This window comes from Esox lucius, chromosome 10, assembly GCF_011004845.1.
Source record: "Esox lucius isolate fEsoLuc1 chromosome 10, fEsoLuc1.pri, whole genome shotgun sequence".
In the NCBI taxonomy this organism is placed as follows: domain Eukaryota; kingdom Metazoa; phylum Chordata; class Actinopteri; order Esociformes; family Esocidae; genus Esox; species Esox lucius.
Genome location: NC_047578.1, coordinates 22,396,553 through 22,664,289, shown reverse-complemented (window position 1 = coordinate 22,664,289; position 267,737 = coordinate 22,396,553). Strand labels below are relative to the sequence as shown.

The 267,737-nt window shown below is 42.8% G+C and overlaps 22 protein-coding genes across 45 annotated transcripts; 14 read left to right on the top strand and 8 right to left on the bottom strand.

Annotated features, from left to right (window-relative positions):
* Positions 1–6,728: 6,728 nt before the first annotated feature.
* Positions 6,729–14,710, bottom strand: cdca8 (cell division cycle associated 8). Its single transcript, XM_010900254.4, has 11 exons — positions 14,602–14,710; positions 14,260–14,354; positions 14,004–14,132; positions 13,060–13,106; positions 12,882–12,957; positions 12,709–12,782; positions 12,482–12,561; positions 9,929–10,024; positions 9,654–9,783; positions 9,295–9,381; positions 6,729–7,280 (listed from the first exon to the last, which is right to left on the bottom strand). The coding sequence occupies exons 2-11, from the start codon at positions 14,345–14,347 to the stop codon at positions 7,248–7,250; spliced, it is 840 nt and encodes a 279-aa protein (XP_010898556.1). The 5' UTR covers positions 14,348–14,354; positions 14,602–14,710; the 3' UTR covers positions 6,729–7,247.
* Positions 14,711–14,806: 96 nt separating this feature from the next.
* c19h1orf109 (c19h1orf109 homolog (H. sapiens)) lies at positions 14,807–16,648 on the top strand. Of its 2 annotated transcripts, none has more exons than XR_004576233.1 (4): positions 14,807–15,315; positions 15,510–15,712; positions 15,901–16,027; positions 16,113–16,648. XR_004576233.1 is itself a non-coding variant. In XM_010900257.4 (4 exons), exons 1-4 carry the CDS (start codon positions 15,047–15,049, stop codon positions 16,151–16,153), a joined length of 609 nt encoding a protein of 202 aa, XP_010898559.2. In that variant the 5' UTR covers positions 14,807–15,046; the 3' UTR covers positions 16,154–16,648. The 2 variants fall into 2 exon arrangements, 1 of the variants encoding a protein (XP_010898559.2); XM_010900257.4 differs by having other exon boundaries at positions 15,510–15,689; positions 15,909–16,027.
* Positions 16,649–17,260: 612 nt separating this feature from the next.
* LOC114839949 (claudin-4-like) lies at positions 17,261–17,995 on the bottom strand. The gene has a single exon (XM_034294602.1). The coding sequence runs from the start codon at positions 17,993–17,995 to the stop codon at positions 17,315–17,317; it is 681 nt and encodes a 226-aa protein (XP_034150493.1). The 3' UTR covers positions 17,261–17,314.
* Positions 17,996–22,233: 4,238 nt separating this feature from the next.
* LOC105027899 (claudin-4) lies at positions 22,234–26,986 on the bottom strand. Its single transcript, XM_010900258.3, has 2 exons — positions 25,386–26,986; positions 22,234–24,561 (listed from the first exon to the last, which is right to left on the bottom strand). Exon 2 carries the CDS (start codon positions 23,478–23,480, stop codon positions 22,782–22,784), a length of 699 nt encoding a protein of 232 aa, XP_010898560.1. The 5' UTR covers positions 23,481–24,561; positions 25,386–26,986; the 3' UTR covers positions 22,234–22,781.
* A 3,977-nt stretch (positions 26,987–30,963) lies between these two features.
* Positions 30,964–53,129, bottom strand: ago4 (argonaute RISC component 4). 6 transcript variants are annotated; one of them, XM_010900259.5, is made up of 17 exons: positions 52,922–53,129; positions 49,012–49,195; positions 48,630–48,750; positions 48,172–48,350; positions 47,447–47,583; positions 47,182–47,334; positions 46,352–46,439; positions 46,043–46,190; positions 45,539–45,658; positions 45,024–45,185; positions 41,677–41,825; positions 41,293–41,477; positions 40,725–40,884; positions 39,351–39,666; positions 38,499–38,633; positions 32,076–32,377; positions 30,964–31,559 (listed from the first exon to the last, which is right to left on the bottom strand). In XM_010900259.5, exons 1-17 carry the CDS (start codon positions 52,938–52,940, stop codon positions 31,451–31,453), a joined length of 2,667 nt encoding a protein of 888 aa, XP_010898561.1. In that variant the 5' UTR covers positions 52,941–53,129; the 3' UTR covers positions 30,964–31,450. The 6 variants fall into 6 exon arrangements, with proteins under 6 accessions (XP_010898561.1, XP_010898563.1, XP_010898564.1 ...); XM_010900261.5 differs by having other exon boundaries at positions 41,677–41,810; XM_010900262.5 differs by having other exon boundaries at positions 47,200–47,334.
* A 2,026-nt stretch (positions 53,130–55,155) lies between these two features.
* Positions 55,156–69,655, top strand: LOC105027901 (claspin). 3 transcript variants are annotated; one of them, XM_010900267.3, is made up of 23 exons: positions 55,156–55,245; positions 56,724–56,844; positions 57,841–58,202; positions 58,307–58,456; positions 58,634–58,760; positions 58,844–58,946; positions 59,068–59,579; positions 60,321–60,497; positions 60,579–60,739; positions 61,175–61,371; positions 61,538–61,590; positions 61,732–61,913; positions 62,176–62,764; positions 62,890–62,944; positions 63,127–63,220; positions 63,313–63,416; positions 64,111–64,272; positions 64,658–64,779; positions 64,913–65,040; positions 65,245–65,365; positions 66,529–66,605; positions 68,054–68,215; positions 69,326–69,654. In XM_010900267.3, exons 2-23 carry the CDS (start codon positions 56,778–56,780, stop codon positions 69,443–69,445), a joined length of 3,825 nt encoding a protein of 1,274 aa, XP_010898569.2. In that variant the 5' UTR covers positions 55,156–55,245; positions 56,724–56,777; the 3' UTR covers positions 69,446–69,654. The 3 variants fall into 3 exon arrangements, with proteins under 3 accessions (XP_010898569.2, XP_010898568.2, XP_010898567.2); XM_010900266.5 differs by having other exon boundaries at positions 55,157–55,427; positions 63,130–63,220; positions 69,326–69,655; XM_010900265.5 differs by having other exon boundaries at positions 55,157–55,427.
* Positions 69,656–71,894: 2,239 nt separating this feature from the next.
* On the top strand, positions 71,895–75,104 carry LOC105027903 (UPF0500 protein C1orf216 homolog). 4 transcript variants are annotated; one of them, XM_010900269.4, is made up of 2 exons: positions 71,895–72,053; positions 73,178–75,104. In XM_010900269.4, the coding sequence occupies exon 2, from the start codon at positions 73,260–73,262 to the stop codon at positions 74,340–74,342; it is 1,083 nt and encodes a 360-aa protein (XP_010898571.1). In that variant the 5' UTR covers positions 71,895–72,053; positions 73,178–73,259; the 3' UTR covers positions 74,343–75,104. The 4 variants fall into 4 exon arrangements, with proteins under 4 accessions (XP_010898571.1, XP_010898570.1, XP_034150495.1 ...); XM_010900268.4 differs by lacking the exon at positions 71,895–72,053 and adding an exon at positions 72,093–72,199; XM_034294604.1 differs by lacking the exon at positions 71,895–72,053 and adding an exon at positions 72,221–72,245.
* Positions 75,105–90,746: 15,642 nt separating this feature from the next.
* psmb2 (proteasome 20S subunit beta 2) lies at positions 90,747–97,867 on the top strand. Its single transcript, XM_010900271.5, has 6 exons — positions 90,747–90,949; positions 91,624–91,746; positions 91,902–91,972; positions 96,861–97,023; positions 97,280–97,329; positions 97,674–97,867. The coding sequence occupies exons 1-6, from the start codon at positions 90,859–90,861 to the stop codon at positions 97,776–97,778; spliced, it is 603 nt and encodes a 200-aa protein (XP_010898573.1). The 5' UTR covers positions 90,747–90,858; the 3' UTR covers positions 97,779–97,867.
* Positions 97,868–100,230: 2,363 nt separating this feature from the next.
* Positions 100,231–111,820, bottom strand: tfap2e (transcription factor AP-2 epsilon). Of its 4 annotated transcripts, none has more exons than XM_020050284.3 (7): positions 111,695–111,820; positions 108,962–109,414; positions 106,403–106,457; positions 104,138–104,369; positions 102,577–102,695; positions 102,133–102,271; positions 100,231–101,272 (listed from the first exon to the last, which is right to left on the bottom strand). In XM_020050284.3, exons 1-7 carry the CDS (start codon positions 111,737–111,739, stop codon positions 101,011–101,013), a joined length of 1,305 nt encoding a protein of 434 aa, XP_019905843.1. In that variant the 5' UTR covers positions 111,740–111,820; the 3' UTR covers positions 100,231–101,010. The 4 variants fall into 4 exon arrangements, with proteins under 4 accessions (XP_019905843.1, XP_010898578.1, XP_010898579.1 ...); XM_010900276.5 differs by having other exon boundaries at positions 108,974–109,414; XM_010900277.5 differs by lacking the exon at positions 111,695–111,820 and adding an exon at positions 110,726–110,970.
* Positions 111,821–112,822: 1,002 nt separating this feature from the next.
* Positions 112,823–117,780, bottom strand: ncdn (neurochondrin). 3 transcript variants are annotated; one of them, XM_010900274.4, is made up of 7 exons: positions 117,691–117,780; positions 117,046–117,268; positions 115,748–116,932; positions 114,626–114,870; positions 114,237–114,452; positions 113,754–113,896; positions 112,823–113,471 (listed from the first exon to the last, which is right to left on the bottom strand). In XM_010900274.4, exons 2-7 carry the CDS (start codon positions 117,253–117,255, stop codon positions 113,050–113,052), a joined length of 2,421 nt encoding a protein of 806 aa, XP_010898576.2. In that variant the 5' UTR covers positions 117,256–117,268; positions 117,691–117,780; the 3' UTR covers positions 112,823–113,049. The 3 variants fall into 3 exon arrangements, with proteins under 3 accessions (XP_010898576.2, XP_010898575.2, XP_010898577.2); XM_010900273.3 differs by having other exon boundaries at positions 117,652–117,707; XM_010900275.3 differs by lacking the exon at positions 117,691–117,780 and adding an exon at positions 117,360–117,631.
* Positions 117,781–117,817: 37 nt separating this feature from the next.
* kiaa0319l (KIAA0319 like) lies at positions 117,818–144,632 on the top strand. 3 transcript variants are annotated; one of them, XM_010900281.5, is made up of 23 exons: positions 117,818–117,856; positions 118,704–119,338; positions 121,328–121,504; positions 125,796–125,921; positions 127,573–127,928; positions 129,063–129,297; positions 129,567–129,665; positions 130,348–130,445; positions 130,633–130,720; positions 131,010–131,102; positions 131,510–131,642; positions 134,620–134,848; positions 135,730–135,853; positions 137,216–137,348; positions 137,632–137,780; positions 138,835–138,986; positions 139,320–139,458; positions 139,704–139,863; positions 140,384–140,526; positions 140,925–141,047; positions 141,401–141,491; positions 141,603–141,697; positions 142,793–144,632. In XM_010900281.5, exons 4-23 carry the CDS (start codon positions 125,816–125,818, stop codon positions 142,987–142,989), a joined length of 2,943 nt encoding a protein of 980 aa, XP_010898583.2. In that variant the 5' UTR covers positions 117,818–117,856; positions 118,704–119,338; positions 121,328–121,504; positions 125,796–125,815; the 3' UTR covers positions 142,990–144,632. The 3 variants fall into 3 exon arrangements, with proteins under 3 accessions (XP_010898583.2, XP_010898582.2, XP_010898584.2); XM_010900280.5 differs by lacking the exon at positions 117,818–117,856 and adding an exon at positions 117,881–118,210; XM_010900282.5 differs by lacking the exon at positions 117,818–117,856 and adding an exon at positions 117,882–118,210 and having other exon boundaries at positions 129,066–129,297.
* A 2,383-nt stretch (positions 144,633–147,015) lies between these two features.
* Positions 147,016–155,850, top strand: cap1 (CAP, adenylate cyclase-associated protein 1 (yeast)). Its single transcript, XM_010900284.5, has 13 exons — positions 147,016–147,158; positions 149,370–149,474; positions 150,221–150,321; positions 150,447–150,524; positions 150,924–151,067; positions 151,468–151,553; positions 152,143–152,248; positions 152,443–152,617; positions 153,073–153,257; positions 153,922–154,045; positions 154,140–154,222; positions 154,344–154,487; positions 154,595–155,850. The coding sequence occupies exons 2-13, from the start codon at positions 149,372–149,374 to the stop codon at positions 154,676–154,678; spliced, it is 1,413 nt and encodes a 470-aa protein (XP_010898586.2). The 5' UTR covers positions 147,016–147,158; positions 149,370–149,371; the 3' UTR covers positions 154,679–155,850.
* A 222-nt stretch (positions 155,851–156,072) lies between these two features.
* Positions 156,073–159,590, bottom strand: ppt1 (palmitoyl-protein thioesterase 1 (ceroid-lipofuscinosis, neuronal 1, infantile)). 2 transcript variants are annotated; one of them, XM_013135666.4, is made up of 10 exons: positions 159,014–159,277; positions 158,742–158,864; positions 158,167–158,276; positions 157,762–157,889; positions 157,462–157,532; positions 157,243–157,345; positions 157,000–157,090; positions 156,764–156,862; positions 156,608–156,679; positions 156,073–156,515 (listed from the first exon to the last, which is right to left on the bottom strand). In XM_013135666.4, exons 2-10 carry the CDS (start codon positions 158,854–158,856, stop codon positions 156,393–156,395), a joined length of 912 nt encoding a protein of 303 aa, XP_012991120.1. In that variant the 5' UTR covers positions 158,857–158,864; positions 159,014–159,277; the 3' UTR covers positions 156,073–156,392.
* A 74-nt stretch (positions 159,591–159,664) lies between these two features.
* On the top strand, positions 159,665–172,459 carry si:ch1073-513e17.1 (sialin). Of its 2 annotated transcripts, none has more exons than XM_010900285.4 (12): positions 159,665–159,890; positions 161,029–161,132; positions 161,587–161,764; positions 164,370–164,590; positions 166,816–167,049; positions 167,212–167,386; positions 167,933–168,051; positions 168,179–168,340; positions 170,447–170,579; positions 170,896–171,043; positions 171,174–171,264; positions 171,735–172,459. In XM_010900285.4, the coding sequence occupies exons 3-12, from the start codon at positions 161,662–161,664 to the stop codon at positions 171,903–171,905; spliced, it is 1,557 nt and encodes a 518-aa protein (XP_010898587.1). In that variant the 5' UTR covers positions 159,665–159,890; positions 161,029–161,132; positions 161,587–161,661; the 3' UTR covers positions 171,906–172,459. The 2 variants fall into 2 exon arrangements, with proteins under 2 accessions (XP_010898587.1, XP_010898588.1); XM_010900286.4 differs by having other exon boundaries at positions 161,545–161,764.
* Positions 172,460–183,460: 11,001 nt separating this feature from the next.
* Positions 183,461–186,876, top strand: LOC105027913 (elongation factor 1-alpha, oocyte form). Its single transcript, XM_013135667.4, has 8 exons — positions 183,461–183,590; positions 184,357–184,517; positions 184,883–185,062; positions 185,149–185,445; positions 185,533–185,683; positions 185,775–186,031; positions 186,120–186,354; positions 186,463–186,876. The coding sequence occupies exons 2-8, from the start codon at positions 184,374–184,376 to the stop codon at positions 186,582–186,584; spliced, it is 1,386 nt and encodes a 461-aa protein (XP_012991121.2). The 5' UTR covers positions 183,461–183,590; positions 184,357–184,373; the 3' UTR covers positions 186,585–186,876.
* A 220-nt stretch (positions 186,877–187,096) lies between these two features.
* On the top strand, positions 187,097–194,663 carry eef1a1l2 (eukaryotic translation elongation factor 1 alpha 1, like 2). Its single transcript, XM_029122873.2, has 8 exons — positions 187,097–187,208; positions 187,889–188,041; positions 192,094–192,273; positions 192,617–192,913; positions 193,077–193,227; positions 193,338–193,594; positions 193,875–194,109; positions 194,326–194,663. Exons 2-8 carry the CDS (start codon positions 187,898–187,900, stop codon positions 194,448–194,450), a joined length of 1,389 nt encoding a protein of 462 aa, XP_028978706.1. The 5' UTR covers positions 187,097–187,208; positions 187,889–187,897; the 3' UTR covers positions 194,451–194,663.
* Positions 194,664–194,792: 129 nt separating this feature from the next.
* LOC105027914 (cyclic GMP-AMP synthase) lies at positions 194,793–213,212 on the top strand. Of its 2 annotated transcripts, none has more exons than XM_010900290.4 (7): positions 194,793–196,162; positions 196,404–196,720; positions 210,611–210,843; positions 211,490–211,718; positions 211,891–212,175; positions 212,290–212,389; positions 212,518–213,212. In XM_010900290.4, the coding sequence occupies exons 2-7, from the start codon at positions 196,411–196,413 to the stop codon at positions 213,026–213,028; spliced, it is 1,668 nt and encodes a 555-aa protein (XP_010898592.2). In that variant the 5' UTR covers positions 194,793–196,162; positions 196,404–196,410; the 3' UTR covers positions 213,029–213,212. The 2 variants fall into 2 exon arrangements, with proteins under 2 accessions (XP_010898592.2, XP_010898591.2); XM_010900289.3 differs by having other exon boundaries at positions 196,393–196,720.
* Positions 213,213–217,751: 4,539 nt separating this feature from the next.
* On the top strand, positions 217,752–220,146 carry rpl11 (ribosomal protein L11). Its single transcript, XM_010900292.4, has 6 exons — positions 217,752–217,802; positions 218,602–218,752; positions 218,853–218,959; positions 219,209–219,340; positions 219,468–219,578; positions 220,067–220,146. Exons 1-6 carry the CDS (start codon positions 217,797–217,799, stop codon positions 220,094–220,096), a joined length of 537 nt encoding a protein of 178 aa, XP_010898594.1. The 5' UTR covers positions 217,752–217,796; the 3' UTR covers positions 220,097–220,146.
* A 3,459-nt stretch (positions 220,147–223,605) lies between these two features.
* On the bottom strand, positions 223,606–226,758 carry klhl43 (kelch-like family member 43). The gene is made up of 5 exons (XM_034294815.1): positions 226,314–226,758; positions 225,842–226,188; positions 225,231–225,530; positions 224,795–224,970; positions 223,606–224,420 (listed from the first exon to the last, which is right to left on the bottom strand). The coding sequence occupies exons 1-5, from the start codon at positions 226,747–226,749 to the stop codon at positions 223,640–223,642; spliced, it is 2,040 nt and encodes a 679-aa protein (XP_034150706.1). The 5' UTR covers positions 226,750–226,758; the 3' UTR covers positions 223,606–223,639.
* Positions 226,759–233,642: 6,884 nt separating this feature from the next.
* On the top strand, positions 233,643–244,204 carry eloa (elongin A). The gene is made up of 12 exons (XM_010900295.5): positions 233,643–233,886; positions 235,022–235,078; positions 235,542–235,657; positions 235,783–236,369; positions 238,307–238,692; positions 238,947–239,058; positions 240,108–240,263; positions 240,736–240,833; positions 241,236–241,416; positions 241,871–242,000; positions 243,100–243,257; positions 243,436–244,204. The coding sequence occupies exons 1-12, from the start codon at positions 233,815–233,817 to the stop codon at positions 243,495–243,497; spliced, it is 2,115 nt and encodes a 704-aa protein (XP_010898597.2). The 5' UTR covers positions 233,643–233,814; the 3' UTR covers positions 243,498–244,204.
* Positions 244,205–244,572: 368 nt separating this feature from the next.
* Positions 244,573–246,398, top strand: pithd1 (PITH (C-terminal proteasome-interacting domain of thioredoxin-like) domain containing 1). Its single transcript, XM_010900296.3, has 6 exons — positions 244,573–244,908; positions 245,307–245,350; positions 245,482–245,559; positions 245,688–245,792; positions 245,892–246,000; positions 246,123–246,398. The coding sequence occupies exons 1-6, from the start codon at positions 244,717–244,719 to the stop codon at positions 246,222–246,224; spliced, it is 630 nt and encodes a 209-aa protein (XP_010898598.1). The 5' UTR covers positions 244,573–244,716; the 3' UTR covers positions 246,225–246,398.
* Positions 246,399–247,214: 816 nt separating this feature from the next.
* lypla2 (lysophospholipase 2) lies at positions 247,215–256,733 on the top strand. Of its 3 annotated transcripts, none has more exons than XM_010900297.5 (10): positions 247,215–247,319; positions 249,493–249,585; positions 249,928–249,959; positions 250,070–250,135; positions 250,313–250,360; positions 250,548–250,618; positions 250,782–250,855; positions 254,216–254,317; positions 254,540–254,716; positions 254,814–256,733. In XM_010900297.5, the coding sequence occupies exons 2-10, from the start codon at positions 249,508–249,510 to the stop codon at positions 254,862–254,864; spliced, it is 699 nt and encodes a 232-aa protein (XP_010898599.1). In that variant the 5' UTR covers positions 247,215–247,319; positions 249,493–249,507; the 3' UTR covers positions 254,865–256,733. The 3 variants fall into 3 exon arrangements, with proteins under 3 accessions (XP_010898599.1, XP_010898600.1, XP_019905937.1); XM_010900298.5 differs by lacking the exon at positions 247,215–247,319 and adding an exon at positions 247,352–247,724; XM_020050378.3 differs by lacking the exons at positions 247,215–247,319; positions 249,493–249,585 and adding an exon at positions 249,652–249,696.
* The last annotated feature ends 11,004 nt before the right edge of the window (positions 256,734–267,737 follow it).

Here is a 267,737-nt window from a genome sequence, read left to right as displayed (position 1 = left end):
TTTCTTATTAGTCTTATGGGGATTTCAGTCGGTGAGTTAATTAGCTCTATCTTCATGCCATTGCTGTTTGGTAAACACACCACCTATGTAGGTAAATATACTTCAACAAGCTTTAAGACCAAATGTAATATTCAGTTTATATTTTACTATATAGATTTTTCAATTCATCTGTATTCTCGGCAGCCTATTCTTGTTTGCTTTTAATCCAGCCCAGCATGACAATTTGCTTTGTGACAGGTAGCACCTTCTCATGGAAATATAGTTAGTTTGCAAACAGACATCAAAGACTGGAACGGTTGCAAATTGAAATCCATGTGAAAAGGTCAAGGTGAAAATTATCAGAAAATCATTAGTGTGATGGTCAATTCTTCAATAATGATTAGAAACTTGGTCTGGTTTGGTCTTAATCATGATGGGTGGTAACATCATGCCAAGATCAAAAGTCCAGCGGCCATCAGAAGGTTATTGATGCCCATGAGTTTGGGAGGGTTTACAAAGTTATTTCCAAGGAATTCAAGTACATAATTTGACTCTCGGAGAGATCTAAAAACAGAAAATTCCAGACCACTGGCAGCGTAAATAGCACAGGTTGTCCAAACAAATTCAGCCCAAGAGCAGACAGAACGATCCGGGGTAACATCTAGAGATCTAAAGGCCTCTAGTCCCAATGAATATCAAAGAGACTGCATAAACTTGGCCTACATGGGTTGTCAGGGAGTCTTAATGTTAAAAAAATAACATCAAGATACAACTGGCATTTGCCAGACAACACCTGGATAAAGACCTAAATTAATGAAACAATATGCTCTAGAAAGACGAGTCAAAGGTGGAGTGGATTGGAAAAAAAACAAAAATCCGTCCTGGAACCGAATAACTTTTTACCTAGTGTAAAGAATGGAGGTATTATGGTGTGGGGCTGCTTTGCTGCCTCAGGGCCTGGCAAACCTGACAACAGTGTCTCAAAAAGAAGAAATTGAAGGTAAGAGAATGGCTGCGACAAAGCCATGCCCTCAATCCTATTGAAATGCGGTTGGGGACTTTAAGAGGACTGTGCGTGAAAGAATTCCCTCAAACATGACAGCTGAAGCAGTACTGTAGAGTGGCAATAATTCCTCCCAGTATGTGTAAGTTACATTGTTATTTCAGCCAATGTGACACCATCAAGTATTGTAGCTAGGGGTGCTTATGTTTTCCACACTATGAATTAGCATTTCTGTTGATGTCATATGAATAAACATTGTTTAAAATTCTCTTTTTCAGTAAGTTTTGAAGTGACAATTACATATATGTCCATACGTTTTCTTTTAAAAGACAACTTTCTAGAGGAATGTACATTTTCTCATGAATGTACATTGCTGCAGCACGGTTTTGAATCCAACTTACAGATCTTTCAGGAAAAACATCTCTCTTATTTTCCAATAAAGCACATAAGAATCAAAAATAAATAAAGAATTAAAAAAATACTCTAACCCTAGCATAAGAGATCATACAATATATCAGCTGCCACAACATTTAAATACACTACCTAACAATTTCCACTGACACCAGGTTGGATTTTGTAAATCCATACCATACCATACCATCTTCTTCCGCTTATCCGGGGCCGGGTCGCGGGGGCAGCAGTCTAAGCAGGGATGCCCAGACTTCCCTCTCCCCAGACACTTCCTCTAGCTCTTCCGGGGGGACACCGAGGCGTTCCCAGGCCAGCCGGGAGACATAGTCCCTCCAGCGTGTCCTAGGTCTTCCCCGGGGTCTCCTCCCGGTGGGACGGGACCGGAACACCTTCCCAGGAAGGCGTTCCGGAGGCATCCGAAAAAGATGTATCCGGGATCTTGTCCTTTCGGTCGTGACCCAAAGCTCATGACCATAGGTGAGAGTAGGAACGTAGATTGACTGGTTTCTTCACCACGACAGACCAATACATCGACTGCATTACTGCAGAAGCTGCACCGATCCGTCTGTCAATCTCCCGTTCCATCCTTCCCTCACTCGTGAACAAGACCCCTAGATACTTAAACTCCTCCACTTGAGGCAGGCACTCTCCACCAACCTGAAGTGGGCAAGCCACCCTTTTCCGACTGAGGACCATGGCCTCGGATTTGGAGGTACCGATTTTCATCCCCACCGCTTCACACTCGGCTGCAAACCGTCCCAGCACATGCTGAAGGTCCTGGTTAGAAGGGGCCAACACGACAACATCTGCAAAGAGCAGAGACGAAATTGTGTGGTCCCCAATCCTGACACCCTCCTGCCCCTGGCTGCGCCTAGAAATTCTGTCCATTTTGTAAATCCAATAAGTTTATATTGGGCTATATCAAAAGCCTTCACAATACACAACAGCTTCGCCTTCAAACTCAATGCAATGACTAGCCTGTAACAAGGCTAAGTCAGCGAGGAAAAAAACACAGGAAAATAGTAAACAAAGAACGATGAGCCAGAGCCACCAAGAGACTGAAGGAAATGAGGCTAGGAAGAGGAAGGACCATAAAGACTAGTGACTCCCAGCTGTGCGTTGGTAGGGGACAGCCCCCCTCCCCTCCTCTCCCCCGCTCAGAAGATTAAAGAGTCCACATAAAGGAAGAAGAAGGGTCCACCTCTAAGGCAGTGTGAAGGGGAAACTTCCTCCCAGTACTAAAGTTGCTCCAGCTCTTTGGCTGAAAGGAAGCGTGCCGGAGCTCAAATCGGCTTTGAGAAATTAATCCCTGCATTGTGGCCGGGCACAAACAAACAGAGGATGGAGTGGGGACCTGGGAGTGGGACTGTGTGTTTGTGTGTGAACATCGAGCTGAGGGACACTGGGACTATTTTAGGTGAAAGTGTGCAGGAACAACACACTTGTGCACACGTGCGTAGATGCAAGAAAAAAAATTTAAAAAAATAAACATTTACATTTAAAACAAATCTCAGTAGAGCCAGGGGTTTTAATCCTGGCCCTACCCATGGAACCCAAGATGAAAATGAGGGTTAAGAAGTACAGACTCAGTGGACTGTAATGTCACTTGAGAAAGTGAAAACTGGGAGTTCTTCCTTCCACATCAATATTTTTTTTCCATGTTCTCATGCACAGGAGCAGTGTGCAACAAACAGACACGACCAGATTTAGACATCTATGGTTCAGTGGTGGCCTTGACCAAATCATTCACCCACTCTTCCTGATAAAAAAACATGTCAACAAATCTAGTGCATGCACACACGCACACTTCCTCTGGGTAGCCCTCCAGCCTGTCCCCTGAGAGGTGCTTAGGCAGGGCACAAGTTCAGGCCTGACAAATCACAACTTTCCAGTGAGCTCAGATTAAACTCTCGGACCGCTTGCCTCCCCTCTCCTTCCGCTATCACAGTTAATCGGTCAAAGAGATTGGAACTCAGCAGGACTGACAAGGACAGTGAGAGGATTTCTTCCAGGAAGAGTGGGTGAACGAGGGCTTTGCCAACATATATGCACGTCAGTGCCATCATCTCATTTCATCCAAACCTGATCAGAAGAGCAGACGTAACACTGAATATAAATCTGCAAAACATGATTGGAATTTTTTCAAGCGTGTTATACGAGGTGCTTATGGTCACGGCGTCATGGCAATCCACTGGGGTCCAGCCGAGGGCGGCACAAATTGTCCCAGCGCTGCCAGGGTTAAACGGGTGGACGGCGGACCGGGATGCCGCGTCTTGTCACGCTCTAGCGACTCCTTGGGGTAGGTTGGGCACCGTTGAGCTAAAACGGGTTTCTTTGCGCGGGAATGCGCTCACCTTCAGAGCATGTGGTTGAGTGAGCATTGTGAAAAAATCTTGGTGAGATGTGCTTCAGTGGGAAAATGTTTTATGATTGATATAGTGAAGTTTAGTGAATATGCCATGGCAAATTGGACACCAAGCTATCGGGTACAAAATGGGTCTCACACACACACACACACGAAAAAATTAGCAAAACTAAGTTGTTCTGGATAAAAGTGTCTGCAAAAAGGCTCTCTGTCTATTTCTTTGAGACCGCTTAAATCTTCTCAGTGCCAGGAAACAAAGACAGTCTCACCAACCCTCGAGTTGTCCCTGCTGGATTTACTAAATATTTACTTTCTGAGCACGGGGTAATTAGTGTCTCATCCTGAGGCGTGGAGGGTATTAGTTTGATTGAAGGGACGGGGTTATATGCTAGGACTGAAACACTAGACTACGCCACTGTCATAAGAAACGACGCCTTTAGACAATGTCATTGAGGGTTTCTGTCATTTCTAAATTATTAAATGGGTGGGAGTTCATCGTTTTAGGAAAAATCACAGTTTGAGCCAAGATGTTTGGAAAGATCAGTCAATGAATGAGACCAGCAAACTTTCCAAAAGTGGAGATGGCTAAATCACCATCACAATTCTAACAACACACTCCAGATGGCAGTATGCACACGTGGAGTTTGTCTGCAAACTCAAGATCCGTGTGGCCAGATGGGTAGGTTTCCCGCCCAATTAGGCTATTTCTTTATGACAGTGTGTGGTCAAAAATTGTGCATAGGAGGGTAGTATAGAGAGAAAAAGTGTTTGGGGAGAGGGTTTTTTAGAATCCGTGGGTGATTGGGTGATATACGGTCACTAAAATCTGGAAACCCTGATCAAGATGCCCAACCAAAAACTAGAAGTAACCTTAATGGTATTGCCCTTAGTGCGGAGGTCTTAAATGGACATATACCAATACCTTTCCTTTCATGCATGCCGTTTCAGATTGGTGCAATTCTGCAGCCAAACACTGCCAACTAGTGGTGAAATGTGGTCATTTCACATAGGACATGCAGAAAAGAGAATTCAGGTGGCAACTTAATGTACAGAAAATAAATTACAAACAATAAATAAATACTTGTAGTAAACATTGACAGTATGGGTTGTAAAATCCGTGCCTTATCAGCTCCTTCATTGATCAGAATATCGGTCTTGTTTAAACAAAGGTGTTTGGGATTGTCACTTCAGCCACTGTTGACATTTGAGAAAATTCAGTTGACTCAACGGTTCAATTCACTGAACGGTTCAGATTCATTTCGCTTTGCAATGATTCACTGAGGTAATTTTCACAGACAATTAACAGATTTCACTTACATCTGTGAAAAACGTATTCACGGCCCATTGTTCCCCAAGTCAATTCACAGATTTAAAGACAAGGGTATAACACGCTTGTTAAATACCTCGAACAGAAACCCTGTCAACGGAATAAGAGAAATCAGTCCGGCGCCACAAACCTTCTCAAGCTTCTACAAGATCATTTCTGGGTAATACCGTGGCAGCTCTCACTCAGCCGTAGCCAGTACCAGCCTGAGACATGACAGCCAGACTTAAAACACAATCCCCAACTGAAGAGCCCGCCGTCAACTTTACACTTTATCTACCAGAACATAATGTATCCAGTGGAATGAACACATGTCCAACAGACACCAAGGGTCGTAAAAGGTAACCGTTTGATTTACCTGAAGTCTATGAATACTGCTTCCACCAAAGATGCAATTGAGCCGGGCCCTCATTTATTAATGTACGAACAGAAATGTTCGCAAATCGTGCATGTGATCATTTCTAAGCAAAGTGTGGGATATATCTACTTGAGAATGTGTACATTTAAGCACACCTCTGACCATGCATTTGCACATCACCCTGTAGAATAGTCAAATTGCTAATGAAACACCATCCACCAAATGGAGAAACTTTTTGATTTGGTCCAGTATGTCAATCCTATCATGAATGAAAGAATACATTAATAGTTGATTCATGTATTGCCTTTATAAACAACCTAGTTCTCAGGGTGCTATCGAATTCAGAAACATGAAACCATTTAAGCCTAATTGAATAAGTAAATTAGAAACAGAATGGAATGTAAGGTTAGAGAATATTTAGTTAAATCAAAGAATTTACATAATATAAAAGGCAACACTGCGGCACTTTTAACTTTGTTAGAGGGCCTGGCACAAGCTGCATGATACAGGGAGCGTGCTTTCAATGAGCATGCAGATATATATTGGTTGAGAGCGACACTTGGGTTATTGGTAAATTTAGTTTTCCTTTTGTTATGTATATTTGTTAAAATTTATTGTCAATAAATAATATTTAGATGTGGTCCATGTCTGAATATGGTTGTGAAAATAAATTGCCATCAGTTGGTGTGTCTGGAATTCCTTCAGGGACTGGGAGAGCCTCCTCAGTATCACCATCACAAATGACACACTGAGGTCTCTCCACATATGCTGCCAATGCACCAGTCTTTTTAAAGAGAAGGTTTGTGACCATAAAGGGTCATTTAGGGCGGTGCTTTAATGTAAATGAGAAAATGTCTGGTTTATCATGGCAAAAGACTTACAGGTGTGCAAATCAAGAATTACAAGCAATTGATATACCAACTTTTTTGTATTTGCAAACATTCAAAATGTTCTCTGTATGAGATAATTTAGAAGCTTTTCTATGCGACATTGATAAATGAGGGCCCAGGACCTCTTAGAATCAAAGCAGGCAAAAGATTACGTCCAGTTGGGTCAGAGAGAAATGATAGTATTGGGAGAATAAGGAACAACGGGCTATACTGCATTGCAAAGGCTATTGGTTACCTGGCTTTTGTGGAGTCGCTCTTCACTGTGCAGGTGATTAACGGAGTTACAATTAAATCCTCAGGATCCTCAAATAGGCATAGGTCCTAAAGACAAAAATAAATCCCCAAATCCCGACAGAGAAATAGCAGTGTGTTCTAAAACAAATGAAAACACGCACCAATGAGAATTGTAAGTTTACTTACTATAAAAACCTACATATTTACATTGCTCAGATGTTACAGAATATTGTAAATGCATGAACCTTGGCATTGTCTCATCATACCGTACAGTACAAGTTGAACTGGCCCAGACAAACCACTAGAGGGTAGACAGAGTGGTATGTAGCACTGACTAACATTCTCACTGACAGGCACACAGTTTCAAAACAAGTTACACTGAACCAGCACAGTTAAGGTCATTTTGCTCAAATTTACAATCGCTACCACAGACTTGGAAATTCCCTTAGAGAATGTAGCATTTCTGGAGGAAAAAATTAAAAGCATAGTCTCAACAATTAACAGCATTGTTGAATGAAATGATGGAATAAATGATTAAAACTAAAATACACAAAGATAGAAGACAACTACGAGGCAGACTTGACAGCCATTACCCAAACTACGCACTAGAAGAGAAATACACAAATGGAACATTTGAATACACAGAGGAAAAGACCAAACATTTTGAATTGTTACCATCTATATTAAGACGGTTGACACAGTGTTGTGAGGCGGTTCTGTGGAGAGAAAAGCATGAGTTAACAACTAATGTTTTCAACAAACTTCAAAAGAAAAACTACCTTGGGGCATCACAATAAAGGCTAACATGTTATAATTAATGTAAGATTTTTTTATTGCGTTAACTAGCAAAAAACAAGCAAAAATTTGAAGTTAACATTTCAGATATTTTTCTACAAAATTGTTAAAGTTCCAGAGATATGCCCATTCAAACTTAAGCCCGCCCATCTCTTTGAGATTTGCGCACACACGCACGCACGCACGCACACTTTAGACAGGTGCAGTACAACTCTTTCCACTCTAGACCAGCTAATACTAATATTGTCTTGCTCGGTAAAGAAGACAAGAAAAGTTGTGCTATTGCTCAAATTTCATCTTGTAAAAGGTTTGAGGCAATAATATACACATAGCCCCATTAAGCAATAAGCCATGAGGGAGTGTGGTATATGACCAACATACCACGGTACAGAGCTCTTCTTAGGCATAACGCATAGCAGAGTCAAAATATGTAGAGAGCATTTCTATTTAGTGACCGTTTGCTTTGTGACAACACGTTCATGCAAATACACCGATCAGTCATAACTTTATGACCACTGACAGGAGAAGTGAATAATACTGATACACCCATCAGTCATAACTTTATGACCACTGACAGGAGAAGTGAATAATACTGATACACCCATCAGTCATAACTTTATGACCACTGACAGGAGAAGTGAATAATGCTGATAATCTCGTCATCACGGCACCGGTCACTGGGTGGGACATTAGGCAGCAAGAGAACATTTTGTCCTCAAAGTTGATGTGTTAGAAGCAGGAAAAATGGGCAAGCATAGGGATCTGAGTGACTTCGACAAGGGCCAAATTGTGATGGCTAGACGACTAGCCATCACAGAGCATCTCAGAGCATCTCCAAAACCGCAGCACTTGTGGGGTGTTCCTGGTCAGCAGTGGTCCAAGGAAGGAAAAGCGGTGAACGGGTCATGTGTGCCCAAGGCTCATTGATGCATATGGGGAGTGAAAGCTGGCCTGAGTGGTTCGATCCAACAGATGCGCTACTGTAGCTCAAATTGCTGAATAGGTTAATGCTGGTACTGATAGAAAGGTGTCAGAACACAGTGTATTGTAGTTAGTTGTGTATGGGGCTGCGTAGCCAGAGACCAGTCAGAGTGCCCATGCTGACCCCTGTCTACTGCCAAAAGCACCCACAATGGGCAAGTGGGCATAAGAACTAGACCACAGAGCAATGGAAGAAGGTGGCCTGGTCTGATGAAAAACGTTTTCTTTTACATCACATGGCTGGCCGGGTGCGTCGCTCACCCAAAGAACACATGGCACCAGGATGAGCTACGGGAAGGAGGCAAGCCGGCAGAGGCAGTGTGATGCTCTGGGCAATGTTCTGCTGGGAAACCTTGGGTCCTGACATTCATGTGGATGTTACTTTGACACGTACCACCTACCTAAGCATTGTTGCAGACCATGTGCACTCTTTCATGGCAACAGTATTCCCTGATAGCATTGGCCTCTTTCAGAAGGATAATAACGCCCTGCCACAAAGAATGGTTTGAGGAACTCAACGAGATCAAGGTGTTGACTTGGCCTCCAAATTCCCCAGATCTCAATCCAATCGAGCATCTGTGGGATGTGCTGGACAAACAAGTCCGATCCATGGAGGCCCCACCTCGCAACTTACAGGACTTAAAGGAATCGGCTGCTAACGTCTTGGTGCCAGATACCACAACACCTTCAGAGAACGGGGGACCTACACAATATTAGGCAGGTGGTTATAATGTTATGGCTGACCTGTGTATTAATCAGTCAGTAGAGGCCAATTTGAATCGGTTACTAATCTGAAAGAAATTAGGTTGGTGGCCCTTGTCAGTGGATGTTGTCTTAACCCCACATTCCGTACGAATATAATTGTAACAATACCTAAATTATCAAGATTTCGTTGGCCTGTCCACAAGGGTTAAGGTGGTTTAGGTGATGTGGGGTGCTGGGTTTAGACCATACCTGTAGCAGACGGATGCTTCTTATGGCCGTCTCGTCCAACTGTCCGAGGTCCAATGTGTCCATCTGACTGGCTAGCAGCTGAATGCACTAGAACCAAAAATCACCCACAGGCTCAGAATTAAAAACCTCACAAACGTCAAGCAACTCAACACCAAATATCTACAACTTGAACTGATTAAGACATAAGGGAACTGGAAGTAGAGGGTACTAGCTAAATTGAAAAAATTTCAAGCAACCGTTAAGACACATTCGACAAATCATCGACATGCAGATAAGCAGATGACGTTTTCCTTTCCATACTGCCAGAGAAATCAGGGAGGCGATGTAACTCCTAACCCGTCCGACGGTAGCCCACCCACCTCGCCGTTCCCCACAGGGACGTTGATGATGACGTCGTCACTGCCGCCAGCGATGGGGGAGCCATTGACTGAGATGCTGTACACCCTCTCTTTGTGGCGGGGTATCCTCACCGCTGGGGTCTTGGGAAGCCTAAGATACAAGGCAAAGAGTCAGGGGTAGCCAGCGTTGCTTAGGGGAAGCAGGAAGACATTTTCAAAAGGGGGATGACTATCCCAGTGCAAGCAGCAGCAAAGGTCACTGGGACTTGTCTTGACCTTCTCCATGATTTATTTACCTCGAGTCAAAGCGTGGTGTGATAAGAGGGGTAGGACCCATAAGGGAACTGTCGAGCATGTTCCTGGCAGGAGTGATCATCGGCTTCCGACTGGACCTGGAAAGCAAAAGATCAGTACATGAATTCATCCATAAATATGTACGCACGCACGCACGCACGCACTATTTGATATACTGCCGATTTTGCAGGTTTTCCTACTTATAAAGCATGTAGTGGTCTGTAATTTGTATCATAGGTACAATTCAACTTTGAGACAACTGTGAAAATCCAGAAAGATTTTAGGATTTTTTTATAATTAATTTACTCTCACAGACCTGTTAGTTTAAGAAGCCCTCCTGTTCTCCACTCATTACCTGTATTAATTGCACCTGTTTGAACTTGTTACCTGTATGAAAGACACCTGTCCACACACTCCAACCTCTCCACAACGGCCAAGACCAGAGAGCTGTATAAGGACATCAGGGATAAAATTGTAGACCTGCACCAGGCTGGGATGGGCTACAGGACAATAGGCAAGCAGCTTGGTGAGAAGACAACAACTGTTGGCGCAATTATTAGAAAATGGAAGAAGTTCAAGATGATGGTCAATCTCCCTCGGTCTGGGGCTCCATGCAAGATCTCGCTTGGTGGGGCATCAATGATCATGAGGAAGTGAGGGAAGGTGAGGGATCAGCCCAGAACTACAGGGCAGGACCTGGTCAATGACCTGAAGAGAGCTGGGACCACAGTCTCAAAGAAAACCATTATTAACACACTACACCGTCATGGATTACAATCCTGCAGCACACGCAAGGTCCCCCTGCTCAAGCCAGCGCGTGTCCAGACCCGTCTGAAGTTTGTCAATGACCATCTGGATGATCCAGAGGAGGAATGGGAGAAGGTCATGTGGTCAAAAATAGAGCTTTTTGGTCTAAGCCCAACTCGCCATGTTTGGAGGAAGAAGAAGGGTGAGTACAACCCGAAGAACACCATCCAAACCGTGAAGCATGGAGGTGGAAAGATCATTCTTTGGGGATGCTTTTCTGCAAAAGGGACAGGATGACTGCACTGTATTGAGGGGAGGATGGATGGGGCCATGTACCATGAGAGCTTGGCCAATAACCTCCTTCCCTCAGTAAGAGCATTGATGATGGGTTGTGGCTGGGTCTTCCAGTACGACCCGAAACACACACAGCCAGGGCAACTAAGGAGTAAGAAGCATCTCAAGGTCCTGGAGTAACCTAGCCAGTCTCCAGACCTGAACCCAATGGAGTGGGAGCGGAAAGTCTGTATTGCCCAGCAACAGCCCCCAAACCTGAAGGATCTGGAGAAGGTCTGTATGGAGGAGTGAGCTAAAATCCCTGCAGCAGTGTGCAAACCTGGTCAAGAACTACAGGAAACGCATTATCGCTAATTGCAAACAAAGGTTTCTGTACCAAATATTAAGTTCTGCTTTTCTGATGTATCTAATACTTATGTCATACAATAAAATGCAAATGAATTACTTAAAATCATACAATGTCATTTTCTGGATTTGTGTTTTAGATTCCATCACTCATAGTTGAAGAGTACCTATGATAAAAATATGCTTTGTAAGTGGGAAAACCTGCAAAATCGGCAGTGTATCAAATACTTGTTCTCCCCACTGTATGTATGTGTTCTTCAAACGCAATGTAGAGTTTTAACAGGCATTTGTGGATGCAGCGACATACTGGTGTTCACAGACAATTTTCAGAAGTGTTCCTGAGCCCATGCAGTGATGTCCACTACAAAATCATGTCTGTTTTAAGGCAGGGCATAAAAATTGCCCGAAGACCACCCAATATTGGTTTACCCCCCCTGCATACAGAGATTACTCCAGATTCTCTCAATCTTTTAATGATAATATGTACTGTAGATGAGATCCCGAAACACTTTTTAAACTGAGAAACAATATTCTTAAATAGATGCACTATTTGACCTTGCGGTCAATCAGAGTGGTGAACCCCTCCCCATCCTCTCTGGAATGATCTTTTAATACCCAGTCATGCTACTGTGATATTGCCAATTAAGATAATTATTTGGGTAATAATTCCATCAAGTCTAGTTTTTTAGCATTCCACGTTCCCAGTCTTTCAGTGCCCCTGTCCCAATTATTTTGAAACTTGTTACAGGCATCAAACTCAAAGATAGCATGTTTTCCCCCCAAGAAACAATAACATTTCTCAGTTTCAACATTTGATATATTGCTTTGTACAATTTTCTATAGAATATAGGGTTAAAATGATTTGCACATCATTGCATTCTGTTTCTCCTGCATTCTACATTTTATACAGCAGCCCAACTTTTTTGGAAATAGGGTTGTGTGTGTGTGTATATATATATATATATATATATATATATATATATATATATATTTCTGGCATTTTATGCAGTAAAATGGGGAAAGAGAAGGGAATTCTTGCTGAAAGACCAACTAGGATTCGAACCCACGCCACAAGAGCATCGGAGGCAGCAGCCTAGACAGCTGGATCCCACAAGACAGCACTGAGTACAACGTAATGTTAGCAGATTTAGAAAAGCAAAATGTATTACTTTCTGATGGATGAGTTCTGCTTGCTGACTGAAAGTGCTCTGGTCCTCTTTGATGTTGGTGGTGGTTTCTTAGATTTACCCTAAGGGGACAATTACAATAGAGTTTCAGCCAAAAGTGCAGCTTCAGCTAAACATTGGTGCAATTTATAAAAAAATAAATAGTGTATCAAGTCTTCAGAAAATCAACACAAAAGTCTCCTTAACATTGCCAATTAATACAAAGCAACCTTCTTCACTGTGGCCGAAGTAAAGTTCTCCTCGTCCCCCGAGCTTGTCCGGGCTCCACCACGTTTTGAAGAGGCTGCAGAGGAAATGAGTAAGTTCATATCAATCGTGGAAGGATCCAATGGTGTCGCATGCTTAAACCAAAATAATGGGTGGTCACAGAGCAGAGACATACCTTTTTTTGCAGTCTTGGGGGGAATAACGTGGACCTCAGCCATGACACTCTCAACCTTCGCAGCCTCTGCTTCTTTCTATAAGCAGACGAATGTGGGTGAAGAGATGTCTGGTGGCACTTCATGGAGCATCAACGCAATTCAGAATTGAAACAATACTAAAATGTTTTGAAAACCCACCGTAGCATTCTCCACCAGGGACACAGATGACTTTGCCTTCTCTGCCTCTGAAGGGAGAAGATTAAATCAGTGTGACGGTGAGAAACAAACTACAACCTAACTTTCTTCTGGCAGTCTTCCATCATGCGAATGCCTATTAACATAGCTATAACAAAGCTCAACATCACGAAAGTAACCATCAGTAGTCAAGGGGCATTACATAAAGAAACCGGTGTAAAATAAGTAGTTGTTTCTATAATTCAGTGTACCAGTGATTATGAAGTTAACCACATTTTAAAGATAGAGGCATTTTGATTGTGTGTCTATCTACTAGCAAAGATGAAAACATCTGAAGTTCAAAGTTGTGATTGATGTTTGGACAATATCATGCTGGTGTTTTTCCAACTTTTCAAATAGGACAATTTGTTTCCACGTCTTACTGTTTTCATGGCCGATCCAAGCAATTTGTCTCTCGTCCTGATACAGCAAACATATCGCGGGCAATTCAACATGAAATAGCAATACAATCCCAGTATCAAAATGCCACACCTACACAAACGTGGAAATCACAAGAAGCTAAATACATGGTTTCAGCACTGCGTATTGTGCTGTTCCCAGCAATACTTAAACGTAGTGCCTCTTCATTTCGCAACTAATAGGTGTGAACCATAATGGCGCACACAGCGCATTTATTACAAGTTAGCAAAAACCATGGAATCCAATTGTTTGATACCACCGCCATCCATGAAAATCAAAACTAAGCAAGAATGTGAATGTCCATGCCAAATTGTAATGCTTATTAAACCGTCATATAAGTGTACACGACAAACACGAAAAGAGTACATCATGGAATCAGTGTTGTCATTCCGGGTGATCCGGTGCAATCTTGGATGCTTTTCTGGGACCGCCAAGTTAAACAAAACTTAATGTAACGAATGCATATATATTTGGTAGGTTGAACTTACCACAATATTCAATCCAGTTCATTTGTCTCACTGCCTTGGGGAGTTTGATCAAAGCAATGTTGTATAAGTTATCTGCATCTTTCAGGAGGCTGTTTATCCGTTCATTCAGCCTTTCTACGATGGTTTTCACTAGAAAGAGAAGCGCGGAGTTGAAAAAGAGCGATAAAATGGAACATTCAACAATATTTAATATACAAAAAGACAAGCAGCCATTGCGTGCACAGTTAATGCCTTGTTTGGCATTGGATTCACATACCTTCGCTATCGAAATCTTCGAGAAACGCCTCCAACTTGTCCAACTTGGGGTTTTTACGTTGCTTGGTCGTCCTTTTTGGTCGTCCCATTGTGGTTCTGTATATTAGTAAATACAGTCAGTACAGTAAATAAGTGCTAGCTAAGTAACTGGCTAACATGCTAGCCCAGCCTTATCCGGTAATGTTTTGCATGCTAAGCTAAGTTAGCTATCTAGCTATCTAACAACGTTGGTGAATTACCGTTTCATTTAACAAATTGAAATATCCATGTACAACAAATATAATTGCAACGTAAACATTGAAGTTAGTACACTGACACCATATTTAACGTAATAAGGATTTACCTGGTGATGTTCTTTGCTAGACAGCTACTAATCCGCTAATCGTTCAAACGTTACACCTCAATTTCGAGTTCGCGAATTTTCAAATGTACGCGCAGCCGCAGCACGTGCCTGAGATCAGCCAATGGGAATACCTTTTACCTGACGTCATTTTGAAAACATTTAAAACCTATCATTTTGTAAAACGTCAGTGTTTACATCACTTGACCGGAAATGTAATAAAATAGATGTTAGTAAACGGTTTGAGTGTGAATGTGACTGTTATTTTAGTTTTTTAGAAGGGTACGTCGGTTTAAAGTTTCATTTTAACATTGAATTAAGGCTTGTACTTTGCATAGTATAACAGCAATCTATTACTGCAAGTAGTTTTGTTATTGCGACCTTTTTACATCAGCCACATGTGTTCTATTTTCTGAGTTGTAAGGTGTGTATTTATTTAGATAGTTAAATGTCGAAGTCTTCGTTATTTTCGTTGAACCAAGTACTAAAAAAATGTTTTCAAAACTTGGAGAACAATCAAAAGGTATGGAATTCAGTGTTAGGTGAATGCACGCCTTTGATGGGTTCTCTTGGAAACCTCGTAGACCAGTTAAGAGCGCTTGAAAAAGTCAAAATCGTCAACACCCCGCTTCACACCTTTCCCGATCTGCAGGAGCGTCTTAATTTCAAGCTCCTACAGGCATTGGACATCGTTTTGGTCAAACTCGCTGACAAACTGTAAGATGATTTTTTTAACTCTTTAAAGTAATGATTCATAACCTAGATTTTACAGGTATGGCTACATGGAAAAAGTTCTGACCTAGTAGCAATGCAGGGTCATTCCGCAAAACAGCTCGTTTTGGTTGCGGAAAGACGAGATCGCAAACACGTCATCATGTTGTAAACACGAAGTATCCGATACGTTTTAACAGGTGTTCTCTCCAGCAAGTGCGAGATGCTGTCAGTAATCAGGTGTCCGGCGCATTCCAGTTGTATGAGCAGAATATCGACACCCTTGACCTAGCCACCTGCACCCAGCGGTCCGCCATTGCACCATCCATCGCTGATATGTTGGAGTGGCTTAAGGATGCGGAGCGTTACTATCGGCAACAGTATCTTTTGTGTTTCACTAACTGTATGTTTTAGGATTTAAGCTTGATGTACGGTTGGTTTCTTGTGGTCCACAACATATGATATGAGGGAGGGATGTATTGTGGACAAGCCATTAGCTGGCATGCAGAAAGATGTGCTTCATAATGAAACGTAGTAGCACATTACATTGTATAGTACTTAAAAAAAAAAAAAAATGCTTTCCTTCACTAGATATCCAGGTTCCTCAGGAGAAAGAATGTGCTTCAGATGCTGAGGCCTGAAGATCTTTACCTTCTAGAAGCTGTACCCAAGAGATGGGAGTCCCTGGAATCCCCCAGCGGGGAGGAGCGCCTCTCAGGTAAAACCCATAGGCCGACACTGCTCCTTTGTCAGTAAATACTAATAATTGTGTGTCATCAACATTTTTTCTCTGCATCCTTTAGAAACACTGTCTACAGTGTCTTTGTTCATGGAATCTCAGTGAAATGAGAACTTCAAGCAAGAAGAGTAAACGCTGGATGTCATGGTCTACAGCACTCAATAATGGGTTGAACGCGTTGACATTGTCTTTGGATGTACAGCCCTGGTGCAGAACACACAGCTGGGATGAATTCACTCAAAACCAAACAGAAGCACACATTAGAATTTTCTTTGTTCCAGACTGGACTAGATGTTAACAAAGTAGAGATTGTGACATCCTGAGACGTAGTCAAATGGATGGACAGGTTACGGCAGAAACCTCCCAACAGCAAGGACCTCATAAAGAACCAGACTTCCAATGACTGTTTATCAGGTTTTTCATATAACATATTTAGAAATTCCAGTGTCATGAAAGAAAGAATAAACAGAATGTTGTAGAATTATGTTTTGTACAAAATATAATTCCAGCTATATCCATCTGCCATCTTTTACGCTTGCATTAGCAGTAAAAAGCTTGCACTATCTGACCTGAAACATTAAATTAATTCTGTTTAAATAACACAGTGTAATTGTTCATAGGGCATGGGTTAGGCTCACTTGGGCAGATGGTAACTCATATTAATTATTGTAATGGTCCATTTGGAGAACAAAACTATTAGGGTTATAGTTTGAATTATACCTCACTATTGTTGCAGAAAAGGCCTGGAATACACAGGTCAAAATGTTTCACATGAAAAAAATACATGCCAAGGAAGTATCCAAATATTTACTAAAACAGCCCTCAGAAAATCAGTTTACTTACATTGTAGATGTAAAGTCAAAATCAGTCTACTAGAGATATTTGAATAGCTGTCTTTCCAACATGAGTTGGTGTTTGTTCCTTGCTCTCTTTGGGTTGAAGTTGTAATCATTAATTGAGTAAAGCATTTAGTTGCAATAATATCAATAGTTCGTATGATTATGAAGTAGACTATATATGACAAAGATATTAACAAAACAAAATCTTTAGAGAACACATTTTAATTATATTTTCTTTTTGTAATGAATACATATGAAGCAGTTTAAGAATCAAGCTTGAAGTAACTAGAGAGTAAACACTGGGTCATTAAATCCACTGCTTCATATTTTCTTGACCTAGTCACAATTTTTATTTTTGTTTGTCCTTCACAGCTTTTCCTCAGTCCTCTCCTCCAGCTCCTGTTTACGTTGGTCTTCATGTCTCCCACTAAACATACTCCTTTAGTGGTACGCTGTTGGAGCTTATAGGCTTTGGAGGTTCCGGTGCAAGGGGGGAGCCCTGACCCATGTAGCCCCGGTGATACCCACCTCCTCCTCTCTCAATGTGGGGGCAAGTGCTGCTCAGTACAGCCCCGCCGATCATCAGAATAACCGCAGACGCCCAGCCCAGGTAGATAGCCTGGCCCAGCTCTCGCTTGTGCATGATGGGCACGTTTGGATTGTAAAAATTCATGACCACCGTGTTTGCGGTCCAAGAGACGGGCACCAGAACACACAGACCCGTCAGGATGAATAGCACGCCGCCGGATAGAGCGATGCTTGCCTTAGTTTGGCGGTCCTCACCGGCGCATGTGGTGCACTTCATGCCGCAGCAGGACACCGTGCAAGACAGCCAGCCCAAGAAGATGGAAACGCACATGAGGGCACGAGCCGCCTGGAGGTCCGGGGGCAGGGCCAGCATGGAGTCGTAGGTCTTGCACTGCATGTGGCCTGTGGTCTGGTAGATGCAGGTCATCCAGATACCCTCCCAGCTGATCTCGGAGGTGAGGATGTTGCTGCCGATGAAGGCCGACACCTTCCACTGAGGCAGGACGGTCACGGTGATGGCCATGACCCAGCCTGTCACCGCAAAGATAAAGCTGAGCAACTGCACAACACTGTTGACCATGACGGTTGCTTACAATGTCTTCCTCTACCTGAAACTGACCCTGAATGACAAATGTTTGTCCTCTTTGACCTCTTTGTTATTTCAAGGAATACTTCACTGAGTCAGTCACTGCCTTGTCTTTAAACACTTTACCTTCTCAAGCCTCTTATGTCTCAGTGGTCCTTTTTAAAATCCAGTCAAATTCTTCCTTTTAAATCTTTCTCTGTTTTTCGGGTGATCGTCTTATCTTCGCAGCTATTCGTCACTGCTCACTCATTAACTATTCTCTCTTTATGATTCTATGTCAAACGAATGAATGTTGAGCCAATAACTAATTGAAGAACAAAACATGTAAAACAACTGCTCACCATTTTTCAATTGTTTAAGCTTCTGAAACAACCCCACCTGTCCCAGTAGGTTTGTGAATAGTCACATTTGAGCTGTCTTCCTGTAACCTCACAGTAACCCAACAACGGAATTGATTACAAGAACAAGTGTCCATTACCCCTCTGGTGTAGATTTACCAAGATAGGTCAGCCTGATAAAACCTGATACTTCAAGGTGTCAATTGCTGGAAGTGACAAAAACTCCTTCGTAAAAAAAAAAAACATTTTAACAAAAAGGTCGACAAGATAATAAAAACCAACAAAATTGTCTTGATAACACAGAAAAAAACTTTTTTCCAGTTCTAGCCTTTGTCCAATTGTATCTGATATTTTTCTTCCAGTGGACCAGTACTCTGTCCACTAAGTTCCAAGGTGTTGTTTCAGTGGTGGTGTTCAATCCTGTTGCAGTGTCTTTTGCACAATGCACACAATTTTCTCAGAACCAAAGGCCACTTAACAACTTGACGTGGGTTGAGCTTGCTGCCTTCCGTCCACGCACACCAGTTATTCAAGTACAAATATCCCACAGTACGGTGAATTCTGAAGTGTACAGAAACCACTTCTGTATACAAATCTACTCAGATACAATCAAATGCTGCAAAAGTCATTGGATGGTACTCCATCTTGAGCAGGACAATGACCCTAAACATACCGCTAAAGCAACCAAGGATGTTTTTCAGGGCCAGAAAGTTGAATTTTGAGTTACCCAACCTGAATCCAAGTGAGCATTTGCTTCACTGGCTGAAGATTAAAATGCTCAGAAACAAACGAGTGCTTCCTTGTTGCAGTGCTTCCACAGTTTATAGAGAAACAACAACAAAACCTGTCACTGTCCAAATACTTACAGACTGTAATGTAAATTACTGTGTATATATACAAACCCGATTCCAAAAAGTTGGGACACTGTACAAATTGAGTAAAAAAGGAATGGAATCATTTACAAATCTCAAACTTATATTTAATTCACAATAGAATATAGATAACATATCAAATGTTGAAAGTGACAATTGGAATGTCATGCCAAATATTGGCTCATTTTGGATTTCATGAGAGCTACACATTCTAAAAAAGTTGGGACAGGTAGCAATAAGAGGCTGGAAAAGTTAAGTGTACAGATAAGGAGCAGCTGGAAGACAAATTTTCAACTTATGTCAATTGGCAACATGATTGGGTATAAAAAGAGCCTCTCAGAGTGGCAGTGTCTCTCAGAAGTCAAGATGGGTAGAGGATCACCAATTCCCCCAATGCTGCGGCAAAAAATAGTGGAGCAATATCAGAAAGGAGTTTCTCAGAGAAAAATGGCAAAGAGTTTGAAGTTATCATCATCTACAGTGCATAATATCATCCAAAGATTCAGAGAATCTGGAACAATCTTTGTGTGTAAGGGTCAAGGCCGGAAAACCTTACTGGATGCCTGTGATCTTCGGGCCCTCAGACGGCACTGCATCGCATACAGGAATGATACTGTAATGGAAATCACAACATGGGCTCAGGAATACTTCCAGAAAACATTGTTGGTGAACACAATCCACCGTGCCATTCGCCGTTGCCAGCTAAAACTCTATAGGTAAAAAAATAAGCCGTATCTGAACAGGATCCAAAAGCGTAGGCGTTTACTCTGGCCCACGGATCATTTAAAATGGACTGTGGCAAAGTGGAAGTGTTCTGTGGTCAGATGAATCAAAATTTGAAGTTCATTTTGGAAAACTGGTACGCCATGTCATCCGGACTAAAGAGGACAAGGACAACCCAAGTTGTTATCAGCGCTCAGTTCAGAAGCCTGCATCTCTGATGGTATGGGGTTGCATGAGTGCGTGTGGCATGGGCAGCCTACACATCTGGAAAGGCACCATCAGTGCTGACAGTTATATCCAAGTTCTAGAACAACATATGCTCCCATCCAGACGTTGTCTCTTTCAGGGAAGACCTTGCATTTTCCAACATGACAATGCCAGACCACATACTGCATCAATTACAATGTCATGGCTGCATAGAAGAAGGATACCGGTACTGAAATGGCCAGCCTGCAGTCCAGATCTTTCACCCATAGAAAACATTTGGCGCATCATTAAGAGGAAGGTGCGACAAAGAAGACCTAAGACAGTTGAGCAACTAGAAGCCTGTATTAGACAAGAATGGGACAACATTCCTATTCATAAACTTGAGCAACTTGTCTCCTCAGTCCCCAGATGTTAGCAGTCTGTTTTAAATAGAAGAGGGGATGCCACACAGTGGTAAACATGGCCTTGTCCCAACTTTTTTCAGATGTATTGATGCCATGAAATTTAAAATCAACTTTGTTTTCTCAGTTTAAACATTTGATATGTCATCTATGTTGTATTCTGAATAAAATATTGACATTTGAAACTTCCACATCATTGCATTCTGTTTTCATTCACAATTGTACAGTGTCCCAACTTTTTTGGAATCGGGTTTGTATTTTTATGTATTACCCTTAACCTCCTTTAGTGCTGATGGGATGTGTGGTAGGAAACCAATTTCAAGACTTTTCAGTACAATGACCTGATTAGTTTGTAGGCTCCTTGAGCCCTACCCCTTACCCATATGAACTGTCATTGGCCTGTTAAAACCAAATCAGTAGTGACATGCGGTTGGCCAAATAACTACTCCACCAAAACAGGCTGAAATTCCAGGCCTTTTTTTTCATACAGCTTTAACACAAGATGTGCATTATCATAATTTCCCCATTAATAAATGTATTATATAGCCCCCCAAATTTCATGTTTTGACTGCACTCAGCCTTTGCATTTGCAATCTGTAGCACTTCAGCAATACAGATTTTTTCCATCTCCAAATACTTAAAAAGTATCAACCTAACTGACCAAAGTAAACTGATCGAAGTACCATTGAAATAATTACTCAATATTTAAAAATTAACATCAGTGGATTCCATTCTTTTACATCTAAAATAATTAAGTAGCTATCATACACGTGGTATTTAAGTAAAAAAACAAGCTTTGTTTTTGCTGTGCTACTATTAAATCTTGTTTTTGCAAGTTATAAAAACGTCATAGTGCCACATGACTGATTTTATAGAATAGTGGGTCATTTCATAAAAATGTTATTCTTTTCAGTGTTGTATTTTTTGTTTGAGTATTTTAAGCTGCACTCTGATCAAAGACTAGCCAAATACATTATTCACTACATACATTTAGTACCTAAAATATATTACCTTAGAATGGTGTTTTACAGGGGATGAACGAGCCAATTGAAAACAAGTGATGATGATACCAAGGTGTGGTCACACAAGCGTGATGATGATACCAAGGTAACATTGCATCTGAAAGCACCCTGCACAGGTAAATATTTACTTCACTGGACGGACCAGGACACAGGGCAGGCCCTGGACGTTCTGCAGCCCTGGACAAGACAAAAAAATGCAGCCGATCAGGGGCGCCGGAGGGTGGCAGCCAACTGCCACCAGAGGCAGCTACCTAATCTTGCCTAATGGGAGTGCCCTGAAATACCTGGGGTGTTTTCACTAGCAACCAAATAGAAGCATACGAAACAAAGGGACATATCCATCTGAATTTGTCCCAAATAAACTCTTCTTTTCGTTCCAAACAATAGTTTAGGACAAATGATTACCCCACTGCGCTGGATAAGAACAAAATAGAGGACAGCACACAGGATATATAGTCTATAAAGTGGACAGAGCAGGACCTCATAAAGAACAGGACTCTTGCTGACCGTTTAGCAGCATATTCTGTGGTCAAACCATTTCAATGTCATCATGTGTATTGTCAAGACAAATTATTAAACTTTTTTTTTGTAAATGTCCATCTCACATCTTTGTTTCTCTTTCTGTTGTTTCTAATGTTAAGATGTTTATTTTAAGAAAAAACTTGAGAAAACAGTTGATTCTTTATTTTGGACTTCACAAACTCAATGAAGTATATTCTCTGTAACAATCCAGCCAGTGGAGAAAAAATGTGCAAGGGGAAATCACTCCAACTGTCACAACACAAGACACAACACAAGAACAGATGTTTCTGATGCAGGGTCGCCTGCCCTTACACTGGGTTGAGGGTGTGCCCAGGAACAACTGCAAAGTCTATGTACCGTAATAAAGTCAATGAATATAGTACCAATGATATAAAGAATGGCATGATGGTTTCAAACAATATGATGAGATAAAGAAAATACATACATTTGAATAAATAGTATATGTTGTAAATAAATACACAGAAACATGTAAGTGCATCAAGCTCACAATTAAGAGAGAACGGTAACTGCAAGGTTGTTTGAAATCCACTGCTTATAGTCACCACTTGATTATAAATCAAACCCTATTCATTTTACAACATTTTTCTCTAGCCTTGTACTCCATCTTCTCATTCACAGCCTCGCTCATTCCTCTCCTCCAACTCGGGTTTACATTTGTCTCCACATTGCTCCCGTTAAACATATTCCTTTAGTGGTACGCTGTTGGAACTGATAGGCTTTGGAGGGTCTGGTGCAAGGGGGGAGGGGCGTGAGATAGGAAAGCTACGACCCATGTAGCCCCGGTGATACCCACCTCCTCCTCTCTCAATGTGGGGGCAAGTGCTGCTCAGTACAGCCCCGCTGATCATCAGAATAACCGCAGACGCCCAGCCCAGGTAGATAGCCTGGCCCAGCTCTCGCTTGTGCATGATGGGCACGTTTGGACTGTAAAAGTCCTGGACCACCGTGTTTGCGGTCCAAGAGACGGGCACCAGAACACACAGACCCGTCAGGATGAATAGCACGCCGCCGGATAGAGCGATGCTTGCCTTAGTTTGGCGGTCCTCACCGGCGCATGTGGTGCACTTCATGCCGCAGCAGGACACCGTACAAGACAGCCAGCCCAAGAAGATGGAAACGCACATGAGGGCACGAGCCGCCTGGAGGTCCGGGGGCAGGGCCAGCATGGAGTCGTAGGTCTTGCACTGCATGTGGCCTGTGGTCTGGTAGATGCAGGTCATCCAGATACCCTCCCAGCTGATCTCGGAGGTGAGGATGTTGCTGCCGATGAAGGCCGACACCTTCCACTGAGGTAAAGCCGTCACGGCGATGGCCATGATCCAGCCTGTCACCGCACAGGTAAAGCTGATCAACTGCATGCCAGTGTTGACCATGACAGCTTCTTTCGATGTCTTAAGACTTCCACCTGAATGTGAGCCTTATTACCCCGGTCTGCTTCAACTTCTTTGTTGCTTCAAGGCCTACTTCTTTGCTACAACTGCAATCTGCAAGTTCGAGACACTTAAGGCTCTGTCGGAAACCACTTTCCCTTTTTAAGCTTCAGCTTTTCGTTTTTACCTCAGATGGTCAGAAACTCTTATTGGTCAACTTTCTTACCGGTGAACCTCTTCTTTTTATTCAGCATCCGTCACTTCTCTCTCATTAACTTTCCCCTTTTTCTCGTTCACTGTCGATCCGATGAATAATTGAAGAGAGAACTGTGCAGCCACTTGTGGCAGCTCACCAATCTTTTGATTGATCGAGCTTTAGAAATGGCACCATCTGGCCCATTGAGTTTGTGGGTATGGTACAATTGCAATAATCCTCTTCTGTCGGCTGTGGCCCTACCTCAAACCAAGCCAAGAGCTGAGCTGATCAGTAAAACAAGTGTCAATTTCCCCACAGGTTTGGTGTAGCCTTACCCAGATGGGTTTGTCTGATAAAACATGATACTTTGATTGAGGAATGTCACTGAATTTATGGTATATTTGATCGCTGGATGTAGCAAAAAGACATACGGTCCAATTTTCAGTCCGCAAAATATGAGCAAAAAAGGTCCACAGAAAAGATACAAAGATTCTTTACCAAGTGAGTTTTGTAAAATTCTGCTCTTTGTCCAAGTGCATTCAAAACGTGTCCCCGAATGCATCAAGTGTTGATTAGCCGCTAGAATTTCAATTGTCGTGCATGACAGTGTATTTGAGAACACAACCTCATCTGCTGCCGATGCCTGTTTGAAGGGTTGTAGTCACAATGCCCACAATGGGTTCAGACCCTGCAGAGGCTCCTTCAGACTTCAGCTTGCTGTCCTCCCCCCATGCGGGCAAACCCACATGTGCCGGTCCAATCAGGTTGTTACAGCATGAATAGCAGGCAACACCACTTAGTCAGACCGCCACATAGGTGAATTATGTCTGTCTCGCCCATTTGTTTAGAACATCCTTCTTCCGTTAAGCTGTGTGTGCAGCACCGTTGCTAGAAAGAAAGAAATGGGGGACAGGAGAGAGGGAAGAAGAGACTTTAAAATGAGGGTAGAGGGGGAGAGAGAGTGGTGACTGTAGGTGGATCAGTTAACACAAAGACAATCCTGGGGGCCTCTATGATGGGTCTTAAACACCCTGCACCGCGCTGTTTTAAACCAGTTTTAGACTTCAGCTTTTTGTCTGTGGTGCTGCAGTGAAATGTGGAAGCTTCCAAAATAGAGGGCAAGGAGAATTGACTTTTTTGAGATCAAAATTACCCTGACCATAAAGCTGAACAACCACATGAGAAAAATAGATCGGGTATAAGCATACATCAATAAGAGATAATGCACAATTCCTATCTTATCAAGAGTAATCCAAATAGATATTGATTGAAATAATCAATTTCTATAATTCCTAAATGCTGACCTATTAAGAAGGTCTGATATCACGCCTCACAGATGATGACAATGAAGGAATTACTCTCCACAGTTTACAGCTGATTATGACTGGCTTGAACTGTGTCACCAACTTGTATCGAGGGTTGTTGCCAGACAGTTTTATAATTCTGCCAAATACTATTTGTTTTTGTTTATCAGTAGTTTTTCTGAACTCCAGCTCATTACATTTCATTGAACCCTGGTGTATCTATGCTGATGAATTAAATATTATGGCAACAAGATCTGTGGTTCAAGTTCCCTTCTCCTTGGCAACAGTCGTCATGACAACAGCCGGGGACACAGGAAATGGGAGGAGGGGTAGTGACACAAAGAGAGGGAAAAGAGAGGATGCAGGGTGTGTATCGAACTATGGCTGTCCATTGTGAAGGAGACATACTTGCCCATGTTCTCGGTTATGATGAAGACCACTGCATAAGATAATCCTTGTGGAAATCGACTGCAATCAGTAGAAGACACAAAATAACATTACAATAAATGACTGACAATGAATATATTGATTTTCAATGATTTGACAAGTTGTCAATAAAGATGGTTCCATTTTAAACCTAACACATAACATGACTGAGCAAGTCTATAACCCTAACCCTCAAAATCCAAATTGTAAAACTCTTGCGTACTAATCCTAACACCAAAAAAACCTAACCTTAAAGATGCATTCTGTGATTTCTGACCACTGGTTGGGAAAGTGGCACTGTCAAACCTAAACTGGTCCCCGAAAATTGTAGTAACTAAGTTACTACAGTATGTTCTGGACTTCTGATGCACCAGGAGGATTCTACACCAGATTGTTTTTAGGCCACCTGCCTTGGTTTCTGAAATGCAGACCCTGAGGTGAGAGAATGACGCTCATCTCATAGGTTGTCTCTACCTCCTACTACGGATGTGTGATTGTCTTTCAGGTGCTGCGCATACAGCTGCTGAAGCTTCACCAAGGCAGGTCCTACACTTCTATTGCTTTTAGTACAAGCCAAATTAAAATAGAGACATGGTTAACATATCGGGTAAAGAAATCTGGGTCTGTGTGAATGACGATTCTGTCTAGATGTACCATCAACACTCTATTCCAGTACCCGTTAGCTGACCATCATCCAACTTAAGGTCTGGCAAAGCCAGAACCCTGCATTTCTTTTAGATGTTTTAAAAGTGCTTTAATATTGTTCATTGAAAAGCAATCTGTGAAATAAATATTTTGTATTTGCTGACATACGCCCAACGCAATTAAAATTACTTCCTTTTCAAACTTGGAAATACAAGGCTGAGGTATGTCCTGGAATGAATCTTTAACACTAATCCCCAACTTAACCTCTAACCTTTACCCCATATAGACTAGAAAAAATAAAAAACATGATTTTACCAAATGGGAAAATTCAAATATTAAAACCTATTCTGAAAAGATTTTCTATTCATCTGGGGAACTGAAACCGAAACCAGAAATACACATTCCCCCTAACCTAGACATAATCCCTTACATTAATCAAACCCTACCCATGCCTAAACTCAACTTAGTCCTAACACCTAACCAGAGCTGGGCCCCAAACTGTTAATCCGCTAATTAACATTTACGTTAATCATTTTACATTTAAAGTAAAGTACGAAAATAATTATCTGACTAATTATCTTGTGTCACATTTTACTTTGTTAAGTCTGTTAACCCAAAAACTGAACCGTCAGTCCGGAGTTGGGAACGAGACCAAATCCAAACAATGCTGTGCTGAAAATCTAAATGCTATTTTCAAAGTAAAAATGTCTCTCTGCAGTAAGATTACACACTAGTCTCATTGCTTCAGTATGAAAAACACACTCTGGAACCCTCGTATTACTTGGAAGTAGCTATTTGTGAGTTGTAAACGATCTGTGATTGACCAACAAGGAATGGCTCTGTGAAATGGATTGACTATTCATTGTAATGCTGGAACGAGACCTTCAAAAAAATTGTGTTACTTCAACACCACTTTGCATTGCTTCACCTTGATGGAAAAACACATTTCATTTGACTTAGTCAGGAATCAAAAAAAGGGGGGGGGGGGGGGGAGACCTGCATGTCCAGTAAAAAACTTATTAGAACAAATACATTTCTTTTACATACTTTGTTAGATATTTGTTTTTAAAGCAAAGTGTTTTTTTATATAATAAAAACTAACATTAACATTTATTGCTGAATTCTGTTACATTTGGAACAATTTAACTGATTAACAGTTATCCAAGTAACATTTTTGGGGAACATATTAACACCATTAACTTTTTGATTAACTGTGTCCTGCTATGCACCTAACCCTAAATTGTAATGCCTAAACTTAAAATTAACCCCAATTCTAAGACAATGGACAATAAAAAAAAAAGTAACCCCTCAGCCAGAAATGGCAGTGGTTACAGACAAACAACAGGGGACAAATTTTTTTCTCACACACTTATTTCTTTCATCTCTGTGAGCTAGCATCGGCTAACCATGACTGTCTAGGACAGCAAAAAATGTGGTCAACAAGTCCCATTAAGACTGTCGATGCACAAACAGCTTTGTCTTTGGTTACACTGAGTGGATCGAAGGTTCATAACTTCCATCTATGACGGTGACTGCTCTGCCAATAAGCTGATTACAGACCACTTTTGACCAGTGACAGAATGACGCCATCTACTGACATGTGCAAGTAGCACACGGACAGATCAGTAATCACCAATTTATAAGGAAAGAAAAGACATTCAAAAATTTTTTTGCAATTGGGGTTAAAACAAGCAAGAAATAAATCAAACACTAGTGTATGATACAGGCATAAAATACCAAATTTATTACTTTGCACAATAACACAAATATTCCCTGCAGGGTAAAAAAAAAAAAAAAAAAAGTATTTGAACATGTCACATAGCAATACAGCAAGTGATTAGGCACCCTTGTGGGAGGGGCCTGAGGAAGCCCCACCCCCTCCCCAGCAGGTCAGACGGGGTACCATTCTATTGCTATCAGACAGTCACACAGCTTAGACCACTAGCTGAAAAAGAAAATAAACAGCAGAGCTACACACCAAAAAAGGAACAAAACAAAATTAATTACAATTACACAATGTCAAATAACAAATCTGTAGATATTATATCAAAGAGGAATTAAAAAATAAACCATGCTCTCTTTCAAACGGGGCACAGAAAGAATGGATCATTAAAAAGGTTAAAAAGAGGTATTCCTGTGGCTGTGGACGTCTTGGCCTGGGGCCCCCCACAGAGAGGAAGTGCGCTTGTGTGGGTGGCCAGCAGGGCGGCGCCACGAGACAGGAGAGCCCCGAGAGGCGTGGCAGGGGCACAAACCAGGCAGTGGAGGCCTAAATGGACGCTACACCCGGGCCTGTGCGGAGGCAAGGGGTTAGGTCTTTACGGGGGCCCACATTTGAAGAAAGTACCTCGTTTGACTTGGGGCCACGACACAAAGGCAGGAACCCTTGGCCTCCGGCGGCCTGTGCCTCTGTTTTTTTACTGACATTTGTGTAGGAATCTTTAAAAATACATCTTGAAGAGACTGGACAATATTGCTAGCCTAAAACAGTCTCACTAAATTCATCAACATTTACCAGGAACAAAATGACGTCTTATTTTTCTTCTGTCTCTTAATAAATATGATTCTAAAGAGGTTTTTTTTTTTAATATATATATAAATATATATATTAAAAAATTATATTTATATAGGGACAATACTCTGGCATGCAGACGAGCAAAGTCTAAATGTTTTTAACTTCTTAAGTTCTCAGAGCCTAAAGAGCTAGTTCACCGAATGCACATTCCCACTGATTGATACGAGCAAAAATATAAAAAAAAAATGTTACAGAAACACAAACGCAATAGAGAGCAGACCAACAGCCACGTCAACAAGAAGAATTATACGTTTATTTTTTTTCCCCCATTGATAACTGGATTTGGTGTTAATATTGCTTCGCAATGATAATACGTTAAAAACTTGGGAAGGAGTCGTTGCCACTGCCTTTTGTTCCACCGCTAGGGGACCACACCCCCGTCCTGGACTCTCCTCCAGTCTGCTTACACCCCACAGGGACACAATCCCCCGCCACAGGGACACAATCCCCCCCCCCACAGGGACACAACCCGGACTAAAAGACGAGGGTGAATTGCCGCAACCATGTGGGAAAACTAGTGCATGTTGTCTCAACGCCCCCCCCCCCCACCCCCCGTCTTATTGCATGCAATGGCTGGACCTCCGGGCCCACCCTCCCCATTCCCAGGCACCCAAGCCCTTGACAGGTAGGCGCTCAAACTCATTCATAGCAAACCGGCTGCTTTACGGAGGGTTTATTACAAAAGGTTTATTTTCACTGAGCCAACCCTCCCTGGCAAGGCGTGTGCTCCGCGCTCCCCCTCGTCGAGACACGAAGGGGCACGGCAATGAACGACCGCAATCACGACTGAGGTTAAGTTGGGTCTTCAACCACTGCCGTGACTGGTCAGGTGTCATTAGGTCCAGGGGCAGTGCTTATGCTTTGTCAAATTCATGTCCGGTGTTCAAAAGCTTAGTTAATAATAAAAACACCTTGGATATACTTATTCAAATACACACAAAACAGTAATAAACACATTATGAAGTAAAAAAACAAAAACAAATGTTTTTACCCTTTGCCTATTGCATACCTCTTTTTACCACTCCCAGTTTCTTCCTAATGCCAGCCCTCAACTTTCTTCCGTTCCAAACTTCCGTACAAAACCGGCTAACAATGGATCCCGTCTGTCGAGTATCAAAGCTAGCCTCTTGCTTTACTCGTCAGTGGGAAACAGCAACAGCTCAATCATTCTTACTGGAGAACACGGAAGAACCCTCTGCTGGTACCAGAAGCTCCAACATTACTGAGGAGCAGAAGGGAGCATAACCCAATACCCATACATCAGAATGCTACAAAGTGTCCGACTCTAAACCCAGCCGTCTTATCCTGATCTCATAGAACTACACATCTGGGCTGCTGCCAGTATGATAATTACCATCGTGGAGAAGAACAACATTAATAACAACGCTAAGAACAACAACGACGACGATAAACTACTAAGTCTAAACAACGGTTAAGATTAGCCACAAAACTTTATATTAAACTCTTACAAACTCTGCTTTCTGTTTCTTATGTATAAATGCATATAGAGAAGAGTGCCCTCCGTTGCTTGCCTAGCATCCCGGGTCAGTGCAATGAATTGGCCGGTAGCAAAGGTGACCTCAAAACGTTAAGCTAATGTGTTGTCCGGCTCTGAGAAATTCAGACGACTGGCGCCTCTAAAAATAAAATAAAATAAAATATATATATATATATATTGGTGCTCCGCCCCAACAGCATCACCTTTCACACAAACATGTTTAAAGGATGGATCCCATTCCTCACACGAGGCACCAACCACGGTGGCCTAACAGAAGGCCATAACCCTGGGCAACACTCTCAACCGTCCCATAGGTCCCAATGCCCAGCCAGACACACAGGCTAGACCACAGTTTGCTAATGCTACACATACACCCACTGGCCTCTGTGAAGCCTGTATAGTTCAATCTGTTCAAAAGTTGCTTCTATAGATGTAAATATTTATATATATATATATATGTATGTAATGCTTGAATATAAAAAAAACATCCAATCTGAGGCATTTACAGCAGTTATCTATATCCATGATTTTCCCTTTACAATTCAGTGGCCTGCCATGAAACACACACGCGCACATGCGCACACACACACACGTATATACACACACAAACACACTCACACTTACACTCAAGCACTTATTTTTCGCTGAAAGGGAGAAGATGGGTAGGGATACCCAGGTGACCTCGCTTGTAAAAGACTGAAAGGAGAAAAAAAAGTTAAAACACGATCATAAAAAGGAAATCTTTTTTTTTAAATCTAGAATAATTCTCAAAAAGGTCCACCCCCACCCGTGTTTCCATGCAACAACCCCCCCCACCCCACCCACCCCCCCGACCACCCAAACCCAAGACCTTGTGACAGATTTTCGCCCAAAGGGGCTTTGAGGTAAAAGTAGACAGTCCTGCTTAGCTGGGAGAGCTAAGAGCTGACACTGACGATTGGACGCCAGTCCGCTCCGTTTGCTCAGCGCATCTTACAAAAAACAAAGACATTTAAAACCAAAAATCACTAGCAAAGAAAAAAAAAGAGAAATGGCTCAACATGTGTAGGTGTGTGGATTTTGTTTTCTCTGTGCATCGGAAACCCCGATGGTTTCTCAGTGCCGGATTGCTGGTAGAGGGCGGCTCGATCGGGAACGCCGAACGCAAGGTTTTTTCCCTTAACAGAGAAGAAAAAACTCCACTGGCAGAATCCACTGGCTTCGAACCGCTTTGGTGCAGATCAAGACGCAAGAGAGACAGAGAGAGACTGGCGAGAGAGAGACTGGAGAGAGAGAAAGAAAGAAAGAAAGAGAGAGAGAAGACCGAAGTATGCCCGTTGCTGACATGGCTCAGGCGAAGTACATGGTGTGCTGGGTGTCATAGTGGATTTGGACAGCTTTAGCCAGGGCCAGGGGGTCCCGGCCGTTACTCTGGCCGGACACGTGGCTGCCCTCCGCGCTGCAAGACCAGAGAGAAGGGTCAGATGGGACAAGTGCACAGAAACAACAGCAAGTATACAGATTCCCCAGGAGAGACTATGGTCACACAGAACATAATAAAGTTCTGATTACAGTCATGATATCCTAAAGGCATTTGTATCAACATGCCAATCGAGTGGTAGATGCAGAAATGCAAGATACTGAGTGTGTTGCAGATCTAAAATCTGAGATTACAGGTGTCAGACGCTGCCACCAGTTTCCAAGATGTTCACTTGGGATATACAATGGCCAGTAATTCTCCCAATACACTTTGATGTTTAGAATGATTCTGAACATTAGTGGAAAATCATTCATGTAATAGTTTCAAATAAACAATATAGTCAACAACAAAAAAAATGTATAGACCTATTCAACATTTGGAAGCACAATAACCAGCAATGTTGCTGAAATGACATTTTGAATTGTTTGCAGGGGAAACTCTCAATCTTTTAACACCATATTGTGATTCTATATTTTAGGTGCTCCCTTGCAGTACCTGTCGTGGTCTTTGTCCACCAGGTGGTAGCGGGCCCGGAAGGCCACCAGCCTGGCATAGTAGGCCGGCGCGGGGATGGAGACGGAGCGGGTGCAACGGACGTAGGTGTGGCACAGCTGGTAGGTGAGCAGCTGGAGCTCGTCGGCCGTGAAGCAGTTGTCGTCCCACAGGACGTGGTAGTGGGAGGGCCGGCTGGTGCCCTGGATGCCGGCGTGGCTGCACAGGTAGAAGTCAAACTCGGACGGGTGGGTGATGGTGCTGTCCACCGTGGTCCCGGCCGGGACATTGCCACTCTTTCCCACCTGTGGGGGGTAGGGATGGGACGATGGACATAGTCAGTACTGATCGTGGAGAAATACCATAATCTGAATAATCCCCACGCGAATGACTTGAAGGCTCTGCCTGTCACTGAAGTGTCCCTGACTGCTTGTTTGGAGCGCACATCTCATCTCACATTGTGCTATGCCACTCAACAGCCTCTGCAATGTATTGTCAATGGAGCTGAATGGCTCTGCTAGCGAGCACCCATATAAAATGTAGAGATTTATTTGTATTATTGCAACAAAACCCATCTTTGCTAATATTTTATTATAATGTGTATTTAAATGCACAAGAACAATATTTATTAAATGGAAGAATATGAGCAGAAATTAAAGTATGCCTGGTAAGAGAATAGTAGAATTGTCAATTACAATAAAATAAACCTTTCCCCAAACTTTCCATTGAAATAATGCAATCTTACATCGTGAAATGGCCCATTATTCCATCAGGCTATTATCAGTCTCTCCTTCTGAAGAATTGTGAGAATAAACGACTAAGAAGAACTTGAATGTGCTTCACTGTCAGCCAAGAAAGTGCCCTCATGGTCGATGTCTTTGTCGGATCACGAAATCTAAAATCTAGCCGAACTGTATACGTGATATTTATTTCCGACAACCAAAATATGTCAGATTTGTTGGAAAATCAATCCCCAATCGGACTGGCATCCAAAGTCGGCCATACCCGATCCGAAATATGCCAGGGATGAGGGATAATCAGAACTTAATTTAGTTGGATAATTAAGCTAAATACAAAAAGGCTGCATTAAGTCCACTAAATTGTTGAAACCTGTCTGGCAGTGGCCATTGATGTTGCACCTGCATTTTATATTATAGCTTGGCCCGTCTCACATTTCTCACAATCTCCAATACTTCCATGAAGACATCCCTAAATGTGGAGCCAGGAGGTGTGTGCATTATAAAGGCATCTCTCACCCATCTCTCACTCATTTGAAAACGTTCATTTTTTTGTTGAATAGGACATTGCTTGGGTATGAATTAATGCCGGATTAACACTGGGCACTTCAGCGGCGCATTCCGACTCTGAAGAGGTTTTGTTCCGTCCTCCACCCGGTGTCATTCCACACCGGCTGCATTTCAGAAGCGGCGCGCTGACAGGCAACTGTATTGGCCAGATCAACAAACAAAACTAAACTACTTTGCATGTCCAACTTCTATTTGTTTGTATTTTTTCCTTGATTTTTGGGGTTCTTCTATAGTTCCAGAATTGTAAAACAGAGTGGGGAGAACAAGTACTTGATACACTGCCGATTTTGCAGGTTTTCCCACTTACAAAGCATGTAGAAGGCTGTCATTTTTATCATAGGTACACTTCAACTGTGAGTGACAGAATCTAAAATAAAATCCAGAAAAAACACATTGTATGATTAAGTAATTAATTTGCATTTTATTGCATGACATAAGTATTTGATACATCAGAAAAGCAGAACTTAATTTTTGATACAGAAACCTTTGTTTGCAATTACAGATATCATACATTTTCTGTAGTCCTTGACCAGGTTTGCACACACTCCTTAGTAGCCCTGTCTGTGTGTTTTGGGTCGTTGTCATGCTGGAAGACCCAGCCACGACCAATCTTCAATGCTCTTACTGAGGGAAAGAGGTTGTTGGCCAAGATCTCACGATACATGGCCCCATCCATCCTCCCCTCAACACGGTGCAGTCGTCCTGTCCTCTTTGCAGAAAAGCATCCCCAAAGAATGATGTTTCCACCACCATGCTTCACGGTTGGGATGGTGTTCTTGGGGTTGTACTCAACCTTCTTCCTCCAAACACAGCGAGTGGAGTTTAGACCAAAAAGCTCTATTTGGGTCTCATCACACCACATTACCTTCTCCCATTTTAATCCATGGCGGCGTAGTGTTACTAATGGTTTTCTTTGAGAATGTGGTTCCAGCTCTCTTCCGGTCATTGACCAGGTCATGCCGTGTAGTTCTGGGCTGATCCCTCACCTTCCTCATAATCATTGATGACCCACGAGGTGAGATCTTGCATGGAGCCCCAGAACGAGGGAGATTGACCGTCATCTTGAATGTCTTCCATTTTCTAATAATTTCACCAACAGTTGTTGTCTTCTCATCAAGCTGCTTGCCTATTGTCCTGTAGCCCATCCCAGCCTGGTGCAGGTCTACAATTTTATCCCTGATGTCCTTATACAGCTCTCTTGGCCATTGTGGAGAGGTTGGAGTCTGTTTGATTGAGTGTGTGGACAGGTGTCTTTCATACAGGTAACAAGTTCAAACTGGTGCAGATAATACAGGTAATGAGTGGAGAACAGGAGGGCTTCTTAAAGAAAAACTAACAGGTCTGTGAGAGCCAGAATTCTTACTGGTTGGTAGGTGATCAAATACTTATGTCATGCAAGAAAATGCACATTAATTATTGAAAAAAATCATACAATGTGATTTTCTGGATTTTTGTTTTAGATTCCGCCATTCACAGTTGAAGAGTACCTATGATAAAAATGACAGACCTCTACATGCTTTCTAAGTAGGAAAACCTGCAAAATCGGCAGTGTATCAAATACTTGTTCTCCCCACTGTATAGGCAAGTAACAAAAGGTTAAAATCGGAAAGTATAGTATAGATTGTATAGATTGAGTATAGATTGTCGTAGCTAGCTTGTTAGCTTCACAAACGCCAGATAACTTCAGAAAATGAATAAAGTGGATTTCATACTCGAGCACCGGTTTCAAACCATTAATTTGGAGGAGAAACTTGAAGTAAAGCGACTTTGTGCCCATCAGCCACGGGATATTGTCATCACTCAAACTGCTGGTAAAAGTAACCACGGGTTTAACGTGGAGTGGTTTTTGAAGAAAAAGTGGCTAACTGTTAGCATACAAAAGAAGGCACTCTTCTGTTTTCCATGTCTGCTATTTAGTGGAGATTGTACTTGGTCGAGGACGGATTACAAAGATTTGAAACATCTTTTGGAGAGGATTGCAAAACATGAGAGCAGCGGGAGTCATCTGGACAATGCTGTGAAATTGGGCTTACTTGGAAGGGTAAATGTCACAGCCCAAGTTGACAGTGCATACAGGCGCTCCATTGAGCAGCATAACAAACAGGTGGAGGAAAACAGGTACGTTCTCAGTCGGATCATAACATGTAATAAACTGTGTGGAAAATGTGAGACCGCACTGGGGGGGCAAGACGAGTCGGTGGGCTCCCTAAATCCGGGAATATTCAGATGCATTTTCGAGACTGTGTGAGGGCGATTCGAGACTTCAGAGGCACTATGACGCTCAGCCCATCTTCAAAGGGACATCTTGCACTGTACAAAATGAACTGTTAGACTGTATGTATGAAGTGTACAAGGAGGAGATAGCCAAGCAAGTGGACGAGACATCATTTGTTGCCATAAAGGCAGATGAGACGACTGATGTCTCCTGTAAATCACAAAATGTGGTTGCGTTGCAATTCATGTTGACTGACAATAGTGACAGAGAGGTTTTAGGAGTTTGTGGAAGTCAAAGATAAAACTGGACTCGGCCTCTCTAATAGCATCAAGGGTGTGCTGGAACCACTGCAGCTGGGAGAAAAGCTGATCGCTCAGACTTATGATGGTGCGGCTGTAATGAGTGGAAACATCCGAGGGGTACAGATGCTAATGAGAGACATACCTACATGCCCAGTTTGTTCACTGCTATGCTCACCAGCTGAACCTGACCTTGCAGCAACTTTGTTCAGCAAGGATGAGCAATCCTGAAGGTGTTTTTTGCAGATTTAACTGCTTTTGCCACCTTTTCCTCTGGGGTTCCAAAACATGTTGCAGCACTTACTGAGGCAACACAGATATGCACTCCAAGGCCACCCGCTGTATGATGGAACTTACAAAGTAGAACTGTCAATGTAGTTTGGGAAAACCACGCTGCGCTGCTCCTGTGTATGGAGGACATACGCAAACAACCAGGATGGGATGAGGCCACCATAAGTGAGGCATACGGCCTGTCAATAAAACTCTGGGACTGAGCCTTTCTGCAGCTGCTGGAATTTTGTTTCTTCCTTATGCCAGAAGTTGATGTTTTATACAATACTCTGCAAATACAGAGCATCGATGCATCTGGCATTAGCAGGGCGCTCGCCCGTTTCAAGGAGAATGTCCAGAATATGTGGAAGCAAACGGATGAATGGGCTGCCACCATTAACGATGGGACAGACGAGCCAGGCCGACGAGTAACCAACACAGCACCGGTGATGGAGGCATGCGACAGTCATCTCCCAGTTGTTCTGTATCCCTAAAAAGTTGTTTCCGCTTCGTTGTGGCTTTCAGTGGTGTTGAGCTCATTGCTGTTCTCTTATGGCCCTGTAGGCACATTGGTTCGGAGCTTGGTTGCATTCCTAATTTAGGTTTGTAAATGTGACAGTGGTAATTTTACATGTGTGTGAGAGAGAAGAGCAATTACACAAGAAGGTACTACAACACCTGGTAGAAGCAAGCTGCTCTGTCGTTAAGTGTTTTGTGGAGCCACACTGTTGATGTGTTAAATAAAAACATCAGTAGCAAGAGGGAGTTATGTAGCCTATATTTTGAAAGGGTTTGTGCCCCACCAATGCTTTACATACAAAAACACCACTGATAAGGAAAGTATTCACTTTCTGTACTCACTTATAGTACTTACTTTGCGTTTGAAATGTGCAGCTTGGATGCGGCCTCTGTCAAAAACAGACATGGTGACTATCTTTATGGAAGCAGAGCATAGAGCCGGACGCTTCTGAAACGCTGCGGCTTTTCTGGTGGAATCACAAGCATTGACTAGAGTGGCGGTGATCAGCTCTGGCGGCCGGGTCGGCGCCGGAACGGACCGCAGAAGCGCCCAGTGAAATCCAGGCGTATTAGGCCTACCAGGCCTATGGATAGTACATGTGTAGGGCTATAAATGGGTTTGTGTGGGCTGTCTGATAGTAGGCTAGTAATTAAAATGAACGTCCCTCAAGAGTTACAGTGCTACACTTTTATCACCGCCGCACACACAGTCAACAGTGTTTTAGGTTAATCATTGTGATGGAGAATGATATAATTAAAACTAGTTTTCCAGTTCCTTTACTACAGTATTAGCCAAACCACTACACTTTGTAGCTTACAAAAAAAGTGTCTGACCACGTCTCCACTTCCTGCTATATGCAAATACCTGTCCATCCCATTAACGCGGAAAATACCCAGTTGAAACAATGTTGAAGACATGCAGCTACGAGGGATGTATGCAGAAACAACCTGTTAAACTGCAAAGTATAGAAAATATGAATAATAGGATATCAATATCTCCTTCGATATTCTTCATATAATTTTGTTTACTTTATTGTTAACGCTTTCCTACTGAAAGTGACAAGAGAAGACAAACAGAATATAATTTACACGGGCCAAAATAACATTGACTGTCTGCATGATCTGTACAATACATGATGCTCACAACATAACGGGGAGCTGTTATGAATGTATTATTGTACGTTGTTATGGATAATCAGCACAACAAAAAGGCCTATCGTTAGCTAATAATGCACATAAGGTGCATGCCTGCACAGACAAGTCAGTACCGGTATGAAATCTACTTTCACCCCTGACTCACAGATGAGCGACTTGAAAAAGCTCTTGTCAGTCACCAAGTGTTCCCGACTACTTGTTTTATTTAACTGGTGGAGCATATCTCCAAGATTCATGTAATGGAAGTATATCCGTATCAGCCATTTTGAGCTAGAAACCAGAATTGTTATTGGGATTGTTATTAAATGGGGATGATTTTGGCCAGGATAATCATAGCATGAAATTCTCATTGTCCCGCCCCTAGTGGGGGGATGCGGGCTGCGAGTATGGACGCTGGACATGCTGGAGGGCTATTTGCACATGTGGGCCATCGTGGGCAATCGTTTTGTGACCTGGGAACTTGGGCAAGGTCAAACTCACCAATGGAGTTAAAGGACAGGTCAGACATTACTGACTAATCTGATCCCAGACAGCACCATGTACATCAGGGAGGACAACCTCAATTCCTAGAGGGCTGTGTTTTGATCACTGAACCACATAAGGAACTCCCCTAGAAAACCAGCAAACCGTGGGCATTTTCCCTACGCAGCTTCTCACTCACTCTCTCAGCCTTGTCGGAGCAGAAGAGGCGGGTGTGGTGGCGCTTCTGGACAACAATGTAGGTGATTCCTGGCCGGTAGTCTTCCTCCAAGCTGATGCAGGCCTTCCTGATGGCAATCAGCTCAGGCCACGCCACCTTAACACAGAGACACTTTGGGTGAGGTCCTGGCATCAGTGACTAGATGGAAATATTTAAAGTCTGTACACATTACACTTAAAACTTGCCATCAAACAATTACTCATCCTAACCAATCAATTGCTCAAATGTAATTTATAAAGCCCTTTTAACAGCGGTTATCACAAAGAGCTTTTACAGACACCCAGCCTTAAACCTCAAAGAACCAGCCTTAGCTATGCAGTCTGCAATATTTGGCACCTGGAGGTAAAAGTGTCAAGGAAAATAAATGGTCCACAATGTTGGACTGTGTCAATTATACGCCCATCTGAGCCACAAATCATCAAAATACTTTCTTTCCAAAATTGCACTATCAAAGTACAATTTCATTGTTCATTGCCAACAAAGGCATCATTTGAGTTATAGATTAAGCAAACACCAAACATTACACTTCCAGAGCAAAAATTATTTTGTGAATCGCAGAAGCCCCAGACAGGATCTTCAACCATAACGCTGAACCCAAATCTCTATTGCTTGTGTTTCAAAGTGGTACACATGGCATCCAGCTATAGCACAAAGTGCGTGTGGTAATACTTTGAGTCACTATTGCACCGTCAATGCCCATGTCCGACACAGACGGGGGGGACAGAGTTTCGCTGGGGTGCTCCACACGAGCAAACGCACTGCGATGTCATTCAGCAGTCAATATAGTACCGAGCCAAAACAACAAACACTCACCTGTTTCATTTGGCCCTCGGACACGCCACCGCGGTAGTAGATGATGCGCGTGGGCTTGAAGCGCGTGGACTTGTAAAACTGGATGAGCAGCTCACGCACCATGTTGGTTAGGTCCTGGATGACCTCCTGGCTGAAGAGCTGCTCCTGGGACAGGTCCTGGCGTGACGTCTGCACTCGCACCGTGGCACAGTAGCGGCTGGGGTGGCCGTCCATGCTGCCGACCACCGCCGCGATGGAGGGCTTCTTGCCATCGCCGGCCGGGGGGTGGGTGACGTCCGCACCCAGGAAGATGACTGGTTGTTGGAAAACTGAGGGCCTGGGGGGGTTAAAAGGAAAACGTGTGGCATTGACGTGGCAGCAAAAGGAAAGTGCAGTGTTTAGTGCGTGAAGCTTTGCTGTCAGGATGTGGTATTAGCATGTTTGATACGATCAATTGACGTGATACGGATGAAGAGCCATGGGGGCGATTCTTTAACTGATGACGAAGCACTTTCCTTCCCAGTTGGACTGAATCAGTATCAGTTGTCTTAATGCAAATGTGTCAATGCCACAGGCTTGGAAGACTAATGTGAGAAAAATAACACTTGCAGAGAGATCATTTCAGTACATTATGCGCATACACACACACACACACACACACACACACACACACACACACACACAGCGTGGGGAAGGGGGGGGGGGACACTATTCCTATAGTTCAGCTCATTGAGGGAGAGGCACATGCAGGTAGCTAGATGCCCTCCTCCGTTTCCTCCATCTCTTCTTTCCTTTCTTCCTATTCCCTCCTCTTCCAATTCACACTTCATCTCATTTACATTCTTCCTTTCTTTATTCCGCTTCCATTACCTCCAAATCTTTTTTCCTCTCTGCCCTGGTAGGCTACTAATCGGTTTTCCTAATTTAGAAGGTTATTATCAGAATAGACTTCCATCAGAATAGCTGAAGTTTCCTAACATTATTGTCCCAGCTACCTCTTATCTGGACAGCTACAGGGTGTGCAGGCACTTAACCCACTGACTCACACACTGACTCACAGCGTGTCAAGGAATTGTCCTGCGATGTTTAGGCTGAAATGTGGGGTTCAGCCTAAAATGGGGTTCAGGTGTAAACATTAGATTTCCCGATGGATGGTTAGCCACAACCAAATAATTGTGTCTCTATTAAATTATTCCCAAATTCAACCAAATGCATAAGGTAGGCTACTTGAATATACAATGGCATAAGGCAGTCATGGTGGCTAGAGAAGTTATATGCAAACAATAGGGACAACTGTAATTCAAGCAGAGCACAGACGTTGTTTGTTACTTCCACTAAGAATATAATATTTTTTAAACGCATTGCAAATGCATAAGCACGCAAACACGCGCTAACCTCTGATGGGGAACCAGGACATTGTTGATCCCGCCCAGCTTAGCGTTGATCTTGAGGCAGAGATTGGAGAGGGTCTGGGGGGATGTCTTCACCACGTTCTTCACCTGGACACACTGAGTGGCCATGCCCAGGAGGGTGTCTCCCACCCGCTTTACTTCCGCTGTGGATGGACGACAGGAACACGCAACGTCAGACACCCAACACACACACGTAAGGCGAACAGTTGCTAGCCCCAGCCACATGATCACCCCATTTCCCAGGACATAAGACCTGTCACAAACCCAAACATTATAATGTTCATGTATAACAAATGAGTGTCTGAGACAGGTGGGGGAGGAGGACTGAAGGCTTTGTTCCAATATGCTACAGTCAGCTGTCTTCTTAAACAGTTAGTCTTTTGAATGGAGGGACTTTCCAGATAGGAGATTGTGGATGGATAATCATGCGATAATTGTCCTAGTTTAACAGTTCGGGCGGGGTTCTCCCTTGATGCAATTCAAAAACCTTCAAATTCTCAATGCAATTTTACGTTAAATAATGACTCAGTTGTATGAGGCTTGATTGGTACCGTAGACTGGGGTTTTTCCGGGCAGAATGACCACAATGAGCTGGAGCCCCACATAGGACATCTTGAGGTGTTTGAACATGGGCTCCACGCTGTCCGCCCCCTGAGCGTATTTACAGAAACACGGCTGGCCCTGGATGGGCATCCCCGCGTCTTTCGAGATCTTCCTTAGCTGGTCTGTGAAGCTCCTGGAAAAAACATGAACAATGTCTATCCGTGGTATTTGTCTACAACCAGAACCCTCACATAGGGATCTCATTAGGAGATAAAATTGTAGACACTTAGATTTATTTTGCCTTGTATGAAGAATATAGGACACTAAAAAGTATGTATAACAAATACTAACAAAAAAAGTATAGCGCTGAGTTTGAATGGTAAGAAACTCACTTGAGCAAGTCCTCGCGACACTGTTTCTGAGGGGCGAAGCAGGCCACGGCCCACACTTTAATCTCTATCCCGGCATAGAACTGCTTCCCCCGCATGTCCCACACGCCCTGGTTGGGCGTGGCCACGGTCTTATTCTGCGGAGAGAGTCCCTACACTCTTAGTGAACCCCCCGGTTTAACAAGCCGACACAGCAGATACAACTCCCAACCTGGACTTGGATCTGTAGTTGGGGGCAACGCCACGGCTAGCGCCACACACACAGTTCAACCCATTCAAACGCCACCAAGCGGCATCGCAACAGGGAAGAAAATGTAACCTCTATTTACCCTTCAGTTTGGCAGAATGTAGATTCACTGAAAAGACAGTTACCCAGGTACAATATAAGAATTGAATTTCTATAATGCGGGCAGGTGAAAAAACACTGAACCCTGGAATAACAGTGCAGACTACCACAACGTGTTAAGTGGATACACGCTTGGGTGTGATGTGCAATTCAACCATCATTACTAAAGCATGAGGCAATATCCACAAAGCCTCCAGTGCTAGGATCTGTTGAGCCTTGCAGACAATAAATTAGTTAAAAAAACATTGTGGATACAGGCCCAGGTCGGATCCAATCACTAAGAATACAGATTTTCAAGTGTTCAGTGCCAATTATGCCTCTGCTTTAGACTGCATTGTGTGGAGGTAATAATGGATTGATATAGGAAAATATGAGATATATGTTCTCCAGCTAGAAAACTGTGCAGTTATGGAAAAAAACCTGAAAATAGGGTTGATTATTCAGCTTTGGATCACAATGAATACATTATATTGTGATTCAAATATTTCACAGATGTGCTTTACCAAAACAGCAATTGATTATAATCAGTTAAGTGAATAATAAAATGTTCTACTTTCATTACAGCAACACATAAAACAGTCACATGATAAAGGCAGTGACTGAGTGACAAGACAAGTCGACTGTATAATTTCTCATTGCAAACCCATAACAGACTAATGTGACCAGAAGAATTAAAATGGCTGAAGGATGTGCTGGTTGTACAAACAGGTAGTTACTGCTATGAGAAAAGCAATCAGTCCACATTTCAGTCGACACGGGATGACGATAAGACTATTACCCAGCAGGCCACAGTCCAAACCACTCAAGAAGAGACTGTAAATGAGCCTCATAAAATGCATATAGCACAGCGATACTGGGCCAAAACCTCTAGCACTGTCTCTATTAAAATTATTTCCTACAACCAAATGTTTAGCTAATGCATAATTTCAAGCAGAGTACAGCCCCATATGGAACATATGGTTTTACAGTCCATTTGGGACCCATTAGAAAACATTCATTTGAACTGTTCTATTTATGCTGTTAACTGGATGAAATAGCCAAAAGGCACCTCAAGGGAATGCGGTATAGGGTCAATAAACAAAAGCTACGGGTTAAATTAAGAAAAGCATACTGGCCATTAGGGGCTTAGCTAATGCTGGGAAAGGTGGAAGTGATTCACAGGGCCATGGTTTTGCAGGGCTCTTTGAATGAAATTCTATCAATGTTGTGCATTAGTGATGGGGCCCAAGCATATATATTTTCGGGGGGGCCAGGATTCCTGACGACAGCCCTGCTTGCCATAAACCAGTTACCAATGCAGTTTGGTAACTGGTTTATACCAGTCAGGGCTCAACGTCAAATACTTTGCAATTGGCCCAGCGGGGTCAGCAGGTCTGAAACTTGGTCATGGTTATTGTCGAGTCCTGCCCGTGGTATACGGTCTCATATACACGACAGCATCCCCCAATCTGCACTTAGACTGCCTGCTTTATATTCTGCTATAATAACTGTCCCTCAGAGATCGGAGACAGTTCATTGAAATTACTGAAATGTGCTGTGTGGCGTTCGACTCTCACCCTCTTCCACCCCGGCTGACCCTTTAGCGACACACCCTTTAGCGACACACCCTTTAGCGACACACCCTTTAGCGACACACCCTTTAGCGACACACCCTTTAGCGACACACCCTTTAGCGACACACCCTTTAGCGACACACCCTTTAGCGACACACCCTTTAGCGACACACCCTTTAGCGACACACCCTTTAGCGACACACCTGGGATGCAATGTTACACTGTATGTTATTGAACCGTTCGATACAACTCTACAATACGTACACGTGATCCATGGTGTTATGATATGCCGGCCATTTTCCTATAATTTCTTAAACATGCTTATATTCTGCTTGAAGACCACACACACCACACACACGTTGTAGATTCAGATCCACAGAACCAGACAAGCAGCTTGTGAACAGGTAAGGCAGGCAAATTGAGGGCTGACAAACTTTACTCCACAGCAATGGCCACAACCCCCTCCCCTTTAAACCACCAATAGACAATTTGCAATGACATCTCAGTAGGAAACCTCCCTAAAGGCGCCCCACAGAGTATCTGCAGGTTTCAGCAAGTTAAATGTAACACTTAAGACTTTAATCCCACTACAAATTCAATTTAAGACCAATTTCACAACTACACCACGCAAAAAATACATAAGGACAGCAATTCGACTGAAGGACCCACTGTTGATAGAGCAGTAAGCCTACTGCTAACAATAACATTACTAGCTGTACTTCTCGGGACTGTCATCTGTGATACGACCAAACAACTGAGAAATGCTGTGCGTTTGTTGGCGGCTAATCGCAGCGTTCTAGTGTCTCACACTTCATATGGGATTCCACAGATTGAATTCCCATAAAAGTGCCACGTTTGAAATACTTCTGCAAAACACACAGGGGAATTTGTTTTCTTTCCCTTTCTAAGTAAAGTTGCTGGTGTCCAACAACTTCTGATTAAATTTGCCTTTTCCCATGGTACCTGTGGGAAGTTTAACAGCCAATGTCCACTATGTAGCTAGCTAAATTACCTAGCTTGGTACTAGCTAGCCATCCACATCATGACAACCAGATGTGTTCACAAACCACATAATTTTTTGCGTCACCCCTTCACAATGCTAACAGTACTTACATTTTTAAAGAGTAAATAAGAATGAGACATTAAATTAATCGAAATAAAAGTCCTTAAGACTTAAGGACCCACGGACACCCTGGCCCCATGAGGGGAGGGCAAACAAACAAAAAATTGGATTCAGCGTTCAATATGATGACGAGTGTAAGAAAGTACTGTCTACACGCATTTCTTTGCCACAGTCGGCTACTTTAGTGGAAACACTAACATGATGACATCATTCATACCAAAACCGTACCGTAACCATGACCCACAAACCACCATACTTACCGAACTGTGGGCCCACTGTACTGTCACACCCCTAACACACACCCCGGCCCGGCACCCCCAGTACTCACCCTGCCACAGTCCCGCCCGGTGTCGGTACTAACCCGGCCCCCATACTGCAGCATGGGGGCTGGGAGGACACGTCCTGTCACCTCGGTCATGTCGTTGTGTACCACAATGCCAAACTCTTTCAGGTAGGGGTCAGGACCGCCAACCATGCTGTTGCTTTTAACCTGGGGGGGTTAGAAAAGAGTTCTACTGTCCAGAATATTTCCAGAGTTGTGAATACACAATTGATTTTTACCTCATCGGACAGTCACCAAAATCAGTACCAGAACATCCAATTAATTGAGTGTGATTGCAAAGCCCTTTTTACAAAATAATTAACTGTAACCCAGGCTAGATTAAATGGGGGTTTGGGGGGTTCAAAGCAGATAAAAGATGTCAGTGTTTAAAGATCGCGGACCGTCCCGGGCAAACCCACTTCTTTAGAAAAGTGGGTCAGGCCTGAGGAATAAGGTCCGGACAACCACTACCGTTGCAGTTCATGCCTCCCCCTCCGGTCAAATGGCCAGTAGTCACTCACCAGTCGACTGATCTCTTCCTGCCGGTCAGGTGCCGAGCGTGCTGTGGCTTTGATCATGGTGGAGGTCTGGTTGTCGGTCAGCTTCTTGATGCATCGCTGCCCTGCCACGATGTTACAAACCTGTGAGGGAAAATAAAAGCTACTGAAAATACAGGGGAAAAAATAACACAGAAAAACACTACTTAATTTACAACACAGCAGTTAAGAGATGGGGGAAACTAAGCCCGGGTTCCCCCTGACGGTTGTCTTCCATTATGCGCATGATTAAGCGGTTACACAGGCCTGCAGCAGCAATAACCTTGCCCTTGTCCTCAACATCGTTGTTGAAAACGGCAGGATGGACGGCATCAGCGTTGGCCTTAAGGCAATTTCGTCATAGCCACAAAGGCTAGGGAGACCGTTGTGAGGAAACCATTGCTCATAACGAGACAGACTCTTAAGAGCACAATGTGGTTCAATTAAAGCTGTGAGTGTTTGTGTCTTAGTGGTTTTGACCCATCTCACCTCCAAGGGTAGGTATGTGTGCTTCTGTTCCTGCCCCACTTGCAGGCAGGGCAGATGAGGGTACTTAAGCTGGAGACTGTACTTCTGCTTGAAGTACTGAGCCACTGTACACTCCATGGCCTGGCCGTTCTCCAGCTGTAAAGGGAACCTGCAAAATGGCAGATGGGGAAAACACAATACGCCGTGTTAACGACAGAGGGACGTCTTTCATTTCACGTCCACACAATACCATTTCAACAGAAAAATAATTCAGTGGAATTTTTGTAGCGCAGACATGCTTAACACGCCACAGACTGATGTGGGACTTACGTTTGGTGGCTGGCTGGGCGCCGAGTGACATTACACACACGGTACTTCCTTTTCATCTGACCACAGTGCGTGACCTCGACTTTAAGACCTAAGATGGAACGAATAGACATGGAAACACCCAGAAGAGCATATCACAAATCGGTCCAGAGGAATAAAAAAAAAAGGGGGAAGAAATAACAAGTGGAGTTTAAAACAGACATTACAGGTCTTAAAAGGGGGCAAACGCAAAATTTTCTAGCATGTATTTTGACAGTTGATGAGTGACTGCCTTTTTTTTGTCTCTTGAGCAAGACTGTGGTTTTGCTCTGAGATGAAGCGACAGATTGCTTTCTCATGTGGCCTGACTCGACATGAACAGTAAAACGTTGCAGAAATGACAGCAACAGAAGTGAATGACTTTACAAGTTACAGTAAGCTGAAGTCAGGCCTAGTGCAGGTTACGCCGGTGTATCGTAGGGACGAGTGTCAATTCCATTTCAATTCACATAGATGAAAATGCCAATTCAAGAGTAATCACGGGTAATGTGTTGAGAAAACAGATCCATATTGACCCAAGAGGAAGCTTCACAATCCTCAAACTGAATTCTTTATCCACTTCCTGTTTTGGAATTCATTTGACACTTGACCTTGAGGTACTCCGAGGTATTGTACAGTTCTCTGGGTAGGTGCTGTCTAAAAAGGTGCGGTGTAACTCCCAAATGGCACCCCATTCCCTATGTAGTGCACTGCATTTGATCAGGTCCCAAAAGAAGGGCACTATAGATGGAATAGGGCGTCCATTTTGGATGCAACCGTGGTGTGTAGAAGCATGGTAAAAACATTGGTCTGACCTGCAGGTCCCCACCCACCTCGGATCTCCTTGGTGAACTTGACGCGTTGGGAGTCGGTGAGTGGCTTGGTCTGCTCGTTGATGTTCTGGATGTCCAGCACCTCGCACATGAACTCAATCACAGGCTGGGCGCGATAGAATGCCGTGGCAGAGACTATGGTGGGAAGAAGAATGTACGGTCTGTCAAACTATCGTCAGCCGACAATTGTCAGCTTTGAGCCAGACGATGATTAAAGCTGACCCAGGATACAGGCATGGCCACCTACCGTCGATGTTGAGCATCATGTTCCACATGGCGGGACGGACCGACTGATGGAAGCCGAACCACACCTCCCTCCCTCCGCCCAGCGGGTGGTAGTAGCCCTCCGGTGGAGAGAAGAAAGAACGCCCCACTGGGGTGTACCTGAAGACGTCCACATTCATGTGGAGGTTAGAGAACAGAGGCAGCGAGAGGCGTCACTATGGAGCTCAAGATGCCAGACAAGTGAATACAGTGAGAGCACCTTAGAATTACACAACCCAAGTTCCCTCTGGGAATCCTTCTTATTCAGCACCTACACAGAAGTAGGCACCAGTGTGTTTGGGCTAATTTACTTAAGGTACTGACCAACGATGCAGTGAACAATTTGTACTTATGCAGAGGTAGGATTTAAGTGTTGCAGAATATTGGGAGGCAGGTTCTTTCATTTCTAGAGCTGTATAATTCTGGAAACTGGTTTTTCAGCTTATTCCCTAATGATTTCAGGGAAATCAAGGAAAAATGCAGCATAGCACAAGTTTTTATCCATCCCAGGACTCTCAGCGCACACACTATTTCACCACTACCTCAATCCATGAAGCATAAAAATAGAGTTTTGCAATGATACTATGCTTGACCTTTAAGTTTAGACCAAAAAGCATTCGTGTTCATGAATTCATATTACAGACAATTCTGATTCATTGCTGATGCATTGTTGAATCTACAGTGTACAGAGCTCTGAACCATGCGTACCTCATAGAAGGCAGATGCCGGGTGATGACGTCCAAAGCCTGAACAGAGTCCTCTGGGACCTCGTTGTGGCCTGACAGGGCCTCCAGGAGCATCTGTAGGCTCACCACAGACACCCACTGAAGAGACACTTTGAAGGTCTGGTCCTTGCCTTCCCCTGGCAGAGTCACCTCCAAATCCACCTGGGCCGAGACAAAGATAGACAAGGGAGTCAGAACAGTTTAAAGGCGAGGGAAGCTACAAACAATACAAAATAAAAAAGTGAATTCTATTAACCAGACATCTAAATGTTATGGGCAAATAGTTTAATTGGCTCCGTAATGTATCAGGAATAATTCCTAGTAGAAGGGGTGTTGTCCAAATGAACTGGATCGACTGACAGATACAAATTGACCGTTAGCCAGGGAACACAGAATGGAACCGGAAGCACAGTGACAGTTCGGGAAAGTAGGTCCACTTACGCGGTCTCTCCCGATGGGTAAAGGATGAGCCGTGTACATGTTCCTCTTCCCGTCATAGCCTGGTTGTCGATCCCCAAAGATCTGCATCTTGAAGTGCCGGACCATGGTGTCCACCACCTCCCTGTGGGACAGGAGAATCACCGGTTTACCAAAGCGCATTCAAGCGGATGACATGTAAATAAAACGTGACATTCAAAATGAAAGTGCATTCATAGTCAATTCCTCAAATAACCACCCCAACCCCCCATCTCGCTAAACAATTTTCCATTAGTTTAATGTCCCGGTCAGTTAGCCTTCTTTCTTAGCGAAAATCTACATTTCCACATTCTATTCTTTAGGTGCTTCCCTCTTTCCCACCTCTCGTGCCTCTCGCATGATTTACCTGTTGACTCTCCGAGGCCGTTTCTCAGGCTTGATGTCAATATCGTAGTGATAGACATCAATCTTGGGAATCTGCACCTGGAAGTGGTTGGCCAACAGGCGGATGGGCTTCCCCACGGTGCCCAGGCCAGGTCTCCGCGGGGGCTGGAAGAGGGAGGTGGGGGCAGGCGGGCCTATAGGGGGGTCCAAACACAGAAACACACACATTTGTTAGTTGATACATTCACTCCAGCTGGACAGCATTCGTCAGGACACAAACAAAAGACACTGATTCAGAGAACCACAACCTGGAAATATCAGGTCCAATACCCAAGGCCCGTTTTTGCCTGTGGTGCGAGATGTTTTACTACAATGTGCTTTAATGAATGACACCATTTTTCACATAACACTCAGAAACGTACAAGGGCCTACCATCAAAAACAGATATGTTTTTTTGCAATGACCTTTTGGCGCTATTGTACAATTAGTTCATTTGCACAATACGCATCTGAAACCGGTCAAATCACCTCTTCGGCACACTTTCCCCAACAACAGGTTACGACAACCAACAGACGATTAATAACTCCAGCCTCCGACCTAGATAGGTCAACAGGGGAGGACAAGACAATGACCCCCGCCCAGCCCCCCCCCCATCAATTACCCGCTGGTCCGCCCCAGACCCCGCCCCACTCCACCCAGACAAAGAGCAGTGCATCGGAGACAGACAGCAGCAGGGACCATATGGGGGCCCGCAGAGACGGCCGGGATTACCGTTACACACACACACCGCAAACACACCGCCGCTCCACCCCCGTCTTATACATGCACCCATTCACCTTGTGTGCACCCAACATGTATCAGTGTGGGTCTAACGCACAGAGCTAAAACGGACATTTCCGGCCAATGACAACAGCACAATTATTTGGGAGGTTTCTGGGTAGTTAGACGCCCCCACGACCACACCTCTCCGTGGCATCATATTCACCTCAGTGTTAAAGAACATCTCAAATAGGCGGAACGATACTAAAGGAGGGGGGGGGGGGCTTTTTCGAGGCCTACATATTCAAGATGCAGAGCATGTCAAGAGGGAAAGGCAAATCCTGCGTTTCTCATGACTGAAGGCGGCCTGGAGGGGGGGGGGGGTACATGCCGCTTTTGTCAACTGACAAAATGAGGGGGCTGCAGGGGTCCTGAACCCGAAGCAGCACCACGCTCCAGTTAGCAAGTGAAGCGTGGTGGGGGGGGGGGGGGGGGCAATCAGGACCCTCCATGCGCTTCCTAAAAGCACACTTCCTGCATGCCTCCACCCTTCCCCGAAGCTCCTGCATTGGGGGACAACGATAACAGCCCCAGACAGACATGTGTGTAGGTGTGTCTCAGAGAGAGGGATCCCAGCGTGTAACATGGTCAGGTTGGGTGGCCCGACTCACCCACTCTCACCAAAAACAGACCCTGCTCTATATATATCTCCCTCAGCTGCCATCTCAGGGCGGTCGACAAGGTTTAAGAGGGGTTGTCAGCGTGTCGGTGTGTGGAATGCCTGGACCCTTCCCCTCTCTGTCGCGTGTACGCCGGAGAACACTTTGAATTGTGCCCGGTCGAGCTCGCCCATACGACTGCGTCGCACGTGGGGCGCGAGGTGAGCGAAAGTGAAGCCAAATGTCTCAAAGTGAAGCCAAATGGTTACCGTGGTTCTCATGTGCCAAAGGACAACATGCATTAAACCTGAATATTAATAGCACTATTGACAGCAGCAAAAAAAAATTGTAATTTGATTTACTTTGTTTATTTTTTTTAATCAGTGCACATTCCGGTTAGAAACACACTGGATTTATCATTATCACAATATGCATTTTTCACCCTATATCACAGCTCTACTTTTAATTTACAGGCTAAACCACTGTAGGCCACAGGTCAAGATACAGGCACATAACATAACTCATCCATGCTTTTATGCTGGTGCGATAAGTAGGAAGCCCGGCTCAGATAAGAGGTCATTGTTTGGTCAATTAGGGGCTAGAGCTTGAAGTATGTTTGGAATGAGAGTGAGGCTTAACCTGCAGAAGAGACCTACCGGGCTGATGAGTCATTAACAACAGTGGCTGTGCGTGAGAGACAAGCGGTAACCTGGACAGGGGAGAATAATGTGGGGCCACTGGCGAGTCCACTGAATGCTCCTGTGGCACACCAGTCGTCTACAGCAACAAGACACCAGAAACTAGCCATCTAGGCTATAAATGTACCATACGGTTATCTGCTCAGATCCATATAATGAGGCTAGTTATGGGTCAACTAGGGTTAGCGTAGCCCTGAACACATACCTGCTGTCCTCATCATTTAGGGGCGATCCAGCTGAACTGTGCAAGGCAATGCATCTTTTTTTGTTTATGTACTAACCCTAGACGACATCTTGTGCTTTGGTCATGTCCCGTTTTTTTATGAAACGTTCTCAGGCAAAACGGATTTCTCCTAAAGGGATAATTTCATTTTCAACCAAAACATGCTTTTGCATGTGACACTGGATGATAACGCTGAAAAGGTGAAAAGCTAAAAAGGTCAGGGAAAGTTATTTGGGTGTACTGCGTTTCAATGATTTCTAGAAAGTCCATCTTTGAAAAAAATGTGGCATAGTGAACTGAGCTGAATACCACTTGTTAACAAAAATCCAAAGAGATTCCATACTAAACTTGTGGCATTAAATTAACAGGAAGGAAAGTCACCCAGTGAAGCTTTCAAGAATACCCTGAAATGCAAATTAGTCCATTGAATTTGCTTATGGATAAATGTTCTGCTATTAGGGATGACTGGGTGCATCCATTACACCAAAAGTGACAAAACCTAGGCATAGCAATGACCAAATTAAAGAGTAGGTATGAAGAGTATGTTATCAAGACAAGGTGTATACACTTACAGGTTAAAAGACTGGTGAATTCACACCAAAATAACATTACAGCCAGGTGTGGACGACTCATGAATATTAATAAACTGTCAAATGCCTATTGGAATATCTGGTGAGATGTCCAGAACGTATGGGTCAATCATCACAGGGAAAATGGCTTTGTTGTAATATTATCTACACGGAATATGGAGCTCGCTTGCAAGTTCGATTGATTAGTAGTAGTGAGCGAGCCAGTGAAAAGACAGGCTACAATTCTATGCGTCCATTCCATGCACGAGCGTATGATGATAATTTCCTTACAGGAACCGCCTGCCAGGCGACCGTGGCGCGCGAACCACTGAGTACAGACAGATTCTATGAAGCATAATCAACAGACAAGACGCATTAAAATAACGGCAAAAACGTTGAACCAGGTAAAAAAAAAAAATACATTTTCACGCCACCTACGTATTCATTGCTTTCTACTATAGGTTGAAAGGAATCCATATGGAGAGACACCGGCTCTCTCTTCTTCCCTACCTTAGTGGATTGCAGTTATCCTAAGCGTAGTTCGAATTACAATTTTTTTAAGATATTGGTTGAAAGTATACATGTAGTATAAGTGAAATCGTTAAAAATAATGTATCAGGAGGCTGAATAAATAATGGGATCGATGATGAAACGATAGCCGATAACAACACAGACATCGTAAACACACGACACGGAAGGAAGGTCTTGGTTAAATCCCACCCCACATATATATACACACACAATGCCGTCCAGCCCTCGTCTCGAGCTGCGGGCTTCAGATAGAAAACTAGCAGCCGAGATCAACCAAAACAATATCCCTCGTTATTTCTTAGATACAATTTGCGTATCATGTAGTGGAAGTCACATACAGACCCGTATATCTGTTGTATTAATAGGCTACACCCGTTAGGCCTAACGTGCTCGTTTGTTTTCCTCTGTCGACGAGGCCTAGTTACAACCACGGCCCCCAGTGAAGCAATGCATAGCCACACACTCCCCAAACGGGCTTCTCATATCTTCTTACCGGGTCCGAGCGCTTCCATGGCCGAGGGCTCTCTCTCCGTCTCTGTCCCGGCCTGGCGGCTCCGTACCGACACTGAAATTGGGGGCGGTATCGCGAAGCTGAGGGGGGCTAATTTAAGAAAGGGAATTTAATGCGTAGATGTCCGCTCTTCTGCTCTGGTGGATGCGTTGTCTTCTGAGTGATTTAAAGCAGATCCTGTGGATTTGGAAATGAGCATGCGCGAGGAGGTGCATATAAATATATTCTGCGCTTGCGCAGAGTGAAAGACTTGACAGCAGTACTGGTAAAACGGTTAGTAGTAGTAGTAGTAGTAGTAGTAGTAGTAGTAGTAGTAGAAGTGGTAGTAGTGGTGGTGGTGGTGGTGGTGATGGTAGTGGTAGTATACTTTTTTATTCTTTGTAGCTACTTATCTGGCTGTTTAGTATTCAGCAATAGTCAGTATAAATGTAATATTGTACCTCCAAATAATCCTGCTAGATTTCCTCACCAAACGTATGTTTGTGTTACCCTATATAACAAGTAATTATTCGTTTTATATTTGCCAACTGGTTGAATTAGCCAACTGGTTGAATTCAATTGGTTGAAAGGCATATTGCAGTGAAACACATTTTAGACTGTCACCACTAAGTTTTAAAAGAGATTACATAATTATTGGTCTTGAAGTGCGTTCGGTACTAGTGAAACATTCCATTAAACCACAGCGGTATTGTACGGGAAAAACTAGGTTAGTTGTGTGTTCATTATGTGTGTTAAGATGCTAAACGTTTTTAGGCAGAAGTAAACAGAAAAAAACAGACATGGACATTTTGTTAAACTGATTTTCTATTGGACAAAACCAAATCCATTGTTTTGTATCAAACTCTGTTTAATTCTATTGACAAGACATTAGGAGAGATGTTGGACAAAGGTGTTTTAGGGGGACATGTGCATTCACGGGTGTATTAATACAGAACCAAATAAACGTGTTGACAAAATAAACGTATTTGTAACTAAAGGATTTTGTTTGGTTTGTTTGTTCTGTTTGGGATTAATAAACCCCTAAAAATGGGGGTTGTGAGATCCAAAAGACACCAGTCCCATTTATATAGGCTATACGACAATAGGTACACACATCGAACTGGCCAAATCTGTAATTGTTCCGCAAGGTAGCCAACGTCACAGCGAACGGAAGGCACCCCTTTCCATTCCTGGGGTGTATTAATTTAATGTTCATTTGGGACCCGAATCTCCAGAGATGTTATTCGGCGAAATGTATAGTCTATGTCTACATTTTCCAACAGACCACTCCAAACGCACTTTAATTGTATGTATAAATCGTTGACTTCCGTTTCGTTTAAAAATTGGAGTTGCATTTTGTGAATGGTGTCATTGAAGAATAGTAGGGTATGGAAGATTGAACTTCACTCCGGATGGACGATATTGAGATGAAGACGTTCGTTTCGACCAAAACTTGATCTGACTTCTCAGTAATTTACGAACATGTTGAAAGTGAATCGAATGACCTACTTCTGTTTACGAACGAAATGAAACTCAATAGCGCTTACTTCAGGTTGAATAGTATTTAAAATAATAATTTACTCTGTTGCAAAAACAAACATGTTTTTCCCCCAATTAAAACGTTTCATTTGCGAAACCCCTGTTTGATTGGGGTTGGACAGAGGAATGGGTCCCTATATTGTACAATCATCTTCTCAGCGAGTTCCAATTTCCTTCTGAATGACTGATCCCACTCGACTGATCCCACCCGGTTGAACAGGAATTCAGTTGGTTAGTCAGGAAAGACCAGCCAATAAAGTTGGGAGTCCCACCTAGTTGACTACATTAAAATGGTGGTAGTCCATTATCATAAGGTCTTAGAGTCCATCTACCAATTCTAAGGGCCTTTATTGGCATCGAATTTTTTTTGTACATTGCCTATGAAAGTGTAAAATGAGCCAAATTGGATTAAGATACTAGGTAACATAGGGGACATTAAATAGAAATTCAAAGTACATTTTAAATTAAAATGTCCAAAGGACGAACGAACGATGAATAGTACCACCTATTACCTCCATCAGTAGACTTGGAGAGGCGGACATGTCGGTCAGCTGTGTTACGTATATTTACCAATCAAATGCTTTCCCTCGGTCATTGCAATCTCTAACCTGCAACGATTGGATGGTGATAGAGCTCAATTGTATGTATTATCCAATAGAAAAACCCAATGACAATGATTGACAAAAGCAAGGATAGACCGTCATTGTCAACGCGCGAAATATCAAAAATCCTTTCAGATTCAAGAACAGGCGGGAGGAAGAAAAAGCTAATCAAGTGCTGATGAATAGGTAGTGAACACTAGTTAATAACATTTAGCCATACAACACATTTACGTCGATGTACGTGTCTTATGACTGTTTCGAAAAGAACACTACGGAAGTCTTGGTTTCCTGTTTTAATGAAGGTTCAGTGCGAATAGCACAAGACTAGGGGATAAGTCAAGATGAGTCTGATGGTGGTATCTCAACAGGTAACCTAATGTTACGTTTATTTAAAAATGTAGCTATATCTTCAAATTGTCAAGCACATACTTAAGTTGGGTACAGTTAGTAATTACATTAGTTAGACACCAATATATTGTTCTATTCGGCATGTTATATACGTTAGCTACAGTACAGTCTGTATCTTATTTTGCCTAGTTGGGGATTGAGTCCGCCATAATAACACGGCTTTGCTAGTTATCTAGCTAGCTAACAAGCTAGAAATATTGCAGCTAGAAAACGTCTGTTACCTGACTTGAAGCGAATTGTGAGTTTAGCTACGATAACAGCGCTGGCTGTATAATTCACCTTCGTTTGTCTACTAGGTTAACATGTTGTTTATTGTGCTTTTGGACAAGATATTGTTACTCTGAACAAAGAGCATGTAAAGCAAGTAAATTCGGCTACCCGGCCTCGTTTTAGCCTATTTGTCTTTGTCGTTCACAACATAATTTATTTTAGCAACTGTTGCGTGTCCAGTTTGTTGGCTGTCTGTCTGGCTAGGTAACTAAATTAACTACACTTGTTTTACAATGACGGTAAGTCGTTATGGTCTTTGTGGCAGCTGAGGGAGAAGGCGCCACCGCAGCCAGTTGGGGACACAACAATTGAATATCCTTGGCCAGTACTTTTTAAGGAAACATCAGTGTTATTTACCTACATTTGTGTCAGTGTTTTCACCTTCACGATATAATATTGAGTCGTCGAAGTGTGTATATTTTTAAGAGGCAAAAAACTGTTTCAAGTCAACGACCACAGTCTTCGCGGTAACTAGTACTGTATTCATCGAGTACAGTAGGTTTTAACTGTTAATTTGCAAATTTGCTCTGTGACATGAGTTCGAACCACTTAGTAAAAAGATTGCATAGAAATACAACTGAGTTGCCAGAGTACACTCCCTGAAATCTATTCATGTGTCATTGCTAAATACACAATCAACCAGGAGGGGGTTAGGATTGTAATAATACATGCCTAAAAAGGTCAATATAAATGTCCAGTGAAATACTTTTTTGCAACAAAATGACACAACCCTTTAGCTAAGTTACCCCTTATGTTTTGGATAATTTAGATTGTCCTCCAGTAGAATGGTAAATAGATTAGGTAATCACAGCAAGTACCGGCCTATTCATAATTTCCTTCCCTATGACCCTTGTTCAATATACACCATGTTTTAATCCAATTAATTATCAAGCAACAAAGAATGGAGAGAACCCACAAAACAAATGTGTATTGTTCCCTGAAATAACACAAGGTGATATTGTCTCATTTTCTTGTCCCCTATCCAGGGAGTGGATTTCCCTTCAGAGGTGCCAGTAGCTGAGAGTGATTCAGACAGCGGGATGGGTTCCCCAATAGAGAGCATGCAGATGGCTTCGGAGATGATTTCCAACACTGTTGACCTACAAGGTAAAGTGACACAGTATGCCTGTCCAGACCACCTGACCAGATACCCCTGGTAAAGGTAGTGGAAGCCTCTGAATGAATACACTTGCCATGTGACACGACTTTGGTTGTTTATGCCTTGTTTCCACTGGTACCCAACGCTGGTGGTTTACCCTAAAGTCCAGACATGTTTCTTTTTCCATTGATACGTGCCAATCGGCCAGTAGGCCATGGCCGAGTAGCTTGGCTCTCACGTCGCTGAGCCCCGGAATTGGGCGGTTTTGACGGGTTCCATGCCGCATGTTGTGCTATTCCAAAAGCAATGTGTGTAATTTGCTTAGTCTTTAGGCTTCTCCTAATGGTTTTCATCCGATCTAACGAACAGATTGCTGATGAAATGAAGACAAAGCAACAGTACAGGGAAGAAAAGACTCAGAATGGAAAGAGTTGGAAAGACCAAAGGTGGTACTATGCCATTGACTCAATAGAAAAACGGGAACGCTGAGACCAAAATGTTGCCTGCAGACCCTTTTACAACATAAAATACCTCAGAATTCTCCCAGATCCTTCTGTTAAATGTAGATGGTTTTGACTAAATACTGAATACACTGGCTTACAGTGGTTGCAGTGTCATGAGTGTGGGTGGCGATTTTGTAAACAAACTGAACATGGCATTATTGTTCATTTTATTTTACTACTGGATAAATATCACCTTTTTTGTAACCGGAACACCAGATTGTGTTGATAGTTTACTCCTCCCTCCCTACCTGAGCTCCTCCTTAAGTCCTTGGTACCAAATGTATAGTGGAAACAGGAAAGTCCATCATTAGCATAAATCGCTGGTGTAGACCTGGTACCGAGGTAAAGCACCAGTGGAAATGCGGCATTAGTCTGACTTCCTACAGTTCGACCACGGACAGTCCTTGACAAAGCAACCATCAATGCAGTCTAACCTGCTTACTTTGCAACGTGCAAACCACCTCCTCTGTATTTTTAAAGACGCTTGTAAAATGTTTCCAGATTCAGATGATGACGACATCACAGTGCACCGTCGTTCCCGTGGTCACAAGGCCCTGAGGGACAGTGATAGTGAGGAAGAGGCGAGGGCTGGGCCGGAGAATGGCGTTGAGATGGCAGATCCTCTGGTCCTATCAGCGTCCAGTGGCGATGAGATGAAGACTGCAGAGGAAGGGGACAAATCACGGAGCAAGAGGTCCCGGATAGCCCCTATCAACAGTGATGAGAGCGCCCCAGAGGAGGAGGACAAGCCTGTAAGGAAGGAGTTGAAGCAGAAGAGGGAAAAGAGCCAGCGACACAGAGAGAAGAAAGAGAAGCGCAGCAAGGCTGTGGAACGCCTGAAGAAGAGGGAGAGACCTGAGGAGGTGAGTTTGAGTTGAATACATGGGATTGAAGAATTGAGGCAACCATCAGATGGTTCTTTTTGTAACAATTACTTATTTTCCCACCATCCCTCTTTCCTTTTCAGGAGATCCCCCGCCCACTGAATGACAGTGGTTGTCTCCTTGGCGACAATGACCTGTATGATGCTGGTTTGGATGAGGAGGAGGAGGAGGAGGAGGAAGAGTCTCTGGATGCCATCAGAGCAGCAGTCAAGCAGAAAGCCAAAAAGCACAAGGTAAGGGCTTAATCAAAAGGCTGAATTACACTGCATTTTATGTTAATGAAATCGGAAGATTCTCTGGATGCCTTCAGCAACAGGATAAGCAGATTAACTCCAATTTGCCAGGAATCTTCAAACCTTTGTTGTACTGTTATTTCAGTGTATGACCACCTTTCTCAATCTGTATCTAAGGAGCCTTTATTTGATGATGAAGAGGAAGAGTCTGGACCAAAACACCGCCCCCAGGAGAGGAAGGCTGCTCGAGCCAGCAAGGAGGCCATGAAACAACTGCACAGCGAGAGCCAGAGGCTGGTCCGGGGTCAGTTTTACCAGAGTGTTATGTCCCTTATGTTGCTTCCATAACCCAGTTCCTCCTGTAACATAATCTCAATTATTTTGCAGAGTCCTCATGTGGCCTGCCCTACCATATGCCTGAGCCCAAGAGCATCGACCAGTTCTTCAGAAGGAGAGCCCGACCCGAAGGACCTGCTATGGCATTACTGAAGTTAGTGGACCAGAACCGTTTCTACTTTTACCAGCTTGGCCTATTCTCAGTTCTACTTCTCTGGTTTTGTCTTAAGCATTTGTCGAGACCAACCTGTTTTTTTCACCTCCCCTCGAAAAAGGTCTGCAAAGTATGAGGATTTGATAAAAGAGGCACCACCTCCCCCCAACCCTCCCAAAGAGCCCCAATCCTCCCAGCTCCTGTCACTCACCCAGCCCACGGCCACGTCCTCCCCGCACCGGGAGAACCACAGCAGGGCAGAGGAGACCTCCCTCACTCAGGAGACTGACGACCATGAAGCCCCACTACCAGCGCTCGCCACCATCATGCAGGGGGCCAAGATGGTGGATAGTGCTGAGGTTCTGCCACAGGACTTGCCAGGTGATGGACGTCTAGAGCAGCACCAGGCGGAGGTCTCGGACATGCAAGCCCCGGAGAAGGAGTCCACGGATGGGGACGCAGCTCTACCCCAACCCGCCACAGCCAGTGTGGAGGCCGTACTGCTGCCACTCTACAAACCCAAGAAGGACCGGCTGGCAAGACTACGGGAGCTTGGGGTGGAGCCTCCGCCTGTCCACAAACTGTGTATGGATGAAGGCTCCTTCGACCTGGAACCTCCTCAGCTCAACCCAGGTGAGAGACACTACCGGCTCAGTGTTAGTTGAAATACACTGAAGGGAGAAAGATGAACATGTAAAACGTTGGTCTACTGTTTTATAAGCTGAGATAAAAGATCCCAGGCATTTTCTAAACACAAACCCTTGCGGTCCCAGTCGGGAAATCCATAGATTTCAACCAAAGACATTTTTCAATTGATTTGAACTTAAGTTAACTCAATGTGAAATTGTTTGGCTTATTATTATTATTATTATTATTATTATTATTATTATTTTAATTTTTTTGATTCAATATAGTTTATGGTGGTTTGTTCCTCCTAGAATCACATTCCTGAACAGATGTTTCTTCGTGTACTATACATTGGCTTTTGATTTGGTAACTCTTGAGGACTCTGGAATTGTACATTTCTATTGTTGAGATAAAGTTTTTATTTCCTTTAGTGCAGACAATTAACCACATCAAGTACAGACCATTACAGAAAGCTGAAAACGTACTACACTACACCAACCTTTTTGGGTTAATAAACTACTAATAAATGGGTTAATAAACTACTCTGAAGGGGCCCACATACTGTATAATTTTTTTAATGTAATCTGCTATTTGATCCACATAACCAATAGATGATAATGGATAATAAATGATGTTCTAACACTGTTTACATTTGCTGCATAGCAGTTCTGTTACTGCTAAGTGTTGTCTCTGGCTTTTCTAACATGGAGGGTTCTATGGTGGTTAACCTCTTGTTGTTACTGTCAGGCGTTGAGGCGTTGAAGGAACGTTTCCTCCGGCATGTCCAGCCCGTGGCCCGGCCCCGAGGGGAACGCACTGTGCAGCTCAGCGTCGTCCGGAAAGACAGCAACGAGGAGCTCCGCCAGGAGACTGTCACCACCACCATCAAGGAGGGGGAGGAGGAGGCCGCGCACACTGCACCTGGTATGACTTCGGCGCAGTTGGGTACAGACAGTCACACTGGAACAGCCCTAACCCCCCCCCCCCCCCCCCATGTCACCTCAGGAGAGAAGCTGACCAGCCTCAAGTCCCGTCTGCAGCTGGCCATGGCCGTAAAGAGACAGGAGGAGCGGGAGCGCAAGGCCGCCCTCCACCGCCTCGACAACGAGGACTGTGGCGAGGAAGATGAGGAGGAAGAGGAAATGACCGAGTCCGAGGGGGAGGAGGTACGAGTGAATGGGCACCTTTGACATAATACCTGTAGTCTTATGTCGACCTCTGGTAGTGGTGTTAACAGGGCCCAGAAAGCCCAGACCAAAACGTTGTTCTGGGGTGGAAATGATGGGTGGCTAAGGGGGGGTGTTCTCAGTCAACCTGTTTATTGGTGGAAATGATGGGTGGCTAAGGGGGGGGTGTTCGCAGTCAACCTGTTTATTGGTGGAAATGATGGGTGGCTAAGGGGGGAGGTGTTCTCAGTCAACCTGTTTTTTGGGGGAAATGATGGGTGGCTAAGGGGGGGTGTTCTCAGTCAACCTGTTTATTGGGGGAAATGATGGGTGGCTAAGGGGGGGGGTGTTCGCAGTCAACCTGTTTATTGGTGGAAATGATGGGTGGCTAAGGGGGGGCGTTCACAGTCAACCTTTTTACTGGTCACTCCACAGGGTGTGGATGAACTGCTCGGGGGTGGTGATGCCGATGGCGAGGATGAGGGGGATGAGGATGAGGGAGGCAGCGTGGTCCAGAGAGACGTTAGGAGCCCCTCCCCGTTAAGGTTAAAGGGTCCCTCCCCGCCCCCTGACCTGCTCCACACAGACGGAACCCTCATGCTGTTTGCCAACAGCTCCTGTTCGCGCACCGGGTACGTAAATCACCAGACGCTAGGGGCACCTTAAATAGGTTTTCAATGCACCTGGTACCATTCTGGATGTTATCGCGGGCCGTCCTCCATTCACCAGCCTTTGTGTATGTTGAATTAGTTTTGTGAGGTGTGTTATCTGCCTGTTGAAGTGTGGTCTCTCGTACAGAGATGGTGTGAAGAGGACCGGGCCTGGCGGTCGAGAAAGCTACTCTAAAATGGGTGAGTGCGGTACCGCTGTTGATTTGACGAACATTCTCAGAACCTTAGATGTCATAATTCTAAAATATACAAATTCTGTGTAATTACCTGAACACTTGGGAATCTTTTATTGAATGAAAGCGCTGTCTCTCTCTACCGCAGAGGAGGACGACTCTCTATCTCTGGCCAAGGACAACAGTAGTTTGGAGCTGCAGGCCTCCATGCTGCCATCCTACCAGCCCGTCAACCGCAACAGCGCGGGGGGGCGGGGCCTGTCGGCAAGGGCCTTCCGCTCGCCCTCACCCTGCTTCTTCAGGCCCAGCTTCCTGGGTTCCGCCTCCAGGGTGAGAGTGACTGTTCGGGGGTGGGGGGGTTGATATCTGGTTTGACTAGGGCGGGGTGCTTCCACTGTATGACAGTGTGACTAGTCATAATGACCAGTAGAAGGGCCCATGAATGTCTCTGAGACATGATACCGGGGTTTAGGTGTAAAACCCTGTGGGGGTAAAACCCCAATGTGCAAGCAGGGAAATGTTGAAACAAGTAAAAGGCTTTCTCCATTTCGGAGACTCGTTGTGTCATCCTTCCCTCTTTCCCATCCCACAGAGCTCAGGGAAGCTGTCTGAACCCTCCCTCTCCCTGCCTGTCGAGGACTCCCAGGACCTGTACGCTCCCCCCTCGCCCGTCGAGTCGCCTGACCCCCTGGGGGCCTCCTCCCAGGGCCGCTTCTCCCTGGAGGATGACACGCACTCCCAGCTCCTGGACGCCGACGGCTTCCTCAACGTTGGGCCCCGGGCCGGCCCCCCGCGCTCCCACAAACGACAGCTCCTGCTGGACAGCTTGGACGAGAACGCCATGGACGCCAACATGGGGGAGCTGCTGGGGCTGTGCTCCGGAGGTTTCGGGAAGGCCGGTGGAGCCGGGGCCTCGCAGGAGGATGAATTGCTAGGGCTGTGTTCGGGGGCGTTTCCCTCTAGTCAAAAGAGAGGGGAGGAGAGCGTGCGAGGGTTGATAGGGACGACACAAGAAGACGAGCTCCTGGGGCTGTGTTCCGGAGTGTTCCCCGTCACCCAGGCTGAGAAGGATGGAGCGGAGGGGAGGAAGAGGGAAGAGGAGAAGATGGAGCTGGAAATGGACAGGGACAGTGATATGGATCAGCTGCTCGGCCTTTGCTCTGGGAAGTTCACTACTCAAGGTAAGAGCGAGGGTTCCCATCCCGTGACTCAGTGTGTGCTGTTGTGTCTGGCTAATTAGGAATATTGGGGTGTGATATTATACGGTGTTATTGTTTTGGGTCACTTCTCATCTGTCTCCATTCAGGCCTCTCCCAGGTCAACACAAGCTGCTCTCCTCACCTTTCAGCTGCTGAGGACAGGTAATAGGAGTTGGCATTAAATGCAACCGGATACATTTCCCTTCTGGGTATCAATGAAAATATTTAATTCAGTAACTGAGCACTATTCTAACATTCTACTAATAGCTTATACCTTCAGGCCATTTATTTAAAGAAATGCAAATATTGAACCCTGCAAGGCTAAATTGATTTTTGTGTTTCAGTAGTAAGAAGCTGGATGAAGAGGAGGAGGAGGAGAAAGAAGAGGAGGATTGTGAGTTTCGACTTCTGTCAGATGTGGAGAGTCATAGTGAGCAGGTAAGACAATGGTCTGTGTGGGTGTTTTTGTGTTTGCTTACATGTATGATTTATGATCCAAATGAACTAACCTCTTCCTCCATTGTTTCCAGGAGGACGATGATGACGAAGAGGATGGAGAAAAAGACAAAGAGAATGAGGTGGAGGACGAGGAGAGGGAGGCTGTGTTTGCACCTCGGCAAGGAAAAAAGAAGTTGTAAGTTAATTCAGAACTGTTACTGAATGATCAAAGCACACGCCTGATGAGTTTCCCTGACAAGGGAGGCTAAAAACCTGGGCTCCACAGACAAGTGCTGCATGGCATCTAACAACCACCGCTAAACACGTTTGCTGTAACCTATTCAGTTTTAAAACATAATCACTCCATTGGCTTTAAGTTGATTTTCTTAGTCTGTCAACATAACTCTAGGCCTTAACATGTACACCTTTTTTGCTGTCCATGTTTGGATTACAACCAAACTTCATAGCAGCTCCTCCAGTTGAGGTTTGGGTTTGAATGTTGAGGTTTGGGGCTTCCGATGCGCATTCTGCCAAGCACTTCTCAACAAGCTGCACTCAGCCAGGAAGTTGGGTGGAACCACTGTGCTTTGAGGAGAGGGTTTCTTGCCTAACAACCATAATTTAGCTTCCTAGAGCCTGACCCTCCACCAGGAGTCACTAGAAAGTAGCATGACAACATTGCATGCCCTGGATGGAACCAACTTGCATTACCCTCTGCAATTGTTTAATATTTTTTTATTTGATACAGTATATAGAAACTATCTGTGACAGTAAATAATGGATTAAAATATAGGATTAACTTAAACCATCCAAAGTCAATGTCTTCAGCCTCTGGGACCCTCTGACCCCATTTTAATTTCATGTCTGGTTCCTTCCCCCTCGGTCTCCAGGCGCATGGCAGAGTTTGTGGACTCCGAAGCCGAGCTCTCGGGCAGCGACGTCGGGAGTGAGGATGAGGACGACTGCGGCGAGGACGAGTACGAGGAAGAGGAGCTGCTTGACGAGCTGCCGTCTGATGAAGAGCTGCAAGACCAGGTCAACAAGATCCACATGTAAGAGCCGCTGCGGACCAACCGTTGCAGAACATCTGGCGATGGAAGCAGATTTCTGGAACTGCAACAGTGACTTATTTTCCCAAACATTGTTATCAAATTCTTATGCTCCCCACATGTCTGTAGATTTCTTTGTATTCTGTCCCTGTCGTCTACCATTAATAGCACCGTTACACCAAGTTCATATCTGAGTTTTAATTTGACTTGGGATTCTGAAGGGGGCTAAACACTGCTAATGCTAAAGTCCAAATTCAGTCTATTAGTAGTCTGTTAAACTTCTTTATCCAGGTAGTAATTGTCTGCTTTATTGAAAACCCTCCGTGGATGGTATTTTGGTAAAGGTGACTTGTCTCACTTCATCCTGCTCTCTGATCTTGGTCTACAGGAAGCATGTTCTTGACGATGACAAGCGGCGCCTGCGGCTCTACCAGGAGCGGTACCTCGCCGACGGGGACCTGCACTCAGACGGCCCGGGCCGTGCTCGCCGATTTCGCTGGAAGAACATTGGTTAGTTTGTATGTGTCTACAGTATGGGTGTGCCAACCACACTTTGACCGTTAAATGTTGTTCTGTTCCACCGAGCGGTTTCCATGGTCGTGTACTAAGCCTCTAAGGTTGTTCTGGCACTTGTGTCCTGTAGACGACAACTTCGACATGAATGGTTTGGGTGTTGAGGGTGAGGAAGAAGAGGAGGAGGAAGAGTTGGACCAGGCTGAGCTGCAGCGAAGGAAAGAGCGCCTGGAGAGGGAGCAGTGGCTACGGGAACAGGTATGGACATGGTTTTGTCAGATCTCAACCACTTGCCTCTAAGATGGAGCCCTCAGCACGTTTGGGGAATTGAGTCAGATTGTCACTTACTTCCGCATGGAGACTAGCTTGAATTTACTGTAGTGGTGGTTTTAAGACCTGTGGTTGAACGACAAAATGGTCTGTTAAATGCCACTTAACAACTCTGCTAACCTCCCCTTCCAGTCAGAGACCAAGGCCAAGAAGGGGGAGGACTTGGAAATGGATGAGGAGAAAATCGGGGAGGAAGACAGCCAGTTCATGAAGCTTGCTAAAAAACTGACAGCCAAGAAACTACAGAAGAAAGGTGAGCTTACATACAGATGGAAATATCAGACTGATGACTCAGAACCCCTTTGAGCGCTGGCATTCAGTGTTGGCCTTAGGGTTGCAAGGAACAAAGATTTGAAGAGATTATTGGGCCCAGTATTCAAGCACTTCAAATCATAGACTTAGGGTGGTCCAAATTAGGTCTGGACGATTTGGATAAAATATTGAATCGTGATTTATTTGACCAATATTTCATTTATGTTATGATTTGCAAACCTTTTCAAACATGGGTGTGAACAGCATAGATAATCTCACTTAAAAATCCAGATCATAGCCTGCATAATGTGCTATTAAACTGAATAAAAATTGAGTTAAAATGTTAGGCCTTAACGCTTATTACCTATTTGAAGGTGCAGCCTGTCTGACTATTAGTTTAACTGGTCATTTAAATCAATGGCGTTTGCAGCATTTGCTATGTTTGTGCTGTTGTCATAGCTGGTTAGGCCAAATGTCTCAACCCTTGGTATATTTTCTCCCATACTAAGTCTGTAGGCACCAACATTGAGACTGAAACCTTTAATAACCATGCTGTTGTGTATGTGGGACAATATATATTGGGGGACAATATATAACTTATAAATATATATAATATATGTGGGACAATATATAACTTGAAGCAGATGTCTTCACTAGCAGTTGCGTTGTTAACTCAAACTAACATTGAAAACGCATCAAGTATTTGAACTTAGTCCATGTATTTTAGTAACTTACAAAAATACCTGCAGCACCCGCAAGAAAAGCAATTATGGACGTACGATGCATGCCCGTTGCCTCGAGTGAAGCGCATATCAATCACAGTTTTTCGAACAGAAAATCACGTAAGTTGGTGATTTGGATATTGCTCATGTCATTATCGCTATTTCGATTAATTGTGCCGCCCTAGTCCAAATGGACTTATAACTTGTACTGCTGCAGAATGGCTTCAAATCTAGCCCTGTGTTTATTTTAATTGAACAGAGAAACGCACAGGATTAAAGGTCAATTGATGTATATTCCTGATTCTAAAGTTGGGTGATGTCCTGAGATTCTGTCGCAAAAAACGGTCTTTCAGAAAACGTTTGAATACTAATTTGTTCGAGCTACTCTGCTACTCTTTTGTGTTCCCTTTTGTCTAAATGCCTCTGTTTTTTTGTTTTCCAGAGCTTCATGTTGCACCCCAGCAAGAGACGAGAGGCCCATCTCAGAACCCGTTCCAGAGGCCCTCCCAACCCAACATGGTCTGTACCTTCTCATACAGTGGTCTCATCAGAGATGCTGGGTAATAGGGATGTGATATACAACATTTGCTTTGTTTAAACAGGCATTTCTTAAATTGATCTTTCGTTTAAAAAATAAGCAAAAAAGAAAAATCATAAAATGCCACGTCTTGATGCGTGTAGTTGGTTTATTACTGTCACCAAATCTAGAAATGAATGCTGTAGCTTCCATGTGGGAAGTTATAAGTACATACTTTATTGTTCAATGGAAGATAGATAAAAATGATGACATTTTAAAGTTAAAATGAGGACAGGCTACAACACCAAACAGGGTAGGGTTGTGATGAGTGGTAGAAAATAAATTACAGCATTGTTCCAGTGGGTGGTGATAACTGCTTGTTGTTACACTGGGTGGTGATAACTGCTTGTTGTTACACTGGGTGGTGATAACTGTACTCCAGTGGATAAAGGAAGATTGTTCCACCGGGTGCTTTACTATTGACAAAAACACCTCTAGAGGTTACAGTAAAACATGAAATATCTGTAACTATCTCCATATTGATTCTGGAAAACCCCTTGGTTAACTGATCAAAGGGTTTAATTGTGGCCTTAATGATGGCCACTACTTGGAAAGCTACAGTGCAGTCTGAGTATTTAGACAGATGGACATGTTATATTGTTGCTCTGAACACGGGATGGATTTGAAATAATATAAAATAACTATTGGATACAATTACAGACCAAAAGCTATAATTTGATGCCATTGTGATGAAATACGGGAGAAAGTGTAAGAGGCTGCCATAAAACCGGGTGACTGGACCTCATTGAGCTACTGACCACATCAACTGGTTGAATTCTGAAGTGAACAGCAGCAACACCATGTCTGATGAAATACGACCAAACCAAACTCTGGACAGAACTTCACATTGCAGCAGGACAATGAGCCCAAACATACTGCAAAGGAAACCAGTATGTTCTATGGGGCCAGCAAGGAAAATGTTCTTGACTGGCCAAGTCAGTCACCCAACCTAAATCCTATTGGACATGTTTTACTTGCTGAAGGCAAGATGACATCTGAAGATGGCTGCCTTACCGGCCTGGTAGAGCATCACCAGCGAAATCCAGCATCTGGATGTCTGTGGGTTGCAGATCTCTAGTACTAAACATGACAACTCTAAGATCATGTGAATTTATCCAATCACTTTTGGTCCCCTAAAATGACAAGTCTTTGTTTTAAAAAGGGTTGTAATTCCTACACTGTTTATGGCTATAAATACCCACTAATTAAAGCTGACCTTCTGCCCTGGAACCTCTTTTAATTTCAAATCCAACATGGAGGAGTGCCAACCCAAAACAACAACCCTTGTCTCTGTCCAGACACTCACCGCCTGCACTGTACGCTGAGTAAATATCTAAACTAACCTTGCGTAACTATTTCACCTGTATTCAACCTTTGACACTGACTTCAGGTGAAGAGGGGCTCTCTGTTGAGCCAGCCCCGCTCCGTGCTGCAGAAGCTGGCCTGCATCTCTGAGGGGAACCCCCTTGCCCCTCGCAACACCCGAGGGTTCGTCTTTCAAAGCCTGTCACCAGAGAAGGAGGCCTCGACCACCGAGGCCCCCAAAAAACAGGTAGGCATAACAATGGGGACCCAATCTAATGGTGCTCTGTGAACCTGTGGATCCCATGGAAATAGGAAGGTCTGCTGGTCAGGATTGTGCCACAATGTGCAGTGTTATAATGTTTTTCCTTGTCCTTAGAAAGCCCCTCTCCATTTGCAATAATTTTTCTTTGGTATAACATTCATAACATAACACATTTTAAGAACACCCTGTTTCTTCCTGAACTTGTGACAGTTCGGGTTTTTTGTGTTGGTTATGATAGTCATGTGATGTTGGATTCTGCCATGCATTACTGATAACTGACCATAGGGTGGCGCCAAAGTCCATAGCTGTTAGTGTCTGTGTTAAAAGGCAACACTACTGCAGTGATAAAGGTCATTTAGCAGATTATTTCATCCAAAGCACCATACAGCCATGTTGTTCATAAATATTTTTGTTAGAATACTTCCTGTGAATCAATATCCTGCCCTTCCAAGTTATGTGCTGTACCAACTGAGCTATGAAGGTTCATGAACTGGTCCGTTCACTATAAACCACTGTATTTGGCTCCCCTTTTGACTGAATGTATGCCAACTCTGCTTTTAGCTGTGAATGTTTGCAGCATTACATAATCCAATCTAGATTATGCATCTACATAATACCTGGAATTGTTTTGAGAATCAGGACCCGTCAGGGTTTCAACATGAAACTTCTGTTTTGTCTCTGCACATTGTCTTTAAAATTGGCTCTAATTTTTGTTTGTCCTAATGACGATCACAGTACAATGTGACCATAACCGTATACAGACTCTGTGGGAGTTCTGTTTAACACAGAGACGTAATTGATCTTTAAATAGCTGTACTAGTGCTCCGAGGCATGTCGTAGACCTCCAGACCTCAACAAACACAGTTGGACGTGTAGAATTGTAATGGGACTCCATGCCAGCACCAAAATCTCAGAAATAATTACATTCCAGCAAGAAATTAAAAATCCCTAAATCTGAACGTTCTCGTCATGGGACATTTTGCTGCTAACGTGGTGGAGAGTTCGTTGATAAGCTCCATATCTCTCTGACAGGTTCTGCCCCATTATCCTAGCAACAGGAGTCATTTCCGATATTTAACTCTGTCTCCCTCCTAGATAAAGAAGAGGGGACAAGTGGAGGTTTTGGCCCCAGCTGCCAAGCGGCCATGTCGGGAAAACGGTGCAACAGCAGCCAAAGGACCCCAGAGAAGTATCTTCCGTTACCTGGAGAACTAAGGTGCCCCGAAATGTGCCTGACTTGCCAGACACAAGCAACGTCATGCTTATAATATCCGGAGGGTGTTTTGCCTTCTCAGATCTGGAGATGTCATCAACACTTAGTTTTTCTCAGAAGATCATTGTCTCCTTTGGAATGAACAACACTTGACTACTAGTTTTTATCATGTAAATATAATGGGTTGGATTATTTTATATATATTTTTTTTTTTTTTTTACAAGGATTTTAAATGTATTAAGTTTGTAAATTAAAGTGTATTTTAAAAACTGTTCTAGTATCTGACTTTGCTACAGACTGATATGTAATCAACCCCAAGTTTGGCTTAAATCTTTGGTCAGTATTGCATAGAAAATACTTTGACTGGCATGTTTATTTACATTATTCTCCATTGTCAATGCTCAGTCTTTTTGTACTGTAATTTTGATGTCTTACATTGGCTGCAGAAAACACAGAATAGGGACCTTTCCTCCAGTCCCTTCTAACTGATTCCTTATCCCGTGTTGACCTCGCTAGCCTCCGAGAGGACCACTGTAGGTCCAGGGTTACGATAATTGCAGTTTATTATCTGTTCTAATTAATTAATAAGTGGCTAATAATAGGGGCTCGTTATGGATACTTTTAATGACCGCTTTTATCTCTCCATCTCATTAGTCCATGGTGATTTAGCAGCAGGTCCCGGGGTTAGGGGCTGCAGGAAGGCTCATTACACATCATTAGAAGCTGGCGTAGGGGCTGGAATAAACCCCATGGATACCCTCTTAGCTTTAGGCTGAGGCTTAATCCTGGTTTTGTTTATTCAATCATAACATTCTCCCAACTCTCAGACCAAAGCCCTACCTCATTTGAACGGGGGGGGGGGGGGTTTATCTGAATTTCAACAAATCGGGTCCTGACTGACCATAAAATATCTAGAGGATAAAGCAGTTTTGTTTTACTTCCAATTAAGAGGCCAGAATGACAGACCAGAGACATGAACTCTTTCACTCTGTGACGTGTCCCAAGGGGCGGAGAGTCCAAACGCGAGGGCGTTCGTTTCATGTGGCGCGTCTTTGCCGATTTCGCTTTCTTTGGAAGAGTAGGCTGGAGGTCCAGTCCTCTCCGGTTTTCCATGCAGTTATCCGACGCTGTGTGTTGTGGTGTTGAGAGCTGACAGTATAGCCATGGGTCTCTCCCCTCAGCCACTGTCACACCAAGGACCGGCTTGGCTGGAGATGTAGCCGAACTGAGGGAAATGGGTCATCATAACTGGGGGTGGTGATGGTGGGGGGGGGGGGGGCTGGGCTGGGCTGGGCTGGGCTGTGTAAAAATATAACAAGGTCTTATTCACTAGGTAAGTCATGCTCTTTTCATGAAATGCCTTCGTGTGAGATAGCTGCCCGTTGCTCAGTAACCGGTGCAACAACACCCCAAGGGCCCTTGTGGATGACCCAGTGTCTGAACAGTTGGTCAACAAGTGTTCTGCGCTCTCTATTTCAGTGGTTCTTTTTTTCCGGCCTCGTTGCTATACATTTTTCGGAAGACTATTGGTGTCCTGTTCCGTGGCTCGTTGTTCGGGTTTTGGAAGACCAAGATGATTCTGCATGTGACGAGTCCGCGGGCTACCACAGTGTTTGATGTATTTTTCATGTGTTCAGGCTACTATTGAACGAGAGGGAGCGGGGTGGGTGGGGGGGACAGCCTGGAGGTGCGGCACTTGAATGGGGATGTTGTTGAAGTGGAAAAGGGGGGGGGGGGGGGTGCGAGGGGGACGCGTGCATTTCTGCCGCCAGCGACTGCATGTCAGGGGATGGGGAAGGGAGTCTAGGCCTACTTGCGGAGTCTGTCTGATGTACCACACCTCCTACCCGAAAAAACAAACTCAAAACAGTTGTTCTCTCTGATCTCACCAACACATACAGTTCCCAGCGACACAACGCAACAAATTGCAGACCATCTCCCCTGACAAGTTGTGGGGATGGATTAGCCTATAGGTTCTATTTGAGTAGCCTATAAACAAATGTTAATTTGTGGCATTTAATTATTTTCTGTTTACAGTTTACCTTCCCTTTAAAGCTAGATTCATTTACTGGAGCAAAACGGTAGGTACCTATGTCAGTTTTAGCAGAAAGCCTGGATGAAACTGAACCACTAATTATAGACAGTAAGTAATGACTGTCCAAATAAAAATAGGATACATTTAAGTGTTTTATGGCTATTCACTGTTAACACTTTTATTGTTACATTTGAGTAAATAAAGCTTACGTGTTGGGATTCTGGTGGGGTAATAGATGAAGCAATGATGATTAAAAAAATCACAATCCGAAGAAATTAATGAAAAGAAGGCCTATCGTAAGAGAAAAGATACGGGACATGTGATTTCTGCTACACTCCACTTTCCGCTCACCTCTGATGTTTCCCGTTCTACAGTCCCTGCCCTGTTTAGGAAGTGACTCATTGGGTAAGCGAGCAGTCCATTCTGTCTCAGCGCTTGAACGGCTGGATGGGAGGAAGAGAGGGGAGGTAGTGGCAGATACTTATCACATAGGAGGGTTGTTTGGAGGTGGGGTAAAAAAGAGGGAGGGCACAGAATCGAGTTCCTTCCTCCACGAAGCACTTGCCTATCTAACGGTAAGAAAATACATATGAATCGATAAACAAATTTGTCAATCAGTATAATGACGTAAATAACCAATTAAAATAAGGATTGGTGAGGTTGTTTTGTGTGAGCGGGGTAGAGGCTATCGCTGCGGCCGAGGAGAGCACAGGGATATGGGGTGAGCTGAGCACTGCTGCTGAACTAGGGCAAGGCTATTACGTAACGTATGATGGGAGATTAATCTTCAATTGTTTAATTTCATGAAAATGTTTCTAATATGGCGTGTGTCCATGTCGCATTTTGTATATAAGCTGTTCTAATGCTATGTAAGCTACGTAATGCTACAGGCTATTGGCATGCTGTCATCTACACGTAGCGTTCCATTTCTCGACAAATAACATTATTATTTAAATAAAAGGAATAAATCGGTACTTTGAATAAATTTGAGGAATTGTATAGGCTACTGGAACAAATGCGGACGTAGGTTTAAATATAGTCTAAGCTTGGCTACGTGCGTTGTGTAGTTGCGTTGGGGCAGAAACAAATGGTCATCACAATTTTAATGTTCTATCACATCACAAAATGTTGATTTTTCTTTACAACTTAATGCGCATCAATCTAGCGTCAAAGCATTAACGCCATTGCCGCGCGTGACCCTGGAACGTCGCTGTCCTTCAGCACTGCGTGTTTGCGCATCACGGGAGGGAGAGGAGAATGAGTGACATTACCCTGAAGACAGGATTAGATACTTTTCCATTCTGAAGAGACATGTAAATATTTGACGGTAATGTAAGTGGAGTGCAAGTGGACGGACAGACCAACTCCTTTTTACCATATTAGAAAAGGAGGATATGGCAGTGCTGGGTTGAAGAACTGGTACAGGCTAACGTCAACCATATTGTGAATTATGCAGTAACATGCAGTTGGCTACTGTTTTAGATTTATTAGGTAGGAGTTGTCAATGTAAAGCATGCAGATGTATCTGGTTTGTTGGTTTAAGGATACATTTCCTTAAGCAACTGTTGTGTGCTCCTGTGGGTTTCAGGTTGGGTGTTTTGTAAAAGCACTTTGTGACAACTGCTGTTGTAAAAAGGGCTTTATAAATACATTTGATTGATTGATTGATGCCATTGCTATTTCTCTTTTTTTAAAACAGTGATTCTCAGTCAAGGTCAATAACAAGTGAATCTCAACCAAGAAGTGAATTTCTAGCAAGAGGTGATTTTCAGCCAAGAAAAATGCTCCACCAGGACCGACCAATGAATCCCCAATATGGGGGGCAATTAGGGGGCTCATCCTCACTGCGCATCCTCAGCAACCATAGTCAGCAGCAGACAGTAAGCAGGAAGCCAGCTGAGAAGGATGGCAACTTCAACTTCCTGGCTCAAGATGACGACGGCGTGACAGCAGGGGACGAGAATCGCAACCAGGTGCGTCCTCGTAACCTGGGCCCCTTGGGCCGCGACCAGCCCCACCCACCCACCTTGGCCTCTGCCAACCACTACAGCCCAGGGCTCCTGTCTCCGCTCTCCCGACTTCCCTGTTGGAGCCCCCTAGAGCCCCTGCCGGAGATTGAGAGTGGGGACGATGGCTACGGAAGAGTGCCCCCGGATGGGGCTGAGGAGGGCAAGATGGAGGAGGAAATGAGGAGGATGAGCGATGACAAGAAGGAGGAACGAGAGCTGGAGGGAGGCGCTATGAAACGGGGCGCAGTGGAGGACCAAGAGGACGAGGAGACAGAGGAGGACCTGGAGGAATGGGGCGACAGCGATTCTGAGTTTGAGTTCAGCTACAGGTCCGGCGGCAGCCTGTCCTCTCTCAACATGGAGAGTGGAGGCGAAGGGGCCAGCACGGGTGGCTGGGACCGCATCGGTGTGGGAGAACCCAAACCTGAACAGCACAAGTGGGGCAATCAGGGTGCCCCGGCCGAGCCGCCCACCCGCCCTTCTGCCAGGGAGTTTGATGACGAGACGGGGAGGAAATGGGCCGAGAAGCCTCTGAGAACCGGGAACAGCCTGGTGGACAGGGAAACACTCTCTGACTCAGACACGGACTGCGGCGAGCTGCCTGAGCTCCAGGACGCCGTCTGGACCCTGAGGGACCGCGAGCGCTTCAAGGCCCAGGAGATGGAAAAGCATCAGGTCCAGCTGACCATGTACCGCAGGTTGGCTCTGATCCGCTGGGTCCGCACCCTGCAGGGCTGTGTCCAGGAACAGCAGAACCGCCTCCAGTCCAGTTTCGATGTCATCCTTGATCACAGGAAGGAGCTGCTACGCATGGGCACTGCCACTGCAGCAACTGCCACCGCCAGCCAATCATAGAGCAGGAAGGAAGCGCGGGGGGCCATAACAGGAAGTGGTCACCAGCAGAGGACTGTCAATTGCTTATGGGGAATACAACAGTGTTGTTTCCTTTGGTGATGCTTGTCTCCTTAACCTGATCTTGTGAAAATAATTTGACAATCTCCCAGCATCCTCAAGAATTTCCTCTAGTGTGGTGTTTTAATAAGTTGGTAATGTAGTTAGCTTTTGATTTAGTATCCTATCCTGTGTCTATATGCAATTATATACTGGGTAGTTTGGGTCCTGGATGCTAATTAGCTGAAAGCGATGGTATATCAGACAATATACCATGGGCATGATGATAAAAAATTGTGTAATAGCAATAAGCCATAATTGGGGTCTGTGGTATATAGTTAACATAACCTGGCTATCCAGGCACTCAGCATTGTTTCGTGCTTAAAAACAGTCTTTAGCTGTGGTATTGGCCATATACTATGCCTCAGGCCAAATTGCATTAAAATATTGAAGTCAGCTTTCTTATTGAGGACCAGCACAAACTTTTTAAACCTAACTTTGCCTAACAGAACGTGACAATGTATGAGATTCAAAGTTTATGAAAAGTTTAATATATGTTTGTATTTTCAAATGTTCTACAACCAATGTCTATGCTTTTATGGTCACTATAACTGTGATATAATCCATGCCAAAAATATTCAGAATACAATATGAGATGACAAAGTTATACATGTTGTATCTTAAATGTTTATTTATTCCAGTGACATAATAAAAGAATATCTTCGACTCGTTTTCCGGGTATTATTTGAGGATGCTGGCTTTTTACCAGTCTATTTAAACTCATCGCACAGTAGGTCTGCTGAACCCACATCAATGTATAGTTTGGAGTAGCCCTATATAGAAAACAATTCTATTGTAAGATATGAAAACAAGTAGGTCTATTTCAGCCAATATCGAACACCTGCTAAACCTAATCTGTAGACCTTCGTATGAAATGTTTTTAATTATTTGCGCTTTATTTGATCTTCAATTTATTTTTTAAAGATATTGTTCATTTATAAAGTACTAATGAAACGATTAATGCCTCTTTGTATTCCGTATTTAAATATATAAAAATCAGCCTCTGGTTTATGACCTTCTAGCATCCTACAATCGTTTCTTTATCAGAGGCAGATAAAGTTCGTTGTTATCGACTCATCATGAGTGTTCTGTTAGTGGTGTGATAGCCGTGTGAGGAACCAGTATCAATCTAGACGGCGTCTCTCGTCGCCGCGGGCAGGGAACGTCTAGCGGTGCTGTGTGTGTGTGTGTGTGTGTGTGTGTGTGTGTGTTTCCAGAGATACCAGCCTTCACCACTTAATCTGCAGTCTGAGTTGAGCTGGTCCTGCAGGGTTCGGGTCCCCGGGGAATCTGACAGTTTGCGCCCCGGGGCCCGGCAGTCCCATCCGGCCCGGTGAACAGCCGCCGGTCCAGTCCCGCAATATGAGCCAAACCCCGGGGCAAGTTTGGGATAATCCTCGGTTATGCCTCCGAACTCCGAGTGCTCAGGCTTATGTTCTAAAGCTTATCTCCTCTTCTGGACGCAGGCATGACAGTTAAACTGTAAGAGAATTAACATACAGTATTGATCTGTTGTTTATTGGCTTTAGCTGGATGTATGTTGGGCATCAAAAGGGGAAGCGGGTGGGATAACACGTTTGTTCTGTTATTGTCCTGTGTACAAACAACATTGCTAAAAAGCGCCGACAAACGTGACATTCGAGAGAACAAAAGCTTATTTTCAGGATTAGAAATCACCATGATGTGTTTAGGCGGTGAATTTACAGTGAAAATGTAATGCAAATATATTTTGCACGGTGACATTTGTCCTATATGAGCTCGACATTTTTATGCAAAAATGACATGGGATGTAGGCCTAGTATGTTTTTTGTGAAAATGTCTTGAATTAAGTTTTAAACTCCACGAAAAGACAATTCATGCAAATGTCTCGTTTGTCTCACGAGGAACTGCGTTTGCTAAGATGCACATTATAACGCAATTCGGTATTCTGCGACAGTCTCTAAGGTTAAACACCTTGTCCTCATCCTGAACACATCTCTTCCTTTCAGCAACACTGTATAATAGGCGCGCAGCGCGGTGGGACGCGAGGTATGTGTGATGGGGGCCCTGCTGAGCGCGAACAGCGGTACCGGTGAAGGAGCACCGCGCCTAGTGAGACTTACACACGGGTGGGCTGTGGGACGCGCCAGCGTCTCTCTCCTGGAGCAGAGCTGCTAATTTTTGTCGGTTAAAACGAGCGAAGACAACGTTAGCAACGCGATTGGAGGCGTTTTCTCAATCCCAAATGTTTGAGAGGGAGGCGCACGCCTTGTGTCACCCAAGTCTGTTGCCAAGTGTTTACCTTTCTGTGACCCTGTGATATTCGCCCAACAGTTCACCTCTTCATTATAACCCGACTGACTGTAGACTATGAAACTTACATTTTAGACTTCTGGTGGCAATATGCATGGCATCTATACACTTCTATGCACACATGCATAATATGAATTTCGATCTTTTATACCGATGTTGTTGTAGGCCTACCTAAAACACCAGAATTTTTATGTATTGTATTGTGGAAATGCATGCATTGGATTAGTCTGTGTCAGGATGCAATTCATCCCATGTGTATGGGCAATTGTGCAATAACGCATAATTATGCTCATTTTCAAAGAATCTTTTCAATCACTCCATCATGTCTTTTTCACAGCCTGACAGTGAACCAAGGTAGTCTCGGCGTATACGACGGAATAAAATAAGAACCCGTTAGGTTCAGTCCAGCAGAGGGCGACTCTTCATTACAGAGTGCGATTGATCACTTTTATATTAAACCCAATTGCATGTTCATAACACAAGGGGGCACTCTCTAGCATGATCTAAAGAAGTGTGTTCAGTCTCTGTTTTCTGAGTTGGACATAGAGGCCCCTACCCAGTGCTGTCTGATGAGTCCACAGAGCAGACTCTCTCTCTCCCCTCTCTTCTTTCTCTCCCTTTCTTCTCTCTGCCTGATGTAGTGTGACAGTGCACTAGCCCCCAGCACTCTGTTGGCGTGGAAACAATCAGCTTTGACAGAAAGGGGGTGGTGGGGGATTGGGAGAGGGAGGGCAGAGGGGCTGCGGCCTGCGGCCTGTGTACGATGAACTGGATAGAAAGACCTGTCGCCAAGAGAGAAGGAGCGAAAATATAGCAGACTAGATAGGTAGATAGATCAATATAGATAGAAAAATAGATAGATGAATAGATAGGTAGATGTACTCATAGTTAGTATTTAATCCGTTTTTATTGTCACTTTAATCAAGGATCACCATATGAAATAAAAAAGTATTTTACCAAAATTAACAAGATCCATTAATACGATATATCTATCCTCCTCGAGCATTAAATTGTGTGGGTGGTTGGTGAGAACTATGTTTTTTCTTTATTGTTTCCCATTAAAAATATATTCAGTTTTTTGCTTTTCTTTGTTCTTTCCAGCTAGGCTTTGAATCATTTTATTTTATAAATCACTACCCACAGCAGAATTACAATTATATTTATGAATGGAAAAGATCCTCATAGAAATAATAACCACGTTTTAATTCATGAAGTGAATTTCAAATCACTTCCTGAATTGCCTGAGTTTGAAATGGTTAGTAAATGCTCAAAAATGCTCAAAGTCATGTACAACTGGAGGGCGAGTAGCTTACAACAGAAAGCAAGTAGGCTATATCATCATAACCTTTACAGTGCTGTGAGGATAGAAATTGTGCAGAGCCTTAACAAAACTGTTCAAGTAGTGCCTTATAAATGCCAAGGAGAGTCATATAGAAACAAAGTATCTGCTTAGTCCCCTGGAGAAGTGCAGTTTGCAGGACAAATATTTGGCATAATTATTCCTCACCTTTTACATTTGATTGTATTAATTGATTGTATGTTAAAAATGATAGAAGTCACATTTGTCAAAAGACTACAAAGATGTCATAAAGTTAATATTGACATGTTGGCTACAAATTGTAAACTAGTAACGTTTTCTTTTTGAAAGAATAAACCACAATATATGCCATATTTTTCATTGCTTAATTTGGGCTTGCACTTGTTTTTATATAGAAAATCAATTAGCCAAATAATTATACAGTTATAATGCATCATCATCTTGTTTGTGCGGGTCATAGGCTAAATCATAACTGATTAGAATTAATATAGACTTTGGTTAACATGAAACAATACCATGAATAATACTACATTAGGTTATTCTAGGCCCAGAAGTGAGGCTACATTCTTTTAATTTACCAGCATGGCCGTAAAAATATGAACCAGGATTTCGGAAGTACGACTGATCTTGATAATTTGTCTGCCTACATGTTCAAATTCTGAGGTTTCTTTTGGGGTTCGCCTGGAGTTTCTGGATGTAGGGGCCTGAGACTGAAAGCCTGTTGGTGGGGTCTGGGATTTAAGGTTCAGCTGCCTCTGCTGCTTTAACCAGCTAATAAATATGAAAACAGCGGGTTAAAACTTTTATTCGTTCTCTGCTTGAAAGGATTATACCCTTCTATAGAGTCCCATGTAAATCCCGAAACCTCATAATGCCCAATGTTGTCCCATAAAACTGTGTCGGACAATAGAGGAAGAAAGGGGGCTTTTTCACGCATTAGGGGTTTTCTCAAGAGCACATTGGGAGCAGCCCCTCCGCAACACGCCCATGGATTATGTGGCTCTCGGTGAAAGCGCGGCTGGGAGCGGCAGGTGCGTGTGCCAGGCACGGGGGTCGTGCGGCCGGCGACTGTAGGGGAGCTGACTATGTCGAATGCGTGCAGCTGCCGGCAGGAATTTCTTCAGAGATTGTCACTTCCATTTAACTTGCTCTTTTTCAACCCCTTGAGATGAAGTGGTCTCTCGTGCCCAGGTTCCCCGACGTCCTCTCCCGGGTTAGAGAGGAAAGGGACCGCTAAACGGTGACATCCCGTCAACAAAAGCGAGCGGAGGCCACAAACCATCTAGCATCAGATTCAGCTCCGTGAAATTGTGGATTAAACCGTCAAGCGGTGCCGCTGATACCGACCTCGCATTTCCCCAAGTATAATGAAATGCCAAAAATCTAAGAAGGCAAGGTTAAACAAAGTCTTAACACAATAACTCAGTCTATTCCCTCGACACTCCTATTCAAGACCAGATTTTGAATTCATGATCTAACACATGGGACAGTCTGTTTGATAGTGTGAAATTGGTACTGCAATATTGCAGTAACTGATCAAATTTAACAGATTACAGTCTAGCCTACTCTGTCAATTAGGCTAGCTCGCAAAATCATGCTGATGTTGTCTCAAATACCAAGTCTGTATGAAGATCAAAAATCTTATTTCTGTAAACTGAACCATGTCAAAATGTTTGAGCCTCACTGCCACAACCCCATCTTCCAGGCTGTTTTTATCTTTCAGTCAGACAAGCATATTTACTGTTATTTGTATGGTGAAATGGGGGGCTTTAACCCATGTATTCCCTCAAATGGTGTGCTCCATGCACCTTGATCCCTAATCTCTGTCGTTCAAACCATGTCCCATTCCAACAGCTCTCCCCTTAGGGCAAGTTGGGTCCATACATAATCCCCCCAAACTCAGTCACAGACGTCTCCCACTGGGGTTTGGCTAAAGTGCTATGTCTGTCAAAGCAAAACATTGTCTCCTTTTTCACACCGTTTCTGGCAAAAAAAAGGATTAATGTCCCCTGTAAACATAAACAATGAGACTAAAATAGAGCAACATGTTTTATGAGGCACAACAGTGCAATGTGCGCGCACTTCAGACGTGTCCAGTGTATTTTGTGAAGATCCACATAAAACAATATAACCTGCAGATCACTGGTATAATTTACCACATTCGACTTGCTGTCTCGTGTGTCTTCAGCCTGTCAGACTCTCTTCGCTGTTTCCACGGCTGCCAGAATGGACAGAGTTGCAGCAGTGAGTGAATAAAATGAAATCCGAAATAGGGCGATAAGCTGGTAGATAATCATCTTTTCATTAAACTTTCATCCCGGGCTAACTTCAATATTCAAGAGCCCAATTACACAGCTTGTATCTCCCCCCCCCCCCCCCCCCCCCCCCCCTCTTAAACAAGAGCAGTCAGGGTTGCAGTGTATCTCGCTTAAGGGTTCAGGGAGAGCATCGTTACTGAGTGGTCACGGGGGAGTTGACCCGTCTCTCATGTGTTGGGCGGGATTCACAGAAACCAGACTGGTAGTTGGAACCGGCTGGCGGATGGCTGTCTAAATAAAGGGTAGACAGACAGAGAGGTGGATAGATTTTCTGAGCGCATAGTGAAAAGATGTGCATTGTGATGTGTGCCACAAACAGTGTGCGTGTGTAACCACTCTGATCCAGCCTCTCCCTGTACTCTCTCGCTCGCTCCGTGTGTGTGCGTGTGTGCGTCAGTGTATTAGCAGTCAGAGCGCCGAAGCCCAGGGGCGATTCCTGTGTGTGCTGGCGATAAAGGGAGAAGGGAGGAAGTATTGGGGGGAAGGGGTGGGATAGGGTGGTGGTGGGGGTGGTGGGGGTGGTGGGGTGGGGGTTTGTGGAGGGGAGAGAAAGAGAGGAGGGAGGAGGAAGTTGGGATGGGGGTGTTGTGCAGGAGTGGGGGGGGGGGGTAGAGAGATAGAGAAAGAGAGAGAGAGTATGAAGAACGGGGTGAACCAGCTGAGCTGAGAGAGCTTCCTGGATTATGTCCCCAATGGGCTCCCTATCTCTCTCTCTTTCTCTCTCTCTCTCTCTCTCTCTCTCTGTTTCGTTTTCTCTCTCTCCCACTCTCTCTCTCATGAAAAGAGGAGAAGAGTGTCTTGGCAGGGTAATTAAGAATGGCCTCTAAACACAGGAGTATGGCAGGAACGCTCCAGATGAAAGTAAATGATTAAAATAATTACAGGCTCAGAGCTGACGAGTCGGAGTGTGGGGTGGCCGCCGGACATTTGTCGGTAATTAGATAATTAATCTGAATGCAAATGATGAGCCCTAACGAAGCAGTCAAGCTGAACCAGCGACAACTGCCGAGAGTGTAATAAGGGGAAAGAGAGAGAAATATGAAAATAAGTATAAAATATTAGGCTCCCAAAGTCAGCCTGCCGACAAACAAAGCCAACACACATCAGAATTGTAAATCAATAACTCCAGCAGACTAGCACACAGGCACTCAGTTTCAGTGTAGCCTGTGCATAAAAAAACTCCTCACATTTCTACATCTATAACTCTCACTCATTTTGACAAGTAGACATGAATAACTTGTTAAAAATACACAAGCCTACAAAGGATGCCTGACAGTCTGAGCTCGAGCAACTGCATAGCAATTTTTAATGTAACAAGGTGCATTTCAGAGAGCACAACCCCCGAACTGGAAGTTTACAGAGCCCAGAGAGACTGAGGAAGACAGAAAACGGAACAGCTAATGAGTAATGCTGAGATTTCTGCACACAATTTAAATGCATTTGCAAATTGTGTGTTTATGCCTTTCTAACCTGACTGTTTATCATTTTCTAACCTGCCTTCAGGAGGCACTGAGGAAGTGTGGATGGCAGGGTTGCAGAGAACAAACTGTTAGAGCAATACCACTTGAAAAGACAGAGCAAACCGATTTCATACTCAATAAAAAGACAAATACAAATGATAGAAAGGATGCGCTGCCTTACATGGTCTAAAATGTGTCATAAAAACTGAATTGTATGGTTTTAGTAGTAGAAAACAAAAGGCAAAATGCACAACTTCTTTGATTTAGAACAGTGGTACCTCAAGGCTTGGTTTTACCCCCTCCATTTTTCTATATTCATGAATTAATTACCTATAATTTGTCAAAATACACATTTAATTTACAATGCTCTGATGATACAGTCATCTTTACTTAGTTCCAATATTTTGTAGGCACAAGCAAATCTCCGCAAGACATTTCACAAAAATGTTTTCCAGCAACACATTTGGTTTTAATGCTTTTTGGTACACAGTGTAAGAGAAGATTATTGGTCTTGAGTCCGAAGTTCTATCGAGGTCTTTTTAATTTTTACATGCGAATGTGACAATCAAAACACGACAACGTACAGTGGGGAGAACAAGTATTTGATAGACTGAGGATTTTGCAGGTTTTCCTACTTACAAAGCATGTAAAGGTCTGTAATTATTATCATAGGTACACTTCAACTGTGAGAGACAGAATCTAAAAAGAAAATCCAGAAAATCACATTGTATGATTTTTAAATAATTAATTTGCATTTTATTGCATGACATAGGTATTTGATCACCTACCAACCAGTAAGAATTCCGGCTCTCACAGACTTGTTCGTTTTTTTTAAGTAGCCCTCCTGTTCTCCACTCATTACCTGTATTAACTTCTTAGATTTAGAACAGTGGTACCTCAAGGCTTGGTTTTACCCCCTCCATTTTTCTATATTCACGAATTAATTACCTATAATTTGTCAAAATACACATTTAATTTACAATGCTCTGATGATACAGTCATCTTTACTTAGTTCCAATATTTTGTAGGCACAAGCAAATCTCCGCAAGACATTTCACAAAAATGTTTTCCAGCAACACATTTGGTTTTAATGCTGTTTGGTACACAGTGTAAGAGAAAATTATTGGTCTTGAGTCCGAAGTTCTATTGAGGTCTTTTTAATTTTTACATGCGAATGTGACAATCAAAACACGACAACGTACAGTGGGGAGAACAAGTATTTGATAGACTGAGGATTTTGCAGGTTTTCCTACTTACAAAGCATGTAAAGGTTTGTAATTATTATCATAGGTACACTTCAACTGTGAGAGACAGAATCTAAAAAGAAAATCCAGAAAATCACATTGTATGATTTTTAAATAATTAATTTGCATTTTATTGCATGACATAGGTATTTGATCACCTACCAACCAGTAAGAATTCCGGCTCTCACAGACTCATTAGTTTTTCGTTAAGTAGCCCTCCTGTTCTCCACTCATTACCTGTCCACACACTCAATCTAACAGACTCCAACCTCTCCACAATGGCCAAGACCAGAGAGCTGTGTTAGGACATCAGGGATAAAATTGTAGACCTGAACAAGGCTGGGATGGGCTACAGGACAATAGGCAAGCAGCTTGGTGAGAAGGCAACAACTGTTGGCGCAATTATTAGGAAATGGAAGAAGTTCGAGGCTGGGTCTTCCAGCATGATTACGACCCGAAACACACAGCCAGGGCAACTAAGGAGTTGCTCCGTTAGAAGCATCTCAAGGTCTTGGAGTGGCCTAGCCTGTCTCCAGACCTGAACTCAATAGAAAATCTTTGGAGGGAGCTGAAAGTCCGTATTGCCCAGCGACAGCCCTGAAACCTGAAGGATCTGGAGAAGGTCTGTATGGAGGAGTGGGCCAAAATCCCTGCTGCAGTGTGTGCAAACCTGGTCAAGTTTCTGTACCAAATATTAAGTTCTGCTTTTCTGATGTATCAAATATTTATGTCATGCAATAAAATGCAAATTAATTACTTAAAAATCATACAATGTGACTTCACATTCTTTGTAAGTGGGAAAACCTGCAAAATCGGCAGTGTATCAAATACTTCTCCACATTGTATGTATGACCGTACTCTGAGTAATCAAAGAATTTGGGTAGGACAGGCTTGTTTTGATCATTCCTTCACTGGCCACTCATATTACTTACATGAATCACAAACTTCTCCTTTAGAAATTCCTTTAAAAACAATAGAAAATGTAAAAACATAAACATCAACTCTATATAAAATAGTCATAACATCAAAACATCATACTCTGGTTCTCAATTTCAACAGTAAATAACTCCAGGGCTTCCCAGATGTTGCAACAGACTTAGCCACTCCCTATTGACCTCAGCAGGGAGTGTCCTGTTGACGTCACTCCCTAACGCAGTTCAGGTGCCTGCAAAGCTAATGTTTTCTGGTGAGTAAGCATCCCCTGCCCTATCACATGTGGACCCAGATGACTTCCAGTTTGGGAGAGTAGTCTGAAAAAAGAAGAATGGACCAAATTAGCAGTCCCTCCTAAAAAGATGACAACTGCTTCAGTGCCAATTTCTTTTTAAATATACAACAATTGTGGCACCAATGTGCACCCACCTGTTACCTCAGCGTCAAACGAACACCCCAATAAAGAAGGCAAGTTCCTAGAACCTTCCAGTGGCAGACAGCAAGGCTAGCTCTGCCCCTGCCCATCTGAAACTCATTGGAGCCTCATCAACAGAGGGATTTGAAGGCTCAGAGTGAGCAGGTAGGGGGAATAGCCTTAAGAAAATGCTGGAGAAGTCCAGAGGGAAAATCCAAGCACTGTTGCCCTCACCTTGGCGCAGCCCCAACAATGTAGAAACCAGGGAAGGAGAAGGAAGACCTGTAGAAGAAAGGTGAAGAGGCAGATTGATGACCACCAAAGCCTGTTCCTCCTAAACAACACCCGGGAGGCCGCCTCAAAGATGACGCCGCCTCCGCATCAAAGCAGTTTGTTAGAATTTTAAGCTCTGCCAGGTGTATACTGAAGTTGTCTTCTGTTCCTGTCTGTTTCTGAGCCTGCTTGTTCTTGTTCCATTCACCCTTGTCTTCAGGATGTGAAAGGCATGCTCATTTGGATTCATAAATGGCCAGTCTGGACACTTTTTGGCACTTTTTGTTTATTATGGCAGTGTGTTTGGGATTATTGTCCTGAAGCGCTATCCAACAATGGAGACATTTGGTTGTATTTGACCATAGATCATCAATGAAGACAAGTGAGTCCATTCCAGTTGTAACGATACATACCTGAACATAATACGAACTCCAACCATACATACCCAAACATAACACCCACTCCAACCATACATACCCAAACATAACACCCACTCCAACTTCTTCACAGGTTGGTATGCCAGTACCTTGTTTGACTCACATTTTCCACTTGTCATATCTTTGACCCATGTTTAGCTTCATCTCATCTAGTCACAAGACCTTTTCTTCAGAATGCTGTAGGCTCTATTAGGTATATTTAAACCATCATGAATCTGAGGCTAATTATGTTTTTTGCACCTTGCAGTCCAACTTCTGTAGTCTGGTGTAGTCTTCTGAGGATGGTAGTGGCTGACACATCTATGCCCACTTCCTAGAAAGTGTTCCTGATCTGTTGAAATGTTTTTTCTGAATTATGTGGTAATGTCTCACATGGAATAGCGTCCATTTTGCAGAACAAGAATAGACTGATGAGCTTCTGGAGAAACTTCTTTGTTTCTGGATATTTTGAGACTCTAATCGACTGTAAACGCTGATGCTGAATATACTGAACTAGTCTAAAGAAGGCCAGTTTTATTGCACCGTTAATCAGCACAACAGTTTTTAGCAGTGGTAACATAATCACAAAAGGGTTTTCTAATGATCAATTAGCCTTTTAAAATGATAAACTTGGATTAGCAACGTGCAATTGGAACACAGGAGTGATGGTTGCTAATAATGGGCATCTGTACGCCTATGTAGATATTCCATAGAAAATGTGCAGTTTCTTGCTACAATAGTAATTTACAACATTAACAATGTCTACACTGTATTTCTGGTCAATTTGGTTTTACCTTAATGGACAAAAAACATGCTTTTCTTTCAAAAACAAGGATATTTCTGAGTGACCCCAAACTTTTAAATGGTAGTGTATATGCCTATCAATATATTTATTTAATTATAAATAAAATAAAATGAACACAGCTGCCAGGTGAAACAATATTGTTTAAGATATGAAATACCAGTTGGACAGCAATTTGACTTGCACATTTTATTTTACAACAAAACAGAGTTTTTGCCACAGATCAACACAAAAAGTCTGTTACGTCAAAGTGAAAAATAAAATCTACATATTGTTCTAAATTAAATTCATATCCAAAGTAAGTAATTAAAGTACTGATTGAGTATTCACCCCCTTTATTAAATATTTCATAGAGGCACCTTTAGCAGCAATTACAGCCATGAGTCTGTTTGGATAAGTTTCTACTAGCATTGCACATCAGGTCATTCTTCTTAGCAATATTACTCAATCTGTGTCAAGCTGAATGAGGACTATTGGTGAGCAATTTTCTACTGTGTCAATATTCTCAATGGGATTGAGGTCTGGGCATTGATCATACCACTCCAAGACATTGACCTTCTGGAAGATGAATCTTCTTCCAAGTCCCAGTTCTTTTCCGGACTTCAGCAGGTTTTCTTTTGGGATTTCTCTGTACTTTGCTGCATCCATTTTGTCCTCAATCTTCACAAGCTTTTGATGCCCTGACACAGAGAAGCATCCCCATAGCATGATGCTGCCTCCACCATGCTTCACGGTAAAGATGGTATTCTCAGTATGATGTGTGGTATTAGGCCGGCGCCAAATATTGACCTTAGAGTTGAAGTAAAAAAGCTACTGTAGAGGCCAGGTTTTTTGGGAGAATGAGTAGTCATGTATTACTTCGATCATCGTCATCGTGATTTGTGTATTAATTGCATTATGAAAATATATAAACCTCTGGAAAAAAAAAATCTGTTCATTGATTAGAAGCCAGACGAAATTCTGTCTAAAATCCAATGTAATAAATAGACTGTGTTGGACTAAGCAATAATTGTCTTAGAATGTGAAATCAATACTGATGCTGGAATGAGAACCAGGACCTTAGTCAGCAGGTTCAGCTCTTAGGACATGATTGTGGCCACAACACAATATACATGGACACAGCTATAGATGGCTCCAAGGTAAAGTTGCTTGTGTCTCTCTACGGGTCCTTACATTTGAAACCTTTGCTTTTGTCTTGTTCCCATGTGATGAATAACTTGAAATAATCAACTACTAATGGTATTTGCAGTTGATTATTTGAGATTTTCTTGAGATTAATTTTTCCTTTTTGTTTTATATTCAGTGCCTTGGAAATGGTTTCATGTTCCATCACTGATTAGTGCTTTTGAATAACCATTGGTGCCACAGTTGTTATAACCTGATTTACTTCGATTGTTTCTTCGTCTTCATGATTTTGTTTTTATTAAGCATTGCACAAATCAAATGTGGGACCTCCCAAACAATGGTGTATTTATACTGAAATCATGTGAAACACTTTAATTGCATGTAGGTAGACTCCATTCAACTGGTTGTACCATAGCTAATTCAGCTGTAGTGTTGTAAAGGTGGGAATGATTATGGAATCAATTATTTTCTGTTTTGTGTTTAAAATTAATTTAGAATAATTTGCTGATTTTATTTTTCATTTTGATATTATGGACTTTTATGTGGCAATAAATCCTGATTAATTTCATTTTCTGAATTTATGTTGTAACAATAAAATGTGGAAAAATCCAAGGGAGTGAATACTACAGGAAGATAATGTACAATTAACAATCAGTCTCTGTTCATAAAATCCAGAAATTGACCCAAACATTTTGGAAATCTGTTATAAGAGTTATTCCTCTGAAAAGGCATATTTCTTATGATTGTGTTAATCATTTTTGTCTTTATGGATACGTTTTTGGGACAGCTACTATACCAAACTTTAAAGCATGTCTTTCATCCCATACAGAAAATAAATATATATTTGCAATGCAAAATACATGGATGTAGGATATATGATGAATATATGTAGAATATATTTATCTTTATTCAATATACATTTCAGGTATGAAAATGTATTTCACTGTTTATTCTGAAATGTATTTAGAAATGTATACATACATTTAACTTTATTCAAATTACATTTCAGGTATAAACATTTATTTCACCTTTTATTCTGAAATGTATTTAAAAATGTATAAATACATTACAATTTTGTCCAAATGTATTTCCAAAAATGTATGTTCATGGTCCAAAATGACGTTCATGTAAGAATATATTTTATCAATTCCCTGCAGACCTGTAAATTATCATACCTTTATTTCAACAAGGAACACAAACTGAGTCCAAGATCTCTTTAGCAGCTAAACACAGGTGTTATTCCCTTAGAGGCCTCAGGTTTCAGTGGATATTGGGCCTGGCAAGGATTGTGGGGTCCCATTGGAATAACCCAGGGATGGGTTTTCTGCAAAAATCTATATTTTATTACAACCAATAATAGGACAAATAGAAACAAATGCAGCATACCTGTCCTGACACATTGAATATACAAACAACCCTTTCATAATGTTCATCATGAGTGATTAATTGATAACATCTTTATGTGTTGAAATACATATATACAGTGGGTATTTGATACACTGCCGATTTTTCAGGTTTTCCCATTTACAAAGCATGTAGAAGTTGGTAATTTTTATCATAGGTACTTTTCAACTTTGAGTGACGGAATCTAAAAAACAAATCCAGAAAATCACATTGTATGATTTTTAAGTAATTAATTTGCATTTTATTGCATGACATAAGTATTTGATACATCAGAAAAGCAGAATTTAATATTTGGTACAGAAACCTTTGTTTGCAATTACAGAGATCAAAGTTTCCTGTAGTTCTTTACCAGGTTTGCACACACTGCAGTAGGGATTTTGGCCCACTCCCCCATACAGACCTTCTCCAGATCCTTCAGGTTTCGGGGCTGTCGCTGGGCAATACGGACTTTCAGCTCCCTCCAAATATTTTCTATTGGGTTCAGGTCTGGAGACTGGCTAGGCCACTCCAGGACCTTGAGATGCTTCTTACGGAACCACTCAAAATCGGCAGTGTATCAAATGCTTGTTCTCCCCACTGTATATACATTTTCAAAATGCATTTAATCTTGTAGTCACCAATATACTTCAGCAACTGGCCCCTCTGATAAAGATATCCTTGCTTGGAGTAATGGTTAGCATGCTCAACCTAGTAACCAACCTTCACAGGTTTGAGACACAACCTGCTAAACACCACTGTAAGTTTAAAAAAAGTGTTAAATGTATTCAAAAATATATTTCGAATTGTATTGAAAAATATTTTGAGTATATTTACTAATACATTTTCAAATGCATCTACATCATTTTTGGATACATTCTATATGCATTTGGTAAATTATTTGTAAATGTAGTCTAAATGTATTAATTACATTTCCTTAAATACATTCATTGATTGGCCAATTTTTATTAAATGTATCCCAAATATTTTTTCAATAATATTTAAAATGTTTTTATTTTCCGTATGGGATATGATATTATAAAATGTCTAAGCTGCCAAAGAAGGCACGTTCATAGTCAGGTTCAATGACCCATTCATATAACCATGAATACCATTCAGAGATGCTCACCCAAAATACATTAGGTAGGAAGCACAGCCAAAAAGAGGATTTAATGAACACTTGGAGTCTTTGCGTCTGTCACACTTTCAGGAGAGCTGATGTAATTGAACACAATGTAAGTTTTACAGGAGATGGTATAGATGTTAATAGGCCTTCATCAATTGCAAAAGGCTTTCAGAAGCAGCACAAATCATCAGACACCACCCTCATCTGACTTATTTCTGATGGAGATGAGTCTGCCTACAGGTGGGAGATTGACCATCTGGTGTCCTGGTGCAGTCAGAACAACTTGGAGCTCAATGTCCTAAAGACTGTGGAGATGATAGTGGACTTCAGGAGAAGCCCAGCTGCTCTTCCCCCCATCACCGTGGGTGGCTCCCCAGTCAACACAGTAGAGTCCTTTCTCTTTCTGGGCACCATCATCCCCCAGGACCTCAAGTGGGAGCTGAACATCACCTTTCTTACAAAGAAAGCACAGCAGAGGATGTATTTCCTGCGACAGCTGAAAAAGTTCAACCTGCCAACAACTATGATGGTGCATTTCTACACTGCCATCATAAAGTCCTTCCTGCCCACCTCCATCACCGTCTGGTATGCTGCAGCCACTGTCAATGACAAAGTCAGGCTGCAATGCATCTTCTGCTCTGCAGAGAGGGTAATTGGCTGCAATCTATCACCTCTACACAACATATACCCCTCCAGGATGCAGAGGCGAGTGGCAAAGATTGGGGATGATCCCTCTCACCCCAGAAATGGGCTATTCAATGCTCTCTCTACTGGCAGAAGGCTTAGGTCTATCAGGACCAAAACCTCCCACCACAAGAACGTTTTCTCCTACAAAACTAGGCCCGATGAACATGCCCCTAAAACCAAATTGACAATAGCCCAACATACACACACAACCCTTAAATGGATAAATATATTACCCTTCCCCACATACATAAACAACCCTCAGCTGAACAAAATCGTGCAACTTACATGTACATTTAGTTATTTTTAGTAATTTATTCATGCACAGTCTACTATTTTTATGCTCAGTACGCTGTTCTTATTTATTTTTACTTCCTATATTACTTTTGTATTCATTGTTGCACCAACAGCCAGAACAAATTCCTTGTTTGTTGTGAAACTTGGCAATAAAACTCTTGATTCTGAATCTGATTCTGAAATACCTCTGTCACATGGGAAGGGGAAAAGCTTCATATTTGGTGACGTCACCATTCTGCGCCACCCGTTAAACTTTTGCTGTGTAATCTGAGTGAACGAACGAGGTTGCAGTGTTGCTCAGGGAAAACCTTACTTATTATAACTTTGAAATTACAGTATGGAGTATTTGATCGGGATTCAGGGGCCAGACTTTGTCCTTGTAGCTGCTGATAATGTTGCAGCAAGCAGCATCATTCAGATGAAACAGGGTATGACATCGCTCGTTTGCTTTTAGTTAGCTATGTTAGCTATAGGTAACTGGCTATTTAGCCGGCATTTGTTTCTCAGCCATTACCTGATTTCTTAAATGTTTGATGTCTGAAAAACCTGAAGTATGTGTATGATAGGATTTTAAATTATATGAAGAAACGTAAGCCACAAGTCAGGATTTTTGTGTTGCGCATGCTACTGTGTTGTTTGCATGTTATAAGCTAGCTATAGTAGCTAGTTAGCTAGCATCTGCTGTCTGAGATTTCATTAGTTAGAAAGCACTCATAGCCTCACCAATAGATAAACTTAGTGGAAACCTAGCCAGTTAACTAATGTAACTATTCCCCAATGTATTTGTAACAGCTGTGTTGGACTAAGTAACGTTTGTATAAATTGGCTAATTTGCGTGTCCACTCAAGTGATATGCAAATTTGTGCTACCTAACTTGCTAAAAAGGCTAGCTTGCTCTCATTGAACGGTGAAAGTGAAAGCAGACATGCTTTCATAATGCACACTCAACAGCCCGAATGACTTGCAGTATTTTCCTCCAAAACAAATACGTGATGTGTAATCTAACTGACTTGTAAAAATTTTCTTATTCTTTTGTATTGTTATGCATGATGTTTAACATGTCAGTGTATGATCCAATAACTGAAGTGTCTATCGCCCTCAGACCAAGACAAGATGTTCAAGCTCAGCGACAAGATTCTGTTGTTATGTGTAGGAGAGGCTGGAGATACAGTACAGTTTGCAGAGTACATCCAGAAGAATATTCAGCTCTACAAAATGAGAAACGGTCAGTGTTGCCCGCTTAATGTGTTTTTTTTTTTTTTTCATCCTCATTGCAAGTATAGATCGAAAAGAAATTGATTTATGGACCCCCCATTATGTGTTACGCAGTGGTGACTTCTGATGGGCTTTGTGTTTTCATTCCGCCCTCTTGTCTTTCAGGTTATGAACTCAGTCCAACAGCGGCAGCCAACTTCACACGCAAAAACCTTGCAGACTACCTTCGAAGCAGGGTAATTGTTTCATGTAGAGCTTGTTTTTCTCTCTGGTAAAGCCTAGCCTACCATTGTAATTAGGCCGACCAAGCTTTCCTTCATGTATGTAGTTAGTACAGTTGGTTCAGTCATTTAAACAGAAATGTTCTGTCTTAAGGTGTTACATCGGATATGTGTGCAATATATGGACTCAGTGAATTACTGTACTTGTTTTTGCAACACGTTTTCCAGCTGTGTTGGAAGGTCTGTTACCTTGGTGGAATGGGTATCTTTTTAATTGCAGAAGTTTCTAAGCGAAATAATTAAATCTAAATGCAGCCATCCCCTGATTGACAATAGCGGATTATGTGCTAATATAACAGCTAAAGCATAGGCTCGTGACATAGCTTAGGTGCTTTCGCTAGCCAATCGATTAGTAATTTCATTAATGAATCAAGTTAACGCTCTTGCGCTAAATAATATTATACTCCTAGGTGCTCTGTGCTTTTGAAGCTTAGCCTATTATCATATATTCAGATGGAAATTAATTTCAACTGTCCTGCTATGCTGGACACTTAACATTTACAAACCATTGGTTTTTAATAACAGAGAAAACGTGTTGGCTGCTTCCAGTGTGTGTTTTGTAAATGCTTATATTCCTTCAAACTAAACTAATAGCAACTTCAATGAGTAAAAATTATTTTAATACTACTAGGCTGTGCGGTTGTCCTACCTAGCTATCTGAAGATGAAACCATAAGTTGCTCGGGACCTGGCCGTCTGTGTAACGGAGGCCAGCGAGTGCTGTGCAATGAGTGAAAACCTCAGTCCCCGAGACCTTAAGTGGTGTTCTAGCAACAGACGCTAGAGCCCTTGGTTTCCTTGATAAAGCGCCTGACTCCCAAACTGAGGACCCGGGTTCAAGTCCGAGTAGGACCTGTAACACCTGCAAAATTAATTAAATGTCCAATTGAAACCTAAATGTGTCAATCTACTCATGACACGCCTGGGTAGTGGCTGCTAAACGAGTCACACACATTTTGTCTCTGCGTTGTGCATCTCTTCTGTGTCAGGTTGATGTGGTGTCGCTCCAGTCTCAAAGGACACGCAACACCTGCGCCAAAATCATAATGCAACCCACCTGTTCCCAGGGCTCCTCCTCCCTGGAGTGTGTGTTTGAGTGAGTGAAAAATGAGAGAGAGACGGAAGCATTTCTGTATGGTTGAGAAGTGCTTAGGTGTGTGAGAAAGTGGTGTGTGAAAACACAGGAGTCAAGCCTCGTTGTATCTATCCCTCTGAATCTCATCTGGAAGGGACGAGGTTAATTTGTTAGGAAGAGTGCAGCCGTTGCCTGTCACAATAGCAGGAGGGTGAAAATAATTACAAAAAACAATTAGTGGGTCTGAGGAGGGAATGTGGGACACAGGGAGGGGGGTGGGGGCAGAGTCCCAGGAGCATTTAAGTATACCCAGAAGTCACCACGGTACAGACGATGCTGTGGATGCCGTTGAGTCTGCTGCTGATGTCAGTCTACATTTTTTGCCTGCTTCTGGTGTTCTGTTTGGTTTTGCAGGTTTCAAATTAGTGCCATTCTTTACAAAAGTAAATATTTATTTTGTAGAAAAATATAAGTAGGGTTGAATAATATGTGCTACATGACTTATTGTGATTTTCTTATATCTATGTAGATCAAAAAAATCCAATTTAGCTATTGAAATTCTAGAAATATAGTGACTTATTTAATGGCAAGTACCAAACAGCGTTGTTCCTCCTAGTCTATTGAATATATTTAACCTGAACAACATTATACAAACGTATATGAATCTAACAGTGAGGAGGCGGAACTGCACAGCTTGAGTGGCGTGTGTCAGGGCGCCCAAAGTGTCGAACAATTATAAAGTATTATAAGTATAAAATTGACATTATGGCTTCTGATCGGAATGGTTCAAAATACTGTGTGCTCTTGCAATATGAACACTGAACATGTAATCTATGTAAATGTGATAGTGTGGCCCTAACTCTTAGTCATTATTGATGCTAAAACCATGTTAGGAGACTACTTTTGAGGTCTGATAACAATTAATTAATTGAGATTTTTTTGTGTGTGTAGTTACCCAGCTGAAGACCATTTGATAGCAGTGTTTCCCTAACACTTGTGATATTCGAGTTTGCCAAACAAATGGCCACTGGATTTTTTTCTTTTATTTTTATTATTGACATTTGAGTGTATTTTTTTTCTTACCAGAAGTCTATTACTGAGCCGCTGAGTAAAGAGCATCTCTCTCCTGTGTTTCCAAACCTTGGGGGATGAGCTGTATAACTTGTCATGGGGGGTTACTTTGTACCTACCAGAAATCCAAAACAACAACTGGGCCTTTCAGTACCCCCTGGCGGAAGCACCAACCTTCAGAGGAGAGTATGAAAGAAAGGCGAGCCACGCTAAAGACGCCCGAAACCAACTGCACACGTTTCACAAAACCGTCGCGTTCCCAAAAATCGGACGTCGTACCTTTTCAACGGCCTGCGCTGAGGGGTCTCCATTGACATGTTTTTTTTTGTTTTTTTTACTAAACCATCCTTTTTGGGTCGTGTCCAAAAGAACAAGAAAGCCCTCTTGCTTCTTTATAGATTCAGCATAAAGGCCACAGCAACAGTTTGTGTGGCGCTAGCATCGCATATGGGCTTTCTCTCTTTCAGTGCAGCACGGGCACAAATAATTACTAGTGCCATATTGCACATGACTCCCCTGTTCCAGCGCAGATGAACAATTAATTCAGCAGATTGAGGAGAAATGCCAATAAAGAGAACATGTCCTGAGGCCTCACGCTACGAGAGAGAGAGAGGGGAGCGCTGGAACGTGGAAGCGGAGAGGGGGAGCGAGTGGGGTTGGGGTTGACTTTTTACTATGGTTCACATCACCAGAACCGACGACGCTTCCTACACACCCCCCTTTCTATTTCAGTGCCTACCACGGTTGCTAATGTTTATACATTTTTTTGAAGGTGTAAATGTTGTGAGTTCAGGTGCCAGATTCACGAGGCCCTTACCCAGGTGGCTGGGGCCCTCTGAGGTGACGTCGGGAGGAAGAGTCATTTTGATGCCAGGGCCATCTCTGTGCTGTTACAGTGTAACCTCTGAGACAGGTGTCTGTTAGGTGTGTGAGTTGGGGGGAGGGGTTGATGATACCACTGGGGTGTTTTGGGGGAGAACCAGTGGGTTCAAGCATGGCCTGGCAACACACATCCTCTCCAGAGGGAGCTTGGCAAGTTTCCCCTCCTCTCTCCTGTGGCGACTGACATGGATTCTCAGGGCAGGTGTTCAAATTAGAGGTGGGTTAGTGCGGCTCAGGTGATGTCACGTTAGTCCGCTGCTGTGTCTCTACTGTTAAGGTGTTGGTTCTGAAACGCTCGGCCCCGCAGCCCTCAGTGCTATGTATTTCTGACCTTGTGACCTCCACGGACTCGCACCAGAGCATGGCCCGCCGCGAAAGACGTTTTCAAAACTCAAGATTCGGCAACAAAATATGGTATTACTGTGCTGAACAGTGCTGGCAGCCAATATCAGCAAGGGATATTTTGTGAAATTCTCTTGAGTCCTGATCGAGCAGGATTTGCAGGATCTGATTTACGGCATGGCCATTACTTTGGGGAAATGAGGGCTTTCTCCCCAAAATATATTACATTCCCATATAATAGAAGGCTGTGGGATGTTACAGGTGTCTTATGCAATATGCAAATGATCCGTGAACCTCCAGGTGTTGTTTTTGGACTACTTACATAGTCCGACTCAAATTGTTTGCGGGCAGAACCGGAGCATTTTTGGTTCTGAAGAACAGAACAGATGTTTTTTTGACCGTTTCTTGCAATACTGTAGGCCTGTGTTAAAATCCTGCATGAAAACAGGCAAATACGTGCACAGGAGCTACAAATAGTAGCGATATCCTGTGTAGCGTAATTGACAACATCGTGACCCCCAGTTTGAGAGCCACTGCTCTACAGCCGGCCGCGAGTCAAGGGCCCCTGTATGGTTAGCGGCAAAATCGTAGCATTCGTTTCACGGCAGCAGCACGTTTAACTCCCATTTTAACCCAGGAACTCTACAATTGTCAAAATGCCAGTCCAGTGCGTTGCGCGCCATGACCGATGTGCAAAAAATTGTAATTTCTCCTGATGGAAGGATTTTAACAAGGAGCGAAATGGTGGGGAGCCGGATTGCACAGTGGAGAAGAGGCTCATTGAAAGTGAGTGGCTGGAAGGGTAAAAGAAGTAATTTACGGGAGAGGGAAGGGAGAGCGGGAGACGACTTCAGAAGTTTTTAATGAGCCCTGGCGTTACTCCAGGGCATAGGGGTGCAGGCGGGAGCGGAGGGGTGTGTGTGTATGTGTGTGGCGGGGGGTTGGGGGAGAGCAGCGGGGGTGTCGTCTCCCAGCAGATGTCACACTGCTGGTGACACCAAGACCCCCACCCCCCAATAGTCCTCAACTCTACCCCGACCCATACCCCCCACCCCACCCGTGCCCCCGCCCCCTTGTGTCGCCGCATTTTCGCACCCCTCCCCGCGCGCCCGTACCGCTGTTGTTTTTGTTGTTGTTTAATCTCCCCGGTTTGCTAACTTCAAAATGAAAGCTGATAATTAGGAGCGGCGAACGTTTGCGCGAGCTGGGAAAGAAGCCGTAGCTAGGCGACTCCTCACTGGCCTTCTGTTTAATCACCCGCTGCCGCTTAAAAGTGGCTGGCAGCCTGCCACTCGACTGGCGATGGGTTTTGTACGCCAGCGTAAATAGTCGTTCATCGTGGTTTTTCCGCATGGTATATATCGTCCGTCCTGTCTCCAGAGAACACTCATTACAACAGCGCTATGGAAATGATTTGTTCCCTGTATCTTCGCTGACCTACACCTCTCGGTTTCTCTCTTCCCTTTCCCTCTAGACTCCATACCATGTGAACTTGTTGCTGGCCGGGTTTGATGAGACAGATGGCCCTGGGCTCTACTTCATGGACTACCTGTCTGCTCTGGCCAAAGCCCCTTTTGCTGCCCATGGCTACGGAGCCTATCTCACCCTGTCCATCCTCGACCGCTACTACAGACCAGGTGGGCCATCTTTCTCTCTTTCTCTCCCTTTCCCCCGCTAATTTTATCTTGTCTGGCTGTCTCCCGTTTTGATGCTCGTGTCTGTTTCCCCTATTCCCTTCTGTTTTTCCCCACAGTTCCTTGTTTACGCTCTGTCTCCAACCTGTAACAGAACGGCATGCTAAATGATTGACAAGATCTCATATTTAAGTTCAACGTCATCAGGATTTGTAGTTAACCATGTATCTCTCTCTCTCTAATCACTGGCGCGCTTCAGATCTGACTCGCGACGAAGCCGTGGAGCTGCTGAAGAAGTGCATTGAGGAGGTGGGCTTTGGCGCTTTTATCTGTCTGGAGTGAAATGGGATAACGGCAGTGCTTCACCAACCGTCTCATTAGTTGGTTTCAAGCCATCACGTTTGACTGAATCATGTTTGACTGAACCAGAAAGTTTTCGGGGGGAGGGGGGGTGAATGTGTCAGAAATAATGCACATTGTAATTGGATAATTTTACTCTGCAGCGGGAAAGCGTTACTGCGATATTTAAAACGTAGAAATCGTTATTAGTACATTTTCAGTAACTTGTTATCCCCTCTATTCGAGTGGCGCCACTGGTAGGCCAAGAGCTGTGAACTGACTAACTCACGACTTTCTGTTTCTATCTTTTCCAGTTGAACAAGCGCCTCATCATCAACCTGCCCTCCTTCAGTGTCCGTTTGATTGACAAGGACGGCATCCATGACCTGGAGAAGCTCGTCCCCGTGGGCGCCAAGTGACCGCTCACTGCTCACCCCTAATGGCCACATTTTTCTACCGTAGACCCTGCTCTTTATGTTCCAATAAATCGTGACACACTGTTGAGATATCTCTTTGTCCCGTGGTGCTTTCCTCTGTCCCCTATGAAGGGAACAGCCTTCTGGCTGCGTGCTCTGTTGTCTAACCCTGTGTGTGTGTGTGTGTGTGTGTGTGTGTGTGTGTGTGTGTGTGTCCTGCACGTACATGCATAGTTAGCGTTCATGAGTGAAAATAAACATCAATAGGATCAAACATTTTAACATTATTGATCATAACTCTTCATAATTGAATGTATATATGGTTTTAAAAAAGATTACATTAAGAGTAATTCAAATACTTGCTTTATTGTCAATATCCACTTAGTTGCTCAGGAAAAACCCTTTTTGAGAAAATATTTTGAGGTTAAATTGATTGACATCTGATCGGAATATTTGAAAAATGTTGAAGGTACATTCCTGCATAGAAAGTCTTTCCAGATTTCCATGATGCACTTCATACTCTTCACTGTGTTTGCTGACTACCCTCTAAAATGTTTGGTTATTTTATTGTGATACACATACAAATTTCAGTCTCCTGGCAGATGCAAACAGGTGTTTGGTTAAATATCCTGTTACTGGGTAAAGGTAATGATGTCATTGACTCACAAGAACCCCAGGACCAGAGGCCTCAAAATGCACTTAGAACAAAGACCACCATCATATTTTACAGTAAGTACCAGGTACTTGTCTTTTCAACTATTTTCATTGCTAGATCAAACTCTTCACTGATGTAATTGGCCAAATAACTATTTTCGTGTCATTCAACAATGGTAAATGTTTTGAGTTTGCAAAAAATAATTGGCACATGGATGGGAAACAATGCTTTTGGCAGATAACATGAAATTACATACGTTTGGTCATGCACACCAGTGAGGGTTTTAGCATTAGAAAATGTAAGAAAAACAATCTGGTATTAGGGATTCTGTACAGATGAAGGGTCTAAGATCTCTCCGAATGTCAAAACATCATGAATAATAAACCGTCTCAATGCAATTTTTCCCGTGAGGTGAGGTTCTGAAAAGGTAGTGAAAACAGCTGTCCCATCATTTTGACTATTTGTAACAGTCTTGATTTTATATTTTGTAAAAGAAATATAACTTACCTTTTTTAGGTGGCATAGAATATAACTAAGGATATGAATGATTAATTTCACTACCCCATCATCCCACTGTAACCGAAGGAAACCCTGGCATTTCCATGAGAATACTAGTTTTGTACCAGATCAAATACAGTCATACAAATGTGTGTTGTGTACACAGTATATTTAAGTATATGTTTATATTAGGTAACTACATAGCCTATAGACTCCCATTAGCCACCTGTCAAAAGACGTACCTATCGCCGTAATTTTCCAGTGCATTCAAGAGAAAGATAACTGCTCTACAGTCAGATGGGAAAACTGGGACAGAATTGGGAACATCAGTGGTGTATGTGCGCACGCCTGTGTTGGTCTCCTCCTCCATAGACAGGTGATTAATAAACATTAAACAATCCCTCCTCTCCCGAACACCGGAATCTGACGGGAAGAGCAGCATATGTTTGCCTGCAGGCACAGAGAGATGGAGAACAGCCCTGCTGGGTGTGAGATCGAGGGAGGGATTGAGGGAAGGAAGAAGAGATGGGGAGAGGAAGGGAGGGAGGGAGGGATGGATGGGGGGGGCAGGTCACTGGGAGGAAGAGGGATGGGGGAATTGACACTGGGTAATGCGGAGTGAGGGGGCAGGTAAGGAGGTGGAGAAAGCAAACGAGAACGAGAGACCGAGCAGATTACAGGAGAGACGGCAGATGGGACGGGGGCGGGGCCTAGGTGTGCTGTTTGTTGTGTGCTACAGTCGCGGTGGTCTCCCAGGTACCGGCTGCCTGGCGCGGCAACACAGTTGCTACTGCTGTGCTGGCAAGGCATCGCTTTCACCTCGTCGCTGTGGCGTAAATGGGCTCTGAATTCTGAGTGGCCCCTGGGGTGCACATTCGCATCAGTAATTATTATGTTGTGTATGTATGCTGGTGTAAGAGAGAGGTGGGTCGTGTACCTATGGTTAATCATAAGGAGTTGCTACTTCTTAGTGAATATTCATTTTTAATTAACAATGAAAAATCTTTGAGTAAATATTTAAATTCTACTGCGATAAAAATTATTCTTGTCATAATTACATAAAACAATGGTCACCTGTCAGATTCATGCGATTAAAACATATATTATATATTTGACTTTACCATTTATATTTTTAAGATGGATCTGTTTGAAGGCCAGAGGCCTGTATGTCCTAAAATTTGAATAAATCAAAATATTTATAATCAACAAATGAACCTTGAATTTATGTTTCCAAAATGTCTGTAGAAAAAACATTAATTCTACCATTATCGGCGGGGATTGATAAAATGTGATACCCAGATATTCTGCATCAGTTGTTCTTCTTTAATAATATATTACATTTATGCCGTAATACAATAATAATAACAGTAATAACATTAATAATAAACATACACAGTAAGTACAAAATGATTTGTGTTCTTTTTTCTTAATTTACCCACACCTACCCCCTCTTTCAAAAACAAACCATCTCCCCTAGCTGCCAATGACAGTGACACCACTCCCCCAAGCCCACCCCCAGTTACCCAGCAGCACCCACATTGAATTGTAGTACACTAACTGCCCCTCCTATGGGGTGGAGTTGGATGTATCCAATGTCCAGATGAGGAACAAGCAAAACTGTTGAAAGTTGGTTCTCCTGGATATGGCTCAATCACTTGCGACAAGATGTTTTTCAGAGTGGCTCCAAGTCCAGACAGTCAAACATGGAAGGAAATTTGGAGGTCTCTATGCAAAGTGGAGGGGAGAGGGACTCCTACGAACGCGAGTTTGGGTGTCGTGACAGTCGGAACGGGGACATAAAGCCAGAATTCATCCAGAAAATGTCGTTGGCGGTTTAAGAACGGACTCTGCCTAGAAAACCAGCATCCCCGAAAAGTCCATGCGTCTTTGAGAGAGTTGGCCGACACACACACACACACACACACACACACACACATAGTACAAACATCACCGTGCCCTTCCCTGTGACGGATCGGGCTGTAGCGGGAACTCAGAGAGGTCATCTCAGTCTTTGTCCTCCTTAAAGGAGGCTAAGAGAGGGTCGAATCAGTGGATCAGTCTGTCAACCCCCAGGTCATTTGCCTACTTGCGGTGTTTCATCTCCTTCTCGTGATGGCCCTTGCCTCCGCCCTGGTCCTTGTCCAGCATTTTGATGGCCTCCACCAGGTAGCTCTGGAAGGCGGAGAGGGCGGCACAGATGGCGGGGGTGCCGAAGCCGTGGGTGAGAAGGCTGAAGTGGGTGAGGCTCCCTTGAACGCCAGGCTCCAGACAGGGGTTGGGTCGACTCGCCCCCAGAGGAGAGCGGTCCTGGGACATCAGGTCCACAAACTCCTTGCAGATCTCCCTGTAGGGGCGGAACACCAAGAGGGAGTGGGGTTAGAAGAGAGATGTCTGTAACGTACCATATCCTTCAGGACGTGACTGAACCTGAATTGACTAGAAGTGTTTTTTCCATGGAATGTTTTTTTTTTTATTAAAATACTGGGTGTTATGTTTTTATTGTATTTGTTTGACAAGGAACTGAACCTGCAAACATTATATTGTAACTGCGGGTTCTTAATTACATCCTTCAAAATTTTGATATTGTCCATTTGACAATGCTACAGGACGATAGCAACACCTATTCAAACTACAAATATTTCCATGCTTCAATTTAAATGCAAATCTCCTTCGGTTGTTTTATACACTTCCCACAGTGTCACAAATCATGTATATTAGAGATTGTTCAGTATTGCATTCTTTTTTTCATTTAAGGACAAGGAATCATGGGACATGTGTTGAAACTTATCTGCAGCAGAACAGAACAGCCCAAGATCAAATGCCGAAATTATTTTACGGAACATCCAATCATTTTCTCATTTTAGAACCTGACTTGCATATGTAAAACCACCTTAGCTCACAGACTACTAACAGAATGTTATAATCAGAAAAGTTTGCAAATGTCTTCATTGTTTATGGGAATCAAAAACTACCGTTGTGAATGATATTAAACTTTATCAGTGATTTATCAGGTGCTCTTATCCAGAGCAATAAGGGTCAACTGTTAACAATTTTTCTCAAGGAGAGAATGAGAGATTTTTCAATTTGTGTCAAACCCCCCCCCCCAACCCAAAAAAACTGGAAAGCATTAGAGAAAGTCCGCATTGAGACTGTATCCTCTGTAAGAGCGCTTTAGTCTCAGCCAGGGGGTCATGTGTCACTCACTTGGTGGCCAGCAGCATGCTGCGTCGCGTGGGGAGCTGTTCCGGGTCGCTCTGCCTGCACAGATACTCCGCTGTGGCTCTGGCCGGGAACTCCGTCTCACACACGTAGCCGAAGTCACGTGCCAGGTGGACTGCCTCACCTGGGAAGAGATCGAAAGGGTTTGGTGACCAGATCCCCTCGCCCATGGGTTCGGAGGAAATACGACACAGCTCATCTTTTCAAATGATCCAAAAAAATTATCTTCTGGCATTAAAGGGTGTGATAGCATTCATTTTCGATCCTTGTCAACATCTTAACTCAATTTAATCCAAAAATAAATGATATAGATATTTATTAATCGCAGGCCTATTGTACGTAGAGTTGTTCTCTAAATCTGTGTGTGTGTATTCACCCGTGGTTGTGTGTGTCTGTCAGTATGTGTACAAGTCACCGTGGGCCTCTTACCCTCCACTAGAGCCGTCAGGAGGGTGACGTTGGCTGCCTTGCGTCGCCCGGCGGGGAGATTGAGCCCAATCTTCTCCAGACGCTCTCTCAGACAGCGCCCGCCGTTCTTTGACTTTGCCCTGAGGGGGGCGAGAGGAGACAGAGAGAGAGCAGCTTAAGACCTGTCTGTGTGGCCTGCGTAACAAACCACTGAGGCTAGCTCCTGGCCGCGGCTGCTCACTACGGGTCCGAGGTCTGACGATCTGGGGCCACTTTCACACGACTGTCCCCACGGCCACACGGATCCCACTCGACGTGTTCATTCGGCCCTTTGATTTTGCTTCAAGTATAATTTTTTTCCTGAAGTTAGACGCGGCACTGAGGCATTTAATAGAAGGACAATGATTTAAAATGAGCTCTACTATAATGCATTTACGAACACTGAGCGGCGAAAGCAGTTCATTAAAAACAGGCGTATAAAAAAATTCATATAAGAATTGATAATTTTTTATATAATATATGCATTATTACATATTTCGTGGATGAGTGGGAATTTTCTCACTGGATACATTAAGCAATCAAGGGGTGAGAATACATGAATTCCACTGTTGTTCAGACTTTTTATAATTTATTCTACACATTATCAGAGGTTTTCATGAAATTGATGCAAATTGGTTGTTAGGAATTTGTGACATGCTCAAGAAAAATGCCTTAATTCGTGCAAAGGACAGGGTTTTTTTTAGATCTGCAGTGAATGAAGACATTTACGCACAGGTAGGGTAAGGGTTAAGGTTCTAGTAAAAAGTAAGTGTTAGGTACGGGTTAAGGTTAAGATTTAAAGTAAAAACAGGGTCTAATGTTCTTCCTAGCCTGGTTGAAATGCAGATCGATTCAACCAATCACATTACTTTCTTCTAACACCTGAAGAAAATCATGTCCTGTTTATGAATAAGGATTCTTTCTTATGTGTATATTTCACAAAATGTGTGATAAGCAATATGTGCAATATGTGTATATTTCACAAAATGTGTGATACTGTGAAGCTTAGAAGCTGTGCATGTGTAACTCCTTAATTGTACAAAAAGACCAGTCTACCTCTTTTTATTTCTGTTGTTTCTCTCACCGGAACCAGGCCAAGGATTTCGATCCTTGCATTTTGGGCGAGGTTGATGGGATAGGGGTACGCTACAGTAAGTTATTTCCTGTTTATGCTTGAATAATTGAAAGTGTGAATTTGGGCCATTCTTAGTTTCATTAAATACATTGTTTTTTAATACCCAAGAGGGAGTGGGAGTGTGAATTTCAGAAGAAGCTCATGTCTTTGAGCAACAGAGAAACCAGGAAATTCTCTGTGATTGTTTTTGATAGAAGTGTATTTAAAAAAGTATAGATTTCAGCAAACAATGAAAACCTGAGCAGTTGTGTTATTATATATATAGTATAGAAGTATAGAAGGAAAACTATCCCAACATAGGGTGACATCCATCCCCCCTACAGGCATGGCATCTCAGCCCGAATACAGTTGAAATAGTTTACTGTCCACAACTCTAAACCCACTAAGTACAAACACAGCTCCTCTCACCTGCGCAGGACTCCGCCCAACAGGGAAGCGTTGAGGCACTCGGGCGGGGCCAGCCGTCGTTGTACCTCCCCCACAGTGACCTTGTACTTGGATGTGGAGCTGAGGAGTGAGAGGCGGCCGGGGACGGAGCAGAACACCTCCCCTGGGTTGGAAACAGAACCCATCCCGAGCCCGTCCTTACTGAGGTGCAGAGCTGACAGGGATGAGCCATTCAGCTTAGAGGGGATGGGAACTAAAAAAGGGTGAGAGAGAGAGAGAGAAAGAAAGAGACAGATTAGGAGAGAGAGGTAGAGAGAGATGATGGAAGAATAAAAGAAAAATAGACAGTTATTAAAAATCACATCTTTCTTTGCAATCCTTTGTTATATACATGAAAATACTAATTCATCTTGGAGAAAAGCTGGCACCCTATTTATCCTAATGAAAGTCCTGTGCTTATTACATGGTTAATAAAATTCAGTGGCACATTTTTCACCTTGGTCGACAGCTTTAATTCTGGCTTCTCTATTGTTTTTGTTGTTGGTGTTGTTGTTGTTGTCACAGCAGGTGGTAGCTACGTTTCTTTAACATGTCTTTATATAAATCTCATTCACACCCGCTACTTTAACAGTCACTTTTCTCTGACTTAAAGACCTTCATTCTCAAGTACTAAATATTGCTTGAATTTGAAGTGGCCTCTGAAGTTTAAAATACAAGTTGAAGAACCGGGGAATCTACAGACAAAGCCAAACCAGCATGTGAATGCAAATTATGGAATTGCTGTGGCGAAGGATGCTTTGAACCATTGAAATCCAAACACTGGGTTAAACCCGGATGTTGTCGGAGAGGAGTATTCAAAAAATGATTAAAAGATTTTAAATTGCCATTCAGCTCCTAATAATGATTCGGTTTGACATAAATAAACGAGTCCCCTTGGCGTTTCAATTTGTGCTCCGACATCTTTCTTACATCATCTTTTAAACTGTTAATTTGTTTTCAGGAGATTAGCTTGTGTAGCCCACTAATCACACATCTAGCCATGCTGGGCCTGTGTGGGCAGGGATCTTAAGGATGAAATGAGAGGATTGAATGAACCCTTTCCCTCGTGTGTTTGTGGGTGTGCGTGTGTATGTGTGTATGATTATCTCAGTGTGAATTACAGTATCATATCCTGCCCCCTTGAGATTTTGAGTGTGTAACCACCCCTCCGCACCTTATTCATTTGGCTCAGTACTCCTAGTTACTACTAGCTCTGCTGTTTTGGAGTTATTATCTCTGGTGCGTACTGTCGGCTGTGCTACAGTTGCCACTGCCATGCCAGTTCTCCTGTCTCTCCGTGGGCGGCAGCCACCTCTTTGTGACACCCCACTGTGCGGCACAGATTCCCGGACAGAGGGGAGCTCTCTCTATTCCCCCTTCAGAGCCAGCCAGGCCCAGCCGCCGAGAAGCCTAGAGGCCTCTGAAAGCACGCTCTCCTCTCTGTCCTCTCACTGTCTCCTCCCTCTCTCTCTCTCTCTCTCTCTCTCTCTCTCCCTGTCTCCCTCCTCTCGTTCCCCAGATCCGCTTATTCACGTGGTTTTTGAGTCTGTTCTCCGCTCTCAAATCCATGGCCATGAGCATGTGCTGTAATTGACACATTCTGAACCTCAGCAAATCGGCGGAAGGATAAGTCGTTTCTCCTGAAAATGAGTGTGGGCTGGTGGCTAATTTAAAGCGTTGCTCGTGCATACAGTAGATATGTCATGTCTCTGGTGTAGTCACTCAAGCTGATTTGGAATTCAGGCATTTCAAGCTGATTTTGAAATTCAACTTGAATTTGTTAATCGTGCCCCTGTGTCTTGTGAAAACCTCCTAGTTCTTACTGTTGGTAATATTAGAGTGATTATACGGCTGTGAATTCCCCCAGAACTCGCCTTTTATCACTTCGTTCCCCTCCCTTCCCCTGCCCCACTTCTCTCCTCCGCGCTCTAATCCTCCTCTCTCTTCTCCTCTCTCTCCCTCTCTCCCTCGTTCTCTCCCCCTCTCCCTCGCTCTCATATGACCATGAACAGTTCATTAAGAATGACTGCCTTTAGGGTGAAGTCTGCAGCCGAGTATTAGAGGACTTCTTGACTTCAAATGAAATAGCAAAACAGAATTATTTATAGAGAGAGAGTTAGCGTGTGTGTCTATGTGTGTGTGTGTGTGTGTGTGTGTGTGTACATGCTGGAGGGGTGATTGGTGTTTATGAGGAAGGGTGCGCGTGCACACACACACACACACACACAGAGCACTGCCATCCCTTACCTTTCTTAATGACGGAGTGATCCAGGATGCCCAAGGCTGAGCCCTCCTCCATCCCCTGTGTTGGGTAGATATACAGTGGCCAGTCAGTATCATTTATTCACCACCCTCACCAGCCAATCCAAAACCAGTCTGGGGGCCAAGCACAATCTATAATTTAGCTCTTATCACATTGTATGAAAATTATAACAGTCGATTGGCAGCAGTTTTAAGAGTCTCATGGTTCGTTAGGGCATCAGTGTTCGAGTCTAGACTCTGAAGAGGACTGTTTAACAAGATGCCGGCCCTGAGTCGGTTTGGTGCCCTTATGATAATATATTGTATGACACTTAGCTGAAGCTTTTATTCAAGAACCAGTCAATGGTGTGTGAAGGGATGGGGTTGTGGTCAGCACCCTTTAGATGATGTCGACAATACAGCTGTTTGTTGAAACTGGCTCAGCAAATATGCTATGTTCCATGATCAGAACACCAAGAGGAAGACAGAAGTTGGCCCTGCTTAACACTTGTCTTTTCTTTCTGAAAACTGAGACAAAGAACTGACATCATTTTGTGTTTGTGAGTTGAGGAGGGGATCTTAGGGGAGCTGGTATTGGCATGGGAATTACTTCGTCAAGGCCATATGTTTTTTGTTGTTGCTGTTATTCTTTCTTTTTCTATATACACATTTATGAACTACACAAATGTTTTGGATGCTTTTTCAATACTTCACGTGTTCTTTTTTTCAGCAGTGAAAACTACGTTAATCACATGCCTCTTGTTATCAATCCCACACAATTTGTTATTAAAAGGATTTTAAAAACTATGCTTAGAGACTAATTCAAAAGTTACCTTAAATCTTCATATATAATTTTCTACCTTTACATATTATTATTTGGATAATTAAATGTATTATCATGAAAAAGTACGCACAAAATTAATTAAACATTTATTTTGTACGACATAAAGTCGTTTTATCCCTCACTTGTGTCCATTTATTAGAACGGCACGGTCTACCTTGGTTTACATCCAGAATTAGTTTTACAGAATACACAATAATTCATCAGACAGCATTTCAACGTTGAAAACCCTAATTCGTGGGGTTTTCTGTGATATTTTACGTGTCATCAAGTGGAATATGATCAAATTCTCAGAGAGAGACATTCTTTGTGTGGGATTTAAAGGGGCTCAAACGTGCGAATTTAATCCATTAATCAAATAAAGGTTTTGTAAAGACAGAGCGTTTAACACAAACATGGCCTGGATGACTCCATGTCTGCCGCTTAAGTAAGTGTTTCTTTGTATTAATGACCATGAAAATCAATTGGTTGCGCTGAATTTTCCGTGAGGGATGCAGGATGCTTAGAACAAATGCGTTTGAATCTGCACCTGCTTGTGTGGTTGTCTACTCAATAAATCCATAGCAACGTTTAAACTATTATTCTTTCAAACTGCAAGTATGTAGAACACTTCTCACAATGACTTCAATTGATTTTGGCTTCAGCCAACAAACAAATGTTAGCTGTATAATCTTTGCATCCTTTTTCGTTATTCCATTTGTTAGAGATTATCTTCTAAATCAGCCTTGAAAGTACACAAACTAAGAACAATAAATCTATTCGTATACAAAACAGAATTACAACATTCCATATACTATTTCCGAAATAAATCATATCATAAAACCTATTTATTTCATAGATTACCATATATTTTTTTAATTATCTCCCTGAAATTAAAACACTGTAAATATTAAAAAGAACGTTATTTTATTTACCAATACTATGAGTATATTTATACTTTATAACTATATTTTGATGACAAGCGTAGATGGGAATTGTTTTGTTGAAATGTCTTTTATGTTTCAATTTACCTAAAGCAAATGGTACTTCAGAACTACTTCCAAAAAGTAATATATGTTGTGAAACATATGAATTAAATGTATTAAGGTCAAAGAACGCAATTAATATTTGCTATCATGTGTAATTGTTTAATCTCCGCCCGCCATATTTAATATGACAACACTTAAGGGATTAGGTTGAACTAATATAATTTTTAAGTTAACGAGACAAGCGAGCCGTTGCAATTAGTGGACCAATTCCCTTTAACATGATTAGGAGTAAATGTATCCATCAACACAATTATCAGCACTTAGACAAGTTTCTATATACATTGCCGCAGGGAAAAGATGCTTATGGCTTCTAAATAAAGTTATTAAACTGTGCATATACTCTCACAATACGACCAAATAGAATATCAAAGTAATTTACTTTTGACAGGTATCCACTTTGGGGATAATTATTAACAGGTTGGTATATTCGCAAAGTTTCTTAAAGAAAATCTGTAGTTTTTTGGATGTTTTAGGGTGGACAAGGGGAGAAAAAACAATTGCGCTCCAAAAGAAAATCAAGTTACAGAGGTGACAGCAGGAATCATTGTCATACCCACAATTGTTTTTTTTATATATTCTTTCACAGTATTTTTTCCCAAAACTAGTACATGAATACCTACGAGGTTATATGGCCTGAAAGGCGACTCAAATATTTTTTTTCGAATGGGAGAATGAATAATAAAAATTTCCACGCACAAAAAACCCCACCTGCATGTCCTCCAGTCCGTGATGTCCAATGTGCATTCCAAGAGGACCGTCCCCTAGCGCCGCGGCACCCTCCCCCAGTCCGTGAAGAAGCCGGGGTACACCAGGGTATTCCCGACGGGGGTCGAGACTTAAAGCTCGGTGTGACTGTGACAATAGCCCCCCCTCGTCCGACCGCGACCTCTGCGAGTGCCATGCCGCTTGCTGATGCTGATGGATGGAGTTGATGGAGGGGTATGGGTCCGATAAGTGATATGCAGAGTCCTGGCTCTGGGAATATGAGAGCGAAGACTGTGGATATGGAGGGGGAAAGTACGGAGGTTGGAAGTCAGAGGCCGGTGTGTGGCAGAGTGGGGGTGCCGATGAGTAGGCTGCTTGATTCAGCGAGGACAGTTGGGACAGTCGACCACTCGGCGAGGAGCCGGTCAATCCGTCCGCGCGGTCCTGTGCGTAAATAAAATTAAAAGTAGGTTAGTAAATCAACCCTCTTTTTAATGCAAAACTTTTAAAACATATTTGAACAACTGTAAATAGTAACATAAATGCAATCCTAATTCGTTATTATTCAGTAATTTAGTAATTGGAGAAGAAATTACTGAACTTTATTTTAAAGGATTCCTTAAGCATCAGGTATGAAGTCCAATGAAATAGTTATAGAACATCAAGAAAAGACAATTGCCAACACAAATGAAATTACTTCGATGGGCCCTATATAAAACTCCACAAAATGTTGTCAGACACTTGACCACAACATTGTTTCCCCGTTAACATTCAATTATTCAATTATAAAATGTCCAAATCATTTCGGTATGGGTTTAATCTGCAAGCAAACAATGCCAGGGGCACCTCTGCCTGACAGTGTCACGAAGGTCATGGTTACTGAGAACCCCAACAGAACAAAGGGCAGGTAACTCATGCGCAATAACATCGTTTAGCCCCAGGAAATACAATCTCAATATGATACAATATGTGCACATATTTAAGTCTACGGGAGATTATGAAATATTCACAAAATATTGCAAATATGTTCCAGGTAAATGTGAAGAAATATTGACTAATATAAATTATTAAACCACATTTTTCAGAATTTTGGAGTTGTAATAATACAGTAGTAACATTCCATCATCAATGCATTTATTTAGCCATATTGCCCAACTGTCCTGTGGCCTAGCCCACATTTCTCTCCATCTGCATGCACTTCCTGGTTAGAATTCGATTTTTCTAAAGCTGGGTCACTCGGATCAATTTTGTTGTGTTGGAACAATATCCATTAGCAGAAACTATCAATGGGAAGATATTTTTTTATTTCAAATTTGTATGACATAATAAAGGACAACATAAAATTCATAGTTAAAATACTAGTGCATACCATCTGAACATTTTATGGGTTGTAGTTGAAAACATTTCAAACCAAAAGCCGTTGGAATTTTCATTATGCTCACCACAGCTACAATAAATGTTACTTTTCCAAAACGACTTTTATTTACTACCTCCAACAGTCATCGTAGTTTCTGTAAATTAATATTTTCACGGCCACTTGGAAGCGGTCGGATTCCGCCTGGCAATGACATTCTACATACACACAGACGATCTTTCCCGACAGCTGACAGTGACAGCAGCGCCGCAAGTGCGAAGTTAACGTCACATAATTGTGCCCACTCAAATCAGGACAAAGTTGGAGAAATGTAAGATGACAAGATTATACATAACCTTCTCTGAGATGAAGCGCACAGTATTGAATGCACATGGACTCACCATAGCCGAATAGGTGTGGACTAACATCTGGATTTCTTGTCACTCAAATTCAGTCTATAGGATATGGATGCTGTCAGTGTCTTAGCGATGTCACCAAAGAGTTATAATCCAAGCTACTTTCATCTGTCTAAAAGATCCATGCAGAAAAGAGATCGATATATTTTTCTTCTTCTTTCGTTTAGAAATGTCTCAATGTGTCAACCCTCAAGCACGTGCGGTTATATGGATGCTGCTACGACGCGCTGTCAGAAAGTGTCCTCAATTTTCTCCATGCGCGCGCTACTTATAGGTTTCTGAACGCGCTCAACAGAACGAGGGGAGGGGTTGGGGGGTCCAGTTCTCTTAAAGAGATATTCATTCAGTCATTCATTAATTATCCCACATTATCTTGTTAATTATCCCATCTTTCGTTTCTTCAGAAGTTATTAAACCTACAAAACATCCCACTTTAAGTTGCATTCGGTTTTAAATGCCAAATGAAAGTAGGTATTGTCCCCAGACTCCCGCAAATTATTTAATTACAATATACAGACCAAGTTTAAAAATATCATGACAGGAACTAATCATTCCATAGCCTTCTATTTTAAACTGCTGCGTAATCAATCTATTATTCACTGAATCAATTTTGTTAGATGATACATTTAAACTCAAAATAACATTTTTAAGTGTTTTTTAAATATGTTTAACACATTTTGAATACTTTGATATTCTCTGTGAAAATGAGTAAACTTTATTTATTGCACTTCAGGCACAGACATTGGCAAATTGTTTCCCTTTGCAACATCAATCCCATAACACATTATAACATCCAACAAGTTATGTCACTAGTTATTGACACTTTCCCATAATTGGCCTACTAACACTAATATCTTTTAATTCATTTTTTTATTTTAGGCCCCATTTGAAGTAGCAAGAGAAAACATATTTCCAAAAGCAACCATTTTCATGCACCAACAAATAATGTCTTACCTGTACACAGTAAGGCTCAGTCTTCGTTCGAGATTTCCAGAGCATGATGCCGGGTGGCAAAGTTCGGTGTTATTCTTGGCCAGGGGGTTAAAACGCGTAACAAGAGGATGGATGGATGGAGTCTAGCTGAAGGTAGACCAAAGAGTGAGTTAGTTGGTGTAGCGATGCAGGAGTTTTGTATGAGTCACAACAGAAAGACAATCAAGGTCCTGGGGAGTTTGGGGAGGGGTGTGAGGGCGTAAGGGGAGTCAAAAGGGCTGTTAAGTTAGGGCAGAGTGAGAGTGTTTTTTTATATAGCGATAGAAAATGTGAAAATGATTTAACAAATCCGAATGACCAAATAGAATGCATGAAGTTGCAATGCTGCCATAACATGTCGCTTACATTTTAAGCGAACTGTAAAAACATTCTAATAATTTATAGTGAAATATTTGGTATATTTAAGCGGTCTAGTAAATATATCAGTTCAAAATATAATTACAACCTCACACTCATAAGAACATGCTATATGGCGTGTCCCGAAGAAATTTCATTTGAAAACGTCTCCCTGACTTCGTTTGAAGATAACCAAGGTTAATGTTACCAATTACATTTCTGGGCAATAAAACATCACTGATATGCAGTTACTTTCTTTTTGTGTATTAAACACAGTTTAATGAGTTGAAAATATCCAAAGGTCGCCTGGGACCCTGACTCTTCTGATAAAAAAGGTAAAAACAAAATTGATCCACCTTAATAGATTGCGAATCTCATCTGCAAACAATGAATTAATAAACTCATCGTTTCAATGATACATCAATATAATTGGTTTAACTTCCATGAATGCATATTCAAGCATTATTGTAGAATTTACCATGAACGAATCCCACTGCGGTCAGAGTGCCACCTAGTGGTAGAATAGCAAACATGCACTGAGATGGAAGATACGTTGGTATAATTGTTACGATAACTATCGTATTAGAATAGTAGTCCTTAAAGCACTTACGGAAGGAATCATAACTTAAGGAAACAGGAAGAACATTGGTTATGCGCGTCTTTACGCACGCGTAACATAAATGTTCAGAATTTCAGTAAGATGCAGGACAACTTTGAATGTTCTTTCTTGGTCAAAGAGACATTACATCTTAATCAAAATAATTCTTTATTTTATACTTCACTTACATACATCTAACAGACTGCTTATAATCCAGTCACAGGTCAACCATCATTCAAACATCTGAAATGTTTATCAGGAACAACAAAAATATAGCCTGCTACTGACCACAATGTAGTCATTTCTTTTTGTCTAAGAGGCAGAGGAGGTTTTTCCTGCTCACGTTATGGGATTTAATCTTCATAACCAATAAATACATGCTTCAGTTTGTGTTGAGGGATTTCTTAAGCTTTCCCATACTACCCAAAGCTCCCTTGGCATCGCTCTTTAAGAGGACGCTGATCTCCTGTCGACAGAGTGGGCACTGGAGTGCCAACGCGCAAAGAGCCTCTTCTATCGCCGCCTGGGTGTCAGGGTCCGGCAGGGCACTGCAGGAGCCCAGCAAGGTGAGGGTGTGGCTGAGCCAGCCCTCCTCCCTGACCAGGGTGACGATCCAGGGCTGGGCCTTCACACAGCCTCCCAGGGCCTGCAGACCAAGCCTCCAGAGCTCCCCAGCCTCCTCCCACCACTCCTCCCAGGAAGGGCTCACCCTAGCTGGGCCAGGTCCTGAACTGTAGTCCAGGGCACCACGGAGAAACCGCAGTGATGTGGAGAAGAACCGCCTCTGGCCTGCTTCAACCGGAGCTGGAGAATGGGAGTACAAATATTATTAGGGTTGAATTTAGATTAAATGTATTAGGCTTAAATGATGTATTAGGCTAATCCACTCACCTATGGGTTTTTAAATGAAAGGATTTATATGTAAGAATATTAAGAGAATGAATCGTTGTCATAATGCATTTTACACCTGACCACATATTATTTATAGGTTCAAATAAAAAAGTTTAATAATAAATAGAGAAATGGATCCATATTCATAAAAAAACAATTGATGAACAACAACTTAACACAATCCACTCAACTAACCTTCAGAAACAGGTTTCAGCCTGCCAATCATTAGCCCAATTGTGCAAAGATTGGCTGCCAAGACCAGGATGCGGGGTTTGTGCAGGAGAACAGGAAGAGCTTCGCTTAAAAGGGACTCAAGACCTTTGAAACAAGGGTCTTTCCTAAGACATAAGGAGGTTGATCATTAATGACAACGACATACGTAAGATACTAGTGTAATTAAAAAAATTCATAATAGTTTAAATCTCTTAACTTAGTGTGTCCTGTAGCTAAACTTTAACTTCCATTAGTTAACTCCCATTCATTTTCACATATATTGTCATGGCTTTGTTCTTACATAAAATAATCCCCTCTCACCCAGACTACTAAATGACATCACTCAATCAGTCTGTAAATTAAACTATGCTATACATATTTTCATAACAAATAGGTGTGTCTAGATAATACACATATGCTGTACAACATTGCTGGGTCTCTACAATAGGAGCTGTGTCGTTTTACCCCACTCTCTCCGGCTCTGTGACTGCAAAGTTGAGCAGGGCAGAGCAGGCAGTCTCCATACTTGGGTCCCGGGCTAATGCCATCCCTCCCTTCCCCCGCAGGTCGCCCCATCCCTGGGTTAGGAAGGTCACAAGCAGGGCCGGGGTGTCTAAGGTGAGTAAAACCTTTCTCGGGGCGTCTTCTGCAGAAAGGTGGCATAGGGCTGGCAGAAGATACCTTGGCAGGAAAACAAAGAGGCTGTTAGATCCTGTTCCACAAATGCGCTCCTGAGAAACTCACACCGCTGGAAAGTTTCAGGGCAGTTTTCACTAAACCCAGCATGCAGTCTTCAATTCAACAGTTGTTCAACCAAATCAGAATTCCATTCCTTTGTGTTTGAGTAAACATACCTTAAAGCATCTTTGCCAGTCCAAGCTCTTCCCTGTGAGCCGCCGCCTACAGACATCTCGGCCATCCAATCCGAAAGATCGTGCTCCGTACGCTCCCCCTGCAGGTGGCTTCTGGTGTAGCCAATCAAGAAAGGCAGGAGGGCAGTCACTTCCTCCTTGAGGCAGGAAGTCTCTTCGGCGAGCCAGGCGCACAGGGAACGGAACGTGGCGAAAATGAAGGGGTCACCGTAGCATCCGGGATCAACCTGGGGAAGGAGACTTCAGCATTAAGTTTCAGAATCACACTCATCTTACAGAATAATGGATACGCATGTGTGCCTATCCTGGATACGGCCTAATGTTCATCCAGCAGAAACACATTCATATCCTTAGCTTCCCCACACAACTGCCTTGATTCAAGTTTAAAACAGCATTATTACTATAACCATAAACAAATAGTAGGGCATCACACCTGTGGAGGGTGGTTTAAACCCGGAATGCGGAGCCAAAGTATATGGGGGGTACTCAACGTTTACCCTACGAGGTCTGGCGCCTGCCGGTTTTCTATTCTATCTCATCATTAATTGCACTCGCCAGGTGTTCTAAGTAAAAATAAGTCCATGATTAGAGGTATGCAATGAAAAAACAAAATGCGAGTGGCTTCAAAGTCCTGAGTGGAGTTTGAAGGTTATATATGATGCCATTGTAAAGTGCTGGGACAAGGAGGTCATTGGGCATTATAACAGCTCCCGCAAACGTCATGCAAATGTAAGGCTTAGACACATCAAAATCAATAGACTTAGCACACAATGATTAGTCATGCAGACCATGTAAAAATATACCATCTAGCAATATAATAATTCATGCTTCACATTCCAATGTATCCCCTCTGACCTACTCATTTAAACTTTTTGTTCTAAGCTTAAAACCAAGAGTCTTTCTCTGATTGATAGGGAAAAAGTTATTTTGAAAAGAAGAAGGTCTTAGTGTGATGTTCTCATAAGGTCTAGAAATTACATCCCATTCTGTTCTTACGTCAACAAGCCTCTGGCGACGATAAAGTTCATAATCCGTTTAACTTAGTACAGTCTATTCAAACACAAAAACAAGTGTAAATGCATCTAGTTAGCACTGTCCGTTCACCTGCTGCAGGTGATAGATGACCGCTGAGAAAGCCTCCTCCAGAACCCGGAGGACCTGCCTGCTCTGCTGCAAACTGAGCCCGGTGATGGCGGTCTGCGGCTGGGCATTGCTCCGCTGCTCCACCCCCAGGCCGCTGCAGGCCTGCTCCATGGCCGCCTCCATGATGCGGTAACAGGCGGTGAGGGTCTGTCGCAGCTCAGGGCTCAGCTTTGCGCCGGGTGGCTCCTCTAGGCCCATCCTCACCTCCACGCAGGCCCGGTTTACCAGGAGGCAGCAGAACTTAGGCGGGCCAACGGGCTCCCAGCCGCCCAGGTCCAACAGGCAGGCGGAGAGGACTAACACGGGGCCCAACTGACCGGGGGTCAGCTTGGCCTGCAGCATTGGCCTCAGGGCTGCCCACAAACGGACAACCGTCGGTTTTAGGTCGGCGTCCTTTGGTGTTCCGTCAGGGGAGGGGAGAAACTGTGGCACCAGGGCACACATGTCAAGCTGGGCGTGGTCAATGGCTTGGCAGAAGTCTTGGGTGACTCCGGCCAGGAGAGAAAGGAGTTCGGCTGGGTGCCTACTCCAGGCTCGCTCTCTGGTTTTACCAGAGAGGAGGCTACCTAAAAGGGGCAACCCCTTCTCGCGGCTGAGGGTCCGTTTCTGCTCCAGGGCCCGACACAGTGCAGGGACAGCGCCCCTGGCCAGGAGCTGCTCCGGGCCCCGGGGTAAAGCGCACACGGTAAACAGGACCTGGTAACAGTCGGCAGCCACGGCCTCATCTAACTGGACTGCTGAATCCAAAGCTCCATTCTCTGCTGTACCCTCCTCCGAGGTAGGGTTTGTGGTCTGGGATGACTTGGCCTCGCCTTCTGTCTGGCTCGTATTGCCCGGTTCCATCCCCTGTCTGCCCTGGTGTTTGGCTCGTTTCTCTGGGCTCCAGTTGGAGCCATCGGCCAGCAGCCCTAGTAGCAGAGGGACGGTGGTTAGGAGCTGGGGGTGGGCGGCCATTTCAGGGTCCGTGCTGAGGGCAGCCAGGAGAGCAGTGCCCAGAGACAAGAGCTCCTCTGGGGGCAGGCCAGAGGCATCACTCCCCTGGACCGCGGTCACCAGGAGGCGAGCTGGGAGACTCAACCCCACCGCCTCAAAGATGCGCCGTAGAGTCTCACTGTCGAGATGGCCCGCTGGACACAACCGCGTGATCTACAGAACAGAAGGGAAGAAAGACAGGTGCTGAAAGGACACGTTAACCATTCCAGATTGAATAGAATTCTTATGGGTCAGAGGTATGACCGTTTACTGGAGAATACACTAACCAGGAGGAGCGCGGCGAGCGTGTGGCTGTCGTTCTTGGCGTGGGTCAGCGCATGTAGACAGCGCTCCAGGACATCGCGCTGGGCAGCAGACAAGCCATCTATTGCCAGACGAGCTCTCTCTCCTATACATTCCCCTCCAACTTTCTCAATGCCTGTGTGTTGGCTACTGGAACCATTCTCAGAGTTTACAACAAATGTACCCTCTGCCATTGCTACTGCACACCTGTCAAGATAATATACATATCATTAGTGGAAATTAGTGAAACATACCCAGTCAACACCCCGTTGTCAAAACAAATATTACGTAGATATACTAGGCCTGTATTCCCAACGAAGTTCAAGCACGCGTCCCAAGGCTCATCATCTACAGTCAACCTCACACGATGAAATACATGGTGTTGTGAATTTCCTATTCTCGTGATAGTTGTGTAACTACCAACGCTCTGCTAAAAGTAAATGGGAAAGTGTCGCTGTGGCCTATGCGTGTAACATGTAATGTTCAGCAGAGCTAGGTGCTCATATCATAGCATGTGTTTTTTCATACACTGAAAACTACTGTTAAAATGAATATAGTGCAAATCATTAGCTAGCTTTAGATATACTCACATTAAGCAAAGTCCCTAACTTCGTGTTCATTCAACTTACCGCGCTGTATCTTAGTGCACATGAGAATTTGGTCCACGGAAGTCAGCTGTCAAAACAGCGTGTACAACAACCAATCATCGTGACTAAAAGAGAATATTCGGCCAATCATGGGGAGGTTCTTTGATATGCAAGGTCGCCATTTTGGTTGGTGTCCCATTCTATGAACGTATGTATTGTGTATTTTATTTAATCGGAAAAGCAAAGTTGCACATTGTTTATTTCCAATTTAAAGGTTATTTAATAACACGTGTTTTGACACGCTAAAAAATACTGCTCCAATAGTAATCAATTACGTGGCAATATTGCAGGAAAGAAATAACAGCGTCACATTATTGACAGTTGCGCGAGACGGAAGTTACTGGTCGAATCCATCCACATCAGTTTTATTTCCGAGTGAAAGTGCAAGCGATGTAAGTGCTGACCCAAATAGTGAATGGATAACGACGATGTATCCTGGGTTAGCCTATACCTCGGTTACATGTAGAAACATTGCAAACATAAATATTTCTTACCACGACAGGTGAGTTGAAAAATGTACTCAATTATTTCGAATGGGGTGACATATCGTGCACGATAAAATGCATCGTTTTGACCAGAAACAGCTGGAGCTAAATGGAAGTGATCCGGCATCATACCGATATGACATTGGTACACCTGCCATACTAACCTGTCGTGCTGCATACAGCACACGGATCTGTCTATGTTTCTAATGGTATCATTTGGTCTGTATTCAGAAAATATTCCTCAGTGTGTGCACTGCGCAACCTGGGCTAGTGCTATCGACAGGCGTATTTTTTAATTTGATTAGACTACAGTAATTTACTGTAGATACAATTGGCTCTTTTCACTTATTCAAGCCTGTAATTAAAATGTTTTGGTCATGTTTTACCTAATAAACCCACCATCTCAGAATAAGACAGGACCCTTTTATTTTAGTCAAATTGCATGCATTTTCAGCTATGGGTTATTCTAGGCTACGCATCTTGATTTTGTTCTATTTGTTTAATTTGCAGGTTTTCAAACTGAAATGTCAAATAAACAAGTCGATCTCATCATTTGAAATCCAACGGTACCAGACTGGGGAACATTCTGTAATCCGAGAAACTGTCAATGTGACTTGGCTGTTTACAGCAGCCAACAGAGGACTGACAACTGTGTTTTTGATTAGCGCTGCTGAACGAAGGGGAGGAGGAGGAAGAAGAAGAAAAGCCTTGCCAGTCCGCGAAGATCCTTGTCTCTGTTTATTTATCAAAAAAAACCTGACTGAATAGCTAGTGCATCCTGGGTTGCAGGCATACCAATTTGACGGTGTCAAATCGCGGAGCGAGCGCACCTGTGATGGCACCACGTCACTGCTTGTCTTGAGCCACTGCGCTGCAAAATGCAAGTGGACTTTCTTTGCTAAAGTTTAATCACGATTTTTTCCATTCATTTTTTGGCGTAGTATGAAAGGAACCTTGAAAATGATAAAAAAACGAAGCCCTTTGGACTTATAAAAGAAACAGCTTCTAAAAGACAGGTGTTTCGCGGCATCTGTCATTGCAGTCGGTTATTTTATCCGGATACAACATCTGTGAAAAGGCGGATGGAAGTGTGGCCTACTGTGCGAACTGGAATACGGGTGGGAGGCATAACCTACATTATACAGGTTAGTTTGTCATGCTTGGTAAGTGGACGGTAAATGTTTAGTGACTTTGTATTCCTTTTGAACTTAGCTGTTGCTTCATACTCTCATTTTGAAACTGATGCCATAGCTGAAAACCGATGCCATATGGCAATATTCTTACCCGCCCGGAACAAAATGTTCTCATGCTGAACTTCGAGTGTTATTTTTACCATGGACTTGTGGAGGAAAACAGACTTGGTATAGATGTTCAGTGTGTAGAGAGCATTCACTCTTGCATAATTTTTTAAAGCACCTTTGAAAGCATGTTAGGTTTTTAGGGTGGAATTATTCCATTGTCATATTCAAATGTTTTCTTTTGCCTACCACTGCTGCTGACATGCTTTAAAGTTATGCTGTGTACTTCGAAATAGAGTGCCTTCAGAAAGTAGTATTCAAATCTTTTCCAAACTTGGATCATAGATTTAATTTCTAATTGACTGGTGAACAAAAACAGTACTCTATAATGACAAAACGGAAACACATTTTAGTAATTTGCAGCTAATAAAAAAAATAAAAATACATCTCATGTACATTAGTATTCAGTACATTCTTGAAGCACTTGGCAGCGGTTACTACTTTGACTTACAAACTTTACATACTTTGATTTGTAGATCCTCTCGAGCTCTGTTTGGATGGATAGAGTGTAATTGAACTGTGATCATCAGGTCTCCCTTTCACAGACTTGTCCTGAAGCCATTCCAGTGTTGTCTTGGCTGTGTGCTTTGGGTCATTGTTGTGCTTAAAACTTAATCTTCAGCCCTGTCTGAGGTCTTGTGGGCTCTGGGTTGTCCTTCTGGCAGTTCAATTTTTCTCTCTTGCCGTTTTGCTGACTGAAGTCCTTATTTAATACCTTATTTACTACATTTTATATTCAGGCATTGTATAATGTACAACTACAGAATGATAATGTGTTTATTATCTTATAATATATACATTACCAAGTCTTTTGTTTACACTGTGGAAACAACAAAGTCTCATTACAAACATGTTTGTTTACATTTGTGGAAATTAAAAGCATAATCAGAAGAAAAACAATGAATTCATTTTTGCCAGTGTACACAGATGCAGAAATAGCTAAACATTTGTATTGACATCTGCTGATTGTGTCATATGAATATTGGCTACCGCTAACTGAATTTGCAATTGTTGGACAACATTTCTAGATGCCTCTCAAGGATGATCAAAATAGACTGGATGCATTTGAGTTTTCTTTTCAAAATAAATTGGCAAATATTTATAAAACTTGTATTTGCTTTGTCTTCATGGGGTTATGGTTGTAGATTGATGCCAACAAAAGTATATTTAGTCACTTATAATTTGAGTCTGTAACACAACAAAATTAGGAGTAAGTGAACAGATCTGAATACTTTATGAAAGAACTGTAAGTGCTGAAATTCCATGGCAAAATGATAGGTATGAAAATGTTGTGTTAAGCTGGCTAGATAAGCCACTTGGAAAGTCAGAGCTATTTTTAAGTGGGATCCAAAACTGTTTGAGGAAGTGTGTACTTGGGTGTCATGTGGTAACTACCATGTTATGTCTGTCTTAATGTATTTAAAATGCACCTGTCATGTTACATGATCTGTTGACTCAGAAGAAGACTACCTGAAATCTGTGATATATTCATATTGTTTTTTAAATGCTCTCTTCATCATGGATAGTTGTTTTAACTATTAACAGTTTTAAAACCCATTGTCCGCTGTCCTGTCAATATTTGACCTTCAATCAGCACCATTTACAATAAACATTGTAAATGAAAAGTGCATGGAACCAAATGCAGATGGGTAGTTGACATTGAATAAACACAGACCACACCTGTCATGCAAATATTGAAACAATGCTCAGTACTATCTTAAAATGAATTTCTGTTTAACTGCATTCTTTAGACATTCTTACAGAGCAACTTCTCTTTATTACATTAAAAAACACCTCTGATTAAACCTTTTTACCTCCACCTCCTGTTTCCCTTAGGTTGCTCTATAGTCTCCAGTAAAGGGTCAGAGGGAGTGCCATGTTGAAGCTGCTCTTCCACAACATGCTGGTGTTGATCTGTCTTCACCCTTCACCACACTGGACCTCCCTCCCAACATAACGTAACCCCCACTGCTGTCGATATTCCTTCTCCTCCACTGCTTGGGCCGGAGAGAGGTAAATCTACTACACTGTATCAGCTCAGTTGATGGTCCATAACACACCCAATTACTATTTGATCACCGGTTGACTTGTTCATCTCTAGAAATGATATGCGCCGTTCAATAATACAATTATAGTCTTAGCTGGGATTGACATTCAGGGTTGTACTATAGCCTGGGGTGAGTAAGTACTGAGCAGTAATGCAAGTTGTGCCTGTTTTAAAGAAAAAAGGAGAAAACGACTAAATTGCAAAGAATTTACCAAAAAAAAAAAAAGTTTCTGGTATACATAAAAGTCAGGTAATGTGTGGTACTTTTTTTCATTTTTTATATGTACAGTAAATATAGTTTTATCCCAACTTATTTCCCCCATTGTCACACCCAATTTTATCTGCAGCTTTGTCTCATTGCAGCAACTCCCGTATATTTGTAGAGTTGCAGATATATGCACAGTGCCAGCCCGTTCTGCCTTTTCACACACTGCCTTTCAAACCAGAATGTCCCATAAGTCAACACGTGTGATGGGACACCTCCTTCATCCATTCCACCCTCTGCCTTTTGGCACGTTCACGTGCACCTCCACTATTTGCATACGTGTCCCAATTGCAGAGGGAGCGAAAATAATCTAGGGTGTAGGGGCTAATTGGACCCTAATATGTCCCTTTTCAGTGGGTGTGCAGAAATGCGTCCTCCACGAACCATGTGGAATCCTGTAAGGCAGCACATTATTTTTCAGCTTGTGCAATTTCCACCTGAGATGGACAAGATGGATGGCTAATTATGTCAAGACTCAACACATGCAATACATAATACCTTTTAAATTTAATATTTGATCATTAATGAGCTTAATTTCTTTTAAAAACATAGGTGTGTGTATATTTGAATATCATGGCCATCTTATTAATTAGAAATGGACAATGAGTCGAGTCATTCAAGTCAAGAGTCTGTCCTTTAGTTTATTGAACCCCTATCAACTCTGTGGAAGTCACCCTCTGTGTTATGTCAGCAACACTTGCGGGGAACCACGATCGAGGACACGTATCATAGGGGTTGTTTTGAGATTCAGGCACTCACTCACCTGGTGCCCTGAATTAGTGGTTCTCTTATGGCACAGGCAAGACTCATACATAGCCTGTGGTGGTTAACTTGGCGCTACGAAAGAGTGCCTTAAACACCTGCACACAACCTGTGAGGCGCAGATACAGTGCATTTTTCCACATCTTATTGTAAAATTGAATAAATATTTATTCCCCCCCTGTCAATCTGCACACAATACCCCATGATTACTAAGCTACAGTGTTTAAGAAATTCTAGCATATTTTTGGGGGGCTTTTTTCTATATGCCTTTTATTGAGGACTGTCCCAAACCTTTTGAGGAGTTGTTGCTGTGAGGCAGTGCCATAATTGGGAATTAGACATGTTTTAAATTAGGACGGGGATAAAATGAAAACAACAAGGAGGATTTCCGGTATTCAGCAGTGTACCCAATGTGCCACCATCCAGGCATTTCCACACAATTAGCTCCTTCCCAGCTCCTTAGACCACTTTCAAAAACGTCTCATTATAAACACTGAAAAGGTAATATAAAGGGTTTAAATGTGTTTTTCAAAATCTTCAGTGATGATCCGTACTTTGTGTGTTGCATCCATGTGCCCATGCTATATATTTTTTCCCCCGGATGTCTAGCTTAAAAAATATAGCCGCTATGAGCCAATGAGCGTTCCTGTGGGCACTGAGATATTGCGCCATTATTCAAGAAGACTCCAGTTCTTTGAGGGATGAAGGAGGTGGATATCTGCTTTTCACGCTTCAGAACATCCCATAAAGGTTCAGTGGTGTTCAGATCTGGTGATTGGGGAGGCCATGGAAGTGTTTGGCTTCATCCTGGTTTTCATGAAACCAGTCTTGAGTTGGTTTAGCTGTGTGTATAGGGGCATAATAATCCTGGACAAATGTAACATTATGAGGGAGCAGTGTTTGCACCGCAGGGGGCATCTGGTCATGTAACATAGGTGCTGATTCAATTCTTTTGTAATTATCAAGGCTTTGCCTTTGGGGCATTTAGGCAGTATCTTGTTAAGTGTCCGTCTATCCCTGTTGGTCAGCTTCGACTTGTGACCCCTGTTCTTCTTTGCCGATGCAATTTATCTATGATTGGCATATGATGTCAGGATTTTTGAGACTTCCCCTTGACACATTGATTTGTTTTGAAAGTATTGTGACAGATGTACCAGCAATTTGTGTAATGACTATTTGGGCTCTTGGATGTACCAGCAATTTGTGTAATGACTATTTGGGCTCTTGGATGTACCAGCAATTTGTGTAATGACTATTTGGGCTCTTGGATGTACCAGCAATTTGTGTAATGACTATTTGGGCTCTTGGATTTACCAGCAATTTGTGTAATGACTATTTGGGCTCTTCGATGTACCAGCAATTTGTGTAATGATTATATGGGCTCTTCGATGTACCAGCAATATGTGTAATGACTATTTGGGCTCTTGGATGTACCAGCAATTCAGTTAATGACTATTTGGGCTCTTTGGAACTCTGTTAGCTGCCTCATGGTAGTTTTGAATATTCAAATATCAAAATGCTAATTATCAGACCTCTTAGGCTGACACATATGTACTGCTTATTGGAAGTCATCCCAGTGTGATCTTAGCTGCTGCGTCTGTAACTGTGATTCGGTAACAGTCCTTTTCCATTTGGTGTTTTCAAATCTTCCAATTGATCGGTATTGGCCAGCTTTTTTGATGTTGTAAAAATTATAGCGTTGTTAGAACCTCGTCCATAGATGCTATATGCCGACCTACACTGAACAAAATACTTTAGTTTTTGCCCCCATTTATCATGAGCTGAACTCAGAGATCTAAGACTTTTTCTATGTACACAAAAGGCCTATTTCTCTCAAATAATGTTAACAAATCTGTCTAAATCTGTGTTAGTGAGCACTTCTCCTTTGCCGAGATAATCCGTCCACCTCACAGATGTGGCATATCAAAATGCTGATTAAACAGCATGATTATTGCACATGCGTGCCTTAGGCTGGCCACAATAAAAGGCCACTCTAAAATGTGCAGTTTCACTGTATTGGGGGGGTCCGAGGGGGTCCGAAACCAGTCAGTATCCGGTGAGAACACCATTTGCTTCACGCAGTGCAACAATTCTTTCGCATAGAGTTGATCAGGTTGTTGATTGTGGCCTGTGGAATGTTGCTCCACTCCTCTTCAATGGCTGTGCGAAGTAATTGGATATTGGCAGGACCTGGAACACTGCCGTATACGCCAATCCAGAGCATCCCAAACATGCTCAATGGGTGACATGTCCGGTGAGTATGCTGGCCATGCAAGAACTAGGATGCTTTAAGCTTCCAGGAATTGTGTACAGATCCTTGCAACATGGGGCCGGGCATTATCATGCTGCAACATGAAGTGATGGCCGTGGATGAGTGGCACAACAATGGGCCTCAGGATCTTGTCACGGTATCTCTGTGCATTCAAAATGCCATCAATAAAATGCACCTGTGTTCGTTGTCCATAACACACGCCTGCCCATAACATAACCCAACCGCCACCATGGGCCACTCGATCCACAACGTTGACATCAGCAAACCGCTCACCCACACGATGCCATACACACTGTCTGCCACCTTCCCAGTACAGTGAATACCGGGATTCATCCGTGAAGAGAACACCTCTCCAAAGTGCCAGATGCCATCGAACTGCACATTTTACAGTGGCCTTTTATTGTGGCCAGCCTAAGGTACGCCTGTCTAATCAGCATCTTGATATCCCACACCTGTGAGGTGGATGGATTATCTCGGCAAAGGAGAAGTGCTCACTAACATAGATTTAGACAGATTTGTGAACAATATTTGAGAGAAATAGGCCTTTTGTGTACATAGAGAAAGTCTTAGATGTTTGAGTTCAGCTCATGATAAATGGGGGCAAAAACACAAGTGTTGCGTTTATGATTTTGTTCAGTGTATGTGCAGATCGGAGATTACGTCCCAGAGCAGTAGGGATTTAATATTGCTTGGGACGTGTAGATCACAATTCAGCTTTCTATGCCTTACCATCTGACAGAAATTTGCACTTTAATTTGGCGAAAACTGAATATTAATAACCAACACTAACAAATACAATGCAATACTTAAAAATAATTATGTCAAGTTGGTATATCAAAGTAGTGCAATTTTGTTGCCAGGAAATCCAGACAATATTTCACTATTTAACAGAATTTTGTCTGGTTTTTGAGACCATTGATGTTGTTCAATCCTGACGGTTGTCTTCTGTTTTGTACAGGTACTTGGTCCCTGTGAAAAATGTTCTATGCATTTCAGAACCTATTCGAATGGAGTCGACCACGGTTGACCTTTCCCCATCATTTACTCTTCCTTGGTTTCTCGTGCTGCTTATTCCTGTCCACAGGTAAAATGCACTAATACATTTGTCTGGAATTACTCAGGGTTTCATGGTTGTCCAATATAGCATTTGATCTGTTATTTATTAATGAGGCCTCTGCTTAATTTAATCCAAGATATTGCAACATGAACACTGTCCATTAAAAGATTCTGTTCTTTATAAGGCTGCATTAGGTGTGTCTTACACTTTGATAATCCTTACGACTGCATGCGTGTTTCCCTGGTTGTTAACTATTATTTCCTACTGGCACCACAATGAATGGTGTTTTTTACAGAGACTCGACAAAGCCTGGTGAGTTGCATTGTAGGCCGAACAATGGGTGCTTTGTGAGTCAGTGATGTTCCGGTAGAGGGGGGAGAATAGTTCAACAGAGGCAAAATGGTCCCTTCTCTAAAAGAAAGCAAAGGGGGCCAAATGCCGCAGGCATTGTTACCAGGAGTTCAAGTTACACCCATATTCCATAATATTCAGCTCTACAACGTCTGTTCCTATGGCAACAATAGCCATGGGAATATTAGTGCTGTCACTAAATTTGGGTTCAGGATGGATGGTGCCATGTCTAGTCTAGAGACCCCTATGGGGAAAGCAATACATTTAAATGGATTTTGAAGGACCCCCAACTGGCGCAGTGGTCTATGTCACTGCCTCTAAATAAAGCTATGTTATTGTGGACAGGAGTTTGAATCCTGGTCACGGCATACCAACATTGCCCAGGAGTCTCGTAATGGGCGGTGCAAATTGGCAAAGCACCATTTAAAGTAGGTTGGCTGGATGTCGGATAGTGCTGCCTTGTTTCGTCCCTCTCTAGCAACTTCTTGAGGTTGGTCCAATTCTGGTTGAGTTGGTCAATTGTGGTGGTTGGCTGAGGAATGCAGTCTTCTCCCAGGGCAGAACGGCTTGGCGAGATGTGCATCACACGATATGACTTGATTTTAGACTCTCCCAAACCTGCTGGGAAGTTGATGCGATAAGGCAAGGCCATGATCGTGAATTGAATGTCATAAAAATGGTAGGGGAAGGAAATGGGATAAAACAAATATATATTTTTGATAGCATTTCAAGTGAATTTTGTTGTTTCATGTGACAGTGTTGTTTTATGCATTTTCAGTGTTTTTTATTTCTTCAATATGGGGACACATGCATCCTATCTTTTGTTTTATGTTCTTGAGGCCCTGATTATAAGACTTCTGACCTCAGTGATAACATAGTGTAATCAGTATCTTGTTTTTCACAGGGAAAGGTCTCATTTCCCTTTCCTGAGTGATGTGACTAGGTTCATCAGTTGAGATTTCTGCATGCGTGCGGTGTGACTGTACCTAAATAGCATACATATGTCAAGGGGGAAAATGGCTACAACAGATTACCTAGTCAGCGGAAGCTTGTTGCAAGTTGTCAGTGGTATTGCCGGTTGCAGAACATCCATCCATGGCTTAAATCAATTTAGTACAAACAAAACAGTGTCAGCTGTTGTCCAAAATATTTAAGCTTGTTTTTTCGCTCTTGATGGTGCATGCCAGAGCTATATCTGAATATCTTTGAAAAATTAAACTTTAACCAACAATGTCAGGGTTGCCAATCCTCAGCCCAGTTGGCCTGAGGTCACTATTCACACCCAAGTTATTTGTTATGTAACAACAGCGTTTTTACACCTCTCTAGGTGTATCCCCTGAGATCTGCCGGGTGACTGGGGGAGTGTTGGGGATCCACTGGAGCAGTGTGGTTGGTTTAGGGTGGCGCCCCCTGGCCTCCGGGAGGGGGGGCCCCCGCTGCTGGGAGTCATGCTGCCTGGAGCCGGCCTGCAGTGCTGTGTGGAGCTTAGGGGGGCACTGTGTGCTTCTCAGCTGCTCCAACTCAGGGGGCTGCCAGGTCACATTGCTCCCCCAGCCCCACATTGAGTCCCTTGGGCTCCTGCAGCAGCTTTCGAAGGGCACCGTCGCAGCTCGAAGGAGGAGGAAGCCCAGATGGGCACTAACAGGAAAGGGAAGTGGGTCGCTCCAAGAACGCTCAAGCACTGTGAGTCAACGATAAGTTACTGTTTTGTAGTTAATGTGCCTAAGCTAGATGCCATACCTTTTTTTTACAGAATGACCTCGACAGAGTAAATGTTTATAATGGTCTCCCTAGCCTCATGGACCTACCGCAGGGGTGGGCAATATTTTTCCCTGGGGGGCCACACGGAAAATGCCAGAGAGCATTGTGGGCAGATTACTTTTTTAACCAACATGCCCAAAAAACACACAACATAGCTATGCAACACCGTTTTCATAATTAAAGTTAATTAACTTTTTTTTTTTTTTGTTAGCAACTGTTGCATGCTTGCTCTGGAAGTTCCTCTGCAAATTGTACTCTTTAAAAACTGTGACGTTAGCTTAACATATTAAGCAAGTTGCTTTATTTGCGACATCTGCAAATAAATATTTTCCTGTCAACAGTTTTTTAAATACCATGCTTTCGTTAACTTTTCTTAGGCTAATTTCCAGAGATCGCTAGCCATCATTTGCGTATAGTACGTACAAATGATAACTTCCGCGCGTGGATTGTGGTGCTGGTCCCTACGTATCATAGCAACGCAAATACCTTGTTTCAACTTAAATGTATTTTAAACAGACAGTATGATACTGCTGTATTTATTACTGAGAGTGCCACAGGACTTTTAATTTGAAAATAAATAAATATGCAGCAGTAAATAAAGTAACGTAATCGGCAGACCTCGTCAGGTATTTTTTATTTTGTATTATTCTAAAAGTTTTGGATGTATCGCAGGCCGTATAGAATGACTCAACGGGCTGGATCGGCCCGGGGGCCTTATCTTGCCCAGGTCTGTCATGAAAAAAAATATACATTAAAAATTACTTCTGTTCCAGTATTTTTATGAATTACATTTTTGAAACCTTCCATTTTAGACTGGATGTGTAAAATTTTGTTTATATCTGGATATTTCTTTAGTAGAATCTATAATATTTTAGTTGGGCATAAAATTCCCAGTTTTAATGGAAGTGGTTTTGATGACATTGGCCTCATATCTGCACAAACGTGATTTCTGTGGAGTCTTGGATAAATGGTGTCATTTTACAAGAAGTGGCCAACAATCAAGGAATGTATCTTTGATGAAGTTCGTTCATATCGTTCGTGTCGTTCATGTCTCAGCAGAGGTTTTCCAGGGATGCTGATCCTCCAGCTCCAACAGCTGACGTCATAAGCGGAGGCCCTGTCCTTCAAATATCCAGTAAGAATCACAGTCAAACCAATGGAAGTGGAGAAGCCCCATTACCTTCACAGCAGAACTCCACATCTGAGGAACCCCAAGATAAAATGCCTTCCAACAGCAGCTCCACGCTTCCCACTACTGCTCCTACAATCACTTCATCACCAACCCAGGCCGGTGAGATGATGAAATTGTATTACCAACCACTTCCTGATCCACTACCATTTGTTTCTGTAACCTACAGAACCATCAAATCGATTACATTACAATACAAGCGTGTACATCTTTACCTTTCAGTCATTTAGCAGACACTAATCCAGAGGTATGACTTAAAAAAAACGTAAGCCGTTAATTAACAGCAACCTGTCGCAGTTCAAACCTATGTGGGTTTTTGAATAGTGTTGTGCCATCCATTTCTAATGTAAATTCTGTGGTTTACATGACAGTACGGGAGTTGGTGGTGTCGGCGGGCGAGAGCGTGGAGGTCACGCTGCCACGCAGCGAGGTTGAACTCAACGCCTTTGTGGTGCCGGCGCCAAAGCCAGGTACTCCTACTCAGCCTACCCGTAGTATCACTGTATAACTCAGCCTGCAGGGCTTCAGACTGACATCTTCTTGCAGTGGCACGGCTGCTACAAACTTGTGAAATTGGTTGTCAGCAGCCCATGATTTGGTTGCAACCAACAAAATCATCCGTGGCCTCACACAACTCTTCAGGATTTCCATCAATTGTCTTACAAAGTCATTATTCAAAGGGCTTATGCTGTTTGGCACGAAAACACATTTAAAAAGCAATACTGGAGACTTCAGTGATGACAGGGTAGGAACTACGGTGTTGGTTTGTTGGAACTTTGTCACAGTTAAATTCATCACAGAGAGCAAAAAACACTCACAAAATACTAAAAACAAAGTCACAGAAAACATATGGATCCATATTAAGAAGCAATGTGGAGCTCAGTCGTTAGTTGAATGCTCTGACAGCATGCTGAAAGGATATGAACTTCAAGGTGAAACTGCTTCCTGCATGAGTCAGTGAGTTGACAGATGGCAACATCTCAGTCGACTTCTTTGTTTGCCTATCTGTTTAATTTGGCATGACAACTTCAAATAATTGCGCTGAAGCACACAAATAATGGCACCAAGGCTATATCCAGGCATGACCTAGCTTACTGCTCTCATCCTCCGCTTTGGTTGATCTCTATCACTCTCTCTTTCTGACTTGGAAAGGCACCACCTATGCATTTGACTGGCTGTTGAAAACCCATCCCAAAGACTACAGTGGCGAGATGGAGGGGAAGCACAGCAAGACACTCAAACTCAGCAGGGTACTGCTACTGGAATTAGTTTCCGCCATTTTCTTCAACCTGTCATGTGTTTCTCTGAATGTGTTCTGAAGCAGGCCTATTAAGATTGAAATGGTTGCATTTGTTAATTCAATGTTAAAACAGTTTTTGCATTAATTGACTTTCCACATTATTAATTGCTGTATCTCGCTCCTGTTGCTGTGTTCAGTTAACAGTGGGGTTTTATGAGTTTGAGGTGACAGTGGACGGCGACGGCGCACACGGAGAGGGTTATGTGAATGTCACCGTCAAACCAGGTGGGGATTAAACTAACAGGACTCCTATTAACTGTTTGATATGCCCTTTAATAGGAACTTGTGTGAACTGTATCATATAAAAGGGCGCCGCTGCTGACTTATTTGTTCCTGAGTAATACTGAAATGTCAAAGATGACTCACTTGGGTTGTGTTCAATTGACAAACAGAAGAAACCAGATTGAAATGGAGCGTGTCGTGATAAAAACCTTTCGGTATAAAATCTTTCGGTATACCCTAATGAACATGACCCAGATGTACTGTTCAGCCAATTAGCTCTTCCGCCTCACAGAGCCCCGGGTAAACAAGCCGCCTGTCGCTGTGGTTTCCCCAAAGTACCAGGAGATCTCCTTGCCAACCAGCTCCACGGTGATTGATGGCAGCCGTGAGTACCCCTGCATTGATGGTCACAATCAAATTAGATAAACATAGCCCTGATCCTGGATGACCAAGAGGATTTGATGTTGCACCCTATTTAATTGTTTGTGGACAGAAATACACAGAGTGGGTTAGGGTGTGTATATTTAGATTATAGCTCTGCTAAAATAAATTATGCATGGAACATTAAAACTCAGAAACTGGAATTTAATCTAAAATGCTGGATCTGTACCTTCCTGAGCAGTTTTAACATGATCAGCTTACCTTGTCTTATTAGGTTTAAGTTGAGGGCAAGTGTATATAGGCAGTGTAGGGGAAACCCTGAAACGAATACATTAATGCAAGTTTTTGATCTGTTCTCATTTCACTCTTTTCCTTATCTTGTGTTTCCCCCTCCTGTGTGTGGCTCCTCAGAGAGCACAGATGATGACAAGGTTGTGACGTGGCACTGGGAGGAGGTGAAGGGACCACTGAGGGAGGAGAAGGTATCGGCAGACACCCAAATCCTCACCCTTACCGGCTTGGTCCCGGGGAACTACACCTTCAGGTATTGTTACAGTCTCCTCAATAGGCCATTGGTTGCCTTGTCCTTTCCTTTATGGAAGAACATCCACTCATTCTACTTAGTCAGAGGTCGCGTTAGCTTTTAAATATCCGCATTTTCAAACCCCCCCCCAAAAAATCTGCATTTCAAAGATTTTTGCTGCGTTCGTATTTAACAAATGAACATGTTGCACTTAGTGCTCTAAATGCTGGGGGAAAATGTAATGTATGTATGTAAATGTTTTTTACAGTAATAAAGTCTTCACTATATAATAGTGATTTTAGCCTACTCAATCGAAAGTGTTGACTGAATATGAATAGCATGTTAGAAAATATGACAAGCTCTGGACAGGCATCAATCTTTATTCATTGAATGCCTTATTTGAATACACTGCAATAAATCTAAGTATTTTTATCTTGTTTCCAGATTAAACATTTCCTTACCAAGCTACATTTGTATTAGATAATAACACTTGGTTTGAGGAAATATGCCTTGAAAATATCTAGTTATGTTTTAGGGTAAAGAAGTTATTCTGACAAAAAAATAAAAATAGAAACAGAATTTAGACATCAGATCAATATTAATAATCTTTTCCGACTGAAAACTGGTCCTTATTTTAAGCCTGAATTGCTCAAAAAATTTAACTAATCTCAAGATACCTGCCATTTTCAGATGCCTAAATATTTGTGTTTGTGTGCTTTCACACAAGAAGTTTCAAGAAGTCTTCCCTAGTATAATTGTTAATACCTGCATTATGCAAACTATGGCACGGGAAAATACTCCCTTCACTTTGAAACAGCTATGATCACAACTGAATTAAACCTAACAGGTTAGGAGGGAATTGTTTTGTAAATTTCCGAACCACAAACCTAATTCTCTTAACCTTGAAATAAAAGTGCCTTCCAACTATATCAAATGAAGGAATCACCTTTAGATTGCTTGAGGTGCCTTTTCTTTTGTACGGGCATGCTCCATGTTGCAATCCTCTTGTCATACCCTTCCATGTCTCACCACAGCTGTTTCCCAATACAGTTTCATTTGCATTCAAACTATTCATATCCAGGACATGACAGCAGAAGGAGAGGGAGAGCCGTTTGTTGAGGGGGACTAAGAGGCAGGGCACAGGCAGTCGTCACGTTTCTGGTTTGGTCTGGAGCTAGGACCACTGCACCAGACATAGGCTTGGTTTTATGTTGGGAAATATTAGCGAGAACTGAAATGTATTTAACCCCCGCACCTTAGTGTTGGGTGGAGGCACCTGTAAGTCTTTAAGTCTATTGCTATGTACCAGCTTTGTCCCAGGTGGCAATGAGTAGACCGGCAGCCCTCTGTAGGCATGGAGGACTGCATGCTTGCAAAATCACAATTATTTTGTATTAATGGCACCCAGGTGGTAGGCTCTTTTACTTAGTGACAGCAGAGCTCCTGTCAATTACTTGCCACTATTTTCCCACAACCCAACCGCTGTTCCCCAGCTCTTAAACCGCCATGCAACACTCCCGCTATCCACGAGTCACAAATAAATGAAAAAATCCAGCACTTGTTGTGTATATACCTTCATGCCTGTCTAAAATACACTGCTCCAAAAAATTACGGGAGCACTTAAATCACACATCGGGTCTCGATGAAGGAAATACAGCTCCGGAGAAAATTAAGGGACCACTGCTAATATCAATGCCTTTGTCATCCAGGAACTTCCCTCACATACTCCCCTCACTCAGACCTTATAACTTCTGGTGTCACATTTCCAACAGGTTTTTACATGATACGATGACTGACCACTGTCTGAGGTAGCCATCTGCTTATTAACACAAATAGCCACACAGCAAATCAAGGTTTAGTTATTCGACCAAACGTTAGAATGGGGAAGATAAGCGATGTAACTGACTAAGCGTGGTGTGTTTGTGGGTGTCAGATGTGATGGTTCCAGTATCTCAGAAACGGTTGACCTCCTGGGATCTTCACCATTCAGGCTCCAGTGTTTACAGAGAATGGAGCACCCTGGTATTTACAGATCAGATGAGACTGGTCAGACTTGTTAAAGCTGACCACAGTTAAGACAAAAATTCAAATAACCACTTTTTACAATAGTGGTGTGCAGAAGGACATCTCTGAATGCACAATGTGTTGAATGATGAAGCAGGAGCCATATTAGGTATACCTATCTAGTGTCAACCTGACACTACAATAGATTGTTATATCTGATTAGACCCAACAACAGGGTGAAAGCTGAATGTTTCTTTCCCTTCCAAACTTAAAAGGCTCATGCCCTGGCTCACTCTGGTCTAAAGCAGCCCCAGGTCTTGCTACCTATAGAGCAGGTAATCACTAAAAAAGGAGGGGCCATGTGTGTGCTACATAAGTTAACAGTCTTTGATAGGGTAATTGTTTTAATCTGGGTACACTGGGAGCATACCCAGTACAGGGGTTGAATACTTATGCAGGGAACATATATCAGTTTTCCCCCCCAACCAAAACCATTGTCACCATACAATAATTGATTTTGAATGTCATTGTTTTAAAATATAAATATAGAAGTCAAAGGAATTTCAGGGTACTATTTAAGAGAATTGGTCAGGTGTTTGAATACTTTTGCAATGCACAAAAGGCAGTTTTGGATTATGTTTTACTTGTTTTTGATGGGAAGGAAACATTACACATTCTCGGTTTGACCTTCCTGATCTCATTGAATTTGGACATATTTTTTTCTCCGTATGTTCCAGTCCCTTGGATTTCAAATTATGAAATGACTATGAGTTGAAGTGCAGGTTTTCAGCTTTAATATGAAATAAATGTGCTGTAATTTCTCAATCATAAAATGCATGAAAATGACAGTTGGCCCTTAAACCCCCACAGTCACACTATCATGTCAAATCCTAAATCATTTTGGGGTTCACTGTGTGATGTTTGACCTGTGCCCCAGACAAATAAGTTAGGATGTTTGTAGTTAATTCATCTATCCCCCGTTTCCTTACCCCAGTCTGACAGTGACAGACTCAGACGGGGCCCAGAACTCCACCCAGGCCATGCTGTCAGTCAACAAGGCCATGGACTACCGGCCGGTGGCCAACGCCGGACCCAACCAGGTCATAACCCTGCCGCGGAACTCGGTCACGCTGAATGGCAACCAGAGCACAGACGACCACGAGCCGCTCGCCTATGAGTGGTCGCTGAGCCCCGAGAGCAAGGGCAAGGTGGTGGAGATGCAGGTGAGGGGCAACAGGCGTGGATCTAGTCTGTCCGTCGACCATGCACTAATCTGTCTTAGCACCAGAAGTTATTTAATATAATGGCAAACATTCCAAGGACAGTTTATCTGTCTGACACTTAAATCTATATGCTTCATTGACACAAAGATACAGGAGAGAGTTTTGCAGTAGGGGAAGTCAGTCAGATTCAAACCCATGCTTCAGCAGTCCAGACCACTGGTCGAACATGATAATCCTTTTGCGTGGCTCTGGGGCGAACGTCACTACCTTGCAGTACAGCGGAATCATTGTGGTCAAGTTTTGGAGTCCAAGTGGTGGACTGTCGGCAACCAGGATTCCGTGTCAACCTTGGTGTTTATAGAAAATGTCTACGTGCAATGTAGATATATGTACTGTATGTGGCAGGGCTTCCATTAGAAACTTTTGTGACTGGACAATGTGACCAGTAGCATTTCATTTTCCGGGACATTTAAGCCTGGTTTAAAATCAAAGCAACAAATTCCTCAAAACCAGGGGCGGCATCAGACCCAGCTTTGGGGATCATCCCCTTTTTGTGGACTCTACATCGGGATAATGAAGGCCGTCTGAGCGTTAGCCCAGGTAGTGCACGCTTCACTGAAGTTCCTTATCAGGACGTTGGGAGCAGTTTGGAATCTTTGGAAACTTAAATTCTTCAGGCAATAATTTGACCAGATTTCTTCTTAATTGAATTGATTTCTTACTGGTCTATAGCCGGCTGACAGAAGCCGTGGTAGGTGGTGCAGGTGGTACATGGTGCAGGTGGTACATGGTGCAGGTGGTACATGGTGCAGGTGGTACATGGTGCAGGTGGTATGGCAAAAGTGACAGTTTTTCTTGACTATGTATGGTTCTGCGTGTAGGGAGTCCGGACGCCCATTCTGCAGCTGTCTGCCATGCAGGAGGGAGACTACACCTTCCAGCTCACCGTCACAGACTCAGCTGGACAGCAGGACACAGCCCGGGTAACTGTTATTGTCCAGCCAGGTAAGCCACTAGCATACGGCCTAAAGTCAGCACCTCTGCTATTGTGCCACTTACCTGGCACTGTACTTGAACTTCGTATTTTTAGGTCCTGCCACAACGTCTGATGACAAGGCCATTCCGCATTTTTAAATGCTTGTTTGCAGATTGAAATTCTAGATGGTCCTTTTGCATTACCCAGGTGTTTAGATTCAGTTCCTGGGCAGATTGCCTGACATCCTGTTTTCCATGTTACTGATATTTTTTGTAGACACTTATATTGCCCATTTGTTTGTGTGTCCACTAAATTAATTTAAACCAAATTATCTGATACAAAGAAAATGTAGCAATGCTCAAAATATTACCACCACCATACTTGACCTTTAACATTGAGTCATGACTTTGGAATGCTGTGTTTGGTTTTCTCCAGACATAACAGGACCACAGTTGTTTGTAATATCCGGATCTAGGTTCTAACTTCATTATTATTATGTTGTGGCAGAACTTAAAATCTGTAGTTTTTGGACTAAACCCTTACATTTTTGATGAGTTAAAGCACTCCTGTAGCAAAGAGAGTTTATTAAATATACTGCATAAGTATCCAGTGTTGCAAGATTTACTCACGTTGCTTTTAGTTAAAGGGCCATTTGTAAGATTTGTACATTATAAGTGACAATAAGACATTATAAGTGACAATAAGACATTATAAGTGACAATAAGACATTATAAGTGACAATAAGACATTATAAGTGACAATAAGGCAGTTAATGTTTGAAGTTATTGTTTCAAATATTTGTATGCATTGACCTGGAGTTTCCTCATACTCGCTTAATAACCTCAAAGTTCAACCCCACCACCCTAAACCAGGTCATTTCCCATGTGGATTAGCTAATATCATTCTGGTCTCTTTCGGTAAGGGAAGATGAGGAGACAAGTCTATTTAAAATAGTAGTTTTGTACGTTAGAGGCTGGATTCTACACAGTGCCTGTGAATGTTAGGTTTTGGTTGAAGAAAATAAATACATCTGTGACAAAAATAGGCCAAAACAGAGAATCAGAAAGAGGAGACATACTTTATAATAATGAGATATATATATCTATTGTCTGTTGTCTTAACCTTGCTGAGAATTACATTGGGAACAAACAAAAATGCTCTTACTAGGTGCATGAATAAAATGGTTTACCTCAAATAACCCACCCATGTTTTGACTAATTCATTTCTAATTGAATGGATGAGGGGTTAACCTTCGAGCAACGTACTGTACCGGAAACAATCAAATCACAACTGTCAAGATTCTGTCCATGATAATACAGCTGTATGGAGATCGGCCTCATATCGAATCACCAAAGTCCAATGTCCTCTTGACGGTGTTCCGCCCTCCCCAGAGAACAACAAGCCCCCGGTAGCGGACGCTGGTCCAGAGAAGGAACTGACCCTGCCCGTGGACCGCACCACCCTGGACGGCAGCAAGAGCACGGACGACCAGAAGATCTCCACCTACCACTGGAAACAGAGTGGGTCAGTATTGACACAAAAACACATACGCGCGCACACACACTTACATTTAGTGTGTAAACTGATGTAAGTGAATAACTCGCAGACACACACATAAATACACTTTAGCAAGTTACATATGCTTTAAAGTAAAACTTTATTCAGCAAGCAGAGGCTGTATGGTGAGTGGAGATGGAACATCACAGCACTCTTGGCTCCCGTTCAGGGCCATATGCCAACTACTGATAGTGGGACTGCTGTTCCTCCGGCTGTCTGACACACATGCTCAATCTCTCTCTCCACTCAGGGGCCCGGACGGCGTGAAGATCGAGAACGCAGACAGCGCCATCGCCACAGTGACAGGGCTGCAGGTGGGCCGGTACATGTTTAGCCTGACCGTGACGGACGAGAGGGAGCTGGAGAACACGGACGTGGTCACCGTTATCGTCCGAGAGGGTAACCATTACGTGCTTTTGCTAGCTTATGTTTTCCTGATTTCGTACAGTTTGTTTTTTTCCCCTAGTCTATGATGTGGTTCCAAGTTATAGGAGTTTGTTTTCCGAATCCAAGAAAGTTACTTCTCACATCGTTATTGATATAAGTATATAAACTCAGTGCCAGTTTATTAGGTACACGATATGTTCACAAAGATGAATCATTCATACAGACAGTTAGTGTGAAGTGGTCAGCCCTCGCAATATAGAGCCGAATGCATAACTCACAGTGGGCTATTTTACCAGACACACTGGGGTCCACACCTATCAGGTGAAACAAGAAGAAGCAGCTCCACTGGACACTCAGTGACCAACAGTAAACAGTCGAGGTGTAAAAGAAACACTGTCGGGTGGGATTAATCCTGGTTCCTGTCACACTGAATCCGGTCAGGATTTAGCGTGATCAGCATGGGGTCAATGACTCGTCCTGTCCGTTGTATAGTGTAGGCCTGTGGCGGTGGTTTAATTGTGTGGGCAGTGTGTTCCTAGCACACGTCAGTCCTTTGATAGCTTTGGAGCCAATTGAGATACGCCCACAGCATATCTGATAACGGTTGATGTCCAAGTGCGTGCCCTTCATGGCTACACGTTACCTTGGTCACATTGGTACTCCCTGTAGAACAATCGGCCGTCACAAAGCGCTCATTTTCTGCTAATTGTTCCAGAAACAAGACGGCAAGATTTATTGTCCCCGCAGTCCCCAAATCTCAGCCCTATAGAGCACTGTACCGCTGTTCAATCTGTGGAAAGTGCATTAAACCATAGCTTCAGAGGCAAAGAGGAGTACAGTTCTCCAAGGCATACCTAATCAAGTCTCCTGAGTGCAACTGCCTACCAGGAAGTGTACCGGAGACAGACACACCTCTAAGAAAGTTCAAATACAGGTTAAACCAGGTAATGTTGACACAAATGGCACACTCATATATTTTGTCAACTGGCAACTGTTGCAGAGCCAAATGTCAGTACTCTTTCAGAAAGGCAATGTCTTGAATTGGGTGTCATCTTTTCTCGACCAGAAAAAGACATGCCCCCAGTAGCCCGGGTCCAGTCCAGCCCGGCCATCTCTCTGCCCGTGCGCACCGCTTTCCTGGACGGCTCCCACTCCACGGACGACAAGGGCGGAGTCAGCTACACATGGACTCGTGACGACAGCAGTCCTGCAGCAGGGGTGAGAGACTGTCACCTCGGTGGTACCCTAACAGACGACTGTAAATGTTTACTGACAATACAACGAAGCATCAAATACAATGAACATAAAGTCATGCAGTATACCCGCATCGATGTCTTGCTTACTGTGGTATGGGGTAAATGAATAGTTCTCTTTCACGTTATCTGACATTTCTCATAACAGACATGATAAAGATGCGGTTGGTTCAGACACCTGTTTTTCCAGTTTCCTTTTAATTCAGTAGCTTGTTCTGATTTGTCATAAACAATACAGTACACCATTGTGAACCAAGTAGAGCAGGAGTGAATGAATGCATTTCTCTTTGTCTTCCAGGATGTGCTGAATAACTCTGACCACCAGGCGGTGCTGTTTCTCACCAACCTGGTGGAAGGGAAGTACAGTTTCACACTGACGGTTACCGACAGTAAGGGCCAGAGCCACACGGAGAAAGGGTCTGTGGAGGTGAAGCCAGGTCAGTGGGCTCCTTACGGACTACATTCACAAACACACGCCCAGTCAACCCTTAGACCAATGGTGTGAAAGAATCAGACGGACGTGACTAAATCTACACTGGTTTTTGCGGATATGTAACTATTTCTCCCCACCATAATGCTTCGCATCTGATCTATTCAGACTAATGTGAGGAACAGTGTATTCAGTTAATAGTTAATCTTCTGGATGCACTGTGGTTACCCCCGATGTCGTCCTCTCTGTCAGATGGCTGGCAGCGTGACCTGGTGGAGCTGGTGCTGGAGGTGCCCATTTCCCAGGTGTCCCATCGCCAGAGGGACATGCTGCTCCGACAGGTGGGCGTCCTGCTGGGTGTGCTCGACAGCGACATCATTGTCCGGGAGATCAGCGCCTTTAATGAGCACAGGTCAGCTCCTGTCCTCTGGGTTTCAGACTCTTCAGTTCCCCTCAGCTCCGACGTCACTATACTGTTTGGTTGTTGGCACTGGGTTATAGGAACACAGGAATGCAGTATTTCTCCCATCCTGTGTCCTCCTATGGTTCTAAATGAAAAACAACAGGCTGGATATTTTTGCATTTGTTTTGGTCAGTGTCAGTCTGTTGCTGGGCCGTGTTCACAATGTAACTCCACATTGCATCATATGAGATATAAATACAGCTTTAATATAGCTTAATTAGCAATGTAGAAGTAACTTGTAAGGGTAAGGCTACACATGAAGGCCTCTTTGATGGATACACCTTTTGACAAGTTCTCCAATGCCCAGAACCCAGGAAACTTGAAGCCCCACCCCATAGCATTTGGTCTCCTGTGATCAGGAAAGGGGGGATACAAATGAATGTATTCATATCCTCACAATGGGCACTTACTCTCCTCTCAGCTTGGGTGAATCTGATCTTTCTTTCCATCCCCATTCCAATCTTCTCAGTACCCGTCTGGTGTTCCTGGTGTCTGGGGGTCCAAATCGCCCTCCTCTCTCTGGTCACAGTGTAGCTGTGGGGCTACGCAACAAATTACGCAAACAGAAGAACGACTTCCTGATCTTCAAGGCACGCCGGGTGGACACAGTCAGTGAGTATTTAAACACAGGAATAGAGGAGGACTTGGACTGAGTTAAGTCCTTTTTTGGAACTCAGTTCATTCTGAGTGGATGAACTAGGTTTCTGGAAATCCTTTATTGAGGGATTGCTGTGAGATTAAACATGCTCTATCAATTAATTTCGATTTTTTGCTGTTTTTGTTTAAAATGTTGTTGTTTTTTTTATATAGAAATTGTTTGTATTGATTTGACATGATATGTAATGTAGAAAATTAGTGATTTTTTACATAATTTTTTTATGTTCCAGGCAAAAAAGGTTACTCTTGCACTACTGTTAGGACACTATTATAAGATCAAGAAGGTGTCCTAAAGACACTAGAAACACGTGGCCTAGTGTTTATCCCTCAGATGTCTCTTTCTCCCCCTGCAGTTTGCCAGCTAAACTGCTCCAGTCATGGGGATTGTGACTCGTTTACACGGACCTGTGTCTGTCACCCCTTCTGGATGGAGAATTTCATCAAAGCACAGCTGTGGGATCAAGAGAGTAACTGTGGTGAGGACCATAGTGGAGGATAATGACATTACACATTGAATTCTATGAAGAGTCATGTGACAGCCTGAATGTACTATAATGCACAGTACAGAGTGGTGAAGGTTTTGTGCAACTTTGTTACATAATAATTATCTATGTGGAAAACAAGTGTTCTGTAACAGCCGAACTACCAAATTGGGAAACTGAGAATACATTTGATGTGATTAATGTCTGTCGGGTGTCTAAAAGTTGACCTTTTCTAACATCTCCATAGATTGGTCAAGGTCTTACTGCATAAGCCGACGAGACTTTCTGAATTCACGCCTTCTCCCTCTGACAGCTTGTGCCCTATGTCGCTTCTCTCCCTCTTTCAGAATGGAGCGTGCTGTATGTAACCATAGCATCATTCATGATTGTGGTGGCCTTCGCAACTGTTGTCTGGGGTATGGTGTGTTGCTGCCGCAGGTAAGAGTGCCACTAACATTGTGAAGTGTTTTGGAAACTGATTTCATGTTGCGCTTCTTTTATTGTATTTCATTGTACACCGCAAATAGGAATTGGAATTTTTTTTAACAGGCGTAAGGGCAAGGGGCGCCACAAGAGCAAAAGCCGCTACAAGATTCTAGATGGCGAAGAGCAGGAAAGCCTGGAGCTACACCCACCCCGTGCTGGTAACTCTTTTTATAATATTTCCTTAAAGAACGCAACACAAATCCGGGAGGGTGAATGTAAAGACTCAAACTCCAATCGATCTGATTTACAGAGTTCCAAAAGGGAAGACAGTGAAACATGAGTCCAAAATGTCCAAGGATGTTACTTTCCAATACAGTCTGAAAGCTTGTAGAGAGTAGTTCCATATGTAGCGTCAAACGGCTAATGACAGGAGCTAAGAGTCACACCAGGAACAATATTTTAAATATAAGTTTAAGGAGAATCCTTTTCCCCTCATAGGCCCTGGAATCTTCCTTCTAGCATGTAAGAAAGCTCCTTCATACGCATTAGCAATCGTGTTCCTTCCCAAACTCAGAAGGGGCACCTTAATTTCCCCCAAAGATGCCCAGAGTCCATTGGATAACTTTCAGTGATGTTCCTATCAGCAGATCTATTTAATGTATAAAGTGTAAATGTTTCTTCTTTCTGAACAATTACAACTCTCGTGGGACAGTACTTTCTGCTCTGGCTGACTCCTTATTGGCAGTGATCTTACATGGTGATATTGAACCATGCATGTTTGAAACATAGTAGGCTAGAACTCTATAATGGATTTGAGAGACTATTCTATAATGGATTCGTTTTTTGAATTCACGGTTAAACGCATTGAAGAATGTATTTAGAAATAGCTTTTGGACCACAAAAGGGTTATCAGGACCAAGAACGCAAAAAGGTTAATTCTACTATTTTGTGCCTTGATTCTTTCTAAACAAACAGTGGATGTGGGAATAAATGTACAGCTTATTTTGGTTAAGAAGCTAACTATTAAGCTCTGTAGTTTGCAATCTTTACTTTATAAAATATACTCTTTTTACAGATAGGCTAATTGAAATAGAAATGGCAATGGAATTAAGGCAAGCTTATTGAAAACCGTAACCTGGCTGATTTGACCTTCATGATTCGAAGAGCAGGGAGAGGGATGTCAGGGGGACTTAGAATCATTGTCAGCCATGCTTTGAAAACAGTGCCTGCAGGAATACAATTTTGCACTGCCACGGAACTGTCACCAATATGAATAACAATCAATTCCTACCAATTCCATTCCATCACATCAGGCCGACTGAAGCCAGCACCCGCCCCCTCGTCTTCAGCCCTCATGCACTCCGACTCTGACCTGGACAGTGACGATGGGCAAGGAGGGGTCCCGTGGACAGACCGCGAGCGGGGACACCTCCTGCGACCCCAGAACGGAAGCCTGAGGAACGGACAGGGTCCCACAAGGAGCAAAAAGCAACGAGAGGAGCTGCTATAGCAACAGAGGGCAGGGTGTCGCCCCTCCTCACCCTGAAACTCTCCCCACTCCCCCACATTCTCTCTAGATTTTCCCCTCTACACGGACTCTGCACCTCTCCACCATACAGAAACTCTACCAACACTGGTCCTGGAGAAGGAGTGGAAAACCGTATTGGACATAGGGTTAAGCAACCCAGTACCATATTCAAACTACTGTGTCTAAGCTGAGCCAAACGGAAGGAGATGGGGGGGGGGGGGTTATATGGGGAACGTATGGTCACAATGTTGAGTTAACCCTGTTCACTCCTGAGACACTGAGAATGTACCACCACCCCCCCCCCCCCCCCCCCCCACTGCTAGTGAAAACTAGCCTGATAGATCTTGATTTCTTCAGACAGGAAGTGCCCCATTGTCATGTGATCTACATGGAAACTGAGCCTGTCTCACATACGCAAACCTGCCGAGAGTTTCTTTGTGATGCACATCTCTTCCCAGGCTGATCGACAGACACTCCTACAGGTTGTAGTAGTTAGGCAAAAACCCAGTGCTGGCATATACTGCAATAACATGTTACAATATGGCTGACAAGTACGGTTGATGTTCACACACAACCAATGGCCAAAAGCTGTGTCTGGGCATAAGAGTATGGTGGATGACGTGTTTTGTTTGAATGTTTGATGGCCAGGTTTGCATGAGCCACTGTTGTTTTGTGTGCCGAAGGCGTAGATGCGTTTGTTTGCTGGCAGAGAGTACTGAGGGATTATGTTTTTAGTGCGCCAAAGCCTCATAGAATATTCACACACTGGATGACACACTGGATGCCCCAGCCCTGTTAATGTGGATGCTATCAAGACAATTTGGAAAACCCAGATCCTCTGTTTGTTTTTCTTTTTTTGTGTAGAGCTGTCTAGTCAATTTCCGATAGTTTTCAAGTTGGACCTTTTAGAGTTGTCTTGAAAACACTTGATGATGATGGCGGCACATAGGGAAGAAAGGGGAAACTCTTCCTACTCACCTAAGACACTAACGACTGCTAGAACCCAGAAGACCACTTTAGGTCTAGTCTGTTTTTATTTTAGTCAATCGTTCTAATTCTGATGCACTTTGTTTTTCACGCTGACTGTGGTTCTTGGTCTGCATCTCCACTATGCTATCACTGGCTGCTAACTGAACAAATGTCAATCAGGAATTGATTCAGTTCAGCCGTAGATGGTTGGACTCTCCATTTGCCCAAAACATACCTCTTCCAAACTTGAGTGGTGGTGTCACTTTGCATGTTGATTACTGTGAACCTGAACTTGAGTCTGACTTTTTAGTCCTTTTTTTTGGGTTGTTGAATGTTTAAGAGGGAAAACCTCTGACCTAATCAGAGGAATGCTCTGGGAAATAAGCAATCATTTTTATTCCAAATCAGTCTCAGTGCAAGTCATCTCATGCTGTTGCTCTATTGCACTAGTCGAGCACATTTATGACAGATTGGTGGCAGGCATTCTGGGACATGGAGTTAATTGTGAAGTCAGACAGGTAACAGCCACAAAATGAAGGGATTCTGTGTTCTTTTATTTGTTAAGTAACAGATTTGTGAAGGATTCCACTCACTATGTGACCTGACCTGATGCAACTGGATAATCTGTAAATTAAATTAAACTGTTTAAAATCTTTTATTTTGTCAATTTATTTTGCCCTATGGTTCACCTAGAGCCACCTAGCCTGGTGACTTAGCCTAAACAAATCCTCTTTATTACTGAGTTCAGCAAGTCTTAAGGTCACAACTGAGTAAACACTGCAACTGGATTTATTACTAACTACACATCAATCAGATTTTACATTGTCTTTTATGACTGACCATTATGGTCTGTGGTTCTTTAATGCTCCATAAGACTAATTGATTAGATGAAGCGGTCTCAGATGATAATGGCCGCCTGTGGTCTCATTAATGTTATTCCGCCTGCTTGACTTTGATCTCTCCGTAGACTAGGAGGTGTGCAGTGTATAAGTCAGTTTAATCACTTCGCTCAGTGGTCTTACCGAGTGTTGAGCTAATGGCTTTGAATATCCATTCACTAAGGAGATTGAGATCTAAATATAGTTGACAGCAGACTCAGACACATTTGGGTGGGCTCAGACATATTTGTCATGTTTGATTGCATCAGCTCAGTTCCAATCAGAGACCAACTTATCTATAAATCCTAATTAGTTGTTAAGATGCAAGGTGGTGAATAGATCTGGCTGTGTGCTCTGTAGTTCATGCTATGAAACGTTATTCCATTATTCATGCTATTGGTTGTTATTCCAGTTAGAGTTTATGTTGTTATGCCTTCTTACAGCTACTCAACTGAGAAATGACCAGATGAGAATTAAAGGTGAAAATCATCACAGTGGTGAATCATTTTAAATAGTCCACTTGCAAGGTGCAACCTGTAAGATTACCACCAAGCAACTGAGTTACCTAAAGTAACCAGTGAAAATGTGACTTTTAAAAGTTCATTTTTTGTTCACTTAGATTCAAGTAATGTTGACCTGGTAATATAATGTTACAATATTTTTCTCTTATATTTAGCATTTATGAAGTAATTAAAGGTCTTGTTTCATAGAAACCTGAAAACAGGGGAGTTAAATCAGCCATTACTTGGCAGTGATTCACTATTCAGTGGCTGGCTGTGACACTAAGGAAATCATATCTGCTGATCTTTAGCCATTACTGAGGCAACTTATGCTGAGAAGGATGATGGGGATGTTTTTGCTATGTTGCTGGCCAGATGGATGTTAACCCAGGTTCAAGACTGTTTTTCTGTCAATAAAATGCATTTGAATATAAAGCCTATTATCTCTGCCTTCTGACCTAAGACAACCTGTCTTCATGATGAAGGCACGGTTATCATTGCACAGTTGGGTTTAACGCCTTTAGAACGCATCCCATCTCTTCAATGTTGCCCTGTGGTAGGAGCCATCAACTGACTCCAGGTCACAGGCAGCACTAATGTGACCATCTGGGTTTCAACCCAAGGATTCTGTACAGCACCAGAACTGTGTATGCCTCCTGATATAATGCTGAGACATTGCTTGGGGCCTGGCAGTCCCAAGTCTCATGGGAAAGATCACTAAACAACACACAAGGGTGCTATAGAAAATGCAACAAGAGTTTACTCAGTTACTGGCCAGTACAGTTGAAACTGGGATTAATCCATATAGAGGAGACATGTCCTGTGTGCCAATGGCCACTGAAGGTAAGCATTTGTCCACTGAAGTCAATTAAGACAGTCAGGTCAAGGTCCTAGTACAGATGACAAGCACACAAATATGTTCTGTGAGATGATTTCTGTCAGTCTGCAAATAAACATTTCTCTTGCAATAGTTCTGGTAGAATATTCCTGCAGTCAGCATGCCAATTGCTTGCTCAAAACTTGAAATGTGCGGCTTGTGTTGTGTGACAAAACCACACATTATCTAATGACTTTTTGTTGTCCCCATCAGCAAGGTGCACCTACCTTATTTAATGATCTTGCTGTTTTTGCAGCTTCTTGATTTGCCACACCTGTCAAGTGGATGGATTGTTTTGGGAATCCAAGGAAAGATGGTAACAAACAAGGTTGTGAAAACATTGGTGCCCAACATTTAAAGATACAGTCAGCTTTTTGTGCATGAGGAATATTTGTAGGAACTTTTATTATAGCTGATGAAACACTTCTCATGTTGCTTTAACCTATTTTTCAATGTTTATACACAACCAAAACTGGACCCAAATTGTGGATTCAGTTTGTGGTGAGGCTGAGGGATCGAGTGAATATGGTAGTTAGTCACAGAAACATTTCACCAGATGCTGACATATGATGTCATATCAGCCATCTATCACAGAGATGGGCCAATACTGCTTTCGGAACAATTAAATGTATGGTGAATTGCAACCTAGAGACAGTGAATTAGAAATATATTTTTATTTCAGAAGAAGGAAAGATGTTTTGTTATTTTTTAATTTGTCTCGAACTCTCTCTCTCTTCTCCTTATAAGGCAAAGGAATGGTTGCGTGAATAAGGGCGGAAACGCTGCGCGGTGACAACTGGGTACTACCACACTCATACAGGAAGAATAGGCGTAGCAGTCGGTCTTGCTAGCTACCTATTTCGCAGAGTACCACAGAGACGATTGACGTTGATCAAAGACCTAATCAGTGCTTGTCCAATTTAGCAGGTAAGGCTGACGTTTTGTAACCCTATGCTTTCTTTACATTAATCATCGGTGAATTGCCTTAGTTATATGTGCATAAATCCATGCCATAATTTGCGCTGCCGACACTGGCGTTGCACATTACTGTAGTTAATCATTCCAAAATTATTGATATGATTTCGTGATGATGGATTGCTGGCTGTTGTTGTCATTGTATTAGTTAAACTGAATTCCATTATGCATTATTGCGATCTTTTTATACATTTCAGTATGTTAAAAAGACGCAACCCAATGAAGTTCTTCATTTTTGCATAGAGTGCACTTGACTATGTAGGGTATGCAAGAAAATACAGGAAGTGTCGAAAGACAGACGAGGGAGGGTATAATTCGCAGCATTGGTGTTTTAGCCGAGTTAAGGCCAAACTACATAATTATATGAATTATTACCATGGCAATATTATGTCATTGATCGCTTAACTAACGTTACCCAAACAAGACTGGTCTGTCAAAGAAATTATCATTAGCTGTTCCATTGTTGCTAGCTAGATTCCAAATGTTAGCCACACGCTCAGCTAGCTGGCTACCTCGGCCGACTCCCAATCTCATTATCATCGGCCTGTGTTGTGTGAAGATTAGCTTTGCTTCCCTAGCTAGCTATGATGGTTAGAAACAATATTGACCTAACCCAAAACCGTATGTATGGTTCTAAAAACCGTTACTGTGGACCAGTCGTTCATTTGCTGTACTTCTCATTCTTACTAAAGCAGCATTCACTATTTTTATTATCCAGCCTAGAGTATACAGCAGACTCAGACGGCGCGTTGTGCTTGTTTTATGTCTGAATCCACTGTCCGCGCGCACCACTGCACGCCTACTCGTGCTGTTGCTGAAATGGTGTGTAACCTAATTCAGTCCTTCATCCACACAGCGTTATAAACACGTTGATAGCAGATGTCATTTAAATAATGCAACGTGTAGTTATAGCAATATTTTCCCTAGACAGGAAAGTTTCCCAGTGCTCGGGAATTGGAGTACCTCCAGCTATCCTAGCTGCAGTGCGCAATTTTAAGACATGTCTTCCTACTTTACAATTGGGCTTCGAGCACTGTTTACTCATTTTCCATGTAAGCAAAACAAGTTGACCCACCACCAGGCCTGGGTTGAGCCATATATGGCAACAAGGAAGGAAAGTAAATTACACTCTTGGCCCACAGAGCCTGTCTGCCCAGCGCACAGGTCAAGCCTATACATCTAGGTAAGCCGAGTGAAAATGTTTTGGACATCTAAAATAGAGGCACATCCAAGATTGCCTTAATGACAAACTTTGTACCACAACATCTTTGCCAAGTTACAACTAAGCCACAGAATGGCAAACATTACCTGGTGTTTCGGATGTGCAGATAATCTGATCTCTGTTGTTGTTGTCAGCTTGATTTTCAATCATCCACTCTCCATCAAACAGTCATGTTTGTTTCTAGTTTCTCTTCAACCAAATAAATTGCTATTGAATAAGTTGGATGAATTAAACCTTTTAGCATGTCACAAGCAATGGTTTCTAAGGGAAAGTGAAATGAGAGGGGATTAACCCAAGAGAATAGAGCAACGTGGATCGCATGTCAATAATAGGATGAAGTCTTTGTAGTTTTTCAATCAGGTGAGAGTTACCCCAGTGAACAGAGTATCAAGTGTCTATAATGTAATGTCAGCCTCCAGGGTGTGTGTCTGTGCATAAATTGCAGGGCCATTTTACAACAGTAGAAGAGAGAGAACCCTTAGGCCTACATATGACTGCTGTTGAATGTAGCTTTAGCTGTGTGGTTAGTGTGACATAAATGGGTGGGGCGGATTGCTTAATGGCTGGGACAGAGGAGCCTGAAGGTATACAGCAATGGGCGGTTCCAGTCGTATTACCTGCATTCCTGTACGGAGCAGGTCGTAACGTGTGTTCAACCATGTCTTCGAAATGGGATCTGGTCTTTTCCTATTTAGTTATTGTCTGTCCATAGTGTCTGAGGGAAAATGTCTACTAATGTAAAATCACAATGTTTAAGGAATTATAAAAAATAAATGAGTATAGAGTGCTAATGCAATTTGAACTTGCCCATATTAAGTCCGTCCCAGGCCCAAACATTTAGCAGTCAAAAACCCACCAGTGGTCCACTCCACCACGTTACCTTTACGGTAAACTATCAATGAAAGCAACAGGAATGTAGCTGATGTGCCCTCTCTTCCCAGGTATGGCAGAGTTGGCAAGTCTGGTGCAGCGGCTGGAGGTGGCTGTAGGTCGCCTGGAAACGGTGGCAGGCAGCGGGGGCAGCAGCGGTGGTGGCTCTCCTGGAGGTGGATGTCTTGTTTTTTTGTGTGCCTGTTTTAGTCTCTGTCGTTATACATGTACATTTATGTGTAGCCTCTACCCGTGTCGGTATAAAACTCAAATTCTTTCCACATTGTACCACTTTGCCCTCAGCTCCTTATACATGTGGTGTCTGATTTATAAAACCAGAATGGTTAGCATCACTGAGAAATTGTGTTCTGATATAGTAGATTTTCTTCATTAATATAATTTGTCAGTATAAGAAAGGGATCCCTCTTGATGACATGGTTGAGTCATCCTTTCTTAATATCAGGCATATAAGAGGTCCCAGCCAGTGATCTACACAACCCTATGGCCCTTTCTCAACTATATTGAGAAAGTGTACCTTATTGTCCAAGAAAGGAAGCTGGAGAGAGGCTAAAATGACTCATTGGGATTGTATTGACAGCCCAGACTGTACTACAGAGCAGAATCAGTGAGCCAGCCAGCTAAGACGCTTGACATGCACATGATCGGCATGACTCGCCGACCGAAATCACATCCCTACATTCAGCTTTCTGTATAGACTTTAAAAGTTGTCTAAATCATGGATTGTGCGTTGTTGCAAACCCCATGCTCCCAACAACACTGAGGAAACCTCCTCAGTCCAAGTTTTGTCATAGTCAGGTTTTATCTCAGATAATTGACTAAAACATGACTCACTAGCAGAGCAAACATGAGGTTGGAACATTGATATCTGACGTGTCTCCCTGTTGTCGTCCGTTAATGGCAGTTGTATCAGCGTATGTGGAGGCCTATGACGGCATCATCACCGGGGCCGTTGCCCAGTACCTCACCCTCAGCCAGCAGATAGGGGGTGACGTCCAGAAGCATGTAAGTTGAATTGCGCTAGAGGGGAGGACGTTGACTTGCAATGTTCCTCGCCCTTGCTGTTGTGCTTATGGTTGAATGTGTAGGATGCAGTAACACCACCCCCCATCCCTTTCTTTCTCTACCAGGCTGACATGATGAAGCAGGCGTTCTCCTGTCAGAGACAGCTCCTGGTCACCGCCTCCTGCTCCCAGAAGCCCTCTGATGTGCGTTGGTTCAGCTGTCAGCAATTCACCCTATCATTATTTACACAACCTCAGCATTGGACAGAATTGTCTTGTTATCTGACATATTGGCAGTCAATCTGCAGTGGAACAATAGGTTCAGCTGATTGCAATGCTGTAGAATGGCTTTCTGGCCACATTCTCTTGTCTGTGAAATTGAGGTCAGAAACCGGGAAAGTATTTTTGTGATTAATTGCCATTTTTCGCTTATGTTATCCTATTGCCGGATGGGCCAGGGAGTTCATAGGTTATATAAGGAGTTTGCCACTCCCACTTCTTTTCAGTCTGATAACAGCGCTTAGGTTATTTTGTCGTCCAGTGCAAATGCATGAGCTTTACAGCAGTAGCACGTGATTTATACATGGTTATTCCCCTCTGTAGGCAGCCTTGACTGCTCTCCTGGCACCAGTGTCCAAAGTGATCCAGCAGGTGCAGACGTTCCGCGAGCAGAACCGCTCCTCGCCGCTCTTCAACCACCTGTCAGCCGTCAGCGAGAGCGTGCCGGCCCTGGGCTGGGTCGCCATGGTGAGTGGGAAGGGCGAGCTGGGCACTGACCCGCTGTGTGTGTGGGCGGTGTGTAATTGCTGTAAAACAAACCCGTCTTTCAGTCTGTAGTGTACAGTAGCGTACATTCTTGAGACTGAAGACTCCCCTGTGGATCAGTGTTGAAACTTTGGAATTCTGATAATCAATTTGATTCATAAATGTTAATGAGAACTCGTAGAAGCTAATGAATAATGAAAAAAGCCAACCTAGACTTTGGTAAGTCCGTAGATGCAACACACCCAGATCTTCTAATCCATTGTAAACCACTACAACAGCTGTCCACACAGACAGTGCGCTTGAATAAAGGACAATTGTTCCTGCAACGTTCTTTCAACGTCCCCACACCCTTCCATTAATTCCAATGTTCTCCCTGTTCCAGGCTCCTAAGCCAGGCCCCTATGTGAAGGAGATGCAGGATGCTGCCCAGTTCTACACCAACCGTGTGCTTAAGGACTACAAGGAGAAGTACGGGCCATCTGCTCTGCGCCTGTTTCTCCTTAACCTTCTTTTTTTACCACTTCCTTTGCAGCCAAGCCACTCCTTATTGCCCCCAGTCATCAGCGCTGTGCAAAGGCAGCTTGTTTCTGAACAAATAGTTTTGTTACTGAAGCCCACAGTAGCTCTTAGATACTGTATATATTCTTATGGCTGGGATATCCGGGTATTGCCTCAAAATACAGTTTTATCACTTGGGTGATATTTATTTTTATTTTTTGCTTGTCAAACGCTGTTATTGGATTTTAGGTTGTCTCTGGCTGCTGCATTGTGGCTTCTTATTTGCCCATGTTGAACACATTTAGGGGTTAGTCTATGAACGTAATGCAAGAGGGCAGTGAGACTTCTGCCTTTTGTACTGAATACACATTATGGTGGTATTTGCAGGCAACATTTGCCAAATCTTTACTCTGATTTAAACTGCATGTTAAAGCTACTTAATGGCCTTTTTCGTTTACTACACTTAAGCTCATAAAACATATCTGAACTACTTTAAAGACTATTATGTTATTGATATTTTCTACAACACTTTAAATGACTGTGGCCTTGTTCATGTCAGGGACGCAAAGCATGTGGACTGGGTGAAGGCCTACCTGTCCATCTGGACCGATCTGCAGAGCTACATCAAGCAGCACCACACCACTGGGCTGACCTGGAGCAAAAGTGTGAGTCAGTCTTGGCAGTTTCCTCTTTCCTCCTGTCAATACTGTGGGGGTGCACTTTATTTGCTGCTCATTAACCACCATCTCACTGATCTGGGTAGATTAACGACAGGGTCTTATTTGGGAAGGTATAGATGTTTCTGGAACACATGGGAGTTTGTTGTTAAGGGCATACCTGTTCTTTTTGCCAATCCCAGGGTCCCTTGGCCTCTGGCGCTCCAGCAGCCCCTGGCTGCGGCGCACCACCTCCCCCCGGCCCTCCTCCCCCTCCCATGGACCTCAGCATGTCTTCCGGTGGCGGTGGAGACCAAGGGGCAGACAACCGTAACGCCCTATTCGCCTCCCTCAACAAGGGAGCAGACATTACCAAGGGTCAGTGTCAGATGATAGATCTCGAGTTCTAGACGATCAGAAACTCAAATGACTGACATTACCTGAGGGATATACGACAAAGCAGGATCTAGAAGTAAACCAAGCTAATATGCTGGATTTTAAAATCTTATTTTAAAGATTAGCTTCAGTTGGTCAAGGTGTTTATTTAATTTATTTAAAAAAATGCCCATCTAAGTTTGGCTTTGATTTATTAACAATAAAATCAGTACTTCAATTGCTTATTATATTGCAGATGCTCTTACACTGAGTGACTTAACTGTAGTCAGGGCATACATGTTCATACTTTCACTGGCTTTAATTCATCCTGCTTTATAATGCCCCGCATGTTATATAAAGACAGTTATACTTCAAAATGCAATACCCATTTATGTGAGGGAAAGCTTCTTGTGAATGACGTAGTTGTACATGTGTTCCCTACTCTTGAATTGTGCCAGGCTTGAAGCACGTGCCCAAAGACCAGATGACCCATAAGAACCCCAACCTGAGAACCCAGGCCGGTCCGGTACGCACCGGGGCCAAGCCCTTCACATCCGCCAAGCCAGCCGCCACAGCCGCCCCGGCAGCAGCCTCTCACAAGCTGCCACCCGTCCTGGAGCTCGACGGCAAGAAGTGGAAAGTGGTGAGATGCCGATCCTTGTCAAGTCCTTTGCCCTGACACCTGGTGTGGAGAGATGTTTCGCAATGGATATTTGCATTCTCTCATTCATTCAAGGTTGAACTTCCATGAGCGTCCTGTATAATATGGGAGAATGGTTGGTGGGGTAAATTGTCGTCACAAAGCTTTACCCCCTGACGAGATTCTGTCCTCGGCGGATGAGGGTAGTCAGTTGGTTGGTCGGCAAGATGCTCGTTATTTCGGCCAAGAGACGCACATTGCCCTTGCGTTAGACATCTGTTCACAGTTGACTATTGTCATCAGCGCCCCCTGAACAGATGTTTCTGTAATTTTGATGTAGCCTTGAAGTCCCACCTGGTTCACTAATCAAGGCCTCGATGTTTCTGCCAAGTCTAATCAGGTGTGCTGGCTCTAGAGTCGGATCAAATGGATGGATGGCTGGGGGCCCCTGAGGAACGGGAAGGGCTGTGGTTTAAAGGATTCCGCCATAATGTTACTATTTAGACTTTTTTCACTATTGAATGTCATTGCGGAGGCCGGCAGTTGGTTTCCTGCTGAAAACTGAACGTGCAGAAATGGTATATTAATCACAGCAGTCCCTAGCCAATGGATTTCCATGAGTGGAGTGCATGTCCTCTCTAACCTCTCTCTGTGTGGTGACATGTAGGAGAACCAGGAAGGAGTCCAGGGCCTGGTAATCAGTGACACAGAGCTGAAGCAGGTGGTCTATGCCTTCAAGTGTAACAACAGCACCCTGCAGGTCAAGGGCAAGATCAACTCCATCACCTTAGGTAAAGTAGTGGGCGGTGTTGTGCGAGTGGGAGAGGTTGCAGACGAGTGTTTGAGGTGAAAGGGCGTTTTGTTTATACGGTCCCTCTCCCGCAGATAACTGTAGGAAACTGGGCCTGGTCTTCGACGATGTTGTGGGTATCGTAGAGGTGATCAACTGCAGGGACGTCAAGATCCAGGTGTGTATCCAAAATGAATGTTGAATGGGTTTCCGTTCGGATTGTCTGAATGCCAAAGGTCCTTGTGTTTTTCTCTACACTGTCCATTGAGTCCCGGTTCACCCTCGCTGCTGTGTTTCAGGTCATGGGTAAAGTTCCCACCATCTCCATCAACAAGACTGACGGTTGCCATGTCTACCTGAGCAAAGATTCACTGGAGTGTGAGATCGTCAGTGCCAAGAGTTCTGAGATGAACGTACTGGTACCTGGCAAAGATGGAGACTATGTGAGTAGATTGAAATTTTGACCTGTAAATTGGCATTATATGAAAGGCAGTCGTGTAACAACCTAGTATACATGTAATGTGGACCTGTTCCGATATGTTCCCCCCAGACTGAGCTTCCTGTTCCTGAGCAGTTCAAGACTGTCTGGGACGGCAGTAAGCTTGTCACCACCTGTACAGAGATCGCTGGATAGAGGGGGCCGTCTCCGGAACCACCTCCCCTTTGCAAATGCCTACCTGACTGATGGATCGACCAACCTGCTCACAAGCCCACAAAGTAGACAGAGATGCCAATCTCGCCCGTATTTTTGCTATTCGCCAATGACAGCTTTAGCTGTTTCTTCCTTCAGCCAATGAGGACTGCTTGCTTTATCTGGAGCATTCCTTCAGCCAATTTGCAGGGAACAGCTTGTCATTTGCTGTGGTTATTCTCATGGCCAGTGAGCATGTTTTTTAAATGAATTTGCCAACAATCACAATATTTGATTTGTACATTCCAGCAAATTCTGAATAAACACTTTAATAGCGAACATGAGAGAGCCAGGCTTTTAATCACACTTCTGTAGTTTTAACTGCTCAGCCAATCAGCCTATGCTTTCACCAATTTGGAATTGGGTTTCCATTCCCTCTCTGGTCAGGGGGGCAGGTGTTCAGGGGTGGAAGAGGTTTCAGTTCCATTTATGCAATTCAGTCGTGAAGCACAACCAATCCCTCTACAGATGACAGTGCTATCACTTCCGATTTAAAAAATGTTAACATTTCATAGGGATTAACTGTCATCACTCTTACATAGGTAAAAGAACCAGTAATGTGCAGGATCACTTAATTTTTATAACACTGCAGCAGAAATGTTGAAAAATTAACAAACGGTTTAAAGCAACCCCCCCCCCCCCCCCAACCCAGGCCACATTCCTTTTAGCATTTAAAATAAACATTCCATGTTGTTGATGATGCATAAGAGCGGTTGTAAGGATGTGGTGACAATTGACTTTGGTCCTACTGGAAGTGAAAGTGGTTCTAGAAAGAGGCAGATGTGAATGCTGTTAATGAACCATTAACCGTTAAGTCTGGGGTTGCTTCCTGATTGCTGATTATCAGACCTGCTGTAATGGCGTGTGTAGGTATTTTGCTTTTAATACTAGTCTTAAACCCAGTGTCGCCATCACCTACACATCTTTCCACTGTCAATTCTGAATCCTTTGGTTATCCTGTTTTTGTAGCTGTCAAGCTCTACTGTGGAGTTTTTGTATTGTCATTATTATTATTTTGTATCTCTTTATTTGGGTTAAGAAGAATCTGTTCATTAGTACTGGAGGAAGACATCATTAAAACATAATTAAAAGTTGCAATAAAACATTTGAGGTTTGTCATGAGTATGGTTGTCAGGTGACCGCTGTAGAGCTGCATGAATCGCTAACATCTGTAAGCAGATGAAAAGGAAAATTTTCGGGGCCAGCCCTTTTGCTTTGTTGTATATGAGAGACATTCTACTTATAATGATTGCTGGGTTATTAGTAACACAAACTAGTGATTTACTAACTTCATTAATTCCATAATATACTGTTACAATACTGACAAGCACACACCATATTTTACATACCTTTAATTGTTATTCTGAACTTCACAGTACCAAATGTATCCAAATTAAAGTCTTCTGAAAATCAACAAACGTTCTGTTAAAGTACATTAAATTGATAAAAAAAATTAAAATATTAAAACTGATACATTAGCTTCAGACAATATAGCATTGATTTCAGAGGAATGATTAGTGCAAAGGTCATGTATGCCTACACCAACTAGAATTTCAACATTGAGTGAAGGAAGCAGGATGGTATTGATTTGATATAGGAATGATCAGTGCAATAGTTGTGTGCGAATACGACCCCCTGCAAAGGTAGCCTAGCTAATTTAACGTAGATAAGGCAATAGGTTCTCATTGAACCACTTTTCAGTGAATTGGAGGTGATCTCCCTCTGTGGCAAGAAAATGCAGCTTTCCAGCTGCCTCCATCGCTGCTAATCCCAGTCGATCCTAAATACAGATACCATTTATCAATACAGCATCGCATCTACTGCAATAAATAGGATTTTTACGTATTAGAAGTTCAAACAATGGGGTTTTACCTCTTTATAAAGAACACTCTCCTGGAGTGTCTCTGTCTCTTTTGCCTGGCCGGTTTTCAGAAAACCAAACCACTACAAAAAACACCATATTGCCAATTAGCATCTATAATAACAGAGTACTAATGAAAATGGCATCACCACAGCATCAGTTTTTACCTCAGTGTCAACTGGATCCACAACAGTGTCCTGCAAGAACTTGACCATTACAAACTTGTCCAGCATTTGGAGGTTCTTCTTGTAGGTCTCATTCACAACCTGTCGGGTGAAATGCAGCGGTTTAAATGGACCTGCTAGTTATCCGGAACACAGGTCCTCAGAAGGAATTTTGAAGATGAACTGTAGGCGCAATCGGATAAGACGTTTGATTCACATTCATTCAGCGCCAAACTAACCCGTTCCTGGTTGATATCAGCCAGGAAGAGGCTGTGTTTTTTGTACAAGTCGTCATTCAGTGGGTCATGCCAGTACTGCGCCTGCACCAAGCTGATAAAGACAGAAGGATTCCAAATAAAACAATCACACACACCTCATCCTTAAAGTGTACAGTAACTATTCCATTTGGTATTCTAGGTAATGCAGATTAGCCAAAAAGCTGATCAATTGCCACCTTGATGAGTTCTGATTAAAACACCCACTGTTTTTGCACCACATCAGTGTAGGCTCCAGAGTTCAGTTTCTTGCGAATCCAGTCACAGATAACAGAACTCTCTCCTGGGCATCTAGGGAGACCGTACACCCCTGTGAATGTGGAGAACGGGATCATTTAAAATAAATCAGGATGCGAAAGAGAAACAAAATGGGGCTGGACAGAGATAGAACGGGGGATTACGTCACTGTTGCCACAGCGCCCTCACCTTGTTGCTGTCCCCCGATGGAGATTAGGGTTTTCATTGGAGGAGATGGACAACGCTGAGCCACGGCCCTCCTGGGTACAGATACACAGGTTACAGAATAACAACATGTGTATGTATGTTTTTACATCAGTACACTCTCGTGTCGGGGAAAGGGAATTGTTTATTCAGGCTTTTCTTCCAAACAGCTGAAGGTAGAAGTAATGGAGGTGGGGGAAATTGAGTTTCCCTTACTCAACTCCTTTTTCATGTAAATGAAAATGAATACAACAAAAGGTAATGAACTCCATAGTCACTGCTCACAGAAACTGCCCTCCCTGGGAGAAGCCCATGGCGTTGTAGCCACTCTTCAGCTTGGGGTCCTGGGACAGCTGGCTGCACACCATGGCCACCTGCTCGTTGACGTCCATGAAGAAACCGTTCTCCGTGTCCTGACGGGTTGGTCATTAAAGCGAAGGGGGTTTATGTCGTGGAAAACGACCATGGCGACACAGAAACACCACATCTATTGAGAGATAGCTCAGGGGTGAAATGGTTGGGCGGGAAGGGCCCACGCGGTTTGCTCCAGCCACCCGGTAATACAACTGACTCCACTGATCAGGTTCGGTCAGAGCTTTCGTTAGTAGAATCACGTGTTACTGCCGGGCTGGAACAAATGCGAGGACACACCGGCAGGCCCCGCTGAGTACGGCTGTTGGTGCAATGTACCTGAATGACAGTCTTGCCAATCATCAGTGACAGCACGTCTATTCCAGGTATGGCTCCCTCAATCCTTTTCTTTATTGCGCCCATGCTGAGTGGGTTGCAGCAGCTGTCTCCTGGGTACATACAAAAACCTGATTGTTGACAATATTCGGTATATATACTGTACGGGTTGACAAAGGAAAAACCTGAATAAATGTGTAGAGGAACATAATGACTGCAGACGCTTCCATACAGGATTACTGCTTGAGACAATTTAACAATTAACATCCTATCAGGCTCTGTGGTATGTATAAAAACTAGATTTTGGACTGTTGTGTTACACAGCACTCTCCACCACCATCATCAAAACACCAAATGAGGGAATATTTTCAAGGAGAATGGTGTTTCGTCCCTCCAGTAGAGTTCCAGAGACTCGTAGAATCTATGCCAAGTTGCATTGACGCTGTTCTGCCGTAAATGTTTGTTTTCCCTTAAATTTGTCACCCATCTCAATTTAGTCATGCTAAATGGGCTTGAGGAGAGCATCTGGGTCCCAGGCTTTGGCACTTGTTCTAGCAATATGGATGTCAAGTGCTTACCCATTCCATGCCACAGAACTAATGGGGTGGTGGCGTTGTCAGATCCATGGACTGGGCTGACGACGAGAAACAGCAGAGTACCGACCCCGAAGATCACGCGAAGACGTGTGGTCATCTTGAACTCTGAAATCAAAGTAATGAAAAAGACCAGGCAGTTAGCGAATTAGTCCCAGCGTAAAAGCAAGGCAATTTAAGTTGTGATACAACAGAGAAGTCGGTTAGCTATTGTTCTGGCAGGTATTGGAAGGCACAATTTAATTAAACAGTCTTGCCTTGCCACTTTGTTAAAGACAAGTGATGGGGATGTGAAAATGTAACTTCTCTTCGGGTGCGTAGGATGAAAGGACGGTGCGTTCAAAGGTGCATTCTTGTTTGGTTTTTCTATGCTCATCGATTGATGTTGTCAAATCACGAAATGTTTTTGTTTGAGCTTCACAAGAATGAGAAGCTCAAACAAAAATTTCACCCAAATAAAATGATTTGCATATCCTTTCTGCTAATGATACATGCTTGGAAGGAGAGCTACTTCAGCCAACTTCCTGTCACAGCAAACCAGTTAACCAAGTTAGGTAGCTAGCACACTAACTTCCTAATGTGGGACGCTAACCACGTTAAAAATGAACTAGTTGGTCCGACAGACATAAGCTGTTTTAGTCTAGTAGTGAGTCCTCGTTTCACTGAAAAACGGGAAATTATAAATATTATGCTGAGTAATAAACTGCTACTTACCGCTCAGGAATCACTAGAGCTTATCACATGATATGCTACTTTAACCAGGAAGAAACTACCCCCAATTTCTAAATATCTTATGGCACCCTCTGTTCAGTTTATCGTGTGTTCATGTGCAGTGCAGATCTGCAAATCAATGCGCGCGTCACTGAAGAAGAAAATGTGTCGCTATAGGCCACGTGACTTTTTAAAAAGCCACGTGACTTTACACCGGTTAGCCTGAATCGGTAAACATTCTCCGGACTCGACACTGTCATAACACTGTTGTTGGTGTGGCCACCCGGGAAACGGAACATCTGCTGGGTAGAAGCGATGTAAGGCAAAACTTGGAGCTTTACAAGTTTACTATATAGGGCTACAACTGGTGCAACGACCCACGAGCCGAACCTGAGTGCTTGGTCTGTAGAGTCTTTGTTCCAGGTGAGTTTGCTCTTGATCAAATTAAACGGTCCTATTAGTAATAACAGGTGTATAATTCTGGAAATAATTATGAGACCTTACTAGCTTCTTGTGTAAAAACATGACAATCGATTTCAAGTAACAGTTTGGTTTCATTAGTACATGTACGACTAACAGCTTATTATTAGGTTTACAGGGTAATAACGTGTAGTCAGAAACTAGAAGCCAAGAAATTCCTGCTGTACATTCCTTTACGTTTTCATGTACAATCAATGGAAAATCAAGTGTTCATATAATAATAATGTATTAAACTTCTGTAGGGCTTTCAAAGAGCTTCACGGTTAAAAATAACAAACAAACAGTATCATTAGAAGTCAGGCAAAGTCTTGTAGTGAGGTTATTGTAACTGCCCATTCGTTGGGTTGTTATAGATATTGTGTTATGGGAGACATTTGATTTTCTATATCCTTACCAAAATTAAATGTCAGATTATGTAAAAGTTACAGGCATGTATGATTGAAAGAAGAAGCAGAGAATGTATACAACTATAAACACCTGTTGTGGTAGAATTTAACCTTAGAAACCCTACACTAAAACCTAACCTAAGCCTCAATTTAATCACCAAGTTCTAACTCAATTCAAACCCTAAACCTAACCTCAACCACTTGCCTAAAATAGCCTGATTTGTCTTGGGTTACTATACTTGAGACTTCTGGTTCTCACAGTAATACACATTTAAACAAACACACACAAAGGTTTTTTGAGTCTGTAATGAGACACCATTATGGAATATTTTGTCATCTTTACCTTTTATAGTGTGTGGTAAATTTCATTGTAGATTTCCTTATTTTCCGACTTCCACATCAGCTGACCTGAGTTATGCGTTCTCTGTTCCTCCAGTGTTAACCTTTGAGTGTGAAAGGTCAGCAAATACACTCCAATCACTTCTTCTTTCAATATTAAAATTGGCCAAACCTATAACAATAAATGGACAAAACAGCATTTTGAGATCAGATTAATTTCTGACAGATGAAAACATGTCCAGCTTTTAGTGAGGTACATGAGAAACCATTAAAATCTTGCTTGTGTGACTGCTTTTACATTGCCTCTATATAATTCATGATCTGGTGTTTATTCTTTGACTTTTTCAATTCCGTAGGGTGAACTAGGATGCGCCAGCTAAGAGGAATATGAAGACAAATGTGGATGGATGCATGATGCTCTTAAGTTTTCATTAACAGCATTTAATCCCTCTCTGGTCCGGTAAGTCCAGCTTGTGCTCAATTGTCGAATATTTTTCTCCCTTCAAAGATACCTGAATATAATGAGACAAGCCCTACTCATGTCATTTATTGGCACATCATTATGGATCTATTTGACTAAGTCATCTGTTTGGTCATCTTTGTTGTACAATCTGCCATTGATTTACTAAGTGTTTGCCACCTAGCCCTTTAGACATGAAACCACAAGGTAACTCAACTGATCAGTCCAATCATGCCCCTAGTCATCCAGCCTGTGTCTGTAGTATTGTTGTTGTTGTGTGTGTGTGTGTGTGTGTGTGTGTGTGTGTGTGTGTGTGTGCACGTTTGTGCGCATGCCAGACTCCTGGTGGGAGCATATGCACGTGACAAAAAATGCATAGCCAGGAGGCAAATTCCTTTTTTTTTTTACACAGATTCTTGCTCTCCCTTTCTCAATTTCTGACATATTGTCTTAGGACACTATGGTTAGGTAACCTGATTTCAGACTCAGTTCCTTCCTCTCTCTGGCTGTCACCTGACTGGTGGTTGGCATGGCTCTACAAAATGGATACTCAATTAACTCCTCAGCACTGGATGGCAGTGGAGAGAAGACACCCCTCCTTAAAGAAGACGTGGTGGATGTGGATGACTCAGGTGTGTCTTCACTTCTGTTGTTTTTTTCGGAGTCAGCAATTGGCAGCTGGGATGTGTGAAAGGTGAACAACAGTCACATGATTACCCCTTTTAAACCTCTAAAAACGGGAAGTTCTTAAGAAGCAATATCACCTATGGCCCCTGAGTGGAACAATGGTCTAAGTCCGGAGTTCCCAAGATTTTCTGTCTGGACCCCCTAATTACAGATAGGATACAATATATATGTATATACAGTAGCAGTCAATAGTTTAGGCACACTCACTCATTCAAGGATATGTCTTTACCTTTACTATTTTCTGTATTGTAGAATATTAGTGAAAACATAACATTTTAGAGATAACACATCAGGCATCAGGTTGTGACCAAAAACATGTTAAACGGATCAAAATACGTTTCATATTGTAGATTCATATTGTTGTGAGAATGCTTAAAATGTGCAAAGAGTGGCTACTTTGAAGAATTAAAATATTAATGTATTTTGTTTTGTTTAACACTTGGTTATGATTCCAAATGTGTTATTTCATAGTTCTGATGTTCTCACAATTCTTCAGCAATGTGGAACATTTAAAAAAATGAAGAAATGTCCTTGAATGAGTAGGTGTGTACTGTGTTATACACTGATGAGCAAAAACCTTATGACCACTCACAGGTGAAGCGAATAACGTTCATAATCTCCTAAAAAGGGCACATGTCAAGGTCTGGGTAGATTAGATGGGAAGCAAATAATCTGTACTTGTCGTCAATGTGTTGGAAGCAGGAGAAATGGGCTGGAGTAAAGACCTGAGTGACTTTGACAAGGGCCAAATTATTATGGCCAAATGACTGGGTCAGAGGATCTCTGAAATGGCAGGACTTGTGGGGTGCTCCAGGTCAGCAGTGGTGAGTACCTACCGAGAGTGGTCCCTGGAGGTACAAACAACAAATCGGCAACAGGGTGTTGGGCGCCCATGTCTCATCGATGTGCAAGGGCAAAAAATGATATTCCCCTTGGTCCGAACCGACAGAAGGTCTGCTGTGGCACAAGTCTCCGAAAATGTTAATGACGGTTATGGGAGGAATGTGTCACAACACAGTGCATCACACCCTGCTGTGTATGGGGCTGTGTAGCCTCAGACCGGTCAGAATGCCCATGATGACCCCTGTGCTGAAAGCGCCTACAATGGGCACTCACATTTTGGAATTGGACCTTGGAGCAGTAGAAGAAGGTTGCCTGGCTCGATTAATCCCGTTTTCTTTAACATCACGTGGATGGCCCCCTGTGTGGGCGCCATTTGAAGTGATGGCACCAGGATGCACTGTGGGAAGACGACAAGCCGGTGGAGGGTGTTTGACTCTGGGCAATGCACTGCTGGGGATCCCTGGGTCCGGGCATTGATGTGGATGTCATTTGCAGACCGGGTACACCCCTTCATAGCAATGGTATTCCCAATAGGCAGGGCCTCCTTCAGCAGGATAATGCGCCCTGCCACACTGCACACATTGATTGGGAAAGGTTTGAAGAACATGATGAATAGTTCAAGGTGTTGCCCTGGCCTCTGTGGGTGTGTTGGACCAAGAAGTCTGATCCACGGTGGCCCCACCTCACAACTTACAGGACTTGAAGGATCTGCTGCTATTGTCTTGGTGTCAGACACCACAGGACACCTTCAGGGGTCTTGTAGAGTCCATACCTCGGCAGGTCGGCGCTGTTTTGGTGGCACGCAGAGGACCAACAACATATTGGGCAGATGGTCATAATGTTTTGGCTCATCAGTGTACATTTATTTTATTTTTTTACACCCATCAAATGTGGTAAATCCCAGGACCCCCCAGAAAATTCTCTGTAGGTTGGGAACATCTGGTGGGTGTTACAATACACTCCTACATGGGGCAATGTAAATTGGTTCAGTGCTGCCCAGGGCGCTTGTGAAGCTTAACTTGTTAGCTAACACGTTCCCCTCATGTGTTTGTCCCAGGTATTCCTGGTTGAGCAAGCAGTGTGATAATTTGAATGGCTTGGTTAGGTCCTCGGAAAAAACGCCTCTTGACTCATCTCTCAATCTTCTGTGGAGTTGTGGTAATGAGGCAAAGCCATAATCTGAACGTAACCTCACCTTGTCTTAGACATAACAAAACCATTTACCATCATAATAAACATGAGGTTCAGGTGTACAGCAGGTAGGTTGGGTAGGGGGGATGTGCTGCTCACGCTGTTTTAATAGGCTATAAATGGTTGTCAGGTTTTATTTTGTCTTCTAAACCAATGAGTTGTTTTTATTTTGGGACTTTTCAGAAGGACAGAGATTTCTGAAAATGATCATGTGACTGTTGTTCCCCTTTAACAGTGCTTTGTTGTGTAATGATATATGACTGTAGAGGAAATCCCAAGCTCCACTTTTGTCTTTTCAGTTAGTCATGCATTGGTGACCTAGTGAATATTTTATCTAGGTTTAAGTTTGGCCTCGCCCCTTTAATTTTGTACTAACAGTATGCTTGTGATGTAGGTCATTCTGTTTCAAGTGCTCCTTATTTATGAGTTTAGATAAACAGTGTAAATATTTGACCATGGTGGCTTTGCACCAATAGACAGACTCTGAGTTTTTGCACTTGTTGTCATGTCCAACAGTACCTCCACAATGCTGCTCGGCACGCTACAATCTGGCCATCTTGATGTTCTTTGGATTTGCCGTCGTCTACGGTCTCCGTGTCAATCTAAGTGTCGCAATGGTCGTAATGGTGAACGGGACCAATGTCCAACCATTTGTCAACAATTCTGGTGGCCATGAGTGCCCAGTGCCTTCTCACGGGTTTGACAACGTTAGCCAAACTGGAGACCAACCAGACGGGGTGAGTATCCGGAGGGTTTAGTCCCTTGAACAAACCAGGTTTCCTGTCAGACAAAGTGGTAGGCCCCTCATGTTCTGTTTGCGTTTGTTTGGCAACAAGTTTGGTTTTGGTGAAATGAGCAAACACCAGCTCCTCCTGTTGAAATATATTTGATTAAACACAGGAATAGATGGGCAGCATGCGTTTTTTTCTTGAACAAACAAAAACACTATACCCGGGGAACTGAAAAGATCCCTCAACACGCCCTCCCTCTGCCAGACATTGTGGTCATAATTCAGTCATACATGGCACAATCTGCATATGGAAGCAAATGAATGCACACTATGACCTTTGACCACAGTCATTCCTGCTCCTTATGGAAAATGCAAGAAACCCTTTTGCCCTTTCTAACCTAGATAGTGCTTTGGATTGCTATGAAGTGGTGATCCACACCACAGAGGATCTATATTTAGGAGGACCCTTTGCTTCCTTTGACCAACTTATGGAAAGCTATAACTTCCCTAGAAATGATTTATTCAGATATTTGTATGTTATAACATTTCACCACAATCGAAAATGCCAGACTCTCCACATTTGATAGGTTTTTCAGAATGTGCCCAACTTCATGCAAACATTCAGTACAATTCATCTGTTTGACGTAATTAGTCAACCTGCCATCCACAGAATCTTCAAAGCCCCCTGGTAAGTGGAACTGAGAGGAAAGCTTGGAAGACATTCACACATGCTCAATCCAATCAAAATACTGTCTTGTACAATTTAAGATCTTACATAGCCTGCATTAATGATAACTAAGATCTGTGTCCTATTCCCTGACACCCTTCCCATTTGACGCAGTGTTACGCTTTTAATGACACACTGGTTCACAGCTTTGTCCTCTGCCCTAAACTGGGCATCTTATGGAATCTTTAAGACCCTTTCAGGGCTCCTGGAGTTTCTGATTTAACCAGAGCACCAGCTCATTATCTATGGAAAGACGGACAATACCCCAGCGACAACTTCCCTCTCACTGTCTCATTTTGACACAAAAAGATGATCTTGATGTTTTTGAAAAAGTCTGATGTTCTTTAAATGATGGCTGGGACTTGATATGGCATGCTAAATGATCAGAGTTGGCTTCCAAGTATCCTATCTATTTTACATTTTGTCCCTCATAGCTCATTTTGTGGGTGATGATGGGTAGTGACAAACTTTGCACTAAAGGCAGTAATGCCTGGGCAGAAGCTTCTTCCTTCCTGGATAATTCTGCTCCCATCATTCCAGTAGCTCCCCTAACTGTTTCTCTTGAGAATCTACATTGGAATCTGCATCCGCCACTAGCAATCAAGGAGCTGGAGTAGAGGACCCTAACTGTCTAACATTCCAAGAACTTTGTAGAGTAATGTAATGTCCACTCCCTGAACCAAGGGATTCTGAATGCAAAACTGCCTCACCATCTGGATCCATTGTTTTGTTTCAAAGCATATTGTACAAATACCCCATCAACTTTTGTGATTACATAGTCTACCATTTTATTTTCCCGTTAGGCTATCCAAAAATGTTGACGAAGAAAACAAATAATACTGTGCAGAGTTCACCCAGAACTCTCGGATGAGCACTACTGGAGGAAAGCTGGTACGGGACAGATAGCTGCCACTCCATAATGTTGGAAAGCTGGTACGGGACAGATAGCTGCCACTCCATAATGTTGGAAAGCCGGTACGGGACAGATAGCTGCCACTCCATAATGTTGGAAAGCTGGTACGGGACAGATAGCTGCCACTCCATAATGTTGGAAAGCTGGTACGGGACAGATAGCTGCCACTCCATAATGTTGGAAAGCTGGTACGGGACAGATAGCTGCCACTCCATAATGTTGGAAAGCTGGTACGGGACAGATAGCTGCCACTCCATAATGTTGGAAAGCTGGTATGGGACAGATAGCTGCCACTCCATAATGTTGGAAAGCTGCTCTGCGTTTAAACTAAATAAAGTGTACTTGTTGCTTCATTCCATCTCCACACACACATACTCAAGCAGTGAGAAACTGTTCAGTCAGAATATCAGCCTAGGTGCCCTATTAAGTTTGTTCTTAAAGCTGTACATAATAACCGCTGCTTAGCCTGGGTGGCCAGTCTCTCCAGCCAATGGGCCAGTGACTACCAAGTGGGGCACCTGTGCTGATTGGGCAGATAAATAAAAATACGAGAAATAATTCTCAATGAGTAACACAGTTTTCTCTCCGTCAGGTACCTCAGTACTCTTGGGACAGTCCGACTCAGGGCCTGCTGCTGGGGGCGTTCTTCTTTGGCTACCTAGTAACTCAGATCCCTGGGGGGTACTTGTCCGGACACTTCGGAGGGACTATCTTCTTGGGGGGAGGAGTGCTCGGTACTGCGGCCCTCACACTCCTCACCCCCCTGGCAGCGAAGCTTGGACCCTACTGGCTATTTAGCTTAAGGGCACTGGAGGGATTTGGAGAGGTAAGAGGCTTCCTGTGTGATGTCAGGGGTTGACATGGTGAATGAATGTTTTACATATTACTCACATGTCACAACGTGTCATGTTCAAGGTGGATGATTCATTTCAGTCACATGAGGATGGTTCATGTTAATTCGTGTGAATCGTTCTGTGTGTGTCCTCAGGGGGTGACGTTTCCGGCCATGATGGCCATGTGGGCCTGCTGGTCCCCCCCCCTAGAGAGGTCTCGCCTCATCACATTGTCAGGGGCGGGGGCCAACTTTGGGGCTTTTGTCGCTCTGCCCCTAACCGGCTTTATCTGTCACAGTCTGGGCTGGCCCGCTGTCTTCTACATGTGTGGTGAGAATCACAGTCACACCTTTCAAACACACACAGACCTGCGGTGGTCTGGAGTTTCCCCACCTACTCTCTTATTGAGCTTTAACATGCCTGAAATTATATCTTTAAGAAAGCATAGATATACATTCATTAACCCAGACAAACATTAGCAGACTAAACTTAACTCTATTATGTATTTGACATCAGCAGAGTTGGTCTGTATCTCCCCCTAAATCGAATGGGCAAAAATTGAAAATACACCTTATAAAACTTTAACTGTTGTTGAGTTTAGTCTGCTTCCCAAACATATTCTGTGGAATCCCCACTTTATTTTTATCAATATAAAACGTGTGTTTTTTTGGATAGAGACGGCTGTGAAAGATATTTTCTTCTGTAAGAGCAGTGGGTCGTATTCAGCCCCATTAATACATTAATACATGAGCACGCCTGTTGGACCATTCGCCTACCTTTCACACACCTTTGCTATATTTGCTTTTCAAGGATGTTAACAGAATCAGGCTTTTCTCTGACTCCTTCCCTTTCTCCCTCCCTCTCTTTCATCACTAGGGGGTGCTGGTTGCATATGGGCAGTGTTCTGGTTCTTCCTGGTGTCAGACCAGCCCGGCACTCATCCACGAATCAGCGAAAGAGAAAGAGATTACATCATCAAATCAATAGGAAAAGAGGTACCAAAAGTCTCTGTGTGGTGTCCTTCGTGACCCTTTGACATACATTTGCAAATCAGTTTATCAGTAAATCCTTTCTCTGTGTCGCTCTCTCTCTTTGTCTCTGCCTTTCTGCTTCCTAACACAGGGGGGTGCCCATGGCTGGTCAGTGCCCGTGTTACCCATGATGCTCTCTGTCCCTCTGTGGGCCACCATAGTGTCTCAGATGTGTGCCAACTGGTCTTACTACACTCTGCTCACGTCCCTTCCCACCTACATGGACACAGTTCTGCACTTTGACCTCCGTCAGGTAAAACCAAATTCAGTCTACACAGCTCAGTGAGGTTTCCCGACAATATCGCCTCATATATCGCCATGTGTATAGTATACGGTGGCTACTGGTGATGTCCAAAGAGGTGAGAGGCACAGTAAGATGCTCAATTCCAACATGGACCCCCTTGCCTAACCCTGAACACTTGCAATGCTGCAGAAATAACTGGTGGATATATCCTCTGGGATAACAGCACCACCTGGTGGTAGACAACTGTTTAAAGGTCTGGTAAACATTCCGTTCTAACTAACTAGGGGTGAAACAGTTCACCAAACTCACGGTTTTGTACAATACAGTATACATAGTTGTGTCAAGGTTTGGTAGGGTTTCGATACATCTACAAAATACATGCCTGAGAAATATGTAATTTGTATTTAGATTTTTATTATAATAGTAAACACGGGTAGCTTGAATTCCCAGGAGCATATGGAAACAATGGGACAACAAAAAACAAGCAGTGCTGGCCTTATAAAATGAAATAAAAGTAATTTAACAGAACTTCAACAAGAGTGCATAGCCCAGCAGCATATATCAATATTAAGTCACATAGCAGTGACTTAAAATATGACCACTTGAAATATGTTACTTCCAAAGAAGAAATAAATTATTACTTGTATGGGAGAAAATGCATTTTTTATTTTCCATGTATAACAATAAATACATGAGTAGTCATGTACCTCGTATTGCAACCCAAATAGAATATAGTCAATGAGCAGAGTCTATATGTTGCAGAAGTTATAGCCACAACTCGTTGGCAATCCCCATTATAGTTTACAGGGAAACGAAAATGTTCCCAGACGGCAGACCTGTCACGGTTTAGGCTAGGCAGGACACAAAGCACAGAGCGAGATAGGGTAACATCCTTTCAATTGTAACTACAAAAGGAGAGGCAACCCACAAACTGAGGCACAACACCAAAAGCCAAACAAGGGCAACTTAAATAGGGTCCCTAAATTAGAGACAACGTGGGGGAGGTGCCTCTAATTGGGGACAATCAAAAACAGCAGCGCAGAGATGCCTAGAGGCACTTCTGCGGCCAGGCCCTGACTGTGACCCCCCCCCCCCAGGCGCATAGAGATGCCTAGAGGCCCCAGTCAGGACCTGACAAGACTTGACTGATATTGGGGTGTCTTCTAGTTTTGGCTCACCAATGCTTTGCATATTGCTCTTTTACATTTAGCTACCTGCTAATTCCTTCGTAAGCTAATTGCTGCTACGACGGTCTCTTAGCTCTGTTCTCCCTGGAGTAAAATAACTAACAAGCTTTTAAGACAACTTAATTACTATGTGGATATTTTTCCCAGGCTAATTTATATGCCATTGGTCTATGCAATCATCATGTATATTTATTTCCTAGCTATAATACATGATTATATATATTTATTTCCTAGCTGTAATACATTATTATTGTATTTTTCGGTAAGCCTTGCATACCAAACCGTGGATCCTGTACCGAACGGTTCAATACAAATACACGTACAATTTCACCTCTAGTTTTAACCGATGTATGGAGTAAATTTCTGTGACTTTTCTTAGCAGGATCGAAAAATTTACCTGTATGTAGAATGTTGTTGCTCACAAATGAAAACATTTTGCTAATTGAATTCTCCTACTATTGCAAATTGTCTTGAGTATCAGGCCAGTTAATGGAAAAGGCTAATTAACGCTGTGCCACATTTTGCACTGGATGAGGATTCGCTGCTCTTGCTGTTTTTTGACACGAGCAGAAAATTGGGTTATAATTCGATCAACATAATGGACCTTTAAACAGTTTCTTTACCTGTTCCACGCAGAGTGCCATGTATTTCGGTGATCGACTAATTATATCAGGGTTGCCAGTTTGGGGCAACAACAAATATGTGACAGGTCTGGTAGTCCCTAAGGAGCGGGTTGTGAAATACTGGGCTGGATGTCAGTTTGGACAGTGATAGAAACAGAGTCTTTGTAATTAACCATACGGTACCAGTGTAACATTGCTTAAAACTATGGCCAAAGATATTTCCGTCTGGATTTTTTTAATTCAGAAATGTAGTGTTATTGTTATTGGTGGGGGATAATGCTTTTTGTTTCTGTCTCCATATACAGAATGCCTTTCTTTCAGCTCTACCATATCTGGGTGCCTGGGGTTTGTCATTGATTTCAGGTGTAGTAGCAGACAGCCTCCTGGAGAAGGAGCTGATGAGTGTCACAGCAGTCCGCAAGCTCTTCACTCTCACAGGCAAGCAGGGACTTTTATTTAGAAAGGGACAAGGACTTTATTACTGCCTGGTATTTACTAGGTATTTGATTGACTTTTATAAATGATTAAGTGTTTGCAGCCATTTTCTCTTGATTCCTTTGATGCCATAGAATGCAGTAGACTTTCTTACCTTGTCCTTTTTTTGTCTTTGATAATATATTTCATAAGAGAAGGTGAACAAACAGAGTAATTGCTAGTGTGTCGGCCATACTAGAATGTTCTCCATGGTCAATAGAGGATAAGAGCTATGTGTGGCCGTTGTGTTGATGTATGTTTTGTACTCCACCTCCTTCAGGTCTCCTGCTGCCCGCAGTGTTCCTGGTTGCTGTGGGCTACTCCGGGTGTAGCGGGGTTTTGGCTGTGACCTTCCTCACCCTCTCGACAACCATTGGAGGCACCAGTGCGGCCGGGGTCTTCATCAACCAGATAGACATTGCCCCGCGGTGTGTTCAGCACACACATACCACTACTAGCACAAGACGTTGAAAAGACATCTTTCAAATGATTTTACTCATTGGGACCCTCTTTTGCACCCTCACTAGTGTTTAAGCCTTGTATCTATTTTCTCTTCAGGTATGCGGGCGTGCTTTTAGGAATCACCAACACTTTTGGCACCATCCCAGGGGTACTTGCGCCCATCGTCACAGGTTACCTCACCCAAGATGTGAGCTTCAGCATGTTATTCATTGTTTGTCATTCACACCCAACTATGTTATGGAATGCATCAAACCTGTTTGGTCAATTTTGCTTTTTGATTAATAAGGAAAACGAACACTTTGTTTCACATTAATATTTACATGAATGCTTAGTGTATATCTATGAATGTATAGAGTGTATTTAAAACATTATTCTCTGAGTAGGTTAGGGGTCGTTTCATACTGAAGACGGTCAATTTTGGAAGTGATTTGAATCCCAAAATCGGAAATGGTTAAAACATTCCCTTTCCAATAAATGTCTTCAAAGCGTTTCAAATAAATAGCATTTACTATTTAGTTAAATGAGAAGTAATTAAAAATACATTCTCTTTCGTAACTATTGAATTTCAATCTCAGTGTTGGTTCCTGAAAGAACTCGATTCGAGTTGACACAAACTTTTTCTGACCCATGACTCTTCCCCCCTCCCTCCTGAAACAGCAAACACTGGCAGGCTGGAGAAGTGTGTTCTGTCTGTCAGCTGGGATAAGCGCTGGAGGAGCTCTCATCTTCACCCTGTTTGGCAGTGGCAAGGTCCAGAAATGGGCACTAGCAGAGGAGGATCAGATTCAGACTGAGGCACATGCTGAGAGAGACCTGTTAATCACATGACCGACATACAGACCGACAGACTGACCTAAAGGGAACAGGACGTGTGAGATATAAGCTTACCTCAGGTTAACTTTACTCACAATTGAGTGGTTTTGAAAAGGATGAGCCAGCACATTTTTATAGTCTTTTGTAAAAGCACTTTGTGACAACCGCTGTTGTAAAAAGGGCTTTATAAATACATTTGATTGATTGATTGATTGATAGTAGAATGCATTGGGACCCTACATCAAATAAGATGTTCATGCCAGGAACAGGTACTTTTTAAAATGACCTCTTTATATTCCATATAGCTTTCTTTAATACTGTTTACAACTGACTCGGGACATTGCTGCATTTGGGGAAGAACAATGTAACTACACTTTGACTGTACAGTAGATATTCTGAATATTTGTTTACCAAACCTTATACTTTTGAAAATGTGTGGAAATTCTTAATGTTTTCATGTTAAATGTACATTAATCCAAGAATCGTATTTTTTTCATGTTTCTGTCAAGTGGTTAATAATAATAATAACAACCACTATAAATGTATATGTTTAAAAATGGGATCATTCTTTGTGTCCGAATTAAATATAATGGAAATATTTTTTATTGGATGGCTGGTTAAATTTTTTATTATATTATATCAAAATGTTAACTGATTAATGTGTTGTCTTTATTATTGTTATTTACTTTTGAGATATTATATTAGCAACCATATTACAGTTGTGCTCAAAAGTTTGCATACCCTTGGAGAATTGGTAATATATGTACCATTTGTAAAGAAAACATGAGTTAGCAGGTAAAACATGTCTTTTATTTCTTATGGGATTCACATTCAACTGTAGGTCATAACAGAATGGCGCAATCATAAAACAAAACATGGCAACAAAGAAAAAAATGAACTGGCCCCTCGTCAAAAGTCTGCATCCTCTTAGTCCTTAATACTTTGTATTGCCCCATTTAGCATCAATGACAGTGTGCAGTCTTTTGTAATAGTTGTCTATGAGGCCCAGAATTCTTGCAGGTGGTATAGCTGCCCATTGATCTGGGCACAAGGCCTCCAGGTCATGCAAAGTCCTTGGTCGTCTTGCATGAACCGCACGTTTGAGATCTCTCCAGAGTGGCTCGATGATATTAAGATCAGGAGACTGTGATGGCTACTCCAGAACCTTCACCTTTTTCTGCTGTAACCACTGGAGAGTCAACTTGGCCTTGTGCTTAGGGTCATTGTATTGCTGGAAAGTCTAAGAGCGTCCCATGCGCAGCTTTCATGCAGAAGAATGCAAATTGCCTGGCAGTATTTTCTGATAACATGCTGCATTCATCAATTTTCACAAGATTCCCTGTGTCTTTAGAGCTCACACACCCCCAAAACCTCAGTGAGCCACCACCATGCTTCACAGTGGGGATGGTATTCTTTTCACTATAGGCCTTGTTGACCCCCCTCCAAACATAGCGCTTATGGTTGTAACCAAAAAGCTATATTATGGTCTTGTCACTCCAAATTACAGTGTGCCAGAAGCTGTGAGGCGTGTTAAGGTGTTGTCATGCATATTGCAACCAGTCTTGAAACAAATATCCAACCCAAAACTGCACAGAGCCTTCCCAAGCAATCAACCTGCCTTAACCCTTGTGTGGTGTTAATTTTTTTGTTATTCAGACAGTGTTTGTGGGTCTGTTTTTTGGGGATTTGGGGATTTTTAATGCAACACAAACAAACTATTTTATGTAAAGATACTCAACAGATGTTTACTTCATCCCAATTACAAGCAATGTAAACAGCATACAGTATCTCCCAAAAGTGAGTACACCCCTCACATTTTTGTAAATATTAGATTATATCTTTTCATGTGACAGCACTGAAGAAATGACACTTTGCTACAATGTAAAGTAGTGATTGTACAGCTTGTATAACAGTGTAAATTTGCTGTCCCCTCAAAATAACACAACTCACCGCCATTAATGTCGAAACCACTGGCAACAAAAGTGAGTACAACCCTAAGTGAAAATGTCCAAATTGTGCCCAAAGTTTCAATATTTTGTGTGGCCACCCTCTTGGGCATGCCTCTGGAGTCCTCTTCAACACCTCCATGACGACATCATGGAGCTGGTGGATTTTAGAGACCTTGCGCTCCTCCACCTTCCATTTGAGGATGCCCCACAGATGCCCAATAGGGTTTAGGTCTTGGCCAGTCAATCACCTTAACCCTCAGATTCTTTAGCAAGGCAGTTGTCGTCTTGGAGATGTGTTTGGGGTCGTTATCATGTTGGAATACTGCCCTGCAGCCCAGTCTCCAAAGGGAGGGGATCATGCTCTGCTTCAGTATGTCACAGTACATGTTGGCATTCATGGTTCCCTCAATGAACTGTAGTTCCCCAGTGCCAGCAGCACTCACGCAGACCACGATACTTCCACCACCATGCTTGACTGTAGGCAAGACACACTTGTCTTTGTACTCCTCACCTGGTTGCTGCCACACACGCTTGACACTACCTGAACCAAATAAGTTTATCTTGGTCTCATCAGACCACAGGACATGGTTCCAGTAATCCATGTCCTTAGTCTGCTTGTCTTCAGCAAACTGTTTGCGGGCTTTCTTGTGCATCATCTTTAGAAGAGGCTTCCTTCTGGGACGACAGCCATGCAGACCAATTTGATGCAGTGTGCGGCGTATGGTCTGAGCACTGACAGGCTGACCCCCCACCCCTTCGACAACATGGTGAGGCCTGTTCTGAGTGCAACCTGTCCTGTTAAACCGCTGTATGGTCTTGGCCATCGTGCTGCAGCTCAGTTTTAGGGTCTTGACAATGTTCTTTGTCTAGGCCATCTTTATGTAGAGCAACAATTATTTTTTTCAGATCCTCAGAGAGTTCTTTGCCATGAGGTGCCATGTTGGAATTTCAGTGACCAGTATGAGGGAGTGTGAGAGCGATAACACCAAATTTAACACGCCTGCTCCCCATTCACACCTGAGACCTTGTAACACTAACGAGTCACATGACACCGGGGATGTAACCATGTCACCACAGATTCTCCCATCCTTGTGCAGTGTACTCATGACTACCACATTCTCCCATCCCTGGGCAGTGTACTCATGACTACCACATTCTCCCATCCCTGGGCAGTGTACTCATGACTACCACATTCTCCCATCCCTGGGCAGTGTACTCATGACTACCACATTCTCCCATCCCTGGGCAGTGTACTCATGACTACCACATTCTCCCATCCCTGGGCAGTGTACTCATGACTACCACATTCTCCCATCCCTGGGCAGTGTACTCATGACTACCACATTCTCCCATCCCTGGGCAGTGTACTCATGACTACCACATTCTCCCATCCCTGGGCAGTGTACTCATGACTACCACATTCTCCCATCCCTGGGCAGTGTACTCATGACTACCACATTCTCCCATCCCTGGGCAGTGTACTCATGACTATCACATTCTTGCCTTTCTTTGGCAGATAGGATACCAGGAACGTGTCAGCCATGTAGACAATCTTTGAAGACTTGACAGGCCTGTTCTTTGTAGTCAGGAGCTGGGGTAGGAGTTCAGACTTGTTTTTCCGTATCGTTCCGTATCGTCCTGGGGCTGGCTGCTTACAGGCTGGTCCGTGTTCTGGCTGCTGACGGGCTGGTCCTGGGGCTGGCTGCTGACGGGCTGGTCCTGGGGCTGACTGCTGATGGGCTGGTCCTGGGGCTGACTGCTGACGGGCTGGTCCTGGGGCTGGCTGCTGACGGGCTGGTCCTGGGGCTGGTTGCTGACGGGCTGGTCCTGTGGCTCATCTTCATTTTGGAACTAGCTAATGCTCAATCTCATTGTCTTCTTCAAAGTCACTGTCAGATTCTGAATTTTCAGAAATGTTATCCTCTGAAACCTCTTCCTCTACATCATCATCAAAAGCTTCTCTCTCTTCCAAAACCAGTTGCAAGGCCCTCTGAACAGAGAATCTTTTGGCCATCTTGTTCAGTTGTGATAAGGAACCACACTGGCAAAGCTATATTTATTGTGTCCCGCCCCCAATTTGCAGCTGGGATAGAATATGAGAAAATAAAGAAAATAAGAGGGTAAAACATATGGGAATGTGAGAGCAAATAGGGTTGGTGCTTGAATTTTTTTTAAATTCCTGTCTTTATGTACAAAATTAAATTAAAGCTTTTTGCCACGAAGACCAGTGAAATATGTAAGCTAAACTAAACTGTACTCTCAACAAGCAAACATGCAATGGGAATTAAGAGTGCACGTTCACGCAAAGGGTGGGAGATTTTCGGCAGGGGGGTGATTTCGGCGCTACACCGGCACTCAAGAATGTACCCCAATACTGATTATGATTCAGGGAATGAATCTCATCCTGAGAGTGATGTATTCAGAACTAAACCTCTCGAATGTTCTTCTGGTAGTGAAAAGATTGATACAGGGTCCTGCCAACTAAAACAAAACCCGGTATAAGAAACCAAATCAGTGCCACCCACAGAAAACTGTGAATTGGGGATTAGCAAAGACGGTACCATATGGCCCACTCAGCGCCTATTTCAGATAAACATAATGCATCAAAGAATATACAGCAGAAGAAGTACGCAAATGCACCAATGTCTTTGAATCAGCATCAAGAAAGCCTTCATTAAGCTCATGTACTCTCGAGGGGCGGTCGGTGTGGGGAGAGCTTTTGGAATGACCAATGGGGTGTTCTTTTTTGGCCAAACAGTGCTGAGGAACAAATAAATCATGAGACATTTTTTTAACTCAAAATAAACAAAACGTTAAGGTTTAACACAGAATTTCCCCGTCGTCACACATTTGTGATCATTTTCTCCAAAATAGCATGACCTGCTACAACCCGGGACACATTGCTGTGGATTCTCAGTTCACACAAAACCAAAGTGCAATTTCAACAATCAAACGGCAAGGTAATCTTGTTCTGACTGGCTGTGGATGCTGACTCAAAATTCATGTTGAATCGTTTTCCAGACCTTGGAAAAGTAAATGACAGACAGACAACTGGACTGCATCAATGTAACAGCAGTGTTGCGCCCAAGTTGATGGAGCCTTATCTTAACTCAGGAAGGAATGTGTCAACTGATGGCCACTTAACTGCTTGAACTGGCAATGGAGTTCATGCACAAAGAAAACGAACCTGATTAGAAAGTTTGACAAACACTGACTGGAGTTGCCGTCTTCTGTCAGCAATATAGACAGGTATTTATTCAAGTACAGTGTTGAAATACAATGATCAACTCTGTGTACAGTGGCTTGAGCCCTTGAAGACCTTGTTTTTAGCACCATGCACCTGTCTCTCGGAATTAGTCCTGGGAAAATGAAAATACCCGAAACTCTGTCTTTCTATACAGTAGCCTACACATAACGGGTGCATCTGTGAAGAAGGGGGCCCACGGGTCCAGTGTGAAGGGGGCCTCCCAATGATGGACAGTGTCGGTCTTCTACAACCCACTTGACTTGGCCACCAGCAATGCCTAAGTTAAGTGTTTCACAACGAATGCATGTTGGACACTGCAATATGCTGATATACCAGGAGAGTTCATCCTGTAGCTAGCATCAGAGATTCGAGCAAACTATGTCATGCTTAAAGCCTGAATATAGTATGCGCCTTACCTAACCATTTTGTGAAAATTAGAAATAATTGTTATCAGGGTAAATCTAGTAACAGAGCTGTTTGTGCATGTTCACAATGCAATGTTAGTGGGAAGTGTGCCAAGACCGTGAAGAAAGTAGTCGTTTATCATAAATGCTAGCAGGGCACTATTCAAAAGCCCTACGTTCAGCACAAAAGGACTCTGGAGATGTAGATGAAAACAAGCAACATACAGCGTTAACATTACTGTATACGTTTTATCTTCATATAAATATAAACTAGAGTATAGTTTGACGATGAATTAAGTTGTGTGGTCATGTGGTTTCAAATGAATTTACAGCCCAGTAGTCTACTGACTGGATATAGGGCTGTGTATAAAAGAATATTTAACCAAAAAAAGGTTTTATTCCATAATAAATGGGCATGAGTTAAATAAACGTAGTTAAAGCTTACGTTTGCATAATATTAATATTTTCCTCTCCAAAAACAAAAAGTGTGAAAAAATATTTCAATACGACAAACGTAAATTACGTCTTGTGTACTCAACAATTAATGTTGAAAGTGAGCAGCAGGACTGCTGGTTCTGAAATATGTGTGCGTCATTTTAAGACTGAAACATAGTTAATAGAACCCCCACAAGAGGGCGATGAATAAAGACATTTTGTTTCATTGTGTTGGGATTTCCAGGCCCTTGCATCATTTATTGAATGATCCGGATGTACATGGCTGGGTCGGCCGTGCGTAAACGTGCGTAGCTTATTTCTTTGCGTCACCACCACAACTCCGTAATAATTGGTAACCACCCCCATCACTAACAAAGATCGCCTACTTATTGCTAATAAAAAAAATCGATATTTCTGACGCGTCTTCAAGGCCACTGCGATATAACATGTCCCGTTATTCCCATCGAGTCAAAAAAATGTGTGAGACCGGCAGCCTACATCGTCATCAATATTAAGTGTACGTTACATAAAGACGATGAGCACAAATGTGTAATGTCTTCCATTCTCTGCATTCTCTGACAATACATTTTCCTTTCATGCCAATATTCATGATTAAAAGAGTGAAAGGGATCAAGTGGCTAAAAGCCATAGTTCGCTTACCGAACTTGTTTTAATAATAGATCTAAAGAATTTGTGGTAAGCAAATGCATTCTAATTAAATTGTTACTGTCCTAGGCTACTTTTTAAATGTTTCATTAATAGTTTTAATAGTCTCATGGTTTTAAGGGAGGACAGCAGATTTATGCTTGTGACACTTTGATTTGGAAAGAAGTGTTTGATTAATCAGTCTCCACATTGATTAATCAATCAAATGTATGCTTGGTGATTTAAAACCCCACATTTAAGACTTGGAAAGAGAGTGTAAGTAACTGTTTCTCATGCCAATAAAGCCCCTTTAAATTGAAATAGAAATGTAATCACCAGTCAAAACCGCAGGTCCAGGACAAGGAATGAGTTTGACCCCATCCAGGTTGTCTCCTGTAGCCAGCTGATCAAATTGCATGACATTTTACTTCAGTATTTGAAAGACAAAGTGTTTCTCAAAATGACATCAAAACCCTGCAACATTTAAGAAGGCATACGTTCACTCTTTTAAAGTTGGTTGAATTTGAAAAAAAAAAACATTTATTGATTAGATACACTATATTTTGTTGTGGTTGTGTTAATAATTAATCATTTAAGCCTTGCTTGTAAATTAATCACATTTGTTTTACTTTGGTCACCTATACATGAGGATACATGTTGCCTTGTACCCTAGAGTCTAGACGAACTAGAAATTGTCACTTTGTTTGGATATTTGATGGGCTTTGCTAAATAAGACAATTATAATTGCATAGTATCCTCACATTTTATTCCCTTCCATTGCAATTTAAGTGCATTTGTTTTTAGAATTGTTTTGTTTGTGTTTCATTCCAACTGGAAACAGATGTGAAGGTGTAATATGGGTCTTCGGCGCCTCCCACATTTGCATTATAATTAAGGGTGTAAGACAGACAAATCGGGGCCGAGAGTCAAATGCATGTGTTGAAGTTCTTGCTTTTTACACCAAACAAAAGAAAAGGTAGACTATTGACATCAATTGCAAGTGTGAGCCAACTCTATAAGATTGCATTTGGGTGATAGGAGGGGTCCTGTCTTGCAAACATTTGCATCAGGCCTAATATGCTCCCTGAAGGTAAAATGTACATACGTAATTTCCTTTATCAAAATATTACAATTGTGGCTTCAGAACATGGTAGTTATTTCAATAACCCCTTTCATTCTGACCAGTTTTCCCACCATTGTATCCATCAGTCTTATGTCACTGCATCACTAATGTTTCTCTTCCAATCATTTTCTTTAATCAGTTCTGTCCATTGATCACTCCCAAAGGAAACAAGATGGTTGCTAGCCGTCACAGTATTAACTGTCTGTTTAGTAAAAACCAGGAAGAGAATGATACAGCTGATGTAATCCAGAGCCCTTTGCTACTAGAAGGAACTTGGAGAGAATAGCTAGCCTCATTAGCTGACAGCTAGCAGCCACCGTGACTCATCACTGGCACTTCCAGTTTGCCATTCACTTTGAGACACAGCCCACTCTCCCTTCCTAAATTAGTGTGTGCTATGAAATATGACCTCAGTTGCTGTTTGATGTGTGTTGGGGATATTAAAGTAAATCATAACCTTAGCACTGACCAGGAATCACTTTCTGAGGTTGAATTCTAGCAGCCTTTCTGTGTGAGGGCGCTAGTGACTAGGAACAAAGGTTGTGTAGATTGATATGCTGGTGTGAGCCACTCTGGCACATGCTGACTAAATGGTGAATACAAGTATGTGTCTAGGAATGGTTGGGGGGGAGGACAACTGCAGTCCGATCTCCCACAGTGAGGAGGTGGGGGTGGTGTGTGGCTGTTTATGTTAATTTATCTGGGTGTCGTTTTGAGTGCTTCAGTCCTTTACTCTCTGTTGGTCACACCAATCTGTCCCACACTGCTCGTCTTAACATTTGTGCAGTTAGCCTCTATTTCTTCATTCCTGTAGCTGTCACTCAGCCATGCAGGATGTACTCAAGCACTTCCTGTCTACTTCCCATTTACACTCTCATAATAGTAACTTTGCTGTACAATGTATTCAAAATTGCACAACATGTAATTTGACAGATTTTTTTGTCACATTTGAAAGCTGAACGCCACTGTCTAACTCAAAACAGGAATACAGTATTCCCTCTGTTCCTATGTATAGGAGGGAATTTCTCATCTTAACATTATTGGGTGTGGTTTAGCTAATTGTTTGATTATACAAGTTTGGGTGCATTGGATTCCAGTAAGCTAGCCTAAGGGTTTATCTCTAACAAACAGACCTTTTCCAAATAACTGTGTCATTAGAATCGCCTGTTCTTCTCGTTTTAGCGATCCTTCCCTCCCTTGTTTCCCCCCCAATATTCTATGCTGGATCTGTCCCCATATTAAAGAGGGGATACAGTGGCCTGGTGTTTTTCAGTGATCTGGGGCACTGTTTCCAGCAAACGTGTACTGCTGCATTTAGGGTTCAAGTCCATCCCACTGCTCTTTCTGAAAATGTGCTCCTCTGTCCCCCGACACCTTTTAGTCTCTTAGGCAGGTCTCAGTCATGCTCAAATATAAACCTTTCAGTCTGTTGCGGATGAAGGTGTTTGCCCATTATCTGAGACAGGATTAGTGAGTACACTTCTCTCTCACACACTTTCTATCTTATTTCCTTGTCCTCTCTCTCCTTGGTCCGCTGTGATTGGATTGAAAGCAACAGCTGCAGTCTCAGTGGCTGTTACCTGAGCTGAGTGAAGACGATGAGCTAGTCGTAGAGAGAACTGCAGTGCTTAGGGATGCCAGCTGTCCTGTATCAGGAATGCAACAGTGATGGGGGACAGCAAAGAGGTTGCGAAGGCTTTGAGTCTGACTCCAGTGACCTCTCCGCAGCATCTCTGACACAGAATGGACTTCCAGAGCGTTCTTATTTTGAATATGCTCAATTTGGCCAATTTCACCATCCACTTGGAATGTCTAAGTTTCTCTGTCTGTTTCTGTCTCTTGCTTTCAGGGGGACCTCAAGTCTTGACAAGACTACCTATCTTATCTCTCTCAATTCAATTTGAAATGAAAGGCCTTTTAAAAATTCAAGGCCAAAGCTAGTGGGGAAAAAAACAATAATGGAATTAATGAACATTAAAGGAACCCAAATATTACTTGCACAAAGGTATATTAAAATATGAATGACAAGGAAAAATAAAGACATAAAACATCACTTCACACTCTTTGTAGTCACAAATCTTGTTTCTGTGATGTAATTTTGTCTTACAGATATGGCAGTTTATCAATGTTTAATTTTGTCTGTATGGGTCTGTATGATCTGAGAGAAATGTGTGTCTCTCCTACATTTTTTGCAGGAGATTAGAAAGTGCAGCTCTGTTTCCACCTCATATTTTGGGAAGTGTTTTTTTTTTAGTTCTTCCTATGGAGGTGCCTCAATTGCTAGGCCATGTTCAGTTAGTACTCAGCCAAGGTTTTTGGGTCAGTCACAGTAGTCAAGTGTTCTGCCACTATATACTCTCTGTTTAGGATGAGGTAACATTTGCTTTGCTCCATTTGTTTGGTTGATTCTTCCTAGTGTGTCAACTATTTCTGTTTTCATAATGTTTTGGGTCTAACTATGTTGGTTTTCTAAATCTCTCTCATGGACCTTCAGCCTCTATCTGTGAATACCTGTTTGTGAAAAGCCAACATTTGCTCCTCAAATATTTGAGGAGTTGAAATGTTGAACACTATTAACACTGCAGTTATTTTTTGACTTTATGCATACTATAAAACAAAGAAAATTTGATCATGCTTTTTATGGTGAATGCGCTTCATATGATCACTCTGATGATCATATGAAGCAGTGTCAGCGTTTTAGTCAATGTGTGAAGAATCTTAACTCACACTCATACTCAATGTGTGAAGGACTTAACTCACACTCATTGATCACTGTATTCAATCACCTTGGCCTGGTGATGTTCCTCTTTAGAATTTAAATGCATATGAGATTTGGTGGAGGTGACCTCCGGGACGTAGAAACAATGAGTCTGCGTCTCCCTGATCAATGCCCTGTTTGAGTGCAAATCTCTGGATTTGAATAATCTTGTTATGCTGATTGTGTCCCCTAGAGTGAAAATGGGTGGGTGATGATTTGAAATTCCAAGGGTATTTATTTTATATCTTGTGTAGCCTGTTTTACAGGCAAACATCCAGTGTGCCTCTCTTCACAGAAACTAGGGTCCACAGAAGAACAATGTATAATTTACATTTAATAGTCCCACACTAAACCTACTAAATATGAGTCTGTCACTTGTAAACGCTATGGACTTGTGTTAAAACATGATATTATACAACATCATTGCATTTCCAGTATAAAGCAGGTTCTTAATCAACCTATTCTGGTTTGAAAGACAGAGGGTGGATGGTTCGATTGTTTGTTGAGAAAATGTTTAATCACACTGATGAAGTAGTATTTTACTTTAAGAGAATAGTTCCACTCTTCCAGTTGGTTGGTTGATTGTATCCATCTGTGGTTTTGCATCAGTTTAAAATGGAAACCATGAAACATAAAACCCAAATTATTGTAAATTAAAATCTGAGGCAAATAAATCAAATTGTTTGGAAACTAAGTTTTAGTTTACAAAAAACCAGGGTGAGGCTGACAACTATGATGTAATAACTTACCAAACTCACGTAATAACTTATAAGCATATCAAATAACCTCTTATGAAATCCCAAGTTTCATCACTGAATATTGAATACATTTCAAGGTAAAGCAAAACTTCAGAAAATATTTGAGGTCCAACAATATTGTTTTGGGTGATTTAATACAAATTCTCAATTGAAGATTTTACGACATCATGACGTTTCACGACAGGCGGGGATAGTTTTTTTTGCTGAATTGTGTGTGATTTGCGGGTTCGATTCGATTAGGGAGGGGGAAAGGAAGCGGGGGTGCAACCCAGTCTGGCCGCCTCCCCGTGTATAAAAACTCAAACTGAACCAGTTTTCCTTCTCTTTCTGTTACCTGGCTAGGGGCAGCAGCATTGGCCGAGTGATCTCATAGTAACACCGGTAAGCGCGTTTATCGTTATCTTAAGTGGTTCTAACAACAGGCCTTACTACTTGAGTTTGTGGCAAGTTTGTAGTTAAAATGTTTTTAATGGTCATAGTACGAATACGTGAGTCATTTCAGGTAGCCTTTTTTGTAGTGTAATTGTTCAATTAACCTGTGGATTTCACTGTGTATGGATGCTGTAACCCGAGTGAGTGAAAGCACGAAAATGTAGGTGTACTACATTGTATGTAGTGATTTCAGTGAACTTGATAATGTGTAATTTGGTAAAAATTGGGTTGGGGGAGGGGGAAACTAAAGAAAAAAGAACAAAGGATACGCGATGGCCTGTGAGGATGGGTACAAGCCTTTTTCCTTTTCTGTTGGATTATTTAAACAACTGCTAGGAAGCCTAGACGACAGGTGGTGGTTAATAAGGAATTCCTTTCGGATATTTGGAAATCTTTCTGTAACTTTATACGACGTGGCCTAGAAGTAACACGTGTCACGTTTGGCCCATGGCCGACTGAGGCCTAGTTGCTTTCGCGGACTTGGCATTCGGTCTAATCGAATGATTTATTAAATATCGTATACTGTAGCCTACTTGAATACTACTTTATATTTTCTAGATACTGGTTATTCAAATCGCACTTAGAGAAATGTCTAATAGCTAGCTTGCTATATTGACCCGGCATTTTAATACTAAAGCAGTTTCCCTTAAAGATGGTTGTAATTAGACTTTTTCCTCGGTGTGGCATTGCTAAGGGCTTTGTTATTTTATTACAGAAACTAAGTAAGCAACCATGGGAAAGGAAAAGATCCATATCAACATCGTGGTCATTGGCCATGTCGACTCCGGCAAATCCACCACTACCGGCCATCTGATCTACAAGTGCGGAGGCATTGACAAGAGAACCATTGAGAAGTTCGAGAAGGAAGCAGCTGAGGTAAGCTGGTTTTAGTCGATTGTTGGCTTGAAGTTGATAACAATACTTTAGTCTAAAGATGGCGACGCCAGCATGGTTTGAACTAGCGAAGCCGGTAGGGTGTGGGTAACGAGTGCGCGCATGTGGGGTGGGGTTTGTGCGGGCCTAGCGTCGAGTAGTGACGATGCACTTTGTGTAATGGCGGCTAATGCCGTCAAAGCATTCCCCCGTGTCATTTTTTGTCTAATGAAATACTTGATGCTATAAAATGCTTGAATAGTTTTTAATTACTTGATTTAAAGTTCTCAAGTTTCTTAAATGGACTAACAATTAACTACTTTTTTATGTAGAGTATGAACTGAATTATGTAACTTGTGGGTCTTTAGATGGGCAAGGGCTCTTTCAAATATGCCTGGGTGCTGGACAAGCTGAAGGCTGAGCGTGAGCGTGGTATTACCATCGACATTTCCCTGTGGAAGTTCGAGACTGGCAAATATTACGTTACCATCATTGATGCCCCCGGACACAGAGATTTCATCAAGAACATGATCACTGGTACCTCTCAGGTAAATGACTTGAAAATATACTGTAAATTAATAAGCCGCAACTTGTCTGTACAGGGTTTGTACTGATGTCACCTGTTCCCTTTCAGGCTGATTGTGCCGTGCTGATCGTTGCTGGCGGTGTGGGTGAATTCGAGGCCGGTATTTCCAAGAACGGACAGACCCGTGAGCACGCTCTCCTGGCCTACACCCTGGGAGTGAAGCAGCTCATCGTTGGAGTAAACAAGATGGACTCCACCGAGCCCCCCTACAGCCAGAAGCGTTTTGAGGAGATCCAGAAGGAGGTCACCACCTACATCAAGAAGATCGGCTACAACCCTGCCACTGTGGCATTCGTGCCCATCTCTGGATGGCATGGGGACAACATGCTGGAGGCCAGCAGCAACGTAAGTAGCTTTAACAGTCTCATAGCACCCTGTCACCCTGTCACTCCTACAAACCTTGTAGTTAATTGGCTTTCTCCCCTCTTGCAGATGGGCTGGTTCAAGGGATGGAAGGTTGAGCGTAAAGATGGCAATGCCAACGGCGTGACCCTTCTGGAGGCCCTGGACAGCATCCTGCCCCCATCCCGCCCCACCGACAAGCCTCTTCGTCTGCCCCTCCAGGATGTCTACAAAATCGGCGGTGAGCACCAGTCCATGTTTATTAAGTAAACTGGGTGTTTCATAATGGATATAGTCACTCACTAACCTGTTCTCCCCCGGTTCCCTCTCAGGTATCGGAACAGTACCCGTGGGCCGTGTGGAGACTGGAACCCTGAAGGCAGGTATGATCGTCACATTTGCCCCCGCCAACGTCACCACTGAGGTCAAGTCTGTGGAGATGCACCACGAGACCCTGGAAGCGGCTCTCCCCGGCGACAACGTCGGCTTCAACGTCAAGAACGTGTCCGTCAAGGATATCCGTCGTGGCAACGTGGCTGGAGACAGCAAGAACGACCCCCCAATGGAGGCCGGTACCTTCACAGCTCAGGTATGAATTGGGTTTTATATCACTAGTGGGTTTGTGGGCCACCCCCTGGTGGAAAGTTGTACTGACTGTCCATGTCATGTTTGTCCAGGTCATCATCCTGAACCACCCGGGCCAGATCTCCCAGGGTTATGCCCCAGTGCTTGATTGCCACACCGCTCACATCGCCTGCAAGTTCAGCGAGCTCAAGGAGAAGATCGACCGTCGTTCTGGCAAGAAGCTTGAGGATGCCCCCAAGTTCCTGAAGTCTGGAGATGCTGCCATCGTTGACATGATCCCCGGCAAGCCAATGTGTGTCGAGAGCTTCCAGGAATACCCCCCTCTTGGTAAGCAATCCCACAGGCCCATCAACACTTGATCATGCTTTTGAAGGTGCTCTTATGCTTATGGAAGAGGCCTTTCCTAATTTGCCCCCTCCCCCCCCCCCCCCACAGGACGTTTCGCTGTGCGTGACATGAGGCAGACCGTCGCCGTTGGTGTCATCAAGGCCGTCGATAAGAAGGCTGCCAGCAGCGGCAAAGTGACCAAATCCGCTGTTAAAGCCGCTAAGAAGTGAATTCCCCTCACACAGGACATCCCAAGGGTGACGAGGTCTGCAGCCCATCCTGCAGAGTCTCAAAACCTGAGCTCCCTACTTAAGGACTGGTTAATGCTGATAAAGACTCATCGTAAAAGTTTTCGCAGGAAAAGAACCCCACGCGGATATGTGGCTTCGTCATGACTGACAGTGCCTCTTTCAGTTGTTAAATTTGAGTTGAAAAGGTTTAGAACTGCACCTGTTTGATGACAATATAATTGGAAGAAAGCTGCTGGTAACTAATAAAGGTCTTTAAATGTCTTGACCAAAACGTTGCTGTTTTCCTTAATCCTTTCTTCCGTTGTGGGTAATGCTCCCTACTGTAGGACAAGTGCAACTATGTAACTGGGTCTTTGCAGCTGTTTCGAGTCATGTTATGTCTGACCACTGCAGGGCTGTCCAATGATGGGTGTTTGCCAGCCAATCACATTTGTGGGGCTACGCTGGCACAACCAATGGCACCCCATTTTTGGTGACAGCAGCGCAGTAGCGTTAGCTCTCCTCCCGCCCCTACGCACCGGTATAAAAAGCAATGTGAGATCATATTCTGTCCTTTTTCTCCGGTCTAAAGCAGGGATACCCGTTAACTGTCTGGTTACACAGGTTAGTGAAGAAAATGGTCGTTTCAGAACGTATTAGGCGTTAATGGCATATTTTCTTTTACATCTACCAATGCTTGACTTAAATTGTCGCAGGGTATTGCTTCCCTTGATTTTTGCCGCAGGATGTTTCGCTTAGTGATGCTCAAAATGCTTGTATAAATGCTTTAGTGTTCGTTCAGTCTTTTCGTTTGAGCTTACTACACCACTCAATTTAGCCTCACGTCCAGCGGTTTGCGTCATGTTTATTTCTAGTTTAGTGGCTAACCTATCAGCGAACTTAACCTTTACACAAGGGCGTGGGCACTTAAAAAAAAAAAACTCTGGTAAAAAAATGACTGCTAATATAGCCTAGCTAGTATTTGACCAGATTCGTGCACGCGTGCACGACTCGCTTTGCCGTTGTAGAGCGCGTGCTGTTTGTCTATTGATTTCAGTGGCAGACAACATGGCCGGCCTGGTATTCCTCCGACTTAACATGGAGGGCGGTGGGAGGGGAATGATTTGCAGATAGCACATGGTGCATGAGTCAGGGTTGCCCACGGACGTCGGAATGTCTGCATCAAAGTGGAATACAACAATGCTATACCGTTTGTTGCTTTCTCGGGAGACCATGTCTCCAATATGTATACATATATTTGTTGTGCAAGGAATAGTTATGAGATTTATTTATTTTTTAATCAGTAAATCAACATGGGAAAGGAAAAGACCCACATCAACATCGTGGTCATTGGCCATGTCGATTCCGGCAAGTCCACAACCACCGGCCATCTGATCTACAAGTGTGGGGGCATTGACAAGAGAACCATTGAGAAGTTCGAGAAGGAGGCCGCTGAGGTAGGTTAAGGAGCCGTGAAAATTCTGTGCTCTGCTGGCTTATGTTACAGATAAGAATTGAGAAGTTATAACGGGCGTGGTTTAACAGAACGAACTAGGATCGATTACTTTGGCACAAGCGCCCCCTACTGTAGAAAACCTGTGTATGTTTGCGGTCATTCATTGTCAAGTAAGCGAAAAACCCCTGGGGTGTGGTATAGCCAATACACAATATTGAGGACCTTACGTTCTAAACCGCCCATAGCCAAGGTATAAACCATATACTCATCCATTTCCTGGATGACATATTCCTATTATGAACTGGCTACCAACTTTATTCCAACCATTAACAAGTACTTTTGCATTAGAGTGGTTCTACTGTATTTCTAAGCTATTATTCATGTGTGTGGTATATGGCCGATATACATGGCTATGGGCTTCTTGCCAGCACAACGCAACACCGTTCTATCTATGGTGTGTCAACCATATTCCACAATCAGTAAAAAAAATAATCCTTGGTACACAGTCTGGAATACCATGGCTTTATTAAAATGTGTGGTTTGAACTAACTGGTTGAAAGATGAGCAGTAAGGCCTTGAGAAGGTGTGGTGTATGGATAATATAGCCATGGTGTATTCTCCATATATCACAAACCATTGAGGTACTTAATTGCTATGATGAACTAGTTACTAATGTAATTAGACCTGTTTTTTTATTTTTTCATACCAGTGGTATTTGGTTTGAGATATATTGAATTTCAGCCACTCAAACTTCAGGGCTTAAGTCCCAAAGTTTTGATTCTCTGAAAGCAATTTAGCTGTCTTGGCTTACAGATTGTATACCACTGGTATGGTTTGAGTTTGCTTATGATGTTGGTAACAAGGCACCCCATAAGTGGCCATTGTACCAAGGCTAAAAGCTTCCAATCAGCCCTTGAGCAATGTATTTAACCATAAAGGCTCCTGCTAAATGATATTGCCATATACCAAAGAGGTGCCTTATTGACATTTTTTAAATGGTTACCATTGCAATTACAAAAGTACAGTACTGACCCTCACTACCAAGTATTACAGCAGTACTGACCCTCACTACCAGGTATTACAGCAGTACAGACCTTCACTGCCAAGTATTACAGCAGTACTGACCCTCACTACCAGGTATTACAACAGTACTGACCCTCATTGCCAAGTATTACAGCAGTACTGACCCTCATTACCAAGTATTACAGCAGTACTGACCCTCACTACCAGGTATTACAACAGTACTGACCCTCAGTCCACTCTGTCTTCATCCATCCAACACCAACAGACGTCACAAAAACGGCTGTACTATGTAGCCGAAATACTTTTTTCAACTACAGTTAATAGTAAATGAACATCTACATACAGTATGTTCTGTTTCTAAGCGAGATCTCTGAATCATTTCAAAAACACATTTAGTCATTAACCCCTTCATCTCGGGAATAAAGTAATTTTTTGGTCATAATTAAAAAAATAAACATTAAAAAACCTTCCTCTGAACAGAATACGTTAGAATATGTTGCAATACGTTAACTTCAAACCCAAACAAACATGAATCTGTGAAACACACAGTTTTGCAACTGTGTTCCTGATGATTATTAATGACATACAAATGTAGATTGCATGTAATTATTGGAAAATGTATATTTTCAGTAGTAGGTTAGTGTTATCGCTAAAAAACTATCTGCCACTGTCCCAAATTATTGGCCACCTTACTATTTTGTTGAATGACATAATTAATTTTTATTTGTATTACAAATGACAGATCTTAGTCTTCTCTGTGATGTTTACTAGAAAGTTGTAGCTAGCTTTCTTGCCTTCGGGTAAAGATAAAAAAGACTGATATTACATGAAGTCTGTTTTGTCGCGCAAGTCGAATTTAATGAACTGCAACTTGTCTAAACAATTTCCATACATTACATTTTTACGATGTACAATTATATATATTTTTTTACATCCATACATTTCTATAAAAAATGGTAGTGGGCTAGCTTAAATGTTATATTGATTAGCAAAACCTACCGTTGTTTTCCAGTGCATTTTTGAACTTACTTTTTACTTCTCCCACCACTTGAAACGTTAACTAAAGCCCCCCTAAAATAGGCCTAGCGACGTTCCTGACTGTAACTATAGGCATTCAGTGGCACTAAAAAGGACATTGAATGTATACAAATTGGATAAATAATTTTGTTGTTTTTATACTCTTACAATAAGAAACATATAATCATCTCATTAGACATTGCAATGTTTGGGCACATTTTGTTCATTACATTTTTTTTATTAAAATCATTTTTATTTTCATTTTATTAAACCTTTATTATACCCTGCCACTCAGGTAAGAACAAATTCTCATTTACAACAATGGACTTGCAGGAGGCAAAAATAGGCTTCCTTTAGGGGGTGAGTTTTGGGTTGAAATAAAGAGACAACACATGGCAACAACATGGTACTGACAAAGAGACATTGAAAACAATCACATATAGAGACACCACTGAGCTACCAAAGATGCAGATAACAGCATGACAACATGATAGAAACAGACCTGGCAGCAGACAATATAAAAATGAGACTGCAGGATACTAACATGTTTGCAATAGGCAAAGACAACAACAGGACAACATGGCAGAACTACAAACCTGCATATCATTTGAAGCTGTTCAATAAATCTGTTATTAACTGTCTTTAAAAATATCAATGGTGACAAAAGTAGATAGTTTTATAGTTTTTTGTAGTTGATTCCAGTGGCAAGATGTGTGAAACTGAAAGGAGTCCTGTTGTTTTCAATACGTTCAAGTCTTGATAATTGACAATTTCTGTAGATGACACAGTGGTATAAAAAATGGTCAGGGGCTGCATTCTCGATACATTTCATCTTACCGCTAGGAGGACTCCCAAACAGCTGTAAAAGTTCCCCAGCTATGAGTTTCCTCTTATAACCTATTCACAAAGCTTTTACTACGGAATGGGGAGAAATCTTAAGCTACAAGAAAGGGCGGGGTTGGCCCTGTTGCTATGGATGATGTTGTGTTCCACGCACAAGCTTACATACAATGCCCACAGTGATTGGCTGATAGGGTAGGGGTATCTGTCAGTGAATTCATGATAGCTATACTGTAGAAGCATGTTGCCAAATTGAAATAAAGATATTAAAATAAAATGTAGGCCAAGTGTCACTGATTAAACATGAAACCAAGAATGACATACTGACTAGTCAAGATATGTTCAACTAATTGTCAGTCTCTTACATGTCTGGCAGCTCTTAAAGAAATGCATGTTCATCTTTTGATGCTGCAATAATTTGTGCAATTATCTGTCCCAGCACCAACTACACCTGGTGGTCGAGATATGGCCATGAAGTCTGCTTTTTTTGTAGTTGGCAAACATCATGAGGAAACTGAATGATTTGTTACACAATATGAGGTCTGGAGAGGGCAAATATTGTTTGATGTAATATTCTACTGACAGATGACTGAGATATACGTAGTTCGTCTGCGCTGCATGGGTGAATTGTGGCCAAGTAGCGTAAGGTTGTCACAACCTTGATCTCTGCTGTTTTTGGGTTGTTTCTGTTTGTTGGTGAAGTGACTGCATCCCTGACTAGCTCTACTATGGTTATAATACCCTCATGATGAAGGGGATACCTTTTTAAAAGCTCAGTTTCATAAAATGTTTCTAAAACGTCGACCTGATTACGAGGCAGATTGCTGGCAGAAGCCCTTTTAGGATTGTTTGTGACTTGGTCTTAGTGACTTATGAGTCCTCTTGACTACACTTAAGTTTTCACAGATTTAGTAGCTGGTTTTAGTGCAAAAATATTTTCTGAAATACTCTTAAAATTAGGACTGGCACACCCATTGTTTTTAAGATTTTCTCTTAAATCAGCAAGTTAGGAGCTACTTTTAACCTTGAGATGTTTTGTGAATACGACCCCTGAAGATATCTTTTTTGTACTAGGACAAATTGGATGGTTTCTATCTTCCAAATACAGAACTCTATTGATCTCTTACAATGGAATGAAAGGTATGTTAAAATCTTGATTCTCTGCTTGTGTAGATGGGCAAGGGCTCTTTCAAATATGCCTGGGTGCTGGACAAGCTGAAGGCTGAGCGTGAGCGTGGTATTACCATCGACATTTCCCTGTGGAAGTTCGAGACCGCCAAGTACTATGTCACCATCATTGATGCCCCGGGACACAGAGATTTCATCAAGAACATGATCACTGGTACCTCTCAGGTAAGCACAGGCAGTAGCATCCATTGTTAAATCTGTCTCCTAATTAAGAAGAAAGTTCCAGCCTTCCAGGCACCATGCTCTGGTGGTATAAGCATTGGTACGTATCAGCGGAGTCTGGGGTTCAATCCCTGGCTCAACCTGTCCCACTGTCTCTGTCCTGCACACATATCGGCCCTTGCATTACATAGTATACCATTTTCTGTGACTTGTTCTTGCTTGACATCACCACTTATACTAAATCTTCCCCAAAAAATCTCAGAATGCATTTTTAAGTAATTATCCGTAGTGGCAATTTACCATGACTGTTTCGGCACACACCTGTGACCTAATCTATAACACTCAGGCTGATTGCGCCGTGCTGATCGTTGCTGGTGGTGTGGGTGAATTCGAGGCCGGTATTTCCAAGAACGGACAGACCCGTGAGCATGCTCTCCTGGCCTACACCCTGGGAGTGAAGCAGCTCATTGTTGGAGTAAACAAGATGGACTCCACCGAGCCCCCCTACAGCCAGAAGCGTTTTGAGGAGATCCAGAAGGAGGTCAGCACCTACATCAAGAAGATCGGCTACAACCCTGCCACTGTGGCATTCGTGCCCATCTCTGGATGGCATGGGGACAACATGCTGGAGGCCAGCCCCAACGTGAGTTGCCCGTCCGACCAGTTCACTCCACCATAGCATTGTTGGTCTAGCTGATCCCTTAACAATTAGTACCAGAACTTTAAAGGTGAACAGCTGACAGGTCAGGAGCACCTTCCTAATTTTCACTCAGAAAACAGCTCAACATCTTGTGGCCCATTTGCAGATGACCTGGTTCAAGGGATGGAAGATCGAGCGTAAGGAGGGCGGTGCCAGTGGCGTGACCCTTCTGGAGGCCCTGGACAGCATCCTGCCCCCATCCCGCCCCACCGACAAGCCCCTTCGTCTGCCCCTCCAGGATGTCTACAAAATCGGCGGTACGATTCTGTTGTTGATTCTTATCCTTTCCTATACAGATACTGATTGTTTTCCTTAGACATGAATGGGTATGGCTCACTGGGTCTGTTCTCCCCCGGTTCCCCCTCAGGTATCGGAACAGTACCCGTGGGCCGTGTGGAGACTGGAACCCTGAAGGCAGGTATGATCGTCACATTTGCCCCCGCCAACGTCACCACTGAGGTCAAGTCTGTGGAGATGCACCACGAGACCCTGGAAGCGGCTCTCCCCGGCGACAACGTCGGCTTCAACGTCAAGAACGTGTCCGTCAAGGATATCCGTCGTGGCAACGTGGCTGGAGACAGCAAGAACGACCCCCCAATGGAGGCGGCTAACTTCACAGCACAGGTGAGAGATGTGGCTCATTTTTAATATAGGTTCTATAAAGATGAAAGAAGATACACATAGAGTTAGTCTAATTTATGGCTATACACATTCTATTTAATTTAGTAAATTAACTTTAAAACTAATACTAAATACTACATAAGGAAAACATTAATTTATGATACACATTGTTTTTTTAAACACAATCTTACACTGGTTTTCTGAATTTCCTACATCCAGACCCCCAGTCACTGTTGTTCTGTAGTCCAGCCCCTCCGTACTCACATTTTACCGCTGTCCCCAGGTCATCATCCTGAACCACCCGGGCCAGATCTCCCAGGGTTATGCTCCAGTGCTTGATTGCCACACCGCTCACATCGCCTGCAAGTTCAGCGAGCTCAAGGAGAAGATCGACCGTCGTTCTGGCAAGAAGCTTGAGGACAACCCCAAGGCCCTGAAGTCTGGAGATGCTGCCATCATTGTCATGGTGCCTGGAAAACCCATGTGTGTGGAGAGCTTCTCTGCATACCCTCCCCTTGGTACGTCACACATGAATGCCTAATAACTTGGGTTTATGGGTTTTATTCCAGCAGATCTGTTAAAAAACTAATATTAAGTGGGGATTATCAACATTTTTAAAGTTGGTACCTACAACTGGAATATGGTGACCCTCCATTTAGCAGAACCAATTCAGCCAAGTAAGCGATAAATGCATGAAACCTTGTCCAGTAACCATTTCATTTTCACTGTTGCAGGACGTTTCGCTGTGCGTGACATGAGGCAGACCGTCGCCGTCGGTGTCATCAAGGCCGTCGATAAGAAGGCTGCCTCCACCGGCAAGGTGACCAAGTCCGCTGTTAAGGCTGCCAAAGCCAAATGAATTCCTGCTCCAGACATCCAGCAACGACATGGCGTTTCACTGGCATCCCATCCTGCAGTCTCTCAGAACCTGAGCTCTCTACTCAAGGACTGGCTAATGCTGATAAAAACCCATCGCAAAAGTTTCCGCAGGAAAGGAAAGCAAATGTTCGAAGAATAATGCTTTAGGGAAAATATGATAAAACCAAAAATAAAAAAAAACATGACCATTAAACCGCCAAAATGCTGCTTTTTCTTGTTTCTCAATAGCCTAAATGCTCAATCAATTACTGTTGGATACATAATGCTATCAATCATGAAATTATATGTTGTGTTAGAATATCAAAATAAAGACGTGTGGTTTCTGTTGCTGTGAAACCTTGAGCTAATTGTCAGATGTTGGATTGATTTGCAGAATACACTCCATATGATTACAATATTGACAAGAGAAATGAAAAGATGCAAACAATATGTAGGAATTATTTATTTTTATTTAGTCATTTTCGCTGGTGAGTAGAGGGTCTTGCATGTAGTACAGTTAGATATGATTCTATGTGCCTGTTTAAAGCATTCTCTCATATAATCTACATCAGAAATGTACAATATGTGCTGTTATAAGTACTGCATATTTTATTTCCCTGTAGGTAAAATTGTACACCAGTCAATGTTGGCAACTCATAAAGAGCTTCCTTACAAATGGGTAACAGGTAGCACATAGAATTCCAGTTATGGCAGATTCCTAAAAGTTTTGATAACTGCATCGTTGGTAAAATTCTGTTGGGTACCCTTGAAATAACGCCTTGTGTTCATACCATCAGTAAGCATACAGTCTCATGATTCTTTAAGCACCCTGTGTAAATTGGCCAAGTACGCTCAGGGGTGCTAGAACCCTTGGTTGGGAACCACAGCTTTACAGGATGATGTCACATTATATCCCCTTCGTCTGCCCCTCCTGGATGTCTACAAAATCGGCAGTATGATCTGTTGTTGATTCATATTGTTTCCTATACAGATACTGCTTGTTTTCCTTAGACATGAATGGGTATGGCCCACTGGGTTACATTTCTTTTCTCCCCCGGTTCCCCTGTTTAAAGCATTCTCTCCTATTATCTACATCAGAAATGTACAATATGTGTTGTTAAAAGTACTGTATATTTTATTTAAGTTATTTCCCTGTGGGTAAAATTGTACACCATTCAATGTTGGCAACTCATAAAGAGCTTCCTTAAAAATGGGTAACAGGTAGCACACGGAATTTCAGTTATGGCAGTGATTCCTAAAAGTTTTGATAACTGCATCGTTCTTAAAATTCTGCTTGTTGGGTACCCTTGAAATACCAGCTTATGTTCGTTTCATCAGTAAGCATACGGTCTCATGATTATTTAAGCACCCTGTGTAAATAGGCCAAGTACGCTCAGGGGTGCTAGAACCCTTGGTTGGGAACCACAGCTTTACGGGATGATGTCACATCGTATGGTAAAACCGGATCCTTTGACTTTCAGGTTCAACCACTCACCTACAATCAAGGCAGGGCCTATTTTCTTTAAGTGACATCACATTTGTAAATAGAAAGTAAAGAAGGGAAATTGTCAGGAAACCGGGGCAGTTTATGCTTAAAGTGGTTAAGGCATTTTGTGTTTTATATTTAAAGGAGCAAATAATTGACTTCTAAGTCATATTGACTTCTAAGTCTGTGTACATTTTCCAAGCTGCCAGTTGTTACAAACAATAACGGTAAGTCCTGAATCTTGACGTGTATGTTTGTCTCTAAATATATTTTGAGGTTTGGAAATAGTAAGGGCTGTGTCTTTTGTTGCAAGTATACGTTTGTAGTGGTGATGGCCTATTGTTTTGGTAGAGCCTTTAAAACCACTTGACAGAATCACAGAATTACATTTCAATGTATTATATTCATGAGCGACTACTCAGGACTGGTTTCTCTGAATAAATTTATAATTCTGTAGACTGATTGCAGTACAAAGATGAATAACACCACTCGAAGGAGATCATCCTCCAGGAGACAGACCTTGGTTCCATCCACACCATCTGGAGAGCCCAAGACAACTCCTCCATCGAAGGCTTTCGCCAGGAACCAGTCCACCCCCGTGGACCACCACCCTAGCCTGGGCAGTGAGGCGGAGGAGGGTGGGTACCTGGACAGTTATGGAGATCGAGGTAGCCCTGTAGATGACTCTCAGACTGGAATGTGTCCTGGTCAGGAGACTGATGAGGACTCCAGCACCCCAACCACAGACCCCTCGTCCCTCTCTCGGCAGAGACCAAACCTCAAAGGTAATAGGAGGCGGTTGTGCAATGTGTATGACTGTGTAAGAAAGATCCCAAGACAATCAGGAAGTTATTATATTCATTTATCTTTTAAGATGTCGCTTGTTCAGGACGCTGAATGGTGCAAGTCACTGGCTCTTAGTACAGCTGCGTTATTGTTGCCAGGAATTACAGTTATGGGCTCAGACGGTGCCCCAGGGTCTCATATAAGGCAGTGCAAATTGGCTCAGTGGCATCTAGGGTTGGTGGGATGGAAGTTGGCTATGGTTGCTTTGTTTCGTTCTGCTGTAGTGATTCCTGTGGCACTAGCAAGCTTAGTCACTTGTGTGCTGCCAAGTACTTCCTGGTTGACTGAGCAGTTTGAAAAGCAGAATAGGTTGGCGAGATGAGCATCCCAGAACATACAGGTGCATCTAAACAAATTAGAATATTGTGGAAAATGTCATTTATTTCAGTAATTCAAATCAAAAAGGGATACCTTCATATATTACAGATTAATTATACAAAGTGAAACATTTCCATCCTTTTTTGTTTCAATCTTGATGATTATGGCTTACAGCTCATGGAAATCAAAAATCCAGTATCTTAAAATAATATAATAAAACATTGCCATTAAAGAAATGTCGACCTGAGAAAAGCTCTAATCAGCTAATTAACTGCCTGAGCCTTCAGTACACATAACCACAATCATGGGGAAGACTGCTGACTTGACAGTTGTCCAGAAAACACTCACTGACACCCTCTACAAGGAGGGTAAGCCACAGAAGGTTCTGACAACATTAGAAGCGTCTTACCTGGGCAAAGCAGAAAAAGAACATGACCGTTGTTCAGTGGTCCTTTAGAATTCAAGGTCCCAGAGTCTGAAAGTAGAGTGGAGAGGCACAGAATCCAAGTTGCTTGAAGTTTCAGTGTGAAGTTCCACAGTTAGTGATAATTAAGTCCAGAGTCAATGCAGCCGTCTACCTGGATATTATAGAGCACTTCTTCCATCTGCATCCATCTGCTGATAGGCTTTATGGAGATGCTGATTTCCTTTTCCAGCAGGACTTGGCACCTGCTCAAAGTGCCACAATGACTGGTTACTGGTTTGCTGCCCATGGTGTTACTGTGCTTGATCGGCCAGCCAACTTGCCTGACCTGAACCTAATAGAGAATCTATGGGGTATTGTCAAGAAGAACATTTTATAATCCAGAACCAACAGTACAGATGAGCTGAAGGCTGCTATCAAAGCAACCTGGGCTTCCATGTTGCCTCAATGCCAAGCTACATTGATACAGTAATTTGTGCAAAAGGAGCCCCGACCAAATATTGAGTGCATGAATTAACATACTTAGGAAACCTTTGCAGGGGTTCTGAGTTAATTAGCTGATTAGAGCTCTTCTCAGGTCGACATTTCTGTATTATACATTTTTTATTCTAACATTTTGAGATACAGAATTGTTGATTCATGAGCTGTATGACGTAATTACCAAGATTGAAACAAAAAAGGCTTGATTGACTTTATGTGTAAATAATCTAGAATATATGAAAGTGTAACTTTTTTATTTGAATTATGGTAAAACATGAACCATTATATTAAACATTTTTGAGATGCACCTGTATGTCCAGAAACTGCTGGGGAGTTATTGTAAAAAGCAAGGCCATAATTGTGATTCAGATACCTTGCAATTTGTCAGGTCCTGGCTGGGTGCCTCCAGCAAGCAAGCAAGTTTTTTTGTATAGCACAATTCATACATCGAAACAATTCAATGTGCTTTACAAAGAAAAATATATGAAAGTACAATAACATAAAAACAAATACTCAAATGAAAACATCAAAACAAATGAAAACATCATAATAATAAAAAATACAATAAGAAAACATATAATGATTAAAAATAGGATAAAAACATAAGAAGCTATAAGGCTAAACAGTGTGGTTAAGTTTAAGTGCTCAGTCATAGGCACGTGTTGGGGAAGTTTCTGAAGCCTGATGCATTCTTACTGATTAAAGGACTTGAGTCCCATTGTTTAGATAGGTAAAAGAATGTGGGGGAGCTGGTATTTGCATAGGGGATAAGGTGGAGGAAGATAGCATTTGACTTGTGTGATAGAACAAAGGGAATGTGTTTGATTGACATGAGACAGATGGCAGCAACTTACCACACCCCTTTTTCCTATGTGATATATACGGTTGAATGAGCTATATGGAGTTAGAGACTCCTCAGACGATTATGTGTGTGTAAGCGGTTGACGCGTCTCTCATAATAGTCTCTGTGCATAATAATTAATAAAACGGTTATAATGTACAAAGAGAACTTTGTCTCTGTGTCCCTTACGCCGAGTGTCGATACATGGAATTACCATCACACACGTGAGAAGAGAAGTGTTTTTAACCTGGATTTAAAAATGTATACGTTTGGGGAACGTCTAAGATCTTCTGGTAGTTTATTCCAGTTGTGTACAGCATAAGTGCTAAACGCAGCTTCTACATGTTTAGTTTGGACTCTGGGCTCTACTAGTTGACCTGTGTTCATGGAACTAAGAGCCCTGCTCGGTTTATATTCTGCAAACATATCAGAAATATATTCAGCTCCTAAACCATTCAGAGATTTATAAACTAAAAGCACCACTTTGAAATCTATTCTATAACTGACTGGAAGTCAATGCAAAGATTTAAGAACCGGAGTTATGTGCTCTGTTCTCTTGGTCCTGGTTAACATTCTAGCAGCAGCTGCAGTTGTTTTACAGTATTTTTCAGGAGTCCAGTTAAGAGGCCATTACAGTAGTCAACCCTACTAGAGATAAAAGCATGGATGAGCTTCTCTTGGTCTTTTTGGGACACCAAGCCTTTGATTCTGGCTATATTTTTTAGATGAAAGAATGCTGTTTTGGTGACTGCATTGATATGACTGTTAAATGTGAGGTCTGAGTCTATCAGAACACCAAGATTACACACTTGATCCCTGGTTTTAAGGGCCAGAGAATCCACCTCTTTACTAATACTTGTTTTTTTATTTTTGTTGCCAAACACAATAATCTCAGTTTTATCTTGGTTTAATTGTAGAAAATGTTGGTTCATCTGGGTATTTATGTGCTCTATACAGTGACACAGAGAGTTTAATGAGCTGTTGTCATACGGTTCGAGAGCCATGTATATTTGAGTATCATCGGCATAGCTGTGGTAGTTAATGTTGTGGTTTTGTAGAATTTGGCTCAGAGGTAGCATATAGAGATTGAACAGAAGCTGTCCGAGAACTGATCCCTGTGGAACTCTGTATGTCATAGCCACCCTATCAGATTCATTATTACCAATGGTGACAAAGTAACTCCGGCCATCTAGATAAGATCTGAACCAATCAAGGACTGTCCCGAAGAGTCCTACCCAATTTTACAGCCAATCTATAATTGTTCTATGAGCTACAGTCTCAAATGCTGCACTGAGATTTAATATAACCAGAAGTGCTATTTTATCAGAACCAGTATTCAGCTGTATATCATTTAAAACTTTAATCATGGCCGTTTCAGTACTGTGGTAAGGTCAGAAACCTGACTGAAATTTGTCTAAGAGACCGCTTGAGGTCACAAAATTGCTGAGTTGATTGAAGACAACCTTCTCAATGATCTTGGCTATAAAAGGGAGATTTGATACAGGTCTATGGTTGTTCATTATAGATGCATCGAGTGTTCTCTTTTTTAATAAGGGCTTTATGGCAGCTGTTTTTTTAGAGACATTGGGAAAATGCCTGATTGCAGAGAGTTATTAACTATTTTCTGTAGGTCCATTGTTATAGAGTTCAAAAATATTAAAAAATAAGTCTGATGGCAGTGTGTCTAGACAGCAAGTGGAAGCTTTAAGATGTTGAACTGTTTATTCTAGGGATTTTTTATCAATTGTATTAAAATGTGACATAATAACCAAGTTATGTCTTGGTGGTCATGGTGACGGTACAGAGTCCTTGTTACACTGTGTAGTTCTGATGTTCGGTCTAATACTTATAATTTCACTAAAGAAACAGGCAAATTCATTACATGTTGATCATTCCCGATAAATGTATTCTCATTAATGTACCTTTTTTTAACAGAAACAGAGTTTACTGGAACATTCGGGATGATAAGTGAATCAAAAAAGACACAGAAATGATCAGACAGGGCCAAGTCTTTAACCATGACAGAGGAAATATCGAGACCTTTAGAGATAACCGGATCTAGAATGTGGCCTTGAGTGTCAAGTAGTGCAAAAGGTTATTTGGCATTATTGTCTGTACTATTATCTATTTGAATGTTAAAATCCCCTGTAATAATAAATAAGTTATAATCAACTGATATAACAGAGAGTAGTTCGACTTTGTTGTCGTTTCATCTGACCTGCGGCCGTATGTCTTGGACACTCGGGTAAAGAGAGGGGCGGAGCTGTCAACTGATCACCACCTGGTGGTGAGTTGGATCCGATGGCGGGGGAGGAAGCTGGACAGACTCAGGAGAGGGAAACAGTGCCTCACCAACGCTGTTTACAGTAGAGGTGGGCAGCTGTTGACCTCAACTGAGGATGTCGTCGGGCGGTGGAAGGAGTACGAGGATCTCCTCAATCCCGCCGTCACATCTTCCATTGAGGAAGCAGAGGATGAGGGCTCAGAGGTGGACTCGTCCATCACCCGGGCTGAAGTCACAGAGGTAGTCAAGAAACTCCTCCGTGGCAAGGCACCGGGGGTGGATGAGATCCGCCCTGAGTACCTCAAGTCTCTGGATGTTGTGGGGCTGTCTTGGTTGACACGCCTGTGCAACATCGCGTGGAGGTCGGGGACAGTGCCTCTGGGATGGCAGACCGGGGTGGTGGTCCCTCTTTTTAAGAAGGGGGACCGGAGGGTGTGTTCCAACTATAAGGGGATCACACTTCTCAGCCTCCCTGGGAAAGTCTATGCCAGGTTACTGGAGAGGAGAATACTGCCGATAGTAGAACCTCGGATTCAGGAGGAACAGTGTGGTTTTCGTCTGGGCCGTGGAACACTGGACCAGCTCTATACTCTCTACGGGGTGCTGGAGAGTTCATGGGAGTTTACCCAACCAGTCCACATGTATTTTGTGGATTTGGAGAAGGCATTCGACTGTGTCCCTCACGGCGTCCTGTGGAGGGTGCTTCGGGAATATGGGGTCCTGGGTCCTTTGCTAAGGGCTGTCAGGTCCCTGTACGACCGAAGCAGGAGCTTGGTCCGCATTGTCGGCAGTAAGTCAGACTTGTTCCCTGTGCATGTTGGACTCCGGCAAGGCTGTCCTTTGTCACTGGTGGCTTGCCCAGGTTGGTGGAGAGTGCCTGCCTCAGGTGGAGGAGTTTAATTATCTAGGGGTCTTGTTCACGAGTGAGGGAAGGATGGAACGGGAGATTGACAGACGGATCGGTGCAGCTTCTGCAGTAATGCGGTCGATGTATCGGTCTGTCGTGGTGAAGAAAGAGCTGAGCCGCAAGGCGAAGCTCTCGATTTACCGCTCAATCTACGTTCCTACTCTCACCTATGGTCATGAGCTTTGGGTCATGACCGAAAGGACAAGATCCCGGATACAGACGGCCGAAATGATCTTTCTCCACAGGGTGGCTGGGCGATCCCTTAGAGATAGGGTGAGAAGCTCGATCACCCGGGAGGAGCTCCGAGTAGAGCCGCTGCTCCTCCACATCGAGAGGGGTCAGCTGAGGTGGCTTGGGCATCTGTTTCGGATGGGACTATGTCTCCCGGCTGGCCTGGGAACACCTCAGTGTCCCCTGGAAGAGCTGGAGGAAGTGTCTGGGGAGAGGGAAGTCTGGGCATCTCTGCTTTGACTGCTGCCCCCGCGACCCGGCCCCAGATGAAGCGGAAGAAGATGTATGTATGTAGTTCAGCAAAATCATCAATAAAATTGATGGCATCTCTACAGTGCTGTTTTCCGTTCTCCCCAATTAGAGACAGCTGCATCTTATTGTCTCTAATTGGGGACCCTATTTAAGTTGTTCTGTTTGCCTTTCAGTTTGTCAGTCATTGTTTTGAGTGAGCTGTCTGTATTTGCTGTGCTTCAGTTCTGAGGGGTGTACTACAACGTGAGGTAACTTGCTTACCGAGGTAACTTCTGGAGTAACTTCCCGATTAAACCATTCTAGGAAAGATTAATACAGTGGGGAGCACAAATATTTGATACACTGCCGATTTTGCAGGTTATCCCACTTAAAAAGCATGTAGAAGTCTGTAATTTTTATCATAGGTACTCTTCAACTGTGAGTGATGGAATCTAAAACAGAAATCCAGAAAATCACACTGTGTGATTTTTAAGTAAATAATTTGCATTTTATTGCATGACATAAGTATTTGAATCATCAGAAAAGCAGAACTTAATATTTGGTACAGAAACGTTTGTTTGCAATTACAGAGATCATATGTTTCCTGTAGTTCTTGACCAGGCTTGCACACACTGCAGCAGGGATTTTGGCCCACTCCTCCATACAGACCTTCTCCCGATCCTTCAGGTTTCGGGGCTGTCGCTGGGCAATACGGACTTTCAGCTCCCTCCAAAGATTTTCTATTGGGTTCAGGTCTGGAGACTGACAAGGCCACTCCAGGACCTTGAGATGCTTCTTACAGAGCCACTCCTTAGTTGCCCTGGCTGTGTGTTTTGGGTCGTTGTCATGCTGGACGACCCAGCCACGACCCATCTTCAATGCTCTTACTGAGGGAAGGAGGTTGTTGGCCAAGATCTTGCGATACATGGCCCCATCCATCCTCCCCTCAATACGGTGCAGTTGTCCTGTCCCCTTTGCAGAATAGCATCCCCAAAGAATGATGTTTCCACCTCCATGCTTCACGGTTGGGATGGTGTTCTTGGGGTTGTACTCATTCTTTCTTCTTCCTCCAAACACGGCGAGTGGAGTTTAGACCAAACAGCTCTATTTTTGTCTCATCAGACCACATGACCTTCTCCCATTCTTCCTCTGGATCATCCAGATGGTCATTGGCAAACTTCAGACGGGCCTGGACATGCGCTGGCTTGAGCAGGGAGACCTTGTGTGCGCTGCAGGATTTTAAAACATGACGGCGTAGTGTGTTACTAATGGTTTTCTTTGAGACTGTGGTCCCAGGTCCTGCTGTATAGTTCTGGGCTGATCCCTCACCTTCCTCATGATCATTGATGCCCCACGAGATCTTGCATGGAGCCCCAGACCGAGGGAGATTGACCGTCATCTTGAACTTCTTCCATTTTCTAATAATTGCGCCAACAGTTGTTGCCTTCTCATCAAGCTGCTTGCCAATTGTCCTGTAGCCCATCCCAGCCTTGTGCAGGTCTACAATTTTATCCCTGATGTCCTTACACAGCTCTCTGGTCTTGGCCATTGTGGAGAGGTTGGAGTCTGTTTGATTGAGTGTATGGACAGGTGTCTTTTATACAGGTAACGAGTTCAAACAGGTGCAATTAATACAGGTAATGAGTGGAGAACAGGAGGGCTTCTTAAAGAAAAACTAACAGGTCTGTGAGAGCTGGAATTCTTACTGGTTGGTAGGTGTTCAAATACTTATGTCATGCAATAAAATGCAAATTAATTATTTAAAAATCAAACAATGTGATTTTCTGGATTTTTGTTTTAGATTCCGTCTCTCACAGTTGAAGTGTACCTATGATAAAAAAAATTACAGACCTCTACATGCTTTGTAAGTAGGAAAACCTGCAAAATAGGCAGTGTTTCAAATTCTTGTTCTCCCCACTGTACGTTTTACCCAAGGTATGCTGTCATGGCAACTTTCAGCTGCATCTCTTAACTGCTCCGAGCAGGTTATCTTCATGGTTAACTCGATGTTACCCAACATAGGCACCGCCCTTCCTCCCACAAAAAGGCTGGTACATTTGGAAGACACAATCACCATTGTCACACGGATTGTGAGAGGCCTACTCCGCAGCGGGAGGGTGTTTAGAGACTGTGTAACTCTAGTTTACTCCAATGATGTTCTCTAATGAAGATATCGAACCTCATCTCATGAAATTCTATATATTTTTCAAATTCTAGGGCCAGATGTCTCCAGTGCCACTCGCCGGAGTAATGCGCTCATGGTGAACAGTGTGTTGTGCTTTGCGGTATTTTGCTTGTGGATATTTCATGTATTTCAACGATGATGCTGAACATTTGAGCAAGAATACTATAGGCATTGCCATGCAGTTTGCAAGGTAATTGCTCTCACTAAACTGCTTGATGCATTAATGTTCCCTGGCTATTTAAGCATACTTAAGATCAAGTATGCTTTTTATTGTGATCACAGGTAATTAGCAAAAAATACTTGGTCTATTTTTAATATGCATAGGCTGGGACTGGGCTGTATAGAGAACACTTTTTCTCACAGGAATCCCGAGGGTGAGCGGTGCGATTGGCCATATTCCCATGAGAGCACCCCTGGGAGAACGTGGTGGGGTTTAGGCATATGTGAATAGGAAATAATTTCACTGATTTAATGTTCAGGTATTTGATCATTAAATTCATACAGGTAGCCCTACAACCTAGGTGTTTTATGGAGTATATCTTAAATAATTAACAATGATTAATGGGTTAATTTCAGAAATGTAGCCCATGTGTAGGCCTTAACTGAATTATCTTAATTATTTTCACATATTTAGATATATTATTTTACTTGTCCTTACATCTCAATCATACTACAAATAAGAGTCTGTACGCCAAAATAGAGAACATATGAGAAGAACACTGCTCTCTGTTCCCTGGCTTTGTTGGCCACCACAGTGTTAGATTTAACCGTTAACCTTTTAAACTCCTCATATCGGCCATTTTGACGTCATCGTTCATGGCCCAAGTACGGTTCCAATCCAAAGAATGCAAGTTACCAAGAACGCCTAAAATGCCCGGATGTGTACTTGATCCGCCTCTTTTATCGAGGATGCATGGGTTGGTGACTTGTTCAGCGAGAAAAGCATCTGATATCCCAGAAGTCATTGCAAGATGTCAGGAGAGCAGGCTCTTTTATAGCCATCGGGCAGATGGCCATGAGAGGTGTGATTTGCATATTTAAATTTTCAGTGACTGCAGAGAGGAGTATGGGCGACGCTCCACTCATAGAACTGGAGTTGCGAAAGTAACCATCGTTCTATATCGTGAAGCTTTGCCCATAGGGGCTTCGCTCCTATTGGTTAAGGCAAAGCGATTGAGCCCAAGATGTACTCCCTGCCGGTTTCCTACCTCACCAACGAGATAAGTGCCCAACAGGATGGCTCAGGCGTGGAAAAACCACAACACCGAGCCGCTTCCATCCCGCTCACACCAAACACATACGTTTGTGCAATGATAATCAGAAACAAATGCCAACCCAACCGGTACCTCTTCAATCAATCTAGACTGAATGGAAGCGTCCGAGGCCAGCCCAGAGAACACGCCGAGACCAGGACTCGGCGCACAAGCAAACGCTCAAGCACACACAATAAGAGCGTCTTACTAAAAACTGCACAGGCACACCAGAGCAACGGATGGAGCCATATCAAATTCACCGTCCCAGTAGCTTAACGGACCCGAATCACACCCCAGTCTCAGCCACACTAAACAGAGCGGCCGAGGTGGCCACCCCACGCATGGAGTGGGCACCAAACCCCCCAGGTGTAGGAGTGTCACGTGACTTACATGCCAGATCAATCACACAACCAGTGAGACAGACGCTGTTGTGCCAAAGCACGCACCCGACACAGACGATGCAACCTCTCCTCCCTCTCTCCCGCATGGGGAGGGCGAGAAAACGCCCACAACACCATCTTCATGGAACGAAACAACGCCTTGATCACCTTGGGCAGAAAGGCTGGGTTAGGGAGCAACACAGCCCTGCTACTATCGCCGTTGATGGCGAGACAGCCAAGCTGCGTTGACAGCGCACAAAGGTCTCTGACCCTTTTAGGTCAGAGCCCACAAAAGCGCAGTTTTAAGGGACAGCATCTTCAACGGTATCTGATCAATCAGTTAGAATGGCGCGTCACACAGCGCCTCCAGAACCAAAGCAAATCCCACTGTGGCAACGTCCGCCAAGCCACCGGCCGGACACGGCAGGACCTGGCCAGAAACCGCTTCACCAAGGGATGACTAAACACAGACACCCCACTGAACCCTTTATGACACGCCGAGATCGCACACGCGTACACCTTGAGCATGCCAGGGGATCTTTGCTGCTCAAATAGACGCTGCAGGAACGACAGGACACTGCTCACGTCACAACAGAGGGCAACCCCCGCGTCCTCACACCAGCGGGCAAAGATTCCCCATCGGCTAGTATAGCTAGCCGACGTGGAGGCTGCCCTCACACACTGAATGGTCGCGACTACCTCCACAGTCAGTCCTCGCCGCAGCAGCCTGGCCCTCTTAGGAGCCAGGCCGGTATCAGCTGACCCAGCACAAGGAACACAAGGATTGAGCCGTTCGCCCTGTGTCAATGCCCTGTGGTGGTAAGGGATCGGCCATGGCCTCCCCACCACCATCTGAGCCGCCTCTGCATACCACAGGGCACCCGGGCCAATCAGGGCGATCAGGATGAGCGACAGCCCCTACGACCGCACCCGAAACATAACAGGGAGAATGCACTGTAGTGGGGGAAACGTGTACAGCAGTACTCTCGGCCATGGCCCGTGAGCCAATGCGTCCACACCCAACGATGGCCTGTCCTGTGCTCGAAGAGAACACAGGGGGCAGTGCGCGGCCTCCCGGGTGCGAACAGATCCACCTGCGCCCTCCCGAAGCGTCTCCACATCTCGGCCACAATGTCGAGATGAAGACACCACTCGTCATCCCGGGGACCTCCCTGAGACAACAAGTCCACGCCCACATTGAGCTCTCCGGGAATGTGAAGGGCCCTCAGAGACCTGAAGTGCACGTGTGCCCATTCCCAGATCTGCACCGCTAACAGGTGGAGGGGCAGAGACCTGACCCTGCCCTGCCTGTTTACGTAAGCGACCGCCGTGCGATTGTCTGACCACACCAACACGTCCTGACCCCGCAGGGTCGGTGCGAAGTGCAGCAACACGCGTCTGATTGTGTCCAATTCCAGCCAGTTGATGTGGCGCTCCGACGGAGACCACACCCCTCTGACTGATTGCGACTGGCCCATCCTGCCCGACGCATCAGGGACGCATCTGTAAACACTGGGAACCGAACTGACACTCTGCTCATGGGAACCCCACGCAGCAGAGTGCACAGGTCTTTCCAGTACGCCAGGTCCGACTCCAGAGAGCTCGGGACTTTGATCAACCTTCGCCTGTGACGCATCCAGACGGAAACGGGGGAACCAGCGGTGAAGGCCCCTCATGTGCAGCAGGCCCAGCAGAACCACCGCATGGGCTGAAGACATCAGGCCCAACAGCGACATGACCACGTACACCGACACTGTGCGCAACGGCTGGACGTGGGCCAGGGGCTGCAGAGTGGCCTCCCTCCACGCCTCGGATATGTGAGTCCTCATAGATACTGTGGATAACTGGAGCCCCAGAAATACCACCAGTTTACTGGGCTGTGGGGTGCTCTTGTTCCAGTTCACCGCAAACCCCAGGCAAGTGAGCTGAGCCACCAACCTGAACGTGTGAACCCGGGCCTGTTCAGCCGAGTGCACCAGAACCAAAAGGTCGTCTAAGCAGGCCAGAACCCTGACCGCCTGACACCTCAGCGGTCTCAACCGACCTCCAGGCCTCCACGAAGCCTTGGGGGTGGGGGGGGGCAGCGGACACTGCAGAGTAAGAAGGGACCGGCAGAAGGGGACCCAGATAGAGCCGCTCCTCCTTGTCCTTCTTCTGGCACACCAGGGCCTCTGTGACCGCAGCGCCAAAGAGCGCGTCCTCCTGCAGCGGAGAGTTGAGAAAAGGCATCTTCTCCGGCTCCTTCAGGGAGGTCAGCGCCAGCCACAGGTGCCTGACCTGCATGACTGACTTGGCCATCACCCGGTCAGCCAAGAGGGAGTTAGCCTGAGTGAGCTTCAGGATGGCCTCCGAAGCCTGAGCCAACTCACTCACCGTCATCCCGGCCATAGCTGCTGCTTGGAGGCCCACGTTGTTATAGGCTGCGAGGGAATGCACCGACAGGGCGTACTGTTTCTCTGCCAGGCTGGCGGAGACACGGTCCTTCACAGATGGTAGAGCATGGCGCTTGTCGCCCCAGGTGCTCAGGCTCGGGACCAGGGAAGTCGCCAGTGCGGGATGCCCCTACTCAACGTTTCCAACCAACCCTCCACCGTGGTGAAGGCAAGGTGGGATTTGACCATGCCCCGGGTCATGAAGGGGGCCACCCACGCCTCCTCCGCGTATTTACGTAGCGAAGGGACCTCCGGTGCCGTGGTTGGTGTTGGGTGGCGAGCATGCGTCCAGCGGGCGGCCTCAAAGAGAAGAAGTCCTCCTTCACTGCCGGGGTGTCGACACTCCTGTCCTTCGGGGGGCAACCTCCTCCTCCGAAGAGGAAGAGTTGGAACAACTCCACACTTGTTCAGCCAAACGAGGGAGAACAGTTCTAGAGGTGGGCGGAGCTGAAACCAGGCCGGTCCACTCAGCCTCCGACCCTGACTCCTGAAGGGAGTCCTCCTCAGAGAGGAGAGAGAGGACGTCGGCGAGAGGGACCTCCTCTGCGAAATATGCCAACCGTGTCCATCCTCACCTGTAAAGGGTGGACGGCGCAGGCGGTGCACACTGGCTCCTCGATGGCGCAGTCGCGGGCATGCAGCGGTCCCACACACGCACAGCACAGTGTGTGTGCGTCGACTGCCGGGTCCAGCTCACTACACCAGCAGGCCGATTGTGAAGGCTAGGAGAGACTGCTTCAGCAGTCTAAGAAGGTGAATGCTTGTTGGGAATCACCGACTACTGCATATCAAAACTTTCTCGTGAAGAAAGAAGGGAGACAGAACAGAGTATGACGACCTCTTTTATAGCCATGGGGCAGATGGCCATGAGAGGTGTGATTTGCATATTACATTTTCAGTGACTGTCTATTGGCAGAGAGGGGTAAACCAATAGGAGCGAAGCCCCTATGGGTAAAGCTTCACGATATAGAACCGTAATAAGTGTAAACTTTTAATATTTCAGGTAAATTGTACCTGTAAATCAGCATCTGAAAAAAATATATACGAGAAATGGGCATTGTAGTCGCTAAATACACTCACCTAAAGGATTATTAGGAACACCATACTAATACTGTGTTTGACCCACTTTCGCCCTCAGAACTGCCTTAATTCTACGTGGCATTGATTCAACAAGGTGCTGAAAGCATTCTTTAGAAATGTTGGCCCATATTGATAGGATAGCATCTTGCAGTTGATGGAGATTTGTGGGATGCACATCCAGGGCACGAAGCTCCCATTCCACCACATCCCAAAGATGCTCTATTGGGTTGAGATCTGGTGACTGTGGGGGCCATTTCAGTACAGTGAATTCATTGTCATGTTCAAGAAACCAATTTGAAATGATTCGAGCTTTGTGACATGGTACATTATCCTGCTGGAAGTAGCCATCAGAGGATGGGTACATGGTGGTCATAAAGGGATGGACATGGTCAGAAATAATGCTCAGGTAGGCCGTGCCATTTAAACGATGCCCAATTGGCACTAAGGGGCCTAAAGTGTGCCAAGAAAACATCCCCCACACCATTACACCACCAGCCTGCACAGTGGTAACAAGGCATGATGGATCCATGTTCTCATTCTGTTTACGCCAAATTCTGACTCTACCATCTGAATGTCTCAATAGAAATTGAGACTCATCAGACTCATCAAACATAGTTTATATTTTAGCTTTATTTGGGCATACTTGAAATATGTGGGGAGAAAAACTGAAGACAGAAGGTAAGGATACTTGTATCACCAGACCATGTTGCCAGCACATAAACACCATGTATTAATATAGTACTCGTCCAAGAAATATCAGACAACACCACCATCTGTTTATAGCCCAGGACCCAATATCAGGGGATGAGTTGGTCCCTGTCTCTCAAGAGTTGGCCCACTGGATCACGCTTCAGGCCAAGGAGCTCAAGCTCCGCCAGAGTGACCGACAGTGGGCTGTGGACCTGGTCAACCATCTCCAGAACAGCCTGCTGGAGTTCCTAAAGAAGAGTGATGAGCATCCCTACTTCCAGTCAGTCACTGTGCTCAACAGTGGTTCATACTACGAGATGGTCAAGGTAACTCGCAGGCTGACAATCACTCCCTTTAGTTGACATTGCAGTCCTTGCCACTCCTTGTGGAGTAGATGGGGTACAGTGTCAGCTAGAAAGACTGATATACATGGGCAAAATTTCACAAACAGGAATCTGTCTCTGTGTTTTGGCATATTTTCAACACATTTAGATGAGAGAATTACAAATGGCTGATATTAACTATCCCCTAGGTATTTTGGTAAACATGGTTTTTCCTTGGGTGTTGTTGAGCTAAACTCATCTTGCACTAAGAGCCACCCACCAGTTCAGCTATTTCACTACTCACTGAAAAAGGGATCTAATAAGCATTATCAGTAAACCTCTTACCCCTCACTCAGACATTTGCAACTCTTGTTAATGCATTTAGGAAAGTTATCTGTACTTCAATAGTTAATGATTCAACAGATACGTGTCATGAATTGGGCACGAAAGACACATTTGAAATGCAAATAGGGAAGTTCTTGTTCTTCTCATGTTGATTTTCAAGTATTGATGTATGCAGTTCTCTTGGACATCTGGGTCTGTCAAACCTGCCCTTACCATTCAGAGAATATACTTCACTGTATTGAAGTCCAATGAAGGACACAAATATGTATAGTAAATAGTACCCACTGCCATTGTTTGCCAACAGATACACAACCCAAATGAGTTTGACATGATGCTGAAGTTACAATCTCCTTCCCGCCTCAAATGGACTGAGCTGGACCAGTACCACGGCCTGTTCTACAAAGTGGCCCTCTGCCGGACCACGCGTTCCCACATACGATCTTTCCTTTTGGAAGATGGACTTACAATCTCAGCTAGCAAGATCATAAGTGAAATGCACCGTCTGGTCCGCAAGTTCATCAGCACTTACAAAGGTGTGGTAAAGGCTTCAACACGCTATGTTGTTGAGTAGTCAATAGGGTTTTTTAAACCGTAGAGGCCACTGGTCATGTTTCCACATCTCCAGCCACCCATGAAATATTAATGTAAGCTGTTTAAATATCCCATGACAGTTAGCCTGATTTCTTGGTCTTCTTGCTTCACCAGTGCCTGATAGAAGGTGGTATTGGATTGTGAATAGAAAGCGTCCCAACTCCCCTGCGGTGACACTTTCACTGTTGGGAGTAAATAACGGGAAAGAGGAACTCATTTCCGTGGATGTGGTGCCTGCCCTGGAAGTGCCCTCTTCACAGAGCTGGCCCCAATCCGCCCGTGATGGCCTAGATGTGGACAATTGGCTGGGCAAGAAGACACGATGCGCTCTCACCCACCAAACCTGCTTCTTTGTGCCCAAGCGGCCCCCAGGACGTAACCTTGGCGAGGCAGCTAAAGGTGGGAGCAACACTGGTTACTTATTTTCATGAGGGTATCATCTATTACAAATATTATTTATGACATTGTTTAATTTCATTTACTTACAAGTACATTTGTTTGATTACTTTGCAGAGTGTTGGAGGATATCATTCTCTCACATTGAAAAGGAAATTATCAAATACCATGGGAACAAGAAGACCTGCTGTGAGAGCGGTGCGCCCAAGTGCTGCCGGTCAGACCTCAATCTACTGAAGCTTTAAGCATCTGTGACTGATTTCACACTAATACCAAAAACATGACTGTATTTAACATGAACAATCTCATGAACAGTGCCTTTCCTTCCCACCATCTGTCATTTAGGAAGAAGAGCTTCAAGCTCCTTAAGTGTCTGATTGAGGGACTGAAGCAACGCTACCCCAAGGAGCTGGACGCTCTATGCTCCTACCATGGGAAAACCGCATTTCTACACACCCTCTCTATCAGGGCCCAGGACACCCTGTGGTCACCTGAACAGCTGCCTGTCTGTTTCATGTACCTCCTGGGAGCCCTCGAGGGCCACGCGAGGAGCGGCCATCTCCCTCACTTCTTCATCCCCAGCGCCAACCTATTTGCGGCGCCAACGTTTCCACGCAAGACCCTGGTGTTCCTGACTAATGCTCTGGAGGAGCAGAGGAGGCTGGGGCTACCTCTTCTGGTGCCTCCTTCTCCTGCCCCACCGTTGGCAGTACAGTCCCCCTCTAACTGCCAGCCCCGACCAGATGCTGCTCAGCCCTGTGTTAGCCTGTTCTTCCATAGCAATGTGTACATGTTCAAAATCACAGCTTTGATAGTGTTTTTATGCCTTGTAGTATGTTGCTTTTTGTTGAGGTAGATCTCAACCTGGACTGGCTGATGCTAGCTTCACTTAAACTAAAAGATACAATTAGGTCTGGAAATATTTGGACACCAACAGTATTTTCATGATTTTGGGTTTGTAGACCACCATAATGGATTTGAAATGAAACAACTGAGATGCTATTGAAGTGCAGACTTTCAGCTTTAATTCAAGGGGTTGAAACAAAATAACGTATGAAACGTTTAGGAATTGCAACCATTTTCATACACAATCCCCTTATTTCAGGGGCTCAAATGTAATTGGACTAATTAACACATTCATAAATAATATGTTCTTTTTTAATACTTTGTCAAGAATCCTTTGATAGCTTGAAGTCTGGAACGCATGGACATCACCAAACACTGGGTTTCTCCTTTGTGATTCTTTGCAAGGCCTTCACTGCAGCTGCATTTAATTGTTGTTTGTTTGTGGATCTTTCTGCTTTAAGTTTTGTCTTCAGCAAGTGAAATGAACGCAGACAATATATTCCTATACACTTCAGAATTCATCCGGCTGCTTCTATCTTCTGTTACATCATCAATAAACACTAGTGACCCAGTGCCATTAGAAGCCATGCATGGCCATGTCATCACACTGCCTCCACCGTGTTTTACAGATGATGTGGTACGCTTCGGATCATGAGCAGTTCCAAGCCTACTCCATACTTTTTTCTTCCCATCATTCTGGTACAGGATGATCTTAGTTTCATGTTTTCAAAGAATGCTGTTCCAGAACTGGGCTGGCTTTTTGGATTTTTTTGGTATCAAAGTCTAATCTGGCCTTTCTGTTCTTGAGGCTTATGAATGGTTTACACCTTGAGGTGAACCCTTTGTATTTGCTCTCCTGAAGTCTTCTCTTTATGGTAGACTTGGATAGTGATATGCCTACCTCCTGGAGATTGTTTTTCACTTGGCTGGATGTTGTGAAGGGGTTTTTGTTACTAGGAAAGGATCCTACGATCTTCCAGCACTGTTGTCTTCCGTGGACATCCAGTCCTTTTTGTGTTGCAGAGCTCACCAGTGCGTTCTTTTTTATCAGAATGTTTCAAACTGTTGATTTGGTCACTCCTAATGTTCCTGCTTTCTCTCTGATGGATTTTCTTTTTTGCAGCCTAAGGATGGACTGTTCATAGGGTTCATGTGTTCATAGCAGCAGCTTCCAAATGCGAATGCCACACCTGGAATCAACTCCAGACCTTTTACTTGCTTAACTGATGAAGGAATAACAAAATAGCCAACACCTGTCCATGAAACAGTTAATTGTTAAATTGTTACTTTTGGTCCCTTGAAAAAGAGGGGGCTGCATATTAAAGAGCTATAATTCCTAAACCTTCCTCCAATTTGGATTTGAATAAATAAAAATGGTTTATTTGAATATCAAATTTAAGCTGAGAAACTGCACTTCAAGCCTGTGTTCATTATTTAACTATTGAATATAATTTGGTAACCAGACAAAATAACAAAACTTGTCAATTATTTCTGGACCTAACTGTATTTGTAACAAACTAGATCTTACTCAACTAATAACCAAACCTATGCTTTCTAATCGAAATTAATAGACCTTATTCTAACAAATATACCTCACAAATGTAGATATTGTGTAATTTTCAAAGGGCAACAGTGAACACTGCCCTATTGCACGTATCAGAGACACTAGGCAAAATAAATCTGCCCCCTGTATAATTTTAAAGATAAACTATAAACACTCAGAGCAAGACTTTATCCATGACTTTTGTCACTCAGAGCTTTTATCCACAAATTGCATAATGGACCCAGCTTTAGCGTTCTTCAATTTTTATCTCTGTGGCTAATAAACGCACCCTGCTAAAGAGACTTAGTGTAAAAAATATAACTAATCCTTGGCTCTACTTTGATAAACCTCTTCCTACAAAATAATCAAGTATGGGCCGTGGCGAGGAAAACTGATGAAACAGCAGATTGGCTGCTTTTTAGGCATTTGAGAATTAAATGGACTGTAGGAATAAAAAAGGCTAAATCTAGATACTTTCTAAATGCTTTGACAGTCTGCCGGTGATTTCTCAATTCTGGAAGACACACTTGAACATGGTAACACTACTAAAGCAAAATTTGTCAGATTTTGGGATTGTCAGTGATCAAACTGAAATTTTTGATGCCTTTAATAAGCACTTTATTTCCGCTGGTTGATTGCAGGTTGTTCCCCCTTTAGGGTTGCATGATTCCAAATATAGCTCCAGAAAAAATTAAGAGATCACTGCACCTTTTTCTTCCTTTCCAAACAATTTGAATAAGGAAAGTTTTGAGTGAGGAACAGAAGTGTTCAATTTGCAGTGGTCTCTTAATTTTAACCCTTCTTTTCGACTTTTTTGGAAAGGAAAGAAAAAGGTGCAGTGGTGTCTTAATTTTTTCCGGAGCTGTATTCCTCATGAGTTACATGATTTCAAAAATGAAGTTAGTTACAAGTATGCAAATATTTCTACAACAAAATAAATTAAAAGTTTGCCAATCTTTTTTACAAGTGTGCAATTTGTTTTATGAATAAAACGTATATTGCTGTTTTACCTTCAAAGTAGAGTGGATGGCACCCAATCACAGCCACTAGAGTTGGTTGAAGGGGTCCCACAAGGTTCTATTCTTGGTAAAGAAAATATTTTTAATAGGTCCAAAAAGCTGCATGAAAATATGCTTGAACTCGCATGCTTAGATGGCTCTCAAATTAATCAAGTCTCTGTATGTAAATACTTAGGGATATGGCTGAATGATAAACTGTTTTTTAAAATCTATGTTGATGAACTCTTTAAAAGGCTAAAGATCAAAATAGGCTTCCTCTACAGAAACAGGACATCTTGTGCAAGCTACTTTTATGTTGGTTATAGATTATGGGAATATTAACTACATGCATGCTATGGCATCCACACTTCACTGTCTTTGAGATGAAAACAACACTCTCTTGTGTTTGTCTATAAAGCACTTCTAAATACTAAACTACCTACAGTGGATATAAGGTTTTTATTTTTCAGTTTGTTTTTCAATTGAATTGTTCACGTTAAATGTCACATTAAAGGTGGAAAAAGTTTTGACATGATTTATCTTTGTCTCATTCTTTTACATCACAAGAACCTGGCTTTTTAACAGGGGTGTTTAGGCCTTTTATATCCACTGTACTTATTTATCATCTCTAATACATTTTAGAAATATAACTCATTAAATCAGAACTCTAGCCTGGATTACACTTGAGGCCCGTGCAATTGCCACATAATTGGGTATGGCTGGCTTTTCCAGTTATGCTCCTTGCTCATGGAATAGCCTGCAAACTAATCTTAAACTTGAGACACTTGTCCACCTCACCCATTTTAAACATTTATTAAAGTATTTTTATTTCTGTGTTGCTTGTAACGGTTTTGGGTAATGCAAGTTATTGTGCTATCAGAGGAATAACCACTGTGTAAATATAACAATCTGTTGCTGAAACATTTATTGGAAGACTTGTTACTTGTAACTGCTTTGGGTAATGTAAGCCCTGTATTCCATGCACTGACAAAGGTATAAGAATTAAAATAAGCTACATGTATGTGTTAAAGTGTTGTCTGCATGGTCTGTGGGTTCTGGGCTGAAAGGTATGGATTGAAATAACCCCTGGGTTAAAGTATGCATACAATCACCTACACCTACCTACAAGTGCGCTCACCTACATACAAGTGCGCTGCATTTGTTAAGAAAATACAGTCCCATTATTGGCTGTAATATTAATATTGATTTCAGCATAGTCCCCGTCCCTGGGTTACACCTAAGGGACCCCACAGTCTTTGCCAGGCCTAACATCCACAGAAAATTGAGGCCTCTAAGGAAATAACACCTGTGTTTAAAGCATTGTATGTTGTCTTCTGCGATCTGTGATTGTCTTGTTTTGTCTGTTCTTTGTGTTGTTGTTTTTTCTATTTGTTTTTAATCACTGTACCTAAGCTTTGTGTAAAAATGCATACGCATGACCAGCTCTAAAAGAGACCTTGTTCTTAATCTATGTTCCTTGTTGAAATAAATGTATAATAATAAAGTTCGGTCAATGGCATTTCAGTGTATTTTCTTTTTTTAAATGATATTCCTTTCTGAATCAAAAACAGTTTCTGTAATATTAAAAGTGAAATAAACAATTGTGGTGACCCAATACTCTCAATTATTTTGTCAATTTCAACTTATTCTTTACAGACAACTACAACTGTATACAAACTTTTATGGTCAAATTATACTATGTATCATTTAAACTCTTGTACTGCACACAAACGTTTATATAAACTTAATACATTGACAATCCTCTTCCTGACAGTTTCTTCATACATTATTTATTGTATGTGTATCTAGATGATAAATTATATACATAAATCCATGTCTTATCTCATCATGCTCACCAACTATATATAGCTGTATATTGATTTTGTGTATATTTCGTATTTTCTGTCTCTATATGTTGTTTATTAATCAGAAGTAGCGCTGTTACAGCAAGGAGTGTTCTTAGTATGTACAATATGAAAAAAGGTGATTCTGATAACTGATCAGAGTCATCTTTCATATTTTTTGTAAGAAGTGGAAAGTAATCTTGTTTTTTATGACATGGAATCAAAAGCTCTATTTAATACAGATTAAGGATGCGGAATGTTGCGGAATTTGGAACCTTTCGCAGATGGAACCTTTCTCAAAAATCATGATTTTACCCAGGGATCATTTCTTTGAAACACTTTGTTATAAATTCTTTGCGCCGGAAATGTTTCGTCCTCTTCAAGTGATCAAACATGGCGGTGAGTACAGCGTCTATACATAAGATGGCAAGGGTCTTTCGACTTTCCGTTTTAATCCGCAATCATCCATTATCTGCGGTTCACATCTCAGTGTTTTAATACCCCAAAAGGTATAGGCTCATGTGCTAAACTCAAAAGTTGTTTTATTACATCCAAAATGTTGTGGGTCACTGATTTAAATGAAGTATTTGTCAGGGCTAGAAACACGATTGTTGCCGTTGATGTCTCGAATACGTTTTTTAATACTTTGTAACAGTTACCGCGAAATTGATAGAATGTCATCATACGAATGTAAAAAAAATATTGCACACTTTCTGCACGGAAATCATGGCCTAAACATGTTCAATTAGTAACTTAGTGTTGGTAAGCTAAATGGCTAGCAGCAGCCGGGGATATGCACAGGCATGTCCGTGTGGCAGTAATCAGTGGTTTCTGAACTACTGTACCTCAATTTTAAAGACGGGTAGACTTTGAAACACTTTGAATTATTTTTACGTCCCTTTAAGCACTCGTGTCCTTAAAGATAATTGGTCAACATTGTCCAGAGTTAACCAGCTAGGTAATAGCAACATGTTTCTAGTTTGGCAGCTAGTTAGTAGTTTAGCTCCCTAGGCCTGATGCCACTGCTGATCTGTGACGAAGTGAATGTCTGACATTCTTTGTTGTAACTACTTGCCCTTGAATGTTAATACTGACTAATTGAATTAAAACCTGTAATTTGCGGCTTTTTTACTAATATCTGTTGCTGGTAGGTTCATTGCACCCTTCAGCCTTCTAATGCAAACAGTCCTTTTAACAGGACCAGGGTGAGAAAAAGGAGAACCCCATGCGTGAGCTTCGCATCCGCAAGCTCTGTTTGAACATCTGTGTGGGGGAGAGTGGTGACAGACTGACCCGTGCTGCGAAGGTGCTGGAGCAGCTCACAGGCCAGACTCCTGTCTTCTCCAAGGGTATGTGTCCCACTTTTTTTGTGATTGCTGTTAAATCTCTGGCTGGAATTTGAATGACATCTTGACCGTGGAAAATTGTGTTTACATTGCCCCCCCTCAGCCCGCTACACCGTGCGATCCTTTGGCATCCGCAGAAATGAAAAGATTGCTGTCCACTGTACTGTCCGTGGAGCCAAGGCTGAGGAGATCCTGGAGAAGGGACTCAAGGTGAGCTGTTACTTGATACATGATCCACCACCTCCCAGTCACTCCAAGATATCTCCATAAACTATGCCCTGCATTACTCTCAAACCACCTTTTTACAAGTTGGGCATAACTCTGCCTTGTGCAATTTGTTCAGCATCAATCGCCGGGGGTTTTGATGGAAGGATGGTAACCGGCTGTTCTGGCATGACTTTACCCATTTTTCCACATTGCTACATGTTGCATCTACTTACTGTTTTGATCCTTCCAAAGGTGCGTGAGTACGAGTTGAGGAAGAACAACTTCTCAGACACCGGCAACTTTGGCTTTGGCATCCAGGAACACATTGATCTGGGGATCAAGTATGACCCCAGCATCGGTATCTACGGACTGGACTTCTATGTTGTAAGTTGCCTTACGTGTCTGAATGGTTTGGAACATTATAGTTTGATTTAGCTTCCTGGTTACCATATTGTTGACATGCCTTTTAAAACTGCACCCCCCCCTTTTCACCTGCCCCTTTTATTTCCAGGTCCTGGGCAGACCCGGCTTCAGCATTGCTGACAAAAAGCAGAAAACGGGCCGCATCGGTTTTAGGCACCGCATCCGCAAAGAGGAGGCCATGCGCTGGTTCCAGCAGAAGGTGTGTGTTTAGGTCTCTAATCTGTGTGAAGTATACAAGGGTGGGCAGTTAAGGCTGCAACCAAGTCATTCCCAGTCATAATATGCCGCTCTGTGGTCGTCCAGAGTATGGCCGGACTCACAATAGGGTATAGCCATTATACCAGTCGTCTTAGATCCAATGTTCAGCACCTTGGTTGGTAGAGAGAAACTTATTTTTCTGGGAACCGCAGGCAGCATTTGTTTCAGATACACAGTAACACTGTGGTCTACTATTCAAGTCTCAATGTTGACCACTTTCACTTGGGTGTTACTGCTTGGATGGAATTAATGCCTGCACTCTTCCCACTCGGTGGAGCAATTGTCTACCCTTGCATGCTCTTGTGTAGGCCTTGGCTTACTCATGGGCTGGATGGTTGAATAGTAATGTTTGACTCGTGTTACCTTTTTGCAGTTTGGTTTCCAGCTTAAGGCAACTTCAAAGCTAATTGTGGTCTCTCTTCTTTGCAGTATGATGGAATCATCCTCCCCGGGAAGTAAAGGACCATGATTGCCCTTGTTTATAATAATAATAAAATAGAAAAATACCACTTTTTGTACTGTAATCATTGATGGGATTTTTCACCTGCACTGGATTCTTTAAAGGTTTTCTTGAACTAATGTGTTAGAGACTAGGTGAAGTGAAGTAGCATTTGTGGTAGCCATGGGACCAAAGGGATGGGGAGTTGTGTATCTGCCCTAATAGTAGTTGTGAAAATCAACCCCCGTTCTATAAACTTCCTGTCTAGCTGAGTCCAACTTGGATTGCCGTAATAGGAAATATTCGGCCATCCCTTTACCCTGACAGGCTACATCAGTTTGGATTAAAGAATGTCCTTATCTTTGAATATTATAGATGTGTATTGATGTTCTTTGCATCAGAATGTGGCTAACCAACGAATCTGTCATGGTGAAAATGTGAGTAGTCGTCTTACTACCCTGTGATAAGGTGTGTGGTCTTGCTGGAAGCATTTGACAACTGTTAGACTGACTGGTAAGGGATGCATATGTTCAGCCAACAAAGTTAAGTGATGCTGTGGCATTCAGGTTATGATCAATTGTTATTAAAGAGTCATATGTGAAAAATGAAACCTAGAGTGCTTAACTCAACCTGCTTGTATTGATTAGACAATGGTAGGATGAATTGGTAAGGTTCATGCCAAATATCCTTGTTAAAGCAGAAGAAGATATCAGGACATATGTCCAGTTTTGGCACACATGCCTGCTTTTAACCTCATCTTCCTTGTCTTAGCAGACCAGTATTGAACCTTGTGTGTTTTTTTTTTTTTTTGCTGCTGTAGCCCATTCTCCAAGGTCTGTTGTGTTCAGAGATGCCCTGCTCACTACAATCAGAAGTGTTTTATGATTTATTTATTTTACTATTTGTCACCCTGAATGAGGGTTAACCTGACAAAATACTTGGGTTGAATAAGATGGGTTGCATGTGATATTTGGAAGGATAATGTTAGGTTGTGCTTCATGGTACTGTAAAACCAGTCAATGCCTGCCCACTGCCTGGCTTTGTTGAACATAGGTCAAACATCAGGTAATTTGAAATGGTAATTTCTTTCACTTTTGAATGTTTAAAATTAATTACAAGTATATTAAGTGTTCTAAAAGATTATTTCCAATTATAATTAAAATAGGTTAATTTTTAAATGTGCTTATTACTTTGGAAAATAGTTGCTATTTTAATGTTAATACTACTTAGTTTACTAGTAGTGTAAATTCCAAAATAAAACCGTATACTACTTTGTGTTGGATAACTGGGTTTTCCAGTTTGTGCCTTGGTAATGAGGTGGGAAGGGTAGTTGTGAAAGGTGTTGAAGCCAGTATGAGAAGATGCAAACAAAGTTTAAATGGGGAATTTCCCGCACACCCTTAACAATGTTTTGGAAATATGTTTCAAATTGAAAGTATTACCATGTGAATTCTACTGGTCAGTTTTGCTTGGTTTGAATTTATGCTAGTGAAACAGTAAAAATCATATGGCTCAGTCTTACTGAGGGACATCACTAGAAAATCTTGGATGGGTGCGCTGAGCCTCATTTTCATCATGTAGCCTATTTTTTGCCTATTAAGGGGTGTAAAATCTATCAAAATACGTTGGTTTTTTGGTTCAAGGTTAGCTAAAAGTATACCTGTCTGTGTTGGACAGTGATCTAATATGACTTAAAATCTAAAAGAAAAGTCAAAAACAGATTTAGTCATTAGCCCATTCATCTTGGAATAAAGCCATTAAAAATGTTATCATAAAAAAATAAAAAACATTTAAAAACCTTCCTCTGACCAGAATATGTTGCAATACGTTAACTTCAAACCCAAACAAACACGAATCTGTGAAACACACAGTTTTGCAGCTGTGTTCCTGATGATTATTAGTGACATACAAATGTAGATTGCATGTCATTATTGGGAAATGTATATTTTCTGTAGTTGGTTAGTGTTATTGCTAAAAAACTATCTGCCACTGTCCCCAATTATTGGCCACCTTACTATTTTGTGTATTACAAATGACAGATCTTAGTCTTCTCTGAAGTGTCTACTAGAAAGTTGTAGAAGACTTGATCACCATTTGACGTACATCGTTTTTTAGCTTTTTGCCACATGATGGCAGTATTGGCTTTAAATAGAGACATGCATAGTTGTGGTATTGTGGTAACTGACGACGATGCTGTTTTTAGAGTTTGCTTTTAACTGCACATGTTTGGATACCACTCATTTTTCTCCAGTCATTTTATGGTTCCAAACCTGAATGCTTCTTTATATTTAAGTAGCCTATTTGTATTTATTTTAAATATGTGACAGTGGACAAATACAAAAGTTGATTCCCGGACAGTGTGGCAGCTAATGTGTTTGCATTAGCTTTGATTAAGTTTAAAGTTAGTTGAAATAAGACAAAATCACCATTCAATTAGATTGAATTGGATTTATTCAGTGAAACCCCGGAATTAAATTTCCTCATCCTTTTCTGGAGATACAAACCAACACAAATTTCCTGAGTGACAGTTTTAGCACACAAATACAGAAGGGTTTTATCCAATAACATTTGCCAAATTAGCCTGATTAACATCAAATTACATTAAGTCTTTCTGTCTATTGGAGTTTCACTGATTCCTCTCCTGTCATTGTATCGGTGGAAGGACATGATTGAGGTTGACACTGACAGAACACATCACAGGTGAACAGGCATGACCTGGATACACAACATGACCTTAGCTAAATCTCTAAACAGTCTGTGATTTCATTTCCAAATCAGACTACTCAAATCTCCCGAATATGAGAAAGGTCTGCTTTTTTTGAGGATGTCTTTTGTAGATGGTCTGAAGCCTGAGAATACATGTGGTCATAAATTGTTGCGCCATGGTTTTGCTCCCAATCTTTCTACCTGGACGACATGGTAATCACATTATTTTGACATTAGTCCCCTGTACTCAAGCAGTCACTGCAACTATCACTTCATTGCACTTAAAAAAAAAAAAAAAAAACATGTTTAAATATTGTATCATAAAACATTTTTTTCTGCTTTTATTATTTCACTAAACTACTGAAGACAATATTTTCGGGAAATGTATAAATTATAAATATATGAGAGGACGGATTATATTTAATGAGAAATGTTAAACATTGAGCTGAAAATCATTATGCGTATTTGTCAATTGTATGGCTCAATTTCTAACACCTATACAGTCTACCATTCACTCATTCCAGAATGTACACTAGCACGCGCACGCACACACACACACACACACACAAACACACACACACACCCTCACGTGTATATTTTCACCGTTCTCCCTTCCCACCTTGTGAACTGCAATGCATATTGTACACATACAACAAATAGATTGAATTAACAATTATATGCGGTTCAACAACCACACAGGCCCCATTCAATTCATCCCTCTAGTATACCTTCCATCTTTCCTTTCTTGCTCTCTTCTGCAATCTCCTATACAGCTCTCTGTTTCTTCTCTCCTCCACCTCACTATCACACCTTTATACCTTCCTCATTTTTCTTCATTTGCTCTCTTTCATTTTCTCTCATGCAGTGATTGGCTGTCGGGCTGCGCTGCTCTCTCTCTGTGGTTGCTCCACCTTGGCGGCTGGGGTGTTGCGGTGCTGTTGCCTGCGGGGGGCATGGCGAGGCGGGAGGGTCAGTGTGCAGCAAGACACGCCCACTGTGGCTTCGGGAAGATCCTCCCCCATGGACCAGCTGTCCGTCGCCGGGGTGTACTTCTGCACGGCTGCCTTGTAGCGCTTCTCTGCCTCGTTCCATCCTCCCAGGAGGTACAGCTGCTCCCCGAAGGGCGACAGACCAGCCGTGCTCACACCCAGAGGCAGAGGGGCGGCCCGGCTCCACTGGTCACTCTCCGGGGAAAACACCTCCACGGTCAGGACATCCACACGGTCCCCGCCGGGCCCCAGCTGGCTCCCGCCGACCACATACACCTTTCCTCCCAGGGCGGAGGAGCAGTGCCAACCGCGGGGGGTCTCCAGGCCAGCCTTCTCGCTCCACGTGTCCGTATCGACGCTGTAACAGGCCACGGAGCGCGAGTAGGCACAGTTAATGTAGCCGCCGGTCACCAGGATGTCCCCTGAGGGCAGTGTGGCACTGGCGTGGCAGCAGCGTGGCACCTCCATGGGCGTCTTCAACTGCCAGGCGTTGGCAGATGGCAGGTAGCTTTCGGTGGTGGCCAGCAGGCCTTCCACGTTGCGGCCACCGATTGCGTACAGGCGCCCCCCGGTTGCCACCAGGCTGAAGTGGGTGCGACGCTGGCGCATGCTGGCCAGATGTAGCCAGGTGTTGAAGCGAGGGTCATACCTGAGGAACAAGAGCGACAGCAATGAGGAACATTGATGTGGCCCAAAAGTTCATGTACTCATAAACTTCACCAGGCTCAGCCAGAAGAGGACTGGCCACCCCTCAGAGTCTAGTTCCTCTATAGGTTTCTTCCTAACTTTGGACCTTACTAGGGAGTTTTTTCTAGCCACTGTGGATTTACTCTTGTTACTTGCTCTTTTGGGTTTCAGGCTGGGTATCTGTAAAAGCACTTTGTAACAACTGCTGATATAAAAAGGCCTTCATAAAAATAAATTTGATTCATTAATGAGAAATGATATTCAAATTTTCCCCGTGAAAAAATCTTTTCATGTATGTTTTTTATGTTGGGGTTTGGATTGTGTTCAGATAGTGACCTGCTAAGAGTACTGACGGCGTGTTTGGCCTGGTTGCGTGCGTCATTCTGGTCCTCTCCTCCGGCCACATACAGGAAACCATCCATCACTGCCACACACTGATTAAAGCTCTTGGCGGGCAGCTGGGACAGGTGGCGCCAGGTGGCCCCGCCCTCACGCTGGTCTCTCCACAGCACCTAGATTAGCACCAATGTCAACAACTTCGTACTTGTCATTTTGGCTTATGCTGTTGAATCATGTCAATGGTTGAAAATGTGATGTCTCTGAACACCTCTCTGTAGTTTTTATCTCTTTGTATAATTTTTTTTTTTTTTTGCGTTTGCCTACTCGTAAACCAGAAGGTCTACTCTACATTGTCAGACACAACTAAATGTTTTTATAACGTTGGTACTTTGTTTGTTCTGAACTTTGAGGTCCCCCCTGCCCTCCCACTCACCTCCCTGCTCAGTGCACGTTCAGTGATGGAGGGGCGCCCACCAACGGTCAGTAGGGTGGAAAGTCCTCCACGCACCTGCGTGCGGCGAGACTGCAGCGTATTCTGCTGGTAGGGCAGCAGGTGATAGTTCATGGCGTCCACCAGCAGGCGGTGGCACTGGGGGTCCATCATCATGCGGGCCACGGGCTGTATCTCACTCACCAGCTCGTTGGCGGGGATGGTCTCATAGCGCACGTGGGAAAGCAGCTCGGCGGCATGCACCTGGCGCCTGGGGTCGAAGTCCAGCCATCTCATGGCCAACTGTGGTTCGAAGGGGAACCAGAACTATTCTTAGAATCCTTTTCGGTTTGGTTATAAATACGTCTCCCCCTCTTCCTTCTGGCTATGACTCTTATCCCTATTTGTATTGTGTATTAATAACCATACAGGGAGCTATACTAGCTATGTCTATCTCATAAGATGTCGGATATATCATGTCCTAAACAGCTGGTCTGAGGCTGGATTTAAGGTTAGCTCAAAATGGCTGTGGTGAAGGGTAGAGAATCAAGGATCCTTGGTCATTTGCTACAGGCAAAAAAAATCTGTGAAAAGGAACGGTGAGCAAAGCTGACCTGGAAGGCGGTGACTTCAGAAGGCAGCACCAGGCTGTCCTCCTGGAGGAAGGCCGTGATCTGTTCCAGGGTCAGCTGGTTGAACAGGGGCGTCTCGGTGAACGTGACAAAGTTCTCCAGCACGAAGCGGCGGGCGGCATTGCGCACTCCAATCAGGCCGTAGGCGGCGGCGATGTTCCATACGTACACGCACGTCTGCACGTTCATCTCGGCCAGCAGGAAGTCCGTGCACATCTTGAGCAGTTGGGGGATCTGGAGGGTGGCCGCCGCGGACACAGTACAGCCGATGGTGTACAGCGACATGTGGACGCGACCCAGATAGGCGAAGGTGATAACATTGGCCAGGCCTGGGGACAGGAATGCAGACTTTGACCACACTATTCGGACCAAACTCCTTGACGTCCCCAAACCAGACAGTTGTCTACCAATGTATAACGACTGTAGATGTTAGAGGGGTTAATTCGAAACATACCGAGGGGGGAGAGTGAGGGAAGCTCCAGTCGCTTCATTCCGGGATCCTTAGCCAGAATCTCCCGGAAGTACTGGCTGATGGAGGAGATGACCAGCTTGTGAACGTCAAAGGCCTTGGTCTTACAGGCCAGCTCCAGGTCAGTGAGGAAGCGCTCCTGGCGCATGCGGCTTAGTTCCTCCAGCAGGGCATTGCCGTGGAGGGGGCGTGTGAGCTCGCAGCCCAGACCCAGGCCTCTCTCTCCGGGCTTGATGACGGGAGGGGGCAGGGGGAGGTTGTTGAGCTGGACCATATCCAAAGCAGCCATCTCATCGATCTTCTTCACGCCCTCCAACACCACCACGCCTCCGGCCATCTGGGTGGTGACTGTTGTCATTTGGGAAACAACTGGCTCCATGGCTACTTTCTTAGTGCGATTGGCCTTCTTCTTGGGTGGCATGCCCTATGCTTGGTTTGACAGGAGGGTGTTAAAGGTTTCGGTTTTCAACTGCAGATTGAAGCACTGAGGGGTGAGGGCTTTAGTTTGTGGACACTGACTAAACAAACAGACAGACACAACCACTGAAACACTGAGAGACAGACAGATGGACTGGGTGACTAGGTATGTTCCCAACTGCTGACAGATGGAACACAAGATGGACCGACTGACAGGAGTGTGAAGGGGGGGTTGGGGGTGTATAGGTAGGCTGATGGGTGGGACAGCACACAGAATCTGAAAAAGGAGAAAAGAAAAAAAGCACTGAGTATTACAATGGTAGTAATATGTATCTCAAAGAAAGTGCTTGATCAACACGTGTTTTGAGGGTGTTTGACTTCCAGAAAATGTGTGTCAAGGTCAGGTCTTTGGTTTATAGCTACAACTGAACAACTGGGAACTTTTAACTGTATATATACTGGGATGCTCCAATTGACAAAACAGTGCTGTATGGAACAAGGAGGGTTTGGATCGTGGGCTGGGGAACTCTTTCTGCCTGTCTACTGTTCTTTACATTTGCATTCATTTCTTCAAGCCAAATATCGCCACACCCACCAGACAGGATAACAGGTACCTGAAGGATGTTTTATGCAAACCTGACATTCAGTACAAACAGTTATGTCACAAACGTTGAAATGAACGAAAATTTTCTCTACAATATTTTTCTGACAAGTTTCTTATTTGACTGTTAATTAAGACTGACAAATGATTATCAGAAGTCTACCATGCTACTTGTATTTGTCCCTGTCCGTTCACTATCCCCAGTATTGACTGTGTATACGCATTCCACCCACACACACACACACAGACTTACTCCGACACACACAGACATATTTCATATTCATGTTGCCACTACTACATTTTATCATCCATACACACATCAGGTACTCCATGTAAATAGCAATGTTATTGATAGTCATGTCATTTTGTACTTAAACATTTTCATTGTTGTTATTGTTTCATGTACATTCATTGTACAACATTTTGTATTTTGTGTCTGAAAACAGGTTTACCTTTTTTTAAATAAAATCCTTTAAGTAAGCATTTCATTGTTAGTGTAGTTCTACTGTTAACAAAGCATGAGACATTTAACTTGATTTTGTTTGTTTAACAAAACAATTCACAACCCACATTTTCTTTTTTGGCAGAATTGAATACATTACAGCTCCGAATGAGATCTGATGATGTGAAAAGTTCTGTTTGAACGATCAGTTAATAGGTATAAAATGAAAATAGGAATGTTTTTTTAAATGCTGGCTAACACAATAGTCTCTTTGTTTTCTCGAAGCGTTTTAGTGGTTTTGAATTTGACCTTCACTTTAAAAGCTGTTTACTCATGAAAAGGTAAATGCTTCTTTCCCATTACGTCCAACTAAGTAGTCTTGGAAACCACAACCTCAAAACGTCCATGGCACCGTCAATCACAGACATACAGGCTGGTTTAAGTCACTTCCTAAAAATATACTCAAGGTCCCTCTTGCTTGATTGAATTACCATCCACTAAACCCTCTCTCTGGATCCACACCCCAATATCTGCCACTCTTCTTACCCCTGCTGGAATTTGAATCATTATACCTGAATCACTCTTGTTTAGTTGACTTATCACTTTGTCAACAAACACTGAAAGACATGCTATGACTGGAATTTACAAAGCCCTGATCAATGTAGCAGCCTTGCTGCCCGGGTGAAGGAAACCGTTCCGGCCCAGTTGCCTTGGACACCTGAGTAACTGCAACAACAGGAAAGCCAGGGATAAATACAATCACTTTAGTGACTGGAACATATCCTTTATAGGGAATACAGAGGATACAAGAAATCATAGTGGAATATCGTAATTATCACTCAGATTATAGAAGCAAACATTCTTTATTATTAGAGTTTTAGAGGGCTGGTGTGTTCCTTAAAACATCTAATAGTAATTTTTCCTCTCTTATTAGAACTGACTTTGCTTCATTTGGGGTTGCTCTAGATAAAAGCCCTGACGGAATGAGTGAATTCTTTACAAATAAATGTGTATTATGACATCACTATGACGTAGTTGACAATTTCACATCATGGGTTAATAGAATTGACCTCTCAGGCCCCATTTACAAAGTATAGAATTGAACTTCTTACTTCTGTTTTGATTTAAAATGCTACTTCAAAATGTTCTTATTAAATTGCAGAAAAAAATCACAAGGTAAATAAATTTTCTATGTGTACCATTTGATGCAGAAGGACATGCTCTCTTTGCAGAAAACCCAAATCAGGTGCTTCACTTCATTCTGCTGAGGGTCTCAGTAAACAACATACCTTGCCTTTGCCTGGCCAAGACACAGAGCACATGAACAGATGTCAGAGTACAGGTGCTTTCCACCACGTGTGTTGTGAAAAGACATACAAGGGGATGCTCTTGGAGTATGACCCTCAGCCAAGACTATTTATGTCCAGACTGTTGTTTACAGATTGCCCACATAAGCGGTGACGTACAGTATGTTTATATATACAGTACATGTAATTCATCCTTGGTAGTCAAATTCAATTGTAATTTATACAGTATTTTACAATAGCTGCTGAAATAGCAAAAAAGTCAGTAAAAGTGTAAAAATAAATTCCTCTGTGTTCTTCATGGATATTTGCTGCCAATGGAAAATACAATCTACAAGATCTTCTTATAAGCAGATTTGAATTGGTGTGATTTTTCTCTTTCGATGGCGACATCCCCATGTTGTAAATTGGTGAATAGACCAACAATACAGAGTTCCAAACATCTCTCTCAATAACAGCTGGTTTTGTGATTTCCCCTGATGACTGATCTAATGTTGTCCTATTGTTGTATTCATTTGCCATGGGGAACTCAGTAATGGGAATGACACAGCAGATTCAACCTCTGCCATCTATGCATTTAGGTATTTGATAGGGTTAAGTGCAATGTGGAGGTTATTTTTGGTTCATAGACTCACCTCGTTATATTGTTAGCTACATTGCTAGAATTTGCTGACTATTTGAAGTCAGCTTTGCTCTGGGCTGGGGCCATAGTCTGGGCTGGGGCCATAGTCTGGACCGGACAGAATGTGGTGCCTCTAGGCACCTCTATGGCCATTTGGTTCTCCCCAATTGGAGGCAGGTGTAGATTGTTGCCTCCAATTGGGGAACCCATTTATGTTGTGTTTGGCCACTTGGTGTGGATTATTGTGTTTGTGCTTGCTTCTCAATGCCATTGGTCCCCCATTAAACTATGGATTTCCATGACGGCGCCTGTGTGCTGCCTCCACAACCATGACACAGGGTCTGTCTGACATAAGCAATCTCAACATGTGTTGACGTTTCATGGGGGTGAAACTGAATCTTAAGGGTTTTATTAAGCTACATACTTTTAGGTGTTAATGCATTTACTGATAGAAAAAATTAGTTTTACTGGAAACAGCTGTGGGCCGGATCCACACCCGCGCTGCAGCCGCCCGCGCCAATTTTAGTGGGCTTTGGCAAATGGACAACCATAGGCCAACAGCAGTGAACAAATGAAGTTAACTGGACCATTGATCAGTTTCCTCAATAGACTTTAGATCACCAGCTAAATGTCAGTAATATGAAGCTCTGTCCATCTACTCGATCTTATCAAGTCTGTCACAAGATACTTTTAGTGCTACAGTATATCACTTGTCTCTCCAGTTAAATGTCTTTTAGGGAGTGTTGCAACATCCTTTGGCCTGTAACTAACTGTAAACCTTTAGTGTCAGCTCTCTCTCAAATGACATCAACAACAGCTGTGGTCCTATCTGCATCTCCAGGTCGGGGTGAACACTGAGCAGTCACAGGCATCGTCTGCTGAATTGACCCGGGTTATTTTAAAACATAGGGTTCAGAGAAGGAGCGAGAGAGAACAAGAAAGGGGATGCGGGGCTGAATTAAATTGGCCTGTATGCATGTGAATGGGAAAAGAAGCTAAACGAGCAATTGCTCCAGGCAAAATGTATGTGTCTGGGTTTAGGGTAAAAACTGTTATCCAAAGTGACTTATTGGAGCAATTAGGGCTAACTATGTTGTTCAAGGACAGGAGGACATACTTTATTTGTTTCACCTTGCTAGCACTGGGATTTGACCTAGCAACCTTTTGGTTACTGGCTAAAGGCAACAAAAAGAAAATGTATTTGTGAAAGATTGTGGGAGTTAACAGTTTTGGAAAAACAGTAATGTGGGACAAACCTTATGAAAAAGGTTACAGATAGGACATGAATGAAAGGGGGGCAGAGTCAGAATAGGTTGAGGAAATAAACATTGATCCTGGAATATAAATTATTAGAACTAACTTCACTCATTTTTTTAAAAACCTCAAAGCCACAATTTAGAAACCACTGTATGTTTGCATGCAGGAGCTCAGTGTGCTACACAATGCCATAATGCAACCATGTCGCACCTCCCCCAGTGTCTGTCAGAATTCCTTTGCCTATCTCCAGAGATTATTTATAGATCCTGAGCAACATTTTGTTTGAGGCTGGAGCTGGAATGAGTTACCCAACTAAGTACCACTCATATTTTATATCGACTAGGTCGTAGGGTTTCTCAAAATGTGGGTTGAGACCAAATGTGGGCCCTTGGCTTTTGGGAGGTGGGTTGTACATTTATAATCCCACACCAATTTTGTGAATATAAAAAAAGAAGTGGTTGACGATATTGCTCACAATTGCTATAATATTAAGTACTCATATAACCTCGTCCCCAGGCTATGGTTACATGATGTTGATTTAGCAAATGAACAGGATGCAAGTCATGGCTCCAAATTGAACTGTATTTCTGATGTTTAATCCAGTAAACAAACACTTTTCGATTACAAATACACCAAGTCTATCATGAGCCAGCCACTTCTTTCTAGAAAAGAGAAGCTAACCAGCTACAACACTATCCAATGTTCCTTCAATTAGCTAACTAACTACTGTATAAACTTAATTTTATTACTATAAACACATAATTAAAAAAAGCAAAAACTTCTTTGCTCTCCCCCAAACCAGTATAATATATACTGAGACAGCTCAGCTGCACTGTATGCTCACCTGTCCCACAACAACATAGTGATTGGTGCTTGGGTGCTGAAGACACATGAGGTTAAGGTGTTGTGGGAGATGATTGGTTGGTAGACTTAGATGAATTAGCCAATGCCTTTTGAACCGGGAATTTCTTACAATTTTCATATTGGCTTGTGAAGGCCAAGTATGATTAAAGAACTGTTCCACCAGACCTTCTGCTAGTTTGGGTGGAGGTGTATGTCAACATCATTACTATTCATATGTTCACATTCACATCTGTTTGTGGATTTTTATATTAAACAATATGCTTATTTTTTTTATAATCTTGTGTGTTGTGTTTATTATTGGGATATTGTGTTTGTATTGTTCTAGAGCTCATCTGAAGAGGCAACCTTGGTCTTAGTAGGGAACCTCATTGATGCTTATATAAACATTAAAATAAATATCTAAAGAATGTATATCTGCTATCGAAAGTGAAAACACAATAAATACACTGAATGTGTAAATGTGTGCATGAAACAAATTGCAGCATCAGTTCCGATTTTACACTAACAAGTGGAGGCTTTAGTGAATGTGATTGTATCTATCATCTATAAGGGATTTAGATGTTTGTGACTTAATGTTTGAAAGGGTTCTTATTTGGATTTTCAATGCCAATGTTTGCACACTTGCATTTTGTGTTATTGGAGTTCAATTATAACCATTTGGTAAAATATAAATGCAATAATGTCTGCAGTAATGTCAGCATATTGGATAGTATAAATGCTTTATGGCTATACTATAGGCCAAGCTATCTCATCCAATCGGGTTATCATTTACATTTTAAACATTCAGCAGACAATCTTATCCAGAGCAACTTATCATGACTAAAAACTAAAGCAAATAAATACAATAAGAATAAGATTTACCTCTCTCTGCACTTTGTTTCCTCTCTCTTATAAATCTTTAGTTGTTTCAACCTTGGCCTTTCTTTTTCTTTGTTGGTTTTCTCTCATGGGTTGTTCTCTCTTTACTCTGTCCTTTTGTCCTCAGTCTGTCTGTCAGTGCACTGTGGTAGTCAGTGTTTGACAGAGTCAGTGTCTAACCAAGTCTATAAAATGAGACTCCCTCCCTCCCTAATTTCCAGCTCCCACCTCGCACCACCTACAACTCCAAATACAGGCACCCCAAAATACTCTACATGGGGTCAGCTCTCTGACACCCCACCCCCTTCAAGCACATGGATGGGCAGGCATAAGTGTTATTTGCACTCTGTATATGCCAATATGCTGTGCTCAAGTGTCAGTGTTGAATGGTTATCTCAGTATCTCTATTTTGTTTGTTTGTGTGCTTGTGTGTTTTATGGAAGAGAAAGATGCTCTGGGGCTATTTGAACAAAGTAGTGTAAAAAGTTAATGAAGTGGTTCAACATTGAAGGCTGTACAATCTAATCTGATTCTGTATAGCATTTATATCAATATCTGTATATTGGTGGGTGATAAATCAAAAGATATATTATTATCTTATCAGCATATTATTATCAATATTATTATGTCACAAAGAAAATGTTTGAAACATGGAGCGCATTTAGTATCAAAGTTTTGGAATGTTTAGAGATAGCATGTAAAATCAACACGCCTGCCATGCAGAATGAGGAATCTTATCAGCCTAGATGACATTTTTATAAGCAACTTAACGTTTAATGAAGGTGGCGCTGGTTAATCCTTTGTCAGCTGTTTTATGACGTAGTTCCGTCAATCTACATGGTTGCGTTCCATTACTCAGATGTAGCCTTCATTAACCAATGTTTTCATGCCACGTCATTGACAGTGTCATACACAGACCGAGTTCTAGAACATATGATTTGTTTAAATGATTGGTAAAATAGCTATCCAGGCATTGCATTATCTGACTAGCTTGAGCAACGTCTGAGCTTTGAAACGCGCCATATATCAATTGTAGGCTAACTGAAGCAGCGGCTAGGACCTGCCAGGCCCATTTTTGCAGTAATGTAGCTGCTTCCGGGCACAGGGTACCAGCTGTAAACATGGCGGAGGAGCTGTTGGGAGCAGTGGAGAGACTTCAGTCCCGGCTCTCCGACAACTTAGAGCCTCGCAAGGTAATGATCGAAAGGCCTAGAATGGAAATGCGAGGTTGTAGTCCGCTACAACGTTTCCAAATATTGTTGCGTGGCAGGTTGTTCCGGAAATCTACTGCTGTATTTAAGATCACGTCACGACATGTAAGGTTTAGCTAACTAACTTGGTTTCTTAACCAGAGTTTATGATAAGTTAAACCTACTCCCCGGGCTACCTGCCAAGTCCGCAGAACTGGACATTCAGCAATGGAAATATTATAAAAACGGACACTGCCACTGCTTCTACCAAGTGCTAATAATGTAGCCAGTAAGTGTTTCAATGATAGACAGCTACAGCAATCCTATAAGCACGATCTAGTGTCAGCAACATCAGAACAGGCCTATGATACATTGTCGCACTTCAGTTAATGGATTAGTCTAAGTTAAAAGGAAAACAATAGTCAACATTGGGTCGTATTCACATACATAGTCCCTATCTTATAGCCTACGGTAGCCTATCGGTTGTAGCCAAATGGTATTCTGAAAACAAGAGAGAACAAAGCAATTACCGCACACACTGCCGTGTCATTGTTGAAACATTAAACTGATCAACTTTAATAAACACAGTCTCTCCGGATAGTCTGGCTAGTACCTCATCATCCCAATACGTAGACCACGACAACGGACAAACCTTAATGACGCCATGACAGTGCGCAATTTGGGCACATTTGTGTGGTGAATTCTGATTTAAACACATCCTAAAAATACCACGAACTTTGACACCACAGACACTGGGAAACTAGCAGTAGACCACTTTTAAGGAACAGATACATGGTGCAAACATCACAAAGTAAGGCTATGTTGTCGGTACAAGTTCGAATTATATTGACATTCAGTGAAAAGTGTATACCTCAGTTGCAACGGAAGGGTTGTGAATTCTAGTCCCATGTATATAAAAGCATGAAAACGTATGCACTCTACTGTAAGTCGCTTTGGAAATTGTAAGTTTAATGATCAGCAGTCGCTTATTTTGAGAGAGCCTTCAAGCTATAGTCCTGCTTCCTTTTGAAATACAGTAATTGTTGTACACTTTGCTAATCTGAGTATTTCTCAGAAGTTACTCAGTACTGAGGATGTAAGCATCAGTCTGTAAATATTCTACGTTTGCACTATCTAGCTACAGAAGACCCTCAAAAGACTGGGTGAGCTGCCTATGACTGTGGATATCCTTGTGGTAAGATTTTGAAACTCAAATCATGATTTTTGTTTCTTTTGTCAATGCCACATTGATAGTATTTAGTTATTTGGTTTCCAAGACAGCATTGTAGATAGGCGCACACTGATTGCATTGCACCGTAGTTACTCACTCACAACATTTTGAGTTTTGTCCCAAAGAGGAAGCCAAATACAGGCCCTTGTTTTGCAACGTGATGATATCAGCATTTATCAGTGGCAGCTGTAAGAGTTGATGTGCAGTTAAAAATTGTCATAAACAACCTTCAGGACATGCTTACTTTTTATGATGGAATTGCTAATGTTCTCTGCTTTATTTGCACTGGTAGTGGGCTGGCTTTAGTTAACCTCTGAATCTCAATACCTGACACACATGCGACACCACCCGCAATCATGTAATGTACCAATCATTTTGGATGAACCTTTCCTATTAACGTCCATCACTTTTGTTCTTTATGGTGCAGGAAACTGGAGTAGGTAAAACTGTGAATTCTTTGCGAAAACATGATCTCGCTGGAGATCTTGCAAAGAGCCTTGTGGCCAAGTGGAAGAAACTGGTTCCCACACCGTCTGCTGAAAGGTACAGGAACCCTCCCTGGGGATTTTTATTCTCAAGACTTTTCTTTGCCAGCAACTGCCAATTGTTCCGTTGTGCCAGGATTATTAAGCGTATTAAACCTTTGGCTTTGATGTTCTTCCTCACAGACCTGGCAACGGCAAGGATGTAAGGGCACACAGGCACCCCCGCGGTTCAGAGGGAATGGACCCTCCCCGCAAACGTGTCCGGGAACCCTCTCCGGAGGAGCGTCCTCACGTAGAAGAGGAGGAGGAGGAGGAGGAGGAGGAGGACGATGAAGTGGAGGGGATGATGGACGAAGAGGAGGAGGAGGAGGACGATGAAAGAGGCTACCGAACCAATTACTCCCCCCCTCAGCACCACTACAGCCCCCCCCAGCCAGTCCATGGCGGTGGCCAGCGAGGGGGGTACCAGTTAGAGGACTACGAGAGCCCCGTGGAAGTGGAGCCGGAGCCAGAGCCAGTGCCCAGCCCGCCACGGAAAGAGGCCCGACATGACAAACCACGCAAGGTGCCTGGCCGGGAACATGGTTCCCATGGCGATCGAGACCGGGACGAGGAGAGGCAGCGACGCCACGCCCAGACTAGCGGCGGCAGAGGTGAGGGGAAGAAACGCAGTGCCGAGAGGGATCCACAGCACAGCAGCAAGGCCTCCAAGCACAGTCGGCATGCCACCCCGCATGACAACAAGAAGGACAAGAAAGCCGGAAGCGACGGTGAGTGTGAGACCAGTCCAAGTGACCTCCCTGTGAGAAGTTCAATGTGAATTTAGTTTTTTGGACCCTGCGACATACACTCACCTAAAGGATTATTAGGAACACCTGTTCAATTTCTCATTAATGCAATTATCTGATCAACCAATCACATGGCAGTTGCTTCAATGCATTTAGGGGTGTGGTCCTGGTCAAGACAATCTCCTGAACTCCAAACTGAATGTCAGAATGGGAAAGAAAGGTGATTTAAGCAATTTTGAGTGTGGCATGGTTGTTGGTGCCAGACGGGCCGGTCTGAGTATTTCACAATCTGCTCAGTTACTGGGATTTTCACGCACAACCATTTCTAGGGTTTACAAAGAATGGTGTGAAAAGGGCAAAACATCCAGTATGCGGCAGTCCTGTGGGTGAAAATGCCTTGTTGATGCTAGAGGTCAGAGGAGAATGGGCCGACTGATTCAAGCTGATAGAAGAGCAGCTTTGACTGAAATAACCACTCGTTACAACCAAGGTATGCAGCAAAGCATTTGTGAAGCCACAACACGCACAACCTTGAGGTGGATGGGCTACAACAGCAGAAGACCCCACAGGGTACCACTCAGCTCCACTACAAATAGGAAAAAGAGGCTACAATTTGCACGAGCTCACCAAACTGGAAGAATGTTGCCTGGTCTGATGAGTCTCGATTTCTGTTGAGACATTCATATGGTAGAGTCAGAATGTGGCATAAACAGAATGAGAACATGGATCCATCATGCCTTGTTACCACTGTGCAGGCTGGTGGTAGTGGTGGTGTAATTGTGTGGGGGATGTTTTCTTGGCACACTTTAGGCCCCTTGAGCATTGTTTCTGTCCATGTCCATCCCTTTATGACCACCATGTACCTATCCTCTGATGGCTACTTCCAGCAGGATAATGCACCATGTCACAAAGCTTGAATCATTTCAAATTGGTTTCTTGAACATGACAATGAGTTCACTGTACTGAAATGGCCCCCACAGTCACCAGATCTCAACCCAATAGAGCATCTTTGGGATGTGGTGGAATGGGAGCTTCGTGCCCTGGATGTGCATCCCACAAATCTCCATCAACTGCAAGATTCTATCCTATCAATATGGACCAACATTTCTAAAGAATGCTTTCAGCACCTTGTTGAATCAATGCCACGTAGAATTAAGGCAGTTCTGAAGGCGAAAGGGGGTCAAACACAGTATTAGTATGGTGTTCCTAATAATCCTTTAGGTGAGTGTATACAGAGTGGCTGGTTCTCTAATGACGTCCTAATCTGTGGCTGCCCCTATCAAGCTGAGTCTGGCTGTTTTGTTAAGGTGCTATACATTGTAATTTCCAGAAATGTCCGTGATAGGTCGGCAGTCAGAGTGGAATGACGGTGTTTCACCTACCCACCAGTACTGCGATTGGCTGTGATGTTTGCCTGTTGATGTAATTAAGAAAAGCTGTTTTGACTAAATATTTGTAATTTCACAGTTGCTAATTATCTACACAGTTCATTCAATGTGTGATTATGTAAGAAGACTTGCACTAAATAATGTAGGGATTCATTATACCATAACTGTTATACCGTAACTGTTCTCATAACCAAAAAAAAATCTACCGAAATTAAAAAGACAAGCACAAATCTCCAGGATGTTATGCAGTGGGGGAGGGGTATATATTTTTTAAATGGAGAATGTTGTAATTCACCCAGCTTCCATTTGGGGGAGGAATGCCAGATTTTTTTTAATAGATTATTTTCAAATCGTCAGTTACCTTTTTGACATATGGTCACACTGTAAAGTTTCTCTTATGGTTGATTTAGAGACTCAATTATTGTTAACTTTTCCCATTAATCTTATTCTCAAAGATGCGGCTTGTATCTCACCCACTACTCTCTAGACAACGGGCTCCCGTAACATCTTTCTCTTCTTGTTACACTTTAGGGAGGTCACGGGATCCTAGAGACTCCCCTGTATTAGGCCTGGCTCCTGAGGAGCAGGAGGAGGAGGCCTTCGATACCCCCACAATGTCCTTTGAATCCTTCCTCACATATGACGCCCCGACTCCCACCAAGAAGAAGAAGAAACCCGGTAGCAGCAGTCGTCCCTCGTCCCACCATCACACCCCTCCTCGTCCGCCAGTCCAGCCCTCGTCTGCTGCTCCTACCTCCAGCAAGGAGTCCAAACCCAGCAAGGAGTCCAAACCCAGCAAGGAGTCCAAACCCAGCAAGGAGTCCAAACCCAGCAAAACCAACGGGAGCCGCAGCAAGAGAGCCGAGCATGCCTCTACCCCGACGGTGGCGACCCCCGTGTCTGAGAAGCGCAGGAGGGTACGGCCAGACCTTCTTTGAACTTTTGTCCTCAGTCGACACAATAGCAAATTTCCATATTTTGTGGACAGCACTTAAAAAAAAATATGTATAATGGTAAAACGGTTTAGTTTCAGATACATGTAATTTTTTACAGTTAATGACATAGTCCTCTTGCTCTTGATTTTTACTAACTAGTTGCCTTTGATTAACCTTGTAATGTCATTATTGTCCAGTTCTTGACCGAACACCTCTGATGTACTCTTTTACCCAAGGTGATCGATGTTGTGCCCATGCTTCCGGAAATCCCTTTGCCGGCCATCCAACCTAACTATAGACCTCTGCCATCCATTGATCTCACGCCATTGTCTCCTCAGAGGCGCAAAGGTGTTTTTCTAATCATGTTGATTCTTTTACGCTGTGTGCATACCACTGTGAATGCATTCCCAGTCAGTGTTATTTTCCATCCACGCTAATATCATCTGTAGTTAGCTTATTAGGTGTGATGCCCCGACAGGTCTGATCCAGCTTAGTTACTGTTTGATTAAACATCATTACTGAAAAAACTAGTGATCTAAGCATATTTGACTGTGGTATGATTGTCGATGCCAGGGGAACCTGTTCTGGTATCTGGAAATTGACACACGAGCGTCCATGATTTACAAGGAACGGTTCAACAAACAGAAAAATCCAGTTAGTGGCAGTCTCGTATGCAGACAAAACAATGTAACCACCTGGCCACAACCAGGCAAACGACAGCGCAGGGCTCGAGGTGGCATCACGGAAATGCTTGGTCTTCGCGATGCAACAGATGGATTCCACTTTTGCTGAAAAGGAGAAGCAGCCCCTCTGGGCCACATGAGCACAAACTGTGTTAAGTGGAAAAACATTTGTATGGTTCTATTGTGTCTTGCGTATGGATCCAGATTTAGCGTAAGCAAATGGACCCATCCTGCCAGAATCTGTGACCCAAATAATACAGGTAGTTTTGTGGGTAGAGGAGGGTGTGACCCATTATTAGAAAATGTGCGTCAGGCAAAATGTATCTTTTTCAGATTATTCCATGTAAACGTCATTGTTAGGAAACTTATTCTTTATACAAAGCTTTATATTATCATAGTGTTTATTCATAGTGATTGTAATTTTCTGTTCATGTGAACTACTATATCTGTCATGTACTGGTGTGGGTTTTAGAAGTAGAATTATAGTGTGTATTGACAGTGATTGTAGTATTTTGTGCATGTAAATGTCTCTGCTAAATCTACAGTATTTTATGCTAGTGTGGGTTTTGGGAGTATACTTTGTATGTTCTGGATTTGTCTGGACTTGTAAAGTGGGGACATTTGTAAGCTGATCGTATTCTCTAGACCAGGCCTAAACCAGTTAGCTCTGGTTGTCAATCATTTCTCATGTTTTACTTTCCCTCTTTCCTGCAGGTCCTGTGTCAAATGATGCAGAAGAGGACGCTGGCTTCACCGGGAGACGCTTTAACTCTAAAATGACAGTTTACTCAGGTTCAAAGACATCCTATCTGCCCAAGATGATGAGTCTGTACGAACAGTGTATTAGGGTGCTTCAAAACAACATTGACTGTGAGTGTCTTTTTTCCTTGGGAATCAATGTTGATGTGCTTATTTAAAGATCTGTATATTACTTTCTATTATTACATTTAGTTAAATTGTTAATGTAGTGCATGTAACTACATTTTTGCCTTCTCCAAAAGGAGAGAAGGCAAATAAGTTCACCACTCACCTCCATTTCTTATTGGCTGTCATTCAAACGCCAACACCATAATTGTGGTTTGGATTCTTATGATAAATTGGCACACTTGAAGAAAAAATAAACACATTTAACTGAGAGGATCATGTGACCCCCCCCCCCCGGTCTTTAATCCTGCTCTGAACATAGACAGTGTGGTTTTTTTCCCCCTCAAGGACTTCTTATTGGAGGACATATATTAATTTTCGAAAACGTATTCTAACCTGAGCTTCTGTTCATGGAATTGTCAAGTTATATTTTTATCTGAGAGACACTTGACAAGCTTTCGACTGTATTTTTGCTTAGCAATTGATGAGGTTGGAGGCGTGCCCTTTGAGATTCTAGAACCAGTACTGGAGCGATGCACGCCGGAACAACTGTACCGCATTGAACAATGCAATCAGGTAGCATGCATAAACACACACACACACACACACACACACACACACCAGTAACTCCTTAGGTAACGAATAGAAGTAAAACCATGACATCTAACTGCTTTGGACATGGAATGGTGTTTACCCACTACTAAATTAGGATATATTTCATGACAAAACCTCAGCTTCTGTCTACTGGTCATTTTTAAATTACGTCTTCAACTAATTACATGGTTTATCTGAGAGATGCTTGACACCCTGTGAATTCTGGGAATCACTGCATAACAGTGTGCTTGCTGTATGTTTGTTAGGCGGTAGATGAGGTGGGAAACATGTCATTTCAGGTTCCCAAGGTTATCTTGAGGAAAACATGATGAAATTATACTTTACATGTGTAGCTTTCTGTAATCTGCTTGTGTACTTGCTCAGTGCTTCACCGAGGAGTCGGATGAGCTGTGGCACCGCCACTGCCAGCGGGACTTCAAGCACGAGACGCCCCAAGAGTATGAGTCGTGGCGGGAGATGTACCTTCGGAAGCACGACGAGCGTGAGGAGCGCCTGCGCATGCTCACCCAGAACATCAGCTCGGCTCATGCGAACAAGCCCAAAGGTGCTGTCTCAATGCCGTCCCTACCAGCTGTGTTATGTTATGAGCACACTGTACTTGTAACCTGGAGTTACTGTTGAAATTAAAGGGGCACTGTGTAGAATCCTGCCTCTTAACAATAACGCACCTTGTCTCCTCGTCTTCCCTTATCAAACAAGACCAGAATAATATCAGCTGGTCCAGGGTGGTTTAGGATGGAAAGCATAGTACTATGAGCATATAAAGCAAGACTACAAGTCAATGCAAACTGATGGACGGACCGGTGCTCAAATCTATTTAGTTGAAAAAAGTTATTTGGAACATTAACTGAAAACATTAACTGCAGCTGTCTACTGGTCATTTTTGCATGTGTTTATGCCAGTAGTACAGTAAAAAAAATTGCATATTGCCCCTTTAACCTGCACAAGTGGTGTTTATTGTGTGGGAGCCTGTGTTCATCGTTGTTTTTCCCCGGCAGGTCGACAGGTTAAAATGGCATTTGTCAACTCCGTCGCCAAACCCCCGCGGGACGTCCGCCGGCGACAGGAGAAGTTTGGTACCAAGAGCACCTCGACCGCCAGCTCCACTGCAGCTGCCGCTCCCATCAAGTATGCGGAGACTAGCGCGCCGGTCACATGCAGTGAAGCGCTGCTTGCTTCTCTCATGGCCACTTTTGTATTTCTATATACGACGACGTTGCTAGCATGCTGATCAGTTTCATAAAACCCCATATATTTTAATTTACAATTCAGAGCTCCCCAACCTTGTCCTTGTAGAGTCACCACCCTATTGGTTTTTAATCCAGCTATGAATATACTGTACTTGATTCTAAAAGTATTTGATAAAATAAATCGGATTAGTTACAATGGGGGTTAGAGCAAAACATCTTCTGGAGGGTGGCTGTCTTGGGACAGGGTGGACAACCCTGATTTACAAGTTGGCATTTAAGATTGTATGTGGATTTTTGGAGCCATGCATGACAGTATGGGGTATTATAAAGGCTACCAGCTCACATGGAGGGATTATGAATCATAACTCACCGGTAAACTAAATACTGAATCTCCTGTTGAAATGTTTTGGCTTTTGCTAAACTTTCAGAAGGATACACAGCTTCAGGGATGCCAGAATAGCGAGTGGACCTTATATAAGACCGGAAAGACAAGAGACCGAAGCAGCAGATTTTTTGATTTTCAGCCCATCAGTAGGGTGAGGATAAAGTGAAAAGGGAAGAAAAGGGCCTATAGAAATATTTCTGAATCATTGTCACACATTTACATATACAGAGAAACACTAAACTGAATATTAACAAATGCTATGTTAACCAAATACAGTATGTACATAATGTTTGAGAAATGCTAGGTCATGTTATGTAGGTTCAGTGCCCGAGGATGACATGGAATGAGGTAATTCATTCTGACGTTTTTCTGCCAATTAGATTTTCCAGGGAGACTGTGAGCTTCAGAGAAATTGTGAAAGCTAGACAGGAAAGGAAAGTGAGAAAATTGTTCAGTCTGACATCAGGGTGAGGTTAGCAGCTAGGCTAAATGAGCAGAGAAGAGCAAAAAATAAAAAAACAGTTCTAAAATGTTCATTTCATTGTTTGCTAGTTTTCAAAAGAATTTGTCAAAGATTGAGTTAAAAAAAAAAAAGATTATACCATACACTGATTTGGTTGGTTCGACCATCCTGTTTTTCCCCCCTGCACAGAATAAGGCCAGCTGTGTCGTACAGCGCTCATTCCGCTGAGTCCATTTACTCCTCTTCTCACGGTAGTCCCCCTGAAACCTTGCGCTCCTCAGGTCCCAGCGGTGGGGGTGGCCCTAGCCCCAACCCCAGCCCAAGAGACAACAAGCCACAGGTCAAAAGTGAGTATTTTGTGGAGAAGGGTGTGTATTTTCCATATCTATAAAAGATCATATTTTACACCACATTGAAGAAAAAAGTTATATTTGATTAAAATGTGTGATTTTAATCTCATGAGATGTAAAAGTCTTTGTGTCTTCCTTTTCCTCCGCTAAAAGGCATTGTCTGTTTGTCTTGCAGAAATCGCACCTATGATGGCCAAAACTATCAAAGCTTTCAAGAACAGATTCTCCCGCAGATAGAGATGAATGCGAAGAGTGATTGAGGAAGAGATTGTAGGAGCTAAGCTCTTTTATTTCAGTGAATGATAATAGTTTCTCAAACACACACACAACTTGAGAGAGATGTTAACCATTATTTTAGCATTTCCTACATACACAAATTTATGAACTCCATTTTTAACAGTTTTGAGAGACTATGGCAACTCCCCCTCACAAACAGACACAAAACACACACACACACACACACACACCAAATTAGACGTCAAAGGCAAATCCAGTATTTTGTTACAAGTTCATGCTGCATCATACACTACAGTTGAACTCTGGCTCAGAACTAAGCTTCGTCATGTTACACAAGTTATTTACACATCAAATTGCGTTGTGCTGCTACAGTCAGCATGTCTTTAAATACAATGGAGTAGACTTTTTTTATTCCAGTGCATCCACACCTTGTTTTCCTACTGTGTTCAGTGCTAAATTACGTGTGCATCCCTACTTTGATCTCGTTCACTGTGATGAGTGAAGAATGAAGTGAGTGCGGGAAGAGGAAAACACAAAAAGGGAGAAAGAGGAAAAAGCAAGTGATAGGACCCTGCAGTTTCACTCTTCTGTATTTATTTTCAACTCTGGGACCCCTGGCCCAAATGGAAGTGGATCAAATAGTAATTTTAATAGATTTTAATAAATGTTATATGGACATTTTTAATAAAATTGACTTTTTGCCTGGATTGTTGTGGATTTAATTTAATGTGCAGTGTTGGTGTTGATTTGAAAGATAATTATAATGCTCAAATCTAACAATAGAACTAAACACAGTACTACGTGCAGAATGTAGTAAATTTTTTATGCCCCACTCTATTTAGGAATTCTGAATCTTTAGAATTTAATACAGCATCATCAATGATGACTCGTGGAAAAATAATATTTTGGGGGTACAAATCCAATGAGAATAGTTTCCCTTTACGCACTGATAAGGCATGGATTATACATGTACCTGCTATCTCATTGGTCCTGCGCAGGCCAATCAAAAGGGCACGTTGGTGTTTTGCGTCTGTACGTGTGTCTTGATTGGCTATTGTCGTACATGTGATTTTGAAACGTTTTCTCCAGAATGTTGTGGAATAGTGAAACCAGCCTACTCAGTCTGAAACAAACAACTTGGCTGACTAGTTGGAGAACCCGAATAATCACTTTTGGACTTATACTTATCTGAAGTGCGATTTAAGGTAAAGTACCTGCAATGTCTGGTCATGGTCACGGTGGACACAGCCACGGCTGCTGTGAAGATGAGCACGAGCCAGCGGAACGGGGCCTGGAGTATGCACTGTACCAGCGCATTGACGTCGAGAAACTGCAATGCCTTAACGAAACTAGAGAAGGCGACGGGAAACTTGTTTTTAAACCATGGGATCAACGGACAGACCGGGAGAAGGTAAGTTGACTTTATAGACTATTTTTGCTTGCTTTTTCTGAAATTATGAAGTCCTGTATCTTAAAACTAAGAGTAACGCAGCTGTGACAGCTGCCATTTTGGCTCTGCAGTAAATGAAACAAATGTTTGCATGGCATTGGTACATTGATTTGCTGAAAAATATAATTTGCTAGTATAATGCCAAAAGTGGGTGATGTGGTTCATCCCTAAAAATACGCATTCTCTTTAACTTATTCAAATGTTTTTTGTGTAAGTTTTACAAGTTGTGCTCAAGAGATGGGACCTGTCATATGTTCTATTTGTAAACGCTTTTCTCTTGCCATTTATCTGCCAAACGATTAGCCTATGTAGTAGTTATATCCCATTAATGATCTTGAAACGGTTTCTATCCTTTGCAGTTTGTGGAGAGTGATGCTGATGAAGAGCTCCTGTTCAATATCCCGTATGTAAATACCTCCTTCACACTCCTTTTAACATTTTATCTTTTTTGACTTTATACCCTTGTTTCATCATATGTTTGTACATTTTTTTTAATTTTTTTTTAATTTTTTTAACCAACCATCTTTTTCTCAGGTTCACAGGAAGTGTCAAGCTAAAAGGAATCATAATTTCGGGTGAAGATGATGAATCGCATCCTGCTGAAATGAGACTGTGAGTGAGTACTGTGCCTCTTAGAAAAACCTTCGGTACGGACTGTGGAATTACATTAACCCAGTGCAGCATGTATGAACTCTGTCTACAATTTGATATAACCGCCTATTACGAACAACATCTTGTAGGTACAAGAACATACCCCAAATGTCTTTTGATGACACCGGCAGAGAGCCTGACCAAGCATTCCGTCTCAATAGAGATCCCCTGGCTCAGCTAGAATACCCAACAAAGTAAGAGCAATGTAAATATACTCTGTGAACTCTGATCTCTAAGTGTCCATGAAACCTAAAACCCACAACCTTGGATAATTATTATTATTTTTTCTCCAGGATTGCCCGTTTCTCCAATGTTAATCACTTGTCAATTCACATATCACGGAATTTTGGGACAGAATCCACAAAGATCTACTACATTGGGCTGAGAGGGGAGTTCTTCCAAGTAAGTAAAACCTTGAGCTCTACCTCGAGTATGTAAATCCTGTACAGCTCTGATGGTTTACAGACAGTTCTTTTCGTGAAAGTACACAGTAGAATTTTTCTTTTAAAACCTCATTTTTCTAGGCTCACAGACATGAAGTGACCATCTGCAACTACGAGGCAACTGCTAACCCTGCAGACCATAAAGTCGAGAGCCTCATCCCACAAACAAATTTCATTTCTTAAGAAGAATAAGGGGTTCGGAGACTGTTGGATCAGCCTGAAGTGTAACGGTGCATACTTAGGCCTGTGTCTTTTGAGGTCTGATTATGACTGATGCTGAATATCCATGTAAAGTCTGGATTTGCTAAGTTGTTACACTTATTTTTTTGACAATAAAGAGTGGAGGCATAGAGTTTTTTTGGTTTGGTAGAGTACTACATTTAAGGTCATATTTTGGCAACACTGTTAATACATCAAAAGTATCACAATTATTCATTAAAAACAAGGCTTCTCAATTGGCGGGTTGTAACCCAAATCTGGTCACAACCCAAATTTGTTGGAGTTTTTGAATGGTTGAGTGATTGAGTCATTACATTTTAATACATTCTTCATCCAAACTATGAGCAATACAGAATTGTTCACCATGAAAAACGGAAATGTAATTCACTTGCCTAATATAATTGCTGCATTTATTGTCAGTGTAACTTAAACAATTGATTTCTAGTCAGGCTTTTGGCAAAACAAATATAAATTCTACTTTTTTTAACTTGATATATTTAAACTTTAATGCCCAGTTTTTTTTTACAATAACATTTCATATTCAGCATTTTGAATGGTCCTGGGCAGCTAACCAGAGGAAAGCAGAGTAGGATTTACAGAGCTCTAGCTTGACAGGCCCCACTTATCATAATAATATCAATGTTATCTCTAAGTGCCCAGGATTCCTGGTAACAGCTCTGGTAAAGGTTGTAAAAAGTACCAAGTAGAAGTGCTTACCTGTTCAGCAAGGTTCTTAAATTAAGACCTAAATGACCAGCTAAAGGGAGCTCAGAACTAGCCAATTATTAAATATATGTGCAAAATAATAAAATGTTACCGCTTATAATCAACATTTACCTGGTCATATAGGTCTTAATTAGGAACGTTTTAAGGCCTAGTTTGTACACATCTGAGTGATTATAGTTATTAGTAAACGTCACTTTCTGGAGTCATGGCTAGAGTGTACGGTCAAGTGCAAACACGAGGAAGGGCGTGGATATGATGACATCAGTTCGGTGAATCCCCGCCCATCTGTTCACCAGTAGCGGAAGTTCCGTTGAGATTCTGGGACAGCAAACGGTGAGTGTATGAATTTGTTTTAGCGGGCCACGGTTTTACAATTACTCGTTTACCCCGTCCGAATCGAACCCGGGCTTTCATTACGGCTGTGGTTCAGGGGGATCGGGAAGTAATGTATTCAAATACATGGTCGAACGTACCACTCGTGTCATAAATAGAACCAAGCTTAAAGGAAGCGGATGGCAGTGTACTGACAGACAATACCATTACACTGTAATGGTTTGGTCTGTGTTTAGCGTGCTATGCTAGCTAGTATTTGTGAGGATATGTAGATAGCTACTAGCTAGGAAGCTGAAAGGATTAAGCTGCCGGGTTGTGGGTTGTAGTTAGCTTTTCTATGTTAAAACCAGCTAGCGGCTTTGTACGTATAACAACTCTCCAGAGTTTTCCTCATCGGGTAACAAGGTACATTTTTTCTTAGCCCCCTTTGTTGTTTCTTCACCACCACCCTATCTTCCCTTTTAGCTACCTGCTAGTTGAAGCCTGTACGTCGGCTACGTTAGTTAACAAAGTAGGCACTGAACAACATATCCGTAGTTTGAGCCACAGATTATCCGTGTGCTATTGTCACATGTTTATGTCAAGTGGAAATGTTATCGGATTAAATACACCTGAAAATATAGTTACATTTGACTGGCATAATTCATTGTTATAGCCAGAATACATCCAGCTAGCTAGTAGCATGCAACGCTTTGTTTCTGGTTGAATACCGACCGGCTGCCGCAGTCTATAATTTACACGCCGGGTGAACCTTACTACAGGGCCTGCCATTGACAGTTGCGCTGACTACTCACTGAGCGGAAATAGGGATGTAACTGTTTTTGGTTATGCCTGTAAATATACGATAATAGATGTCTAGGGTGACGCATTAGTTTTACGTCAATTACTATTGAACCAAACAACGTTTTGTCCCGCCAGTTTGGTAAGTCATGAGAATTTGAAACTAGTCAAGTACACCCCATAGATGCGCATGGACGGCATTGTTAGTATCATAGGAAGGAAGAAATAATTAGTAAGTGTATTTCTATCCCGTTTTAGCCATCTACACACTGCAGGCAATGGATCATGGAGAATCAAGGCTTGACAAACTACTGTGGCCGTTCTGTTATCTAAGAAGGAACTGAGGATGTTTGCATACCTTGCAAACACAATTACAGGCTGGTTAAGTGATGGCATGAAGTCCAATATTACACTGGCATGCAGGAACAAAGCCCCCACTTTGTACCAATGATGCTAGTACTATTATACAATTACCTTTTGCTTCAGAACACATCTAACAGAAGATAACTCACATGCTGTTGTGCTTTCAGTTGTTATTCAACAGATATTCTTAGGCGGAGCAATTTACAATATTAGCTGCTTACATTTTAGTAAGACCCTTCCCAAACCCTGTGTGGGAATACATCCCACATCCCCATGCTCAAACAACTCAATTTGGCTGGTGTGCCTAAACTGAACCAAAGGATCTATTCATCAAATCTTGAAGATCGCTTAGTGCCTTATTTAAGACAGATTTCTGGCCTTTGCAAGTGTGCAATAGCTGACACAATGACAAGGAAATGAGGCGACAGTACTGAGCATGCGTTTCAGTTCAGGGCACATAGTATTTGTGACAAGTGACGCACAGCCCTGTTCATTCTTCTTGTTGAGCCTGACATTCTCATTCCCCTGAATTGGCTTTTTTCCTGTTTCTTCTTTTGCTTGCACTAACGGCCCTTCATCAGGTGGGTGGAATTCTAGGCCTAACTTTGTGTATAATAAACTTGAAGGTTTATATAGTAGCCACTTTCATTTTCCCTCTTGTTTCTTTCTCTCTTGCTCCCCTCATCCCTTTTGTTGTTTAATCTCCCTTAACCAGACACTAAGGGAATTAAATGTTGACTTTGAAAGCAATGTGCTATAGCTAGCCGCTACTCCAGTATCAGTGGATAGACGATGGCTCTAGTACTTGCCTTTCGGCATTTTGGTTAATAACATCAAGGCAGTTAGGAGTGCATTTAGTTAATGAGTTTTAGAACCTGCTGACTGAAGAGATTCCTCTCAGTCTCATTGGTTCAAAGCAGCCATAAACGGTGGCATGTTCAGTTCTTTTGTCATCACGTCTGTCCTCATGCTGAATAGCTGTATTGATAACCAGCCAGCGCCGTTGACCTCCCTCCCCCCTCCCTTCTAGCACCCCTTACAGTGTATGTGTGGCAACAACATGTCTGTGCCGCTGCTCGCCGAGGCCGTGACGGTGTCTGGGACGGAGAAGGAGACCGCCGCGGTGAGAGACCACACCCACACCGTAATGTAGCTGCCGTCCCTCAGAATCGCAGCGAGTACAAGAGACGCCGTCCCCAAGCTAATTTGGCAGGGCCGCATAGCACTATCAGAAGTAATTAAAAAAAAAAAAAGAAGCTTTTAGTAGGTCTGCAAGCATTTGTTCAATGAAAACCATTTTATGATCTTGTTATAGAGAATTCAATATTTTAAACTCTTGTTACTTATTCACTGGGCCATTAAGCAAATAGGATATGGTTGTTATAATGGTTCATTGGTGTTATGTATGGTTTATAATGCACTATTACCCAAATTAAAACTGTCGATCACTTTATCTCCACCACAGGTGATCTTCCTTCATGGTTTGGGTGACTCAGGGTGAGTTTCTGTTTTATACTCTGTGTAAACCATTCTGTGTAATGGATTAGGCTAATCCGTACAGAGTGCAACTCCTTCTCTGAATTAAATTCTTTCTCTTCCTCTGTCAGGCATGGCTGGGCGGACGCCATGACGGCTATCCGACTGCCACATGTAAAGTATATCTGTCCCCATGCGTAAGTGTCAGCTTGCTGGTCTGGCATATTTACTGACGTTTGTTTCTCTTCTTCAGTCTGTCCATTTCTGGAGTCCAGTGCAATTAGAGTCCAGTCTTATCTTTGGTGGTTTCCTATATCTTCACTTCAGACCTTCACCCATGTGTTCTTATTTCAAATTCACTTGTTTGTCCACAGGCCCAGAATCCCAGTCACGCTTAATATGAAGATGACTATGCCCTCATGGTGAGTCATGTTTTGTGCTAATCTGGAAGATATGTACTTGGTCTGGCTTTAAACATCAGTGGAAAACAGATTTGCATGAGTGTAAATTCCCAGACCCACACAAATACCTCCTCAGTTTACCTGGGACACATCTGATGTTTGAAATGTGTGTTAAATCGATTGCCCATGGATCTGTACGCTTCTGTAGGTTTGACCTAATGGGTCTCAGCCCAGATTCCCCAGAGGATGAGGCTGGCATCAAGAGGGCAGCGGAGAACAGTGAGTTGTTTAGTGAAACAGTAGTACTATGCCAGCACTGTGCAATGCTCGTCAATATCAAACCAACCTAAATTCACAAAGCTTTTAGCTCATACCCAGCTATGCATCATGTTCCCTCGCCCCCAGGTATGTGTTTAGTCTTTATTCTCATTTTTCTCCACAGTCAAAGCCATTATTGACCATGAAGCAAAGAATGGGATACCTGCTAATCGTGTGCTGCTTGGAGGGTTCTCTCAGGTGAGGTCACTGAAACGCTCTGGAGGTGTTATGCCAATGAGTAAGTACAGTAATTAGCATTGTACAAGCCTTGGCCTAGGGAGCATATACTTTTTCTGCAGCGGGAGGCAGCTGGATGTAAAACCGGTGGACAGGAAGCCAGTTTATTACAGGGTGTTGGTTCCTAATGATTGAAAATGTTGTTATTAAAGAAACATCTCTGTTTTTATATGTAAATGACATGTTATAGAGGGATCCAGAAATTTTTCTTTGGAGATACTTACCTGACCAGCTTTTAAATTCATTGGTTTCATTTAACAAAGGCTCCACAAACACCTGAAACACAATGTGTCATTTCACAAGCTCTCAGAGTCAATAGACAGGTCTTTAAATGCTATACACATGAAACTGTTGTTCTGAAATTTATCAGCAAACATTTTTATTTTGTGGAAGGCAAGTATAAATCCGGTGTTTGCATGCAAGTGTGCATTAGGGGTGGGTATTGGCAAGTACCTTGCGATACGATATATATCACAATACAAATGGAACTTTTCAATACATTATGATTCGTCACGATATCACAACTGAATCACAGTGCTTACTGTGCTAAAGAAAACCTCAAATAATATTAGGCAATATACTTGAAAGGAGAATATTTAGCTACTCCCCATTAGCAACCTCTAATAAAAAAGTACCACTAAATTTTGATTGACTTAGAACTTCTTAATGTAACCCTTTGGACCAGTGGTTCCCAACCAGGGGTACTGGGACCCCTGGGGGTACATTAAAACACTATCGACACCATAGGCTTACTAGTGAAATTAACATGTGGGGTTACTTCAGGGGTACTCCAAGCAGTGCAAAATCTTTTGGGGGGTACAGTAACTGAAAAGGTTTGGGGGCCACTGCTTTAGATTACAATAGAATTCTACAATGCTGCTGTAGATTACTGAGAATTCCCAAAATAAATAATGTTTTCTCGCACAAAAACCAAATAACAATTACAAGTTAACTTTGTTTTAAAGAGCACACACTTTTCTTTAATTTAACTTGGAATAATTTTTCTCCCATTAACAATCACTGGAAAGAAGAACGAACATCTACGTTTGCTTAAAACGAAACAGTAGATCGAGCCAGTAGTCAAATTAGGTCCCCACAGCCAATGTCCACATAATAAATTAAGCATAAGGCAAATTTCATTGATGATAAGGGAAAGTATGTGTCACGTCTTTTGGCAGATGTAGATTATCATTGCAATCTAAGTGACAACGTCGTCAGCGAAGTACAACATTACTGCCTCCACCCTTTCCTAGCTAGTGAAAGTGACAGCTTGATTTTAGTCTGACAGATGAAACAAACCGGACAGTTAGTTGTCGAGTTAGCAATGGCATTTTCCATATTTGAATGAAATCGGAAGAAACGTGAGATAACAAACACAGAAACAATCTCTTCTAACATAAAAAGCTGCTTTGGCACTAGTGCTTTGGCACTAGCAATTTGAGTAAAGAAATTCATAAAACAAAAAGTAAGTCAAATGACAGCATACCCTTTTCTAGTTTCTCATTAATGTTGACCTCCATGGGAAAATAGTAACAGGATTTGATCAGGTAGATTTTGTGATATTTACACAAATATTATTGTCAAAGAAACATGCCTGTTCAGCGGCCGCTACAGTAATTTGAAGAAAAAATAAACATTGATTCTAGAGATCATAATATTGATACGATAATGTCATAATGTCTTTATAGGGAATTGAGGGATTACAAGAGTTACATTTACTTCTGTTTAGTTTTTGGTCCCATATTTTTTCATGAAATGACACCAATCTTGCATCTCTTCAAACCTGTTGGATTCATTGACTGAAATTGTATTGTCACCTTGCCCTAGGGATATTTACAGTTATCAAACGCACCCTTGGTGTACTGTAAACCTACACAAAACACAGACCTCTTTTAAGTAAATGAAATAACACCCTGTGGAAAACATAATGCAAAGAGCTGCGTTTGGTCGCTTGGCTAAATAGGGTCTATGATGCGCTATTTTTGTCTATTTCAAGTTGTTTTGGGTTGTGTTTGGCCCAGTAGTAACTGTTTTATTATATGTTCGAATGAAATGTGTTTCACAACACTGATTAACTATGAATGTTATAATAGTATTGAAAAGTACATACATTTTTGCCTACCTTGAATGAAAGATGCAGCTATGTGCTTTTCTCTTTTAAAGTTTGTCACTCTTCATACTTTTTAATACGTTGCTTATAGTGATTTTGAGAGGGAAGTATCTGCTTGTCCACTATGTATACATCTTGTGGGGAAAAAATTTGCATTGCTTTTTATCAATTGCACACAGATCTAACCCCGCTGTTGTCATTCTCAGTGAGCTTTTTTAATTATTATTTTTGGCATTCAATAAAATTGGTTAATCTAAACATCTATATTTTCAATTGTTAAATTGACAAATCTGAGTTATCAGCCTTAAATATGATAAATAAGCCAAAACACCCTTCTGCGTATCCCTCGGCTGAATGATTGAGCAGTCAACTGGTGCCACCTACTTTTTGCTTGCATGGTTTTCATTATGTTTTTGTGGCATTCATTTTGTGATGTTTTGACATACCAGTTACCGAGTTGTACTAGTTATACCTGTAACTCAACAGATTGTATGTTTTCATTCATGGGTAGCTTTAGTACAAATGTGTTTTGAGAAACCGGCAAATGGCATGATGTAAAATTAAACTGTTGAATATATGTATATGCTCTGTCAAAATGAGAATTTATTACTACAAAAAAATTCTGTTTCACCTAACCCTAAACTTAACAAACATCAGTAACCTAACTGTAAGATAGTAAAACAGGTTCACACACAGTTACAAGAGTTGTTGGTGCTGGTTAGGTTTCATAAAGAGTAGCTCTGGTCACATAATCATTCATTCGAAATCTTCTAGGTGAAAATTCTCACCTACCAAACCAATCATTGGTTTTCATTAGACAAAATTACAGTTAGTATCCTGTTGAAAACAACCACCCTGAAGCATACTTGAACCTCCTTTTGATTGGGGTTGTGATTGCTAGCAATCTCTGAAACATGAGATGGCTTTGGCTTTTTGAAAACGGTGTGTTTTTTATAGGAGCTTGGTAATTTCAGTGGGTTGATCATGTGACTGGAGTGCACCTTTTTAAAAGCAAGTGAAATCTCATCCATATTAATATTTCAGTCATCTCAGAGTGGGGACTGACCACAAGGCCACTGGCTTGTGTAAATATTTAAGACCTCTACCACCAATGCTTTCTGAACTGTGTAAACCTTGAGAACTGGGAACAAAACCTCTCTGGGTCTAAACACATTCTACCCTATGTCTCTCTACTGTTCTTTGTGTCCCAGGGTGGGGCTCTATCCTTGTATACTGCCCTCACATGTCAGCAGCAGTTGGCAGGCGTGGTCGCACTCAGTTGCTGGCTACCGCTTCACAAGAGTTTCCCTCAGGTACATTTACATCGTTCCCTTCTCTCCAGCCCTCGCCCCCATACAGTACCCTCAGTTCCCGGAAACGTCCAGTTTAAATTTTTTTTATTACGTAATGGATTCCGAAACTTGTACCTATCTCTCTATCTCTGCGACTGTGTATCTATGAACAAACTGCTGTTGATTCGGTGTTCGAATCGGGTCCTGACTTTGTTTGACGTGATGCTCGGTTGTGCCCGACAGGCGGCAAGCGCCAGTGGGAATAAAGACATGCCCATACTGCAGTGTCACGGGGAGATGGACCCCATGATCCCAGTGCAGTTTGGGGCCATGACGGCGGAGAAGCTCAAGGTCATCGTCAACCCTCAGAAAATCACCTTCCGAACTTACCCAGGACTCATGCACAGTTCCTGTCCTCAGGTAAATGGAATTTTGACGTGTGTTTTAATGGCATCCAAAAAGTGGCAGTTTATCCATATGATATGATGTTTGGTTTATGAGCCTCTTTGCTTTGCAGGAGATGGCAGCGGTGAAGGAATTCATTGAGAAGCAGTTGCCCCGTATCTGACCTCGCCTCAACCCTACTGTGACCCTTAGACACTGACCTCTCACCTCTGACCTGCCATTCTCCCACAGGAAACAGCCATTAACACCGCCCCCTCCGCGCACGCACACACACACACACACACGAACAAACTTTCACGTAATACCATCATTATCCTCGTTTTCTCACCTCATTCCATAGAAATCAAACACTCATTATACTGGACTCACTGTTCTTAAAAACATTAAACCTATCTTCTCTTCTGAGGGAGAATCACTGACTCACACATTACATTCCCCTGGGATTATTTCCTCTCAAACTCAACTCACCCTTAAGCCCTCCTCACCCCCCCCCCCCACCCATACCCAATAATTCTGTGTGTGTCAGTGAGTCAGGTTCTGAGCCCGGTAGTTAGCGGGTGGGCTGCTCCTGCCCCTAGATGCCGCCCAGTGTTAGAGAGGCTGACCTAGTGGAGAGTGCGGATTCAGCAGCCTGTGGTCCCGTTCTTCGGACCCCGAGGTCTGATGCTCTCTGGAGTGACTCCGGTTGCGACGCTCCACTGCATACCGTGGAGGTCACGCCCCAGACCCAGCACCCACTCCCCATGGCTGCTGCCACTGTCATACCTGGGGGGGCCACTGCTTTGGCTGATTGAAATATCTGACATTATAAATAACTCAATTGAAATAAAGGAAACCAATGGACCATTAACTTTTGCCACCATTTTCTGTTCTTTACTGCAATTTAGGACTGTTGATGAATTGTATATTTATGATTTTATTTTGTTTCCAATGGATGGACCATGAAACAAGTTAATAATTGAATTAACTGTATTGACTAAAATATATGGAAATGTTAAATACACCTAAAAAGTTTAGGCCTTAAGAGCGCTATATTCTTGAGTATTTTTCAGCAAAGCTTAAATGCATATGTAATTCAGTATCACACCGCATGTTACCAGGGCCAGAACTAGAACTATAGACACAACTTGACTAATTTGAATGCAGTTCTTCCCAGTCATTCTCTCAGCATCTAGCATTTGACCAGTGAGCCATGTTTCATTCCCATGTCCAGCACAAATCAATTCTGTCACTCTGACTGGTCATTTATACTGTCAAGCAGAACTATTTACTGATTTGACAACTTGCAGGCATCCACTAATACCGCATTAAAGGTCAGTTTATCCAGTGCTATAATTAATTTGTCTCCTAAAATGGGTATACACTGTCTTTGATAGAAAAAAAGCTCTTGTTAATTTAAGGGTGATTTTTAAACAGCATTAATCTTGAACAACTCGTGGAGCTTGGGTGTCGGAATTTTAACTGAGGAGTCAGTGTGCTAAAATCAGGTGTTCTGTATTTTTTCCTTCTGTGAATGTTTTCTCTCTTTATGATTACATATTCTGTATTACTGAAACCTAAGTTAAAATGGTGGACATTGGAGAATTAAACATCTGTATTGATTGTTGTTCCGCTATTTAATGAATGTCTCCTTTGTCTTATCACAGCTTTCCGTATGTCATCTTCCTTGACCCAACTCGTCTGTTGTTACCTTTCACTTGTAATAGTGGGCAAAATTTTTAATGATTTTGTGTTAATTTTTCTGTGTTTCTTTCCCTTCCATCTTTTTTTGCCTTCCAGTCCCATATGTTTATACCCTGACTTCCTTTGGGACAGGGTTGAATGCGGTGTCTAATGTATGTTTTCCTGTATCTTGTCATTGGTTGAGTTTTTACAGTTGTGGCATAACGATTTTTCATTTTGTCTCAATGTTTTTCGTCATCTCATCTTTGTTTGTTTATTTGACTTGCTAAAACATGTTGAGTGACTGTTGGTCCCTCAGGTTATTTTAAGACACCTGTATGTGGAATAAATGATGCAAATAACAACAGTACATTTGAGTTGGGCATATTTCTTCTGGAATGTGATTGGGGCACTAACATTGCTTTCATGTGAACTATAAATTGCAAGTGACCAGTGATATTGGACTGTTGAAAAGCCATAAAAATAACAAAATTCCCTGGAGGAACTAGGGAAAAAAACGACTCAAGAGAAACTGATTGCTGAATGAGAATGGAGAAGGTTGAAATTACAAGTGCATTTTTTGAAAGAGGGCATTGATTTCTTCAATTGTGTCAGGTACCAGTCTCAACAATCAGAGAAGTCTTTGTCTATTCTGTTAATCCTTCTCACAATATGTAGAGTCACTGTAAAATGCGTATAAATGACCACTTGGCAGCATCATTAGGTAGCATGGTATTAATTTCTATTGTTTCGCTGATGATACGTTGTATACTGATATATTTCAGTATCCCCTGATGATTTTAGCCCAATTGACACATGATGGCAGAACTTTTATTGCAACTAAACAAGGATAAAACAGGTTTTTATTGTTGCCTAGGCCCAAAGAAATAAACCTATAAGACTGTTTTACTCGTTAGAACTAAAATGGACACACCAAGCTAAAAGTCTCGGTGTGATAGTAGCCCATATCAGAAATATGACAATCTTTATCAGTTTTTCTACCAGGCCAATACTGAAAGACAAATGGATGCTTTTAGCACTATTGCAATTCCCTCTTTTCTGGCCTTATTTAACATAACATCTGCAAACTCCTATTAATTCTGAAGGCAGCAGCACTAAGACCAAAAAAACTGAACACGCGACACCTATTTTAAAATCCCTGAATTGACTGCCTTTTAATTTGAGAATTTATTATGAAAATGCTTTGTTGATTCTTAAAGCACTTCATGGCCTTCACTTCATGGCACACAAATACGACTGACCTTGTTTTTACATATGTCACTAGTTGAATCCTCAGACGCTGACTTTTAGTTTGCCCAAAGGTCAGTACCGAAACATTTGGTACTGACATTTTTTCAGCCACCATGGTCCTGTCCTTTGCAACAGCCTACCTGAAAATAATCAGGGATGCAGAACTACTGACATTTATAAAAACATCTTAAAATAAACAATTATTAAACAATTGAAAATCAAAGTAAACAATTAAAATCACAGGCTCTTCCAAATGCATTTTTCTGTAAAAAAGGTGCTACATAGTTTGAATTGAATTCATATAGGCCTACATCACATGTTGAAAAGGAGACTGTAGTTATTCAATTGGTTTACTGTTGTCATCAGCAAGGTATCCACCTATATTTCTTAAGACATTGTCATATTCTGCATTACCTACTTTGTGATTTGCAGTAATTATTTCTTTGCCATTGTGACATGTTTCAGAAAGTAAAGTCAAGTTTACCTTTACTTGAGAACTGAGGTTAGATGAGATGCACAGGTTGGGTAATGGCAACCGTTAGCAGCACTGCATTGTTAACGCTGAAGATTTACTTAGATAGACACTCAACAAAATACACTGCTCAAAAAAATTAAGGGAACACTAAAATCACACATTAGTTCTTGATGAATGAAATATATTAAAGATCAAAATCTTTACTCAATATTGTGTAATTCGTTGAGAACAAAATTACGTAACAATGGTCAATGGAAACCAAAACCATCAACTGATTGAGGGCTGGATTCAAATTCACACCGAAAATCTAAAGTAAACAATTGAAATCACAGGCTGTTCCAACCTGGGTTAACATAACATGCAACCATTTCAAAGATTTACAAAGATGTTCACTGCAAGTTGGGATTCCTCAAAAGGTGTAAAAACCTACAAACTTTAATTTAAAATAAATTAATTTGTCAATGTATCATATTTTTAGATGTTCCCGTTTTGTTACAAGCAAAATAGGGTCTGATTACTTTGCTTAATTCAAGCATTTACTTATTTATTGTGAGGATGCATTTTGTGCAGTGTAAGGAAATCAACAATTTATAAAAGTAAGTTATTAGGCTCTAATCTATGGATTTCACATGATTACAAATACAGACTTCAACGCACACGTGGGCAATGATGGAGACACCTGGAGAGGCGTGATAGGGAGGAACGGCCTCCCTGATCTGAACACGAGTGGTCGTTTGTTGTTAGAGTTCTGTGCTAGTCATGGATTATCTATAATGAACACCATGTTCGAACATAAGGATGCTCATAAGTGTACGTGGTACCAGAGCACCCTAGGCCGAAGGTCGAGGATTGATTTTGTGATCATGTCATCGGATCTGAGACTGCATGTTTTGGACACTTGGGTAAAGAGAGGGGCGGAGCTGGGTCAGGGGGTGGGGGAAGACTCTGGACAGACCGGGAAAACCCTGGAGGAGGAGGCCCCCGTCCGAAAGATCTTCAACTCACACCTCCGGCGGAGCTTTTCTGGCATCCCTGTGCGGGTTGGGGGCATTGAACCTGAGTGGTCGATGTTCAAAGCCTCCATTGCTGAAGCTGCGGCGGGGAGCTGTGGTCTAAAGGTCTTAGGTGCATCAAGGGGTGGTAACCCTCGAACACCCTGGTGGACATCGGTGGTCAGGGAAGCTGTCCGACTGAAGGAGGAGGACTCCGGAGACGGATGCAGTGTACCGGCAGACCCGAAGGGCTGCGACCTCTGCTGTGAAAGAGGCAAAACAGCGGGTGTGGGAGGAGTTTGGGGAAGCCATGGAGAAGGACTTTCGGTCGGCACCAAGGTGCTTCTGGAAAACCGTCTGCCACCTCAGGAGGGGAAAACGAGGAACTATCCAAGCTGTGTACAGTAAGGATGGGACACTGTTGACCTCATCTGAGGAGGTAATTGGGCGATGGAAGGAACACTTTGAGGAACTCCTAAATCCCACTAACACGCCCTCTATAGTGGAGGCAGAGCTGGAGGCTGATGGGGAATCAATCAATCAAATGTATTTATAAAGCCCTTTTTACAACAGCAGTTGTCACAAAGTGCTTTACAGAGACACCCGGCCTTAAACCCCAAGGAGCAAACAACAGTAGTGTTGAATTTCAGTGGCTATGAAAAGCCACTCTTCTGGCTGTGCCGGGTGAGATATTAAGAGTCCAATTTGAATAATTAAGACATTTCTCTGGGCTAAATCCAGAGGCTATTTGATTTTAGACTAGGTCAGAAGTATGACTAGGTGGACAAGGACAGGGACAGCAACGGGCCCCCCAAACCAGGTAATCCGCAGGTCTCCTCCTAAAATGTAAAACTGGAGGAAACTGAGAAAAGTTAGAAAGTGCATTCCTCATATCCCCCAGCCCAATAATATAGCAGCGTAACACCTTGGAACTGAGACGGGGGGGTCCGGTGACACTGCGGCCCTACCCGGGGGAGGCCCCAGACAGGGCCCAACAGGCAGGAAATCAATCCACCCACATTGCCAGGCATCAACCAAAGGGACACCCACCAACCGCAACCCCCTTGAATGAGGGCCGAGTATTGCTAGCAGCGTACAGCCCAATTGCACAAGTGCGCAACAGAGAGGCCAGTGACTCTTCCCCCGAAAGGCATTGGAGGGAGGGCATCCCAGTGGCGACGAGAGCCCACCTGGCAAGACAGCAAGGGTGGACAGTATCAAGACTACTGGTCACCTTCACGCCCCTGGGCCAGGCTACACCTAATTATAAACTGTGCTGTAGAGATGAGTTTTTAGTAGACACTTCAAAGTTTGCACTAAGTTTGCATTTCTAACCTTAATTGGCAGATCATTCCACAGGAGTGGAGCTCTATGAGAAAAGGCCCTGCCGCCAGCTGTTTGTTTAGAAATTCTAGGTACAATTAGAAGGCCTGCATCTTGCGATCGTAGGTTACGTGTAGGTATGTATGGCTGGATCATTTCAGCAAGTGAAGTTGGAGCAGGTCCATGTATTGATTTATACGTTTAGAGGAGAACCTTAAAATTAGCCCTAACCCTAACAGGCAGCCAGTGTAAGGACGCTAGGACAGGAGTAATGTGTTAAAAAAAAATTTGAACACAGTTAGGATTCTAGCAGCCATGTGCAGCACTAATTGAAGTTTATTTATTAATTTGTCTGGATAACCAGAGAGAAAAGCATTGCAGTAATCTAGTCTAGAAGTAACGAAAGCATGGATACATTTTTCTGCATCAATATTTGATAGAAAGTTTCTAATTTTTGCAATATTTCGAAAATGAAAATTATCTCTTGAGACATATTTTATATGTTCTTCAAAGGAGAGGTCAGGGTCCAGGGTAACGCCAAGGTTTTTTACAGTTTTTTGGGATACGACCATGCAGCCGTCGAGGTTCACAAAGAGATCTGCTAACAATGCTCTTTGTTTTTTGGGTCCTAAAACGAGCATTTCTGTTTTCCTTGAGTTTAAGAGCAAGAAATTCTCTGTCATCAACTTCCTAATATCTGAAACGCATGCTTCCAAAGTAGCTAATTTAGGGGCTTCTCCATGTTTCATTGAAATATATTAACTGTGTGTCATCAGCATAACAGTGAAAGTTTACATTGTGATTTCGGATTACATCGCCCAGAGGGAGCATAAATAGTGAGAACAATAATGGGCCCAGAACCGAGCCTTGAGGAACACCAAAGCATAACTTTGACTTGTCAGAGGATATGCCATCCACATTAACAAACTGATATCTTTCAGATAAATAAGATTTAAACCAGGCTAGAACATGTCCACGTAGCCCAATATGGTGATCAATAGTGTCAAAAGCAGCACTAAGGTCAAGAAGCAACAGGACAGATGCGGAACCTTTGTCTGAGGCCATTAGAAGGTCATTTGTTACCTTCACGAGTGCAGTCTCAGTACTATGATGGGATCTGTAACCGGACTGGAGTATTTCATAAATGTTATTTGTCTTTAGGAAGGCATTCAGTTGTTGGGGAACACATTTTTCTAAGATTTTTGAGAGGAACGGGAGGTTCGATATTGGCCTATAATTGTTTAATATGTCAGGATCCAGATTAGATTTTTTTTAGAAGAGGCTTAATTTCCGCTATTTGTTGTGAGTTTGGTACACATCCGGAGGAAAGGGAGCAATTTATTATGTTCAGCATTGGCTGACCTAGCACAGGAAATAGCTCCTTAAGTAATTTTGTTGGAATCGGGTCTAGCTGAGAGTTTGTGGGTTTAGAACTTATTACAAGTTTAGTAAATGTGTTGAGCGATACGGTATCAAAAAATTCAAGTGTCCCCATTGACACCTGGTCAGGGAGGTTCAGGACATTTTTAGGACAATTGAGATTTTGAGGACCATAACTATTTAAGGAGGAGTCAGTTATTCGTTTTCTAATGGTGATGATCTTTTCATCAAAGTAGTTCATGTATTCATTAAAACTAAAGTGAAGACCCACTTCACTTGCTAAGCTTTGCTTTTTTGTTAACTTTGCAACTGTATGAAAGAGAAATTTTCAGTCTCCATGGCAGAAGTCACTGAGGTAGTCAAACAACTCCACTGTGGTAAAGCTCCAGGGATTGACGAGATCCGTCCAGAAATGTTGAAAGCTTTGGGTGTGGAGGGGATGTCTTGGATGACACGCCTCTTCAACATTGCATGGGAGTCAGGGAAAGTACCTAAGGAGAGGCAGACCGGAGTGGTGGTTCCCCTGTTCAAAAAGGGGGACCAGAGGGTGTGTGCCAATTACAGGGGTATCACACTTCTTAGCATCCCTGGGAAAGTCTACTCAAAGGTACTGGAAAGGAGGGTTCAGCAGATAGTCGAACCTCAGATTGAAGAGGAACAATGCGGATTCCGTACTGGTCGCTGAACAACCGACTAGCTCTTTAATCTTGCAAGGATCCTGGAGGGGGCCTGGGAATATGCCCATCCAGTCTACATGTGTTTTGTGGATCTGGAGAAGGCATATGACCGGGTCCCCCGGGAGATACTGTGGGAGGTGTTGCGGGAGTATGGGGTGAGGAGGTCCTTTTTGAGGGCTATCCAATCCCTGTACATCCAAAGTGAGAGCTGTGTTCAGGTTCTCGGTAGTAAGTCGGACTCGTTCCAGGTGGGGGTTGGCCTCCGCCAGGGCTGCGCTTTGTCACCAATCCTGTTTGTAACTTTTATGGACAGGATATCGAGGCGTAGTCGGGGTGGGGAGGGGTTGCAGTTCGGTGGGCTGGGGATCTGTTAAGAATTTTACGTGTACCAGAATTTCTGAAGAAGGACGAGGGTCGGTCCAAATGCACAAAGATTTATTAATAGGAATTGATAAGTCAAAATACATGAAATACACTGCAGCGGTCAAATATTTGCTCAACCCTCGAGCTTCCACAAAATATTTGCCCCGAATTAAGATCGAACATCGGTTTTGATTCTCCTGCCACAGGGGCGGATACTTTTCACTCTCGTGAGTAAAACCCATCCTTATTGGCTCTTTGATGGCATGGTGACATGTTAGACGAATCTCTTTGTTTTTGCTGTCCAATGAAGAAGGGCATGCTCTAAACTCTTCCCATTTGGGGTTACTCTCGGTCATAGATCAACAGGTTCTTGCATACAGGTGTGAAATCTTAACCAGGTTACAGTAATTTACATTATATTGTCCTAATCTAGACTAGAACATCAGGGGGTTGGAGACAGAAGGTCTCTTCGTGCTGTATAGGGGGCAGTTTCATTTGTATGTTAATTGTGGGGTTTTAATCCTGTCTCTCTATCTGAGCCAGGTGTAAAGTCTGAGTGAGTGTGGTTGAGTGTAATGTATGGAGTTCTAAACTTTATGGTTATTGTATTCAATCATATTTCCCTAACCTGGCTGCAGCATACAATTTAATAAAACAACAACATAAGAATACATGGTTATTAAATCAGCATTATTTAAACTTCATTTATCTCAACAGATATCATCGCTGCTTTTTGCGGATGATGTGGTCCTGATGGCATCATCGGTCTGTGACCTTCAGCACTCACTGGACCGGTTCGCAGCCGAGTGCGAAGCAGTTGGCACCTCTAAATCTGAGGCCATGGTTCTCAGCAGGAAACAGGTGTTCCTAATAATCCTTTAGGTGAGTGTATATCTCTTGGTTACAGACACCTTAAGAAAACGGTATGGGCATGGGCAAATGAGGTACCCTTGTGCAATTGGGTTGTACTCTGCTGGCAATACTCGGCCCTCATTCAGGGTGGTTGTGGTTGGTGGGTGTCACTTTGGTTGATGTTTGGCAATGAGGGTGGATTGATTTCCTGCCTGTTGGGCCCTGTCCGGGGCCTCCCCAGGTAGGGCCACAGTGTCGCCGGACCCCCCCCGTCTCAGTCCCAAGATCTTATGCTGCTATATTATTGTGCTGGGGGAGTAGGGTCAGTTCTCCTTCTCCACTATAAATTGTTGTTGATATGAGGAATGCATTTTCTGAATTTTCCCAGTCTCCTCTCGTTTTAAACTTTAGGAGGACATGAGGTCCTGGTCCACACCTGTGGAGTACCTGGTTTGGGGGCCCCGTTGCTGTCCCTGTCCAAAGTCCTCCTGGTTGTGTTGCAGATCAAGACGATACCTGACGATTTCAGCTGCCACTGGGCTGACACCTCCTCCCTGTCCTTGTCCTTGTCCATCCGGTCTAAATGTAAATTGACTCTGGATTTAGACCACATGCATTTATTAATTAATAATGGTTCTATGAAAATGGTAGGTAAGACAGGAAAAATCAATTGCGCAATAAATGGCTTTAATAAACTTGCAAGGAGAGAATACGCAGGTTACAAAGTAACAGTGAATAGTCTCTAAATAAAACATCATTTTGACAGTATTTATTACATAGAAAAAGGGGTGTGGTAAGATGCTGCCATCTGTCTCATGTCAATCAAACACATTCCCTTTGTTCTATCACACAAGTCAAATGCTATCTTCCCCCACCTTATCCTTCCTGCCATAATGTTTACTGTTGTGTTTACCCAAAGGGGCCAACTGACCTTACTCCCCCCAAGGACCACATTCCTGAGGAACAAAAGACTGACACCCTTCTTCTAGGCAGGAGGACATGGCCCAAATACCTGTTAATCCTCTGATATTATACAGACATGTGTTATCACAATCAAAGTTAAGATCTACATATCAGCCAAATGGAAAGACAAACATTTCTCAAATGTACCTTAGTTCAAAATTACCATAACACTCCATCCTCTTGATACCATGTCAAACCTTGGTATCAAACCTCAAACAGTTCACTCATTAGGATGTAGACTGCAACAAAACAGTACTCTTTTACAACATGACCCAGTCATTATTATTACCCTTAATGATTATAGAACTGAACAAATCTGAAATGTCTGAATCCTCATTTAAATTCTTCTTGACGATTACCTTCGTATTAAATCCAAGATCACACATTTTCATCATACAGAATCATAACATAGTACAGCAAAACTTTTATGTTAAAATTATCATAAACACCTATCACTGAATGCATCCTTCAATTCCTCACTGTTACAAAGTCCTCTCATGCCAATTACTCGATTCACTGAAAAGTCCTCTCCATGGTCCCATTTGGATGTACTTCCAAAGTTATCACAAATGTTCTGCTCCTCCAAACGTCAGACAGTCAGTTATGAACCATTTCTTTGACAGGCCGATGTAACAGAACAAAAAAGTCAGATGTATATTCCAAGGTGTTGTCCTTCATAGCTCAGATGCAGACACAGCTCTTGTTGTCTCCATTCTAGCTGCTTTATCAGCCAGGCCAGGAGACTCTGTGTTCTCCCTTGTGAATGCCAAGATGACCAGTTTTAGCTATAGGCTCTAGAGCTCAAGGCCAGGTAGAAAGTGACTGGTTACTAGCACCAGAAAATTCACTGGTTACTAGCACCAGAAAACTTTCACTCAGTGACTTCAATTCACTGTGTCTAACCCTTTAAACACTGAAATCCTCCTGTAGCGTGTTGTCGACCCCAGGTTCCTCTCTCAGCTACCTGGACAGCAGATGAGATGTACCTGGTATGGACCCAATCAGCATAGCATGATGTTGTGCAGTAGATCTTTCCGCCCCAGTAAACGTTGTCCATAACCGGAGCTTTCCTCGCCTCCATCCTCTCGGTCGGAGGGTGCCTTCTCCATCACATTGCAGAATCATCAGGACTCGAGTCAGTCCAGCTCACAGGAACCCAGCATCCTGTAGACATGCAGCGCTCCAGAGTAGTAGGACAGTCTGTCTGTGTGTCTGTGAGATCCATCACATCTCAGCCACCTCACAGTTGTCCTTTTACGCCAAACTCAGTCTCTCTCTGGGCTCCAGCAAGTCCTCTCTTGTTGAATCGCTTTCAAGTGTTCTGTATCTGAATGCGTGAATTATCCTTGAGAAGATTATTTACAACTGCACAGTACATCATCACATCAGTCCATTACGTTAGCTTGTTGCATCTCGCTGATACATTAGAGTCACACACTATCAAACACTCAAACCCTATATTTCCAATATCTCTCTACTTCTTCTCTCCAAATAGATTAGAACAGTTGTAATCAATAACAGTATCGTTAAAACATTAACATCTCTGGTGCTTCTGTTCTGCTAGTGTAGCAAAATAACAATTCCACTATTTTCTATAGTTGGTGTAACAACCAACACAAAGAACAGAAGAACACAATTTCACATATCTCATTACTGTTCCAAAAACTCATCAGTTAATATAGTTTGCTTACATTGAAGTACCACTCTCTAAGAGCAGTTCATGAACAATCCTCAGTTCACCTATATAATTTACATATGATTGTGTTGTAGCAGAACTACAATCAAATTTACCATTGTTTCACATAAAGGATCAAATACCTTACTTCAAATCAAAACATTTCACACCATCTTGAAGGTCAGCTAACCTAAATGTTATTTAGCCTAATTTCTCTACAAGATGAAACTCAGTGTGAACTTCTCCAAATCTCTTCTTATTATCCTAGCACATCAAAGACACTCTGAAATCCTTTCACATATCATGACCCCCCCTTTTTACTTCCTTTCCCCCAGGGCTCACACTGGAGTGGGGGGTGGTCTATTAACCTAAGGATAACAGACCCTGGTCTTGAAGAATGGTCACCTTATCAATAAGGGACACTGCCAAAACGTCTCGATCGCCCCCTGGTGAGTGGTCCCAGTATAGGTCATAAACCCCGCCCTCCCCATGTTATTCAATGGGACGCGAGACCAACTAAACAATTAAATTACCCTTCAAATATATTTTTTCCGAAGCTGGTTTCTGTCATTTACTGTAGTTTGTATCACGCTAATGTAAATTCAAGAGTTTGTTTTTAAAATAAATTTGTTTTTAGTTAGTTATTTAATGCTCTAAAAACGGTGGTGTGACGTCGTGATTCACAGCTGTGATTGACAGCTATCTGAGCCGAGGAGCCACTGAATCTTCGGAGGACTGAGGAGATTGGAACTTTACATTTAATCTCTAAATTTCTATAATTGATATAATTTCACACGGACATAATGGGTTATTCTGCAGTACATTGTGCTAACCGATCTGGCATTTCCAATGGATCTTTGAATTTTTTTCGGTAAGTTAAATTTATAAGCTATTTAATTAGTAAATAAATGTAATGGGCTAGCTAACGTTAGCTAAAAGACAACAAGCCTCGTTAATAGCCATGTTAATAGCTAGCAGGTGATCGTTAGCTAGAAGTTACCAATTATTTTTGTATTAGGCCTATTCTAAATTAAGGTTAAACATGATGTAAGTTAGGCTATAACATATCGTCTAGGTTTAACAAGCAAAGGTTGTACTGTACTTGGACTTGCGATTGATTACGGTATGCGCATTCTGCGAGGGAGAGTGAGGGCGGGGCACAGGGGTGGGGCCGTTGATTTCGCGGCTTTACGGCTTTACTTCCTTCTCGCTACTGCGCATAACTACTGCGCAGAACTGGTCCCAAGATCGCTATCTGCGCAGACGCAAGTCCAAGATGTCAGCGTCGTATCAGGACACTGGTGGCTTCATTTTTCACCAATGGAAAAGAGCGAAAGGGCGTCGTCCATTATTTATACAGTCTATGGTTGTAACCAATGAAACAAATTATTAATTGTTTGTAATATGAGCTGAAACTGAAGGA

Bases quoted from the DNA above. Each gene is read 5' to 3' on its own strand.
- cdca8 (XM_010900254.4), bottom strand. From the start codon at position 14,347: ATGGGACGACCAAAAAGGACGACCAAGCAACGTAAAAACCCCAAGTTG. The intron at 12,783-12,881 runs GTATGTCTCTGC...TTTCCTCTGCAG, and splicing joins CCCCAAGACTGCAAAAAAAG to CCTCTTCAAAACGTGGTGGA. The intron at 7,281-9,294 runs GTATGGTCTAAA...TTCTCTCCACAG, and splicing joins GAAGCATCCGTCTGCTACAG to AACCGCCTCACAACACTGTG.
- c19h1orf109 (XM_010900257.4), top strand. From the start codon at position 15,047: ATGTCGAAGTCTTCGTTATTTTCGTTGAACCAAGTACTAAAAAAATGT. The intron at 15,316-15,509 runs GTAAGATGATTT...ACGTTTTAACAG, and splicing joins GTCAAACTCGCTGACAAACT to GTGTTCTCTCCAGCAAGTGC. The intron at 15,690-15,908 runs GTATCTTTTGTG...CTAGATATCCAG, and splicing joins GAGCGTTACTATCGGCAACA to GTTCCTCAGGAGAAAGAATG.
- LOC114839949 (XM_034294602.1), bottom strand. From the start codon at position 17,995: ATGGTCAACAGTGTTGTGCAGTTGCTCAGCTTTATCTTTGCGGTGACA.
- LOC105027899 (XM_010900258.3), bottom strand. From the start codon at position 23,480: ATGGTCAACACTGGCATGCAGTTGATCAGCTTTACCTGTGCGGTGACA.
- ago4 (XM_010900259.5), bottom strand. The intron at 45,186-45,538 runs GTGAGTGACTAC...TAACCCCCCCAG, and splicing joins AGGAAGAGATCAGTCGACTG to GTTAAAAGCAACAGCATGGT. The intron at 39,667-40,724 runs GTTAGCGCGTGT...TAACCCCCCCAG, and splicing joins GTCCTGGTTCCCCATCAGAG to GCCCTCAGTTTTCCAACAAC.
- LOC105027901 (XM_010900265.5), top strand. From the start codon at position 55,401: ATGAGTCTGATGGTGGTATCTCAACAG. The intron at 58,203-58,306 runs GTGAGTTTGAGT...TTTCCTTTTCAG, and splicing joins AGAGGGAGAGACCTGAGGAG to GAGATCCCCCGCCCACTGAA. The intron at 59,580-60,320 runs GTGAGAGACACT...TGTTACTGTCAG, and splicing joins ACCTCCTCAGCTCAACCCAG to GCGTTGAGGCGTTGAAGGAA.
- psmb2 (XM_010900271.5), top strand. From the start codon at position 90,859: ATGGAGTATTTGATCGGGATTCAGGGGCCAGACTTTGTCCTTGTAGCT. The intron at 91,973-96,860 runs GTAATTGTTTCA...CTTTCCCTCTAG, and splicing joins CAGACTACCTTCGAAGCAGG to ACTCCATACCATGTGAACTT. The intron at 97,024-97,279 runs GTGGGCCATCTT...GGCGCGCTTCAG, and splicing joins CGACCGCTACTACAGACCAG to ATCTGACTCGCGACGAAGCC.
- tfap2e (XM_020050284.3), bottom strand. From the start codon at position 111,739: ATGCTCTGGAAATCTCGAACGAAGACTGAGCCTTACTGTGTACAG. The intron at 106,458-108,961 runs GTGCGTGGAAAT...TACCCAACACAG, and splicing joins ACATGCAGGTGGGGTTTTTT to GGGATGGAGGAGGGCTCAGC. The intron at 101,273-102,132 runs GTGAGTGACACA...CCGCCCCTACAG, and splicing joins AGCATGCTGCTGGCCACCAA to GGAGATCTGCAAGGAGTTTG.
- ncdn (XM_010900273.3), bottom strand. The intron at 116,933-117,045 runs GTTAGTGTATTC...TCTGTTCTGTAG, and splicing joins CGCTCGCCGCGCTCCTCCTG to ATCACGCGGTTGTGTCCAGC. The intron at 113,897-114,236 runs GTAAAACGACAC...CTTATGTCTTAG, and splicing joins ACAGAGCCGGAGAGAGTGGG to GAAAGACCCTTGTTTCAAAG.
- kiaa0319l (XM_010900281.5), top strand. From the start codon at position 125,816: ATGTTCTATGCATTTCAGAACCTATTCGAATGGAGTCGACCACGGTTG. The intron at 129,666-130,347 runs GTACTCCTACTC...TGACTTGGAAAG, and splicing joins GGTGCCGGCGCCAAAGCCAG to GCACCACCTATGCATTTGAC. The intron at 135,854-137,215 runs GTAAGCCACTAG...CGCCCTCCCCAG, and splicing joins AACTGTTATTGTCCAGCCAG to AGAACAACAAGCCCCCGGTA.
- cap1 (XM_010900284.5), top strand. From the start codon at position 149,372: ATGGCAGAGTTGGCAAGTCTGGTGCAGCGGCTGGAGGTGGCTGTAGGT. The intron at 152,249-152,442 runs GTGAGTCAGTCT...TGCCAATCCCAG, and splicing joins GGCTGACCTGGAGCAAAAGT to GGTCCCTTGGCCTCTGGCGC. The intron at 154,488-154,594 runs GTGAGTAGATTG...TGTTCCCCCCAG, and splicing joins CTGGCAAAGATGGAGACTAT to ACTGAGCTTCCTGTTCCTGA.
- ppt1 (XM_013135666.4), bottom strand. From the start codon at position 158,856: ATGACCACACGTCTTCGCGTGATCTTCGGGGTCGGTACTCTGCTGTTT. The intron at 157,533-157,761 runs GTGAGCAGTGAC...ATCTGTACCCAG, and splicing joins TCCCAGGGAGGGCAGTTTCT to GAGGGCCGTGGCTCAGCGTT. The intron at 157,091-157,242 runs GTGGGTGTTTTA...TGTCTTTATCAG, and splicing joins ACTGATGTGGTGCAAAAACA to CTTGGTGCAGGCGCAGTACT.
- si:ch1073-513e17.1 (XM_010900285.4), top strand. From the start codon at position 161,662: ATGGCTCTACAAAATGGATACTCAATTAACTCCTCAGCACTGGATGGC. The intron at 161,765-164,369 runs GTGTGTCTTCAC...CATGTCCAACAG, and splicing joins GGTGGATGTGGATGACTCAG to TACCTCCACAATGCTGCTCG. The intron at 168,341-170,446 runs GTAAAACCAAAT...CTCCATATACAG, and splicing joins TGCACTTTGACCTCCGTCAG to AATGCCTTTCTTTCAGCTCT.
- LOC105027913 (XM_013135667.4), top strand. From the start codon at position 184,374: ATGGGAAAGGAAAAGATCCATATCAACATCGTGGTCATTGGCCATGTC. The intron at 185,684-185,774 runs GTGAGCACCAGT...GTTCCCTCTCAG, and splicing joins GGATGTCTACAAAATCGGCG to GTATCGGAACAGTACCCGTG. The intron at 186,032-186,119 runs GTATGAATTGGG...ATGTTTGTCCAG, and splicing joins CCGGTACCTTCACAGCTCAG to GTCATCATCCTGAACCACCC.
- eef1a1l2 (XM_029122873.2), top strand. From the start codon at position 187,898: ATGGGAAAGGAAAAGACCCACATCAACATCGTGGTCATTGGCCATGTC. The intron at 188,042-192,093 runs GTAGGTTAAGGA...CTGCTTGTGTAG, and splicing joins TCGAGAAGGAGGCCGCTGAG to ATGGGCAAGGGCTCTTTCAA. The intron at 192,914-193,076 runs GTGAGTTGCCCG...GCCCATTTGCAG, and splicing joins TGCTGGAGGCCAGCCCCAAC to ATGACCTGGTTCAAGGGATG.
- LOC105027914 (XM_010900290.4), top strand. From the start codon at position 196,411: ATGAATAACACCACTCGAAGGAGATCATCCTCCAGGAGACAGACCTTG. The intron at 210,844-211,489 runs GTAACTCGCAGG...GTTTGCCAACAG, and splicing joins CATACTACGAGATGGTCAAG to ATACACAACCCAAATGAGTT. The intron at 212,176-212,289 runs GTGGGAGCAACA...ATTACTTTGCAG, and splicing joins CCTTGGCGAGGCAGCTAAAG to AGTGTTGGAGGATATCATTC.
- rpl11 (XM_010900292.4), top strand. The intron at 218,753-218,852 runs GTATGTGTCCCA...GCCCCCCCTCAG, and splicing joins GACTCCTGTCTTCTCCAAGG to CCCGCTACACCGTGCGATCC. The intron at 219,579-220,066 runs GTGTGTGTTTAG...TCTTCTTTGCAG, and splicing joins TGCGCTGGTTCCAGCAGAAG to TATGATGGAATCATCCTCCC.
- klhl43 (XM_034294815.1), bottom strand. From the start codon at position 226,749: ATGCCACCCAAGAAGAAGGCCAATCGCACTAAGAAAGTAGCCATGGAG. The intron at 226,189-226,313 runs GTATGTTTCGAA...TCCTGTCCCCAG, and splicing joins TCCCTCACTCTCCCCCCTCG to GCCTGGCCAATGTTATCACC. The intron at 225,531-225,841 runs GTCAGCTTTGCT...TTCGAACCACAG, and splicing joins CTGAAGTCACCGCCTTCCAG to TTGGCCATGAGATGGCTGGA.
- eloa (XM_010900295.5), top strand. From the start codon at position 233,815: ATGGCGGAGGAGCTGTTGGGAGCAGTGGAGAGACTTCAGTCCCGGCTC. The intron at 235,079-235,541 runs GTAAGATTTTGA...TTTATGGTGCAG, and splicing joins TGACTGTGGATATCCTTGTG to GAAACTGGAGTAGGTAAAAC. The intron at 239,059-240,107 runs GTGTTTTTCTAA...TCTTTCCTGCAG, and splicing joins GTCTCCTCAGAGGCGCAAAG to GTCCTGTGTCAAATGATGCA.
- pithd1 (XM_010900296.3), top strand. From the start codon at position 244,717: ATGTCTGGTCATGGTCACGGTGGACACAGCCACGGCTGCTGTGAAGAT. The intron at 245,560-245,687 runs GTGAGTGAGTAC...AACATCTTGTAG, and splicing joins CATCCTGCTGAAATGAGACT to GTACAAGAACATACCCCAAA. The intron at 246,001-246,122 runs GTAAGTAAAACC...TCATTTTTCTAG, and splicing joins TGAGAGGGGAGTTCTTCCAA to GCTCACAGACATGAAGTGAC.
- lypla2 (XM_010900297.5), top strand. From the start codon at position 249,508: ATGTGTGGCAACAACATGTCTGTGCCGCTGCTCGCCGAGGCCGTGACG. The intron at 249,586-249,927 runs GTGAGAGACCAC...TCTCCACCACAG, and splicing joins CGGAGAAGGAGACCGCCGCG to GTGATCTTCCTTCATGGTTT. The intron at 250,361-250,547 runs GTGAGTCATGTT...ACGCTTCTGTAG, and splicing joins AAGATGACTATGCCCTCATG to GTTTGACCTAATGGGTCTCA.